This window comes from Nymphalis io, chromosome 9, assembly GCF_905147045.1.
Source record: "Nymphalis io chromosome 9, ilAglIoxx1.1, whole genome shotgun sequence".
In the NCBI taxonomy this organism is placed as follows: Eukaryota; Metazoa; Arthropoda; class Insecta; order Lepidoptera; family Nymphalidae; genus Nymphalis; species Nymphalis io.
In genome coordinates this window covers 12,229,474-12,517,831 of record NC_065896.1, presented here as the reverse complement: position 1 = coordinate 12,517,831, position 288,358 = coordinate 12,229,474, and the positions used below count along the sequence as shown (strand labels likewise).

At 33.2% G+C, this 288,358-nt stretch overlaps 11 protein-coding genes and 1 long non-coding RNA gene across 13 annotated transcripts; 3 read left to right on the top strand and 9 right to left on the bottom strand.

The window, feature by feature from the left end:
• The first annotated feature begins 38,192 nt into the window (after positions 1 to 38,192).
• LOC126770650 (uncharacterized) lies at positions 38,193 to 39,697 on the top strand. Its single transcript, XM_050490158.1, has 3 exons — positions 38,193 to 38,246; positions 38,904 to 39,047; positions 39,218 to 39,697. The coding sequence occupies exons 1-3, from the start codon at positions 38,193 to 38,195 to the stop codon at positions 39,695 to 39,697; spliced, it is 678 nt and encodes a 225-aa protein (XP_050346115.1).
• A 56,971-nt stretch (positions 39,698 to 96,668) lies between these two features.
• Positions 96,669 to 102,779, bottom strand: LOC126770604 (lipase member H-like). The gene is made up of 2 exons (XM_050490081.1): positions 102,577 to 102,779; positions 96,669 to 97,649 (listed from the first exon to the last, which is right to left on the bottom strand). Exons 1-2 carry the CDS (start codon positions 102,692 to 102,694, stop codon positions 96,739 to 96,741), a joined length of 1,029 nt encoding a protein of 342 aa, XP_050346038.1. The 5' UTR covers positions 102,695 to 102,779; the 3' UTR covers positions 96,669 to 96,738.
• A 3,649-nt stretch (positions 102,780 to 106,428) lies between these two features.
• On the bottom strand, positions 106,429 to 108,854 carry LOC126770607 (phospholipase A1-like). The gene is made up of 2 exons (XM_050490084.1): positions 108,702 to 108,854; positions 106,429 to 107,646 (listed from the first exon to the last, which is right to left on the bottom strand). The coding sequence occupies exons 1-2, from the start codon at positions 108,811 to 108,813 to the stop codon at positions 106,745 to 106,747; spliced, it is 1,014 nt and encodes a 337-aa protein (XP_050346041.1). The 5' UTR covers positions 108,814 to 108,854; the 3' UTR covers positions 106,429 to 106,744.
• A 6,336-nt stretch (positions 108,855 to 115,190) lies between these two features.
• On the bottom strand, positions 115,191 to 124,720 carry LOC126770564 (hexosaminidase D-like). The gene is made up of 11 exons (XM_050490020.1): positions 124,560 to 124,720; positions 124,429 to 124,483; positions 123,424 to 123,606; positions 120,756 to 120,953; positions 120,037 to 120,223; positions 119,486 to 119,640; positions 118,156 to 118,268; positions 117,746 to 117,843; positions 116,970 to 117,096; positions 116,398 to 116,484; positions 115,191 to 115,416 (listed from the first exon to the last, which is right to left on the bottom strand). Exons 1-11 carry the CDS (start codon positions 124,565 to 124,567, stop codon positions 115,233 to 115,235), a joined length of 1,395 nt encoding a protein of 464 aa, XP_050345977.1. The 5' UTR covers positions 124,568 to 124,720; the 3' UTR covers positions 115,191 to 115,232.
• A 1,663-nt stretch (positions 124,721 to 126,383) lies between these two features.
• On the bottom strand, positions 126,384 to 173,686 carry LOC126770507 (uncharacterized). Of its 2 annotated transcripts, none has more exons than XM_050489922.1 (6): positions 173,457 to 173,686; positions 131,301 to 132,942; positions 130,791 to 131,216; positions 130,168 to 130,389; positions 128,097 to 128,406; positions 126,384 to 127,851 (listed from the first exon to the last, which is right to left on the bottom strand). In XM_050489922.1, the coding sequence occupies exons 2-6, from the start codon at positions 132,537 to 132,539 to the stop codon at positions 127,661 to 127,663; spliced, it is 2,388 nt and encodes a 795-aa protein (XP_050345879.1). In that variant the 5' UTR covers positions 132,540 to 132,942; positions 173,457 to 173,686; the 3' UTR covers positions 126,384 to 127,660. The 2 variants fall into 2 exon arrangements, with proteins under 2 accessions (XP_050345879.1, XP_050345880.1); XM_050489923.1 differs by lacking the exon at positions 173,457 to 173,686 and adding an exon at positions 136,428 to 136,649.
• Positions 173,687 to 177,952: 4,266 nt separating this feature from the next.
• Positions 177,953 to 186,048, bottom strand: LOC126770505 (monocarboxylate transporter 9-like). Its single transcript, XM_050489919.1, has 5 exons — positions 184,620 to 186,048; positions 183,688 to 184,176; positions 182,520 to 182,741; positions 181,453 to 181,738; positions 177,953 to 180,188 (listed from the first exon to the last, which is right to left on the bottom strand). The coding sequence occupies exons 1-5, from the start codon at positions 185,889 to 185,891 to the stop codon at positions 180,025 to 180,027; spliced, it is 2,433 nt and encodes an 810-aa protein (XP_050345876.1). The 5' UTR covers positions 185,892 to 186,048; the 3' UTR covers positions 177,953 to 180,024.
• Positions 186,049 to 194,018: 7,970 nt separating this feature from the next.
• LOC126770677 (40S ribosomal protein S24) lies at positions 194,019 to 194,640 on the top strand. Its single transcript, XM_050490187.1, has 2 exons — positions 194,019 to 194,150; positions 194,254 to 194,640. The coding sequence occupies exons 1-2, from the start codon at positions 194,101 to 194,103 to the stop codon at positions 194,600 to 194,602; spliced, it is 399 nt and encodes a 132-aa protein (XP_050346144.1). The 5' UTR covers positions 194,019 to 194,100; the 3' UTR covers positions 194,603 to 194,640.
• Positions 194,641 to 195,090: 450 nt separating this feature from the next.
• Positions 195,091 to 197,156, bottom strand: LOC126770692 (uncharacterized). Its single transcript, XR_007669476.1, has 4 exons — positions 196,796 to 197,156; positions 196,461 to 196,544; positions 195,660 to 195,874; positions 195,091 to 195,185 (listed from the first exon to the last, which is right to left on the bottom strand). It is a non-coding gene; the product is annotated as an uncharacterized LOC126770692 (long non-coding RNA).
• A 1,231-nt stretch (positions 197,157 to 198,387) lies between these two features.
• Positions 198,388 to 200,065, bottom strand: LOC126770600 (lactosylceramide 4-alpha-galactosyltransferase-like). The gene is made up of 3 exons (XM_050490076.1): positions 199,110 to 200,065; positions 198,876 to 199,003; positions 198,388 to 198,752 (listed from the first exon to the last, which is right to left on the bottom strand). The coding sequence occupies exons 1-3, from the start codon at positions 199,811 to 199,813 to the stop codon at positions 198,529 to 198,531; spliced, it is 1,056 nt and encodes a 351-aa protein (XP_050346033.1). The 5' UTR covers positions 199,814 to 200,065; the 3' UTR covers positions 198,388 to 198,528.
• A 3,023-nt stretch (positions 200,066 to 203,088) lies between these two features.
• LOC126770514 (pyridoxal-dependent decarboxylase domain-containing protein 1) lies at positions 203,089 to 217,833 on the bottom strand. The gene is made up of 15 exons (XM_050489931.1): positions 217,686 to 217,833; positions 217,241 to 217,611; positions 214,174 to 214,280; positions 212,842 to 212,973; positions 212,220 to 212,434; positions 211,877 to 211,948; positions 211,270 to 211,329; positions 210,765 to 210,956; positions 210,197 to 210,241; positions 209,180 to 209,308; positions 208,345 to 208,570; positions 207,426 to 207,576; positions 206,743 to 206,864; positions 206,425 to 206,596; positions 203,089 to 205,919 (listed from the first exon to the last, which is right to left on the bottom strand). The coding sequence occupies exons 1-15, from the start codon at positions 217,755 to 217,757 to the stop codon at positions 205,841 to 205,843; spliced, it is 2,145 nt and encodes a 714-aa protein (XP_050345888.1). The 5' UTR covers positions 217,758 to 217,833; the 3' UTR covers positions 203,089 to 205,840.
• A 476-nt stretch (positions 217,834 to 218,309) lies between these two features.
• LOC126770649 (NADH-ubiquinone oxidoreductase subunit 8) lies at positions 218,310 to 221,480 on the top strand. The gene is made up of 5 exons (XM_050490157.1): positions 218,310 to 218,439; positions 218,718 to 218,938; positions 219,267 to 219,407; positions 220,452 to 220,550; positions 221,204 to 221,480. Exons 1-5 carry the CDS (start codon positions 218,403 to 218,405, stop codon positions 221,363 to 221,365), a joined length of 660 nt encoding a protein of 219 aa, XP_050346114.1. The 5' UTR covers positions 218,310 to 218,402; the 3' UTR covers positions 221,366 to 221,480.
• Positions 221,481 to 224,341: 2,861 nt separating this feature from the next.
• LOC126770645 (deoxynucleoside kinase-like) lies at positions 224,342 to 229,254 on the bottom strand. Its single transcript, XM_050490152.1, has 5 exons — positions 228,972 to 229,254; positions 228,499 to 228,668; positions 228,075 to 228,211; positions 226,856 to 226,950; positions 224,342 to 226,367 (listed from the first exon to the last, which is right to left on the bottom strand). The coding sequence occupies exons 1-5, from the start codon at positions 229,113 to 229,115 to the stop codon at positions 226,221 to 226,223; spliced, it is 693 nt and encodes a 230-aa protein (XP_050346109.1). The 5' UTR covers positions 229,116 to 229,254; the 3' UTR covers positions 224,342 to 226,220.
• Between the last annotated feature and the right edge of the window lie 59,104 nt (positions 229,255 to 288,358).

The following is a 288,358-nucleotide window of genomic DNA, read 5'->3' as shown; positions in this document are numbered from 1 at the left end:
CATATTCCTCGTTGAGAGATACGCGCCATACGAATGGAATATTTTTCATTAAAAAATACTCTTAATCCGTAGTATGAACAGAATGTCTGTAACGACCAGGAAAGTGGAACGTAGTTCATATTAAATTCAACAGTGAAAGATTACAATATTGAACGGACGAATGCGTATTTTCGGAAAAAACACCCTTGAATAATTCAGTTGCAATCAGTGGCTATCCCATTTATTCATAAGCCGTCCGTCCATCCGTCAAGCGTGATGTTTAAATTTTACATGAAAATCGTTTATTATTTTAAATATAATTAAACTTTTAAAGGAAAACCGCTAAATAATAATAATCGTTCAAATTAACTCGTGATTATTTTTAAATAAAAATTTAAGAGATTTGTTTTTAATTTTTTCTATACATTTTTTAAGAAGTTTTGTATAGGTAATTGGTAATTACACCGATCGTTAAGTCGAAAAGGGGTTAACTAAAGAATTTTGAAGCGTTCAGACATGCTGTTCCACTCACTGATCATAAACTATAATATACTATATATATACATTACTCATCGTATTGTCTATATTGTATTAGAAAATATTTATTAAGACCCATTTTGCAGAATATAACAAAAACATCTTTCAGAGTCAACGTTTTATTTTATATTTTTTTCTTCTTATCTCTCCAGAGGCTCGAGTAAATTAAGCACACGAAAGCAGATTAAAACCCGCAATCTTCGAACAAGACGAAACTAACCAGTGGGTCTTGGTTAATTCTTAAAATCATTTCAACCGCTCGAGTGTATTCTTCATAAGGTATGTATCCATCAATATTAATTTACATACACTCCGCGAAGCCACATGAAAGCGAATTAATTGAACAAACAGACCGTAATCCTTATCAAAAGACGTCAGAAACGCTTCAAATGTACAAAGCGCGTAATCTTTGGATATATCTCAATATATTACAAATGCTTAGCGGTATGCTAATGGAGTACTAGGATTAATATATTATTCGTAAACAAGATGGCGCCCATGATAATATGAACCACAGATTACTTCTTACATAACATGATGATAGACATTACGTATGTTTGCATTTACGGTAGTATACATACATTCTATATTTATATATAGTACGTAAAGTGTGTAAAAATTAAGGTAAAACTCATGTATTACCTTACAGGAAATGCGTGCGTGACTCACCAAGCAAATCCGATCGGCACAATTTTTTAGTATTTTTGCGTGGAAAATATCTAATATATTGATTATTTTTTTGTTTTTTTTTATTTATTTTTTTTGTTGATAATTTAATTTTCGTTCTCTTATTAATACATACAATAGAATATCATTTACAATAACTATAATTGAAATAACAATATACATTGTTAGCGTGGGTTTAAATCCGTATGACAACTATATCAACATAATCTTTACTGGTGGTAGGGCTTTGTGCAAGCTCGTCTGGGTAGGTACCACCCACTCATCAGATATTCTACCGCAAAACAGCAATACTTGATATTGTTGTGTTCCGGTTTGAAGGGTGAGTGAGCCAGTGTAATTACAGGCACAAGGGACATAAAATCTTAGTTCCCAAAATTGGTGGCGCATTGGCTATAAGCGATGGTTGACATTACTTACAATGCCAATGTCTAAGGGCGTTTGGTGACCACTTACCATCAGGTGGCCCATATGCTCGTCCACCTTCCTATTCTATAAAAAAAAAAAATTAAAAAAATACTGTGCTTCAATTTTAATAAGTCGTTGGAATATGAACCAATGTGAATTGAAAGTACAAGGTTCAATCTTGATTTATTTGTTTATTGCGTTAATAATTGTAACGTAACACAGAGGTTGCAGGGGGAAAATAACAGTAATAGTAAATACTATTACTCGGAAACAGGCAGAATTTTTAGAAACATCCCGAAATTTATTAAAAAACGAAATGCGATGGCTTATGCCATTGGCCAATCTATACATTTTATCAGCTTCATGAAAATAAAGATTGTGTTGTCGTATCGATTTGTGTTTTTTTTGTCATTACAATTATTCTATAAACTCAAGGGAATGTTCTAGTATTATTATAATATTACCTAAAAATTGGGTTTTTAAATAATGAGAAAATACTATAATGAACTCACTTGGTGGTGGCTTCTTTACAATCCCGCCAAGTAATCTATATCACCCAAATATACATCTAGTCACCCAAATAGTCTACCGCCAAACAGCAATACTTAGTATTATTATTTTCCGGTTTAATGGATGAGTGAGCCAGTGTACTTGACATCTTAGTTTCCAAAAATAGTGGCGCATTGGCGATGAATGGAATGGTTAACATTTCTGAAAAAAGTGTATAATTTGTTATCCAACAATTTTATTTCCACCTTCCTATACCATAAAAAGATAATAATATGAGGTACCAGGTACTAAGGTACTAGGTACTAATTGTGATTCTTTATATAAATCAAGAAGAACTATCAAAACACCTTCTACACCTATCTACACCTTCTATTAAATATGATGCAGGTAACTACAGCGAGATGTACAAAATAATGGAAAGTAAACAAAGTGACATAAAAAACTGTGAGTATCGAATATTGGATGAAAAAATTACTACGAGTATTAAGAAAAGTAAAATAACCAAAACTAAAATATTGAACCCACCTAGACAAGAATGGATAAATAAAGAAATTCTATATAAAATTAATCAACGGAACATTTTATGGACTAGTTACAAAAATAATGCTCATGATGAAAAATGTAAAGAACTTTTTATAAAAAATCGAAATGAAGTTACTCTAAAAATACAAGAAACAAAAAGTAATTTCTATCTCCGTGCCTTTAATAATTGCAAAAACAAACCTAAAAAAATGCAGAATTTAATAAACGGTCTCACCAATAACAAACAAGGAAATCGTAGCTCCAAAGAAACTTCAAATATTGGACAAATGTGTAACGGACGTAAGAGGTATCTGTGAATGCTTCAACGACTTTTTTTCAAATGTAGGATCAGCATTAGCTAATCAAATCCCTAAACATTATCACAGTAATAATTTGATATATTGTAAGCCTTCATCTAAAACAATCACGCTAACCCAACTTACACCAACTACAGAAAGTGAAGTAGCTGGAATCATACGAAAGTAAGATTCCAATACTAGTTCAGGAATAGATGGCATGTCTAATAAATCTCTAAAATATATTTCAAACTTAGTAGTTGAAGAAATTACTAGCTGTTTCAATAAAAATCTCAAAGATGGAACATTTCCAGATAGTTTCAAAATTGCCAAAGTCACGCCAATATTTAAGACGGGAAGTCAATCCGATCCCTGTAATTATCGGCCCATATCGGTTCTTCCGATTCTTTCAAAAATTTATGAAAGGATTATATAATCGCTTAGAAACATATTTAAGAAGTCAAAATTTCTTATATAATAAACAGTACGGTTTTAGACAAAAATCTAATACTCTATCCGCAACAGTAGATTTGATTACAATAATAAAACAAAGTATTGATAACAAACAAATAGCCTTAGGAATATTTATTGACCTTAAAAAAGCTTTTGACACTATAAGCCACAATCTGTTATTACAAAAGCTAGCGGCCATCGGTATAACAGGAGTTGCATATAACGTTTTTAAATCTTATCTCACTAACAGAGTTCAGATTGTTAAAATCGGTAAAATAAAAAGCAATCCTAAAAATATAACGTTTGGTATACCACAAGGATCGATACTGGGATCCCTGGTATTCCTTATATATAAACCACATTCAAAACATTGAATTAAAAGGTGACGTTACTCTTTACGCTGATAACACTTCCCTGTTTTATTTTGGTAACTCTATCCATACCATAATTTCAGAAGCCCAAGAAGATTTAAATAATTTAAATATCTGGTTCCAATATAACCCACTAACAATAAATACTACTAAAACAAATTATATAATTTTCTCGACCAAAAATAAGAAAATAAGACACCACAAGCCATTAATGATAAATAATCAAATTATAAATAAAGTAGGGGAAGAAAAGTACTTAGGATTAATTTTAGATAGCCACTTAACTTGGAAACCACATCTTGACAAAATTAAAAGAAAATTAACATCATTAAACGGAATTATAAGAAATATTACTAGAGGTCTTCCATACCAAGTAAATTAAACGATGTATAACTCCCTAATCAAACCACATTTAGATTATTTAATAGAAATCTGGGGTACAGCTGCCCCAACAAACTTAGCGCAATTACAAGTTAAGCAGAACAAATTAATAAAAACACTTTTTAATTACGACTTTTTTACATCAACTCAAAAAATTTACAAAGACGAAAATATTGAATGTCGCTCAAACTTACAATTACTTTATTTGCATACTAATCAAAATTTTTTTATATAAAAATAAACACAGAAATACAATTGAATAAAAACCAGCAATCACAAAGAATGAAATTAAGAAACGCTAATAACATAAAACTATCAAAACCTCGTACTATTAACGTTTTACGTAATACGAGTTACGTTAGTACAAAGTTTTGATAGTTTTATGTTATTATTATTATTATTAACTAAAATAATAATAATAATAAATATTTTGTTCGACGGAGCAAAACGATTTAATAATTTACCAAAAAATATTAAAGAAGCAAAAAGTCAATTTAAGAGACTATTTTTTTTTTTTTTTTATAGAATAGGAAGGTGGACGAGCATATGGGCCACCTGATGGTAAGTGGTCACCAACGCTCTTAGACATTGGCATTGTAAGAAATGTCAACCATCGCTTACATATCCAATGCGCCACCAACCTTGGGAACTAAGATTTTATGTCCCTTGTGCCTGTAATTACACTGGCTCACTCACCCTTCAAACCGGAACACAACAATATCAAGTATTGCTGTTTTGCGGTAGAATATCTGATGAGTGGGTGGTACCTACCCAGACGAGCTTGCACAATACATGTTCAAAATAATATAATAATATAACAAAATACATAAAATGAAACAAACTGTATAATAATGTAAAATTATTTATTATATTTAATGGTATAAATAGTAACAATGAAAAATAAATATATTTATTTAAATATAAAATAAAATAAACAATAATAAATTCTCACTCTCCACTTCCCAGCTGTACTTAATCCGTGTATTTGCGATAAAACTAGTCTGTCGACAATAATGCAAAGTTTTCACAGATGCCCTCTTCGAAATTATATTTTTCTATCATTTAATAATGTCATGTATACATAATGCTTTGCCGCGCCGCTTGGCAATTGTTGTAGTAATCTTATGTTCTCATGTTAGTGAATGTGTTTCTTGATGAGAATAAAGTTTCTTTAACCCCAAACCTATGTAATAAAATCCATATTATCATATAAAATTAAAGAGTCATTATTCAATAACTTAACATTATGTAGTGATTTCAAAGCGCTGTCGCGGGCAGAGCTCGTAGCACAATAAATTGCTACGGAGTTCTCTACTCTTCGCTTTACTGCGAAAAGGGAATGAAAGTGGGTACGGCTTTTTAAGAATTATTAGCGTCTTGGTCGCTCGAGTACAAACATTTTTACTTCGTAAGATGAATGTTTAGTTATTTATGGACTCGCCACATACAGAATCAGTGGCAAGTTGAAACGCCATTATGTAAGGCTTTTATATAATAACGTGAGGATTCTGGTAAATTTAATTTTTAAATACTTATGTACATAGATACAGTTGATATAAAAAAGGAATTATATATACATATGATGTACACATATCAATCTATACCTGATGAGACAATTTTGTACCACTTTTAAGCACATTGCGCGAATTAGTTATGGGAGATTGTTAAAGCTATATATTGAGAAGAGGTGAGGTGAGGTGAGGTGAGGCTAAAATTTATATGTATTTGTATTATAAATATATCATATTAAGAAAATCATTGTTTACGTTCATATTGCTATTGGCTATGTCTAAAAACTTAGCCTCGTTCGTTATGAAACGTTTTTTGATATTTCATTGGATTTGCTTTTATTAATTACCATACCTACCAGGTTTGCCTATAATTAAAAATTATGCATAGAAGAAAAATAATATATATATATATATATATTATTTAATGATAAATCTCAATTCATAAGCAATAAATTATTGCCGAATTTCGACCACTGCTGAAAAAGCTGAAAAGTTCGTTGTTTTGTTCGAACCTACATGGCAAATTTATAAACATATTTTTGCGTGAGACAGCACGAGTTATAGAGAAAAGTTATATAATTATTAAGCGACGACCCACGGGGCAGAGCAGTAATTTATAACATAGATGAAACTGCGTGAAGCAACTAGTCTTTATATGTTGATTTAATTTATTAACGATTTTAAATAAGTGTTGGCTATGTATGTGTAGTATAAATAAATAAAAATTAGACGTTTTATTTATGTTTTATGTTAAACTATCTTTCTATTCCAGCTTTTTACGGAAGTTAATAATAGTTAACTCAACATTACAGTAACAGCCTGTGAATGTTCCACTGCTGGGCTAAAGCCTTCTCTCCTATTTGTGGAGAAGGTTTGGAGCTTACTCTACCACGCTACTCCAATGCGGGTTGGTGGAATACACATGTGGGAGAATTTCAGTAAAAATAGACACATGCAGGTTTCCTTACAATGTTTTCTTTCGCCGTCAAGCTCGAGATGAATAATAAAGACAAATTAAGCACATGAAAATTCAGTGTCCTTCAGTATTCAGTCCGGGTTTGAACCAACGATTATCGGGTTAGATTCACGATTCGCCGCTGGGCCATCTCGGATAGTTAACTCATTGACATTGTTTTAAAAATTATATAAAAACAAATATTATAATATAATCGGAACTGCGCCAAGGGGTACATCATATTAAAATCTGCACGCTGCATATATTTCTCCATGCACATTCAAATATATTATATTTTTAATATTTTTAAACTACTGACACAAGTCTTTGTAAGTTACAAAGACAAATATTTTTTTATTTAAGCAAATGATATGAATAAATACTAATATTAAGATGATCCTAATGGTAATAATGATGTTCTAAAAGATTTACTAGTTCTAAATGTAAACTAGCCAACTACACATGATATATTATAGTGCACAAATGTACGTAAACAAAGATCCATTATATTCCCTCAGTATCATAATCCGATGAAACTGGAAACCGACACGACCGGAAGAGTTCAAGCTCAAGATCAACAGCTTAGTCCTTATAATAGAAATGTAAAAATATGAATAACAAAATCTTCCTTTAAATTTAAAAATAACATAAGCTGACTAAATTTAAAATTTATAATACACGTTGGATTTCAAACGGCGTAACGTACATTCCAGTTTGACACCATAAAAGCAGCTTTACGAGTAGCCTGGACTGTATCTCCGATGTCGTAAATACATCGATGCATGTATTAATGCTGTGTTTGTGCCACTATTCTGAGTATACCGAGTAATATTTTACATTTTTTTAGTTAAGCTATTTAATAATAAGACAATTTAGTAAGAAAATACCTTTTTGTTTCAAAATATGGTGTTGAAATTTTTTATATAAAAACATCGCAAGGGTTATGTTTTTTTTTTTTTTATAATTGATCACAGGTTAAAATGCTTATATAAATATACAAAAATATAACCGCATTTGAAGCTGGAATAATAATCGTGTTACGTCAACGCACCTGCGAGCCTTCGCGTGTTGCAAGTGTCCATAGGGGGTGATAGTAATTTTCCATCAGATGAGCGAAATGCTCGTTTGCCCGTTCTTACATAAAAAAATGGATTGTAACAGAGTTAGTATATACAGTACCAGTTGGCTTGAAATTTTTGAACAACATATATATATTTACATTTGCAAATAACTAAATTTAAAACTCAAGGTATTTTTTTATATAAATAAGGCTTATTATACTGGAAACTATTATATAAAGGGTAGGGCTTTGTGCAAGCTCGTCTGGATAGGTACCACCCACTCATCAGATATTCTACCGCAAAACAGCAATACTTGATATTGTTGTGTTCTGGTTTGAAGGGTGAGTGAGCCAATGTAATTACAGGCACAAGGGACATAAAATCTTAGTTCCCAAGGTTGGTGGCGCATTGGCTATAAGCGATGGTTGACATTTCTTACAATGCCAATGTCTAAGGGCGTTTGGTGACCACTTACCATCAGGTGGCCCATATGCTCGTCCACCTTCCTATTCTATAAAAAAAAAAATAAACAATAGAAGATCTATGAGTTAGTATTCGTTAATGTTCATACAGAATATATAAATATTTATAAATTATTATTACATTTTGTTAACGAGTTCGTTACTATTTTTAACAACAAAATGTAACCTTGCCGGTTCTTCTCGGTAGATTTTACATTCCGAACCGCTAGTGTATTAAAATAAAATTATAAAATGACGATTCATAAATGCTTTTGCCTACTTTAAAAAGTATTTTTTGACTTTGATTACACTATCGTGGCAATGCAAAATATATAATAATAAATTAGCTACCAATTTAATTAAGGCCCTTAACCTGATTCCAAAGTTAACACAAACTCAAATGGCTGAAAATAAAGATAAGCTTTTATTTCACATCTTATTAACAACTTCGAGTTTAGGGGATCGTTCCTTTAAATTTAATGACAACTTGAGGAAACTAATTATTTACTTATATTATACTTATTGTGTATGTGCTATACACAATAAGTATAATATAAGCTTAAAAGTTAAAAAAATTATAGTTCTAATTAAAAAAAATTATACACTTTTTTTTATAGAATAGGAAGGCGGAGGAGCATATGGGCCACCTGATGGCAAGTGGTCACCAACGCCCATATATATTGGCATTGTAAGAAATGTTAACCATCGCTTACATCACCAATGCGCCACCAACCTTGGGAACTAAGATGTTATGTCCTTTGTGCCTGTAATTACACTGGCTCACTCACCCTTCAAACCGGAATACAACAATATCGAGTACTACTGTTTGGCGGTAGAATATTTGATGAGTGGGTGGTACCCAGCTTACCTACGAGCTTGCACAAAGCTCTACCACCAGTGCCACGTAGTGTATAAGGTGTCTAGGTGTCTTGTGCAAGCCCATCTGGATAAGTACCCCCCACTCAACAGATATTCTTCCGCCAAACAGCAATACTTAGTATATATAGTTCCGGTTTGAAAGATGGGTAAGCCAGTGTAACTACAGACACAAGGGATATAACATATTTGTTGGTGTTGGTGGCGCATTGGCTATGTAAGGAATAGTAAATACTTCTTACATCGCCAATGTCTTAATACGTTAATCTTATTACGTTTGATGACCCATTTCTTGCGAACAAAGGGTATAATTATCATCGCGACCGATACGACCCAAGGAGCGTACCCGTCCCAATTTACGGATAAAACCGCGTGAAACAGCTAGTATATTATAAACATTTTCATATTCAATGCAATTGGCGGTGGCAACCAAGTACCATTGGGTAGCCGATTTGCCAGACCACTCATTATTTCATAAAAAATATATTTATTTCAATTATGTTATTCAAAATAAGAATTAAAAGAAATATACATATGATATTAAATATAAGTGTTCAATTTAAAGTGCTTCAACGATGATCTCAAGCGTTAACAGTTTTGAATAATATCCAGAATATACCCGCTAGCGGTATCGTGCCATAAAACATATCCCTGGCTACTATCATACGTGACTTCGAAGATATACCGCGCTTTATTTAAACGCTAGCGAAGGCGCCATATTAAATCCCTATCGTATTTTATACGACTCACATATCACACTCGATATGACGTCTATGGTTGAAAGTAAAATTATTATTAAAAAATTAATTATTTTTTTAATGTGTAACGAATGCATTTTCTCAATGAAATCTTTTAAATACACAGGATATTATATTGATTAGCTACAAGTCCTGTTTTCCTATGTTTAAGATTAGGGGAACACCTATATATTTTTTAAGTATAAATACTGTTATTAAAAAAAATGTAAGTTTATTTTGGTCTTTTTTGGATTTAAATTAAATCTTCTAATGAAAATGAGCTTTAATTTCATTTTCATTTTAGGGCATATATATATGACACCTAGTATATAAATTAACGTAATCAAAAATAAAAAGTTTGACGCTTTCAAAACCTAGTTTGTTATAAAATTAGTAAGGATTACATTAAGGGACAAATATAATTTAATAATATTTCATTAGTCATCATGTCAGCTGAAAGACATCCACTGCTGGACAAAGGCCTTCCCCAAGGATTTCCGTTTTGGCCAGTCTTGCGCTGCCCACATTTCATTAGCCATAATGTATAAAGTTATAACTACAATGGATTATGTATTGCATTTGAGAAAAAATAAGTATTATGTTTCATGCAAGTTCTTCTCGTTACAATCTATTTTCTGAACCGGTGCTATACTTTACATTATAGTATTAAATGATTAAGGCAGACTTTGTGCAAGCCTGTGTGGGTACCCACGCATATTCTACCGCTAAACAACATTACTTAATATTGTTGTATTCCGGTTTAAAGGGTGGGACTATAACTACGGGCACAAGGGAGGAAAAATCCTTGCACTCAAGGTTGGTGACTCATAGATGATGTAAGGTATTTTATGGGCTGACCTGCCTGACTGGTAGCTACTTACATTTGCCAATCTGCTTACGTATTGCATAATTGCATTTTTGATTCGATCAGGTAAATAGAAATTGCTAACGTCCCTTCAACAACTAGACAAGAGCTTTATGTTCAAATACTCATAGCGGAACTGATTTTCCTTAATCATAGGTGAGAACACTTCGTTAAAGTCACCTTTTTAACAAAAATCTAAATTAGTTGAAGAAACAGACATGTACACATCTTAAACTTAACACTCTATTTTTTTCATCGGGGTTTATAAATAAAAATGTCAGTGAGCAGATTTAACCAATTATTATCTGGTAGCCTGTTAAATAAAAAAGCGAGCGTTCCAAGACTTGAAGACAATCTAAGACTTAGATTAAATCCCGGCTTTCCACCTTGTTTATTTAATACAGCAGCATTACAGAGCGCGTTTAACTGACTATTTAATAAAGCGAGCCGTTGATTAAACCACGTAAGTATAAGGAGGTGTACATACTAAAGAGCGAACTCTAAATTTAAATATTTTACTTCCTCGTGCCATGAGGTAAGATTAGGTATAAAAATTAGCCTATATCTTTTTTTTTATTCAAGCTTGATTGATACCCAGTTTGATCAAAACCGGTTCAGTAGTGTAACCATGATAGTGTAACAAACAGACAGAGTTACTTTTATATTTAAAATATCACTATAGATGATTTGCTGTATTGGCTCTCGGGTTAAGGGCTGGTTACAGAAGGCAGTTTTATTTAAGACATATAGTAATATATCTTAGCCAATAGAGCCAAATATAATACATACATACATACATAACTGTACATATAAGAATAGATGTTTGAGAGGCATAGACATTGGAATTGTTAAAAATCTTAACCATTCCTAACATCGCCAATGCGCTACCAACTTAGTGAACTAAGATGTTATGTGCCTTGTGCCTACACTAACCTACACCCACCTACTCACCCTTTAAACCGGAATACAACAACAGTAAGCATTACTCCTTGGCGGTAGAATGACGGGCTTGTACAAAGCCCTACCACCAAGTATGGTACAAATATGCAATTTTAGTGTACAAAGTTATAATACTAACCATTTCATTACCAAATACCTTATTTTATATACAAGCATAACAAAATATTCCTGAAAATAAAACAAATATTAAATTAAATTGTATATGTGTGCATGTAATTTTTAATAAATGTTTGTGTGTTGTGAGTGTGTATGTGTGTATTATAGAAATAATAAAAAGTCATAAACCTTAACAAGATATATACTAAGTTCAGTGTATGTATGTCTTAAGAGATGATCGTAAACCGTGTCGGTATTAAGTACACTTCGCACCCATTACCCGTTTGCGCAGTTACCCAGGATTATATCCGGATCGACTTCAACACGCTGCTATCATGAGCCTATATAACCTTATTAATATGTATGAACTTATTTTACCCTAAATATGTATAATCTACACATATAATAAATCAATGGAAACATTGAATAAATATGTGGTCGATAAAAAAGAGTAGCAGAATACGAAAACGCAATTTTTAAGTTGTTATCGGTTTGTCTTATTCCACCAACCCGCATTGAAGCAGTGTGGTGGAATAAGCTCCAAACCTTCTCTTTAAAAAAGAGGAGAAGAGGTCTTTAGCCCAGCAGTGGGACATTCACAGGCTGTTACGGTTACGGTTACGGTATCGGTTTGTCTGTCTGTATGTATATGCTAATCTCTGAAATTACAAAACGGAACTAACTGGCGGTTTTTATAAGTAGATTAAGGTTATAGCAATATTTAGGCTTTGTTTTATTGAAATCTAATGGTATTGAAATAAGTTATCGTCATTTTAAGATAATTTTAAATTTGTCTTCTATAACTATAAGAAAATATTACACGCCGTGTGTCTGTACTGAATAAATTTATCAAAAGTATGGACGATGAAAATAAAGATAAAACAGACCCCGAAAATACATCTTTTAAAACATATAGTATTGTTTTGTTCGAGTTTGAAGTGTAAGTGAGCCAGTGTATTGGGGCAGTGAAGAGCACTAAAACACAGTAACAGGCTGTTAATGTCTCACTGCTGGGCTAAGGCCTCAACTCCCTTTTTTTGAGAAGAAGGTTTAGAGCTTATTCCACCACGCTGTTCCAATTCGGGTTGGTAAACATGTCGCAGAATTTCAATGAAATTAGATACATGCAGGTTTTTTTTTTATATTCACCGGGAGGGCAAATGACTCTACTCCACCTGATGGTAAGTGGTAGTAGAGTCCAAGCGCGACGACGGCCAGTACAGACAGGAAAAACGTTCTGCACTAGCCGCCTTCGCCTTTCCGGCCCGCAAGATGCCTCTTCACGCCTCGTTTGAAGGAACCCGGGTTGTAAGAGGAGGGGAACACGTGAGCTGGTAAGGAATTCCATTTTTTGGAAGTGCGACAAAGAAAGGAGTTGCCAAATTTCTTTGTCCGCGATGAAATTGATGTCACAGCTCACAGATATCACTGCACACAGGAGGGATTTCAACATTGATTCGTGGTGAGCATTAAAATCCCCCAAAAACACCAATTCCGCGTTAGGACACTGCTCTTGCGCAGCATCTGCCACCCGACTAAGATGGTCAAATAATCGGCTTGTCTCCAAGTCACCATTGTGGGATCTGTAGAGGCTCACGTAGACTCGACTCTGACGAACCAGGTCCACACGTACCACCAACATGGAGAAGGAGGGGTCCTCCAAGCAGCGCAGTCGGTGACAGCAAACATCCGTCCTGACGAACAAGAATACTCCGGCTTTCGCTTTGAAGGATTCTTTATGCGTTTAAACCTTAATTATCCCGACTAATTAAGGTAGCTGGTATCGGCAGGACGGAGTATTTGTGTCTCCGTGAGAAACAACATTGCTGGCCGTGCTGTCTCGAGATGGTGGTGGACAGCGTTGAGGTTAGCGTGGAGTCCACGGATGTTAGAGAACTCGACCTCAAACAGCGTGGGTATGGTGGGGGTGTGCACCGCTGTACGACCGTTATTTCTGTTTTGTTGCGCTACCATTTGGGAAAAAAATGGAAAAGAGACGTGAAGCGAGCGACGTATTGCCACGAAGGGATGGGCAAAGTGTGGAGGCGTGTTTCCCCAAGTGGTTGCCAAAAGGAAAAATACACTGACGGAAGGGCCTCCGAACTCCCCCGAAAGTAGCCGCCGGGACCCCACCTTCCAGTCACCAACTGGCACGACGGTCCACCCCGAGATTATGCGTGGCCTGGTGGGACAGACTCGCGAGCTGGTTAGGCACGCTCGGGCCCCTGTACTATGCCACGGGCAGCCAGCGGAACAGCCGTTTCTTCGGGTCTCCCTGTCCGGCAGGTCAATACAGTTCCCTTCAGCGTCAAGAACGAGGCGTTATAAGCACAAATTAAGCACATGAAAATTCAGTGGTGCTTGCCCGGGTTTAAACTCACGATCATCGGTTAAGATTCACGCGTTCTAAGCACTAGACCATCACGGCTCGTAGGGTACAAGGAACGTTATTTTTTAAGTCCCGAAATTGATGGAAATACATTCTTAATACCGTCAATGTATTAAGAACGCAATTTTTGTTAGGAATGTGATAATAAGACGAATATTATAAGTACGGTCACTTATAATATTCGTCTTATTATCACTTAAATCTTACTTCCATATGATATCGACTGGGCAATCAAATATTCAAAATTTGAAAAACGAGAAAGCAAACCTATTCAATTTTCAACTCTTTTTAACAAAAAAAAATATCGAATAAATAATATTTTCAACATGTTAAATATTCAACCAAAACTATAAAAATCAACTAAAAATTTTTGTTAGGCTGAAATTTCACGATGTTATGGGTGCAGCTGAAATGAAAAAGGGAAATATTTTAACAAGTTTATCCCCAATTTTATTATTTTCAAACCAACTAGCGAGCTCGTATTGCACTGCACAAACTTTTTTTCTTTAATAAATATAACACTGCTGTTTAAGCAACAAAAACAGGTATGAATATTTTTATTTTAACAATATTGATCTTGCCGGTTATATTCTGTAAAATGGACATACCGCAATGATTGATGATTGAAAAAATATTACTACCAGATGGTACTTCCACATCTCATCACATTGCCGTCAAACAACAGAACGTTTCGTTGCACTCCGGTTTGAAGGGTGAGTGAACCAGTGTACAAGCACAAGGGATATAACATCTTAACGGTAGATAAGCATACAGTAACATGTATATTCTGGTGTCATAATATTCTCCATGTTCTAGTAGTTTAAATGGATGCAGATCTCGTTATTCTGGGTTGAAATACCGAGTACCCTATAAGCCTGTGAATGTTCCACTGCTGGGCTAAGCTCTATGCCCCTTTTTTTGAGGAGAAGGTTTGGAGCTTATTCCACCACGCTGCTCCAATACTGGTTGGTGAAATACACATGTGGCAGAATTTCAGTGAAATTAGACACATGCAGATTTCCTTACTATGTTTTCCTTCAGCGTCTAGCTCAAGATGAATTATAATCACAAATTAAGCACATGATAATTCAGTGGTGCATACCGGAGTTTGAACCCACGATCATCGGTTAAGATTCACGCGTTCTTACCACTGGGCCATCTTGGCTTTTACCGAGTACTACAATTAAATCTTTGATAGGTTTAAACGTGGAGTGTATATCGTTAATTTACATACACACGTCATATATGTAAATCACCTATAATTATAAATTCAATTATATATAATTAATTATGCATTTTATTCAAAATGACAGATCGTTTCTTCTCGAAAGAATCTAAATTATGAACCGATGGTAACTTTCCTTTCAATTTGATTCTATAACATGACGAATAAAATGTGCTTATTATATAAGCTTACTTCACGACCTCTTAAACTCAGGTTTCCATGCAAGCGCGTCCGCACGCGCACGCACACACAACACACCGATCGATTTAAAAATATTGATGTTAAATAACTTATATAATTTAATCCAAGTTTAAATAATTTTGATAACAACGAAACGCTTTATCAAAATTATTAATATTAAATGGATATCCTCATCGTTAACTAAATAATCCATTGGCTATATATCACGCCCCTGGAAATAAATCGCGTCCCAGCAAATGGGTTATTGTTTGTGAAATTAAGCAAGAAACATTGATCGTAACGCTAGTGTTGTGTTTAACAAACATTTGAGCAAATATTGGTTTCATGGATGATTCTCACGATTTACGATTAAGTTAATTTGCTTGGTCTGTCTTCATCAATTAGAATAAGTTTAATTATGATTTAAAAGACACCGTTTCTTTTGAAATATTTATTCATTTCATATTTTCATAAAATTAATAGAAAGTTTTTTATCTACCTACTGAGTTTTTCGTCAGTTGTTCTCAAGTCTGAGTTGTTTACAACCGGTGGTGGTAGATTTTAAATTGTTTATTTTGTAGTGTACTTTGATATTAAGTTTACATTAATATCTGATAACATAATATTCATTAAGCAATTGGTGGTTCAAATGTTTGATCCAATCCGTACTCGAGGTCAAAGAGCACATAGCGGAATCGTCCAAATAGTTCAGCGTAAAGTTAACAAATGGGATCGGTCGCGGCTTGCATTGCACTGACGTAGTTTGCCCCAAGTTTGGATGTTTTAATTTTTTTTTACTTTACTTCCTTTCTTCAATAAAAGTGTTCAAGTATCTTTTAGATGTTAATTTTCAGCGGTTTTGTGCAAATAATTTAAATGGAATACATCACGATGTTTCTATAAACATAGCTAACCCCGCTACTTTTTCACATCAAAAACATCGGTTTCTATACTTTTCTTGAAATTTAATATGATATGATGATATAAAGATATGTGTTGAATGAAGATTCAGTAAATAAAGAATTCAAAAATGGAACCTCGGAACATAAATTTCTGTTTAGATTAGCACAGTAAACAGCTATAAAAGTAGAATTTATATTTTTAAATGGCCAGTCTGTTTTGCTTGTGTGTTTGTATATGTGTAGTTTAGTAGTTTACTAATATTATTTTCTTACAGCAAATGAAATGTTATGAACATAAAAACCCAAACACACACATACACAGATATTTTTCAAAGAATAAAACTGAAATTATTTAATTATTTATAAAATTATAATAACAATAGTCGCTTCCGCTTATGACTTGCTTTATCCACACAGTCCACGGCTTTTCACGCACATTCAACAATTCAAGTGATTTATTTAGGCTCTAAACTAAACTGGAGCGCTACATCGTTACCGCAGCGCGAAATTATGCTGCAAGCGTTATATTAAAAACGTTGACAATTTTGGCAACGAATGGCCACTAACAAATGAACCATTAAGAAATGGGAACCGCTCGTAAACACAATGCAGAACTTCTGTGTGTAGCGTCCAAATAGGTAATAACGAGATTGATAAACATTCTAAAGCGCTTGTAGCTGAAAAGAATGGAATGGATTTTTTTAAGTTTAAATATTCGAATCATATAAAGAATGTTTAGAGATTTAAAATATAATAAAAAAAGTAAGTGATTAGCAAAGATGACCTCGAAGATGGCGAAGATGACACCCAGGAAGCTCTTCTTTAACAAGGGCAGGTTTCCTCTCGTGTTTAATTTCACCAGTCTCAATATTATAAACAAGCATCAATAACACAGAAATTCCTTATGCTGATTTCATCTCGCTATCTTCAGATCACGTTCATATTCACTTGATCACTTCGCTTTTCTTTCTTATACGTACAACTGGGAAATTAAAATCTGCACTTCGCCTTGTACTAATTATGGGCGTATAATAATTTACCAACCTGCATTGGAGCAGCGTGGTGGAATAAGCTTCAAACCTTCTCCTCAAAGGGCGAGGAGGCCTTAGCCCAGCAGTTCGACACTAATAGGCTGTTACTGTATAATTTATGTAGATAAGATTTCTTGAAACAAGCGACGCCGTAGCTGTCAATACGGCCTAGATTGAAATATAGGAAGCAATCTTCATTTCCCCAGGAACCGTATTCAGTTTTATGTAAATTTCTGAGTTGCAATTGACTTTTGCTGCTGAAAAATTGTCCCTGTTCGCAGCTACCTACTTTTACGATACTCATTTTTTTGTAGCGTATTCAGTTTGATGTAAATTTTAATCTAGATATATCCTTTTTTCCCAAGTATAGACGTGATGAAATAATAATGCATTTGATTTGAAATATGACGCTGAATTAATGTGTTCATTGATTGTAGTTGCTATTAATATACTTATTGTTATAAAAAGATACGTAGACTGGTAGATGGGCCGCCTGTTGTTTAATGATCACCACCACATTGGCGATGTAAATCATATTAACCATTGCGTATGCCAGTACTTATAAATAACATAAAAATTCCAGTACTTATAAATAACATTATATAATAGTTAAATTATTTAACTGATTTTTTGTTTATATTTGCCGGGATGGCAAATGACTCTACTCTAACTGATGGTAAGTGGTAGTAGAGTCCAAACCCGACAACGGCCCGCAAGATGCCTCTTCACGCCTCGTTTGAAGGAACCCGGGATGTAAGAGGAGGGGAACACGTGAGCTGGTAAGGAATTCCATTTTTTGGAAGTGTGACAAAGAAAGGAGTTGCCAAATTTCTTTGTGAGCGATTGATGTCACAGTTAGGCGGTGACATCAAGAACCAGCTCGCGTGGACTTAAGAAGGAAGGGGAAAGCAGGAATTAGAGAGAATAATTCCTCAGAGCACTCGCCGTGATACAGTCGATAGAAAGCGCTCAGTGCTGCTATCTCGCGACGCAATTGTAAAGGTTCAAGGGTGTTTGTGACCTTTACGTCGCCAATAATGCCTACTGCACGTCGCTGCAACCGGTCCAAGGCCTCCAGTAGGTACTTAGCGGAACCATCTTAAAGGTGCGAGCAATATTCAATGCAAGACCGTACCTGTGTTTTGTATAACAGGCACAGTTGTTGTGGCGTGAAAAAACGCCGCACCTTGTTCAGAACTCCGAGTTTCCGTGAAGCTACTTTATAAACTATTATACTTTATAAACTATTATAAAAACTTATAATAGTTAATATAATATTACATCGAGTAATCCCTTGGACTAAGGTCGCAGCGAAGTCCATCCCCAACATGGCGATTTTGCTTCGTATCATCAGCGGTGTGCCACAGAGGGAGGGAAGAGGTGAAAATGGTTACTTTTTCGCTGTGAGAGCGTATACCTGTGTTTTCTTGGCATTAAACTCAACAAGATTATCAGAACCCCATTTGGCGATGAGCTCTAACGTCTTATCGAGTTCAATGACAAGATTTTCCCGCATCTCCTCAGTTTCCGCCCGCCCAGCCACTGCGCGTCCATGGTATCCGCTTGCACATTAGCTCTTTTCCAAGCCTCCGGCACACATCCCGAAGAGAGAGAAAGTTGGAACAGGCGCGTTAACACAGGAGACAGCTCCGCCGCGCACTTTTTCAGCACTATGGCTGATATTGCATCGGTACCGCTAGCTTTCCGTATATCAAGTGATTGCAGCTCCGCACGCACATCACGTTGCCTGATTTTGATGTCAGGCATCGTGTGGCCACATGAAGGTATTGTTGGTGGCTGCGTACTACAATCATCGATCACAGAGTTGTCGGCAAAGAGTTTAGCCAGGAGGTCGGCTTTCTCCTGCGGACTGTGAGCTAGCGATCCGTCCGGATTTCTGAGCGGTGGCAGCGAAGGTTGGCAGAAATTGTTTTGCACAGACTTGGTCAGACGCCAGAAGCTACGGGAGCCCCTAGGGTGGTGGACAGCGTTGAGGTTAGCGTGGAGTCCTCGGATGTTATAGAACTCGACCTCAAACAGCGTGGGTATGGTGGGGGTGTGCACCGCTAAACGACCTTTATTTCTTATTTGCGCTACCATTTGGAAAAATAAGGAAAAGAGACGTGAAGCGAGCGACGTATTGCCACGATAGGGATGGGCAAAGTATGGAGGCGTGTTTTCCCAAATGGTTGCCAAAAGGGAAAATATACTGATCCGCCGGACGGAAGGGCCCACAATATGAATAAAATGAAACAAAATTTATTTGTTTTTCATATTTAAAATTAAAAATACAGATAAGTTTAAAACATAACTTAATATGAATAAATACAGAAAACAATAATCAAGATAAATAATTAAAATCATACAAAAACACTGTAAAACTGTAACTGTAACTGTAACAGCCTGTTAATGTCCCACTGCTGAGCTAAGGCCTCCTCTCCCTTTTGAGGAGAAGGTTTGGAGCTTATTCCACCACGCTGCTTCAATGCGGGTTGGTTGAATACACATGCATAATTTCAATGAAATTAGACACATGCAGGTTTCCTCACGATGTTTTCCTTCACCGTCAAGCACGAGATGAATTATAAAGACAAATTAAGCACATGAAAATTCAGTGGTGCTTGCCCGGTTTTGAACCCACGATCATCGGTTATGATTCACGCGTTCTAACCACTATAAAACACTATCACAGATAAAAGAATAAATTTATATGTATTCATTAAAACAAAAAAAAATGGATTGCTTGTAATAACATTACGATTTCAAGGTCAACGAGGTCTTATAAAAGCATAAATATGAATGAAAAAACCTTCAGTACACGTTGGCCTACGTCAGTTTCAATGTTTCGGTACAATCAGTGACGGGTCTATTATTCATGACATTACGAGCATGACACTGATGTGGGAAGGGTTATTGGATACGTCAGATATTATTAAATTAAAGAGATTTTGCTTTTTCAAGTAAACCCTCTAGGCCTAATGAAAGTATAACTTTAAGCTCGAATTTGAGTGTAACGTATATATTTAAGCGAAAAGTTTGTGACGCAAAAAGGTTTTACTTATATACACTATCGCTTGTATTGAATTCCACACGTTTTTTTTTTTAATTGAACCCCTTAATATATCGTTATTTATATAGCGCAGCAACGTTCACGCCCTACAACATCAATTCTATTGTTCTCTTTAGAAATATATTTGTATTTTTTTAAGACTAAATAAGACTTAATAACAAAATTCGGTAGTGCAATAAATAAATTTTAATTATAATCTGTTAAAATTAGATTAAGAATCTCAATATATTTGCATGCCAATTAACAGTAGATTGAAAGATATATATGAATGAAATTTAATTAAAGGAAAAGAAATCTGTGATGAAAACACTTGTCGGGTTTAGCATAATTAACAAGGCTTAACTATATTTTACTTACATCTAGTTTTGCAGCATTATTCTATTCCACTCAACCGAGTATTGAAATAAAAATAATTTAAATTTAATTTGAAAATACTACATCCATGGGCGTACTAAAAAGCATCCAGTATATGAAGATACCTCATAACTCTTGAAAATTCCTCTTTGATATTGCAAAATTTAATTCAGCCTCGTATACAGGGTTCATTTTACACGAGTTTCACGACCTCCAGGTCACTAAAACAGAAGTTTTGTATGAGATTTTTTTGTACCGACCAAAAGCCTTTGGGACGCTTTCTAAATTGAGTTTTGGCCTAAAATGACGGAACAACTCCGACTGCAGTCATTTTTTATTTAGCATAAATTTTACTTTTTGGTATTACGTTATGCGGAATCGCTTATTCATTTTTTATGTGGAGAACTTTGTATTCAAACGAATAAGCGAGCTATTTGATATTATAAGTATTTGTTTTAAAATTATTTATTTTTTGTCATTACTTTGTTTTGCAACTAGTGTCTGCGCTTTCGCCCACGTATCCGAGGGGGGGGGGAGTTGTCAAGTGTTAGATAACCTACATCCTTTTATGTATGACCGGTTCAGTTGTTATAATGTAAAAGCGTTACAAATAAACAAACTTCCCTTCACATCCCCATTTGAAATATTATTTACGATATTTATTATTTTTTCTATAATAGAAATAATATGACTGTCTTTTTGGTTAAAACTCGTAACTAGGCGCTGCACTTAATTGATATACCGTTCAACAGATCGCCATTACTAGCAACATGATTTGCTAATAAAATATATTTATTTTATATACATAAAAAAAATAACGAGTCCTGAGAATATCTCGCATAAGATATCTCTTTCAGTAATAAATAAAAAGTCATTAATATTTTCAAATGACTAAATAACTTAACAAAGAAATGGAACATGGTTTCAATTAAATAATATAATGATTAGCTATGACAAGTATATTAAGTTTGTGCATCTTCAAGATGAAAACGTATGTATGATAATTTTTCAATATATTCAAGTTACATTTTGACTAGCAATATCTCTTGACCAACGAATCATAAAATCCCATTGCAGAATATGACTCGAATATCAATTTCCAATATTCGCAAGTTGCGATTTTCAATTTATTACAAAATTCTATAAAACATATTCTTGATATTTACTTGCTATTTTACGCAAAAACCTTGAATTTACGCAAAAACTTTACGCAAAAACCTAGCGTACGTAACACATTTCTGGGGTGAAGCTATCGACAAGCATGGAGAATCGTTGGCTGTCAGCCTCGATATCTCCAAGGCTTTCGACAGGGTCTGGCACAGAAGTCTTCTCTCCAAGCTACCGGCATATGGTCTGCCTGCTCAGCTATGCACCTGGATTGCCAGCTTCCTACACAAGCGTAGCCTTCGTGTTTTAGTAGATGGTTGCGCTTCACAATTATATGTAGAGAATGCTGGGGTCCCCCAGGGATCTGTGCTATCTCCCACACTCTTTCTTTTGCATATCAATGATATGCTCTCCCTTGGGAATATACATTGCTATGCAGATGATAGTACAGTGCATGGTGGATACCACGGACGCGCAGTGGCTGGGCGGGCGGAACTGAGGAGAGGCGGGAGAATCTTGTCATTGAACTCGATAGGACGTTAGAACTCATCGCCAAATGGGGTTCTGATAATCTTGTTGAGTTTAATGCCAAGAAAACAGAGGTATGCGCTCTCACAGCGAAAAAGTCACCATTTTACCCTCATCCCTCCCTTTGTGGCACACCGCTGATGATACAAAGCAAAATCGCCATGCTGGGGATGGACGTTCGCTGCGACCTTAGTCCAAGGGATTACATCGAGGCTATTATAAAAACAGCTTCACGGAAACTCGGAGTTCTGAACAAGGTGCGGCGTTTTTTCTCGGCGTCTTTTCACAACAACTGTGCCTGTTATACAAAATGGATGGCTCCGCTAAGTACTTACTTGAGGCCTTGGACCGGTTGCAGCGACGTGCCGTACGCATTATTGGCGACGTAAAGGTCACAAACACCCTTGAATCTTTACAATTGCGTCGCGAGATAGCAGCACTGAGCGCTTTCTATCGACTGTATCACGGCGAGTGCTCTGAGGAATTATTCTCTCTAATTCCTGCTTCCCCCTTACTTTTTAAGTCCACGCGAGCTGGTTCTCGATGTCACCGCCTAACTGTGACATCAATTCCATCGCGCACAAAGAAATTTGGCAACTCCTTTCTTTGTCGCACTACCAAAAAATGGAATTCCTTACCAGCTCACGTGTTCCCCTCTTCCTTCCTTCGGGTTCCTTCAAACGAGGCGTGAAGAGGCATCTTGCGGGCCGGCAAGGCGGTTGTGACTAGTACAGAACATTCTTCCCGACTGTACTGGCCGTCGTCGCGTTTGAACTCTACTACCACTTACCATCAGGTGGAGTAGAGTCATTTGCCATCCCGGACATATGAAAAAAAAATTTGAAAAAGAAATTAAAAATTTAATCCCTCTGACCGAATTTATATTATTCTATTTCTACTGGTTAAAGCTCGTCGTTAAATTTAAGCTCGTCTGGTACCACCCACTCATCAGATATTCTACCGCAAAACAGCAGTTCTTGGTATTGTTGTGTTCCGGTTTGAAGGGTGAGTGAGCCAGTGTAATAACAGACACAAGGGACATAACATCTTAGTTCCCAAGGTTGGTGGCGCATTGGTGATGTTAAGCGATGGTTAAAAATTTTTTACAATGCCAATGTCTATGGGCATTGGTAACCACTTACCATCAGGTAGCCCATATGCTCGTCCGCCTTCCTATTCTATAAAAAAAAGTGTTGAGCTGAAAATATTTAATGCGCAATTGTGTAACAATCTCATCAAACGACCATTGATATATTACCTCTTAGGGCAATATTGTTTTTAGCTACTACGGTACGTCGAAATATTGTACTATTTTACCAACAAGGATATGAAAACGACAAAATATGTCTGCCCAATGATATCTGCTCAATAAAAAACAAAAAGTAAAGGTCCATATCAGCCTTGCACATCTGTTAAATCTGGCAGTTATACAGAAACAACAACAAAACAAAATTTTTATTTCAACGGCTTGTGTTCGGTTGGTTAACGCTACAATAGTATAATAATTGTTATTTATTTATTTATTTATTTATTTATTTATTTATTAGGGAAACATACAGCATATCGTATATTACAACTTAATATAATAATCATATTTTAACACTTATGCCAGTTAAGTTTCCACTACTGTTTTAACAGGGAAGTGGACTAATTTTGATGTTACATAAAATATAACTATTTATGACAAAGTAAAATTTTAACGTAAATATGGTTATGGTTAATTACTAATAAGTATTTTTCACAAGATTATAAAATTTACTTAAACTATTTTTAAACAGATCAATGTGGTTGTATTTTCTATTATGACTATTACAAGATCTTAGAATAAAAGAATTTTTGAAATAATTAGTTTTATAAATGGGTATTGAAAAAGTATCCTGAGAGCGAGCGTTAAAACGAGGACACTTAAATAAAATCTCACTGAGCAGATATGGAGAATCAATTAAATTATTTAATATTTTGTAAAGAAACATTTGGTCTCTTTGTTCTCTACGTTCTTCAAGTGGCATAAAAACAGAGTCAGGAAAAGTAAATTTGTATCGCAACCTCCTGATAAATTTGTTTTGTATATTTTCAATTAAGTTGACATATTTTGCATATTGTGGATTCCAAACAGTTGACGCATACTCTAAATGTGATCTAACGAAAGCATTGTACAAAATTACAAAGGTATGAATATTTTTAAAGTCTGCCCCTTGCCGAAAGATAAATCCAAGCATTTTATACGACTTCATCACTATTTCCTCAATATGCTTATCGAATATAAGTTTGTTGTCTAGTTGTACCCCAAGGTCTCTCACCTCGGTTACCCTTTTTAATTTAGTATTAAATATGGAATAGTCAAAAATTATTTGTTCTTTTTTTCTCGAAAATGTAATTACACAGCACTTGTCAACATTAAGCTGCAAATTATTAGCAATGCAATATTGTCCTAATTTATTTAAATCCTCTTGTAAATGAAAACAGTCTTGATTATTTTTTATTATCTTAAAAATTTTAGTGTCATCAGCGTATAATAAAACTTGAGAATTTTTGAAACAATTAGTTACGTCATTAATAAAAATGTTAAAAAGTAAAGGGCCAAGGTGAGAACCTTGTGGTACACCCGATGTTACAGGAATAAAACTAGACGTATATCCTTTAATAGCAACGGCTTGAGATCTTTCGCGGAGATAAGATGTAAGCCAACGTAGAAGGTCACCATGTATACCGATGTTGTTAAGTTTTTGTAATAACAAATTGTGCGATATCTTATCAAATGCTTTCGAGTAATCAGTGTATACGACATCTACCTGGAAACCAACTTCCATACACTTAATACTGTATGCAAGAACTCACACAGATTGGACTCAGTGGATCGCTTATTAATAAAACCATGTTGGTTACAGGTAAGTAGAGGCCTTAATAATGGAAATATCGTATCATAGACAATCCTTTCAAAAAGTTTTGGAATAACTGACAATTTAGAAATACCGCGATAGTTTTTTATATCGTTTTTATTTCCAGACTTATAAATCGGCGTAATTAAAGATTTTTTCCAAATAGTTGGTAATAATCCGTTGTCCAATGATTTTTTGAAAAGCATTGTTAAAGGCACACATAACACTTTACTGCAGTTTTTTAAGAAAATGGGATGTATTCCATCTGGACCATAACCTTTGGATGTATCTATGTTCGATAAATATCGTTCTACTTTTTTGTCAACAATCTCGATAGAACTGATGATAGTCTGATTTGCGCTAGTAGAATAGTGATCCATTGTTTGATTTCCACTATTATCCTCAAAAACTGAATGAAAATAAGAATTAAACATATTTGCTATATCGTGTCCATTGTATCCAACTTGAGAGTTAAAATACATTACATTAGGTACAGATGTATGACCTTTTTTAGTCTTTATATAGGACCAAAACTGTTTTGAGCTAAAACGAATATTATTCTCTGCTCGTTCCAGAAACTCATTATAACACGTTCCTTCTAAGTTTTTTGATTGTAGACGTAATTCAGAGAACTTGTTATAATCGTTTTGTTGGCCATAAATTTTCCATTTTTTGTGGAATTTTAATTTTTTATTAATTAATTTTATCAAGGGTCGCGTAAACCAGCGTGGATATTTATTGATCTCATTTATACACTTAGACGGGACAAATGTCTCTATAATGTGATTTACGATAAGATAGAACGTATCAACTGCCTGACTAATATCTTTGTTTTTAAATTCGTGTTGCCAGTTAACTTTAGCTAATTCAAAATTAATTTTATCATAATCAGCGCTGTGAAAGCGACGTACAACACGAATAGCTGGATTTAAATTTCGCTCAATGGTATTCATATCAACTTTAATACAAAGGGAAGGATGATGTTCATCTTCAGGTTCTGATAAAGGGTCCACACGAGATATGTTACAATTCAGATTGGAAAGTACTAAGTCTAAGAGCCTGTTATTTAAGTTAAGAATATAATTTAATTGTTGTAATCCAGTAAAATTCATAAAAACAAATATTTGATGTACAAGGAGACATTCCGAGGGATTTAAAATATAAATTGAATTATTATTATTTAATGACCAAACAGCATCTCGTATATTAAAATCACCTGTAATAATTATATCATCTTGTGAATTTTCTATAATCAAATCTGATATAAATTCAAAAAAATTAAGCTGTGAATCCGTTTGAGAATTATTCTGTGGAAAGTAACAACAAAAAAGATGCAGAATTTTCCTAATAATACCGCGTTTAGTTATAATTTTTATATAAGTGACTTCAGCACTAGGAAAATTAGGCAACTGAACATTTCTCACATCAACATCAATTTCGCGACGGACCGCTATCAGAGTACCACCTCCCTTTGTCATTTCTAACTGCTCGTAATCACGGTCGTTACGATAAACATTATATCGAGCATCAAATATTTCACTGTCAAAGATTCCAGGTAAAAGCCAAGTTTCTGTTAGGCAAATAATGTCATAATCGCAATTAAGCACGTTTTTATAAAATTGATTAGTTTTAGTCCGTAAACCTCGGACGTTTTGATAAAAAATATTTAAGAACATGTTGAATACTTAAAACACAAATAATAATTGTATATATTACATATCTGTAATAAAAATTCCTTCATAGTTTCTATTTCTAATAAGTCATAAATAAATGATTCCCGCAATGAACGCTGCTCAGATAAAACGAATAAAATCATAATAGAATATACAACACTAACAATAAAATAATAACTAAAAAAGTCATGAAAATGGACACTAACTAAAAAAGTAAAGTTATGAAAAAATACTAACAAAATAAAATTAGACACTTGAAACTTATGTTTTAAATAAAACAATTTCGCACTTATACGATTTTTTTTAAACAATCTTCAGAAGTGATGTGCAGGACAGGCGAGCTTTCTGTGCGTCTAACCATAATCGTGCAGTTACGTACCCAACAAAACAAATAACCCTTTTCCTTTGACTTTCGCTTTGCCTCATTGAATAAACTTTTATTGCGAGTAGAAAGGTGATCATTAACGTAAATTTGATTTTGCATTCCTGAAAATCCTATATCGCAAGCTCTTATAGTTTTTAATTTTCGAAGCAATGACAAAAAATCGTCTTTTTTGTAACGAGCTTGCATTTTTAAAATAATTGGTTTAGGCCTGATGTCATTGGAATCATTCTTAGTCGCTACTCTTGTGATAAAGTCTATGTCAGTAACCGGGTTCAAAGGGAAATTGCACTTATCAGCGAGCACTTTTATTAACTGTATAAGGTTTTCGCCTTTCTTTTGGGGAACTCCACTAATTTGGATATTTGAACGTCGAACCCATTGTTCATTCTTGTAATGGCTATCTTTTAAATCTTTCATAGAATTCTTTAGCTCATTTAACTCCAATTCGATGTTATGTATTTTTGTAACTTCCTTGTCAAAATTATTAACTTGATCCATGACCATATCAATTGATGATTCAACGAGCTTAATTTTTTTTGTCCATTCGTTTACAGTTTCGGTAACTTTTTTAAACTCATTGGTTATAAAACTTTTAAATGATTCAATAGATGAATTTAAATGAGTGAAACGTTCATCAAAGTGGTCTATTATAGATTTAGTATTCAAGGTCGAATAGGGCTGTGCAAGATCTAAATTGGTTTCGTTGGCGACATTAGGTGTAATGGGACTTATATTATTATTTTTTTTGGTCTGTTTACAACTTGGACATTTCCATTTAGCTTTATTCATCGGTAGAATCTTTTTAAAATCTGCAAGCGAAATTCCCACGCAGCCATGATGATATATATTTAAGCAAGCAGTACATTTAATAGATTCTTCAACTTTCAATAAGCATAAGCAATGTTTACACTCCATTCTATTCGCTTTTAAATAAATGTAGGTAAGCTTTAATGAGTTAACACAGCGTATTCAATTTACCTTGCTCTTAGATAATAACTCGCGCCCAAAAAGTCGTAAGCGCCGCGTATATCGCGTACTTACGCGTTCTCTTCAAATAGTATGCACTTCAATGTAATTACTGTGATTGTTTTAGTATTTTAAATATTTTTATTATACTGTGTCTTTGTATATTATTAAAAACAAGCACAAATATACTTTAATACTTATTTAACAACATGAAATAAAAAGTCACTTCCAATAACACTTTTATAAGGAATTAGGGATTATTTTGTATAGCACAAACGATATAGCACCGTACGTCAACTGTACTGTATGTACATATATGTATAGTATATTTAGGCGTCTACTTTCCCAGCAAGTATTAAATAACAAGCAAACTATTTAATAGTCTCGAATAAAACCATATGGGAAATTAATGTGGCGTTATTTTTATCAAAGGCGCATGAAAAATTAAATTATATCAACATCGCAACTTTCTATCATCCTGGAAATACAAGATATTGTGTGCTACATCTAATGCGGTATTCCGTAACGTTATCAACTTTTTTGATAAGTATTATTGTGGCGAGTGCACAATGCGTCTAAACGCAGCACAAACATCACCTGATCAACTACGTCATTGATCAGGTGATGTTGCAGTGGTCTGATGTATGTCGTCACACGTATGGATACACCCCTTCGGCAATATGGTCGCATGCGCATCTATTGTCCTCGCAGCGACGTCACACGCTTGACCACACCCCCAGCAAGATGGCCGCATGCATCGCTTTTGTTTTCGCCTAGGAGGAGGTCCCAAAAGTGGCAAGCACGCGTGGTGGTCATCGTGAGAGGGGAATGCCTATATAAGCGCTGTTGTTGTTGTTTATTTTTAATTAATTATTTCAATTATTTCTACTGTACGCTCTAATGTAAACATTGTTGACTTGTCACAATAAATAACTCTTAAAGACTCCACGAAGTTCTATTACGTACTAGCGCAACTGGAACCACAGCACACGGCGGAAATAAGGGACCTGGTCGTAGCTCCACCTTCCACCGGCAGGTACGACAAATTAAAAGCCGAATTAATACGGAGGCTGTTAGCTTCACAAGAGCGTAAAATAAAACAACTGCTAATGCACGAGGAACTCGGTGATAGAAAGCCCACACAATTTTTACGGCATCTACAACACCTAGCTGGGCCAACTGTTCCAACCGATTTTATCCGTACCATCTGGTCAAGTCGACTCCCAACGCATTTGCAGACGTGTATAGCAACGCAGCATACGAAGATGAGCCTTGAAGACATGGCAGAGCTTGCCGACCGTATCAACGAAATCGTTCCAGCAACATTGCAAGTGTCCGAGCAAGTAGTCGTGCCAGTAGCCGGTCGAGTAGCCGGGCAAGTAGCTAGTGCATCTAGTTCCACTCTAGGAGTACCAAGTACTAGTTTCGAAAGCCTGAACCAGACCGTAGCTGAGCTGAGCAAGCAGATGGAGATACTTAGCATGCAACTTAACCGAAGACAGCCACGATCCCGCTCACGATTCGCCATAGACAGATCGCGACGACATTCCCGCGCACGTTCCCGCTCACAAACAAATAACTACCCGTACTGTTGGTACCATTATAGATTCGGCGAGCGCGCACGCAAATGTATTCAACCATGTAGCTACAAGAAGATGGGAAACGCTCAAGGCAGCCAGTAGTGGCGGTAAACGACTGCCTTACAATTTCGGGCCGCCTGTTCATCACGGATCGCAAGACCAAAGTGCAATATTTAGTTGACACCGGTTCAGACCTCTGTGTCTTTCCAAGATCCGCTGTTCGGGAACCTAGAAACAAAACGGGATACGAATTGTTCGCTGCAAATGGGACTATCATTTACACATATGGCTTCCTCCCCTTAACGCTGGATCTAGGACTTAGGCGCGCTTTCACGTGGCGTTTCGTCGTAGCAGACGTCTCAAAGCCCATCATCGGCGTCGACTTTTTAAGTTACTACAACCTGCTAGTCGATTGTCGCAACCAGCGCCTCGTTGACGGTGTTACCACACTTGCTGTTGCATACAGACATACAGACGGACGCTTCAGATACAGCAATAGGTGCTGTGCTGCAACAGTTCAAGAACAATGAATGGCAACCCTTAGCATTATTTTCGAGGAAGCTAAGTCCATCGCAGAAAAAGTACAGCCCATATGACCGAGAGTTATTGGCAGTGTATGACGCAATTAGACATTTCAGATTTATGGTGGAAGCTCGGACATTTTGTATCATCACGGACCATAAACCACTTACGTTTGTCTTTGCTAATCACCGAGAGAACAGTTCGCCACGCCAGTTTCGCTACTTGGACTTTATAAGCCAATTCACCACAGACTTCAGATATGTAGCTGGTAAAGACAATATTGTTGCAGATGCCCTTTCGCGTATCGAGGCAGTTTCTATACCCTTAGATTACCACTCCCTGGTCAAAGCACAAGAGGCGGACAGTGAGCTACAGGACCTGCTGAAAAATGGGTCTTCGCTTAGGTTGAAGAAAATACGATTAGAGTCAGAGCCAGCTCTTCTGGTATACTGCGATGTCTCTCAAAGTAATCCTCGACCATTCATCACACCTTCATATCGCAAGCAGGTATTCGATTCTCTCCACAATTTAAGCCATCCAGGAGCCAAGCCTACGGTCAAGTTAGTTACAGAGCGCTGCATTTGGCCTGGTATCCGCAAAGACTGTCGACAATGGGTAAAGGAGTGTCAACAATGTCAGCAAAGCAAAGTGACCAGACACACTCAAGCTCCGCTACAAGCCTTCGAAAGCCCTTCCGCACGTTTTCGACACATCCACTTGGATTTGATAGGTCCTTTACCTTCATGTTTAGGTTACAGGTACTGCCTAACCATCGTGGACCGCTACACGAGGTGGCCAGAAGTCTACCCACTACAGGACATCACCGCCGAAAGCTGCATTGCTGTCCTTTCCAGTGGTTGGATATCACGGTTCGGGTGCCCCGAACACATCACCACTGACCGTGGACGGCAGTTTGAGTCGGGCGCTTTCAAAGAACTGGTCAAGCTCATCGGTGCCAACCATCATACCACAACGGCATATCATCCGGCAGCTAATGGTATGGTAGAAAGACTACACCGTCAATTAAAAGCCGCAATTGCCTGTCATTCTACCCCGAACTGGGTAGAAGTGTTACCTTGGGTATTACTAGGTATACGCAGCGCATACAAAGATGACATTAAAGCTTCAACTGCCGAACTTGTCTACGGGGAACCACTGCGGTTACCTGGACAGTTCTTCTCATCAGCACCCCCAACCATCGAGGACATCACCGAATTCATTGGTAAAATCCGAACACATGTCAATAAATTAAGGCCACAACCATCATCTTGGCACACAAGTTCTAATCAAACTTTTTACATAGCAAAAGACCTTATGCTTACCTCGCACGTATTTATCCGGCAGGGTCCCCATCGGAAACCCCTTCAAGCACCTTATTCAGGTCCATACAGGGTGCTGCGACGCGAGGAGAAAACCTTTGACATCGACGTACAAGGCAAAACGCAGCGAATCAGCATAGACAGACTGAAACCAGCTTACATACTCGCTGAGGACCAGACAGACCAGAATATCAAAGTTCAGGAGAAGTCTGATGCCATCCCTGCCAGTAAAACCAGGAGTGATAGAGTGGTCAGATTCCCAAACTATTATCGCCCGTAGTCACGGTCTCGGTGGGGGAGTAGTGTGGCGAGTGCACAATGCGTCTAAACGCAGCACAAACATCACCTGATCAACTACGTCATTGATCAGGTGATGTTGCAGTGGTCTGATGTATGTCGTCACACGTATGGATACACCCCTTCGGCAATATGGTCGCATGCGCATCTATTGTCCTCGCAGCGACGTCACACGCTTGACCACACCACCAGCAAGATGGCCGCATGCATCGCTTTTGTTTTCGCCTAGGAGGAGGTCCCAAAAGTGGCAAGCACGCGTGGTGGTCATCGTGAGAGGGGAATGCCTATATAAGCGCTGTTGTTGTTGTTTATTTTTAATTAATTATTTCAATTATTTCAGGAGTTTTAATTGGTGGTTAAGCTACGACCCGCTTTATTATTTTTATCAAGCTATACTTGATTACATATCCCTTTTCGTAATATTTTGAATAGTAACAACCTGTGTCCCACTGCTGGGCTAACTTCTCGCCTTTGAGGAGAAGGTTTAGAGCTTATTCCATGCTCTAATGCGGGTTGGTGAAGAAAACTATACTTCGTAAAGAAGAAGTTAATGGTTACTATAGAAATAACGTCTGATCTATTCAAACCTAGCCTGGTGGTAAGAATGCGTGAATCTTAACCAATGATCGTGGGTTCAAATCCGGGCAAGCACATCTGAATTTTCATGTACTTAATTTGTGATTATCATGTGTTTGACGGTGAAGGAAAACATCGTGAGGAAACCTGCATGTGTTTAATTTCACTGAAATTCTGCCACATGTGTATTCCACCAACCCGCATTGGAGCAGCGTGATGGAATAAGCTAAAAACCTTCTCAAAAAGGAAAAAAAAAACTTTTTGACTCTATAGCTCTCTTCTAATTTGATAAAGAAGTGCTAGTGTAAAAGGATCTATTTATCACGTTCTAGATAAGCTGAACAGAAAAGGAAAGTGTGGTTAGCAACATTTCAAGATAAATTTTGCCAGAGCTATTTGCATCTTAATCTGAGTATCATTTTGGAGACAGTTTTTGTGTCTACGTTTTCAATTCAAACGGAGAACAAGTATTTTTTTTTTATATTCGCCGGGAGGGCAAAAGACTCTACTCCACCTGATGATAAGTGGCAGTAGAGTCCAAGCGCGACGACGGCCAGTACAGACGGGAAAAACGTTCTGCACTAGCCGCCTTCGCCTTGCCGGCCCGCAAGATGCCTCTTCACGCCTCGTTTGAGGGGAACACGGTGAGGTGGTAAGAAACTCCATTTTTTGAAAGGAGTTGCCAAATTTCTTTGTTCCCGATGGAATTGATGTCACAGTTAGGCGGTGACATCGATAACCAGCTCGCGTGGACTTAAGAAGGAAGGGGGAAGCAGGAATTAGAGAGAATAATTCCTCAGAGCACTCGCCGTGATACAGTCGATAGAAAGCGCTATTTATATTTTATAAGACCGCATTTAGTAAATTACTTTTTTTTTTGTATAGGCTGTTTTCACAAATATGCAATTCATATTATTATCTTAAAACAAATTAGGGATATTATGTATACATATTTCTTTTACCTTTATCATCATTGGCTAATTATGCTAAAATCATATTTTTTTCTTTCTCTATCTACTCTCTGATTGGTTAAAATTGTGAAATCCACATACATACGTGTACACACTACAAATATTTAATATAATGACACTATTTACATAAAATATAGGCCTTCGCATGTATTCTTACCCGTCACGGCTTAAACTTTGCCCGCAAAATTATTCGTAACTCTTACACATGTTGTGGGTGGTTTACAATTAAAATAATCCCATGTAAGCAAGCCTCGCCGAGTTAGACCGCAGCTTCACAAGTTGGTTGAAGATACGTGACACTGAACACAGTACAGTCAACAACGTATATAAGACGAGGAAATATCTAAAGTTGAAATATTTTTAGTTTTTGTTTAACAAAAAAAATTGAATGTATGAAATAAATACCTAGTACATTAACAACGATCGAATATTTACTAATTAATAATTAAATAATTTGGTAATTTACACTCAAGTTAGAAAATATTAAACATAGAACAACTTTCTTCACTTCTCAAATTTTTATCTTGCAGAAGAACCGCTATTACGCGTTTTCTTCATAAGAAGTGGGGTCGTGGAACACGCCGGAATACCTACTAAAAATTAACAGTACCAAATCACTTCGGGACGATCACACACCTGCCTGCGTAAGTGATATTTAAAGAATTCCATGTAAACAGCTAACTTTCATACATAACTAATCAATGCTGGTTAATTTAGGCTTATTTATTTTACTTGGCTGCTTCATTTTTCGCAGAAAATCGCATTCAAAGGGGAAATCCTGCTAGCATTCTTGCCACCATTCCACGCGGCCATGATTTGTACAGTAACTGTTTTTAATTTTTATTTATTTAAGGTAAAGCCAAGGAAAATCAAGGATCCCTACAGTAATATCTAACATCAAAATAATTAATTTATGGTTCGAATTCAATTACGATGGTATTCGATGAAATGCAAAGGGTAATGCTGAAACTGCACTTTGTACGTTCGCATTTTTATATTGTATAAGGTTTGATCTAAACCTATTGATATAAAACATAGATCAAAACTTCCTATATACACATATATTTATAGGCGACAGTATATAAACTTAAATCTGTATTGAAATTATTTTAAAGGTACTACTATTAAATTCTAAACTGCTTATTGTAACTAATAGTATTATTTAAAATTAAGTTAATTTATATCAAGAATAGAAATTGACATAATCAGTAGCTTAAGACATTAACATATAAATATCACTTTAATAATTCGCTTAATAATATAATAATTTTATTTTTGTGTTAAATAATTTCATATTATAAGTAACGTAAAATCTACAGTTTTACAGTTCTATAAATGTCCCACTGCTGGGATAAGGCCTCCTCTCCTTTTAAAGAGGATTTGAAGCGTATACCATCAATTTTTATCGGTCACATCCAATTTTTTTTAGATGCTTTACTTTACCGCCGAGGTCAAGATAAATTATAAACACAAATTGAGCAAATAAAAATCATTAATACTAGTCCGGGCTTGAACTAGGAATCATCGGTCAAGATGATCTACCAACCACTGACCCATCACGGCTATTAGTAAATCCGTTTCAAATAAACTGATTCTTATACAATATGTAACTTTATCTGCCTCGAATATTAAATAGAGTTAACTACAACCTGAGGACATACCTAAGTAGAACAAAGTTTAAATCTAGATGTTTCCAAAAAAATCCGTAAATTTTCAAAAATTTGAATCAGATATTAAAAATAAATAACCACTTCTGTATTTTAATCGATTGGTAATAATTTATTCGGACAATTATATCCAGTCCAACATAATATGTAGATCATATTTATATTCTTTGAATAGCGCTTAAAATACTCAATAACTCAAATCCTGAAATGTTGGTAACAAATCAAAATGTTAACAACTTTATATAAGCATATTTTCAATTAAAAGATCCAATTAAATCGCAAAAGGAGTTGTTTTTGAGTTATACAACTTTGCGGCACTCGCTACATGCATGACATTACCAGTTTTTGCTGAACTACCTCTCCCTTCCGATGAAATAGCAAACACAGATAAACGGCGGTACGTGTGACCATTTTCAGAGTTCAACTGATTGGTCGTTTTAAAATCTCGCGGAATACAAACGATCCCACTTAAAAGTTTGATGCGTTCCGAATAAATTCCATTAACGTTTTATGGTTTTACATTTTAAACAGATGTTTGGTGTGAAATTTCTGAAACGGATATAAATGCGATTAAGCAATAACCATACCTATAATATAAATAAATTAAATAGAAATTGTTAGAAAACCGGTTATCCAAAAATCATTTAATTGTTATTGAAGTTATTTTATATTTATGAAAAAAATACTATAAGTAAAGTGGGTGTGAAATTATTTACATTAAATAAATTAAATAATCCAAATAACGTTACTCAGACAAATTATAATTTCGTAAACTTTATCATTATAATGGCAGTACACCTAAACAAGTTCTAACTTAATCCGCAAGTTGGTGTGAACGGCACAGCTGTTCTCTTATTTATTTTTACTCAACATAAAACTTACAACGAAACGCTTTCGGCGGTACATAGACGCGAACTTTGCGTGGGACTTAGAAGTTTTACACGTGTTTAAAAGAAACGAAAATGTACGATGCATTTTAAAATAAGCTCTCGTACAATCATTACATTCGTAGTTTTTTAGGCATTTACAATGCACAAGCAAATAAACAGGTTCCTATTAAGGGTAATGAAATAATTGATATTCATCTTTATTCTAGTTTTTTTTTAATTGAGAATATATATAGTTAACAGTCTGGTAAAAAGGTCACCTGTAAGTATAAGTGGTCGACAGACATTCGAACTGTTAGAAATATTAACTATCACTGACTTATAATAATAATAATATCCTGGGACATTATTCACACACGGCCATCTGATCCCAAATTAAGCAGAGCTTGTACTATGGAAACCAGACAACTGATATACTACATATACTACTTTTTTTTTGTAAATACTTATATAGAGATCCAGACTTAGGACAAACAGACATGTTCATGCTCACAAATGTCTGTCCTAGGTGGGAATCGAACCCACAACCTTCGGCGTGAAAGGCAAGTATCTACCAACCACGCCAACCGGCCCGTCAATATTAACTTTTATTAATCTCTATGCACCATCAACCTCAGGAATTAAGACGTTATGTCTGTAGAAGTAAAACAGACACTCTGTTTTACTTCTCACTCACCGTTGAAACCAAAATACAACAATACTAAGTATTGCTATTGGCAGTAGAATATATTACTATGAGTGGGTTGGTCCACCCACGGGCTTGCTTAACCACAAAGTTTGTATGGTAATATATACGCAATTTGAACGCTGATTTTCAGAATAAAGATCCAATTTTTTTTTTTTTTTTTTTATAGAATAGGAAGGTGGACGAGCATGGGTGGTGGGCCACCTGATGGTAAGTGGTCACCAAACGCCCTTAGACATTGGCATTCTAAGAGATGTCAACCATCGCTTATAGCCAATGCGCCACCAACCTTGGGAACTAAGATTTTATGTCCCTTGTGCCTGTAATTACACTGGCTCACTCACCCTTCAAACCGGAACACAACAATATCAAGTATTGCTGTTTTGCGGTAGAATATCTGATGAGTGGGTGGTACCTACCCAGACGAGCTTGCACAAAGCCCTACCACCAATTACGTAGCGTTGTGTACAATACAGACCCAAAATGCTCAATTCGTGTAAGATTCATATTATAAGTACTTAGAATACTTGGTTGTTACAATTATCTGAATAATAATTACACATTATTAATTCTCGAATGATAGTTAATAAATATACATTTGAAATTGCATTTTATGAAGAACATATTAATCTTCTCATTATGTATTTAAAAATCGAACATAATCTGCTAACAATGTGAAGCTACCATAACTGACATCGAAAACATTACAACTTAGTACATATTAATACGCATTACATTATATTGGTCTATTAGTATTTCCAATTTTTGACTGCCTCGTTGGTCAAGTGGCTACGTATAAGGCCGTAGAACCAGAGGTCCTGATCTTAAATCTTAGGTCGGGCTATTAAAAAGTTATTGAGTTTTTCTGTCGAATATTCTCAGTAGCAGCGCGGAGTCTGGAAGATGGAAGTGTGTACACTCCCCGTGCCTCGGAAAACTTGTAAAGCCGTTCGTCCTGCGCTTCTTCCGGTCGTGTCGGATTGCCGTCCCATCGGATTATGAGAGTTAGGGAATAGAGAGTGTACCTATGTTTGTGCACTATAATATCTCCTGCGCAGTTGGCTAATCTTTCTTGAGATTGGCTGCCGTGGCCGAAATCGGTCAGGAAGACATTATTATTTTCAATTTAATTTAAAGATGTCAAACTGTTAAGAATAATTTCAGTATATTAAGCGAAAAGTATTCGATTAAAAATAATTCCTGCAGAATGTTTACGTTTCGTACAATGTTGAAATGTTTATTCATTGTTCCAACGGTTATTTAGACAACAAACAGTTTTGTTGGTCTCCTCGGAAAAAGTGAAAACAGAGCAGTCAGTAATTGAAAACACTCCAGAATGGACGCAAGAACTTTGTCCATTTTCTTTTTACTTCTAACGCCAGTTGTTATTGTAAGTAGGACAAAGGGAACTAACTGGAATATACTGTTTTCTTGTGATAATTTACCAACTAAGACTTTATTTTAATTATCGTTTCAGTTTAAATTTTTGTTACTTCTTGTTTTTTTATGTTGTATACCGGTAATTCATTTAAATTAGAAACAAACAGAGAATAATATCTACTGGTACATTTTGTAAAAAAATATTACGAGTGAAAACTTTAAGGAAAAATCATACACAACTATAATATCTTAAGTAATTATGAAAGAGTTTGTAAATCTTATTAACTGAGAGCAATTTTAGGATTAATATCATTGAAGTGATAATTATATTTTATATATAGGTGGTAGGACTTTGCATAAGCCCGCCTGGGTTGGTACCACCCGCTTGTCAGTTATTCGCGTGTTATGGTTATGAGAGTGAGTAAGCTATTGTAATTATAGGCACGGATATAACGGATACGATATCTTTGTTCCTAAGTTTATCGGTGCATTAGCGAAGTAAGGAATGGTTAATATCTCTTAAATCACCAATGTCTATAAGTGGTGGTGACCACTTACCACTAAGTGACCCATTCGCCGGTCCACCCACGTATAAAAAAATAAATATTAATTTTTTTTTATTTGGAAGCATCAATTCATAGAGTATTTATTGTCTTTTTTTTTCTAGAAACCTTGGCAAACACTGGACACAGAATCGAGTCGAGAAATTCAAAGACATTTACATTACCATGCGAAACGACATATGTTACCCCGAGATAGTGAAAGAAAAAGCCAAATAACCACGAAAAGATCAAAAGAATTCAGAAAAAAGGTATTTTGATAAGATGATTTCTGAATGTAACGATAAAAAATATTTTTAAATAGCTTAATAGGAGCAGACGTAAATTATGATACTAACGTATAATAATTAATTTCTTGTAAAAACTAACTAATAATTAAACCTAAAATGAAAGTAAATGTTAATAATAAATTTATTTACAGCCTTCAGGGCATCTCAAGCCACTCCAAGAAGATGATATGGAAAACGATGAATTCATCTCCGTAGCCATTGGGCCACCAGCAATACGACCGTATGAAAAAATGGTTAAACATCGAAACAAAACTTTTAATCGCACAACAAATTCTGAAGAAACAGCAGCATCGAAACTCGTCAAAGATGTTTTGATACAAATGGGAAGAGAATTCTTAACACGTCAAGTAAATGAAGATTTTGTATTCGGACAATACGTTGGAAACTCTATGAGAAACTTGACTAATGATTTGAGGCTAAAGATGCAGCACGAAATTTTAGATTTAATAGTTAAATATCAAAGAATGAATCGCGAAGGGCAGAAAACAACGTCCCTTGAAGTAAAAAATATGAATACCGTGTTAAAAGAAACACAAAACGAGAAAAAAACAGCAAATGATACTGAAGATGGATGGCCTGATTTTACTAATTTAGCTAAGATTGTCGGTTAGATATAATTATAAAACTAATGAAAATAATATTATATGAATACCTTAAATCTTTTGCTCAACTCTGACTCAATTGACATTAAAATTATAGAATATAATAAGCTCCAAGTCCGTCACTCAATAAGTCAGTATCCATCCAACGGTATTACAGGCTATTTTGAAGTTATAGACATGTTTGCAATGCTTATTACAAAAATACAGTATGAATAACATTTCTACCGCGCTCGTCCACACTGGGCGATATGAGCGACTTCAATAATCCTTGGTAAGGAAACGAAGCGAGTATTAGATACGATCCGTTTCCCTTTACAATATTTAAGTTATTTTCTATATATAATTTATCGGATAATTTGGTCAATTATTAAGGTTAAGTTAATAATAATAGCTTCCTTGAACACGAATCTCGACTAGTTCTCCTGTCAATTTTAAATAATTAACTTAAAATTATATTTATAGAAATTCCCCGGTTCCTTCAAACGAGGCGTGAAGAGGCATCTTGCGGGCCGGCATGACGGGGGCGGCCAGTGCAGAACATTCTTCCCGACTGTACTGGCCGTCGTCGCGTTTGGACTCTACTAATACTTACCATCAGGTGGAGTAGAGTCATTTGCCCTCCCGGCGCATATAAAAAAAAATATATTTATAGAAAACCAATAAATAAATATGGAGTAAAATAAATTAAAACATAATTTTGTCAGGGAAATATACATATTTTTTTATTATTATAATAATATAGCAACAATATTATATAGTACATAGTATGCACGCCACGCACACACGAGGGAGTAGAGAACGGCAGCAAAGAACGTCACACCGTCATGGCATACGAGGCGGTCTTTCCTCAAAACGCGTCACTAGATATTACAAATAAAAAAAGCTGTCACCAAAACTTTTTTTTTCTGCTATAACGAATTATTACTCGCTCTTGTTGGCACTGTAAGTTCAATCTAAATGCATGTTTCCACGGATTGTTAACACCTAAACACGGAGCGACGCTAACTCGACTTATCCTATCTAATACGGATCTGCCGGCTCCCATTACAGCGTTTCAAAGCAATTTGCCATCTGAAAAGGATATTTTTCCACTATTTTTATTCATTGCTCTGAATGGTCTTTCATATTAGCCCGCACGAGGATAAGACTTTTAGTTTTCAAAAGGACTTCTGTAAAATACTCAATATTGACTTCAAATATTATAATGTGAGCTACGAATATTTTTTTTTTGTTTTACTCTCTTCTTCCTTTGCATAATTTAGGATTTAAAAATTATAAAGTTCCCATTTAGAGTAAGTATGTAATTAAATTAACTATAAAATAATAAAAACTTTACTTTAAGAAAGAAAAATTAAGAAGTGTTACTCTTTTTATTAAAAATATCTGTTGTGAGTTACTAAAATTGGTACTGAATGTTCCAATTTCATAAAAATGTTCTATTGAGAAATACCCGACATGTTTCGGAAAGACTACGATTCTGATCATCAGGAAGCGGATGCGGTTGGCTACGCATGTTACGTCACATCCGGCGTGAAATGTTGAAACGGAAATTTAATAATAATATTACTATGATCACTCAGTTGGTATGACAAACATGACACCAGTTAAGATATATTTTACAAAATTCAACTTCGAAGAGATTTTTCGCAATCGTCAAAGGTAAAGTTCTACAACCTATGTACTTGAAACTTACCAAAATCACGTAGAAGGAGAATTATTATATATTAATATATATAATAATTTTATTTTTTTTATATGCCCCGGGATGGCAAATGACTCTACTCCACCTGATGGTAAGTGGTAGTAGAGTCCAAACGCGACGACTGCCAGTACAGTCGGGAAGAATGTTCTGTACCAGCCGTCCCCGCCTTGCCGGCCCGCAAGATGCTTCTTCACGCCTCGTTTGAAGGAACCCGGGTTGTAAGAGGAGGGGAACACGTGAGCTGGTAAGGAATTCCATTTTTTGGTAGTGCGACAAAGAAAGAAGTTGCCAAATGTCTTTGTGCGCGATGGAATTGATGTCACAGTTAGGCGGTGACATCGAGAAACAGCTCGCGTGGACTTAAGAAGGAAGGGGGAAGCAGGAATTAGAGAGAATAATTCCTCAGAGCACTCACCGTGATACAGTCGATAGAAAGCGCTCAGTGCTGCTATCTCGCGACGCAATTGTAAAGGTTCAAGGGTGTTTGTGACCTTTACGTCGCCAGTAATGCGTACTGCACGTCGCTGCAACCGGTCCAAGGCCTCCAGTAGGTACTTAGCGAAGCCATCCCAAAGGTGCGAGCAATATTTACCTGTGTTTTGTATAACAGGCACAGTTGTTATGGCGTGAAAAAACGCCGCACCTTGTTCAGAACTCCGAGTTTCCGTGAAGCTGTTTTTATAATAGCCTCGATGTAATCCCTTGGACTAAGGTCGCAGCGAACGTCCATGCCCAAAATGGCGATTTTGCTTTGTATCATCAGCGGTGTGCCACAGAGGAAGGGATGAGGGTAAAATGGTGACTTTTTCGCTGTGAGAGTGCATACCTGTGTTTTCTTGGCATTAAACTCAACAAGATTATCAGAACCCCATTTGGCGATGAGCTCTAACGTCCTATCGAGTTCAATGACAAGATTCTCCCGCCTCTCCTCAGTTTTCGCCCGCCCAGCCACTGCACGTCCGTGGTATCCACCATGCACTGTACTATCGTCTGCATAGCAATGTATGTTCCCAAGAGAGAGCATATCATTGATATGCAAAAGAAAGAGTGTGGGAGATAGCACAGATCCCTGGGGGACCCCAGCATTCACTACATAGAATTGTGAAGCGCAACCATCTACTAAAACACGAAGGCTACGCTTGTGTAGGAAGCTGGCAATCCAGGTGCATAGCTGAGCAGGCAGACCATATGCCGGTAGCTTGGAGAGAAGACTTCTGTGCCAGACCCTGTCGAAAGCCTTGGAGATATCGAGGCTGACAGCCAACGATTCTCCATGCTTGTCGATAGCTTCACCCCAGAGGTGTGTTACGTACGCTAGAAGATCACCTGTGGACCGTTTTGGTCGAAACCCGTACTGACGATCATTAATAAGACAGCGATCTTCTAGGTAATGGATCAATTGGTTGTTTAGAATCCGTTCCATCACCTTACAAAGTACTGAGGTGATAGCTATTGGTCGATAATTTGCCGGGTCAGACCGATCCGCTTTTTTGGGAACCGCTTGCACATTAGCTCTTCTCCAAGCCTCCGGCACACATCCCGAAGAGGTTGAACAGGCGCGTTAACACAGGAGACAGCTCCGCTGCGCACTTCTTCAGCACTATGGCTGGTATTCCATCGGGACTGCTAGCTTTCCGTACATCAAGTGATTGCAGCTCCGCACGCACATCACGTTGCCTGATTTTAATGTCAGGCATCGTATGGCCACATACAGGTATTGTAGGTGGCAGTGCACTACAATCATCGATGACGGAATTGTCGGCAAAGAGTTTAGCCAGGAGATCAGCTTGCTCTTGCGGACTGTGAGCTAGCGATCCGTCCGGATTTCTGAGCGGTGGCAGCGAAGGTTGGCAGAAATTGTTTTGCACAGACTTGGTCAGACGCCAGAAGCTACGGGAGCCCCTAGGATGCGAAACAAGGTCATGACCAATCTGTACAATGCGCTGTGCATCCGCTCTCGTGTATGCCTTTCTACAGGACTTGGAATTTTTATTATAGTTTGCTTTCAGTGAGTCAATGTTAGATGCCCCGCTAATGCAGCCGTTGATCCACTTGCGATATGCCGCCTGCTTAGCTGATACAGCATCGACACATTCACGAGTGAACCAACGGTTACGCGTACTCCTACTGACGAGATCTGAGCTAGGAATGTAGTATTCCATTCCCAGCATGATCTCGCCAGCAACAGCAGCGGCACCAGCTGTCGGGTCATTCCCACTGAAGCAACGTTCCTTCCAAGGGACCGACGCATAGTAATCGCGCATACCGTCCCAATCCGCCGACTTATAGTGCCAAACGCGACGTTTGCATACCACTAGTGGCGGCAGCTTGGCCTGTGGCACTCTGGTAGAAATAAGGCTGTGATCCGAAGAGCCAAGAGGAGCCTGAACCACAACCTGATATTCCACCGGGTGAGAAGTCAGCAGAAGGTCCAGTAGAGAAGGTGCTTGCCCATCAATGTCTGGGATCCTGGTGGGCTGATCAACCAGTTGGGTCAAGTCATGTGTGAGAGCAAAAGCATGAGCAGTCCTTCCAGCATGGTCAGTTTTGAGGGATTTCAACCAGGATTCGTGGTGAGCATTAAAGTCCCCCAAAAACACCAATTCCGCGTTAGGAAATTGCTCTTGCGCAGCATCTGCCACCCGACTAAGATGGTCAAATAATCGGCTTGTCTCCAAGTCACCATTGTGGGATCTGTAGAGGCACACGTAGACTCGGCTCTGACGAACCAGGTCCACACGTACCACCAACATGGAGAAGGAGGGGTCCTCCAAGCAGCGCAGTCGGTGACAGCAAACATCCGTCCTGACGAACAAGCATACTCCGGCTTTCGCTTTGAAGGATTCTTCAAGCGTGTAGCCGGGATAATTAAGGTAGCTGGTATCGGCAGGACGGAGTATTTGTGTCTCCGTGAGAAACAACATTGCTGGCCGTGCTGTCTCGAGATGGTGGTGGACAGCGTTGAGGTTAGTGTGGAGTCCTCGGATGTTAGTGAACTCGACCTCAAACAGCGAGGGTATGGTGGGGGTGAGCACCGCTGTACGACCGTTATTTCTTTTTTGATGCGCCATTTGGGAGAAATTAAATGGAAAAGAGACGTGAAGCGAGCGATGTATTGCGACGATAGGGATGGGCAAAGTGTGGAGGCGTGTTTCCCCAAGTGGTTGCCAAAAGAAAAAATACACTGACCCGCCGGACGGAAGGGCCCCCGAACCCCCCCGGAAGTGGCCGCCGGGACCCCACCTTCCGGTCACCAACCGGCACGACGGTCCACCCCGAGATTATGCGTGGCCTGGTGGGGCAGCCTCACGAGCTGGTTAGGCACGCTCGGGCCCCTGTACTATGCCACGGGCGGCCAGCGGAACAGCCGTTTCTTCGGGTCTCCCTGACCGGCAGGTCAATACAGTTTCCCCCGGCATTGGTTCAACAGCCGTCTCCAACTGAACCAACACCCATCGTGGCAATACTCGCTCGAGCTCTGGCTGTACGCTGGCTGACCTCGAAACGCGGTTGCAAGCCACTTCACGAGTTTTTCACCATGCGTACGGTGGTAACAAGCCAGGCGGATGGTAGCTCCTACCACCAGATGAGCAGATGGTCGCTCAGATATCCCTTAGTCGCCTCTTACGACACCCATGGGAAAGAGAGGGGCAGTGAAATGTATTCTTTCTCCGTCACTGCACGGATTTCATTGCACTCTTCGATAATGACTTCTTCAATGATTTGAATGTTGAATTGAATTTTGTGTACCAGTTGTCTTGATGGTACTGGTCTTCAAGGTCTTTTGGATTCCGTGGTTGGATGGTATTGACTCCGTTGAATCGCAATTCCAATTTTCTGGGCGAAATGAACTAATACCAACACTAAAGGCAATAAGACGGGGTAATATATGTTTGAGAAAAGTTAAAAATTATATTTTTAAGAATATTGTATATATTATAAAAAGTATGTATTTAAGAAATAAATATCATATAAGCTTGAAGTTGTGTAAGCGTTAAAGAAATCTTGAGCGCATTCTCAGCTAACATTTGTTAAGACTAAAATAATGGTTTCCGGAAGTGACGGCTTGTTAGCTTAAATTCTAGCTGAGATGCCCCGAAACTCAAGACTTGCGTTTGGCTTTTATTCATTTTACATTTAATTCCCTCTGAAAATCTTAATCTTGTATTCTACAACACACATAGCGCTATAGCGCGGTTTTTTTCTATTTTATTTCATTTGTTGTGTATTTACATGTGTGGAAAAAACACACAAATTAATTTTGTTTTGTATTAATAGACTTAGAAACATAGTTTTTAGTAAATATAAAATACCTATAAAGAAATAATAATAATAAATGAGAATTGAATATAAATTCAGCGCATTTTCTAGTAGTCTTGATGTCAGTTTTTATATTCAACTTCTATTTGTTAATATTCATACAATAACATCTAAGAAATAAGGCTTGCTTATGACAGATCATGACACACGAAACGCAGTCAATATAGGACAATATTGAGCTACATCGCGATATATACTTGTGGTGTGTAAGCCTTAACTGCAAATGAAAGATTTAATCTTGTTTTAACTTGAACTGAAATTCTAAACCGATAAAAATACTTAAGTTTTCAACAAAGTTAATTCAAATATCTTATTGTTTCATTATGAATAGTTTCATTTTAAGCGAAGTTTTCATTTGAAACTTATTGCATGTGTTTCTTTTTTTAAGAATCCGACTTAAAATTTGTCGCTTATGTCGTTTTATCCCTACTAATACATAACGCTGATTAGTTGCTTCTTTAATTAAACGAAATAATCTCAGGATTTCCTTTTGAAAAATGTTAAGAATATACTTACATAAAAACTGTATAGTATTACTTTAAGGTATATATAAATATTATATAACATACGTTACGAATTTCAGTATCAAAAGCCTACAAAGTTATTTACCACCATCTGCGTTTTTACTATATGCCTAATATTTATTTAACTATATATTAATTAGAAAGAATATATATACATAATACAGGTACCGAGCCGAGATGGCACAGTGGTAAGAACGCGTGAATCTTAACTGATGATCGTGGGTTCAAAGTAGGGCAAGCACCACTGAATTTTCATGTGTTTAATTTGTGTTATAATTCATCTCATGTTTGACGGTGAAGGAAAACATCGTAAGGAAACCTGCATGTGTCTAATTTTTCTGAAATTCTGCCACGTGTGTAGTCCAGTAGCATTGGAGCTGCGTGGTAGAATAAGTTCTAAAACCTTCTCCTCAAAAAAAACAGGAGAGGAGGCCTTAACCCAGCATTGGGACATTTACAGGCTGTTACTGTACTATATAAATACCACCCACTCATCTAATATCCTACTGCAAAACAGTACTTAGTATCGTTGGGTTCTGTTTTGAAGGTCGAGTGAACCAATCTAACCAGGTAGACGGAACATAACATCTTAGTTCCCGAGGTTGGTGGCGCATTGGCGATTGGCGAAGAATGGTTAATATTTCTTACATCGCCAATGTCTGTGGGTGATGACCACTTACCAACAGGCAAGTGGTCCCATTTGCCCGTCTACCTACCTATTCTATAAAAATGTGTTGAAAGAATCTGTCTGTTCGCAGAGCACACGTTTATGGAAATGCTATTATTCTGATAAACAACACAAAGAATACAATGCATCCATCATTCTGTTCAGGTTTAGTTTGTTGCCACAGTATATACGAACCAACAAACTACATCACATTGATAGAAAGAACAAATATAATACACAGTAATAACGTATACATTCCATTGGGCTAAACGACTTCTCTCTTCATATGACGTTTGACAACTATTTTCACCATGCGGTTATAATGCGGCTTAGTAGATACACTTATTTCTAAATCAAAAATCTATGTGTATAGAATAAAGTACAGATAAATATCTTATTTCGAAATTCATATGTATATACATATATAAGTTAATTTTACCGAAAACCAATAAACTAATTTATTTTTTTAAGTCGAATAAAAAAAACGACTTCGTTTACGAAGTTATCACGTAACACGTTTGATGTTCTTGTGTCAATAAAAATTAGAATATAAATTGGAGGATAAAAACTCGTTCAGAATCTTAATGGCCACTTAAGAATGATTTTATTATTTACCCTACTGTCCGTTATTCGTAGCCAATGAAGCTTCTAAATAAGCTGTTAGACAAATCGTACTTCACCAGCTGCCAGCATGATGATAAGAAACCAATCAACAACAAAAGCATCCCATAAAGTTTCCGGCAAGTTTTTATTCGTGCTATAGACGCCATAACAAGATATTGATGATGCGACTAGTATTTAAGCCCTGAGTTCATTGATGAACTTCGAGTATGTTCTTTTCAAATTGACAAAAAAATTAAGACAATCATAAGAAAAAAAATTACTTGAATATAATACACTTTTTTTATTTCGCCTCGAGTTTTTTTTTATCTGTATCACAGCTTTTTGAGCACATCACATCATATTTGAGCTTACTCCACACACATTTTGAGCCACATGCCGGTCTCCTCACAATGTTCTCCTTCACCGCCGCGCACGAGATGAATTATAAACACTAATTATGACCATGAAAATTCAGTGGTGCTTGCCCAGGTTCGAACTTGGAATCATCGGTTAAGAATTTAAGATTCACGTCTACTAAGCGCGTTTTATTTACGTATATTATATATATACAGAAACGGTCTTACAAGTGTACCATTTAATGAACATAGTCAGTGTTCAGGGTCGCGGGAGTTTAGTTCGAATTAACAAACTTTTACTTTGGTATTCGAAACCGAAGCCTGTGAACGAGAAGGCTGTCTATTGGCTGTGGTTTAGCTTTTAGCTCAAACAAAAGATGCCTCGATCTTGTTATCGAGAAAAGAATTTTAAATTATTTTCCTTTTTAAATGTCATAAAAAAGAATGTGTATCGCATATTTTTATGGATATTGGATGTGACGGCAAAAAATTCTCAACCAAAAATATCCATTGTTTCTGCAACAATGCCTATTTTACACGACCTTAGCTACTAATGCTTAGCACTTGTCATTTAATCTAAAAATACTGATTAAGTGCTATTATAATATTGAGTATGTGTATGTAAGTGTGTATTAGGGAGGCAGCCAGTGCAAGTATAAGTCGATTCTATTTGTTTAGCGGCAAGTCGACTACCTCGACGAAAATTCACTAAGCACGTGTCGTTTGCTTACCATGTAAACAGCTCTGGCAAATGCTTAGTAATAAATTGAAGCGGTTAGCATTTTTGCATAGTGTTGGAAAACACTGCGCAAAATAAAACATATTAAAAATAATGACCGGTTAGGAAAAGAAGAGATAATATTATACAAACAGAATTGTATATCAGCCTGGTTAATCTTAAGGTAGGTAAACTCGTAGGTAAACTCCCTTGTTTTGGAATGCACGCACACATATGCCTATAAACCTTCGACCGTCTTAAGGGCGCGCCTTAAGCCAGCAAAATTTGATATTTCAGTATGCTCGTAGTCGTAATCTCGTTTCTACGCTCTTTATGTTAACAACGACCGACAATATCCTTTTTTTCGTATTACAATACATACACTACAGGTACAGGTATTACAATACGTACAATTTTACAAATTATTCTGAGGAACAATATGGTACACAATCTTTTCACTATAATATCTTAATATTATAGTTACTATAATACTGGTGGTAGGGCTTTGTGCAAGCAAAACAGATATACTTGATATTGTTGTGTTCCGGTTTGAAGGGTGAGTGAGCCAGTGTAATTACAGGCACAAGGGACGTAAAATCTTAGTTCCCAAGGTTGGTGGCGCATTGGCTATATAAGCGATGGTTGACATTTCTTACAATGCCAATCTCTAAGGGCGTTTGGTGACCACTTACCATCAGGTGACCCATGTGCTCGTCCGCCTTCCTATTCTATATAAAAAAAAAATACAACGCACAGTTTTTTCTCGATGCCAAAAACTTCATTATAAAAATAAAATTACAGGTTTTTACAAGAACTCCCTAAAGGCAGCCGTAGATTATTTGTAAATATAACTAATTTTCTAATTTAATAATAACCTAAAGTATGAGTAAACACAAAAAAATATAAAGGTTAGATGATATTTCATATTTTCATTCTATCAAGAAAATTTCTTTTTCGATCAAACACAACCCTTTAAAACATTTTACATATAAAAAATTATTTTTAACTTTGAACTGGATTTACCCACACAAAAACAGATAAAAATTTAGCAATTTTGCATTAAATTTCCGTTTCATTGGAATATGAGAATTATAAAAATATATAACAATGTATATCATCAATTTTCAGATTCTGATAAAATTATCTAGATCCTTCTTCAAACACTTAACATTGAATGTCTTCGTTCTAATTAGACGCTGTTCGTAAAGTTTTTTAATTGGACTCATAGACGTGATCCTTCGGTAAGTTCGAAGCAGGCAACTTATAGCTCGTTGTTCAACTTGATATAACTTTAAACGCTTTATATAAAGTTGTTTAATAGATGTGAGCAATTTTTACTCAACTGCGACTACCAAATTAGGGAAGCGTGTTTAATAATTACCAATAAATCAAATGTTTTAGGAAGGCTTCGTAAGTAATATAAGACAAATAAAATTTCAAGGGCATATTCCTGCGCCACGTTATATACGTATCATATTAGTTTTTCGTGTTTAATATATATGATCTGTATGGTATTGTAAATATGAATAAACGAATGACCAAAATGAAACGTTTCACGTTTTTCGCCCGCACTGATTTTGTATTATTTCTCACAGTTTTTTATTATTAAATTATTGTATATAGAAATAGTTAATGTAATTTAAAGAATCAGATATGTGGACTTGACATCATAACTGACCCGAAATATATAAATATAGATACACATATTCCTAATTTATTGAGACGGTGACTCATCATCATACGCTTTACCCTTACTCCCTCCCTTTTATAATCGTTACGGTGTGTAAGCCGGATGAATAAATAATATAGAAGAAATTTATAGTCTATACTTATGGGTTGGAGTCCGCTACTCAATATATTATGATATTCATTATCATTATATTAGCCGAGATGGCCCAGTGATAAGAACGCGTGAATCTGAACCGATGATCGTGGGTTCAAACCCGAGCAAACACCACTGAATTTTCATGTGCTTAATTTGTGATTATAATTTATCTCGTGCTTTACGGTGAAGGAAAACATCGTGAGGAATCCGGCATGTGTCTAATTTCATTGAAATTCTGGCACATGTGTATTCCACCAACCCACACTGGAGCAGCGTGGTGGAATAAGCTCAAACCAACCAACCCAGCAGTGGAACATTCACAGGCTGTTACGGTATGGTATCCTTATTTGATCAAAATTTCTAAGTTTCATCTTACCAAAACCCACAGGTTTCTAATTCTAATAGGTAAGCGGGCTGACAAATGTTCCAATAAAAAGATAACTTTCCTTACATAGTCAATACGCCACCAACCTTATGAACTAAGAAGTTATGTCCCTTGTACTTGTAATTACTTACTTACATTTAAGCCGAAACTCAACCATACTTTTTAGTGTTGTTAAGCGACAGAATAAGTAAGGTAGGTAAATGTGAAGATTATATATTATATATCATAAAAATGACTGTACATTGTTTATAAATAAATGAATAAATAGTTAATACTTAATTTTAATAAAGTGTATGTATTTTTTAAAGTGAATTTTATATTAAATGTAAGCAACCTTATGGTAAATGAAGATTATTGTTATATTCTGCCAGAACTACACGACAAACATCCCCTAACTACGCTATCCGACTTTGGCGATCGATAATAAAATATACAATTGCTCTTGATCTCTTATAGCGTTTGAAATTAGCAATCACAGCTATGAATATTAATTCGTGTCATTAATATGTATACTTGTCATCAATTTACTCCATGTTTATGAACGCGATCAATATCAGAATCGTTGTCAATTATATTGTTTATAAAATTGTTTTCAATAGCAATATGTTCACTAAATATACCTTTTTCAGTAGGTTCTGACAAGGTCTTGTGTTAATTTAAAAGATGAATTTAGGTATGATTAAAAATATTCTAATAATTCACTAACAAATTTAATCATTTTATATTAACATTTTCTTAATAATAATATCTTATTCATTTCACGGATAATATTAAAAGGCATCGTAAAGAAAAAATCTAGGGTAGAGTATTTCAAGTGAAGTTGAATTTTGCGGCCATAATTGGCAGTTGCAATAACGTTGCGCCTAAAAGCAAACAGCAATAAAAAGAAAAAGTTGCCGTTCCCTGGGAAAGGTGGGCTGTATGAAAGGTAAGGAAATAGTGCTAGCGGTTAAAACTTATTGGTTTTACTCGAAAAATAATAAATTATTTGGGTTTTCTGAAATGGAAGGCTAACTAGTCACAAGTACGTCTCTTGTAATCATAATAATTAGTTCTATTTTCGCGTGGTGTATAAAATATAAAAAAAATTGAAAAAAATGTGACTTTCGACGGACACTGGCGATAGTAATTTAATTAAATTTTTAAATAACCGTTTAATAATAAAAAATAAATAAAAAAAGGAATTTCGTTAATAAAATGATATAAAGCAATTACATAATAACGCCACACACACGAAAGGTGTGACGTCGGAATGGAATCATGTCATCAAGGCATACAAGTTACACGGCAAACCAGCCAAACCAATAGAAGTTTCGCTAACAAAAAAGCATTTTTTTAACAATTTACATCCTTATAGTGAAGAAAATACAGTTGATTATAATATACAATGAAAACACTCTTTATTGTGCACCAATAAACGTAGTCATAAATTACACACACAACAAGCATATACAATAAAGATGTACAAGAGACGGCATTATAATTATTATTATACCCAATCATTATCACCAATGCCGAGTAAATGTCCAAAATGACAGCTCAATCTTACTGGTGGTAGGGCTTTGTGCAAGCCCGTCTGGGTAGGTACCACCCACTCATCAGATATTCTACCGCAAAACAGCAATACTTGATATTGTTGTGTTCCGGTTTGAAGGGTGAGTGAGCCAGTGTAATTACAGGCACAAGGGACATAAAATCTTAGTTCCCAAGGTTGGTGGCGCATTGGCTATAAGCGATGGTTGACATTTCTTACAATGCCAATGTCTAAGGGCGTTTGGTGACCACTTACCATCAGGTGGCCCATATGCTCGTCCACCTTCCTATTCTATAAAAAAAAAAAAAAAAATCGGTTAAATGGAACTCGTTTTAAAATCAGTTGCAAGATTTGACTGAGACATAATAACACATGAACTTAAATAAGAGTGTAATCTAAACAAAAGTTTTACCTAACGCGGGTAATCTAAAAGAACGCCTAAATGTATACTGGTCACCCAGTTGATACAAAATTAATAATAAGCATGCTGTAATTCCACCAACCCGCACTGGAGCAGCGTGGTGGAATAAGCTCCAAACCTTCTCCGCAAAAAGGGAGAGGAGGCCTTAGCCCAGCAGTGGGACATTTATAGGCTGTTACTGTATGCTGTAATTACCTGTACTTAAAAGTGAAATTAATCTTTTTAGCCTATATTAATGTGTTATTATGTTGCAATATTGTAACTTTTGTTGGTAGTTCGATATTAAATAAATAAATAAACTGAGGTGAGGGAATAGAGTTGTGCACCTGTGTTTGTGCACAAACTTGTGCACTATAATATCCCCTGAGCAGTTGGCTAATCTCTCTTGAGATTCGCCGCCGTGGCCGAAATCGGTCTGGAGGAATTTTTTATAAATAAATAAACACAGTTGGTTTGATTCATATGATAGCAATATATATGAAATAGGTAAAAAAATGCTTAAACTTATTTGAAAAGGAAGATAATAATGATGTAGATAATGCACTGACAGATAAAAAATATTTAAGTATATCCTAGGTACCAGTCGTCACACCACTCTTCCCATTAATCTAGGGCATTGATCAGACACCAAAATAAAATTGTGGGGCGTAGCGTAACCTGTGTTAATGAATAAATGTTAAAAATTGGTGGTCGGTTTGCTTTGTGCTGTAATGTATTTGTATCAAGTTTACTATTCAATATGTTATATTACGAAATGATTGTAAGATTATCTTTTTTTAATAACTGCTTAGCCTAACTAAAATAAGAAACAGTCTCCCGATAAACTGTTATGCAAAATAAATAACGCATATTTATTTTTAATGATTTAATAAAAATCTACCGCCATTTTATCAATAAGTGATAAATAAAATTCCCAATGAAAACTATTTGATAATATCGTTATATCGACACAGCATTTTTCACCGTTTTCGAAATTCAGCTTGTTACGTCATCAGATATTTTCCATACACGCACGTAACGCTTACAACAAATATATGATTTTTATATATAGGATTTTTATATTTTAAATATGACGAATTTATTGGACAATATCGCTGACGTCGTTTGTATTGCTGCTATAAATAACTGTACAACAAGATAAGTAACGACGCTGTCAAAAGATATACAATAGCAATATTTTTATATGAGACTTCATTTTTTGGTTTATTATATGCAATTTTTTTATATATTTTGTTTTTAGTAGTTTAACAGTCAGCTCGAGTCAATATAAAGACTATAAATTCTAAAAGCTCACTTGAGGAATTTTATTTCCATTTGGCCATTGGATCGATTGTAGTCTAAATAATTAAAAATAGCGATGGCTCTATTGTGTTACTACAATTTGAAGTTTAACAGGAATTTATTTTCAGATTCATTTTCGGAAAAGTAAAGTTGTTTTTAGGTGTTGTGACTTTTTATATTATTAAAGTAAATTATCAAACTGTTCTAGAAGAAACCAATATTTTCATACTTTTTACGATTAGAAAGAAAGTTAAAATCGTTTATTTGTAATTTGTTGAAACAATAACTTATAAGTAAAAAGAAATTAAAATGCAAATGACATCAAAAATAATGTAACAAACTACCTACGAATGGTGATTAAGGAGATTGATAAATATTTCATATTAATATTATATATTTAATTTATTCGGTACCTCAGTTTTTATATACAATCCATGTCTCTATCGCATATACACTTAAGAAAAATTACAAACACATGACTACAATTATTACAACAGAATGTATGTAATGCTTGACATTTAAATATTCAGTGTTGCCACAACAACATTTAAATTCCAAAATCGCTAATAAACAGCCCCGACCCATTTTAAGTAGGATATCTTGGTAATACACTCACGGTAAATTAATTTCTTCCGCTTCAAGACCTTTTTACTCGAACAAACATTGTTAATTATTGGTACACTTCGTTGAGTTCACTATAAACAGACTGCAGTAAAGGTTTTTTAGTGTAACTTATGTGTTTAGTTTTAACATAACAGAAACGTATTCATAGATATATTAATCATAGCAGCATTCATTTGAAATTTTATTTTAATATTATACTACCTGAACCTGTGGTTTTGCTAGCGTATACAGTTTCAGACGAAAATCTGTCATTTTAACTTTACGCCTAAAATAGTGGACAGCAAAACGGAAAGTGAACTTAGTTGTTATCACTTTTGAAACTCAACCGATTTTGATATAATAAATACTAAACGGTACCTTGGAATATTAACAATAAATCAATTTTTAGCCGCTTCGAAGATTATACCGAACAATCAAACAGACAAAACAAAAAAATAATTAGTAACTCGCAAATTACAATTCAAAAGGGCACTTAATTTGAATTCACAGTTAGACACTTCAAATTCTTTTTAATTGTACGGATAAAAACCAATTGAAAGCTGCAACAATCTTCGACGCACTTATTTTAGCTTTCAGTCAGATTATGATGATTGGCTAATTAGAGTCAACCAATTGTCTACACTTCTAGGAATGTTTAAATTAATCTCTATATCATCACCCGTTAATACATAACGACTGTTGTAGTCATAATTGCAAATCTTATACCAAAATGTACCAACTCGGTACCAACCACGAGAAACCAGTATCTTTTATTAAATCAAGATTTTTATCAATCACGAACCAAGAAATTGTAATAATAATATTACACACATCTGTATCTATATGCCACATACATTCTGTTGTGAGATATTTTTAGTGTCTAAATTGGATTCAAATATGGAATCAGGGCAAAGGTTAGGCTAGGCAACGATCCAAATACACGCAGCCATCAATCAAGTTATTGATTGAATAACATAAATGGTTTGATAATAAATAACGATTAGTTGGATGTTTCTATCGAATAATATACGTTTTTTTATTTATAATTGCTTAATTTAAGCATTAATAAAATTGCCAAATACACTAAAATATGTAATGTATAAAAAAGCTTAAGTATTATATAAAATCAGTAAAGTTACCTTAGACTCATATGTATTAATTTTATAAGTGTTTGTCCGTTGCGCTTTCACGGCTAACGAATTTTGATGTTTTTTTTATGAAGCAAATTTGAAACTCAAAGACGAACATTTACTACATATATCAACTAAACTACGAACATACTAACGAAAAAACTAGTATAATAAATTTTAAAATTTTAATTCTGTCCATAATTTTAAAGAAAATACATATTTAACATAAAATCTGCACTTCATCAAGCTGCATCAAACATGCAACGGTAATCGTAATCGTTATTAATACTAACATAATGTATGTTCGCTTAATGAATCTGTTATCACAACATCGATAGCTATCACGAATTATTGATACTCTAGAATTGCATCCGCACGCTGTGAACCGAAATAGAGATCAGAATATATTCGTGATGAATAATAAGCTATATTTATTATCAATGAACACTATTACTAATGGGATTGGGAAAATCAATCCCTATTGAATGATTATATGAAAATACTCTACATAAAAAAACTTGTTATTTATAACAGTCTGATTGTATATGGTTTAAAAATAAATATGTGTATTTTATATTTACATAAATATTTATTATTATGTTATTTTATTTACTATTATTATATGCACCCACCTATCTTATATCATATGAGCAGTTCCTTATGCCTGTGCCTGGAAGAGATCGCTATGTAGCGATAAGTTCAAAGTTGTATGCTAGGATGTATCCATGTGTTATGTATTTTTTTACCTTTATGGTATACAATTAAGTATATTCTATCTATCTATCCATCAAAGAAGAAGAAATGTATGGGAAGTTTTATTATTTTTGGTTTAAGTAGGTTTATTTGGAATGATGATCATGATTTCTTCAATGTTTTAATGGGGTCATTTAAATTTGTTCATTCTTTCTATATTAAGTAGGCTGTAAATAGTCCACTACAAGCTTACCTGTAAAATATGAAACCTAAATAATTTTATTAGTTAATATCAACCGTTTAAATAAAGTCTGTGAAATTTTTCGAATATATATCAGACCTATAAAATCAAAATTACAATTACATAAACTATAATTTTTAAGTTATATTTTATGCCCCGCGTACGGGGCGGGAAACATATAGGTTTAATTATAAGTAAAATAAAAACTAAAATAGTAAAAAATTAAGTTAAAAGAAGGTTTTATATACGAAATTACGTTTCTCCAAAATTAAGTTATGCTCATCATAAAAATGAATTGGCATCGGAAGTATATGCAATTCACTTCCAAAGATTACACATTATCAAGCATTGTAAATTAAACGAAAGCCTAAAATTAAGTTATGCTAAATATGCTTAAATGTGGTAAAAGAATTTCTCATTATAAGTGTAGGTATGAGATAAAATAAAGATCCATGTGTTAAACTAATTTAAAGTCTTAAATTTAATTTAAATACAATAACAAGTATAAACGTTAGGTATGATTGTTTAGGAACAAACAGTACAAACACACACAGTACTCGTAGTTTGATTAAACTTCGTTCAAGCGTTATAAATTCGGACTAAGTTCGAATCCCAATGGAACTATGCATTTCAGCAGGACATTTACTATCTTAAGGGGTCATTTCATCTCAACATTTAATAATTCCTTTCTTCGTAAAGCTAATTTTACCCGAATGGACGTACCAATTACAGTTATAATTACTGGACATTTTATGGGATCATAATGATAAGGTATTTTCTTGGTTTGCTATGAATAAATAGTCAATAGCAGCCAGAATTTTTTTGGAAGTTGATAGTGTTAAAATTCCCGTGCCTCGTAAAGCACGTAAAGCTCGGTCCTGCGCCTGAACCCTTTCCGGGCGTGTCGGGTTGCTGTTCCATCAGATTATGAAAGCGAAAAAAAGGCACTTGTGTTTGCTTTTGTTGTTTCTTTTTGCATAGCCGCAAAGACTGATAATAATCATCATCATGATCGTATATATAATTTCAGGGCATAGGAAAGAGGAGAAGAGGTCTCTGCCCAGCAAAATAATATGTATCATCAGTTACTTTGCTTATTTAAGTTTTGTTACTTCTGGACAATTTTTTTTGCACATCTATGGCACCTTTTAAATGTTGTTTTTTAAAGTAAAAATTTCTTTAGGCACGTTGCGCTTGTTTATCGTAGGGGATAGGCTTCGCGTCACCGACAAGCTATAATAATAATAATAATAATAATTTATTTACACACCCAAAAGATAGTACACAATTTGTTTGCCGTATTATCTAACTCTAGGGTTTTTATTTACATTAGCAACACTATTGGTGGATCTCTGACTCCGAAACTAATATAAATTGTATTATCAGTCAGCGGTTCCTCGACAATTCATTGCACACTAGATTAGATTCCTAGATACCTTTAGGCGTTGTAAAAATATATATATGAAAGAAAACAAGTGAAAACAAGAAGGAATATAATACAATTAATAATAGTATGTTATTACGCATGTTTTTGTATGTATATGTGTGTGTGGGTGTGTGTGCATATGTGTGCTTGTGGGCATTTATAATTGTACTAAACATACCTAAGATTACTGTTATTTATTTCAAAAGATTTTCTGTGTCCAAATAAGACAACTTCAAGAGACAAGCAGTAGTTTTCTTTTTGACTTCGAACCTATTATCGGTATAAATAGGGGTCATCTTATGAATCCTATTGTAAAGCCATGCTAATGTTAATACAAAGAAATCATTGAAAGTACAAATAATTTAAGTATTGTGGAAATTAATAAGAATAACAATGATTGAAATTTATGTAAATGCTAAAAGTATATACAAAATTACTGGTGGTAGGGCTTTGTGCAAGCTCGTCTGGGTAGGTACCACCCACTCATCAGATATTCTACCGCAAAACAGCAATACTTGATATTGTTGTGTTCCGGTTTGAAGGGTGAGTGAGCCAGTGTAATTACAGGCACAAGGGACATAAAATCTTAGTTCCCAAGGTTGGTGGCGCATTGGCTATAAGCGATGGTTGACATTTCTTACAATGCCAATGTCTAAGAGCGTTTGGTGACCACTTACCATCAGGTGGCCCATATGCTCGTCCACCTTCCTATTCTATAAAAAAAAAAAAAAAAAATACAATAAGTGTGTTTTAACCATTATTTACGCTTATTTAGCCCAAAGGCTGAGTCAAGCGGTGCAGAGAGGCCATAGTGCCAGCGTCTTGGGTACAATGCCACAGGACAATCTTTAAGACGGCGTGTTTTTTCTATAAATTTGTAATGCGTATTTTTTTATAATATTATAAAAATGACTGTACATAGCAAAGAATATTTATTTAAAATTGGACAAATATATTTAACAGTTTCAAGTTTTCACTTCTATCGGCAATATATAACTATTGGGATTGACCTATGCACAAACAAAGCAAAAAATACTAAAGTACATTTAACATGTTTTCTCTTTTTATCCTTCATAAGTTGTTTTCTGTTTATTAATCACAAAAATTAATAAGCCAAGTTTAAACTAAGAAACAAGTAAATATCACACTAAAATCTCCTCCCTATTGATGAGAAGATTTAAAACTTATTTCACCACACTGCGGTTCCAAATTCGAGATGGCCCAGTGGTAAGAACGCGTGAATCTTAACCGAATGAAAAACCTTAAAATGAACGTGGGTTCAAACCCGGGCAAGCACCAATGAATTTTCATGTACAAAATTCATCTCGTGCTTTTCGGTGAAGGAAAACATCGTGAGGAAACCAGAATGTGTCTAATTTCATCGAAATTCTGCCACATGTGTATTCCACCAACCCGCATTGGAGCAGCGTGGTGGAAAAAGCTGCAAACCTTCTCCTCGAAAAGAGAGAAGAGGCTAAGGCCTTAGCCCAGCAGTGGGACATTTATAGACTGTTACTTACTTTTTTGCGGTTCCAATGTGAGTTACTTACTGAACAACTGACTGACTACTGAACAAACAACATTGAGAGAACTTCATCTGGCACATGTGGGGTAGCTCAAAATAACTTCCACCGCTAAGCGCGAGATTAATTATAAACACAAATTAGAACATAATAACTGAGCAGACTGAGTTCGCACCCACGATCCTCAGTCAAGATACACTTGTGAACACTGGGTTATCTCAGCTTAATAAGAATCTACTTACTTTTCCACATTCAAATTTCTGATATCAAAATAAACCACATGATAAGCAGGTAAAAAATTCATACAATTGAAAGTGGCGGTACTCTGCTATTTATTTAACTATAGATTTCCTTCGCGACCATAATATAATTACGAACAAAGTAATTTTGCTTAATTCAGAATGACGTATAGACAGTCCCTCGTTAACGTTCAGTATCAGAAATTCGACTTCACAAAAGCATACCTATTTCCGTAGCGCAGTAAAGAGCGTACTAAAATCACACGATTCTATTGAACCCGAACTGTGCAATTTGAAATAGAACAGTGAAAAGCCTACAATTCGTCACCTACGACAGCTTATTCTCAATAGTCACGAAATAATAGCCATACACGTTACCAAATATCTGGATCAAGCACTAAAAACCTTATGACTCATGATATAAAGGTCATACTACCCGCACAAAGTTAAATGTTGGCAAAAACGACATGACCAGTTCGAAATGACCCCTGATCGTTAGTCAGAGGTGATTATATTGTAGAACAATTTTCATAGGGTGAGAGATCAATGTTGTATGGACTTAAAGAGAAACACATAGTACGTCAGCAAAATCGCAACATTGGATAGGGACAAAGTGCATCTAGTTGGGGGGTTACAATATGCCATCAATATTGGCTCCCCCCTAATTCAAAATGGCGTTGACGTGGAGAATTCGAGACAATGATGATTCAATTCAAAACTAGTAATGAATGGATATATTTTATTTATCTTCTGAAGATTTTAATAGGGAAAAACTGAATCAGATATGAAGTATAACATTTAATTTTTTCCTTGCTTTATAATAGAAATAGTAATAAAATTTATATGATGAGTGGCACATATCATACTATAGTACAAGGAATATTATAATGCAATAGTTGTCGCCCGCGGCATCACGCGCGTGGTAGGGGGTGTCAGTTGTTAGGTGGGTCTGTGTCCTACCTTGAATTTCAATCTAGCTTCATACCAAAATCCATGGAATTCGGTTTAGGGTTTAGTCGTCAAATCGTGACAGGGTTACTTTGACATTTATTTAATATTAGTATGATTATTACATATAAATGTTATTGTAAAATTATGGATATTTCATACGTAGAAACATATCCGGAACACATTAAAAAAACGCTTTAAATTTAAAGGAATTCGATCCAATAATCTTATAATTCTTCATTTAACGTTCATATCATGTTGTTTTCCGTATTTTGAAAACGTTCAAACCTTAAATTTAGGTCTAAAGTATATATAATTTAGTATACCATTTCGTTAACAAATATTTACCTACAAATATTGTATTTAATTAGTGACTGCTAAGCTCTGCTATGCGTAAATTGGAACGTATGTAAGTTTTATTTTAATATTTTGTAAATAAATATGTATTCTCATATTTCAGGACACAATCTATTTACGAAACATCACCTGAGCAGTTTTAGCGCGACTTCAAACACGTTAACGTTCAATTACATTTATTTAATTAGTTGATATCCAATGATTACTTTACGATACAGTCTTAATAATAAAAAAAAATGGTATGGGTGCCAAGGTACTCACGAGAATTGATGTTTAAATATGTGAAATCATGTACCGATCTCACGCACACATTAACGCACTTGCAAATTACTTAAAAAAATTACGCTGACGTCATCTGATAGTTTGACGTTATCTCTTGACGTTCGAACTCTCAGTTAACCCCTACCGAGTGTTAAGATGCTTACACATCAATACACAGATAACGGCATGACACAGATTACAGTAAACTATAGTTACAAATGAGGTAACGCATTGTTTGTAATGCCTAAATGAAAAACTGTTAAGCCAATATACAGAAGATGCAGCGCTTTTCGAAGAAGATACGTACTAAGATACGTATCTAGTATTATTATCTACGTTTCACACTGCGTTTAACAATTACGCCCGTTGTTAATGTGACAAGCATTTGAAAGAATTTGAAAAACGATTGAGAGTTATCTCATAATATTAAATGAACAATTCTCTCGTGCAATTTATTTTGTGTATCTCGAACGGTGTAACGACCAGGTCGTTTTATATCTATATAGTTTATTTACATAGTTATATTTTCTGAAAGATACATAATTTCTCACATAAAAAAAAAACTAATTGTAAGACTAATTTTATCATTAGAGATACTTATAATACTAATACGATAATAGTCGTGACGACCCAGTGATTATACGGCAGGAATCTTAACCGATGATTCAGAGTTCAAATCCAGGCAAGCAAAATTGAATTCTCATGCGCTTAATTTGCGTTTATAAATCTCGCGCTCGGTGGTGAAGATAAACAACGTGTCGACCTCAGCACAGCAGTGGAACATTCAAAGCCTGATACTTTACTTTTGTTAATGATAAAACTAATTATTTTATCAATTCTATAACTTTTATCCGTGGTACATACTTTAGTTTTAATTTTTTATTACATATTTTGTTATTAAAGATTATTTTTTGATTTATAAATAATACGGTATAAAAATATAAATACTATATATTTATATAGGTCGAAATTCGGAAGATTTTTTTTAAGATAATAATATATAATAAATTGTCTGAGTAGATACATTAAAAAAGCATAAAGCATATGTTAAATCACCCATTGTATATGTATAAATCTATTAGCCAAGTTATATAGTCTTAGAACCTTCGGGAAGAGCCCGGACCCTAGGACTAGACAGTGTTGATCGACCGTAGCTATTTTAAATTTTGTATATACAAAATGCCTCGTTGGTCTAGCGGCTTGATATAAGGCCGCAGACCCGGAGGTCCTGGGTTCAATTCCCAGGTCGGGTCAATAATAAGTTGTTGGGTTTTTCTATCAGAAAATTCTCAGTAGCAGCCCGGAGTGTGGAAGTTGGAAGTGTGTACACTCCCGTGCCTCGGAAAGCACGTAAAGCCGTTGGTCCTGCGCCTGAACTCTTTCCGGTCGTGTCGGATTGCCGTCACATCGGATTATGAGAGTTAGGGAATAGAGAGTGCACCTGTGTTTGCGTACACACTTGTGCACTATAATATCTCCTGCGTAGTTGACTAATCTCTCTTGAGATTGGCCGCCGTGGCCGAAATCGGTCTGGAGGACATTATACAAAATGCCATACCTTTATGACAATAATTTCTACGTAAATAAGTGTATATAAAAAATATATCTTAAACAAGCCACTTGACAGTATGGTGTTATTATGGACGTGATGAGTCAAATTTGAAAGTTGAATGTGAATGTATTTATATGTAAGTTTTAAAATTAAATATTTCTAACTTCAAAGCAGTTTCATTGGCCTGCGCTTTTTTCTATTTATATAACAACTACTAGTATCGTTGATAAATCTAAAAACTACACGAACTGTTAGTTATTTTTTAAAACATTTTAAGGTTTCAACTAACATGCATCCAGTTCTGTGGCGGAAAACGGAAACATTTCCACGAATAAAAATACAAAACAAATCTGCGGAAAAACTACGGTTTTGGATATCCGATAGATAGACTTGTCTATTGCACACTTTCTTGGGACTTGCGAGCCAGGAGTTCTAAACATTTGAATTTTTAATATTAAATACAATGAGCGAATTGAACTGAATACATATAGTGCAATACTTTATTTAAGTATGATTTTACAAGCACTTTTGAATCATTTACAGGATTACTTTAAATGGAAAACTACCACCAAATCAAAATGTAGAATTAACCGAAAAGAATGGCATAAAACTCAGTAGCCACCACAGCTGCAGTCACATTATCTCTGGCTCGCTTGTCCTGTCACCTCTAAGGAGACCGAGATGGCTTCACACTGGAGTGGGTTTTGCCAGTGAAGATTCCCACATAACCCGATTAACCAGGGACCAGGGTTTCTTTAGTAATTGCTCATGGCAAAAAGAGCTACCTCATTTTAACCCTTCGATCATAAGAGCGCCACATTTATCCGGACGGTGCGGAATCCAACAGCAAATACATTCCCAAGGAAATATAGTATCAGGTTATAATATAATAAAAATATTCATTATAATTATATAAAAAAACGTAAGTATATTGTATACAAATATTGATTATTCATGTTACCATTATATACTGCTTAAACCCCAGTCTTCATATAGAATTAAACAATTTATATTAATCCCATAATAATTAGTAAAGATATATAGCTATTTAATATTTACAAAATTCTCATTACACATTTATAAGCTCATTAAGCTAGGCGCAAACAACGCTAACAGTGCTTGCTCATAATTAACAGCGTGGTAAATTTTTAATGCTATCACGATTAGTTAAAACCCGCTGCTTACTTTGTTTAATTATGTACATCCTTAATTTATATTGTTAAGTGCTTGGAATTCGATATTTAAAATGACATTTTTTAATGAAAAATAAAATACTAATATGAAACTACAGTGTGTAGTCCAAGAACCTTATTACCGAAAATTAACACGCAAAGTTTTTTGTAAGTAAAATATTTGTAAATCCTACTTAGTTTTTTTATAGTATAGGTGGGGGGACGAGCTATGGGCGCCAATGGGACGGTCAATGCGCCACCAACTTTGGGAACTAAAATGTTATGTCCCTTGTGCCTGTAATTACACTGGCTCATTCACCCTTCATACCGACCGAAACCGACGAACACAATAATACCAAGTACTGCTGTTTTGCGGTAGAATATCTGATGAAGGTGGTAACTACCCAAACGAGCTTACACAAAGCCCTACCATCCATCAGTACTACCATCAGTGAAATATAGTATTTTTACGTGATATTATTACGTGAAAAGAGAATTTCGTACCCCTTTTTACTATCGGCATTATATTGCAGCACAAATGTGAGATTGGGCATATTTAAAGCACGTATAAAGAAGGAAGCTAAAATATATGAATAATATTATATGCTACGAACACATTATATTAAATAAAGAAACATTCATAATTTACGTACACTGTCAATGACAACACACTAGTCAAACTTAAAGAGTAACAACGCGTTTTTTGACAATCTATTTTTTTTAATATAGACAAGGTTTCATTCAGCCAAGCCTAATTGTTCTTAGTTTTAGTATTACGTATTTACAAACATTATGTAAACGAAAAAAAGGATAAAGTCATAAAAGATTTGTAGCAGATAACCTCGAAATTATTGTCGAATTTTGTAACTTACTATAGCCAACTGAGACTTAGTATCGGAATTGTAAACAATGTATATCATAATTCTATGATATCAAATATCGTTCTTATTACCAATGAATTAAAATCAAATTTCGACCGCTTGGCGAACTTGAGTAGTTTTGAATATGCTATATTTGTTTACGTATGAAGATGTTTAACCATTTGAGTCGCAGTCGATTCAAAATTCACAAACAAGCTCTTTACCTATCAAAGCCAGTAATTGTCAAACGACACTTTAAAAAAAGTTGGGCATTCATGCCTAAGTTGACTTTATACACAATACTATAAAATATTCGTATCAAAAAACGGAATGCACTGAATCAAATATTTTTTAACTAATCAAAATCTATCAAGTCACAATACAGAAAAGTTCTCAATATATAGAAAATATAAATAAGATTGACTATCGCGATACAGCGAAATAGTTCGATAGTTCCAGACATACTTTTACTTAATAAAAGCGCCATCTAGAAACATTTAATATTTAACTAAAATTTAATGTCATGATAATCGGTTGAGTATTCCGTGTGAAGTTTCGTAAAAAAATATGAGATAAAATGATTATTAGATTATAAAAAATTACCTTAAACCTATCTCGGTTGACAGAGGTCGTATTAAAATATATTCGACAGATGGAATGTCAGGGCACGTTTAAAGATATTAGGAGAAATATTTGAAAGGCGGTATTCAAATCAATCAATCATATACAATTTTGCGTAGATTTGACCTAAGGTCATTAATTATTGTTCTATTATATATTTATATAAATTTCTCTTTGCCCATAATGCTCTTAACCGTTTCAACTATAAAATTCTATTCGAAATTATCCTAAAATAAAAACAAGAGACATTATTAAAAAATACACAACACAAAAAATAATCTTACGAGTATTCACTCTAAAAAAAGCTTGTACTACTTAACTGCAGCTTTCCGAAATTGCTTGATAAAAAGGTTGAGAGCCTCAGCCTCGAAGTTTATTGCAGCATCGAGCTCTAGTAAACAAGGAACGCCTTAGACAAAGGAAGCAATATCGGGACTCTTTCGTGTTGAAACAACCGGGTCGGCTTCATCAATTGCTTTCAGACATATCACGTGATGCACTTCAGCGAGTTAACACACACCCTGGCAGAGTACTAATTAATTTATATAAACGCGAATCTCCGTATATTGAAAAGAATATTGCAGATTTTACGGTTATTTGCCTGCCTAATGCCAGCTATCCCTGGGAGTAGTTTTGTTAGTCAATCACCATATAAGTTTTTGATGTACATATATTTTTACATAAAATTGATAGGCGAATGAGTGAATGGAACTGGTAAGCGGTCACCACAACCCAGCGATGTAAAATATACTTACCATCCCGTATGCCAATGCGCCTCCAATCTTGGGAACTAAGATGTTATGTCCCACTGACACACTCACCCGTCAAACCGGAACACAACAATTAGAATTATATTTGTATTGCTGCTTAGAATATGTTATAAGTGAGTGGTACATACCCAGGCCTTACAAAAAACCCTACCATCAAGTAAATATTACAACATAAAATAATAATAATAAAAAGAAAATATATGAAAATCGAGTTCAGTATTCAGCCTAACAAACACGATCACTAAACAAAAAAAATGAAAAAATCCCTAAACAAGATATAAACTAAAAACATAATAAAATTTAGACAAATATCTTCAAATTTAAAAAGTCTACATAAAACCGTTATGTATTTATTTATTTATTATAACTGGTTTTTTTATAACGAGAATGATTACATATTGTCACATCGAAGCTTCATTAATCAACGTTAACAAGTTATGACGGAATGAAAAACAATATTAATTAAAACTTTTGCGAAACAACTTTCGAACTGTCATTTCAGTTAGAATTTAAGTAGCTATTACAAAGTATCGTTATAATTCTCAAATGATAACAAATAAAAATAATTGGGTGTATGCCAAGTCACTTACGAGAATTGATGTGTTAACATGTGGGCTGTCAGTCTTTGCCCCTAACATGTACTGCTGTCATACACACATTAACGCACTTACAACAACAAGTCTTACGCTGACGTCATCTGACGCAGAAATCTTACGCGTACTCGTCTAATGCTTGAAGTCTTAGCTATAAGACATATAGACATCAAAAATTCACCTAAATATATGTCTGACAAATAGAAAATAGCTAAGCCTATCATAGAGCGCGAAGACAGCCTGACAGCCTCGACAAGCCGATGATGCTTGGAAAAGTAGAGGGAAAACGACCAAGTGGCCGCTGCCCCACACGATGGTCGGACCAAGTTACCAACCTCACTGGTCTCCAAGTGACCATCGCCCTGAGGAAAGCTGAGGACAGGAAGGACTGGAGAAAATTCACAGAGATCGTGACCCAGACCCTAGATCAGAGAGGACACTATCTTCAGCAATGAAGTAAACAACCGAGAAGAAGCCTATCATATCATAGATGTACCTTTTTTTTTAAATGTATGGGCTAGCGCTTGACTGTTATCACACTTGATGGAAAGTGAGATACAGTCTAAGGTGTAAAGTATCTTAGGATATTACACAGGTACATATATATATTTTTATACTGGCGCCCCTTTAACCGATTTTTTTACAGTAGATTACAATGCTAAGCATCTGTATTTTAATCGTAAGCAGCTATGTTTCAATCGAAGGTCAATTTTACATACATCTGTTTTTTTGCTTCTGCTCAGCAACAGCATTTATAGACCGTAACTTTAATATTTATATTGCACCCCTTCAAACTAAATTTAAGGACTCCAAGATATATTTTCCGGTTTAGACAAAGACTTACCTACATGCAACATATAATGATACTATCATACTAAAAATAGCGTATATTTATATCTTAATAGCGAATAAGTCTTTTCTTAAATAATTCTTATTCTAATAAATATCTTTATTATATATCAAATTAAATCCAAGTAAACGTTATTAAAGTGGGCTGATAAGGCACTTTTGAATCGTCATGTTACATTGTTGAAATAAATGTAACGCTGTCACCATTTCGGAATGTAGATTTTAACGAGAATTGGCAAGAAAGTCAGCAACACTTTTTCGACATTTTAATTATCGAGTCAATCAAATACAATTAATTACGCATCGTATGCATGGGGGTGGATCGGTAAGGAACTCCTTGTCGTACAAAGATGCACTTATACATACGTCATTTTCTATGAGCGGTTTTCAAATCCGCCAGTATACCGACCGTGTAATTTAAAAACTATTTTTTTTAATGTGGTAATAATATTTCAGATACGTAAAATCCCAATATAGCAATATGTGATTTTTGAATTTTTCGGAAAACCAATACTATTTTACGATCATGACGATATCCTATTTGAAAAACAAATACTAAACGAAGAAAAACTCCACGCTTTTTATCGATTATATAATATGCCTTATTTATTAAAGTTTTTTACATAAAATATAAATTTATTAACATTTTTTACCATACATAAATGAGCTCCAATTTTTCCAAACAAAATAATTTTATTAAACCTATCTCTCTAGTACCCTATATTAACTAGAGCGTGTTTGTTCGCTTCGATACCTCCCCTTACGATTATAGCCCTCCTGTGTTATAATATTAGCGTATAATTATAGATCCATAAGTACCGCTTCGAATTTATATGCAGACCAGCGCTTTATCAGCGGCTTTGCTCGCGTCATAATTAAGAATTGCTAATTACCAATTTCGATAGCTCTTTCTTCGAAAATGAGGGATTTTTATACACTTACATTCCCTATAAATACATAAAATTTATTCAAAATGATAATGAATCATTAACTACGCATTTACCTCATATCGGCAGTAGTAGTAGTTTTTACTGGTGGTAGGGCTTTGTGCAAGCTCGTCTGGGTAGGTACCACACACTCATCAGATATTCTACCGCAAAACAGCAGTACTTGGTATTGTTGTATACCGGTTTGAAGGGTGCGTGAGCCAGTGTAATTACAGGCACAAGGGACTTAAAATCTTAGTTCCCAAGTTTAGTGGCGCATTGGCGATTTAAGCGGTGGTTAACATTTCTTACAATACCAATGTCTGGTAGGTGGCCCATATGCTTGTCCGCCCACCTATACTATAAAAAAAATATTCTGTAAGAACTCACTTCATTACTCAACCGGGATATGTTGACAACCGACTTATAGTGATATACTATTTTGAAGCGTGTAATCTTGAAATGCTAGAATTATTAAGGTCAATGTTGCATATCACTTTCTGACATTTCGAAAGCATTTTCTGAGATGAAATTCGAGGTTTTATTGATGTAGGAAAACATCACAAAAATGTATTTTGAGCAAAGATAAAGTCATTGACCAAGCATTTATTATTCTAAACACTCATAGGATTTAGCTCGCATCATTATGAATAAACAAAAAAATCCCGCTTAATTTAATTAATGTAGAATGAACGGATACAAACGAAAACATTAAAACAACGCTTATAAAAGGTCTAATGTTCGCTCTGTACAGTTTTTAATTATTTTTTTCACTAAATATTTTCCTTTCTATTAACATAAATAATGTTTTAACGGAATCTCGCGTTATGAAAAGGTTTCGTAGACGAACAAAAATAAGTGTTTTTATTTACTTAATTACCTTTTTAAATACGATTTTATTTTCGTTATTGTTTCGGTCTTATTCAAGCTCATGGCGCATTTTATTTAAGCGCATTATTTCAGATAACACAAATTTAATCGAACGAACCGCCATAATATTTCATATGAAAAATGAAATGTTTTAATATATTTATCGTAATTAATAAACTTTATATATAAGGATCTTTATTATAGGATATAAATAAGACTTTACATACAATGTTTCTATTGAGTAACAAATATACAAAAATATGTTTTATTCTTTTGAGCGAAGGCCCACAATTAGATAAATAGTTAGAAACGCAAACGGGATAATTAATTGAAAACTAAATCGTGAGTAATATATTGACATAAGTATTTATATACAACATAATAAAAAATAAACCTTATTTATTAGGTACTAAACTAATAAGATATAGATTTGACACTAATACGACTGATTTTCGAGTCTACAATCAATGATAATTCCTCTAGTTTTTTCAGATATAATGGACTACTCAAATTCACACATTTTTTTCTTTTAATCTGTGTCATTTTTTTATGTAATATGTCAGAGAATAACGATTTCTATAAATGAACTGTAATCTGTTTCTGTTCTGCAAGAACAAATTAAAAACTCACCGCTGATAACAATCGGGAAATGTCATAACGAAATATGCGACATTAACCATAATAATCATAATATTTCAAGAATTCACGCACCAAAATAGCATATCACCATAATTTGGATGTCAAAATTTCATGGGTGAGTAATGAACTGAATTCTAACAGAATAACATTGCTGAATTCATGAAGTATTAAGGCAAGGCTTAAAAAAGATCCTCATTGACAACAGCGACCAATACAAGGCATCTGAAACCCACACATACATGCATATTTTCTATCGAATATGACGACTGTTGATTTAACATTTAAAATAATATTATTTAATTATTATATCTCAAAACCATTTATTATTGTTATAACCAGCACAATTAGTTTCTAACATTATTATAACTATCACCGTAGATATGACGTCATCCAACTTGAGCGCGTATCGTCACATCACGTTATAAACTGAATTACGTGAGCAAGTTTGAATAGTATCATATGCATGGCAGTTGGATTTAATCTAAATCATAATATACCTGGCTGGGTAGGTAACAGCCATCTATCAGATATATTGTTACTAAACACCAGGATACACAACCGTACGATAATTACGATAATTTTATACCTACGTACGATGTACGATAGTACACTACTATCGTACGTGGATTGTACGATAGTTAATTTCCATTATGATGTAAAATTTGATAATTACACGAACCAATAACAATTAGAATTGTTTTTACTATCAGCGCCATCTATTGGCTCATTTCTTTCTTAGGAACAATGGCAGCCGCTTCATATCTTGGTTTGATAAGGAGTGTTGGCAGTTACAATATTTTGCGAAATCAAAACGAAAAAAATTGGATGACGACCTTTTTTTTTAGTGTACTGCTGATTTCTTAATTGATAAATTATTTCAAATATATTGTTGTGATTTTGTATTTTATAATCATTATCCTGTTGTACTTTAAGGGCCCTGGTGCGATAACTAGCTGGCATTAGGTTGTGAACCCTGCTAAACACCAATATTTAGTATTGTTACGTTTCGGTTTGAAGAGTGAGTGAGCCAATGTAAGTACAGGCAAAAGGGACACAACATCTTAATGTTGGTGGTACCTTTGCGATGTACGCCATGGTTTTAACTTCCCTCTTAGACAATTACTATGGGCAGTGGGGACCACTTAATTTAGGTTGTTCATTTGTCAATCCGTCTACCTATTTTATAAAACAAAAATAATCAAAAAGTCTCATGTAGATTCTACTGAGAAGACCGGCGAAAAAAAAAATTAATTTTTCAGCAATCAAAAAATATATGTAAAAATTTAATGTATGTGTCCTACATGAATATCAACGAATATTAACTTCAAGTTCTTTTATATTCTAAATAATATTATTAAATAAAGAACAATATACCTTATTCATTATAATTTATTATTTCTTAACATTAGATAATATAATATTACATTTTAAAATGAATTAGCAAATGAAAAATAATCTACAGAATTATATTATTGAATCGAATACACAAAAGACAGTTCTATTAATTTATAAAAATATAATCAAAGTATCCTTTGTTACAAAAAACAAGACTATTCGAATTGTCATTTTACAAGTGCTCATCATTATTATTGGATTCATAACACCATATTATTGGACTTATTAACTGATTCAAAAAGTACCTAAAATTGTACTCAAATGACAAAAAGATTTATTTCGCAAAACGTACCATAATGAAGAATATGTGTTGAAGAGTTTTTGAATATGGAATACAGTACTTTTACCCGGAAGGACTTAATGAGCTTAAAAGGTAGAGACCTTGTTAAGCTTCGTGTTTCTATTTGGAAGGAGCGAAATCTCTACTTAATAAAGTTTAATGAATAACTGAATTTGTTTATTTATAAAAAAACAGTCAAACAATTTTAGATCATATACTTTTAATAATATGAACCTATCATTTTACAACATTATTTAAACCCTTTTTGAAACATATAACCCCGACTTATGTCTCTGGTGACAGGAGGCTTGGTTTTTCGCCAAGGATCGGAATTGCGATTTAATTGCAGCTACAATTCTGACTGTCATGATTTATACGGACCATCGTAAGATATATATATATATATATATGTGTGTGTGTGTAAAAGACGTATGTATATATATTAAAAAAAATAAGGAAATACTTGACATACTTATACTTATAATTAAATATAATAAGAATATGCTGAGACTGAAATGGTGGTATGGAAAATTTGAAAAGTTTTAACGATATAGCTGTAAAATGTTTTTATACTCGAATCATAAAAACAGAAGAAGTGTGTGAACCTATTTCCCGTATTATTTTCAAAATATAATTTTGAATTAATATGTACTAGGCGGCAAAGCTTTGTGCATGCCCGTCTGGTAAAAAGCAATATTTAGTAATGTTGTGTTCCGGTTGAATGGGTGAGTGAGGCAGTGAAATTTCAAGTACAAGAGATCTTAGTTCCCAAGGTTGTTGGCACGTTGGCAATGTGAGAAATGGTTAATTTATCTTACGGCGCCAGTTTCTACGGGCGATATAAAAAACAGATATTTTTGTTGTCTGAAACTAAATATTACACCCGGCCATTTATAATCGGCCAAAATAAAACAAAATAAACATTATTGAACGTTTATGAAGATAAATGCGAGTAAAAACTTTAAAAGTCGGTGGGAAAGTAATTATTAATACAGTGATTGATTAAAATAACAAGTTAATTTTTATACACTATGTAGTATTGCACTATATAGTACATATACGTGTTATATTTTACCCCTAATCTGAGTTACATTGATGCAAACAAACGAATTTGGAAATTCACCAATAACTTTTGATCCCAACGAAGTGAAAATATATATATTTGCATCAATATAACACGTATATATTTGTTTTTATATGATAGCATTGTGATAGTATTATTATTTATTTAATTTTAGAGATTCACTATCTCTGATATATAGATAGATAGTGAACATTCTGAATCCATGTTTATATTTATCTCATAACAGTTTGTCTCGTGAGATTCTTCATCTTTAAAACCAAAAATAAATTCTTACATGATAAAACCCTTGTTAGATTTCTTAGCACGTGATAAAAATATTTATCACCGTTGACACAGGAACTAGTCATGAATGCTTAATATAAAAACTAGTACGTAAAGACATACCGTACCTCAAAAATTCAGCCGTTACTTTAAGTGCTCCTCTGAAAATATGCTTAGAACGTTTCGCTTCAATAGAAACATTACTGGAATAATTAAAAAAATTCAACTTCGCAAAATATAAGTGGAATCTTGAATTTTTAGAAGCTCGTACTAAGTATACAAATATTTAAAACATCCGTGAACAGCTTAAAGCAAATATGTCGGCTTATAAAATGACAAAATATCATAACTTAATATTACGGCGATATTTCATCTGACATTTGCAATGACAAAATATCATAACTTAATATTACGGCGATATTTCATCTGACATTTGCAATGAGTATATTTATTAATAAAAATTTAATTTTATATTAGGTCCAGAGCGAAAATGTTGAAACCAAAAACGTACCATACTTTCTTTTGCGACACCAGCGCCGTACACATCATTAATCCTTCGAGCTGTTTCTGCAGCACTGGTACCACGGTAGAACTTTTACTATCAAACGGCCAGGCAAACGCGACCAAAGCGCCATAGGTATGCAGTAGAAATTCCCCGCCTACATACGAAGCGCTTTGAATCTACATTCATCATTCGCGCTACAAAACTATGGAATGCTTTGCCTGAGTCCGTATTTCCTGATAGGTACAATGTTAGTGTCTTCAAATCCAGAGTAAACAGGTTTCTTATAGGCAAGCGTGTTACATCTTAGACCGTGTCGATGCTTAACATCAGGCAAGTCAACTGTCAAACGCTGGCCTATTAATTGAAAAAAAAAGAACTCGTACTCGTAAATATACCGATATTTCATGTTTTCCATTGTGCGGTAATAAGTGACGCCAAAGAAAAAAATAATGAGGAAAAAACAAATGAATGACTGTTTTTAAAACTCAAATGTACCAGCTAAATTAATTTATAAATTTGAATTTGGAATTCTTAACCAAAGAGGAGATATTTCAGATCAAAGTAGTCAGTACGACAAAACACCAATTTCATATGTAAAGTCCTAATATTTATCACTTAATCACAAGCACAATGTGTCTTACCTATCCTCACCTACGGTGCCGAAACATGGACGCTTACTAAGTGTGGCATGCACAAAATAAAAAAGGCACAAAGGGCGATGGAGCGTGCTATGCTAGGCATCTCCCTCGTTGATCGTGTACCAAAGGCGGAAATCCGACGAAAGACGTTGGGACGAAGATATTGGGATGCGTATCACAAGGTTAAAGTGGAGATGGTCTGGACACTTGGCCAGACGGGAAGACGGAAGGTGGACTAAAGTCGTCACGGAGTGGTGGCCTAGAGAAGCAAAAAGGCCAGTGGACAGACCACCCGTCCGATGGTCAGACGATTGTAGGAAAATGGCGGGTGCTCAATGGATGCGACTTGTGCAGGACCGGGAGAAATGGCCCACCTGTGAGGAGGCCTATGTCCAGCAGTGAATTAATGTGGGCTGAATATGATATTCACAAGCACTAAAAATTAAATGCAGAATATATAATGTTGGTGCTGTTGCACTATACAAACTAGAAAAGGGATCGTCTATTGATCACGTCAGGCTCGAAAGAACGGCTCGGGAAAAAAATCACGAAATACTACAAGGAACCCCCCCTTTAATGAGATATCACGTGTATTTCTTTTTCGAAAAACGCACGATTTCTAAACGGAAAATTAATCAGATTGTACCTGTATTTAAAGATAATATTCTGAAAATTTTAATATACTTTGTACTAAAATAAAACACGTGAATTTGGGTAGGGGGGGCTTAGTCTAAAACCTCACCACATATCACCAGGGGGGGTAGGGAGTAATTAATGGAACCCAAACCAACTTTTAATCCATGTACTTATATATGAATTACATTACAGTTCGTTATTAAAAGAGATTATTTCATTTTTCTTAATATTAATCTCGATTATGTACATAAATATATAATTTTCTCTCTCCTACTCAGTGTTGAACTATAAATGAGTGTTCGAAATACAAATAATTATCAAGTTCGAAGCTATCACCTTCAAAATGCCAGACAGTCTAAGCTTTAATCGAACGGTAAGAATCTAGATAAATCTAGGTAAGATTTACTCTAATGTTGGTTTAAAATGTGTCGTACGCTTATCTTTATTTCTAATACTTCCTCGCAAAATGCTCACACGTCGTCGTAATGGTTCACGGTAGGTTAAATTTATTCGCGGCGTAAAATACATGCTCAGGTGACGAAGGCATTGAAGTGATGTTCTGAGCAATTTTGTTGGCTTCGAATAGCAAACATCCTACGTTTGAATATGGTCCTAAAAATACAACCTACGTTGTGTTCTTATTTTAATATTTTATTCATTAGATATAAATCAGAAGAATAATAACACTTAATAACAATTTTAATCGAGTACAAAAAACATCTGTATTGTCATGCCAATTAAGAGATAGTAAGAAGAACAATATTGTATTTTATTTTATTTTAAAAGTATATATTATATACGTGTTTTTAATCTTGGATATAGAGGTATTGGAATTTTTAAAGTTATTTAAAAATAAAAAGCAAAAACTATTATTTATATGAACTGTTTTACAATTACAATATTCTGAATGTGTTTTTCCAGCGAAAAAAAAGGCACTATTATGGTTTCTGTTCGTAATCTTTGAAAAAGAAAGAGTTAATGGTAAGTCACAATAATCATAGTTAATACATACATCGCTTTTTTGGCATCTTTGAGTAATACTTACAAGTAACATTATTTTTTTTGCCTGCTTCTTTTTTGACCAGGGTTAACCGTTTACTTGCCTGATGTAAAACATCGACACGCTCTAGGATGTAGCACACTTGCTAAGAAGAAACCTGTTTACTAAGGATTTTAAGACACTAACGTTGTACTTAGGAAATACTCAGAACTCAGATAAAGTATTCCACAGTTTTGCAGCGCGAATAATAAACGTGGATTCGAAGCGCTTCGTACGTAGGCGGGGAATATCCACTATGTATCCACTATGACGCTTTGGTACAAACGCGACCAAGTCTATATCTAATAGCTAGTTTATAAGGCTGTAGATGTTGAACCTAGGGTCGAGATTGTAATTTATTAAGATTTTTGGTAAGAATTTCGCAGTTACTATTCCGTGCTCTGGGTAGGTACCACCCACACATCAGCAGTACTTGGTATTGTTTTCCGGTTTGAAGGGTGAGCGAGCCAGTTTACATCTCCGTTCCCAAGGTTAGTGGCGCATTGACGATGTAGTGGATAGTTAAAATTTCATACAACACCAATGTGCTACGTGCTATGGGCTTTAGTAACCACTTACCATCAGGTGGCCCATATGCTCGTCCACCTTCCTTTACTATATATCTATTTATTAAGACTAATGAGATACTATATTTAAAAATGTAAAGCCATAGAAAATAACTTTACCAAACGTCTGTATGTCAACAATTAATTAATAATATTTAATTTAGAATAAATATATATATATATATATATATATATATATATATATATATATATATTTATATATTTATATATATATTTAGAATAATATATATATATATATATATATATATATATATATATATATAAAATTATTACTAAGTAATTGAAAGACTGTTTATTCCATTTTAGACATTTCAAGCTCCAGAGACTTGTTTAATTTGACGTAATGTTTTCATCACACGAGTAAGTGTGTCGTGCTGTGAATTAATTAAATCCATCTAATCATTTTAACAATGCATATTGAAACTTCGAGTAATCAAAGGTGTTATTATTATGAAATAGTTCATTCATTATATAGAAAAGGTAAATATTAAATAGTAACAGTTAAATATACATAATAACATATCCTCCGACTAATCTTTATTAATCATGATAACTTCCTGGCTGAATTTTTACTACAACAGCCAATCTTAGACTATTGGGAAAATATATCTGTAATGAGGACATAAATATGAAATACCAATTTTATATATAATTAATTGGATGTGTTTATTCAAGATATGTAATTTTGATATATATTTTATTAAATTAAACGATAAGTTTGTGTTAATGGAAATGATAATTTAATAATGACCTTCAAATCGCTAGGCGATATACATTAATGGTTTTAGCTATGTGGCTTATATAATCTATACTTTACATAATACGGGCTTGCACAAAGCCCGTCTGGGTAGGTACCATCCACTAATCAGATATTCTACCGCCACATTTTAGAAGGGTGAGTGAGCCAGTGCAATTACAGACACAAGGGATATAAATTCTCAGTTACTAAAGTTAGAGGCGCATTGGCGGAATAGTTAATATATATTATTTTGCCAATTTCTATTGGTTGTAGTGCCCACTTAGAATCAGGTTCCTTGCCAGTCCACCTACCTATTTAATAAAAAAATACTTATTAAATATAATAATGATCAGCAGTTTGTTTGTATTTTTTTTTTTTGTTTGAACGCGCTAATCACTGAATCTAACAGTCGGATTTAGCGAATTTATATTGATACGTTTAACACCACGCGGGCGAAACCGCACAGCTAATTTGGTGTTAGGATAAAACTTTGTGAATGATACAAATAAATGAATTAATACTTATTTTAATGTCATATTACCAGAAGACCCACTTACTCTCTATTTGTAAAACTTAAAAATATTCACAGAATAAAATGAGTTTTATGTATTTCAATATTTTTTATAAATTTAATAAAATTAATTTAAAAAGCACGCGTATTTAAGTAGTACAGCGGTTTATTTTATATAATACTACTTACAAAAACCACGATAAAATTAAAACGCAACATTAAAAGTATTTTTTAAAAATATATACTTTAATTAACCAGTAAAAATATTACCTTTAATATTTTTTTCCGTGGCTCATACGCTATTACACATCTAGGCGACCCACTTATGACAGCAAAAGTACCGAGCACTCAAACAAAATATTACACGTTAACGTAAATCGTGCATAATAAGTAACTTACATTTTTTGGCTTATACCAGACCAAGAGTTATTCCAATTTCAATACAATCATTTAGTACAAAAAGGTACATGTGTTCTTATATAAATCCAAGTGATGGATGAACTGCGATTGCTGAAGTAATACTGACAAGCAATTTTCAATGATGATTGCAACATTTCAAACAAAAGTTGTAAAAGTTGATTTCTTATTTACATACAATTATCACGAAATAATATATATTTTTGGAACTATAATAGTAGAATCTTACTCAGTATTATCACGTAGCGTTATGTCTGAAACATGTAAGGCGTAATTGTACCACATAAAACATAATATTATGTTCATTCTTTTTGCTCTGTTATAAATATAGATTCGTAAATGAAGACCACATGTCTTTTCTGTTAACCTGTATTGAGGCAGCCTGGTCCTCCTTCTCCTCAAAAAGTTTAGAAGCTGTAGCCTAGCTATGGAACATATTCGTAGTAGCAGTTACCGTTTAACAAAATCATTCTCCAATAAGAACATCTCTCGACCAAGATACAGCACAACAGGACGAAAACTGGATTTACAGTCGTAGTAGTAAGCCAGGCGAAAGATAACCCGATTTCAACTGAAAAATCGATTATTAGGATTTATTGTTGAGCGATATCATTTTTGTTGCTTTATCTTGGGCCGTTATTCAAAGTGCGGATTTTTAGGTTTCGTAGGTGTCAGTATTATTTTTTCATATTAATTTATGAGACAAAATATTGTAATTGTAAAACAGTTCAAATCACATCACAGTACAATCTCCATCTAGCACCTCTCGCTACCAAGCATGGCATTTATCACCCTCGGCAGTGAAAGGTCTCCGCCGATTAAAGCCATCAGGGAAAGGCGCTGAGGCCCCCAAGCGGCATACTCCATCAGAGTGTGGCGTGCCATGTCCGTAGACGCACCACACTCGTGGCAGGAGGGCGTTACCTCCCGCCTATTCCGTGCAGGTACTTACCGAAGCACCCATGTCCAGTAAGCACCTGAGTCAGTATGAACCATAATTGTGCCTGATCAACACAACATTTGATATAAACCTTCTCGTCTAAAGAAGATTACGCCTTAGTCCAACAGTGAAACATTCACAGGCTATATATTTACATTATATTATCTTTACTATGTTTATACTTTCCTGGGACAGGACATTTTTTTTCACACACGGCCATCTGATCCCATTAAGCTTTTACAGAGCTTGTGCTATGGAAACCAGACAACTGATATACTACATATACTATTTTTCTTTTGTAAATACATACCTATATAGATAATTACACCCAGACTCAGGACAAACAGACATAGTCTTGCACACAAATATCTGTCCTGGATGGGAATCGAACCCACAACCTTCGGCGTGAATGGCAAGCATCCAATGGCTCGCCAAACGTCAAACTTTACATTTGAACTTTAGTACATTTGTGTTTGTTATTGAATCAAAATGTATATATATATATTAATCAAAAATATGTAATAACACTTACTTCAAAAGGGTTGTGCCCGATTTAATTCCAATTCAATAAATAAGCTTAGGTGTACGAGTGATTGGAGACAGGTGTATAAACAATGGGTACCGTAAACTGTTTGCGGTCACACGGTTTCATTACGGCATATCCGAATAACGAATCCGGGACCGATATTATGGTGAGGTTAGCGAAATGATTTTCAGTGCAATTACGTTTAAACAGTTCAATTAATGTTTATTTAGTGATGTGTGATGGTTTTGGAAGATATTTCGTTTAATAAATCTATTTGGGAGTTGTTTATTGATTTGAAAAATGGGCTTTGATTTCCTATAAATAACGAGCAAAAACAATTCATATTACGTAACATGTTTTTTATTTTATATCTGGAAGGCAGACGAGAAATGGTGTCACTTGATGATCAATGGTCATAATATATGAAACCTTCTTCTAGACCTTGACCAGACACTATAAGGAATGTACTCAATATCAACTATGGGATAAACCTTAAACAATCATCGCGGCTCTATAAAGTATACGATTCCAACATTAAAAAAATATTAACAGGCAGACGGGATAATTTATATACGATTTATATTACAACTTTTATATGATTTAAAACGTAGACTAATTCTTGAAACACTTAGACAGACTTGGCCACAAGGTAGTAACTTCGGCCAATCACATTAATTCACTAAAGTCTAACGCTTAGAAATTAATAAGTATGCATTTTTCTAAAACTTATTTTAAATATATTTACGCCATTATTCTAAGCCGCTATCTAGACAGCGATAGGCGTATCCATGTAATTAACTTGCCAACAAACACTCTAGGAAGCGTGTACCGTGAAATTATACTAGCACTACAAATTAGACTCAATTTTAGTTAAAAATTCACTGAGCCTGCACTAAATATACGAGCAATTGTTATTTTTGTCATAAAAGTTGTAAAATGGTGTCACATATATACGTCATATGTACAAATTATACTCGATCTGAATCTAAATGTAAATAGACTAGGAATTTAAGATTAACTTAAATATAAAAAATTATGCTTAATATTGTACGTATTTGAAGCGTTCACGCATTTTGCACCCGATTACGTTAAAACTTTGTACGGTTATTGTAGGGATCACTTTCGTGATAGTTTCTGAAATTGGAAAATTATCTTTTAATACCGGAAATAATTACTTACAAACACATAAAAATTATAGTGGATTTGTAACGCATACCGGGATCAGCTAATAAAAAAAGTTTGTTTTTTTTATACATCTTACGGTAACATCGCCTAGCAATGATGGATTCTGTATGTTTTTGGAGGTATATATGTACACGTGTAGCTGTATTTCTTTTACCGCACGTAATATCTTGGGAAACAAAGACGATAATGACATCGTAGGATAAAATAAGTATATTACCTACGATAGAATTTTTTTTTATAGAATAGGAAGGCGGACGAGCATATGGGCCACCTGATGGTAAGTGGTCACCAACGCTCTTAGACATTGGCATTGTAAGAAATGTCAACCATCGCTTACATATCCAATGCGCCACCAACCTTGGGAACTAAGATTTTATGTCCCTTGTGCCTGTAATTACACTGGCTCACTCACCCTTCAAACCGGAACACAACAATATCAAGTATTGCTGTTTTGCGGTAGAATATCTGATGAGTGGGTGGTACCTACCCAGACGAGCTTGCACAAAGCCCTACCACCAGTAAAATCACAGTACCACCAGAATCTGTAGGGATCACACGATAGGACGAAAACTAATTGCATCCTACGATGACGACGTTAAATGGGAATAAACTGGGCAAACCGAATCGCATATTGAACAATTTTCCTCTATAGAGAAGTATTGATTAACTATTATTAATTTTATTTTATTACTATTATTATATTTGTCCTGCAGGGGACGTCTTCCGGCTGAGATGATGGTGATAATGATGACAAACAAATTTATTGACCCACCTGGGTTCTTAACCTGGCTTATAGTCTGCAACCATTCAAAGTAGCAACAAGAACCAGTCAATTCATAATAACAATTAAATTAGTTTTAAATTATCCGACTTACCTTATAAACAAAACTTTTGTAGTTGAGTTAATACCTGGCTGGTTATAAAAGAATAAAGTTAGTTGTCAATGACGTAATTTTTAATTTACAACAAAAACCTTTTTGGTCGTATAACTTTGGAACAAACCGTTCCTGTAATTTCTTTGAACGAAAAACAAACTGAGGAAATGTAATTGGAACTAGTTAAGCTATGCTTTAAGAACGAATTCGAAGTTAAGGTAAATGTAAAATTCAAAATTCTTCACCTAGGGGATCGAATATTTACGATAATTACAATTTACAATGTTATAAGGAAGTTTTTTTATTTTTTTTTACTGAATAGTATATTATTTTATGTTATGGATTCTGGACGAACATGTCAGCATGTATGCGCTAATCTCAAGATACTGTTTGACAAAACTTATAATGTATTATTTATTCATAATATTCATCATCATCATCTTCATTTCAGCCAAACGACGTCCACTGCTGGTAAAGACCTTCCTCAAGGATTTCTATGTTGACCAGTTTTGCGACGAATATCACCACCCCATTTCATGGGGGGCGTAGAAGTCGACCCGAGGAATAACTTACTGCGATCGCAAACTCGTCTGCCAAGCGTGCCAATTATGGCATATCCAACCAATGATTGTCATAATATTAGATAATGTTATAATATATTTGTCGCTTAAATGGCGATGTACGATATATCATTCGATAAAGTTACATAAAAATAATGAATAGTCGTATCGTTCTTCTCAAACTGCCTAAAGAAAGCCTGTCTTAAACTTAGTGGTACCCGTGTAAGCCCTAAATAAATAAGTAAGTAAATATTGTAAGTAAATAAATATTGTTTGTGTGGTTTAAAAAACCGCCAAATTTCTTTTGCCGGTTCTTCTCAGGTCTAAGATGTTTATTTCCGAACCCATTGTAGATTTTGACAGTCAATATGTAAGTATAATATTTACTTCTAAATATATGAATATTAAATATTTTTAGTTGAACCCGTTAAACTCGAGAACTACCAATTGAATAATTATGTTTTTTACATAGTTCGTTATTGGCTTTAATTACAAGTTTGCGCTATGGCTTCACGGAGCGCCGCTATACCCAAACATGTATGAAACAGGCGCGTGATTCAAATGAAATATGGAAGAAACGTCAGATATGTTTAACAGTTTTCAAGTGACTTACATGTTTATGTAACTTGTAAGTTTTGGTAAAATTCTATTATAAAGCCTATTAAACCGGTGAATATATTTTTAATGGTACAAATTATTAGTTAATTTATTTTTTGCTGAGAATATAAAATAATACTAAACGATTCCATTAAATTATTTCTCAGTTAGATATGATATCATGAAATATTGAGACTAATTTGTATAGTTAATAGCACAGCAGTTAGTTTACCGCACTAGATATCATTAACACTAAATGTAGGTGTTGTTCAAAACAACTGCACTCAATTATTCGCCGGAACACATTACTAGGAACGTGTCATTAGTGTTGTTTGATATATCGATAAAGAATGTCGATTAAGAAATTGATTTAATATAAATGACCAATTTGAGTATTAACTTTTAGACTATACTAAGATTTGCAAGGTTCTTATTAGAAGCACAAAGATATAACTAATGCTACACACTACTAAATAAGAACTAATATGGATAATATAAGACAATTTATACCTGTATCACATCAATTTGATTTTTCGTTATTGGTTATAGGGTTTATTTTTATAAAGCAAGCTACTCTGGGCTATATTAGTTATTCTACTACCAAAGATCAATATTCTGTATTGACGTATTCTGGTAAAAGCGTCAATGTATCATTGCAATGACAGGCACACAGGACATAACATCTTAGATTTTAGTTATTCCTTACGTCATCAATTTATATAATTAGTATTGAGCAATTACTCCAGATGGAGCTGTCTTTAATTATAATCATTTTTTATATCGACATCTTACTTGTACATAACTACTGGTAACACAATTTATAGCATGTCTTCCTAACGCGCGAGGTGGTGCATTAGTAGAATGCACTTGTATCGACCCCATAATATGTGCTTTATATGGGGACTGTGGTTCTTATTACTTAGAAGTTATCGCTTATTTCTTCCGCACAGTGAATTATTTAATAATGCTAGTAATTTTGACTCGAGGATGAAACAGTTGGGTCTTAAATTACTTCTCAGTTTTAAATCCACAAGCATCTCGTGTGCCAATGTATCTAATGGTTTTCATAGAGGTGATTGAGACTAATAAGAATTTCAATTTAATCAAGCTGATTCAAATCGCCCTATGAAAACATTGTCAAATAAATGATAATTTAGATTTAGAAGGTTAAGATTTCAATGAGTTTTAAGGTTAGGTTTAGCCGAGATGGCCCAGTGGTAAGAACGCGGGAATCCTAACCGATGATCGTGGGTTCAAACCCGGGCAAGCACCACTGAATTTTCATGTGCTTAATTTGCGATTATAATTCATCTCGTGCTTTACGGTGAAGGAAAACATCGTGAGGAAACCTGCATGTGTCTAATTTCACTGAAATTCTGCCACATGTGTATTCCACCAACCCGCATTGGAGCAGCGTGGTGGAATAAGCTCCAAACCTTCTCCTCAAAAAGAGGAGAGGAGGCCTTTAGCTCAGCAGTGGGACATTCACAGGCTGTTACGGAGTTTTAAGGCTTCTTATGTTATCTGATACTAGTAGGTTAATTGTTTTAAGTTCTCTTTCGAGAGTTAGCTATTGGATACTGACGAGCGTGCTGGACTCTCAAAACTTGGAACGTATCTAAGTTATTCAGAAACTATCGTTGCAATATGTGGCCAAGAATTCTCATTCATTAAACCACCTATTTCCTACGTGTAGCTTCGGGTCTGCTACTATGCATATACTTAAATTACTCGACACCTTTAACAACAAACTTACACTAAGCGTACCTTTCTCGAAGTCACCACCATACTTTGACTCTTCAATCATTTAACTCAGATCAAAGAAAATCATCTTCGAAGACAAGTCGTTAGTGAAAAGTCTTCTCCATGTTTCTACCTAGTTCGATGTTAGTAAACATAATAGGACTGAATTAATCAAAGCAAAAGTTGAAGTTCTTAATCTCGTATATTCTCCAGCTTGACGGTCTCGCTTAATATTGAAATATGATAGACTTGGAAACACACACTACTTTTATTTACTAGCAAATGGAAAAAAATGGAATTCTTTACCAGCACACGTGTTGCGTTGCTCTTCTTATAACTTGCGTTCCTTCAAACGAGGCGTGAAGAGGCATCTTGTGGGCCAATAAGGCAGGAGCGGCTAGTGCAGATCAGTATTCCCGACTGTAATGGCCGTTGTCGCGTTTGGAATCAACGACCACTTACCATAAGGTGGAGTGGAGTAATTTGCCTGCCCGGAAGTTATAAAAAAAATAAGTTAAAGTTACAGCTCACGAGCTTCTGGTTACCGATCATTATGCCTCAAATATATGTATGATATTAAAGTGAAACGTTATATAACGGGTATACAATTTTATGTAACCAAAACGAGTACATTACGCTAAGCTCCATTAGTCATTTACTTTACCACGAATGTTGAGTTATTGGCTTAACTTGCGTGTTTCTGGTTTAGTTTATTTCTATGTAATTTTTGTAGCTATAGATTTACGTCTGTACATATTGTGGACTGAAATAAAACAATATTCTCTATACTACATTTGACTGATATTGATATATGTAGTTAATATTATTGGAATTTATATAACTGAATTTGAAATATGTTTCTAGAAAATTCGAATATGTTCAATAAAATTCAATTCACCGTTTCCATGATATCTTCTACGGAGGAGAACCGGTGTAATTCAATGTATCGTTATCAAAACTGAATAACGAACTCTCATCTCGCCCGGACTCTGTGGTTTGTGTGGACTACATCCTTACCATGTGTTTTCGTGGAACATAATTATTAATATTTTAGTTGTAACTTTTATTTACAGGCTCAGAATAGTCAGCGTTACAGAATCAGTCAGAGGACTATATGATCAATCATTATGCTATTTTTGATATATGTGCTTCATCTGCCCATTATAGGAAGACCTAGTCAGGCACAAGCCCTTATTCACTTAATTTATTTTTATTTTTATTACTTACACTGTTAATTGTTTGTTGTTTAAATTGTTGTTTGTTAAACTGCCTCGTTGGTCTAGTGGCTTGATTCAAGGCCGCAGACCCGGAGGTCATGGGTTCAATTCCCAAGTCGGGTTATTAAGTTTTTCTGTCAGATAATTCTCAGTAGCAGCCTGGATTCTGGAAGTTGGAATTGGTACACTTCCGTGCCTCGGAAAGCACGTAAAGCCGTTTGTCCTGCGCCTGAACTCTTTCCAGTCGTTTCGGATTGCCCTCCCATCGGATTATGAAAGTTAGGCAATAGAGAGTGCACCTGTGTTTACGCACACACTTTTGTACTATAATATCTCCTGTGTAGTTGGCTTGAGATTGGCCGTCATGGCCGGAATCGGTCTGGAAGACATTATTATTATTAATTGTTTGTTAATTTTGTGTGCTTTTCAAGGTAAAGGGAAAAGCTTAAATTCAGTACTTTGTTTTGATTCAGCTATAAGTCCTCCTTATGCCAAATAATACTATGTCGTCATTTTCTTAGTTATGAGGTGAATGAAAAAGATTCTTACTTTGTTTATTTTGTAAAAATAAAAGACTAAGAAATCACTTTTCTTGCTAGATATTTTGATATGATGCCTAGTAGTGAATTATATATTTATATAAAATCAAACGCGAAGGTAAAGTGAGAACGGAATAAGTAACAAATAGTAAGGTATATTTGAATACCGCATCTACGGAACTCTTGGAGCAAGGATCGACCTCATTAGGGGACGTCCTGAACTCAAATTGAATGTACAACGTGGGATTTTAAACATTTTTTTTAAAGTACTAATATTTTCTTTATTAAATTGATCACAGTACATAATGTAGAAGTGAGTAACAGCCTGTAAGCACTGGGCGGAGGCCTAGCAGTGCTTACAGGCTACAGCCAGTAATTTTTTGAGGAGAAGAATTGAAGCTTACACCTCCACGCTCCTTCAGTGCCGTCTGATACACATATGGAACATTTTTATTTCTCTTGATGTCTGTCTTCGCCGTTAAACACGAGACGAATTTATAAAAAATAATTGAGTACATGAAAATCAAATAACACAATCGTAAATTAAAATTCATGTATTATAGCCACTAGATCCAAATAATCCAAATAAAATGAAAAAAAACTATTGTAACTAGAAGACGGGATTGATAATAACATTCCAATCCAGCGATGGAATCCAGTGCTGGATTGCAAGTGGATTCATCTAAACTTACTCAGGAATGCACTGAATCTAGTAAAAGATCTAATAGTCTCATAGACGACCTGGCGGTCTAGTTTTTAATCTGGCGCGCATATCACAATGTCACTGGAAAAACGTATACTGACAATTCCGTGTATTTCAGTGCAGGTAAAATAAATTAGTTAGACTTTTTTTTGTTTTTCAGATATTTTTTGGCGATAACTGTGAAGAAAAGACGTTTTTATAAATTGCTAAATTGAAAGTACATGCACCAAGATGCGTCTTTTCTATGTAGTATTACTAATTTTTGGATGATTTTTTTTACTAAGATGAAATAGAAAATATGATTTAATTAATTTTGTGTTTTTTATTTTAATACACTGTGCTAAATAAATATATATCGCATAACCACACATAATTTATTTTCTCCATATTCTACTTTTTGTAGATGCGACTTTTTTACATATGACGGCAGATTGATGGTGCGAGGGTACAAGATCACCCCCATTGCAGGGTATTTGGGAAAAAAACCACAATGACTGGTTCGCCTCAGGACCCGCGTTTTTCAAAGATTTCCCCTGAGTCACAAGCCTTGGCATTCAGGAAGAGTACCAAAACTATATATGTACTATATAAAATTAAGTAGTTAAACTAACATGGACAATGAAATGGATAATTCGAAGTTTCTATCCTGCTCACTCTCTCCTCGGTGACCGTCAAAATATCTATACACACGTGAACCTCAACTTCTGAAACGTTACACACTAATATTCATAATATGTCAGAAGTATTTACTACCTTCTGCACTTAATTTTAATATAAAAAAATAATTATAAGAAAATGTAAAACCAAATTATTGATGCATTTATTACGTCACAGAAAACGATAGTAAGCCGTTCAAGACGAAAAATTCTTTTTTTTAAATCAAAGTGTTCTTTTACACGTAGTTACACAGTATAATCATCCTTAATACAAAAGAGAAAAGAACAATATCCTATACAACACAATTACCCTCAAAGTTTCATTGTGCCCGATCGTAATGATTCACGGTAGATTTAATTCATTCGTAGCGTGAAATACTTGTTCAGGTGACGAAAACATCGAAGCGACAAATTGAACGAGCCCCTGGGGCATGAAATGGCAAAAATAGAAAGCGTATTTACTGTGGCATTCGAAAATATTCAATTTTCAATACTAACAAACTTCGTTTATTTGAATAATTTGACGCTGATATTTGCCCCACAAATTGTTTTTTTTTATTTTTTTACGCTGAACTTTATATTGATTTAATTCAGAGGATTGTGGACGAAGAACTTAACTGAATATCGCGGCTACAATTTCGTGTTAGTACCACAGAGTTTTCCATGTGCTTAATATATATTTAAGTGAAACTGATTTTAAAAAACCTCGAATAGGTCTTTTTAAAAATAGAACACCAAATCGTACTTATGAAAATTGCTCACTAAATTTTAAAAAACAAAATAGCACAATTTAACACATTCAACTACCACCACTTGCCCACTGTCAATAACGGCTTGAAATTAGCGCGCGTCTGTTTTATTAACAATGATGTTGTAGGATATCAAAGAATCTCCTAACTATATGTATATATTTTAAGCTGGAGAGTTTATATTTTCGAACGCACTAATCTTAAAAATAAGTCAGACTTGAAATTTTCTTCATACGTTTAGTATATTTAATGAGAAAAGTTATAATATAAGACTTTACGCAACGACCCTTAAGAGCCGAGCAATAATCATAAAGATCAACCAATCTGGTAAACTGTACTATTTCATTAATGAGATGCATATATGTAATTATTATATGCAAAAATTAAACATATCATAAAAGTAAGAGTAAAATTTACGAGACATAACTAATCTACTAACTAATATTGTAAGCAGCTCGTAAATTCCACTGCTGCTAAAAATACTCCTTCAATGTTTTGGAGGACAGTTGGGCTAGTTCCACTTCTCATTGATATACAAAATATGTGGCATATTGTGGTTAAGAATCATGTTTACCATCCACTTAGCCATCTTAGCTCAGTGTCTGGTGGCATACATTTAAAAGTGTTCCAGTTTATATTTAAAGTTAATATAATATTTTCATTTTAAAAGTGCAAAATATTATGTACTTTCAGCGTATGAATTTATTTAAGCTGCACGTTCTGAGATGTCCCGAATGGTTTGTTTACGGAACGTTCTAGAAATTTCCTTGAAATTGTTTTATTTGGAATATAAGTATTACAGCAAAATTGTCAGTATATATTCACTAAGGCACTCAAAGACGCACGTTTATGTTATTTTATTTATTATTATTACATGCACCACCTATCTCGTACCCTATGAGTAGTTCTTTACGCCGTTGATTGCCAAATTTGTATGATTGTATGTTTTTTTTATAAAATAGGTAGGAGGTAGGCGGACGAGCACCTGATGGTAAGTGGCCACCAACGCCCATAGACATTGGCATTGTAAGAAATGTTAACCATCGCTTACATTGCCAATGCGCCACCAAGCTTGGGAATTAAGATGTTATGTCCCTTGTGCCTGTAATTACACTGGCTCACTCACCCTTCAAACCGGAATACAATATCAAGAACTGCTATTTTGCGGTAGAATATCTGATGAGTGGGTGGTACCTACCTAGACGAGCTTGCACACAGCCCAACCACTAGTAAAATTGCTAATCAGGTTATATCAGATGTTCTGTAACTTATTTTTCTTTTTTAATCTTTGTGGTGTATTATAAAGTAAGTAACTTAGATATATATGTAACTAATTTAATAAGATTAATGATTATATTAAAAAAAAAAGATTGTTCTGAGTCAGTTGTAAAATATTAGTTACTTAGATTTAAGTTTGGAGTTCTTTGGTACATTTTTTAAGCATCTTAAACTACATGCGAACGACAAAATTCAGTCAGCCAGTAGATACTAAAAATTAATATGAAATCTAGCATGTTACTATTATCACCCTGGACCTGAAACAAATTTTGTATAAAATAATAGAATATAAGTCAATTTTAGTCAACGGATAAATTTAGGTGAAGATGAAAAGCGAAAAATTTTCCACAGAAAACGAAAAAGTATACAGCCTTCCTACGAGTTCAACTGTAATTGATTTTTTTTAAGGATAATGCCGGCGAGTTGGTGGCCTGATAGTAAGTAATCACCACCTATAGACATTAGTGCTGTAAGAAATATTAATCATTCTTTTCATAGATTTACTCAGTCAGGACTAATACTTCTTCTTCTAAAAGCTTTTATTTAAATTGCAATGTTTATTTCTTTGTTAAGATCAAATCATTGAGGCTGAATTTGTACTTATCCTACGGAGTTGAAATTTCGTATGTCGGTAAAGTTCTCATGACAACTTAATTTTACACCAGGATTGACTTCAGACAGTGAAACACTGCAACAGTCAACAGCATAGACATGCAATTTTTTACATAAAAGCTTGTTTCTAAATATCTATTTTCAATTACATATATAAGCGAAATACCATTCATAACGAGATCTCTTAAACATCCGCCCGATTGACTTAAAATTTGTCAGTTACTTCTTCCCCGACGTAGACGATGACTACCGTAACAGCCTGTGAATGTCCTACTGCTGGGCTAAAGGCCTCCTCTCCTCTTTTTGAGGAGAAGGTTTGGAGCTTATTCCACCACGCTGCTCCAATGCGGGTTGGTAGAATACACATGTGGCAGAACTTCAGTGAAATTAGACACATGCAGGTTTCCTCACGATGTTTTCCTTCACCGTAAAGCACGAGATGAATTATAATCACAAATTAAGCACATGAAAATTCAGTGGTGCTTGCCCGGGTTTGAACCCACGATCATCGGTTAAGATTCACGCGTTCTTACCACAGGGCCATCTCGGCTTTTTTTAGACGATGACTAAGAACAGATTTTACGCAAATCCTATTCATTAATTTTTTTTTTCTTTGAGTGCGAAGCCGAGATGATTAGCTAGTAATTTATATTTACCAATGAATAAATGTGGAAAGGGTAATTAATTTATTCTACACCTAACATGCATCTAGCTAACATGTAATTTCTATTCCAACTTCAAACAGCTCGATCACGTATAGCAGCTTAAAACGGTACGTGTCCTGGTTCATATTTGTGATCAGAGAATAACATATGTGTTTTTAACATATGTGTTAAATCATAAATTTACCTCTATATAATAAAATCTATCTCTTAATATAGAGGTACACTTTGTACATTCAGGATTGCTGCAACTACTTATAAAGTTTTTTATTGGTGGTAGAGCTTTGGCAAGCTCGTCTAGGTAGCCACCCACTCATCACATATTCTACCGCAAAACAGCAGTACTTGATTTTGTTGTATTCCAGGCACAAGGGACATAACATCTTAGTTCCCAAGGTTGGTGGCGAATTGGTGATGTAAGCGATGGTTAACATTTATTACAATGCCAATGTATATGGGCGTTGGTGACCACTTACAATCAGATGGTCCATATGCACGTCCCTATTCTATAAAAAAAAAGTTATCATGGAAGTTTGACATAAAGTAAGCATATGATTTGAAAATTAAAAAATGCTCGATAATATGTTCAAGAACATTTTGTGTTATGACGATTATATGTACCAGACCTATTTTGTTACAATGGCCATTCTCAGGGTAAGACAGCCAAATGCACAGGACATACTACAGTGCTCAAGTGTGTGCGCAAACACAACTCTTTGAAGTGCACTCTTATTCCTTCACTCTCAAAATCCAATGGAATAACAAATCTACAAGACCAACATGCACTTTTTTAGGCCGTTGCTGGAAACCAGGGACTCGAGAATCACATCTCGGAAATATAACTTATTAAAATAAGAGGAAATACATTCAAAATTTAATTAAATTAAATAGATATAATAGAACAGAAAATAAACATACTGCTTAAATGTAAGTTTAAGTTAGGTTATAAAGAAACGGAGTTATATAACCCTCCATTTAAGCATAAAGTTTGAATTCGAAGTGAGGAAGACAATAGCCCAAGGGCTGAGGATCGAATCTGCGGTTTTTTCATCACTAGCCCGTTTACCATTGCATTATTGACACCTGTTTCATTTTAATGTACCCAAGAAAAAAATTAAATAATATATATAGATTATCACAATTGTATTGAATGAAACCCTAGAATCTAATTATTAACGCCCTAACCTTATAAACGTTATTTAGCTGGTGTTTAGTTCAACATTGACTTCATCTTGTCATCGTTAACTCATTTGAAATTTAACATTCGAAAAAAGTAAAACAGCGTTTCTTAACTAATAACCTGACCAAACCATATTTATAAGTCAAGCACTAAATTGGTGATCAATTGCAAGTCTTGTTTGTCGAAATATTTTCGCATCATTTTTTTCATATTAAATAGTAGATACATGATATTTGTTCTAGATAGGAAGTAGGTTGATCACGTAATGCAGCTTAAAACTGTACGTGCCTCGCTCCGTGCTGACGCTTAGTGAATGTCTTTGATTTAAAAAAAGCTTGGATTCATTTCATTAAATTAAACATGATATTATTATATAAATTATATATTTTTTTCGTTACTATTTATATATTTATTAGGCTTTTAACAAACTTTATGAGAAGATGATTTCTCGAACTTTTTCTAATTATGGAAGAAAAAGTTTAGTAACTTAATATATAATAAGTTACGAATATAAGCTAGGAATTTGAGTGTATACATAATATATTAGTTGTGTAGTTTCTAAAAACGCTCACATGGAAACATAAGGGAGAAACAATGAACCTTCCTTTTTAAGTCGTTTAAAAGCAATTAGTACGACCTAACTTTTGGGTAAAGTGCTTAACTGATATTTACGTACATAAATGGTTTTACTAAACATATTATTTTCAAATAATACTATATGCCTAACGCACTATTATTAGCCTTGGTAATGAACAGCGTTGACGAGTTTTATTACCAATCAATTCATGGGATTAAATATATCTACTTACATAAAACCACAGACCCAAAAAAATTGCGCATAGGAATGCGTTTGAGCGGCATCATCGCGCGTGTACTTACATGTACGCATGCTCTGTAGTGCATTTCGCTAGTATGCGCCGGAACTTAAAGACTTCAAAGGACTACAAAATATATATTTAGATCTAAACAAAGTTTAATCACGTATTGCAACTTAAAATCGAACGTGACTGGCATCGCTCTTGCGAGTATTTATTGTATATTCGGATTTTAAAACACTTATTATACAATGTGTATGATAACTAATAAATCTTTAAACAAGCTATTTTTATTAATTAAGATTTTGCAACGCGCGGTAGAAAGATTAAAGCAATTAATTAGATACCTATGAAAAATAATGTTCTGTTAATACACGATAATAATAATAATAATAATTTCCTCCAGACCAATTTCGGCCACGGCGGCCAATCTCAAGAGAGATTAGCCAACTGCGCAGGAGAAATAATAGTGCACAAGTGTGTGAGCAAACACAGGTGCTCTCTCTATTCCCTAACTCTCATAATCCGATGGGACGGCAATCCGACACGACCAGAAAGAGTTCAGGTGCAGGACTAACGGCTTTACGTGCTTTTCGAGGCACGGGAGTGTACACACTTCCAACTTCCAGTCTCCGGCTGTTACTGAGAATTTTCTGACAGAAAAACCCAGTAACTTTTTAGTGCCCGACCTGGGAATTGAACCCAGAGCCTCCGGGTCTGTGGCCTTAAGCCACTAGACCAACAAGGCAATTAATACGAAAATATGTCATATTTAGATATAGATACACTAGCTATATCAGTAATTATCTCTACTCATTTCTTAAGGTAATCGCCTTAAGAAATGATTTTATTTTATATAATATACGGCACATTAGACATGCTTCGTGTATTTCCTTTAAAACTAAAACCTCAGGGTTAATTCAAATTCAAAAAGGAGATTTACAATTAAAATAGTGTCCTGATGTTATTATGATATTTGTTACTTATATAAGTAGTTTCACAATATTATTATCATGAAAGAATGTTATTTTAATGCCACAAAGACGAATTCATGCATAAACTAAAAATAACTAAATATCAGAATTTAAAATCACTTTTCACATAATTATAAATAAATATTAATTTATATTTATAATTCCTAAGAAGCGTGGTGGAATAACCTCAGGCCTTCACCTCGAGAAGAGTTCTTAGCCCAGCAGCGGGACATTTGCAGTATGTAATTTACAACCATTATTTATACACTCTTTCCATAAGAGATTTTGTTGAAACATTAGTTAGGTCAATACAGCGAATAGCGGTTAAAGAAATTATATGGTAATTAAAAACTGTACAGAGAACATTTAACTTGCTTATTAAAGCGCTGTTATATTTTATCTTCATTAAGTTTGTTTTTGTACGCTAAACACATTATAATTATAAAAATGTTTAAATTAATTATAATTATAATACAGAAATAATAATTAATAGAATACAGAACTGGAAACGCTTTAGTTGAAAATCATGTTCTTACTGATGACTCTTCAGAAAGAAGATGACATTTCCTGGATTGACATATATACCTAATAAAATATTTAAATATAATTTCATTGTAGTGTAGTGACACTGGATACTGGTAATTGGCAGTTTCCCATCCGCCTACCTATTCTATTAAAAAAAAAACATGTTTCTTGGCAGCTCATACACATCCAGTTAAATTACAAACAATATTTTTGATAACTCAAGCTAATAAATTAATGTGTTCAAACACAACGTGTAATTCCAGACTTATTTACTACTTAACATTATGATAAATCTTCATACGTGAAATGACAGTTACGTACATACGCCCATGTCCCACCCACATAATGTAATATAAGACTTATTTAAGCTTATGGAGATGTTACAACGATATATTTTATTATTTTATAATGTATGTATATAAACCTTACGATTATTTATAGTCTAAGGATTTAAATGATATTTACAATAGTTTTTTAGCGATGTTTATTAGTGGCCATACCACTTGGTGATTTCGTCTCAATATCGCGTGAAACTAATGGCGGGTTAAAACCAAGCAAGCATCACTGAGTTATCATGAGCTTAATTTTCGTTTATAATTCATCACGATGTTTTCGAACGAAAACATCTCGAGGAAATATGCATGTGTCATATGAAATTCTGCCGCATACAGGTGCCGCATATCCAAGAACCCACATTTAAGCAGCTTCGTGGAATAAGCTGTAATTATTTTTTTTAATAGAAGAGGAGACATTAGCCCAACTCTCATGAAGATACATTCATCTTATCTCATTGTGCCGATATTAAATCACCCTTCAAAGAGGAACTCAAAGTTTTAAATTTACAAATAAAGCGGTAAAAAAACCTGAGTAATAGATGGCACCTACCCACCTTACGTCAGTAGTGAGTACACAAAGTCGTATCACTTGAATTTCTAATGAATAAATAAAGCTCACCGTTCAAGGTGAAACAAAGCAAGAAATCATTGATTTAAGGCGGTAGCAGATTGTACTTACCTCACGTAAGTAGTACTTGCACAAAGCCCTATCACTGGATATTTCAATGAATAAAACATGTAACAAGATTAGCACAACCATTACAACACGGAAAAAAAAGAAATACTCATTTAAATTAATAACTTAATTTCATGTAACGGATGGAATAATAATAATATAGTATGTAAGAATAAAAAAAATGATTATGTCTAATTATATATGTATATATCGATTACAATCATTTCGCAAATAACGGAGCGAAATAAATCACGAAAATAATAACGGACTCAAAAATCTGTGTAGAATAAACGATAACAATAAGAAGAAAAAAAGAGGTTTTAATAAAAATATACAATAAAATGTTTTACTTTTTTTAACAGAGCAAATACTTTTTCCTGTAGTAAATTAGAACGAAGTAGAATTTCATAATCGAGTCGGGGAAAAACATTAAGTATTTCCCACATAACGAGACACAATAACAATGTTTGTAACTTCTGAAGTCATTCAACTCAATATGGTTATGAAGAAATAAGGTGACTTTATGCCCTATACATTACATACAGTTTTATCACTCACAAAGATAAATTACAAAAGATAATTAACAAATTTTAATGCTCCTAAAGAAATCATTTAATAATGTATAAATATTTTAAAGTGTACGATCTTTTGCGGACTTTTAAACAATAATGTATCAGGGATTTTTATTTTATTTTTTGAAATACGAATTATTCAAATGTATGTTATGTGTTTATATGTATGTAAATGATTCTACATTTAACTGTACGATAAATCGTATCTATGTCGTCAACGATTAAAATTCAATTCGATTAGTAATTTTATATTAAAATCATCTCTATATAATATTAAAATTTAATACTTTATTATACGTAAAAGATAATATACACATACAATTACGTCAAATGAAAATAAAAATGGCAATAATGTTTGTTATATGTGATGTATATGAAATCAAAAGGGTCTTTTAATAAATATTAATTTTAATAATAAATACATTCCTTTTTATTTAAGATCATAGCCATCAGTTGAAACATAATAAACACCAGTCGCGTTACCGGGATTCCAGAAGCCTGCGATGGTGTTATCATTGGTAGAACAATATCCTTTTCTAAAAGATTTGTATGTATCACACTTCCACGCCAAAAACCAATTTGGATTACTTACGGTTGCCGTGTAAATATCAATGCATGCTCTATGGTTACACTTTGCAGCTTTTGAAGAGTCAAAAATACCTGGTATCAATGGTGTTTTACAATTCGGCTGAGTTGAACCTTTCTTGTTTACAATGAAGTCTATATCTCCCAGAATACTAGTCGTGCCCAACCCCCCAGAGTTACAATGATATACTTCAACATAATCCGCTACACCGGACCTTACTTGCTCCTGTATCAAGCTATTGGAAAAACAGGGTCCAGCTGGATCCAAAGCAGTAATTCTAGATATTTTGGTACCAGTGTTATTGTAAAAGATTTCACCTGCTTGGCCCAAAATTTGAGCGCCCAAACTATGGCCAATACAGTGTATATTCTTAGAAGAAATCCCACCTTCCTTCAAACCTGTCAACATTTGGGCCAACGCTTTACCAATATAGTGAACGTATTTGACGGATCTTTCGTAACTTTTAATGTGTCCTTGTTTGTCGTTAGTGTACGGAGAATGGTCAAGAATAATTAAGTAGCTGTTAGGGTAATTTCTAAATGAATCCCTGACACGTTCCTCTGTTTTCTTGTTAATGTTTGACTTGAATCCACCGACGAAGATCAGGAACTTTCTGGTTTTATCCAGTTCGTTTAGCGAAAGTATTCCCTTTGCAGCGTTATCAATAGTAAATGTTTCGACATCGTTCCTGGTGAAATCATAAAAGTATACGTCAATGCCGCTAACATCAAGATTCAGTGTTCTATCGTGTTCACCTGCAAATGAAAATAGTACTTATTACTAAGTTATTAAAAAAAAAAGAAATACCCGTTTTTTAAGAAATTACTGATATTATTATTTAACCATACAACTAAGCGTAAAGCTTGCGTTAGGAATTGGGACGACATTAGCGCAAGGAATAGGAAGTAAGGAATTGAACCTTCGACTTTTATTTTCGACGGAACTGCTCACTTCCTAACATGGACTGCTCCTGATAATTTATTTATTAGTTTTGTTTGATTGTACTAAAGTTCTACAGGCTTATAAGCTAGTGACTAACCTAGGCTTCTAGCCTAGGTTTTTTACTAATATTATACATAAACATATGTATATATAATGTATCTTAAATTATTATTATACATACTTATTTGGTAAACATAACAAAATTAACCAATAAATGTTTTAATATAATCTTTTTTTTTATAGTATTGGTAAGCGGACGAGCATATAAGCCACCTGATGCTAAATGGTCACCAACGCCCATAGACATTGGCATTGTAAGAAATATTAATCATCCCTTACATCGCCAATGTGCCATCACTACGATGTTATGTCCCATGTTTCCGTAATTACACCGGCTCACTCACCCTTTAAACCGGAACACAACAATACCAAGCACTGATGTTTTGCTGTAGAATACCTAACAATCATTAAAATGATTAAACTTTAGGATAAATATTTCATCCACAAACTGAGTCGGGCCACGATATTACGGACGGTTCTAAAATAAGAAATAAGTAGATATTCATGTATACGAATGACCTTGTCAACTTGTCCTGTATTTTCATTGAATTGAATGTCACACGGCGTTAGTTTCTTGTATATTTACATGACAATATGTTAATAAATTACGCGATGAAAACAATACTATATCAGACTAATATTGTATTGATGTTGATATAAAGATATGAAGTAAAATAACAACTGGAAACATACAAATGTATTAATATTTGGCAAAGGTTCCCCTTTTGACACGGTGCGCAAGCGATCCCGTAGCGCTCCTCGTTAAGATGGAACGAATACCGCTGGTTTTTTAGTGGGTATTCCGATTTTCGAAGCACACTCGGCGCCTCGGACACTGGTGAGCCCCATATACCCCCCACTGTTTCCGCGTAATGCGTTTTCCAGCGTTAAAAAAGGGGATTCCCCTCTTGAGGAACAGTTTTGTAACTTATACTACCACGCTGCTCTAATATGGTTTAGTGGAAACTCATGTGGCAGAATTGTGTCGGAGATGTATTTTTTCAAAGCCGAGCACGACATTAATTATAATCATAATTTAAGCACATCAATACACACTATCTGGGGATTGAACCCGCAGTAATTGTTTAAAAAACACGAATTTTAGCCTTTTGGTGGCTTTACCACCAAAAGGCTTAAAAATTAAATATATTTCTTTATTCTATTCCAAGTCTGTGGGTTGTATCTTAGTATGTACAGTCTTCAAACTTTAGAATAAAGACCGCATACTCTTTAGTTAAACAAAAACAAATAAGAATACTTCACAGCAATACCAGCTATTGATGTGTTTCGGTTTGCAGCTGGAGTAAGTCATTGTAATTTATTCATAGACAAAAAAACGGAGTCTAAGGAGTTGTTTAATTAATACTTCTAGAAGTATCTATGGCACAATGTACGTTTTCTATCTCAATTTAAAAAAAAACGTCAAATTTAAATACGTTTCAAATGATCATATATTTTTTTAATTGCTCCAAGATCTATAATATGATCTATACGAATTCCTCTGACATCCCACCTTCTGTAAACATGAAATTTCTTTTGACATAAGTTAACTCACCATTTATTAAATATTTAATTAGATTTATTGTAAGAAATAAATTAAAATTACAATTATTATTATGTTTTTATATTATTTATATGTTGTGTTCAATTAATTATATCATTTAATTTTAATATTGTTCTGTATATCTACAGTAGAATTACATAGTTTCTACTCATCATTATTTAATGATTCAAAATTCGAAACCGAATAATCACATATCATATGTGTCATCTATTTTATAGATGTCATTGGCAGAATATTTTGCGCTCAGATAGCGTAGATACACGACAGAAAAAGAAAAAATTAAAATAAATACACGTTGTAAATATATGTTTTAAATAGATAGAAATCAATTCGTAATAGTACAGGGTTTTATTGTTACTTGATTTATTTTGAATGATACGTATTAACTACAGCACAATAATAGTGTCTACAATAGAGACTGGAATCACACATATGGTTTTATATACCTACATATATACAGTTAGTATAAAGATAAATTGAAATGATTATAACATATATACACATCATAACATACTTAGAATACTTACTCGGTTGTAGGGCTTTGTAGAGGCCCGTCTAGGTAGGTAGCCCCCACTCATCAGATATCACTATACAGCAACAACATAGTTTTGTTGTGGTCTCGTTTGAAGGGTGAGTGAGACAGTGGAATTACAGGCACAAGGGACATAAAATATGAATTCCCAAGGTTGGTGGCGCATTAGCGATGTAAGGAATGGTTAATACTTCTTACATCGCCAATGTCCATGGGCGGTAGTGACCACTGCCATAAAAAAGACTACCAATTATAATCGAAATTAATTATAAGATATTAAAGTTCAATAAAAAATGTCGAAATAATTAACGTAAAATTAATGAAGCGCTAGTAATAGCAGCCTGTCAATATCAAACATTGACTAAACTACTGGGCTAAGGCCTTCTCTCCTTTTTTTTTGAGGAGAAAGTTTTGAGCTTATTCCACCACGCTGCTCCAATGCGGGTTGGCGTGCAGGTGCAGGTACACATGCAGGTTTCCCCACGATGTTTTCCTTCACCGTCAAGCACCAGATGAATTATAAACGCAAATTAAGCATATGAAAATTCAGTAGTGCTTGCCCGGTTTCGATCATCGGTTAATATCACGCATCTAATCACTAGGCCATCTCGCAATGAAGCACTAAATTCATGGCTAAATTATATTAACCTTGTTTTTATTAAAGTACGTTGCTAATAATTCGAAAACACGTTTTTGGATACTTGTTTAAATTATGTTTATTTAGAAAAAGGTGTATATTTATACCGAAAGCAGTATTAATTAGTCTTATATGAATTTTTATAATTTAAAAAATGCAAATAAAAGATATACAAAAACATACCAAAGTCCTTGTAATGACATCAAGTGTTTGTAAATCTCAATGAAATAAGTGTCGAGATCTAGGTTATTGTAACGTTCGTATACTTTTAGTTAAGCGTTTATTTATTTAGAAAGAAAAATGTAGGCTGTCAATCTGTATTACGCGATATATTCGCTTAATTGATTTATTATTATTATAAATAAACTTCCCATTAAAATTCCCATATTTTAAAATGTAGGTGTAGTGGGGGAACCACGATAACACATTTTTTCCAATGAAATTTGAAAAATAAAATCTGAAATAATATACTTATAACATTAACAATATGAGAATTCTAGTTGAATATAAGTTTATTATCAATTTGCACGCTCATATTAAAAAAGCTAATCAAATATACAAATTATATGCATTCATAAGAAATTAATTATAAGTAATCATAGATTAAATATACCTATGTCAGTATATCTATTTAGAAAATAATGAAAGAATATTTAAATTACGAGATTGTGTCATAAATGATTTATCTTTCAACATATTTTTTGCTAACAAAGGCGAGAAGCCGATTTATTCGATCGAGAAAAAGTTAATCAAAACTATCAATACTCAAGTTGTTCCAATAAGTATACGTTGTTCTAAAAACATATATTTCCAATACATTAAGAACCGAGAAAGAGCTCAAATGCACAGTAGCCAGAATACTTTAATCTTAGTTTCGCAATAATTTTTGGTAGACTTAGTTACTATTCTCTAATATGATCGTACAGTATTACTTCAAATTCATTTAGTGAAATGACCCGAAATTTGTTTTTTCAAAGTGTAATATGTAGGTAAACCACAAATTTCTGATAGTAGCCTATCACCACTGCCTTCAAACATTGACACTAAGGAACATTATCTATTGCCTTATAAACGACTAACCCATCAGACAGTTAAAAACTCTGTGTAATTATTGAACATTTAAAATTTGACGAGCCGGTTGGCGTGGTTGGTGGATGCTTGCCTTTCACGCCGAAGTTTATGGGTTCGATTCCCACCCAGGACAGATATTTGTGTGCATGAACATATCTGTTTGTCCTGAGTCTGGGTGAAATTATCTATATAAGTATGTATCTACAAAAGAAAAATAGTATATGTAGTATATCAGTTCTCTAGTTTCCATAGTACAAGCTCTGTACAAGCTTAATTTGGGATCAGATGGCCGTCTGTGAAAAATGTCCCAGGATATTATTATTATTATATAAAAATAGTACATGGAACAGTTTAGTGTGCACTTAGTATACTGTGTAAATATAAGGTTAAGGTTTTTCGTTATTTGTTAATGTAGTCCGATAGATAATAATTATTGTTTTATTTTGAAATGAGTATGATTCTAATAAAAATTTCATGAATCTCCGCCTCCGTAATTGGTGGGTACTTGCGTCAAATTCAATCTTTATTAAGTTCTTAATATTAACGTAATTGGATGGTGGTAGACACTTTTTTATTTTCTTAACTTAAATAACTTTTCCAACGTAATATATAGTGTCCTACATATTAATGTATAGATACATTTTGTTATATATGAATTATTTACATTGAAGACTAAAATAATTATATTATATAAAATTAGCAATAAATTTCTAAATTAAGATTTGTAACAAAAAACAAAATCAAATAAATATATCTTTCAATCAATCTTTCAATAAAAATTCAATCTTTCTTTCAAATGTTTCACAATATAATACGATTGTAAATAAATAAAGTAAATAATATAAATTTTTGTTTATTTAAAAACAAAAAACTTACATTTAATTAATTTTGAATGTAAAGCCAATTGAAACGGTCCATATTTCTCCAAGTCACCTCGACCCCACGATCGTGCGTGACCCAATAGGCATAGAATCACGGTGACAACGATTTTCATTTTTTCTATTTATTTTTGTCACGAAACACTGCACTTCAAGTCTGCGTCTGACTCGAGTCACTGTCAAGTACTCACTACATATATATATAATGAGATTGAATAGTGACGTCATACACAGCATACTGTCACACCTTACTGAACTATTGTGATTCATTAGATAATGCGATCTTACAGTATATGTAGGCCATCGGGGATTTTTGATACAGCTGCGTTAAAATAATAATTAAAAAAAATGTATTTAAATTTGTAATGATTGATATAAAATAAAGGAAAAGACAATACTGTTTCGCAATTGGAAAGAACATGCTTTAATTACATAAATCTTCTTATAATCTTTTACAAATAATGTATGTTTTTTTTTATGTTAATCCCTATGGTCGCGTAGAGATCAAAATTAAAAGATAGCACCATGTCACGTTTCGAAATTTCCGCGACAAAGACGGATAATATATATTTGTGAGGAAGAAAGATAGCAAATTTCACATCTTTCATTCGCACTGATCACGTGCTATTATTAAGTTGTATTAAAATGTTATCGTAAACCTAAACAGCCATTCATCAAGCCTACAACAATATCTGACGTAGTTGATTAATCATTCTCAAAATATCAGCCAATCTCTAGCCTTGTAAGTAACTTACAGCCTTGTTGATAAGGCTGCAGAGCCCGAGAACCTTGGTTCAAGGTTTGATCCAAATAATATTAATAAAAATTTCTGTCTTAGTAACAGTGTTTTTTATAATATGAAGGAAGGCGGACGGGCAAATGGGCAACCTGATGGTAAGTACCTGATGGTAGTCACCACCGAACATAGACATTGGCGATGTACAAAATATCAACCGTCCTTACATCACCAATGCAACACCAACCTTGGTAACGTCCCTTGTGCCTCTAGTTACACTGACTCACTCACCCTTCAAACCGGAACGCAAAAATACTTATTGCTGTTTGGTGATAGAATATCTGATGTGAGTGGTATCTACCGAGACCGGCTGATGACAGACTCGTGACTAATAATGTACATGAAACCGTAGGTGCTTCGTCTCTTCTGTCTCGTGGGTATGATCATCGGTTGGTCGGGCCCCTAAACTGGTACCTTGTAAGCCTAGGCATTAATATTGTGTTAGTTATACTATTAATTTAAAAATCAGCTCACATTATTGTTTATACTCTGCATGTAATTTTGGATCTATTCACAGGATAAATAAACATAAAAAGGGAACTGCTGTGAATAAAAAAGTACGTAATGCGAACGAAATGTTTTCGCGAATCATTTTGTTAACGCACTATTATTTTTATTGTTTTCCTGATATTCTCTTGCTTCTATAATACAACAGTATTTACTAACGGTAGGGCTTTGTGCAAGCTCATCTGGGTAGGTACCACCCACTGATCAGATATTCTACCGCAAAAAAGGCAGTACTTGGTATTGTTATGTTTCGATGTGAAGGGTGAAGGAGCCAGGCACAAGGGACATAATATCTTCAAGGTTGGTGGCGCATTGTCGATGTAAGGCTTACAATGCCGAAATATATGGGCGTTGATGACCACTTACCATCAGGTGGCCCATATGCGCGTCCGCCAACCTACATTAAAAAAAAACAGCCTTGTGATCCCTCTCGCGTTTGGTAATATCGTCTTAAACATTGAATTAATAAAATAACTAAATAAATTTGCAATTAAATGGTATAATAACATTAATGTATTAAGTCGCCGATGTAAATGATGCGCGTTATAATTGCAAGTTCGGAGCAAACGTTTTATAAAAATTAAGAAAACCCATGGCTTGTGTTTGTGAAGCAATTATAAAAGAAATACAACACAAACACTTTGTAGCAATAATGCAAACGTTTAATTTGAAATATATTACAATTATTTTGTCTAAACTGCACACAGGACGGGTGTTTTTTTTTGGCCAGTGAATTAAAAGTGATTAAACGAACAAAGCTGCTAGCGGTTTTGAAATCATCATTTCACTAATATGGGATGGAATCATGATGGATACTACTATCATGAGCGGAATTTCAAAAAATCCTATATTTTGTAACTTTTTAATAAAAACTACACATGTATTTGTATATTTTCATCTTCATAATTGAATAACGTTGCCTTTTTAAGCCCACGATGGGCAAAAAAATTTACCAAAATGTTACATTTGCAGACATTTGTAATATTAGGAAGTATAGGTATGCTATGTGTAGTATGTTAAGCCATAATTGTTATATAATTTTCGAGGGTAAATAATCCATTAATTCACTCTGTCCGGGTTAAAAAAGATCACATGATCCCGAGTTAGCACCCTAGAATCGCTGTTTAAGGGAGATAAGCGGAGGACCGCAAAAAATTAGAGAGAACAGTCAAAATTTAATTTTATATACTACTTTGTTTACGCTTATTTGCCTAATTTGATAATGTTTTTTTACTAAATCGCTCTTTAAAGAAAAGTAAAATTAATTAAAAAAAATTGTACAGAAAATCAGTTTTACAGTAACTTAAGTTCTCGCTTGGCCGTATTCTTTCTCTACTTTTATTCGCTATATTTATTACTCATTATTTCCGAATATATTTAAATCCTAAATTATAATATTATACTATTATAGTAAATATAACATAAATGTAAATTTAATTTCGCGTGTGACAACCATAACTGCCAACTTCGTTCTACGCTCTGTTCAATTTTTATAATTCTATTTGCGTACAATTTCTTGTAATCATAATATAAATCGACACTCCATTTTAATTTAACGAAGATAAACAGAAATGCACAGCAAAATATGTAAACTAAAAATTGCAGTTAATAAAAGCAGCTTTATCGATTTCGCTTGCACTTTATGTTACAAAGGTTTCTGGGATTAATAAATCGATCTATATGTGTTATATTGATTATATATATTATAAAATTCCCCGCGAGCTAAAACAATGCAATTTATATAAAACAATATTGTTTGAATTAGTACAGAGACCATAATCTATAAATTATATAATTTAATTGTTTTAGGTCGTGGGATATGTAAAAGACTAATTAAGCGATATTTAATTAAAATCAATATCTAATTATACTATCATTCATTAATGAGCACATAATAAAATATTATGATTTATTAATATCAATAATTAACAACCCGTAAATTTATTTACAATCAAGTCTCGTCTTCTAACCCTCCTCGCGATTGGGCATCCACATACACGTATATGTCGTGGATTCAAATGGATTGCAATGTAAATGGCCCCATTGTCGTCCAATATGTTGATTTTATTAAATCAGTCAATGCGCACGTCCGGCGCTGGCGCTGTCCAGAGAGCAAAAGACCAAGAGACCAAGGGGATCGCTCGACAAACGATTACACGCGCTACTGACAGATACACCATTATATTTTATATTTCCATCAGTTAGCTGCATTATAAAATACGCGTGTTATATTTTCACATCTTGACGTCTGACAACCGACCAGTAACCCATAAGATGTCAATCACCTTATGTGGTGTTATTATTCTAATAAAATAAGTGACGTCGTATACCCGCTTAAATATATTATCTCTGACATATACATTCCACTCACACTGGCTGATGACTTTCACTTGGAGGATTACGTTTAGTAATAGTTACGTTTTATTATTCCTCAATCTAAATGGGTCTTTTATACAGAAATATTATATTACGATGTTAAGACAGTTGCAAATTTTATTAGTTTTATTTATTGTTAAAGAATCATATTATAAATGAAATACGTTTGAAACTTCTCAAAATTGTATTTGTATACAGTTATTTAAAGCTAACAATCGGGTAGCATGAAATAATGATCACATTATGTAACCCATTAAAGAGACCACGTTATATATTAAGTAAAACAACGTTATTGTTATGACATAGAAAAAAACAGTCACTAACTATTAATGCAAGGAATTATTGATTTTACTATGAAAATTACATATATCATAAATAATCACGTCGATTCTGAAACAGACTACGGTTACCTTACGTGATAATAACAAAAGTATCAAGAACTATCACTGCACTATAAATAATTATCCATCTATAGATATACATAAGTCTAATCTATTTTATAAGCCTCCGTAGAGAGATAGAAAACACCAGTTGCATTTCCTGGGTTCGAGTAACCGGCTATCGTCACTTCGTTAGCAGCGCATCTCCCATGAGAGAATTCCTTATATGAATCACATTTCCACGCCAAATACCATGCAGGATGATTAACTGTCTCAGCCCAATATCGCATACATGATTTGTGGCTACACTTTGCATCAGAATCGCCGAGACTCGAAAGGAAGCCAGCATCGCAATTCGGCTGAATTTTGCCATCGTTCACGAAGAAATCTATGTCAGCTAGGACACTCGTCGTACCCAAGCCACCAGCGTTACAGTGATATACTTCCACATATTCAGCAACTCCTGACCTTAATTGCTCTTGAATGAATGTATTTGAAAAGCAAGGCCCTGCTGGGTCTATCCCGGTTATTCTCCAAACTTTTTCCGCTGTTCTGTTCAAGTAACTCGAACCAGCATAGCCAAGAATTTGGCTTCCCAAGCTGTGCCCGATGCAGTGCATATTTTGCGATGTAAATCCATAAATTCTCAATTTTACAAGAAGATCCCCAACAGCCTCACCCAGGTAGTATGAATAGTGAACGGAACGTTCGTAGCTTTTCAATTTTCCTCCATTAGCAGACGTGTACGCTGAATGGTCTATTATCATTAAGTATATATTCTGAACATCTTTGAAGGCATTCCTGATTATTTCGGAAGCACTTTTATATACGTGAGATTTATACCCAGGTACGAATAATATAACGCGTCTTGAAACGTCTAAATTATAAACTTGAGTAAATGCTTCAATAGCTCCTTCGATTGTGTAACTGAGATTGAAGTTATTTTGAAAATCATAAAAGTAAACAAGTGTTTCGTTGACACTTAAATCCAAGCTCTTATTGTGATCGCCTGAAAAAAAAAAGAATTATTTATCAAACAGTTATTGAAACGGATAGGATGATTTGTCAAGATGTATGAGTGCATCTGTATTCGTGTTTGTATATGTGTATTTTAACTAGAAACTGTTAGGTTTTATGAAAATCGAATAATATTATATAAAAGAGATCATTTCACTGTGTATGTATATCAAATTACAAGTTGTTAATTGTAACTGAAATAAATTATTATCCGTAGAGAAAACAAAGTGGTAATATTTTTAAATACATTTTCTGGCCCTTGGGCTCATAGAGTTAGCTTTGTTTCGCACCGTTAAGGTAAATACGGAATTTTATATACTTCTACTCGTTACGATAAATGTGGAAGGTACTTTTTTACTAAATGATATATTTATCCCAAGAGATACATAAACTGTATCACTCACTAAATGTGCAAGGGAATCATTGTGTCGACAAACATCTTATTTATTTCGTGGTTTTATTCAAGGGAAAAAGTTAGTCATAACAAGATAACATTACAACAACTACATTACAACCCATAAAGTTATTGCGTTCTGTCCCGGTTACTGGGACGAGATGGCTTGGTTAGAACGTCTGAATTTTAACCTATGACTTCATACCCAGGCAAACGTAACTGGATTTCATCATTATATGCTTAGTTTGTGTTTATAATTTAAAAAAAAACATCTATGGGAAACCTGCATGTGTCTAATATCACTGAAATTCTGCCACATATGTATTCATGGGTCATTCACAGGCTGTTACGGTAAGTTCATTGAACTATCGTTTCAAATGGGATTATTGGCTGTTGTTTCTCAAATACATATTTATATCGGTCAATATTTTTAATCATTCATATAACTTTCAATTTCAACTTTTAACAGTGTTTTGAAGATTTTTCTATTGTCTTGATATTATAACCAAACAAAGGCAGCAATTTACCTTATGCTTTGTAAAACCAATCATAGGCCTTGAAGATAGACTGGCCTTACATGATAAACAAAATGTATACTCTTGATTCTTATAACAAACATAAGGAAAGAATAAACAAACTGAAAATGAACTTACATGTGATCCAATCGGAGTATAGTAAAGTTTTAAACGGTCCATAATCAGCCACCCAATTAGTTTTGACATTCACAAATAAAAATACACTAATTAAATATATAAGGAGCGTCATTGATAATGCGTCCGCTCGTGTCAGTGGTCACTTGATAACTGAGTAAAGGTTTTCTATAAAACATGATATTGACAATATATGTTAATATAATTAGTTTTGTGTGAATGAAACCAAATGATTCGATTTATTTAGGAGTTTAGCGGTACGTGTATTTATTGGGTGGATAAAATACCTTAATAATAAAAATAAAATGCATTAATCAATGTAAATATGGCGTGGTCCGACTTCGGACTATTTAATGTTTTATTTCGAAATACATAATTAAGCTTGAAATCCGCCCAAAAATAATGCGTGTTAATAATAATAAAAATGCATAAGGTACATAAGTATATTTTTAATATAACTTTTATATAAAACATACATTATAAACCTAAATGATGATATGTTAATAGAGCCCTCTTCGAGCGAAGGCATTACGGGGCGCTATTTCGATGTACATATATGTATGTTTGGAGGAGCAGTTCAATGCGTAGACGTATTTTGTGTACCTACTTTTCTAAAAATAAAAAACAACTCCCATTTTTTTCATACGAAGTTGAAACGTCTGCTTGTTGTACAAGCACTATATTTAACAAATATAATAACTTAGAGGTACTCGACAGTAGGGCTTTGTGCAAGCTCGTCTGGGTAAGTACCACCCATTCATCTGATTTTCTACCGCCAAATAGCAATACTTACTATTGTTGTGATACGGTTAAAAGAGCGAATGAGCTAATGTTATTAATGGCAATGGAGTTAGCATCTTAATTCCCAAGGTCGGTGACGCATTGGTGATGTAAGTAACGATTAATATTTCTTGCAGTTTATGTATTATAAACAACAATTATTCAAATGAAAATTTAAAGATGTTAACTCAGACTTGAACCCACAACGTCACGGTAGCATGCGAAATCGATCCCGTGGCGCTCCTCGTTACGACGGAAAGAGTACCGCTGGTTTTTTAGTGGGTATTCCGATGTTCCGGGTGCACTCGGTGCCTTGGACACAGGCGAGCCCCACATACCCCCCCCCAACAATGTTCCCGTGGGGGAAACGAGTAACGCGTTTTTTGAGCGTTAAAAAATAAAAATAAAAAAGGCTTGAACCCACAACTTCTCTTAACATTTACGTGTTTTTTTTTTTTTTTTTATAGAATAGGAAGGCGGACGAGCATATGGGCCACCTGATGGTAAGTGGTCACCAACGCTCTTAGACATTAGCATTGTAAGAAATGTCAACCATCGCTTACATATCCAATGCGCCACCAACCTTGGGAACTAAGATTTTATGTCCCTTGTGCCTGTAATTACACTGGCTCACTCACCCTTCAAACCGGAACACAACAATACCAAGTATTGCTGTTTTGCGGTAGAATATCTGATGAGTGGGTGGTACCTACCCAGACGAGCTTGCACAAAGCCCTACCACCAGTAGTTCCAACTAATAGACAAACTCGACTCACTGAAAAAATTATTAAAATATATCATAATAATAATATAATGCAAACGTAGTATAAGCTCCGTAATTGTAAGTAAATTAAAATTTACGGATCCCATTTCACGTCTTTAACAAGGAACCGTAAATAACGCCATAATTACTACACGGCTCGTTGAAAGAAAGCGCTAAATCACCAATTATCAGTTTCACAAGATCAGGCATCCAGTTCCGAGGTGCGAAGGCGCGAAAAGTCAATTAAAAACTTTTATCGTCGTCGCCGATTAAGCCGGTTAATTACTAGTTACGGAAGCCGATTATCCAACGACTTTTTATTTTTATTCTTAACTGAGAGGTTAAATACTAGTGAAATGTGAAGTTAAGTACTCGGTTACTGCTGGACAAAGGCGTCCTTTCCTTTTACGGAGAAGGCTTGGAGCTGTTTCCACCACAGCTCTATTGCGTGTTGGTGATACATTATAAACACAAATGAAGTACATGAAAACAGTAATACTTTGATTTGAGCCCAAAAACTGGATGAGATGACCACCACCACCAAGTGAACTGACTGATGATGATGAACATTTTTTATCCATTGGATTTTATGGTTATGTATGGATATAAATAAGCAATATTTGAGAATAGTTTTGAACATATCGGCCCTACTTATAAACGATGCTTAACGTGTACGAGTAATATGTAGTAAGTTGAATAATGCCGTGTCTTCTTCTTTTCAATGTTAAATCACTAAAGGCAGAAAGGGCGAAATATTTTGTGACATTATCTGTAATAAATATAACATTTAAAAATTACACGCGTCATAATAGCGTACCATAAGTCAGCTTAAAACATTTCACGAGTGAAATACGAAGTGATTTTTTACAGAATAGAACAGCTGAACGTTGTCGTAAGAACCTTTGTCCTTAACATAATGGACGAAGCTGCAATTACTGTCTCATCTCGCATTTCGCTACTGTATGAGTATAAATACATCTCTTCTTTCCCGTCACTGATCTCTGAATGTATGAAGAGTATATATGCATAAATATCATTAAACTTAAGTGTTATTTCATACTCGGAAGGATCACACAGAATATATAAGAAATAATATTATTTATAAATAAGGTGAATCTTGTATCTCCATAAATCTATAATCTACACAAATACGAATTTAGGAATAGGTACGCCATGCTTTTTTAATGGCGAACCTAGGTCTAGAGTGAAGTTTATTATCCCGCAGGTCCCAGGTTTTTTGTACGAACTACGGATTCGATAGCTATAAAAAGGTTATTGTTTTTTTCCATTGACAATTTCTGCCTGAATATTCGCACCTTATCTATGCAGTAACTGGGAAAATAAATATCGCGCCCATTTGGCTGGTCTCTCTTGAGAATGACCAACATAGTTGAAATCGCATATCATAATAACATTAAATTATAAAAACATATTGTTATAAAATATCTAGGAAGTGTGGTTCCAAAACAACTCTATCGTCACCAATAGGCCAACGTTAAAAACAGTACAGAACCCGCAATTCGTGAATAAAATTCGCACTTGTACAAGCTTCATATACAAAAGGCACCCCCAAATGTCACGCATTTCGCATCAAGGTAAGATTAATGCAGAGACGCGTAACAAAAGGCCTCCCAACGAATATTATAGAACGCCGTTCAGGAAATTAAGTGTATCCCACAAAATATTACGTTCCATAATGGATATCTCGGCTTCAATGTGAATGCTTGGAGAATTTTTTATCTGAAATTCATTCTATACAAATAAATGAAATATTCTTAATTGTGATCACAATAAGAAATTCATTAATATATTATTATTATTGTATTGTTAGCATTATGGAAAATGAGGAAATTATGGAAACATTAATTTTTATACATTTTTTTTTTGTATAATTGTAATTTAATGTTTCATGTTATTGTAGGTAATTGTAATTTTGCTGGCTCATTATGTTATTTTTTTTCAAGTGTAAATATTAGCACATAAGTTCGTTCTGTATATACACGTATGTTTTGTTGATCTACTTTTTTGTATTTGTCGTTGTGTCGATAACTGCGTGTCAAATAAATAAAAATCTTTGTTTTCTTATAAAATAAGATGGGCCAATGGGCCATCTGATGGGAAGTGGTCACCATCGCCCATACACATTAATACTACAAGAAATATCAAACATCCTTTACATCGAAAATGGCGCATTTTCGATGTAAAGGGACCAACCTTGGGAACTAAGATATTATGTCGCTCGTGCCTGTAGTGATTCTGGCTCTCCCACCCTTTAAGCCAGAACACAAAAATACATAGATGTGGTTTTGCGGTAGGTTAGTCCCGATGAGGTGATACCAACCCAGACAAGCTTGCACAAAGCGTTACCACCGAGTGAAGTTATTTATAAAACAGGGTTTTTATGTTGTAATGACAGAAATAGCTTATAAATCCAGCAGCGATTACTCCTAATGATTTAAGTTCATCCATTTAGGATATTTTCCATTACAATTTATAGATTCTGTAATTTTGTCGATTAGCAAAAAAAAACGAGATTTTTTACGCAACAAAATATAATATTACAAAGGCGAAAGTGAGGTTATTTGTCTAACATAGGTTTACTCAAAGATAACGTAGGTGTCTATGGGCGATGGTGGCCTCCAGTCCTTTATCACCTATTATAAATACATAAAAAGGCTACAGAATTAAATTGTAAAAAAAAATAAAAAACAAAGGACGATAAACATTTTTATTTCTCTAAAACATTTATATTATATTACAGACACAGGATACATTATGTATATAAGATATATTACAAACCATTCACAAATATAATCCAAATAGAGATAGAAAAATTATAAATCCTTCTTTATAATATATATAAAAATAGATATAGGTATATCTGTTTGTGCCCTAACACTGTCCGATCACCATGAAAGTTGGCACACATGTAGTTTTTCATTTAAGTTTTATTATAATTCACTTTGTCGTAACTCATCACTAGATGGCGCTGCTCAGTTCACTAATGTCATATTAGTGAAGAAAATTTTTCACGTGTCGCAAATCAAAACATATTCATAACAAATTCAAAAAAAAATAACACTTTATATGTGTAGAAAAAAGTTACAACACAAATACATTTTAATATCAAATATATAGGAATGACGACATCAATAATTTTTCCGTACATTCCATCAGGCATTACGTTTAGGACATCGGAGAGTTAAGTCGACCGCCAAAAATTAACTTCAAAATAGATTCAGTGATATAATTTCTTATTAACCGACGATATTAAGCGACAGTTATCTTAATACATTTAGTGATTGTGTTATTTTTATAAATAATATCAAAACGATTCGTCATTTTTAATATTTCTTTTATTATTTGTAAGTAATTCGGTACCTGCGAAGCGACATAATGAGGAGAGCAGCGCCGCTTGGTCATAAAGTCAATATGACCGCGAGTCGTGACACATTCCACGCCCTGAAGAAACCACAAACAACCTCCAAACCAATAGAGAGGGCCCTATCATATCCGTGGCTTGTATCGTTAAATCGATCGCTAAACAATGAATATAGTCTGTGTCTAGGATCCGATGGATTCTACTAGTTGTGTATATTAAATATATTATAGTTAAATAATACACAATATTGTAATAGGGATAGAAAAAATATACATATATCCTTATATATTATATACCCGTATTTATTTCACACGGGTATATTAGGGTTTTATTACCCTTTTTTAATAATAATGAGATCAATATCGAGGCAAGGTATATATCCGTTTACTAAAAGATCTTACCGTAGGCTAATTTTTCTAAGCCTTCATACGGATATATCATAACTTCTTAGAAACTACTGTGGCATATTCTAAACATTTAATATCAGAAAAAGTTTTTTTTTTTTTTTGCAATGACAATTAAAACTACTTGACAAATATTTGGAACTAAGGCTATAATATATAATAATGTGATTTATCCGTTCAATCCAAAAAAATCCAAAGATATATGCTTTCGCTGTATCTGTAGACATTTTGGAGATCTACAAATATTACAATATGTGTATATATAAAGACTTGCAGGGTTCGCTTTGAAAGCTTCCGGACTAACAATTTTCTCTACAACTACATTCCAACATTGACGTAATAAACTATATATCATTAAATATCGTTTTTTCGTAATTATAATACGAAAGATAAAATAGCCTCTTAATTATAATATGATTACGTTTAATGTTTGACTTTTTTTATTAAAAGAATAATAGCAATATCCGTTTTTAAGGAATTATTAATATTCCTATTCACCCCTCCAGCTTGTTAGGAGTGGGGACAATAGCCCAAGGGTTTTATCGAACCTGCGACTCTTACATCGCCGAAAACCATTGCGTTATTATCGCTTAAGATATGCTTTAAGGTGAACGTGAATCATTTCATACGAAGTCTACATAAATGTATGAAATATGATGACACTACATTCTATAAACTTGATATATTGACATACATTTCAGCCAACACTTACTTAATACAAAGTACATAAAAATTAGTAAGTAATAATTGTGCAGCTCTACTTAAAAATAATTAATAAATATTTGAATATAGAATCTTTGGATTCGGTTAAAAAAAATAAACTTTGTATCGGCCATGTACATTAGACGACACATATATATATACATAAAATAAAAATTCACAAAATATATCTTTGATAATATATAATAATAATATATCAAATTCTTATTCAAATGTTGTATGCAAGCAGTCGAAAGTTTTTTTTTTTTTTAATAAAGTTATAATAATTAATGTCATGTACAAAATATAAAAAGGAGGTTGTATAATTACTTTAAAATGAAAAAAATTATAATTAGAAGAATTATTATAAATGCATAACACTTATAATATGCAAGAAATACAATTAAAGCTTACAAAAAAAGACATAACTATAACTTTTTTTTTAATAAATTAATTAACAGCAATTTCCCACCAAAAAGTATATATATATATATATATATATTAATTTATTTAGGTTTAACGCTTGCTCCAGCTTTGATACGGTTGGATGCCGCTTCATGTATCTTCTCAAGCCCGTTTACTGTTGGTGTGAAGTTAGTTCCCATCCATTCTGCAACGCTTCTTTTACCAGTTATCAAATTCAAATGAGCTATTAGTGGCCTTTGTATTTCTTTGAAATGGTTTATTAATCTGCAATAGAAAGAAATATATAAGATACATAGTATATAATGTTAGTTATTTATTATTATTGGGAACCTTATTAGTTTATGTATTTGTTGAATTCATTTAATTTATTGTATTATTATACTGTTTGTTTCTTAAAATATAAATAAATAAATAAATGATGATTGCTTTGTACAAGCTACGGCTAGTTAGGATAACGAGATTTCAGAAGTTAACTTTGACTTTTTAGTAACGGATCAGAACTACGTATAATTGATAGTACGGTATGTAATATATGTACTCGTATATATGCTTCTATGATATATAAACTATAATGTATAGAATTTTACTATCCGTAAGCTAAACGAATCGTTTTTTTGGATATAGAAACTGGGATTTAGTATACGTTTGAACGCACTAATCTCGGGAAATAAAACCGCTACTAATTCGATAAAAAAATATATTTTTGCCCCTATTGAGAAATATAGAAAATTATGTTGAGGCCCACAGAGGCGAAGTAGTAATGCTTAGTAAGGGTAATAACGCACGGAGCTTTAACATATGCCTAAGGTCTAAGACCTTGATAGCTGAGTTATCAAAGTCCTTATTATCCTATATTTTTCATTTTAAAATTATTAAAAATAGTTCATTTATTTCCTTTCTTGGTTAAAAACTTTTTTTTATTTATAAAAAAAATATTTAGATGCTTCAAACTAAATTATTTAAAGCGCTTGATTGACTGGACTATCATCAATGTATGTAATAAGTGATTGTAGAATATTGTTACAGAATTCACATCAACAAGCAAACAGTAATTGTAAGGACATCACAATATTTTAAAATAAGAATCATAAACGCAAATCCACATTAAAAAAAAACATTAATGTTTGCCTAAATTTGGACATTATTCACTGTGTTATTTTAGACCATTAATAGTTTTTTACTATGTTATTTATTTATTTTAACTTGTCAACTATTGAATTTATAAATAAGCTATTTCAAACTCACGTCTCAGCAGTATTCTTGATGCATTCCACTTGTACCGGACTCGTGAATGAATGTTCCAATTGCCAAGGGTTCAGCCAAGTCGCTACCCTAAAAAATATTTTCCAATTTAATGAGAACAAAAAGTTAGATTTTGTTTCTTTTTTTTATTGAAAATGAACAGGCAGACCCTTAAATATGCCACCTGATGGTATTAAATGGTATGGTCAAATATGCCACCACCCATAGGCATTGGCATTTGCATATTCGTGCAAGAAAAACTGAACAGCGAATTGTCTTTAGAAAGCGTTGCTGTTACTATTCACTTTATATGTTATGTTATGGTTACATTTCTTCGTTAAAATAATAAATATCATCACATATCCCACTGCTGAGGCCTCCTCTCCATGTTCTAACGTTCAGAGATTACTCCACAACACTCCAATGCTTAGTGGATACACGTGGCAGATTTTCATACAACACATTCAAGCTTCCTCACGATGTTTTCCTTCACCGACGAACACGAGATGAATTATAAACACAAACTAAGCACGTGAAAATTCAGTGTTGCCAGATCGAGTTGCCTGAGTACTTACATGTCTCCATGTATGAGGTTGTTCGATTGATCCTTTAAGTTCGCAAGCCTGTGCATGATCATCTCCGCCAAATACATTCCGGGCCATTCTATTAGCGGCAAGTCGTCGATTATAACAATGTTATCATCTGCAATAGATAAAAACGCTTAGTAACTTTATAGATTATTTAACTTAATAATGATGACCCATTGACTGAAGTCTCAAGAGAGATTTTCCAACCACGCAGGACATATTATAGTGCACAAGTATGTGCGCAAGCACAGGTGCACTCTCATAATCCTATGGGATGGTGAAAATGACCGGAAAGAGTTCAGTCGCAGGACCAACGGCTTCACGTGCTTTCGCGGCACGAGTGTGTACACGCTTCCAGACTCCAGAGTGCTACAGACAATCTTCGATAGAACTCAATAACTTTGTAGTAACCCAACTTGTAGTTGTTTTAATACTTCTTTTTATAGAATAGGAAGGCGAACGGGCCCATATGGCCACCTGATGGTAAGTGGTCACCAACGCCCATAGACATCGGCATTGTAAGAAATGTTTACCATCGCTTACATCACCAATGCGCCACCAATCTTGGGAACTAAGATGTTATGTCCCTTGTGCCTGTAATTACACTGGCTCACTCACCCTTCAAACCGGAACACAACAATATCAAGTACTGCTGTTTTGCGATAGAATATCTGATGAGTGGGTGGTACCTACCCAGACGAGCTTGCACAAAGCTCTACCACCATTATACTTATATAAACGCAATAATGAATTCTTAAACCTACCATTCCGCTTATATATTTCAGTCCAATAATTCATACAAGTTGCCAAGCTCGGAAACGCCACCGGCATCAGCTCGCACATGGTAGCGTAGTGATCATATCTGTAATACAATCGCGTGCAAAAGTGCTTTAATCGAAACTCAAAACATTACAAGATAAACACATAAGAAATCAGAAGAAACCGCGTGTGTCTATACATTGAGTAAATTTATCAAAAAATGAATATGGGGAGTGGCAGATGGTAATCAACGAATACTAACTCCAGATTTTTTTATCATCTATAATAAGCATTTATTGATATTATTAATTAAAGTTTCAACAAAAAAAAAAAAAACAAGTGACTAATAAATAATTATAGATGCGATCAAGTTTAAAACTCGTACTGTATTAAAAAAAATATATATAACAATTACCTCGACCATCCTGTAAAGACCATTCCGGAGAAACTAACTTTATATTTGTTGTTTTTGATCAAATGCATCCAACCCTCTTGGTTGCTGGCATAACGGGCGATGGGTGACGCCATCTGAAGACATGAGTGTTATATACGTGACTGCCTCGTTGGTCTAGTGGCTAGATATAAGGCCGCGTAGACAAATAGAGAGGTATACCGCATCGGAACTCTTCGAGCAAGGATCATTTAGGGACTCCACGAACTCAAACTGTCATGTTTGTCATTGTTTAAATACTATTTTTAGCTGAGCTGATTACGTTACATATATAATCATTTACATAATGGTAGACTTCGTACAAGCCCCCCCGGCTAGGTACCACCCACTCATCACATACTCTACCCCCAAACAGCAATACTGTGTTCCGGTTTGAAGAGTGAGGCATTGTTACTACAGGCACAAGGGACATAAAATCTTAGTTCCCAAGGTTGGTGGCGTATTCTTGTTTTACAGGATAGTTAATATTTCTTACAATGCCAGTGTCTATGGCTGGCGGTGACCATTACCATCAAGTGGCTTGCTTGCCAGCCTGCCTATCTATTTGTAATAATATAAACCTCCCGACCATACAGATATGACAGAATTCCAATGAAATCAGACACATGCAGGTTTCCTCACGATGTTCTCCTTCACCGTCAAGCATGAGATGAATTATAAGCACAACACCCACATTGGAGCAGTGTGGTGGTATAAGCTCCAAACCTTCTCCTCAAAAGGGAGAGGAGGCCTTAGCCCAGCAGTGGGACATTAACAGACTGTTACTATAGTTTAGTATTATAATTTAACTGATGATACAGTGATTCTAAAATAACACTCCTGGTAAGTTTTTCGCTTCGCAATTTACTCGTGAAATTTTGAAAAATAACTTAGTTCTCCTACCATTCAGCATCAATACTATCTATAATAATATATAAATATAATATAAATATAAATTCTAAGCGTGAACGATATTGAGTATATTAAGTAAAACCAAATATTCAAGTCGGCAGCGATTTATTAGTCCCCAACGGTGACAACTCTTATAATTTTCCCGCCTTTTTTTTAAGTAAGCCCGTGTTGCCATCACAAAAATAATAAAAAGAACAATGATAGAAAAATATTCCCTAACAGCCTGTGAATGTCCCTCTACTGGGCTGCTATTACGACATACTAATTAATAAATTATAGTACAAGGATTAATAAAGTGCAAGGGACATAACAGCTTAGATTGCATGACAACATATAAAGTGCAAAAAATTTGACTATTGCCTGCGTATTAAAAAAAAATAGTTTTTTTTTTAATGTTATATACCTTGCAACTCCCATTGGCTCCTTTATAAGCAGATCCAGCCCATACAAATGTGAATATCTGTTCGTATGAAGTCCACATCTGTGGCGAGAAATGGAAATGCTCCTTAACATTGTAATTCCATATAACCGGCTGGACCAAATCTCCTATTTTGTAATCTGAAATAAAACAATTAAATAAAAATAAATTAATTAAATACCAAAAAAAAAAACAGTTTCTATTTTGTTTTTTTTTTTATTAATTTTTCAATCGCAAAATAATTCACAAGTTAAAACTTTGAGAAATACCACTTAAAAGTATGTCTTTAAGCCGATTGAACTACAAATGCAAAATAAATAGAGAATGCGCACACATTCCTGAACTTATACCTCTTGCTAACTATTGGCTATTCTCTAGTACTTAGAAAAGAATAATAAAACAAAATGTCACTTTGAAAGCTACCTATACGAGACGCGGTAACTAAAGCAAACTGGTTTACACCGGTTTGAGCGACTACTACAGACGCAAAAAAGTCTCAAGATTGATTTAAGTAATATTACCAATAAAAAACTCACGTTTCAAGGTCTCTACGTTGATGGTCCGTAGCATGTCGTCCCACATCAGGACAGTCACTGGTACTTGTGAGTACTTTTTGATGAACGTGACAATTTCTCGTATGTGCTCCAAGAATATCGACGGTACCCCATGCTCGTTAGACATGGCTCGTTTTTTACATTCGTCGCAAACCGCTGTGTGCCAAACCTTCAAAAAAAAGGCTTTAAGCAAGAAAATGGTAACAAATTATTATTTTACTAGTACCCACAGTTTTGCCCACCGCCGTTTTCTAAAATGCTACCCTGTGTAAACAAATAAGATGGTTGTTTTGGATTTGGAAACTCACAAATAGCTTAAAAAAGATGCAGTTATTTTGAAATCACAGACGGACATTTTATTTATATGTATAAATAAGCCTAAAATATTAGATAAAAAATAATTATGTGAACTTTAAGTTGTCACAACTTTTGAAAGACTTAATCGATTTTCATGACATAAGGACTAAGCAGTCCTTATAATAATTTAAATTTTTAGTTGTTTTCAAGATTGGCCCGATCAAAGACAAGACAAACGGATAAATAAAATGGTTGTTTTGGTTTTGGGTACCTCGCAAATAGCCATATGTCGTTAACATTAAAATTAAAAAAAAAAAAATCAAAACATATGAATATATTTCCTTCAAGTTTAAAAAAAAATTATATTCGAATTTCGACCACTAATCATTATAAAAATAACTTACCTCATCGGCTCCAATGTGAATGTATCTGGCATCCGGTTGTAAATCCATCGCCTGTCGTAGCATCTCTTTTACAAGGCTGAGGGACTCTGGACGAGATGGGCACAGAACAGATGGTGACTTACGTTCTTCCCTAAGACGTTTGAACTTGGGATGCTTGAGGACAAACTCCATGTGTCCAATTGTTTGTATTAATTGAATCTGAAATTATTAAAATAATATTTATTTATAATTACATGATGTTATCAAATATGTATTTCATAATTAAAGACATGAGTTAATGAAGTCAACTCACAACTTTGTAATTTTATTATATTATATGTATAATAAATAACATTAAAATTTCAATTCTTATTTTGCGAATATTTAGACATGTGTAATTTTGGAATACAAATAATATTGAACATGTCTATTTGTCCTGAGTCTGGGTGTAATTATCTATATAAGTATGTATTTACAAAAGAAAAGTAGTATGTGTAGTATATCAGTTGTCTGGTTTCTATAGTACAAGCTCTGCTTAGTTTGGGATCAGATGGCCATGTGTGAATAATGTCCCAGGATATTATTATACTATTATTATTATCAGTAAAAAATTACATAAATCTTACAAGAAATAGAGAATTATAATTAAAAAATATGAACATAGCTCGATCCGTCGTGTATCATCTGTAAATTTAGAAATTGAATAAAAGTAATATGTAACGAAATGAGCAAATTTTTTCATAAGAACTTCAATTATGACATAAAATATATATTTTTTTAAATGTTGCTTTTCACCAACATCCACTCATATCTTCAATTTATTTATATTGCTATTAAACTACAATTAACAAAAAGACCTAGATGGCCCAGTGGTTGCAACAAGTGAATTTTAACCGTTGACTGCTGGTTCAAACCTAGACAAGAATCAGTTAATTTTCTTGTGCTTAATGCAATGAAAGAAAATATCGTGAGGCAACCTGCATGTGTCAGATGAACATCTGTAACATTTGTATCTACCAACCCACATTAAAGCATTATTTTATTTTATTTTTATTATTATGGTGGAATACCTTCAAATGGAGAAGATCCTCAAAAGGAGAAAAGGCCTTAGCCCAGCAATTGAATATTTACAGACTGTCACTTTAACTTTTACTTATATATCAAACAAATATATAAGTAATACACTTATTACATAACAAATTATCCGAAAGATCAAATTAGCTGAAAATGGTGTTCTGCTCTTCTCACTAAACGAGTATTCTCTTCCAGAGAACCTTGCTCGAGAGCATTAATTTTAATGTACATACTTTAAAATAGAAAGAATAATAATAAGTAAGGGTAACAACCTTTCTTATAAACCACGTTTATCAGGTGTGTCTAAATGGTTAATATAATAAGGTTGTAATACAAAATCAGTCATTCCGACACAAATAGAACATCATGCAGAAGAACAATACATTAAAAACTTATTAACAACTACCCCAACATACTAAATAATGATATAATATGTTATAGATATAGAAGAATAGCTGACCAAATAAGTGATTATTATTAATAACTAGTTTCAGGCCACTGTTTCACCACCATGTAATGAATCCCTTCTGGCAGACCAGAAAAGGAAACAAAGTAAACCCTATGTGTATTAAAGTGTATGCAAAATTTCATTATGATCAGTTGAGTGGTTCTTAACTACAAGCATACAAATAAATAAATACTTACTTTTGCATGTATAATATTTGTTAGGATAAACTGCAAACCAGCCCAACAATTGATTATAAGAATTAAAAATTTAAAAACTCCCGACTCAAAAATCCTATCCCAAATACCTCTAAAATATATCTTATAACTTATTAATTTATTCAATTCCAATGAGCTCAAACCAGATACCCAGACTGAAAGTTGTTCAGTTAGCTATCCTGGTAAGATGATGCTTCAGTATCAGGACAGTATCGCAAGTTATTGTAATATAATTGAAATCACATAGTAATAAAAACCAACCGGAAAACCAATTGACAGAAAAGGTTGGAGCATAAGATATTCATCATGAGGGGAGCTTACACAATTCCTATACAAAAAAAAATCGCCTTAAATAAAAACTTAGAATGCACAGCTTAACAAAAACTGAATTCAAAAACAAGAAAGGAAAATTTTATTAGTTTTTAATATTTAATTTCATAAGACCAACAAAATCTTACAGGCTTCGATATAAACTCAGAAAGAAGAATCTAATGTTACTTAATATGTATAAATGTGCCCAGCAAGCTATTTAGGAAAAGGGAAATTTTATTGCTACATATAGAAAAGTCAACTACAATAAACCAAATCCTAGATAATTGAAACCTAAAACTCCTCTATTTAATTAACATACATATAATGCAAAGCACAATAAATGAAAAGACAAAATAACAAGTATGTGAAACTTACGGAATGTTAAAATATTCCCAATAATTTTTTCTTCAATTGGCATCACACTCACACTTAAATTAAAATAAAAACATACGTGACAGATTTTTATCATACGCATTCCTTATAATGTTTTCCTTAACCGATGAGTAAGTTAAATTATAAGCACAAATTAAGCACATCAGAATTGAGCAGTTCAATCTTTGATTACAATTGACATATTTTAAGCACTAGACCATATTTATATCATAGTAAAGATATTCAATTAATAACAATAGTATCTCACCGCATCATAGCCCAAATCATATGAACACTTTATTATATACTTCGCTTCCTCTCTAGTGTACATATTGTCACCACAGCTGGACCCATTACTGCCAATTTCTGCAAGCTCACCGGTATAAGGAAACGTGTCCTCCCACTCTATCAAAACTCCTGTACAGCCCCATTTAACGGGAGATTTGATCACCTTGAAATAAAAAATTCATTAACATAATAAAATCCTATATTTCATTTATTTCAAAAAGACACCAAAGGCATGGATTTGTCTGTGATGGTTTCACAGACAAATCCATGCCTTTGGTGTATCTTTCTATTATTTTGCCTGAAATTACAAAGCAACACAATTTTCTTGAAATTTCAGGCAGCATAACAATTTGACTGGTGGTAGGGCTTTACGCAAGCTCATCTTGGTGGGTTCCACCCACTCATCAGATATTCTACTTGATCTCGGTTTTAAGGGTGAATGAGCCAGTGTAATTACAGGCACAAGTCATTTAAAATCTTAGTTCCCAAGGTTGGTGGCGCATCGGTGATATAAGCAATGGTTAAAATTTCTTACAATGCCAATGTCTATGGGCGTTGATGACCACTTAACATCAGGTGGCCCATGTGCTCATCCGCCTACCTATTCTATAAAAATAAAAAAAGCGATTGAAATTTCAGGATTCAAATTTTAATAGCCTTTTGTTCTTTTTAAACTTATTTATCAGATTATTTGCCATGTCTTAAATTTATACATTGTATATGAATAAAGATATGAATCTTAAATTGGTTAGCATATTACATGGCAGAGCAGTTTTGTTGATAGCAGCAACTATGTACTATTAATTATAACTATTAAAATAAAGAAATTAAAGGTACTAAATTTTTACTTCTTTATTAAAATAAATAAAATAATAGAATGTTGTCTTTATGTTTTAACTAATTTAATTTGTACTAAAGTATTATGTGTAGATTTTAGCACTACAAATTTGTTGTATAAAAATATTAGAAATTTCAAAACATTTACCTCCTCGAAAAAAGGGATTTTCATAGGCGCTCCTTTGAGATCCAAATGCAAAATTCTGCAATTAAAATATCGTGAAACCTACTATTTTTTTAATAAAAATAAATGTTATAAAATTGCTTTAAAATACTTACTTATGCATTTTGGAGACTAAAATCAATTATTAACACTTGTTGTGGATGACAATAAACAACAAATTGTTTGTTATTTATTTTTATGTAGTTTTATTGTTTAACTATTACTGATAGTTTAACCACCACCCATTATCCTTATTTAACAATTTTAAAATAAAATCAATATTTTGACAATTTATATTATACTATTGCCAAATTGAATATACATTGATCATTTGAAAAATAAAGCGATGTGATGTGCGTTTTGCGAGTTATCAAATGAATTGAAAATTTCAATATTTTAATATTTTGAAAAATTTGATATTTGATAATAATATTCAGCTTTATCGATCTTGTTTCAAAGAGAATAGGAACACTACGTTTCTATATTATTTATGATTATGAACTATGAAAATATAATTTATTGCTGTTATCACTATTAGTTTCTTGTAAGGAGAAGTATCTTTGAGTATAAAAAGTGTCCCTATAAATGTTTGAGATGCAGAGATTCTTTTAGATTTAAAGGATGAGATTTGAAGGAACGCGGTAATTTTTGTGAGAGAGAGAATTAGAGGGAGAAAGTTAGACATGCACCTTCAATATTATGTTTTTAAAATTATTCTGTTAATCAAATTTATAAATGCATACATATTAATTTCAAGTACCCTCTAGCTACAGTAGCGCCATTTATGGATATTTCATATATATGCCTTACTTCATTCAATTGAAAAACGCTTTTTTGGTTGTAGAGCTAGATGAGATACTGTTCTTTACTTTTGTACTCCATAGCTGTTATCACCAGATTAGACTTGTAAATAATTGTAGTAATTTGTAAATGTTGCTAGTAGTAGTTTTTTATATATTTCGGCACCATAACGAAACAATATATTTTAATTTGTATAAATTCCTCTATATGAAAAATACGTATATATGATTAGCAGTGGAACAAATGAGATCACTACAGAAATGCAAGCTTTAAACTTTAAAAATAAATGTTTATATTTATTTTGATAAACTTAAGCAAACCTAAAGTTTTATTATTTTAATGTTTTGAATTTTCGTTGCTTAAGAACATTTAAAAGACTATTATATTTAATTTGTATGAATATTCCTAACTTCCTAAGATAATTTCAATTACACACATAGATTAATATGTACTTAAATGATCATATGCCAATAAAATAATTTAATCATATTATATTTTGTGAAACCAAATACGATTGTCAAGTAACGACAATAATTTATAAAACCGTTGAACAAGAACAACTATTTTAATAAGCTGTAAGATGCTTAACTGAATTATTTTAATTTTTATGTCACCATTAATTTATAATATTAAATTACATAAGAATATTTTTAGCACGTGATAAAGACTGTTTAACTTTGCTGTCTTCTTTTTTGAATGTCAAATCATTAATGGCCGAAAGAGATAAATCAGCTTTTAACGAAACAGCCGTTAAGCTACATATTTTATATTTCTTTGTGTTAGAAATACTTATTTATGTATTTCATTTAATATATTTAATAATTACATATTTCTATATTGTATTTGATGTAATAAAAATATAATCGGTTTTAGAACGTCATTGGTATCGTTTAGTAAAAAAAATAGTTTAATTCCCGCGCATATATAAAAAACGGAGAATTGAACGATTGTCATCGAATTAACAATATATGATATTTTGTTATAATTAAATTTAAAATATCTCATAAGTTATTATATTAAAGATATTGAAATTAACACATAATAAAATTTATTACTTCTACTGGTGTATTTATTATTTGATATTGAAAGTTTAAGTTTAAATGAACAAAAAAAAACAGCATTTTCTATTTCAAACTTTAATGGTTATATTCTTGAATATATATTACGTGCATAAACTAAATAAGTAGAAAAAAAAAACTTAACATCTACAATACTTTCAAAATATCTTATAAAATATAAATTTATTATCTATATATTAATTCGTAAACATCGAAAGTTGTACATTTTTATAGTATTGGTTATAATAAGGAGGGGAATGAATCTTTTATTATTCGAAACATACAGTGCCAAACATATGGCTATTAAAAAAAAGAGGCGAAATTCGATCACAAGCAATACTTGTTATTATAAAAGTACAGCTCGTACAAGATATTTCGATTTTATTCATAATTAGTTTATTGAAACCCATTAAATATGACTTAAACGTAAAGTCATCATAATACCTATAAGATCTTTAAAAATTATTTATTTATTACAATAAGTAACAATTAATTTAAAAATCTTTGTGGCAGCTTTATAAATAAATTCAACATTCACCTATGTCAAATCGATTTTGAAGATCAGATAAATATAATTTTATTAACGCAGTATAAGCTCTAGTGAGATTGATTTTTTTTTCCAAAAATAAGTTTGGAAGGCTGTATTTTGGTCATATAATAATTATATAATATTAGTATCATTTACATAAATAATTGATTATGGAGTAACTGTGTGCATATACTTAATGAAAATAACAATGTGGTAATAGATTCTATTAAAGATTATTAAATTATAAAAAATATTTATTTTTATATTCTACACACACACATCACTCTTTTATAAGTAAGCACTATTATAATAATAGTAAGTGTTAAGGCACGTTTCCACATAAAGAAAATTTGCAAAGTTGTTTGCCAGCCTGACGATAAGTTACAATAATCACCTCAAGTGGGAAGCAAAAAATGTACAATGTTGAATAATTGTTCGTGATTTCTTTAGGCGTTGCATACATAAGCACAAATTTTCAAACTATGACAATGGAAACGCAACATAATTTACTTATACAATAAGTACAAATGCTTTAAAAAATAGCTATATTTTACTCCACAAAAGCCTATGATTAAGTTTTAATTAGCGACAAAACAACAAATACAAAATAATTAAGCTAAAGCTAAACAAACGATACATTAAGTAAATGTCAAATCATCTTAAAATGGGTATTATAATAATGTTGCCACATAGCAAAATAATTTTTATATTCTAGAATATTATCATATTCTATTTTCACAAAATCATAGAGGCAAAAGTTTATTAAAAACTACCTAGCAATAGTAACTGTCATCTTGTCAATATTAAATTCAATCGATCCAATTTCAAATTAATGAGCTATAATTATTTTCACTCCTGGTTCAGGGTCCACGGCGACATCCTTAGCGAGGGGTGCGTTTCCGATTATTCTAAAGTTCTTTGTGTAAGGGATGACTGCTACCAACATACCAGAAACAACGACCCATATGCCGGCTACGTAAAACGCTGCATCCCAATAACCAGTTTTGTCTTTTAGAGCACCTGAACAACAATAAAAAAAATCAATTATAAACATTTTAACCATTAATCAAATAAAACTTATAAAAACTTATAAACATATGTACATTTAATTTATTCGTTTTCTTAATGAGTTACATAGCTTAAGTAATAATGGAAGTAATGAATACATATGATCTTTCATTTATGGAAAATAGTAACAAGTTATTAAGGTAATTATAAAAATATAATTTTGTATAATGAAATATGTTAATGGTAATATTTCTTACCAGCCATTGGCGGTCCAATCAAATGCCCAATTCCTTGACTCAAAAGAACCAATCCGTATGCCATAGTGAACCTTTCTAAAGCAATCAACTCAACCAATATGCTTGGCGTGTAAGAATACGAGCTGGAGAATGTTAAACCAAATATTAAAGAATTTAAGGCTAGTATATAGAAGCTGTAAGTTTCTTTAGCATCCATTATCCGTATCAAAATTGGGAACAAAACAATTGTAACGCCGCAAGCCACCAGGCACACAGCATATGTTTTCGTTATATTCACCCATGGAAGATCACCAATCCAACCAAGACCCACCTGGAAGTAAATAAATAAATATATCAATTAATCCTTATTTTGTACCAACATTATAAGAATATTATATTGCACAGGTGTGAGATGAGGATCAGGGTAGCATGCGAAAGCGATCCAATGGCGCTCCTCGTTAAGGCGGAAAGGGTACGGAAGGGTACGGGTAGGGTATAAGGGTGGTTTTTTAGTGGGTATTCCGATGTTCGGGTTGCACTCGGTGCCTTGGACACCGGCGAGCCCCACATACCCCCCCCCCTCACTGTTCTTGTGGGGGAAACGCGTAACGCGTTTTTCCAATGTGAAAAAAAAGGTGTGAGATGAGGATGGGATTCTAGGAGAAAAGTGTGCGCCTATGTTTGCTCCCACTTGTGCACTTCTCATAAAAGAAACATCTATTCTGTTTGCTAATCCCTGAAGTGGCCGCCCTGGATCGAGCACACGATTCACTTTACTAATTACGCTACGAATATACTTTTAGAAACTGCGAAGTGAAGCAGATGTTGCCATTGATAATTTCTCGGCAGTCTAACTCAATTTTATTCTCAATATTATTGACCAGACATATGAGTTTAACTCTCGTAAGCCTAATTTTATCTAAATTTTTTAAATATTGTCAAGCGATCCGTTTCTATGAACAACGTTTCGACTTCAACTTCTAAGCTGGATTCATGTACATCCTAATCACAAAAAATAAGGTTCACTTCATGCATTAAAGAACAAATTAATAAATGTTAAAATTGTTTCGATATCTGATAAATGAATTAGCCTTGACACTTGAAACCGGTCTGAGAATCTAAGATTTAAACATTCTCGAGAACCATAATATATTTAGATAAGATATACAAATCGCACTCGAATCTCTACGTAATTTAAATAGCTTTAACTTTATCACTAAGCTATAAAACGAGGTTATCTTTAGAATAAGTTTATAAAAGTGCAATAGTTTATCTATCAGTACAATTATTTGTATTCAATGAATATAGTAAAGAGGTAACATATTGAACAGTTGCCAGTTGACTAAATGCGTAGCCAAACGATTTGTCCACGGTAAGAAAAAAATTACCTATATTTACAAATATTTTCTTCTCTTATTGAATGGTCCGTGGACAGTGTTCTTTTTTTAAAGAATTCAACTGCTGCTAAAAATGGAATATCAATGACATCCGTGACATCGCAATTATCTCTTCGCAGTTTTGTAGTATAAGTAATACGCAATTAAGAAACACGCTTTTTAATAAAATATTAAATACAATCTTTTAAGTAAATCTTGTAGTAAAGTAATTTAAATTGCTTCTATATGAAATTCTAGTTTAAAAAACGTAATTAACAAAATAATGAATCTAATATAAAAAAACTTAAAAGTATACTTCTACTAAGTGGATTTTGTGATTAAAATACGCCGATTGTCAAAATTGCGTTTTATTAAAATGATTATTATACAATAATAAATATTTATTCCATTGCCTTAATAAATTAATTATTTTCAAAAAAAGAGAATAAAAAACGTTGCACCTCATGTAACCTAACCTAAGACCTCGTCCCCTTACACGCGGACGAGGCCGTAGGCAGAAGTTAGTTTAGTAATATATAAGAATCTCCGGTACAACACAGTAAAATATCAATTCAAGATATAGAGTAATAAAAAGCTTTAAAAAAGGCACCGACGCAAGTCTGTGACAATACATATAAAAAAACCTTTGGTTTTGGTTTTTGGTCTGGTCAATAAAAACTGTCAGAGGATTCGCAGATAAAACAAAATATACTTACAATACCAATAATAGTTGCTACACCAAATACACCCAACATCATAGAACCTTCGGTTTCAGTGTAACCATTGTCTTCCATGAATGTTGATATAAAGAAGTAAGGCACGATAAACCAAATAAACAGCACCAACGTCGATAGATTCATCATCAAGAAATGGAACTCGGTGAACATGTTGAAATCGAATGTCTTATTAATCATCTTCAGGAACCTTTTACCCCATGTCTGAAATAATAATAATAATAATAAGATGCGATACTGCTTTAGAAATATACATAACGACGTATATGCTAGCTATATACGTATATTCTTGCTATCGTTAATCGCGGTCACGATTTGTTCAGTGACTAATTTTTATTTTTATTTGTATATATTTATGACGTGTATAATTTAATGAAAACTTATTATGGGTTTCATCATGCAGTTACGCGTCTTCGGGTGTATATTATTTGGAGTTCATTTAAAAAAAAACTTCACGAACATAAAAACAAAGGATCAAACGCTTGAGGTCATCCGCTCGAACGGATATTTGTTTATCATTGAATAATTTAAATTTTATTGCAATTACAATAAATTTATAATAATTAAGTAAGTATCCACATTTTTAATACAAAAACATTATTAACCTTTTCTTCCGGTTCTTCGACCGACCACATCGAGTTTTTATAAATGTCAGGACAAGATGACGCGCGCAGTTTATATTTGGCTATATTCATCATGGCTCCTCGATGCATGATTGAGTTCCGATGAACTCTAATATCTTTTAAGTAATGGTGGTCCGTTTGGAATTGCCTGGAGAACCAATCTTGACGCCTTGGAGCAATTACAGCTGTATTATTCTCGGGAATTGGCTGAAGTAATTTCTCTCTAACTATCTCGAGCTTTTTATCGAAATCCTTCTTTTTGTTCTTCTTTAATTTTTCTTTGTTAGTTCCTGTGGGTAGTTTTGTCTCTGAACTGGTCCGTAAAGCTAGTAATGAAGGATAATTTTGCAATATTATATTGTAAAGTCTATCGTTAGATTTTAGCTGTTCTATTACCTCGGGTGGCACCTGGAAAAAAAAAAACAATATAATGTTATTAATTTTGAAATTCCAATTACAAAATATATTAGTTAAAAAAAATATTGTATGTACCCTTTCATTTTGTAATAGAAACGTTGGCAAATTAATAACTGAATTAACTTTGTGTTGACTCGATAAGTCAGCGTTTCTTTTTGTAATGGCTTCAACATCCTCAGCATCAGCAATAGCAGACAATAATGCAGAAAGTATATGTTCTGGGGCCTCACCACTATTTATCATAGTTTTTAACTCATCTGCACCGGGGTACATGGATTCTCCCCCGCCTGATTTTGCTGAAATAGACGTGGAACTTGATGCTCTTTTAGCTTTACTTAATCTTCTCTGTTTTTTCTGTTCCAAGATCAACCATTCCGGATCTCGCATTACAGCTCCACACACGCAAACATTAAGTACAGTTCCAGCTAAAAGTAGTAAAGCACCCCTCCATCCATATTCGTCCAATAAATAAGTTGTCAAAGGAGAATATACAAATGTGCCAAAGCCGACTCCACATGAGCCTAAGCCAACAGCTAAGTTACGTCTTTTCTCAAACCAGTATGCAATCGATACGACAGCAGTGACATATAACAAACCCATACCCAAGCCAGCAATCAATCCATATGTTATATATAAGGTCTCTACACTATTACTGTATGACGCAGCAACAAAACCTACAGTTGATGATATGCCACCAACAATTGTCATTTTTTTGCATCCATATCTATCTACAAGCGCACTCATTATAGGCCCAGCTATTAATGGAACTGATATGAAGAGACTTCCAATTAAAGAAGTTTTCGCTTCACTTGCCTCGAAATAGTCTACAAACTTGATTTGTAATAAGCCATAAGAGAATGCAAGTCCATCTGCTACAGTTGCAATAAGAAACGAGGCGGCCACCACCACCCATCCCCATCCCCCGTCTGGTATCTGAGGTCCCTGTTCAGGTGGTTGTTTGATAGAACAAATACTGTCAGCATCGCTTAATCCCAAGAATTTTACTCTTTCGTTCGTTGACTTAGCGTCGTCATCATTTTTATCATCCTTCCGATATGCTACAGTAAGATTGTTATCTTTAAAATCATTTCCTTCCGTTTTCATCGAATTTATTGTATTGAGATCGTTTTTAGACTTGTCCGATTCTCTCAAATAGTTTCTGTCATCGTTCACCGAATCAATGTATTTAAGATCATTACTCTTAATGAGTAATGGTGACGTATTCTTCTCCTCTTCAGACGGTACTTTAGGTTCATACTTGATAACTTTGTCTTTACCTGGGATACCATTTGAGTAGGCACTTTGCGTGTCCATTAGTGTTGGAAACGCTAGTAAGTACAAATCCAAGTACGTACTCACTCACTACTGTCTCTTCCTGTGTCTTATCTACTGACACAGAAAGGTGCAATTTGGATTCAATGTCCAAAAATGCGATCGTCTACGTCGATGAGACGATTAGTTCTCTGGACCAATTTCTTAATCGTGGGTCTCTAGCTGAATAGCGACAAGAGATTTTTGATATACAAAGTGTGAGAGCGTAAGGATTGTAACTTGTGGAGTTCATCAAGGACAGGCTAGTCCTCGATTTCACACTTTTAAAAAATGCACTTTTTATATTGTTTATTTTTGGATTACTAGTTGATGAACCCTTTCTTGACATGTAGATTTAAACTTTTGCTTTGTGCAACATTTCAGAAAATGGCAGCAAATTGTTAATCTGTAACAAAGAATTTTTTTCATTTAAAATAAGAACGTTTTACATAAATGTTTAATCGATTTCGCTTTGAATGTCATCGTTTATCATATCAAAGATAAATAGAGTACACTTATAATTCCGAATTATCCAGTTTAATCGTCCTGAATAAGAGCGATAAGTTGATCATTTATTATAGAAACAGTTGGACTTAAATTGGAAATTATAATAAAACCGAAATCCTACTTTGGATACGTACGTAAGTCGAGTCATGTACGAAGACGAAACGATTGTAATTAAATTTACCGAAACATCGGCTTTAAGACTTCATATTATTACTAGTACCTACACGGGTTTTATTTTATATATTAGGTATTGTTTTTATAAAGAACATTTATAAATTATAATGTTTTTGAATATATATATATATATATATATATATATAATATAATAGCACATATTTGATAGAGATTATAATTTATAAATGGTCTTTATAAAAACAATATATATATATATATATATAAGTTCAGTGACATTTGACATGACCTAGAGATCTCACTCTACACGAGCGTCTCACTCGGCACATTCAAGCCCTCATTAGTTCGCAATTAAAAGATAAATGTTGTCTATAAAACAGCAGATACAACACCATAGATGCCACGACCCGTGTTTAGGCAAATTGTAAATGAGATAAATTAATAAGTTACACATAAATGCATCGTGATGCCATCCATGCCCAGCATAACTAACTGCAATATAGATATATATATATATATATATATATATATAGTTACGATGTTATTTTCAGAAGCAGGGTTATCAATGACAAAAACAATGCATGCATTTTTTTATTTATAACTAGTGTCCTCTCGTGGCTTCGCCCTATAAATTGAAATAGAGCGATGGGGTAAAGTAAAAGATTTTTTTATAGAAAATGTTATTAATATTACATATGGGATATGGTCCTCGCCGAACACTAGATTACGAACTAAAAACGAGCGCTATCCTCTCCATCATTTTAACACGTCACGGGATTTATTGATTGCACAACCTACCGCGTCGGAGAGATTAAAAGAAACTATTTTATGTAACTTTTATTATTTTTTAATTCTTTTTTATCCTGGAAAATTATTCACACACGGCCATCTGATAACTAAGCAGAGCTTGTACTTGTATGGAAACCGGACAACAGATATACTACATATACTACTTTTCTTTTGTGAATACGTACTTATATAGATAATTACACACAGACTCAGGACAATCAGATATGTTCATGCACACAAATGTCTGTCCTGGGTGGGAATCGAACCCACAACCTTCGGCTTGAAAGGCTACCAACCACGCCAACAGGGCCATGATTGAAGATGATGATGATATCCATAGGGATTTCGGCTATTCTTGACGAACACTAGCCGCACACAGGTGAGTTATAGTGCACAAGATTGTGCGCAAACTAAAATTCACTTTCAAATCTCTACTCTAACAATCCGATGGGGAATCCTACATGACCGGAGTGGGTTCAAGCTCAGGTTAAAATTCCAACAAAGTTTTATGACTCTGCATTCGAAAACTTGAGACCTTGATTCGTTAAACGAGACAGATACAAACGCAATAAGATACCTTGAAAATGCTACAAAACACTATTTCCTTATTGTAATTATATCCAGTTCTAACAAGATTGAACCCAGTAATGAGATAATAAAATGAGAATACGCCACGCATATGTGTATAGAAATCTGACTTCGGGTACGTGGAACAAAACGGGGCCGGTTTGAGTTAGTATTTATAAATAAGCTTGTGTTGCAGACCTAATTCGATTACTGTTCGATGTATGAGAATCTAATACAATAAAGAGGTTCATAAACATATCAACGTATTGTTATAAATTTCATTAACATGTATTGTTTTGTTAAGAAATATAAACAGAATAATTAAAAAACTTACGTACCTACAGTCACAAAATTTTTTTTTAAATAATGTTCATCGAGTGCAAAAACGTTTTACTAGTAGTTATTATATCATCCATAACAACTTTCACATAAAACATATGTTATATAACTTTTATAGTTAAAATGCAAGGTCGACAGACGCAGCATGATTTAACAACATTTCTTCTCTTTGTCAAATCGCATTGGAAGAAAAGGGACAAGCGATTTGTTTCATAAGCAAAGTTCAATAAACCCAATAGTCAAGGACGCGAAAACTAGAATTATACCGTAGGGCGGTCCATAGGTCTGCGTCCACTATTACATTTTTTTTAACGAAATTCATATAAGTAACACGGATAATAAAATAAATTCATCGTGCCATTTTAAGTAAAAAAATTATTAGTTAAGGTATTATTTTTTATAATCATTAATTTATTGCATTTATCAATATATTAATAGAAACATATTTTATAACATTTTTAACAACCTGTTATCATAAGTATTAATTTATTAACCATAAATTATTATTAATCTCTCCAAAAAAGTAAAATGCAACAGTAGGCGAATTTAGTAGACCGGTTATAACGATTCATCGGTACAAATCCTGGTAATTTTCCACAGTGTCTGTAACGAAACGAACGCCATGCATACGTGATGTAAGCGAATGCTGTACCTACATATTTTATCGTTGAGCATTATAGGCTTGCAGTTTGCATCCAATCAACTTGTGAAAAAATTTTGAAGCTGTAAAAATCAATCCCTTTGCTTTGAATCCCACTAACAAGATGTATAAATAAACTATAAAACATTTGTTAACAGGAACTGCTACATAACAATAATTACTTAATATTCTAAACGGTAAATATTTAAGGTGATTATTTTATGTAAGTTACAAAACAAAACAGACAAACAGACATCAGTTTATAGCATCTCTTCTTTGATTTATTGTCATGTATTGCCATATAAGAAAATTTAAATGACAAGTTTTACTTTCATTTTTGCAAAAACCTCAATACTGAACATTCCTCAAATTAATGTCACGTTTTAAAATAAAAGAGAAATTATAAGACACCTTAGTAACAGATATTTAATTCTATGAATTGATACAAGAATAGAAACAATCAAATGATTATTTCTAACTAAAACTAAACTACTACTAACTAACTAAATAGTTATAGAATCAAAAATACTACGTACTAAGTAATCTATGAACAAGTAGGCATTATAAAAGTGTAGACAGTGAAATGAGCTGTGTGAACCATAATTATCATATATGTTGGCGTTTACATTTATGTTATTATATACACAAATATGACATTTACACGAAACAACATGGTAGTTGTACGTTTTTTTTGTATATTACATATTATAATTAGTCTATTGATGTGACCTACACGTCTCGTTTTCACTAAAAGCGGTAAACATTTGGGTCAGGTCAGGTCAATGCCGTTAACGATTATTGAACTCAACTATACTTTTTGTAGCATTGGAATTAAATACCTTATCAGCTATTAAAAATATTCCTTTAACTTAACTTTAAAACCATATCCTAATCAACATGTAAATACTCATACATACCGTTAATACTCCTAACGGAGTAAAACCTTCATTCAATTAAACTACACAATTAATCAATTGAGAAAGTAACTGGCAACCAATATTTCGGTTTCGATTTAAAAAAAGAACTTCAAACACAATATAATAATGTGGATAATGTAAACGGAGCTCGAAACTCAGATGACGTCAACGGAAAGCGTAAAGGGCACACGTCCGAACGCACGCGACGCGTTTAACTTTGTGAATTTTGAATGACTCAATTCATTCGAAACATGGAACCGCAGCGACGCGTACCCCCACGCAACGGCTTTATCTTTTCAATCGATACTATTAATTTTAATTTACAGTACAGTAACAGTCTCAACGTTATTAATTCTGCTTTATTATGTAAACATTATTTTCCCTTTCAAAGCAAAATTTTGCGCTGATATGTAAATATAAAAACTGTCGCGAAGACTATACAATTAAGGAAGATAACCTATAAATAAAAGACAAGCGTGTTTTTCAATTGCGAGAAGCAATAGAAATTAATAATAAAGAACCATAAGCTTTCATTATTTTTCTGTAATTATTTCGTTTCAACTACCATTATATACATCTAGTTTATTGAAAATCTATATTTTTACAATAGATTAGATAAATATATAATTAAAAATAACATTGCGTATTTTATTATTTTAGAAAGTAAGGGAGCAAGACAAACTACATGCCATGAAAGCAATACTTAAAAATAGCTTTTCTTTCAATATTATTGAATAAAAATAAACAAACAAAAAAAAGAACTTAAAGTTTTTTTACATACATTAAAGTCACTTTGACTTCATGTCAAACAAAACAACGTCAAAATCTTTATTCATTTCAAAATCACTGTCAAAAATCTAACAACGAGGCGACGGTTTAATAAGAAATACCACAGACTTTAGAAAAACCAGCCGAAAAAACGCAGTTATATTTTTTTGTAACTCATATTTATAATTAAATCAATACTATTATATTGTTAAAAAAACTTTAGTTGGACGTTGGTTTACAAATGTTCACGTTCATTTAAAAAAAAAAATACAAAACGCTGGAACGTTTGTCATTTAAAACATATTATATAAATATTGGCTTATGTTGAAAATTTACCTTGGGATCATTCCAATGATCACCAGGCCGCTTCAAATAAAAATATGAATAATTCCATATGTTCTTTCCGAACCGGTGGTAGATTTTTTGAAGATTTTTTTGATAATCAATAAGAAAGTTTTACTTGAAATGGCCTGATACACATTTCAATTAGTCACAGATGTATGTCTAATACTTACTTATGTTGAGACGCTGATTTAAACCTTGTTCCTAGAAACTACCAAGGCTTGACGTAGTCTATTGTATGTTTGTAAATAAATGATTACGCATTTATTCTGCATTTCCTTGTACCTACATACCAAGCACAGAAATATATATAATAAATCAGTACTTATTTTTAACAAACTTCATTTTCAATAACTTATATAATTTATATCTATATCTCCAGCAAACCAGTGCTGCAGAAACAGCTCGAAGAATTAAAAAAAAAAATTGACTTAGAAAAAGTTACTTGTGAGTTTTTGGTGGACTAGCGCCGGTGTCGTTCACTACAGCTTTCTAAAATCTGGCCAAACGATTACGGCAGATATCTATTGTCAGCAACTGCAAACCATGAAGGAAGACCTAGCTGCTAAACAACCGAGATTGGTCAATCGATCTAGGCCACTGCTGCTTCACGACAACGCAAGACCACACACTGCACAAGAAACAACCACCAAGTTAGATGAGCTACAATTGGAATGTCTACAACATCTATCGTACTCCTCGGGCCTTGCTCCAACAGATTACTATTTTTTCCGGAATTTGGACAACCTCTTACAAGGAAAACGGTCGGTCAACTCCGATGCGTCAGTCCAAACCGCCTTCAAAGAGTTTATTGATTCTCGCTCCCATGGTTTTTTAGTAAAGGGATCAATGAACTACCTATGAGATGGCAAAAGTGAATATATAACAACGGATGCACCGTTTGATTTACTGACCGACTTTGATTAATTAAATATATTTTACAAAAAAAAAATAACTATATTCCTCCCGTACAAAACGCCAATTTTATTTGTGAGGACCTATATACCTGTATAACACAGCTTGTTGCCTATGTGAATTTTGTGAAACAGCTGTATATTCCGAATCAACCTTTTACGTTTACAATACAAAGTAAGATGTTGAATAATTACTAACTCACAAGTAACTTTCATGTAATCGTTTACCATTTCCATAATTAGGTGAGTATTGAATAGCGACACGTAAACTACATTCAACGGATTGCAACATACTTACTTTACTTACATCGAGTTACTTGTGACGACCACAGTTAAGCGACAAATGTTTCAACAAATAAATTTTTTAACAGTTAAAACTATTACAATTTTTTCACCATAAATAAATAATAAACACAAAACTTTTTTCATTTATTTTGTCCTAATTACTACTATTTAGTAATAACTAATACTTTTTACTAGTATTTCATTGTCACAAATCAACTAAAGCGTCTGCCATTTTGACAATAATCATCAGAATTAATATAACAATAGGTGTTAGATGCGCTTTGCACGTAAAATTAATTCAATTCTGCTTTGAGCATCACATTAATATTCTATAACCCTGTCAGACAATCAAGGTAAGAACAAAATGACAAATAATGGATTAGGCTGGTGGGACTGAACCTACGGAATACGTTAACCGATTCAACAATTAGTGTGCTAGTAGATGTTTGTTCACACACACACACAGAACATGGTCGCACACAACAATCTCAATATCTGGAAAGATTTACACTGACGAAAATTGTCAGTCCATTCGACCTTCATCTTTCTGATATGATATATCGAATATAGAAGCAGTTATTTTGGCTCAGCTCTTGAAAATCGAAAATACCATTCATCATAACATCTGAGGTGCATAATTAACGGATACAATATTGACTTGAAGACGTAATTCTTTAACGAAACTTCAGTTACGTTAAACGGAACACTGTTTTGGCCGGCGTCCAAAATTTGAATCAGGTGAATCTTCAAGGCAGTATTAAAAAAAAAACTGCGTATCTGTACTGTGACTTTATTTTTAGAGCAACGCAGTAAATAATATGTACACGGAAAACCTTGTCTTTATCCGAGGAGGACACAGATTTTAAATATTATATAATTAGTTAGATGTAATATAATGTATACTTATTATAGAGAAGCAATTTATTTATCATACTTAACAAAAAAACATAAAACTATTTATTATATTATTCCATACGATGTAACCTGTTTAAAATTTAGACCATTGACGTGGCAAGTGCGAATTTCATGTTCCTGTTAAACTGTGTATATCTATACCCATCCTATACCATTATACTATCCTTTAATGAATTAAAATCTAATTATTCTTCAGTCAATTAGAATCTCATAAGCAGTTTTAAATCGTTATTATTAAATTTAAAAAAGCTACCATTTTCTACTAATTTATTTAGATAAAGTTAAAATCATCAGTCTTCCATTTTTTTTCAATTTGCGAATACCTTTTTTATAAAAAAAACAGTTTTAAACTTTTTAAACACATATTACAAGACAAAGATTGCAATCGGAACATTTTGTTTGACGCATTCCTTTACATGAAAAAGGTGACAATGGACAATGGAACGCTTTGTTGTTTAAAAATATGATCAACGTTATCGATTGTGAATTCCTTGAATACCCCTTAAACAAAAACACGCTCGTGTTACTACGGCAACAATTTAAGGTTACATTATAAAATATTTCATTCCTAAATTCTAAGATTCTATATATGAATATGAATATCTTTCCTCTGACATCCAACGCCCAGTAAATATGAAATTTCTTCTGATGTTAGTTTAATCTCAATTTATTAAATATTTTAAACAATTTATTGTAAGTGAAAGAACATAATTATTATTGTATCATATATACTATTATATGTACTATTCCATTAATTAATTCATGTAACTATCATGTTTTTATATCCACTGTATTATTTCATACTATAATTGTGATAATATTTGTCATAATTAAACACTTCAAGTTTGAAACGCATTGATCTCATGTGTCACCTCTTTTATGCTGTGACATTGGCAGAATATATTGCGCTAAAAATATTAATAATATTGTATTAAGAAGTGCAAAAATACCAGACATCGTACATTGCACTGTTCATTGACCGTTCACATTTTATTAATGAACACGACCATTAATTATAATCTTTTAAACTTATCAAACATATCGTTACGTAAAAAATTAACAGTTGGATCATTATCATTCATTAATTATACAGTAATTAATCACAAAACATATTCAGATTAACGTGATAATTAATTTATAATGCCAATTTGTATGTTTCGATGTCAAATTGAAAACCAATTTTAATGTTAAACATCTATTTACTTATCTTGGGGGTAAAATCGCTTCGTATGCTGTGACGGCAAACGCTTTCGTGTGTCGTCATAACCACCCTCCGACGCCGTTCTTGCCTCCCTGGCGTATATACTATCTACGTAGTTAGAAAAATCCTTGATGATTTTGTTGGTGGACAGAAAGATAAAGTAAGTAAATTCGTTATTGACGCGACTTCTTCAGATGCGACGTCTAACAATTCACACGATCTAAATATGTAAGATTAATATATAAAACTGTTAGACTAAACTGTAAACTGCTAGTTCTAAACGTTCTAAAAGTTGCTGCTGTTCGTAAACGAATGTAATAACTAATGTAAATAATAACAATAATAATAATTAATAATGAATGTAATGTAATAACTAACAAATCATTTCTGATGCCTGAGTGTAACACAGCAAATTTAACCTTAAGATTTGACCTCAGGACTTCATAATCTATCATGTGCACCAACATTATAAACCACCAGCTACATAAATGCGGAAGGTAAAAGAAGTAAAAAAAGTAATCGGCTTTATTAATTGATTTATCTAAATTATATAAATCTATATTCTGACAAGATGATAATTAAAATGGAATATATCGAATTATAAAAATAAATGACAGAAAAGTTTTATGTATATTAGATAAGAAATAAAGATAACGATACGACATGATAGCGTAAATACATTCGCAAATGTAATAGAATTGTGTTCGAAATCAGTAGAACTCTTTAGTAAGAACGAAATTTGAAACGCCTTCGTGAAAACGAGTAGAATGTGATATGCGACATTGACTATAATAATTACTACATTTGAAGGATACATGTACCAAAATAGCAAATAACCGCAAGACGGTATGTTGAAAAAATTTCACCGGTGAGGTACGATATGAACTCATATAGAATAGCACTGCAAGATATACGTAGATCAAATCGTTTGCAAAAAATTAATTAAATTATGTGGAAACGATTTTATAAATTACTAAAGATAAGTAAGAAACCCGCATTGGAGCAGCATGGTGGAATAAGCTCCAAACCTTCTCCTCAAAAAGGGAGAGGAGGCCTTAGCCCAGCAGTGGGACATTTACAGGCTGTTATTGTTATTGTAAGTAAGCGTTTCTTACTACTAGTGCTGCGACAGGGATAGGAGCGGAATTTTATTCAAATCAGACTCCAGAGATGCATATCTGAATAAATAAAAAATATGTATTTTAAAAATTATCACATATAAGAATAAGAAATGTGCAAATCTAAAGGCAAATAACGAGTCTTATTCTTACATACATTATCGTGAATCCGTTAAATAAATTTATAAATATCTCTACAATTACAACTTTATTACAAAGCAACAAATAAGGCGATTAAATAACTTATTTACAAGTAAGATTTTACAAGCACATTTACGATTACAAGACATTAGCATACCTACTGTAAATAAAAAGTTGTAATTTGCATTTTCAATTAAAAATAATTCGTTCTTTTTTAAATATGCATCGTAACGAATCCTTCAGAATTATATTCTATTATTCTATAATAATAATAATATCCTGGGACATTTTTCACACACGGCCATCTGATCCCAACTTAAGCTTATACAAAGCTTGTGCTATGGAAACCAGACAACTGATATACTACATATACTACTTTTTTTGTAAATACATACTTATATAGATAATTACACCCAGACTCAGGACAAACATTCATGTTCATGCACACAAATGTCTGTCCTGGGTGGGAATCGAACCCACAACCTTCGGCGTGAAAGGCAAGTGTTCCACCAACCACGCCAACCGGCTCGTCGAATTCTACAGATAATTATTTTGTATTCTACAGATAAGATATTTTTAAATTTAAGTCAAAAAAAGTTATTTTTTATATTAAAAAAATAATTTAAATCGTTAGGTCATTTTTATTGGTCCTTTTATCAACAATTGTGAAATCTTATCAAAATCAATAAGTAAGCTTATCGTCTCAAGTGTTTAAAACAAAAGACTTTTCCCTTTTACTGTGTATAATTTGGACGAATGGTTAAAGATATAGGTATGGAACCGCGACCGTTTCGTAATCTTTTGAGTGATATTCCTATTAGACGGTTTTTTTCATCTACAACACGTCAATCTATTTAGAAATACAACCAACCACCAAGGAAATTTTATTTAGATAAAATTCGTTTTTTCTAGTATGTTTTTGGTTGCATAATTTAAGAGATAATTTAAAATATCAAATGCGCAAGACAATTTTATTAATTTTTTTAGCAGTCGGGAAATAAATCATGGCTCTCAGTACTAATCGAACCACGCTCATAATTTTATCGCAAGTAAAAATATTTACCGCCCAATTAAGTGGCACGGGTCAGCTTGTTATTGTATATTATTAATTATAATTAATCAACATAACTAACTGTATGTATATTTGCTAGGAACGTTGCTTTAATATACTCCTATCAGGGTGCTATTTTATTTTACCTGGAGACAGTTTCGTCACAGTGAAACACAGACACTGGTACTGCAAATATATACCGCATCTATCAACCTCGCCACTGAGTATGGTATTAAAAAATAATTTAACCCTGGGATCGAAACCTGGATCTCAGGAATTATAGCCATATAAGCTAAGCTAGCCACAACACCAAAGAAACAAAACTTACCTCTTAATAATAATAGAACATGATTATAATATATATATTCACGACCACTGACCTAGAATTTTATTATAAGAAGACAAATTCACTGCTATTGCGCTCGAAAGAATGTGCAAACATAACAAAAGGTAGAGATCACTGCACTAGACGGTCATTGCAGGATCAGACGCATCAATAATATAGCTTGCTGATAAGTAGTCATATTTTTATATACTACATCAACTAAATTATAAGCTTATCAACTGGATTTATGCCTAGGCTTAGTAGGTACCAGCCTAGATGCCAACCGAAGGACACAGACAAAAATTATATAATTTTACTCTAACTGCTTCGAACAGGGGATGGGGGGCTCAATTGTCTATACAATAATAGCATTATATACCATATATTTGTTATTGTTTTTATAATCAATTAATGATTTATTTTTCGTTATTTCCGAGACAAAAGAAACAGGTGAAAACCAGTGCTGTATTTTGCCACAGCTACTAAGCCAATGTCTTTTACTAAATAACATTATAGGTCAAATTTAAATTATTATTATTTGTTTAGTGTGTGACGGTAAAATGTTTCTTTCTTACTTTCTACTATTTCGTTACTTATGACTGCGTATGCAATGTATTTTTGTGCATTCATACTAAAGTGAAGCTAGCAAATAGCGGGTGCGGCGCGTTACAACGTAAACAGATAAAAAGGCATATACGTAACTATACCATTTGTCCCACATTGGTAAGTAAGTAAACGTCCCTAACTTACTCAAAAATTAATATTCTACATTATCGGCTTTATTAACATTGGCCTTTAATTGAATGAAATTAAAAATCTTAAATATTGTATGTCTATTTTACGTTTGATATTGTAAAATAAAAACAGCCAATAAATGTCCCAATGCTGCCCTAAGTTTTCCTCTATTTTAAAGAGAATATTTGGCACTTATTCGATTTTGTAGTTGATAAAAAAAATTTACAACATTACTAAAACAGTATAAGATTCGGGTTTTGTCATGGAGTATACATTACAATGTTTTTCTTCTCTTTTAGACTTGAGTTAAAGTTACATTTATTTTGCATCTAATATTACAATTAATAAATTATTGTGTTAATGGAAGTAAAATTTATTGTATCTATTCTTGCGAACGAAATAAATTGCGTAAATCGCATACGCTTCTAACTTTAAGATATGTTTAGTTCTATAAATAACCACATTATACGGAACCTAAAGATATTTGACTGTAAGCCAGAACAATCTAGACCGAGTGATCTAGAGACTGCACATATTCAAACAGATTGTTTGAACGGTTATACGGTTTTTCATATTCCACAGGCCACACCTACTCAGGTGTGACAAAGAAACGACTTGGCAATCGAAAATCGACTACTTAAATTACTAAAAACCTAAGCTATTAATTAGTCTAGAAGTACAGTTAAACTTATAAAACTTAAGTTTTCGACTTCGCAAAGTGCTTCACAACAAATGATAAAAAACTGTGGAACGAATACTAACTATTCGTTGATTTGATTATTCTTAGTAGAATCGGCATTTCGACCCAGCGGTTGCTTTATAATTTTATATTTAAAACTATAACAATACTTCAAAGAACGATTTAAAAGTGACGATACGAAAAGAAAAATATTTTGATTATACTTCAAATAAGATTAGCTCGTAGAAGATATCATTATTTAAACGAAATAAATATTAACATTTGCTTAAACCCAAGATTATATTATTTAACATATTCAAACTTCATACACAATTCACTAACAAATGTAGTAGAGAAAAATCTTTTGATAACTAGCCAACTTCGTAAGTATGAGCCACTTCTTACATCGACAATATGCTATCAACCGTTGTATCTACTTTGTTGTGTCCCTTGTGTCTGTAATTAAACTTACTCGATCAACCTTCAAACCGGAATAGCAATTCGAAGTAATACGGCCTTACTTATAAACGGTGCTTTGAGGCTGATTAGTTTCTCCCTGTTTTCTCCCTCTGGTTTCTCCCTTTTTGTCATTGTTAATTTGACACTCGAAAGAAGAAGACAAGGTTAGTGCCTTGTCTACTTCTTTCTAACTAAACAACGTTTATAAATATGGCCGTTACTGTTTCGAAGAAGAATAACTTTTTAAATAAATAGTTATTTGTCGAGGAATACCTATAATTGTGGTGTATCCCTCGTTGGTCTAAATTTCTAGAGGCGAGCTTGTAAGGTTCCGGGTCTCAAGAACCGACACTAGTGTGTTGTTTTCGTTATTATAAATATATAAGTGGCATTCAACATTTTTTAATTCGTTTATAAATTACATAATATTGTTTATGTATTTTATTATTTATATGTGCATCCGTCTTTAATCACGGTCGCACTAATCTCACGAGCTATATGGAAGTCTATTCCATTATCGTTTCCGCTTAGGTATATTTATGAACACTATATAGGGCAAATTAATTATGACAATTAGCAATATAAAAAAGGGCCGTTTGAATCGATAAATTTATATGAAAATAATGTATGATAGAAGTGTTTTTTATAAACAGATCTAAAGAAACTTTTTCCACGACAATCTCAGTGATACTTGTACGTAGCCAGGGCGAATCGCTAGTAACTTATATATAAGTGGCAAATTTAACTTTTATAATGAAGCGCTTCAATCAATTTCGTTCCTCTCGAGGCCATAAAAGGTTTACTAAAAAACTAAGATTCTTCTCATTACCAAATATCTCATACGATGTATTAAGTTGCTTACGCAACGTAAGCCCTGGCGCACAATACTATTTTTAGTAATAAACGCTGATTTTACTTAGGAATCATATGAAATAAATTATTTAATATTATTAGCATTTTTTTTACTAATAAATGAGATGATGATCCAGATGGGCGGATGGGCCCCTTAATGCTAAGAGTTCACCACCGCTCATAGACATTGGTACCGTAAGAAATAGTAACCATTCCTTACATCACCAATGCGCCACCAACCTTGGGAACTAAAATGTGACGTCCCTTTCCTGTAGTTACACAGGCTCACTCACCCATCCAACCGGAACAGATACTAAGTATTACTTTTTCGCGATAGAATACGTGATGAGTTGCTGGTGCTTACCCAGACAGGCTTGTAGTTTTACTAAATAGCAATCACCATTTCTAGTGTCAACTATCAACAAGGGACCAATTCTACTAAATGTGCGACTACATTTAAACGATTCCTGATTCCATTTCACTTCAACTTTCGACTATTCTATATTTATTCGGATCGGAACCGAACCGATATGATGTTGACATATATCGTTCTATTAAAATCAAATTAAATTGTTAACTTTTATACCAATAATCGACGGGTAAACGGCAACGATTACCCTTTCATTTGATCGCGATTTAGTAACAATTTGTTAGTAGAATTGGTCTCTTGGCCACAGAGTATACGAACACGCGTATGTATTATTTTATTTACAGCAGTTAAATTAGCGAGATCAGTTCGTTTGCTACTGAAACTTGACGACCGACATCATAATACGGTTTACAATTCAGTTTAACGAATAACAAGGCATCATTACGAATGTGTGTCATCGTTTCGATTGAACCCGAGATAGTACGACCTCACTGTAACTAGATAAAGCTGTAACTAACCGACTGAAACAACGCATTTCCGTTCTTATTTGACGTTTTGTTTTTTTACCTTTACCGATGTTTTTGTTTTGACAATCTCTGTTTATAGTTTAATCGTGTAGGATCTAATTGAGGTTAAAATTTGTATATAAATATGTAATTGTATATAAATTTTAATAATAGTAATAATAATAAAACGCCTATAGTATTAAGGTACAACAAAAAGTTAAAGTCGTCATCAAAAGTACATGTATACTGGTATAATAAAGTCGATGAATTTGTTTGAAAGCCCAATCATTGAGGACAATCAGGATTGGACTAAAGCTGTAACTTTTAACGCGTGTGAAACCGCGCAAAACAGCTTGTTTATTATAAATGAAACTTAAAAATATCCACAGGTACTGTGCCAGATTGAAGTGTACAATAAACAAAGGTCGACCAATAATTTCGATTATATTAATAAAAATAATTATTTATTTATTCAAGAAACAAGACTCATATACAAAATTACAAAAAATAAAATAAACACTACTATTATCTACCTATCTACTACTTATACAATTTACTGGTTTATAAATATACAGTCTAGTCTGTTAGCGTTGGAGTTGGCCCGCACCTGAACCAAGGATGCACACTTTTTTCGCATTAATATATTATGTGCAAAAAAAATGAAGGTATTAATAATATGTATAAAAAAGTTAAAGGGAAAAAATATTTATAGAAATAAGTGCCATTAAACGATAGCATTACAAATGAATGCTAATTAGTTTAATTAAACAGCATTTAAATAAACTTTGAAAGAGTAAAATACGAGCTGAAAATTATTTAAATACGTCATTAATTTAAAAAAAAAACTGTTGTAAAATAACTTACCGTAAATGTACAGCTGCTAATTAAAACTAATTATTTTGGATAAATTTCGAAATAATAGAGATGTTTTGACGCAAAGCAATTGATATAATTACGCTTGTGTTAAATACAGACATTTATTTATCTAGTTCAGTCAAGTCGGTTTTGTTACAATATATTTAAAAATTATTTTTTTTCTTTTTTCATCGCCCACGCTCGTTTTTTTGATTAAATAATTCTATATACAGACAGACGGTTTCTACTGCTTTATTAATGTGTAGATTGAGTTTAATTAATTAGAGGCTCCCAGAACAAGTGTACATTACAGGCACTACGACATACCTAGCACTTTAGTTCCTCAGTTGACTTCGTATGGTGTAAGCCGTAAGGAGGAGTTAATATAGCCTACTGTGCTAACGTATAAGGGCAGTAGGTGGGTCTAATAACAAACCACTCGATGGTCCGTTTGCTCAAAACCCTTAAATATATGAATCTTTCAGGGTTATTTATTTTGTGTTTTCAATGTCGTTTTCAATTTAACGTAGAAATTCGCCAAGATCTCGCCTCGTTTCACAAGATATCACCGAAATAGAGGCATCGTGTTTGTAACGTTGACGTCATTTGGCAGAGATGTCTCCAGATATCGTAAGATCAGAATTAGATGCGAGGTTTGTGCCGAATATACGCCTAGGCAGTTTATTTACATGACTGCGCCATTGATCTCGTCACTAGTGGTTAGCTTTTAAGGTCGCAAGTACCGAAGTCCTGGAAAGAAACCGCGGGTTGGGCCAATAAAAAGTTATTGGGTTTTTCTTTAAATTAAATCCGTGCCATCTTATTCCTAAGCCCTTTCTGGCAGAGTGTCAGATTTGCCATCCAATCGGATTATGAAATTCACCATTACAGGATGAGGGAGTAGAGAGTGCATTTGTCCACTGTAATATATTTTTCGCGGTCTGCTGATGTTCTTAAGAATGGCTGCAGTGGTGAAAATCAGTCCAAGATGATGTTGTCTATACATATAATAAATCAGTACAAATCGTATACACACGTGAAGGAATAAATTCGTCAAACATTTTGTGTCAGGCATAAAATAAGGCAAAATGAACTGTCTGTATGTACACGCTAATTTCTGAAACCACTGAGCTGTTTTTCTTTCGGGTTTCACAGGCAGATTAAGCTCTTGGAAAAATATTAAAGCTTTGTTTTATTGAAATCGGATGACAGTTAAAACCGATATCATCATTTAAAGATAATTCTAGTCTTATTATAAAATTTATTATATTATAAATGTTAAACAATCTTATAAACGATTGGGATAAAATCGTGTGTATGAAGCAGGCAAGTATAACACATATATACTCCAAATAAAACGACTAAGGTCAAGTAGAAACGAATATCCATAATTCAGAAGTTGAAACACGAACATTAGTCAACTAGTCATATGTATCATAAATTCTATTTCCATAGACGTATTATAAATAAATTCAGATTTATGGAAACACGGTGAACCGAGACACGATTACGTCATCGGTTGGCACAATTCAACGTCTGGTCTCCCGTCCTAAGACACCGTCTGCGTTTTGTCTGACTATAAAAGCTAAGAGCGAATAACATTAGATTTAAATAACCTGTTTTTTTATTTAGCTTACATGAGCCGCGTGACTTGAGTTTGTTTTTAAACACTTAGATTCGACGTTGCGCTTCAATCGAAATAGTTGGCAAAGATTGTTTTCAACTTTTGGAATTATTCAGAAGCTTACCTCAGAAGTCTATGTTTGAGCTATTTTCAAAAAAGTATTTACACATCAACTTTAGTTTCTACAAAATTATCCAAGCCGCTAAGTAACTTTTTTCAAATAAATCTATGGTTTTATTATGTTGATAATATATTAGCTTACTAGGACTCAAATATTCTCAAAACATAGTTTTTGTGACTGGACCCATTTACTATAACTACGTCAACTACATCTAAATTATGTTGATAACACAACTTCACGCAAATATCGGGAAATACATAATGACGGACGTGGACATGGACGGTTATCCTTGTATTGAAGACCTGTTGTAAGAACGGTATTTACCTATATTCCGATTAACTTGTGACTAATTTATACTCACTTTAGACAATGTCCTTCGGGAAATATTATATTGAAACACTATAATTACAGGCCAATTAAATAATTACAACCACTTAAATCATGGTCAGCAGTATGTATGTATGACAATATTATATATGACACTCACTCGAAATTCAAACACAGTAAAATGACAAGAATTTGGAGCCTACGTACGACAGGTTTCAAGGCACATCTTTTCTACAGTGATTTTTCTTACATTTACCGGCAAGAGACAAGACACTCTTATAATATAATATAACTCGCAATAAGGCTTCTGTGCTTTTCCTTTATCTATATTTTGCTTATAAAATTCAAAAAAACGATATAAACGATATAAAGGAAGCAGTTTCGGTTTCAAAAAATCGGGGAAAAGTTGTTTTTTTTTTCAGCCATACTTAATTGAGGTCATGATATTAATTAGAGGCGTAATTTACCTTCTCATATCAATTCATGGACTATGTACTTTATTCATAAAATGTACAGTAAGACACGGCTATGCTATTTCAATCAATCAATCAACAGCCAATCGTTGTCCACTGCTGAACATAGGCCTCTCCCAAGGTGCGCCAAAGCTCCCTGTCCTCCGCCTTCCGCATCCAGTTGGTGCCCGCCACCTTCTTAAGGTCGTCGGTCCACCTGGCTGGAGGGCGCCCTACGCTGCGCTTGCCGATTCGCAATGCTATGCTATTTAAAGACTTATATTCGTATGTGGCAATCGCCCAAAATTTGGAAATGCCACCACAGTTTATTTGAGCAACGTATCTTAGCGCCAAATAAACTAGCTGGCCGAACACCATCCAGACCAGCCTAGGAATTCAGACAACAACAAGGAAAGCAACTGACACAAAACAAGATGTGGAGAAAATATTAATACTAAATTTACAATACAAAAATTATGATTGTAAATTGCCAGGAATTGAAAACATGCAAGTACATAAAACTACCAAACTATAGACCGATAGGAAGATGCACAAAGGAAAATAAAAAAGAAATTAAATAAGTGCCACATTAAAAAAATCTATTGTAGTACTTTCCAATAACTGAGAACGTGGCTATAGTTTGGGGTTTTTTTTTTATTATTAATCATATTAACTCTACGGAGTTTTGTGTCTATATCATTTTTCGAGTTTCGGGTTTTTTTGTTTTTGTCTGTTTTGTTTTTGTCTGTTTTGTTTTGCACCGTTGATTCCAAATTATAAAATTAATTATATATGTACATCTAATATTATTCTTTGCATCAATGAATTCAAAACTGTTGAGTCCGCGCCGCGGAGTACCTACCGCACATTAGATGAAGTAACGAAACTCCTGACTCCAGTCAGCTTTTCATAAACCACAATATTTCCGTTGTAAAGGGCCATCTTGAATTCATGATACCTTATATCCGTTACTTGGAGCAGAACATGAACTTGGAAGTATATCTGTCTTCTTCTCGCATTATAAAAATAAATTTCTATAGTTCCATCTCTCTCCCGCAACGAAAACCATAAGTACCTGTTCTTACGGATTCGTGGAATTCGTAACATCGTGTCTTAGAACAATAAAATGTCAGGTCATAACCGCTGCTAGCCGAAATGGATTAGTTTTTATTAGGATGGCACCGCTTCATTGTCAAAATAATAAAGATATTCTGTTATCGCTCATCAAAAATTCATGAATGTAATAAAAGATAACAGCTCACCGGGTTGATCAAATACGACAAACATTTTTGTGTTAGCTACATTCAATAATTTCATTAAATAGTTAATGGATCTCTCATACTGTTTAAGGAAAAGTTATTTGTTATCTACTGAAGCGTGAAAAATAAAAAATTGAGACACAAAATGAGATGTGATGAGATAACTTACGCAAAAAAAAAAAATTAATAACGTGGATGTTAGATTTTGAACCATAATACATACAAATATAATATTTATTCAAAACTTTATTACAGATACGTAACAGATTAAAAATATAACGAAGCAGAACTAGTTATGAAAGGCATGCAAATTGCAATATCAAATGTGGAACAGAATTTATATTATTTGAATTTGGAACGATAAAATATTTCAAAGCTATTATTATAATAAAAGTTATTTTTATTGATGAAATGGCGGTAAATATTCACATGCATCTATTTGTATTGACAGATAACATTTCATTAAAGAGATCTATTATTAGATACGTACTAATGGATATCGTTTGTTCAATTAAAGCTATGTATTTGAGTCCATTATAATAACACGCAGTTCAATTTCATGTCTTCTAGAAGTTTCCATGTCTCGTTCTAAACAATTATATTACGAGTTGCATTTATTGTATCTTATATCAATAATAAGCAATGATCACTCATATGACATTGCAATTTGCAAGATATACATATCACATACACACATTATTTGTACCAAAAAGTTTCAACGTTTTAACCTATTTGGTTAATTATGCAAGCATTTATTATTATGGTGCCGTCTGTAACGATGAATCTGGAAGGTCGAGACTGTTCCAAATAACGAGATAAGCGATTGTAATATGAAAATGACTAAAGAATATAGAGTACATAGGTTTGAGGAACCCGCAAAAACCGAGGGTACCACGTATACTGATCTTATAATATTAAAAGAGGAATTCTTGTAATTATATATCGCGGAAACGGCTCTTACGACTTGACTCAAATTTCGTGATTAAATAAGGTTTTGCTTTTTAAGTTTATCTATATAGGTAAGTGTCATTTGCAATTGCAAAGTTTCATTAAAAAACATAATTAATCAATATTAGAGCTGAGGGAAGCTCGGTCGGTAACAATCAGTTCAGTTGATAATAACCTAGGATCTATCTTGTTATTATATTTGTAGTACAATAGATAATTCAAGAGAAATTTAAATAGTCTGGGTAGTTTGGCGCAACCGTAAAACTTAAGAATGATAATGAATACATTTCGCATAACACTATCCACTCAATTGGATGGTATTATATTCCAGAAGCTTCTACACGAACCGTCCCATTCCGTATCGAGAAACACATTAAGGTATCGGCTTTCTACTGTGAAAGCGTTGTCAGACGCATAAATGATATAGGATGTTTATATGGATATATGTAACATATACTTTCTATGTTTTCAACCATTTTGATAAATACATACCAATTTTTTATTTAATTATATATTAAAAAACAATACCTACCTCAAACACAATAAAAATGTTTGGGAATAATGCGAATATTACTTAAGAGCATTCTAGAAGATTTTATCATTAATACAACTTAAATGACAATTTTTTTTTTTTTTTCAAAAAAAGAATGAAGATTTTTTTTTCTTTATTATAAGGTTTTTAGGATATATTTCAAAATAGTATAGTATAGTATATTTCTCCTCAAGCAAATAAGACAAAAGCATTTTCGTTATTAGACGACAGAGCTAAAATTTCGTAAGAATGTGTCTGTAACAAAGACATCCTCTAATTCAACGTGAACACAAATGAAGTTAACTCTTGAATTTTATATTTCCGTGCGGAAATGCGCCGACACAGTTACTAAGTGTTTTGCACAAGCAACTCAAGTCAACGATGTACCTACTGGTATTACACCTTTTAGTTATACACATAATTCCTTAAGTATATAATGTAAATGTAGTATATTGACTTTATAATAACAATAATTTAAAGAAATAATAACATCATTAATCATAATAATAGTCTTATAATAAACTAATAAAGCGCCCTGAAATTTCAGATAAATTTAAGATTTTACACAATGTTTTTTTTTTAAATTATATATAAATCAATTTTATATTACAATTACTAATTAATTATTATTTAATTAGTATACATCTCAAGCGTCGACCGTCAGTGTTGTGTTGTACCAATATATTTTACCGATCTCAAAAAAGGAGGTTTTATATGTGATACATACTTATTTCTTTAATGCGTTTTATCCAATGGTCCTGCGCTTGAATTCAATCCGGTCGTGTTGGATTGCCGCCCCATCGGATTACGAGAGTGAGGGAATAAAGAGTGCATCCGTGTTCGCTCACACACTTGTGCTCTCTAATATTTTCTGCGAAGTTGGCTAATCTCTCTTGAGATTGATCGCCATGGCCGAAATCGATCAGAAGGACAATCATTATATTTAATAATATCTGCGAAATTAGGTAGAGGTACACATCCACATTAAAAAGGATAAACGATATTCTTCATATACAGAAAATTATTAAACCATTTATATTGTCAATTACTTAACTATAGTTAATCATTCTGCTTTCACGGTCTTTTTTGTATCCGTGACATTTATGAGGAGATCTACCAATATAATTCATGTAATTAGTTAGTGCATTCGGAAAAGTTATGGCGGCATGACTCGACTATGTCGACATATTCAGCTTCAAAAGTACAATATTCATATATATTATAATTTTTATTGATACACAGTAAAAATATATTGTACAATATAAAGTCTAATGACTTTATTTATAAATAAATTTTATCTGAATAAAAAATAACTTTATCTTTAATGTTAACTTTATTATAAAAGTAAATTATACTGAATTGTATTTATTACAACAATAATAATAATTACAATTTAAATTTAAAATAAATATAACAAGACTTGAATTAATTAATATTTTCGGTCTTACGAACACACATAATATCTCAGTATAGTAATTTTCGTAACCTTAACTGTTTGCAAACAGAGGTCGATCACCTTGCTTCTAAGGTTATATAAATACATTATACCTTGGTATACCCAAGGTCTATATATCGTAGTTCATCACTTCCCTTTTGCAACAAACAAATACAATTCATATTTAGCACGTAATAAAATTGAAAATTGATTGAGTAAATATTATTTGATTCAATTCTGTGGTCCGCACGTGGATACAGTGCATTAGTGCAAGTTTTATCTTGTTGAAGTAGGATCACAAGCGTTCAAGTAGCTACATATGTAAATATATGTCAGTTATTTACAGCTATTAAATGATCAAAGGTAGGTGAAGGCTTCCGGTACAGAAGAATTATCGAAGAAATATTGGGCTTGGCTTAAACATCGATACACCAAAAGTCATAAGGTCACTGTCTTAAGAAGAAGGTTTGAAGCATGTGTTACCAAGCTGATCTTTTGTATCAGGATTACTACCAAGACATTCAAATTTAAATATCATCGAAGAGATGAGACAAATGTATTCCATTTTTAAATCGTACTAGTCTAGAGACTGCTTTATTTCTTAAAAATGTTTCACGTTAATAAACAATTACATACATCCAACATTATGTTGAATTCCACTCAACCCAGACGATGACGAACAAGGTTTTTCTTATTATCATAGATGGCGCCACTTTAAACGCGTTCTATATACAATTTCCATGTTGTATTCCAATCAGCCTTTATAATAGGATCATTTGTAGAATGACAAGTTAAGACGTGAGTCTAACAACAATTCAATGACTGTGGAATGTTTAACTTAAAAATACATAACAAACACAAACAGTTAAAACTATTGTGTTAATCACACACTTAATCTTTTCTGATAAAGCAAATACAGTAAAATAGAGATTCCTTATAAAACAAACTTATACGTATGTACATATATGCTACAGCCAAGACGTGGGTTAAGTTAGTACTATTTTTGGGAGCGTGCCACCTAAACGTGTGTAGCGTTCCTCAGCAAAAGTCCAAGGTGGCATCCTTACAAAAATAAAATTAACCAAACATTATATAAAAACAAAAGACTACTAAAGTCGACTAAAAATTCAGAAACGGTTTGGTCCGTGTTGTCGGGTAAAAGTATTTTTGTCCGGGAAAGAGTTCTTACAACATATACCTATGTACATGTATTTCTTTTACTTCTTAGGAGGCGATAAGAATCTTTCATATTTCGAATGTAATTCCAAAAAACGAACAAGAAAAAAAACCACTGTTTGTTTCATTTAACGTCAATATCAAATCAAGTCTTGACGTAATCGCTTAGAGGATTCCACAGTGTGGTTGATATTAAATCTCAAAAAATCGAGATGCCAAATGTTTTAATAATAGCGATTGTTAATCATTATCATGTCAGCCAAAAGACTGCTGGACAAAGGCCTCCTCCAAGGATTTCCATGTTGGCCGGTCTTGCGCTTCCCGCATCCAACGGCTTCCCGTGACTCTTTTTTATTATTAATCAATTGCTTAACAAATGTGCGGTCAAAGTACAAGACAAAGTTTGTTCTTTGTAATGTTTATACTGATAGATACAGTAAAAGAGAAATCGGTGACTAACAAAACAGCCGCCAAGCAACATTTATAAGTGTATATATGAAAAATATTTTTTTTTTACCCACAAATATGAAAACTAACATAAGTAATTATTTACTGTATAATTCTTCTTTGCCACGTTTTTGTCAGGTAATAATAAAAAGCTTGTCTTTAATACTTTACACGCCATATTTCATTTACTTCCACAAATGCTGCCAAATGAGAACAATGCACTTTAAATATAACTAAAGCACGCTGTGTTGTAAAGTTAAAAATATAACTCGGTGTGCTATTTTGTGGTATGTGTACCTCCCGAAAGATTAAGTGGTGTGTTGGAAGCTAGTCGTTATAAGGATGGTAGCCATACGATATCTCTTCTCGTAAAAATTTTTGAACAGATACGTATGACTGAATCGGATGCATATTATACCTACTTGCTTCATTTTCTCATGTCTAAGTGTTGTCCATATAATTATTTTATTGGTCTAAAAGCATAGCATTATTTTTAAAAGCGAGGCAAAAGCGCATTGCTTAAAAACGTGCATTCATCTACCCATTGACTATTATAAATTTATATATTGCTATATTTTATACTCTTTATTTAAAATATTAGTAATTAAAAATTCTTAACAAAAATCTTCAAATAAAAGAATATTAAAGTCTTCTAGATTGAATGCCATTTAAATTCTAGCAAATGCGCAGGAGTAGTATAGAGCACAAGTGTTCCTGCTAAAATAAGAGAACTGTATTCCCTCATTCTCTTAGTCCAACGGCAACCTGACACGACCGAAGAGACATCAGGTGCAGGATCAACAGATTAAAGCACTGGCTAGATTAGCTATACAATTCATCGAATATTTATAAAACGTTCTCGTAAAATTCTTCTATTTTTATTTTTTTGTAGAATAGGAAGGTGGACGAGCATATGGGCCACGTGATAGTAAGTGATCACCAACGCCCATAGACATAGGCATTGTAAGAAATGTTAACCATCGCTTACATCACCAATGCGCCACCAATCTTGGGAACTAAGATGTTATGTCCCTTGTGCCTGTAATTACACTAGCTCACTCACCCTTCAAACCGAAACACAACAATACCAAGTACGTAAGTAAGTAGTAAGTTTTGCGGTAGAATATCTGATGAGTGGGTGGTACTTGCCCAGGCAAGCTTGCACAAAGCTCTACCACCAGTAACATTTAATTATATCAGTAACATTAATTTAATTTATTTTATACTTTAAGATATTTTATATACAGAAATTTTTATAAAATACAAAATTAAAATAAAAAGAACAAAATACACATTACAAATTTAAAATTTTTCCAAGACGCAGGCACTGTTGCCTCTCTGCACCGCTAGACTCAGCCTTTGGGCTAAATAAGCGCCAGCTCTTGGGTCACCAGAAGTGTGGACCAGTTTCTTAGAAATATTTTATTATTATTTATTTGAGCAAACGTATTTTAATATATTTGCTCAAATATAAAACTAGGCGTACCTAATATCGTCAGTCCGTCCAATAAATTCATGATCGCTCGGATAAAACAGATTTAACGGAATAATGCGAGTTCAAATCTAGACAAGTATTCATTTCCCATGGATTTGTAGGATAAGACTTTTTCCAGCAACGCAACATTAAGTTTTTTTGGTATATAAGATGGAATATAAGATACTTATTGTATCTTTTACATAGCTTACATATTATCATCAACCAATGAATTTAACGAATATGTACTAATGAACAAAAATTTTTTAACGCTGGAAAACCGTATTACGCGCTTTCACCCCCCACGAGAACAGTGGGGGTGTATGTGGGGCTTGCCGGTGTTCAAGGCGCCGAGTGCGCCCACTAAAAAACTTAATCCGCCACGGGATCGCTTGCGCATGCTACCTTGACGACTAAACATGACCTTCACTTAAGTATTGTAAATAAAGCCTGCTTTTAGTTTCACGCTTTAACAGCCATTCCAAATTTCCAATATATTCATTTTCCTAAATATAAACAAGAAGATGAATTACACGCTTGTCAATTCTATAGTCTAAACCTCAATCTAAGGCTCATTCATCTGTATGGATGCTTATAAAATACAAATGGTTTTAGCTTTATATATTTATAAAATAGCCTTGAGTAGTTCCTGAGGTCCAGTACACTCTACAGCTTTATGTTTTTATAAAAAAATATCCAACCAAAAGTATGTAAATACGGTAAAAGTATTACAAAATATTTATAACAACACAAATCTTAGCCAAAAAACCAGAAGGACGGTCGGGATTAACCAGAAAAAAATGTAACAAAAAATGTCCGACCAGACAGAGGCAAGCTAACAAAAGATAAAACACGTCTTTAGCATACTATATAGCCATCTCGCTTGAACTTAAATGACATCCGTGTAGTGTAGAAAGTAATAGAAGTAGCATCAACGTTTTGCCGTTGAAGCTTTTTACCACAAACTGCTAGTAAACTGATTAAATATGGTTTAAAATTGTCTGTTATTTAAATTTGAAATTTGTATCGTTATGCTGCATGCATATCTCCAACTGAATTAACAAATTTCTAGAATTCCATTGATTTCACGGTCTTACAGCACGACAATTTGTTAGTAGATCCCAGTCTTATTAATATTATATTCTAAAAGTTATTAACAATTTAAATTGCTTATCTTAAACATGTTAAATGCTATCTAATCGTAAGTATCATAATGTAATTTCTCTCAATTGTCTAATTAAGATTTCATCACTCATAAGACTATAAAATTGTGTAAATTATTTAATACTTTGCATATTTAATTAATATTTTCAAAATGATATCATCATCTAAGAGAAATAGTTATGTACGTCGAGATTAATTAAACATAAAATATATTATATTATTATTATAAATACATATAATAATTGGGCGAAATATTCAGCCTAACTTTTTTTTTGCAAATATAATACCGTCATTTGGCTAACGCAACACAACTCCTGTACTAAAAGTATTACACTAGCTGACTTACCCTTTACACCGAAACAGAAATAAGTATAAATTATCCACAGTTGGCTGAATCGGCTACGGTTGGACGTAACTAATACAGAACGTACAAGTACAAAGCCCTAAGGATATTAACTGTTGTCAGTTTTGCATATCATCTACGAGTATAATCTTGACTTAGAACTTCGAAACAAACAAAACAACGAAATATCGATCTAGTTCGGCGTTATATTATATTTTTATACGTGTATCCGAGTATACGTGTAATGGCTTTCTTTGATGCGTTTTACGTGCGTTTTATTTGGCATACAACATTAATTACCTTTCAAACATTATCATATTTAGCATAATATTATTCCCAAATAGACCCGAGGATATTTTAATGATAGAACCCTTTATGAATTTAAAAATCGAAAATACGTATCATATACTTGATAGTAGGAAATTAAACATCGGCATATAGTTAGTACATTATTAGACAAACTGAAAAACCACAACTGAGAAAATAGCTCCTTCCATTTGTAGAAAAATACTTATATTTTAAGTCACGTTGTTCCTTGCAATTACTTGTCAAATAATTCATTATTAAGATTTTCATCGCCGTCAAGCCGTTTTTTCGGCTTCGTCGCGCACAACAGCAGTGCCATTCTGTAAGAACTTACTTAGTATTTCTTCGTATTTTTATGTTTTAAGCGATTTGGTGTTGCGCTATTTTGATGAACGTATCATAGAATTTATTTATTAAGTTAATGTCGCAAATAACTTTCTCACATTTCACGATAGAGTTCTGCGATGAGTTTCGAGTCGGTTCTTACAGAATCTACTGATTTATGTCACAAATGTTAAGCGATCAGGTTTATTTTAGTTTCGAATTGCAGTAATAGAATTGCAAATTTATCTTCCGATTTAGAAGTCTACCTTCTATTAGAATTGATTAGTATTAGTATCGTATTATTCGCATTTTTAAAACTGCTATAGCCTCGTGCCTCGTGTATCTAAGGCGTAACATGGTACAAATCCCAGGCGGCAATTTAATGGGACGTCAAAATTATACTTTTACTGTACATCAACGAAACTAAAAAAAATACAAAAAACAGACAAGAAAGATAAAGTACAAGAGGCGACTAAATCTAATAAGAGTACAAATTGAATTTATATTATTTGAATTTGGAACGATAAAATATTTCAAAGCTATTATTATAATAAAAGTTATTTTTATTGATGAAATGGCGGTAAATATTCACATGCATCTATTTGTATTGACAGATAACATTTCATTAAAGAGATCTATTATTAGATACGTACTAATGGATATCGTTTGTTCAATTAAAGCTATGTATTTGAGTCCATTATAATAACACGCAGTTCAATTTCATGTCTTCTAGAAGTTTCCATGTCTCGTTCTAAACAATTATATTACGAGTTGCATTTATTGTATCTTATATCAATAATAAGCAATGATCACTCATATGACATTGCAATTTGCAAGATATACATATCACATACACACATTATTTGTACCAAAAAGTTTCAACGTTTTAACCTATTTGGTTAATTATGCAAGCATTTATTATTATGGTGCCGTCTGTAACGATGAATCTGGAAGGTCGAGACTGTTCCAAATAACGAGATAAGCGATTGTAATATGAAAATGACTGAAGAATATAGAGTACATAGGTTTGAGGAACCCGCAAAAACCGAGGGTACCACGTACTGATCTTATAATATTAAAAGAGGAATTCTTATAATTATATATAGCGGAAACGGCTCTTACGACTTGACTCAAATTTCGTGATTAAATAAGGTTTTGCTTTTTAAGTTTATCTATATAGGTAAATGTTATTTGCAATTGCAAAGTTTCATTAAAAAACATAATTAATCAATATTAGAGCTGAGGGAAGCTCGGTCGGTAACAATCAGTTCAGTTGATAATAACCTAGGATCTATCTTGTTATTATATTTGTAGTACAATAGATAATTCAAGAGAAATTTAAATAGTCTGGGTAGTTTGGCGCAACCGTAAAACTTAAGAATGATAATGAATACATTTCGCATAACACTATCCACTCAATTGGATGGTATTATATTCCAGAAGCTTCTACACGAACCGTCCCATTCCGTATCGAGAAATGTATTAAGGTATCGGCTTTCTACTGTGAAAGCGTTGTCAGACGCATAAATGATATAGGATGTTTATATGGATATATGTAACATATACTTTCTATGTTTTCAACCATTTTGATAAATACATACCAATTTTTTATTTAATTATATATTAAAAAACAATACCTACCTCAAACACAATAAAAATGTTTGGGAATAATGCGAATATTACTTAAGAACATTCTAGAAGATTTTATCATTAATACAACTTAAATGACAATTTTTTTTTTTTTTTCAAAAAAAGAATGAAGATTTTTTTTTCTTTATTATAAGGTTTTTAGGATATATTTCAAAATAGTATAGTATAGTATATTTCTCCTCAAGCAAATAAGACAAAAGCATTTTCGTTATTAGACGACAGAGCTAAAATTTCGTAAGAATGTGTCTGTAACAAAGACATCCTCTAATTCAACGTGAACACAAATGAAGTTAACTCTTGAATTTTATATTTCCGTGCGGAAATGCGCCGACACAGTTACTAAGTGTTTTGCACAAGCAACTCAAGTCAACTATGTACCTACTGGTATTACACCTTTTAGTTATACACATAATTCCTTAAGTATATAATGTAAATGTAGTATATTGACTTTATAATAACAATAATTTAAAGAAATAATAACATCATTAATCATAATAATAGTCTTATAATAAACTAATAAAGCGCCCTGAAATTTCAGATAAATTTAAGATTTTACACAATGTTTTTTTTTTAAATTATATATAAATCAATTTTATATTACAATTACTAATTAATTATTATTTAATTAGTATACATCTCAAGTGTCGACCGTCAGTGTTGTGTTGTACCAATATATTTTACCGATCTCAAAAAAGGAGGTTTTATATGTGATACATACTTATTTCTTTAATGCGTTTTATCCAATGGTCCTGCGCTTGAATTCAATCCGGTCGTGTTGGATTGCCGCCCCATCGGATTACGAGAGTGAGAGAATAAAGAGTGCATCCGTGTTCGCTCACACACTTGTGCTCTCTAATATTTTCTGCGAAGTTGGCTAATCTCTCTTGAGATTGATCGCCATGGCCGAAATCGATCAGAAGGTAGGAAGTAGGGTAGGAAGTAGATTAGGTAGAGGTACACATCCACATTAAAAAGGATAAACGATATTCTTCATATACAGAAAATTATTAAACCATTTATATTGTTAATTACTTAACTATAGTTAATCATTCTGCTTTCACGGTCTTTTTTGTATCGGTGACATTTATGAGGAGATCTACCAATATAATTCATGTAATTAGTTAGTGCATTCGGAAAAGTTATGGCGGCATGACTCGACTATGTCGACATATTCAGCTTCAAAAGTACAATATTCATATATATATATTATAATTTTTATTAATACACAGTAAAAATATATTGTACAATATAAAGTCTAATGACTTTATTTATAAATAAATTTTATCTGAATAAAAAATAACTTTATCTTTAATGTTAACTTTATTATAAAAGTAAATTATACTGAATTGTATTTATTACAACAATAATAATAATTACAATTTAAATTTAAAATAAATATAACAAGACTTGAATTAATTAATATTTTCGGTCTTACGAACACACATAATATCTCAGTATAGTAATTTTCGTAACCTTAACTGTTTGCAAACAGAGGTCGATCACCTTGCTTCTAAGGTTATATAAATACATTATACCTTGGTATACCCAAGGTCTATATATCGTAGTTCATCACTTCCCTTTTGCAACAAACAAATACAATTCATATTTAGCACGTAATAAAATTGAAAATTGATTGAGTAAATATTATTTGATTCAATTCTGTGGTCCGCACGTGGATACAGTGCATTAGTGCAAGTTTTATCTTGTTGAGGTAGGATCACAAGCGTTCAAGTAGCTACATATGTAAAAATATGTCAGTTATTTACAGCTATTAAATGCTCAAAGGTAGGTGAAGGCTTCCGGTACAGAAGAATTATCGAAGAAATATTGGGCTTGGCTTAAACATCGATACACCAAAAGTCATAAGGTCACTGTCTTAAGAAGAAGGTTTGAAGCATGTGTTACCAAGCTGATCTTTTGTATCAGGATTACTACCAAGACATTCAAATTTAAATATCATCGAAGAGATGAGACAAATGTATTCCATTTTTAAATCGTACTAGTCTAGAGACTGCTTTATTTCTTAAAAATGTTTCACGTTAATAAACAATTACATACATCCAACATTATGTTGAATTCCACTCAACCCAGACGATGACGAACAAGGTTTTTCTTATTATCATAGATGGCGCCACTTTAAACGCGTTCTATATACAATTTCCATGTTGTATTCCAATCAGCCTTTATAATAGGATCATTTGTAGAATGACAAGTTAAGACGTGAGTCTAACAACAATTCAATGACTGTGGAATGTTTAACTTAAAAATACATAACAAACACAAACAGTTAAAACTATTGTGTTAATCACACACTTAATCTTTTCTAATAAAGCAAATATAGTAAAATAGAGATTCCTTATAAAACAAACTTATACGTATGTACATATATGCTACAGCCAAGACGTGGGTTAAGTTAGTACTATTTTTGGGAGCGTGCCACCTAAACGTGTGTAGCGTTCCTCAGCAAAAGTCCAAGGTGGCATCCTTACAAAAATAAAATTAACCAAACATTATATAAAAACAAAAGACAACTAAAGTCGACTAAAAATTCAGAAACGGTTTGGTCCGTGTTGTCGGGTAAAAGTATTTTTGTCCGGGAAAGAGTTCTTACAACATATACCTATGTACATGTATTTCTTTTAGTTCTTAGGAGGCGATAAGAATCTTTCATATTTCGAATGTAATTCCAAAAAACGAACAAGAAAAAAAACCACTGTTTGTTTCATTTAACGTCAATAAATTTGTCAATCAAGTCTTGACGTAATCGCTTAGAGGATTCCACAGTGTGGTTGATATTAAATCTCAAAAAATCGAGATGCCAAATGTTTTAATAATAGCGATTGTTAATCATTATCATGTCAGCCAAAAGACTGCTGGACAAAGGCCTCCTCCAAGGATTTCCATGTTGGCCGGTCTTGCGCTTCCCGCATCCAACGGCTTCCCGTGACTCTTTTTTATTATTAATCAATTGCTTAACAAATGTGCGGTCAAAGTACAAGACAAAGTTTGTTCTTTGTAATGTTTATACTGATAGATACAGAAAAAGAGAAATCGGTGACTAACAAAACAGCCGCCAAGCAACATTTATAAGTGTATATATGAAAAATATTTTTTTTTTACCCCCAAATATGAAAACTAACATAAGTAATTATTTACTGTATAATTCTTTTCTTTGCCACGTTTTTGTCAGGTAATAACAAAAAGCTTGTCTTTAATACTTTACACGCCATATTTCATTTACTTCCACAAATGCTGCCAAATGAGAACAATGCACTTTAAATATAACTAAAGCACGCTGTGTTGTAAAGTTAAAAATATAACTCGGTGTGCTATTTTGTGGTATGTGTACCTCCCGAAAGATTAAGTGGTGTGTTGGAAGCTAGTCGTTATAAGGATGGTAGCCATACGATATCTCTTCTCGTAAAAATTTTTGAACAGATACGTATGACTGAATCGGATGCATATTATACCTACTTGCTTCATTTTCTCATGTCTAAGTGTTGTCCATATAATTATTTTATTGGTCTAAAAGCATAGCATTATTTTTAAAAGCGAGGCAAAAGCGCATTGCTTAAAAACGTGCATTCATCTACCCATTGACTATTATAAATTTATATATTGCTATATTTTATACTCTTTATTTAAAATATTAGTAATTAAAAACGCCCATAGACATAGGCATTGTAAGAAATGTTAACCATCGCTTACATCACCAATGCGCCACCAATCTTGGGAACTAAGATGTTATGTTCCTTGTGCCTGTAATTACACTAGCTCACTCACCCTTCAAACCGGAACACAACAATACCAAGTACTGCTGTTTTGCGGTAGAATATCTGATGAGTAGATGGTACCTGCCCAGGCAAGCTTGCACAAAGCTCACCACCAGTAACATTTAATTATATCAGTAACATTAATTTAATTTATTTGATACTTTATTAAGATATTTTATATACAGAAATTTTTATAAAATACAAAATTAAAATAAAAAGAACAAAATACACATTACAAATTTAAAGCGGAAACACGCAGTCTTAAAGATTTTCCTGTGGCATTGTACCCAAGACGCTGGCACTGTTGCCTCTCTGCACCGCTAGACTCAGCCTTTGGGCTAAATAAGCGCCAGCTCTTGGGTCACCAGAAGTGTGGACCAGTTTCTTAGAAATATTTTATTATTATTTATTTGAGCAAACGTATTTTAATATATTTGCTCAAATATAAAACTAGGCGTACCTAATATCGTCAGTCCGTCCAATAAATTCATGATCGCTCGGATAAAACAGATTTAACGGAATAATGCGAGTTCAAATCTAGACTTTAGATAAGACTTTTTCCAGCAACACAACATTAAGTTTTGTTGGTATATAAGATACTTATTGTATCTTTTACATAGCTTACATATTTTCATCAACCAATGAATTTAACGAATATGGACTAATGAACAAAATTTTTTAACGCTGGAAAACCGCATTACGCGTTTCCCCACGGGAACAGTGGGGGTGTATGTGGGGCTTGCCGGTGTTCAAGGCGCCGAGTGCGCCCACTAAAAAACTTAATCCGCCACGGGATCGCTTGCGCATGCTACCTTGACGACTAAACATGACCGTGAAGGTCATGTTTAGTCGTTAAGTATTGTAAATAAAGCCTGCTTTTAGTTTCACGCTTTAACAGCCATTCCAAATTTCCAATATATTCATTTTCCTAAATATAAACAAGAAGATGAATTACACGCTTGTCAATTCTATAGTCTAAATCTCAATCTAAGGCTCATTCATCTGTATGGATGGTTTTAGCTTTATATATTTATAAAATAGCCTTGAGTAGTTCCTGAGGTCCAGTACACTCTACAGCTTTATGTTTTTATAAAAAAATATCCAACCAAAAGTATGTAAATACGGTAAAAGTATTACAAAATATTTATAACAACACAAATCTTAGCCAAAAAACCCGAAGGACGGTCGGGATTAACCAGAAAAAAATGTAACAAAAAATGTCCGACCAGACAGAGGCAAGCTAACAAAAGATAAAACACGTCTTTAGCATACTATATAGCCATCTCGCTTGAACTTAAATGACATCCGTGTAGTGTAGAAAGTAATAGAAGTAGCATCAACGTTTTGCCGTTGAAGCTTTTTACCACAAACTGCTAGTAAACTGATTAAATATGGTTTAAAATTGTCTGTTATTTAAATTTGAAATTTGTATCGTTATGCTGCATGCATATCTCCAACTGAATTAACAAATTTCTAGAATTCCATTGATTTCACGGTCTTACAGCACGACAATTTGTTAGTAGATCCCAGTCTTATTAATATTATATTCTAAAAGTTATTAACAATTTAAATTGCTTATCTTAAACATGTTAAATGCTATCTAATCGTAAGTATCATAATGTAATTTCTCTCAATTGTCTAATTAAGATTTCATCACTCATAAGACTATAAAATTGTGTAAATTATTTAATACTTTGCATATTTAATTAATATTTTCAAAATGATATCATCATCTAAGAGAAATAGTTATGTACGTCGAGATTAATTATACATAAAATATATTATATTATTATTATAAATACATATAATAATTGGGCGAAATATTCAGCCTAACTTTTTTTTTGCAAATATAATACCGTCATTTGGCTAACGCAACACAACTCCTGTACTAAAAGTATTACACTAGCTGACTTACCCTTTACACCGAAACAGAAATAAGTATAAATTATCCACAGTTGGCTGAATCGGCTACGGTTGGACGTAACTAATACAGAACGTACAAGTACAAAGCCCTAAGGATATTAACTGTTGTCAGTTTTGCATATCATCTACGAGTATATAATCTTGACTTAGAACTTCGAAACAAACAAAACAACGAAATATCGATCTAGTTCGGCGTTATATTATATTTTTATACGCGTATCCGAGTGTCTGATACACAGGTAATGGCTTTCTTTGATGCGTTTTACGTGCGTTTTATTTGGCATACAACATTAATTACCTTTCAAACATTATCATATTTAGCATAATATTATTCCCAAATAGACCCGAGGATATTTTAATGATAGAACCCTTTATGAATTTAAAAATCGAAAATACGTATCATATACTTGATAGTAGGAAATTAAACATCGGCATATATGTAGTTAGTACATTATTAGACAAACTGAAAAACCACAACTGAGAAAATAGCTCCTTCCATTTGTAGAAAAATACTTATATTTTATGTCACGTTGTTCCTTGCAATTACTTGTCAAATAATTCATTATTAAGATTTTCATCGCCGTCAAGCCGTTTTTTCGGCTTCGTCGCGCACAACAGCAGTGCCATTCTGTAAGAACTTACTTAGTATTTCTTCGTATTTTTATGTTTTAAGCGATTTGGTGTTGCGCTATTTTGATGAACGTATCATAGAATTTATTTATTAAGTTAATGTCGCAAATAACTTTCTCACATTTCACGATAGAGTTCTGCGATGAGTTTCGAGTCGGTTCTTACAGAATCTACTGATTTATGTCACAAATGTTAAGCGATCAGGTTTATTTTAGTTTCGAATTGCAGTAATAGAATTGCAAATTTATCTTCCGATTTAGAAGTCTACCTTCTATTAGAATTGATTAGTATTAGTATCGTATTATTCTAAAACTAAAAACTGCTATAGCCTCGTGCCTCGTGTATCTAAGGCGTAACATGGTACAAATCCCAGGCGGCAATTTAATGGGACGTCAAAATTATACTTTTACTGTACATCAACGAAACTAAAAAAAATACAAAAAACAGACAAGAAAGATAAAGTAAGTACAAGAGGCGACTAAATCTAATAAGAGTACAAATTGATTGGTTCTTAGTAATAGATAGCTGTTGTTATATCGTTTTGTATGTTTTTCAAGGCTTAAGGAAGTGTTTTAATGAAGTACAAGTTAATTGGATTTTCGAATCGTAAACGACTTAACATTATTGGATGAAAGAACACAAAACAAAAATAATCTAATACTTAGTACGTTTATTTTAACGCGTTTAGGCTTTTTTTCTATAAAATAGGTGGACGGTCTTCTACTGCCCATAGATGCCCATGGCGTCGTCAGAAATATTAATCATTCCTTACATCGCAAGTGCGCCTTCAAACTTGGGATAAGATGTTATGTCCCTTGTGCCTTTAGTTATACTGGAAGGGTACCCTTCAAACCGGAAAACGACAATACCAAGTATTGATATTTAGCTGCAAGACAGACGAGACGTGATGTTTTCATGACATCCATCCATCTCATTTTCATGGGGCCTTTAAAATCGCGCATCTTTACACCTTTTACTGTTGGTAGCGTTTTGTGGCTAACCACCCACTAATCAGATATTCTACTGCAAAGCAGTGCTTGATCTCGGTTTGCAGGGTGAGTGAGCCTGTGTAATTACAGGTACAAGGGACATAACTCCTTAGTTCCCAAAGTTGGTGGCGCATTGACGATGTAAGCGATGGTTAACATTTCTTACAATGCTAATGTCTATGGGCATTGGTGACCACTTACCATCATGTATATGCTAAACCTATGCTATAAAAAAATAAACATTACAACCTTATTAAATTTAATCAGCCACCCAAAATAACAAATTAAAAGTTTATATAGTTTATACAGTATATAATATACAAAGCGAATTGACAGACGCAGGTTCGATCCTATCAAACTGGCACCTCTGCACTATCCTCACTCAATCCCAACAAAATCAATATGTTTCTTTGAAGAAGTGTATTAATTCCTTCAAATTGGACATTGGTTAATTTTTTTCTATTTTAAAATTCGAAACTTTGATTCGAACCAAAGATCTTGATAATGAATATCATATTTGATAACCGACGACCGAATATCTTCTGTAAACTTTTTCTATGACGTAACAGAATGCATCCAATCACTTTATTGTTTTAGGAATTAGTGTTATCATTTATCATTTAAGAAATCCTTTTTGACAGACAGCTAATAGGCAGGCCAGTCTTTAGATATGTGGCATAATATGATAATGTATCATTTTATCGCTTTGCCAATCTTTTGAAGTTGAGGAATTAATGTTTGAAAAAATATAATTATGTAATCGTAAATTATTTATATATGTATATAAATGATTTTGTATATATTTACATACACAAAATATTACCTGATGACAGGGCCTTGTGCAGGCCTTCTGCCGCTAAGCAGCAATACCTAATATTGTTGCTTTCCGGTTTAAAGGGTGAGTGAGTTAGTGTAATTACAGGCACAAGGGACATAACATCTTAGTCCCCAAGGTTGGTGTCGCATTGCGCCTTGCGCTTTAAGGAATGGTTATATTTCTTACCCCGCCAATGTCTATGGGCGGTGGTGACCACTTACCATCAGGTGGCCCATTTGCTCGTCCGCTTGCCGATAACATAAAAAAAAATTATAACTAAGTATTGAGTACCCCTCATCCTCATTGAAAAATTCGAACCATAGGGGTGTCTGAAAACAATCATTAATAATCGATAAAGCCGCCTTCTGGACCTGTTTGTGTTTATTGTGATAATTACTTCTGTATTTCTACAACAAAATAATATTTCTCTCTATTTTAGTAAGTGTATTACTGATTTGTATTTTTACCACTCTCCTAAATGAAAGTTTTTAAAAAAATCCTAAAGAAAAGGGCTATGGAAATAGATATTTAGCAATTCTGAATTACGACGCGAACGGAAACGCTAATTCAAAATAAATTAAGTAAAAGTAACAAACATAATATTCTCTTCTGTTAACTACTTTCATATTTACTCTTACATACACATGTATATAGAAACACAGCGATTGTATTATAATCATCGAAAAACTCGCAAAGTTTAACGTTAACAATTATCTTATTATTGTCTTACGTGTATTTAAGTACAAACACATAAGAGAATCAATTATATTTACTATTGATATGTAAAAGCTTATAATGAGTTATATTATAAAACAATCATAAAAATATGCATGCAAATCTAATTGAATAATACAAGACATAATCAAATCATAAATTTGGAATTAAAAAAAATACGCGTCAAATACATAACCTCCTTTTTGATGAATAGTAAAAGAATATATGAATAGACGACAAATTGAAATGTAGAAAACATGTCGTTATGTTATGTAACAGAGAATTTCAATTATATATAATAGGTGGCTCAGCCTTCTCCTCAAAAGGGAGAGGAGGCCTTAGCCCAGCAGTGGGACATTAACAGGCTGTTACTATACTAGGTGGCTCAGCGCTCTTGAATTTATTCATTTCATCAAAATATTTTTTTATCTATACAAATAAATATATTTTTTTTATAATCTGTGAAGGTGGATATGCAGATGATCTACCTGGTAGTTAGTGGTCACCACCGCCCATGAACATTGAAGCCGTGAGAAATGTTAATCATTCCTTACATAATGCGCTACCAACCTTGCGAACCTTGAATATTACGTCCCTTGTGCCTGTAGTACTGGCTCACTCACCCTTCCAACCGGAATACAACAGTACCACATATTGCTGTTTGGCGGCATTGTTATGAACTCTATGTTACAGGGAGCAAAACAAATGGACTATATTTTTTTTAATTGATATCGTTTACTCAATAAAGAAACATTACGCTTACTTATCGATTGTCAAATTAAATCTACGACCGTTTTGGAAAGGAAAATACCCTGACTTGGGAAGAACCAACTAAAGAAACCTAGCGGTTTTTTTTTCATCATAGAGAAATAGCCAGGACGTTCGCCACGTTTCCTACCCAAAGTGTACGATCGTACATGAACTCACTAATTGCGCATATGTAAAGCGTTCCTTTACATTTTTTTTTTAAATATGGCAATAGAGAGAAAATACAAAAGAGATAAAAAAAGAGTTCGTGACTATGGACAGTCGAGTAACAGGAGTAATTAGTTTTTGTTGTGATGTTATAGACATAAACTTTACTAATACATATGCACACACAATGCAAGACACATGCACAAATAAAACTAAATATTTTGAGCCGAGATGGCCTAGTGGTTGGAACGCGTACATCTTAAGCGATAATCGCGAGTTCTCAAGACAAGGCAAGCATCACGAGCTTTATTTGTGTTTCAATTAAAGAGAAAACCTGCATGAGTCCAATTTCGCTGAAATTCTACAATTCAAGGTGTATCCAACACGTATTGGAATGACCACCAACCCTTCTCCTCAAAAGGAGAAAAAAGCTCAGCACATTCACAGATTGTCATTTTTTTTACTTTTAAAGGATTTTGTTTGTTTGAACAAAAATATTATATAAAAACATAACGCCCCAAGGTTAAGGGCTCAAATCCGGAGTCTAGTCTTTAAAAAGATAGTGTTTTTTTCTATGAAAATAGGAACATATAATCCCGTACGTCGGACAGCGTGTAAAGCGGTTGGTCTAGCACCTAATTTCTCTCCGATCATGTCAGATTGCTGCCCCATCATATTATGAGAGATAGTAAGGAAATAGAAACTGTATTTAACACACACTTTTGCAAAATTATAAGTGCAGTGTTATTTTTTAGACTCCATTAAAAATTGTCGCCGAGGCCGAAATACGCCTGAAGAACATGATTTACAGATTTTGAATTCACTCTCCATTATGTATGTCGTTATACATAGCTTATTTTACCCCTAAAAAGCGCTTAAAACGAGATTTCGGCCTTCATTTTTTTATATTAGAACACAATCATAAATAAAATAAGCCATCTAACACGAGTCAATGCAGCGATTAAGCCGTTGCAATTATTACTCTCCACACTGGTGACGATTAAGTCAAACAAAAGATAAAATAATAAACACACAATTATAGACCGTACCTGACGATTAATAGAAACCAAAATTGCTTGTACTGTTATAAATGTAATCACTCAAGGTTTACAATTGTAGGTATTATAATACATAAAATAATCTAATGTCTATGCATATATAGAAGTGCTTGGTGACATATGCATTAATTATGTATATTAAATGAATGAATTCAAAAGAAAAAACTGTAATTAAGTTTTGAACATATAAAATGTTGCGTTTGACTGAAAATTGTAAAAAAAAATCAAAAGTGCAAAGAAGAAGGCAAGGTAAAAAATATTACTTTAACTTTTGATCACAAAATAATACGTTCTCTATTTATAAACCTACATTAAAGATATAAGATAAATATACTTTAAACCATTGGCAAATTTTGTGTTGGCAGCACAAATTCGTAAAATCGTAACAAAAACTTTCGTTGTCAAGAAAAAATATTTAACGTCGACTGTGTTCGTGATTTTCCGAAGAACTGCAAAAGTTACAAACACAATAATCCAAAAGTAACATAATATATTCGCAGCTTGTGAATTTAAGAAACTATTTTAATTTGCAATGTAAAATATTTTGGCTCAAACTCAAGCTCCGTACCATCTGCCTGTCAATCAGCTGACGGCGCCAAATCTTACTATTTAATCTGTAATTTATGATAATTAGATTCATTTAACTATGTTTTATTTTTAAGGAAACAGATTAAAATTACAAAATAAAAATATAAAAAAATCGGTTTTTGGAAATAGCCTTTGAAATATTGTAATTTCTCTCCACTCATTGTATAACAAACACTAAAAAGAAAAGTACAACAATAAAGATGACCACGTAATAAACAGATTATATAATCACTAATTATAGAGTGAGCACTGTCGAGTGAATTACTTGTTTTAACTTAAACTATGCACAAATACGATCGCAGGTAACAAGTCAACTTCCCGGTATTAAACGGTGAACTATTCTTAGAACCTGCGTAAATCACAGCGAGGTTTTGTACCGTGTTAGAACGAAAAATATAAACATAATAAAATAAAAACTACCGGATACATTCATAATTTTATCCTCAGACAGATTTTTAAATTATCAGATCTGTGCCATCAAAACATACAAATATAACAATGAATAAATTAACGGAGTTACGAACCTCAAAACGGTGCAATCGAAGGACACCAGGAACAGCTGATCACAACACAAACACGTGCGATTTGTGGCACCATTCAACCAAGTCTGAAAAGTACTGTGCCCTATAATATTACGAGGCGAGACTTAGCGCGTCGCGCCTCTCACCAACGCACCGCATTTTTGCCAACAATTTTCTTCGAAACGCACAAAATGTCTGCACAGCTAGCTATCCTCACGATGAATGCGGTTATCACAGACGATAATACTATTTGCATGTACAAATACTCTTAATTGGTGTACACTTAAAATCCTTGAGTGGAAATTTACATTTAGGGATCAAATGGAGAGTATTTCATTATTTGCAAATTTATTTTCCTTTTTTTCTCTTTTCTTTTATGGCTTGTATCTACGATTTATGATCGCAAGTTATTCTGCCAATGTTATCACAATTTTTTTTTAAAAAACACGGTTTAGCGTCTCTGAAAAGTTTATATAACACAATTGAACCTATTGCTCAAAAAAAAATTACAATAAGTGTTTATGCAATGCACAATGCAATCATTGTGGATTATTATCGCTTTTTTTATTATTACTACTTTGCCCGACGTTTTTTATTACTACCGTCTAGTGAACTTATTGATAGTTTAAATAAATAATATACAAAACACTTAACATTAAACTAAGAACACGTCTGTCTATCTATATCTTCACGACTCAACTGTATGCAATTTTTCACATCTTTATCGAACAAAGTATGAGATAATATTTAAACTTTGTCACGTTAAGGTCGACAATTCATCAAAACTACAATAAAAAATTGATATAAGAGTTGGTATAGGTTATCTGGATAGCCATAACATTGTGTTAACATCCGAGGCGCCTGAGATGTATGCTCTCGTATCGAGGCTTAAAAGTTAAGATAATTTGAGTTCCTTAACTGTATATTCGAATATTTTATTAAAAATTGATGTAGGTATTAAGATTCTTTAACAATTACAGGTAAAAATTAACGGTTGAAAAATGTTAAAGTAAAGGAGCTAATTAGGTAAGTCCATAGATCTTGTTCAAATATTATATTGTTCATATCTTTTATAGAGCTGGCTGTACCTAAAATGTATTTTAAAATGATTATTTTGTGTTAAATATTATTGCTTTTTAAAATATAATCTGTTAAAAAAGAAGCATAATAAAATAAAGGTTTTGGTCGAAACAACATAATCTTCATAATGTTTAGTACCTAAATGAACTGAAAATGTCTTCATGTCTTCTGTGTGTTTAAGGGTGAGGCTGTGGGCAAGTGTTTGACATACTCATGTCGTTTTCTGTATCCATGACAACCACATATTCACTATCGCATTTATAATACTAGTTAGGATTATGGCTAAATTTTGAAAAAACTTTGAAATTTTTACTTTTTATTCGCTTAGAGAATTTTTAAGTTCAGAGAAGGTGCAAATTTAAACTTACGAGAATAGCGTAATAATTATAGACTTACTTTGACTTGACTTTTTCTCGTGTTATTATTCTCTTTATTATAAACAAACACGATTATAAAAATAAACAAAAGTTGAGGATAAGTTAAATAATTAATATACGCACTTCGAACCTTTTAGATATTGAGGCGGAAATAAAAATAAATTTGTAGATAATTTTATTTGAACTGTAACTATTTAAAGCTAATTATAAAAAAATATTAAATATTTTTTTCAGCTTTAGTAGAATAATCGCTGTCTATTGCATAATTAAGTCATAGGTAATAAAAAAAAAACAAAATGCTTTATTCGACATTGAAGCAATTAGACTTGCTTATTGATAGTCAAACTAAAAACTACTACCGGTTCGGAAAAGAAAAACCCAGCCCTAGTATTTTGTAGTATTTATTTACATTTTACCATATTTTTGTATTAAAAGTAGAAATGTTTTTTTAAACTAAATATATACTGGCGCGGAATTATTTGGAGAATATATTAAAGTCGTTTAAGTTGCCATTGCAAATGAAAAAGATCTTATGTAATGTGTATTTAATATTAGTGCTTAAATTTTCTTATTTAATTGTATTTTATTTATTTCGAATTGACAGCAATTGTAATAAAATTTATATTCTTTCTTTTACTATTGCTGTCGTGTGAAGTTATGTTTTATTGTATATGTGAAATTTAAAGTATTCGATTCATAAATATAAATAAATATTATTATTTTAAATTGGAACTTTATTACATAAACTCTTTTGTACTAAACTACTCTCGCGCTAAGTACATTTAATAAGTACCGTACTTTATTTATTTATTCTGTGGTATTGTATGTACCTATTTGTATAATGGGTTTGCAAACATAACAAACGTTTATAGCACTCGTTTTTATCTTTAACTGTCATAGATAACTAGATCTCAATAAAAATATACTACATTAAAACAAACAAATAGCTCATAGTCGATTAAAAACAACAATACAAGCAATGTGAAAATGTTATATCGAATGGATAAGTTTTTTTTTTCAAATATAAAATCCAATGTACTTATTAAAAGTATTCCAATAGAATATATGTTATAAAAAAAATATTATACTTTAATAGAAAAAAATCCAATATAATACAACTTCGTTAACGACGATTTAGTAGTAACCTGTAAATGTTCCACTTCTGGGCAGAAGCCTGCTCTGCTGCTGCTCCTGAAAACTTTACCTACAATAAAAAGCTAAATACGGATGAAGTCGCGAAGAACAACACGTTGATGCTGATATCCTAATAACCTATTTCTGCCACGGCGGCCAATCAAGGGAGACTAGCCAACTGCACAGGGCATATTATAGTGCCCAAGTTTGCGGGAAAACACAGGTCCACTCTCTATTCCCTCACTCTCATAATCCGATGTGACGGTAAATCCGACACAACCGGAAATATTTCAGGCGCAGTACCAACAGCTTTACGTGATTTCAGAGACACGGGAGTGCGAGCTGCTATTGAGGATTTTCGACAGAAAAACTCGTAAAAGTAACTTAATATTTGTACAGTGATAGCCTAGACACAAATTCAATTACCCTAATTGTACCTAAGTCTACTGTCTATAGATATTAGGTCATTGAGCGGAAACCGTAACGAAACGGGGTTAGATGATTATAACTGCCGCAGGGTTATTGGAAGAACCGTGACATTATAATCTCATATGACATTACACATGTATGGAATTTAGCCAAACTTTTCAATCGAGAGAACGTTACATACATTTTTTTATGTTCTAAGTAGGCGGACGGGCAAATGGGCCAACTGATTTTAATTTAGCACCGTCCGTACAAATTGGACATGCAAGAAATATTATCCCTTGGGAACGAAAATGTTATGTTCCTGGGGCCTGGCTTACGGGCTCATCTACCCTTCAAACCGGAACGCAACATAAGTCCACGAGGCTATATACGTAACTGTAATAGTTAAAACGCAATAATTGTTTTGTGAAATTAGTCAATAAAACATGGGTAGAATCCAAAGACGATGCCATCCGTATTTTTAGGGATGCCTAAAAATACGGATACGGAGGAAATCCCTTATGCAATTAAACAGTTTCATAATAAAGGTTGATTATACACATGTAAATTCCTCTTTAAGTTATTTGGACCAGACCTTTCGTTTAGAATTCAAGACTGGTATATAATAACGCAAAAGTAAAAATACCACGATGTGAGAAAACCACGGATATCGGGAGCGAACATCACTACGCTATAGTCTATTATTTACCTACCTTACCTTTTATTATTTAAGACTTTAAATAAATTGAGCGGTGCCTTTCGAACTTTTATCATTCAACTATATACTTAATTTAAATGAATATCTTAGGAGTTACGGCAAAATCAATAAAATTTATAAACTTCTCGCGCAAGAAAAAATATTATTGTGGTTGCCAAGATTTCGTATGTTCCATTCGTATGTATCATGTTTATCGCATATTCTACCACCAAACAGCAATATTTAGTATTGTTGTGGTCTGATTTGAAGGGCGAATGAGCCAGTGTACCTACAATCACAAAGGATATAGCAGTTTAGTTCCCAAGATTTGTGGCACATGGTAAGTTATGGTTAATGTTTTTACTCAGGACAAACAGACATACTTATGTACACAAATATCTGTCCTGGGTGGTAATCGATCCCACAATCTTCGGCGTGAATGGCAAGTATCCACCGACAACGCCAACCGGCTCGTCAAATTATATATTAATCAAGAACTGTTTGTAGTGCATAATATGTCAAAGCTGCTAGTAAATCGTATGGAATATATAAATGTAAGCTTTGTCCTTACTTCATTCAAATTGGCTTGGCAATTGGCAATATTTGTTCCTATATTATTTTATAACACATAATAAAAGCTGATTATTTTCATACAAAATAATTAAATGCATTTCATACATATAAAATTATAGTTAAAAATCTTTAGCCATAACGGGACACATATTGCTATGATTATGGTTTTTTTACGAAGGTGGATATGTGATCGCCGTTTGTCAATAAATACACACTCACAAATTATTTAAGTGACGGATTTTATTAAATTACCATACAAGTCAAGTCTCAGTTGAAATTCGAACAGTTCTATTTAGACAATATTCAGTGTTTACACATTAAAATATAGATAAGCATTGTTTTTATTAGTCTTATAAAATTGATTATATTTTCAAAAATCTTAATTATTGCAACTATTCCAATCACAAAAGGAATAAAGAAAAATTAACAAATTTGACATTAAATTGACACGATATCCTTAAAGATCAGTTTTTAGTGCGCAATATAATAGAGGTATTCAGCAAATCGCAAGGAATATGTAATTCTAAGGTTTATTTAACCTTACTCCTTTTTCGATTGGAATAAACTTCATATATAAGTATGTAGGAATATACATTATTAATTATAAAATAGTAAGAAATTGTTCGATTACGATTTGAATTAATTATTATTTTTTTATTTAGTTTTATTATATTTAAAAAAAAATGTTACAAATATTGATTGATTATATATTATAATAAAATTTTTGTAGTAAAATAGATCTTTTTCGAAGAAAAAAATCTACAAGTATCATATTACATTTGAACAATGATTACAAATTATCTAAAATATTACAAAGCGGCGCTGTACGAATACAATAAAAATATATAACTGTCTAAAAATGTAAAATTCGTACAAATCACAGAAATTGAATATTGTTATCAAGATTGTAATTTTACTCACTGACTTTAATAATAAAAATTTTGCAATTGATTCATTTCGCTAATAATGTAAAATTACTTTTTAAAAAAAAAACATTCATATTTGCAACTTTGCAAATCAACGGATACATACCGATTGCATATTATATATTTTCAGACTGTCTTCAATGCTCTAATTATAAGCAATTAACAAATCTGCTTGAAAATGCTGTACAAGCATTTAGACCTCAGTGCTATATACTTTATCACACTGTGTATATCACTCGTGAAATGTTTCAACCGACTAACGGTGATACGCTATTTTGATGCGTGTATCTTGTAAAATTATAATAATAATAATCAATATCCTATATCACTTTTTAACATTTTACGACTGTTTACTGTCGTGAGTTTCGAATTTGTGCACAATTTATATACGTAATAATTTAGACGAAAGCGAAGCTATCATCGCTTCGAATATTATCGATATATGTTTAGCTTCCCAATCTCTAACACTAACGGCATTAATAGTTTAATACTAACGTTATTCAAAGGGTGTCGTGTTACCACTGCTTTCTCTCTTTCCGACATCATAGATTTGACATTCGAATGAAGAAGACATATAAATTTAAATAAACGTTAAATATTTCCTCATAGATGATTTGATTAAATATGATTACATTTAAGTACTTAATAAAAAACCGATTAGGCATATTAAGATCACTACTGGCTATTGACATAGATTATACGGAACTCTACGAATTTATAAATATCAGAGTCATATTTCATTATAGTTTTTAAACTAGTCTACTTTATAAATACTGATTCGAATACAATAATTTAGATAACATGTTATTCATGAAAGTGAAAATAAAATGTTGGACTATTACAAGCCTAAATATTTGTTAGTTAAAAAAACGACCATGTAGATAATATGATTATATAATAATGTCCTCCAGACCGATTTCGGCCACGGCGGCCAATCTCAAGAGAGATTAGCCAACTACGCAGGAGATATTATAGTGCACAAGTGTGTGCGCAAACACAGGTGCACTCTCTATTCCCTAACTCTCATAATCCGATGGGACGACGATCCGACACGACCGGTAAGAGTTCAGGCGCAGGACCAACGGCTTTACGTGCTTTCCGAGGCACGGGAGTGTACACACTTCCAGCTTCCAGACTCCAGGCTGCTACTGAGAATGTTCTGATAGAAAACCCAATAACTTTTTATTGGCCCGACCTGGGAATTGAACCCAGGACCTCCGGGTCCGCGGCCTTACATCAAGCCACAAAACCAACGAGGCAGTCGATAATTATATAGGGTATATATGTACTAATAAGAATAATTATTATTTGATTACTACAGGAATGTGTACCTCGTACAATATATCCTTATAAATTAATTATAATGTCGTTAAGATTTAAGCCACGCCATTTTTAATTTGGCTTTTTTCAGCAAGTAGGCGCCTCCGCTGGTAGACTTTGATGGGATGTATGCAGGCGATGAGTAATCCAGCAACGACGAGCCATCCACCGGCCAAGTAGAATGACAGCTCCCAGGACAATGTTAAGTCATAAATAAGCCCTAAAATGATATAAAATTAATTATTTTTTTAAATATTTATATTATTGTATTAGTTTTTTTTATAGTATAGGTGGGCGGACAAGCATATGTGCAACTTGATGGTAAGTGGTCACCAATGCCCATAGACATAGGCATTGTCAGAAATGTTACAACCATCGCTTACATCGCCAATGCTCCACCAACCTTAGGAAAAAGATGTTATGTCCCTTGTGCCTTCACACTGACCTCAATCACCCTTCAAACCGGAACACAAGCATACCAAGTACTGGTGTTTTCGGTAGAATAACTAATGAGTAGGTGGTACCTACCCAGACGAGCTTGCAAAAAGCCCTACCACCAGTTTTTATAAATGTATATATTACGGTATGGTAGATTAGAGCTAACCACCCACGATTATAAGAGCTAACTGCCAAAATGTATCCATCACTACCATTTTTCGCGCCTTTACAACCCGCATAGTATCCAGAAACTAACTCACCAGCAAGTGCATTTCAAAGAAAGGTTGGAATCAGACAGGTGGCGGTCCGTTAAAATCTATCGAATATTCTTGTTGTAGTTTATAAAATACTCATTGCCGTCCCCGAATTATTTCGCAGGCGTTTATATGCCTTTATATGCCTAAAGTAATAACGTAACAGCGTGTGAATGCCCCGCTGCTGGGCTAAGGCCTCATCTCCTTTTTTGAGGAGAAGGTTTGGAGCTTATTCCACCACGATGCTTCAATGCAGATTGGCATATGCCTTTAATTCTTTTAAAATACCATGTCTGGTAAATGACTTAGAAACAAAATTTAAGCAATGTTTTATCGTAGATTATTTTTTACTGTTCTCAACATCATATTATTTATGTGTTATTAGACTATATATTATACATAGACAGGCGAGCATTCTACCGCTGAGCCGAGATGGCCCAGTGGTAAAAACACGTGAATCTTAACCGATGATCGTGAGTTCAAAACCGGGCAACCAGCGACTTTTCATGTGCTTAATTTGCTATTGTAATTCATCTCGTGCTTGACGGTGAAGGAAAACATCGCGAGGAAACCTGCATGTGTCTAATTTCTAAATGTGTGAAATTCTGCTATATGTGTATTCTACTAACCTGCATTAGAGCAGCGTGGTGGAATAAGCTCTAAACCTTCTCCTCAAAAAGGGAGAGGAAGCCTTAGCCCAGCAGTGGGTCATTTAGAGGCAGTTACTGTACGGTATTATACATAGATGTTATAATTACATAATATAAGCTATAATTAGGTTATTATGCTCACCTGATAATGGCGGTCCAATCAAATGTCCTATTCCTTGAGCCAACAAAACTAATCCGTAGGCAGCTGTAAAGTCATCCAAAGTCACCAATTTCACCAAGAGACTCGGAGTAAATGTAAAGGATGCTGCAAATAGCAACCCAAACGCTGCAGAAGTAGAGGCCAAAATCCAATAATGAATAGAGGCTGGTGGTATTGCAGCAACGGATGCTCCGCAAAAAATGAGACAAACTGCGTAAAGCGTTCCAACTGAAACATTCGGGAAATCGCCAATCCAACCGAGAGTCACCTGAAATGCAGAAGCATTACACACATGAAGCTACCAACGAAAAGAAATACTATAGCAATGAGAAGAACTATACATCTAAGTTTACATTAATATATTTAAAGTATAGTGTTTATTCCCATTAAGATTTATAACACAAACATAAGATTTACATATACAACATTTTTTTTTATTTTACTGGGTCTAGACACGATTACATAAGTGTAAACATTGTCCCACAAAAGAGTTTTATTTGATAATGTTTGAAACTAAACACGAAAATAAATAAAACCTTGTTAAAACTAGTACTTAAAATAAATATAGTACGTAAAGTCGCAAGAATTTGGCACAAACACGACTTTCGCATGTTGATTTTCAATGCTAAATAATTTGGTTAAATTTAAACATCCGAGGCTTTGGTCATTTTGGAATTAATGTTGTCTAATTTTAAATTGTTTGTCACTTTGTCTTGAAACAGTGAACACTCCGTTTTATTATACGCTGGTGCTTAATTTATCAGTAAATAAAATTAGCGATTCAAGAGTAAAATGGTGGTAGATTTTTTTATTATTTATTTCGGTTGCTTAGTTGTCGTCAAAGTCGACGCACTGACGGTGCCAATGTCTATGAGTGAAGGTGAGCGCTACCCATTATGTGTCCATAGGAAAGTAATATCTTAAAAACTATCTTAAAAAATTATAACAGAAATAGCTTTTTGTCACCGCCTCAAGAGTTTTATACAGATATGAATTTAGTTAAGCTTAAAATAAAATTAAAACATTTTTTTTTATAATAAAATACTAACCATTCCAATTGTGTTAGTGATGCCAATTAAACTCAACATAAAGGCTCCCTCTTCTTCCTTATAACCCCTTTGCGTCATATGCTCGGCAAGATAGAAATAAGGGACGATAAACCATATGAATATGATGATAGTACTGAAGCAAAGAATATTGAAGGTGACCTTTTTGAAAAGAGTTACGTTGAACATGTCGGCGAGGCAGGTGACGCAGTCTGCAGACCAATGCTGTTGGCATAATAAAACATTTACTACATTACATATAAACGTTGTACACGTGGTGATTAGTTAAACATTGCTGTCGAATAAGAAAGAGAAATGTTTAACTAAACACCCAACAACGCTTAAACGTAAGGTCATTATTATATATTATAAAATAAAAAAATCATTTTTTGTCTGTTTATCAAATAATAATAATAAAAAAACAATATAAAAATATACATTATTCAAATTGGTAAAGTAATTTTGAATTGTTGAAATTCTACGGAGAAGAACCCGCAAGAAACTCGGTAGTTAATTATTTCCACCATTTCAATTATATTTATATTCAAATACAATTTTGGAATTCAACAAATAATACAAACTTCACGATTTTTATCATCTATAAAATCATGTGTTGAGTAATTAGCAAAGTAAAGTAACCTGTGAATGTCCCACAGCTGGGATAAGGCCTCCTCTGCTTTTTTCTGAGCAGCAGGTTTTGAGTAATATTATAATATTAATTAACAAAACATTGAAATTTATTAACTTGTAATGCCAAATAATTAATAACTAAACATTCACTATTATAAAGTTTTATTGCGATATCGTTTAGTGACAAATGTTTATTTAACGTTAAATTCTCAACAAAATATAACAATGTTCTGTAGTCAAAAGAATCGCAAGCAGTTGCAAATATTTGAATTGCTAACTATTTAATGGAATGAAATAACATTCCTAATAAAATATGTTTGAATTAAAAAAATGTGTTCCATTAAGCACATTTTCTTCGTCTCCTATGATTTTTTATTTAATTAACGTTTTATACTGATAAAACTAAACATCATCAATAATAAGAAAACAAAAAAAAAATCGGTTAATAAACAGAGGAAAATGTAACTTTCAACTTTCTATTTATTATATATATACATATTTTAAAAGTTGTGTATCATAGTTACCATGTTATATACATTACCTCTTCTTGTTCATTAACTGTTATCATGGAATTCTTGAAGATATCCGGACAAGAGGATGCCTTTAATTTATATCTCTTAATATTAAGCATTGCATTCCTGTGGCTGATGGAATTCAACGGCATTTTGAGATCATTTAAGTAGTGGTGATTTATTGATAATTGTTTTTTAAACCAATCGCGTTTGCTTTCCTTGCTATCCTGTTTTAATAAAGCCTTTCTTTCCTTTGTTTCTGAGAACGATTTTTCGACTTCACCAAGATTTGGATGTTCGGATTGATTATTTTCAAGTAATTTATCGTTATGATGTTCTATTTTCACTGATCTTGCTCTTTGTAATGTTTCCGATGTAATATTAAGTACTTGTGATCTGTTTTCTTCACCCATGTCTTTCTTTTCCAAGGAATTGGTTTCAAAAGACGAGCATATAACTTCTGTTAGGTCGGTGTTATTATCATTTTTCTCTGATGGGTTTAAAATTAAATTTGACTTCTGAAAAAATGGTTTATATTATTAATTATTGTAAATAAACTCTTTTTTCAACAGATTTGGTCCTGTTAAGTTAAAGAATAAAATCCTACTATTAATATTAATTAATTATTATTTTAATAAAATAATTTAACTCGTTTCGTTCGTTAAATTTACGCCGTTTTAAGAAACTGACTTTTCATGTGTTTAATTTAAATTTTAACGTCATCTAGGGCGTTGTGAAGGAAATAATCGTAAAAAAACTCGTAACTATAAGATAATATGCGCTTGTTCCAGTTCAAAGGGAATTAGCGACATTCTATTAAGTCAGAGAACTCATATGGGCTCGGAAATATCGGTGGTGCAAAGCACCGTTTTATAATTAAAAAATCCATGGCTGAAAAACTTACATAAACTCTGTGGATAAAGATTAAAATAATATAAAATGCCATGTATAGTTTACTTACCTTACTTGGGTAATTTAGGTGCGTTGGTATATGATCTAATGACACAGATCTCGGTTTTTTGTATTGTGAATTCGATAAAAGCAAATTCTCGCGTCGAATAATACTATCGACTTCATCTTTTATTACAGTGTCTGGAGCGAGACCTTTATTTATCAAACGCTTCATATTTTTTCCGTGTGTTAGAACGTCTGAATCAGAACCATAAGCAACTGAAACAGAACTTGAAAGTTTAGATTTGGCATCTTCTTTATTTTTATCATCATCTTTGCCATTTCTATGCTTTTTCTGCTCCAATATCCACCACTCTGGATCTCGCATGACCGCACCGCAAACACACAAATTTAGTAACGTTCCTGATAGAAGAAGAATCGTACCCCTCCATCCATACTCTTCAATAAAGTACTGGGTCATTGGAGCATACAAAAAAGTGCCTACGCCCGTACCGCATGCTCCAAGGCCCACCGCAAGATTTCTTTTCTTGTCAAACCAATACGCGATTGAAACTACTGCAGTTACATATACAAGCCCAAGGCCCAATCCAGCTATGACGCCGAAAGTTAACATCATCATTTCCAACGTTGTTGAAATTGAAGCCAGTACAAAGCCTAAGGATGAAATAATGCCTCCCAAAATCGTCATACTCCTACAGCCATAGCGATCTACAAGTGCGCTCATAACCGGACCACATAACAATGGCACAGCGATAAACAGACTGCCTATCCAAGCCGTCGTTGACTTACTTGCTTTAAATTCATCCAAAAACTCGATATAAAGTAAACCGAACGAGAAGCTAATGCCATCAGCAATCATTGATATTATAAACGATGAACCTACTACAACCCATCCCCAGCCTCCATCAGGTATAGTAATCTTTTTTTCATTACTGGTTATAAGCTTCTCATCTTCTAATTTTGGTTTTTCAACTTCAATTACTTCAAATTCATACTTAGTCAATTGTTTGTCATAATTATTACCATTAACATTTTCAATACCACCTTCATTCGTTCCATCAATATCTTCTTCATATTGTACACTCTTGCGCACTTTTTCGTTTCTGAATTCTTTTTCAAATTCTCTATTACTGACTTCTATTTCCGGACTTGAGAAAGAAACAGTACCAATACTAGTTGAATCATCATCGCCTTTGACAATTCCTGAAGTAGTATCAGTCAGTAATGACTCACGAACTGCATCTGCATCATTAACTCTGATTTTTTCACGATTACCTCTGTTTCTAAAGACCACATTTGGGCTTTCTCGTTCAGATTCCATTATATTTAATCGTATACTATTTTAAAAAATAATACTGGCGGTAGCTTTTTTGGAATAATTAACTTCTTAATCTTGGATCCCTAGCCGAATAGCGACAAGATTGTCTCGCCACACTGTTTAACTTGAGAGTTATCGGTTTATTTTGTTCCAGGACCATTAAGAATCGGATGAGGAGGCAAGAGTCAACACAAATGTCACCCATAAAAAAATATACGTAATAGTGACGCAGGAAAGCGTCACGTTCAAATCACAAGGTTTGTCACGAAAGTTGTAATTCGAACATCTGAAAGAAAATTTTATACTTATAATATTAATGCTAACGCGCGAGGCCCTTTAACAAAGGTGTGCCCAACCTTGACCTAAGACTATAAATATAAAAATATCGCTTTTCTTCCATTATAATGTATTCCAGCGGCAAAATGATTTGCAGTATATTAATTAAATAGTTTTAAGTTATATCGTAGTGTTATCTATATCTATGTATATCTATCTATACATATAATAAAATTGTAACAGGCCGATGTCTGTACATTAAAGATATTGGAAAAACACTTATATGGGGTCTTTATTAAAGCAACAGAAGCCAAAACAACAGTTTTTAAAATTGTAGTCTGTGTATATGTTTGTACCCGCATCACGTAAAAATTACTGCACGAAATTGAATGCGGTTTTCATAGATGTACTTCTGGATGTCTAACTTAAAATATAGCTTACATTTTAACGATAGATATGTTTTTCCGATTATTTTTATTTAATACCGGACAATATCCGGAACTCACGATATTTAATGAACTTAACGCTAAAATAACAGATTTTGAGGAAAGTAGCGTCGCAATTACATGAACAGATCAGTTAGTCTTATGTATAGTTGTTATTAAAAAAAAACACATAAATAGCGCTGTTTGTATTTTAAAGGTTTGTCTCAATCGATCTAAACCGATTACAATTACTTTCGTACAATAATAACAAAGAATATTTAGCTTAGTTTCATCGAAAACAGAAATCGAAAAAAAAGTAGCCATAAAATTGAATAGACGGGAATAGAATAGATGGACACACAAAGTTAAACAGAAAGTCGCTCTGTTCTTATTCGTATATGGCCTATGGCTAATAATTACAATTATGTATACTAATATTATACAAGATAAAATTTAATTTTGTATATGCTTGTTTGTAATGGTAAACTCGAGAACTACTAAACCGATTTTAAAAATCCTTGCACCTACACAAAGCTAAATTACCAGTGAGGAATTATATTTTATTTAAAAAAAAATTATGTAACCCAAGGTATCATTTTTTTCATATAAGTCATTATTTGGGCTGGCTGCGAAAACAATTGATGATGCCTAAAATTAAGATTAAAATAATGTATTGTTTATAGTACTCATTAAGCACTCAAAACATGGGCTGAATATAATGCAATTAAATAACTTTGTCATAAAGGTTGATTATATACATGTAAATTACTAGATCTTAGAAGTTAGGACTGGTATAATATCGCAAAAAGTAAGAAAAATGCCGCGGTGTTCAATGAAAAATTGTTGTGTTCCGGTTTGAAGGGCGATTGAGCCAAAGTAACTAAAGGCACAAGACACATAAAAATTTAACTCCCAAGGTTGACGCATTGGCTATGGAAAGGAAATATTTTTTATAGTGTCAATGTCTATGAGTGGTGGTGAACTGATGTAATAAAAAAATAAAATAACGGGCAACCTTTTTCAAGAGGTCTGTCTTATAATGTGAGACGAATGTACGATGAGCCACCACTCAAACATAGAAGCCATAAACAAACCTAATAATAAATAAACGCATAAAAAATACGCAGGACGTGTGCTTTATGCATATATATTATTATATGCCCTTAGCACTTTAATAATAATAATGTCCTCCTGACCGATTTCGGTCACGGCGGCTAAACTTAAGAGAGATTAGCCAACTGCGCAAAACATAATAATGCACAAGTGTGTGCCAAACACAGGTGCACTCTCTATTCCTTAACTCTCATAATCGGCTTTTCGTGCTTTCCGAGGCCAGATTTCCAGACTCCGGGCTGCTTCTAAGAATGTTTGATAGAAAAACCCAATAACTTTTTATTGGCCTGACCTGGGATTTCCATTTTGGAACCTAGGACCTCGGGGTCTGCAGCCATATATCTAACCACCACACTAACGAGGCAGTCACTTAGCACTTTACTGTGTGGGCGAATAGATAGGCGAATGTTATACCCTATTGATTAAAAAATACACGGGATCCTTGTACCTTATTTTATCCGTACGAAATCGCGACGGGCAACTTGTATGATATAATTAATTATTCAAAGTCATAATCTTTATTAAATATAGAAGCGTGTTTAACGCTTGATTATTGATTCGATTCGATCGTTGCTTATTGATCAAAATTCAATTCAATTGTCAAAATTCTGCAACCGATTCTGAAAGAAAAAAACCTCTGACCTGAGATGAAACTGAGCGAGTTTTTCTTAGCTTAAATATAAGCGGCAATGTCTATGGGCGTTTGTGACAACTTAACATCAGGTAACCTACTGGCCGTCCGCTAAAAAAAAAGATAATATTTACATTAAAATGAATAACGTATAAAAATTATTACCATTTTAAATGTTGAGGGGATCGTTTAATTTCCTTGGCGACAACATCTTAAAAACCATTATTTTTTCAGCTAAAGGATATTACAATCCTCGTCCGTTCATTAATGACTCTTTAAAATTATATATTATTATATAAATATAATATATTAGTTGAATATAAATATATATATATATATATATATATATATATTTATATTTTATATATATATATATATATATAAAATATATTTTTTGTGAAACAATATCACAATGATAATATATATAAAAGTTACTCTGCATAATTGGGAATAGAAATAACAAGTTAAATGATTATACAATAACGGCCCAGTGCGTAAAATTTCTAGAATATCCTTTAACTTTTTTGCTCATATACATAATACTATTCAATTATATGTATATAAAATATTAAAATACCTATATACTGAGTTTATTCCCGTTTATTTTACAAGGCTTTCCATTTAATTCAATACTGTAACATGTACAAAAGAAAAAAACTTGATAAAGATTATTTTGATTTTGAAGTGGCATCTGATTATAATATCTTAAATTAATCTTCCGTAATTGCACACATTATAGTATTTTATAGATTTATTTAGTTGCGCGAATCATTGAGGGGATATTTTACAAGGTATTTTACAAGGACCGACGACTCAGAACGAGTCGCGGGAAGCCGTTGGATGCGAGCAGCGTAAGATCGGCCAACGTGGAAATCCTTGGGGAGGCCTTTGTCCAGCAGTGGACGTCTTTCGGCTGATATGATGATGATGATGATAGATACATTTATTTAAAATAATATCGAACTAGCAACTGATTATACGTAAATATAGTTTAACGGCCTTAGTGCCGCCATTGAATGTTAATAAACTGTATCTAATTGTTTTCACATTGATAAGACATTTATGATTTAATATGTATTGAAACAAACGTTTTCATTTGAAAAAAATATTTAAAATAACGAACACTTACTTGTTAATTCAATTTTTTTAATAAATGAACCTAAATACGTCTTTTTTTTAGTTAAGCAAACAATAAAATTTCAAAACATTCAAATCCCAAAGCGATGAAAAGTAAATACATAAATGTTTCTATACAAACAATGATCTCTTTATTTAATGTTATTTTTTGTTTTAGAGAAAAATAGGGAATCTGTAAGTAATTCATAGCAGAATATTCTAAAAAGAAAATAAGTTAAATGGATTTATAGAAAATATTCATATTACATGTGTATATAGAGCAATAATCAGAAGTTATAACAAAGAATAATATTGAACCTCATATAAATACACCGCTTCAAACATTTTAACGCCAGCCAAAAGTCTTTGTATATCTTAAAAATGCGCCATAGCATAGCCTCATTACATAACACAAACTTAACTTTCATAATAAATCACGTTTACGTTTAGTATATGAAAATTACTTGACAATTATTTATATAAATAACGCTTTTATTGTATAATAACATTTTATTATAGACTAATTAATCTTTTAAGACTAATAAAAACACTTAACTTACTTGTAAGTGAAATAAGGCGGATGAAATAACGATGTCGGACTTAAATCAGATCAGCTCGCATGGCCGTCCTCAGTTGAAATACATCACAGGCAGTTTACTTTATAGCACCGGCGCCAGTTGCGATCAATAAGGGGAGGAACATGACGCAGACATCCCCCACCCCTGGCTATGAACAAATGCCCCCTTCTTTGGGGTAGTAGCTATGAGATCTAGAATCAAAACGTTCTATTTCAGCTTTGACATGACGTCGTTAAAAAAGTTGTTTACACAGCCATTGCTAACTATCGAATGAATAAAATATAAAGAATAGTATATTTTTTATATTTTGTATATATATATATACACACATAACACATAGGTAACAGTATGAGAACACATTGACATAATATATAAATAAATTATTTTATTCTACTTAAATAGGTGTAGGTGTCATATATAGACAAATTATAAATGGTAATATTGTAAATTAATCGTAGTATCCGTTCATTTTTCAAATTATTATTTTTAATAGAATGATACATAAATATTATTTACATTGAGGACTTTACTTAGTATATAGAAATCAAAATTACTATTATTTTTTAAATAATAAATCAAATCAAATTACTTTATTCAACACGTAATAGGTAAGTGTAATGCTTCTAGCATTGGTACTTATTGGTAGTCAAACTAGAATCTTCCGCCGATTCGGATCTATCTACCACCCAGCCCTGAGAAGAACCGGCGAAAGGAACTCAGCGGGTTTTTTTATATCATGTTTCGTTTACAAATTTTCAGTGTAGAAAAAAAACCAGGAGGCTATCGTGTCATTCCCAAGGTGCTATCCATAAATTAATTAATTGTATAATAACCTTTAGCACACAAGCTTTCGTTTGCATTTTTTTTAATTTAGCAACTGAGGTATTTTGAAAGCTTTCAGGGATCCTGTTGTAGAATCGTATTCAGAGCCCCACAAAAGAGTTACTGACTATGCAGGCGAGTAACAGGAGTAATTAGTGTGTGTTTGAATATTAATTATCTTCTTTTGAAATTTCATAAAACACAGCCTAAAGCGCTATTAAGAGTATAACGGGATAAAATTTTGTACATAAATTCCATATGGAAGATGAGCACTAAAAAACAATTTTCAAAAATTCATCCCCTAAATGAGGAATGAAATCTTTAATGAAAATTCGTTACTTAAGAGGAAGAAACATAAGATAAGCAGAGAAACTTTGTATGGAAGTTCGTCATTTTTAAGAGATGGAAATAATAGGTATGAAAAAGATTAATTAAATATATTGTTTTTCCAAATATTATGATGATATAATTTATATATATAGTGAATTGGAAGATAAACAAGACTAAAGACTTAGACGTGATAGTAATACAACGACTATCGATAAAGGTTCAAAAGATTAAATAAAAATAGTGAAGGAAATATTATAGCGTTTGTTATTAAAACAAACGAAAATAAAATAAAAATCATTCTACGGGTTATATTTTCAGAAATCCTTCCTTAGTGCTAATCTAAAGTGTAAAAGGAACTTGTATAAAAAAATTATGGTGCTAGACCATAGAATTTGGACTGAGCGTTGATATGTCAGCCAGTCAGCCAGTCATAACTATTTAAGCATGCATTTGATGTACATAGATTAATACTGTCTATTATATCACTACCTGTGACCTTAAAAGAAATCTTCTAAGGTCATATTACTTAACCAATATGAAACCACATGCTACGTTGCTTTGTTTTCTAATATTACACACCTACTTGCTTTCACGGAAAAAGATTCAATAACAAAATCCAATGAACTAATGCTCCTGGTTCTCCACCTTCCGCATCCATTAGGGTACCGCCACCTTCGTTAGTTCACAATTCCGGAAACAGGATCGGATTTTGAAGAGAACAAGCTTAGCTCAAAGGCCTCCACAATATGATATATTTAAAAACAAAACATCTCGACGTTGTTTTATCTCAGGGCGTCCAAGCCTTTATATCTGGCCGAAAGGTAATCTGGCTTTTATCGAACACAACCGCGGTAAACATACCTAAACTGATCATACTAAAATGAAACCTACTCTAGGCTAAGTATATGTAGAACGGAGCATTGATTTAACATTTATTATTTATTCCGCAATGGGTTTTAGTTTATTTAAAGCTATTGACGTCAAATGCACTTGACACTATGACAGGACGATAACGATAGCTACACGAGGTGGAAATAATGAAAGATGGTGGAAAGATTCTATTGAAAAATCTAGTTTTCTTATGTTCCCATGTATATGTATTATTTTTGGTATGAAAAATAAACATAAAAACACTTTACAAATCCAGAAAGGTTTCCTCCCGTCAAATTCAATTTATTGAAATTATTAAAGGCTTAAATAATCTTGATAAAACGTTTAACATTAACTGACTACTCCTAACAAGTCATTATGTAATATGTATAAGTATGAACAACATAATTACTTTAAGTGCTTTCATATTTCAAAATCAATATTTGCTTTGCAATTTTGCAACGCCTGTATAACTTTTATAGTAATAATCCCATTGCCAGTGGACATTGTAATAATAACGCCTGCAAAATTGCATTAGCAATATAGTTCAATTTAATATTAGCTATGTTAGAGCGAATATATATTGTTATAATTTAGAATATAAAAGATATGTTTGAAAAAGATTGCGAAAGTAAATGTTAATACCATCATTATGGTAACCTTTTACCCGATTTGTTTCGTCCCAAGAGAATTTATAACGTAGTGACCTAGAAAATGTATAATTTCAATATTATGTTTTGTTAAAAATGTCACTTTTACATACAACTAACGTCACGCTAAGTCTATAGTTAGCATTTTTAAATTTCATTCTTTTGTCTGAGGCTAATTAATATTCATTAAGACCATACTGAAACATTATAAAGATTATTAATTTATTATTTTGCCCCATATAATAATTATTATAAAATACAACTCCGTTTACTGCATTTGATTGAACGGTTAGGTTTGGTACGGGTTAGTTAGGAGCTAGACGGCCCTGAGGAGGACGGTAGCCGGGATGGCCTCGCGCTGCCGTACTCACTGGCGAGGAGTTTGGGGGGCAAGATTACCTTCACCCCTGTGGATAGCTTCGCCGAGCCACAAACGGAGCACAGCGCGGGAGGGGCCGCGGATGCGTTATATCAACATGATGGCAGCCGCTCCGATCCGTGTCGAGGACGACCATCGCAGTGGTTTTAGAGGATAAGAACCCGACATAACCCGGTCCCCCCCCCTAAGGGGGTGGGTACCTATCTGAAGGCTTCCACTGCGTAAAAAAGGGGTTAGTAGCTATAACTCTTACGCTACACAGTACATAATACTATAACGACTATGTGGTCGAAACAGTATAAATATTTACATTTAAAATTTATAACACAAAATAAACCTAACAAAAAAAGCTAATTTTTTCAGCACAATTATTAAGAAATAACCGTATTTCGAAAATAATCGTTTTATTTTGGTTATTTTCATTTTCATGTATATTCAAAAAAAAAGGAAAATTAAAAAGTAAAATTGAAGCTGATATTTATTATATTAATTTTTTTCAATGAATATTTACCTACGTAACCTAACCTTTTTTTTTGTACCTTTTCCACTACGTTAAAAAAAACCTAACCTAACCCTATCTATATATATATAACTATCACAGACAAAAAAAGTATTTTTTAAGTACATTTCATAATAACCGTATTTCAAAAATAAGAGTTTTATTTCGGTTATTTTCATGCATATTCGAAAAAAGAATGATTAAAAAGTAAATTTTAAGCTGATATTTATTATATTAATTTTTTTCAATGCATTTCTAGTATAAAAAATTGTACACTAATAAAATTCATGCAAAAAATATTTAGTTAATCAATTTAATTTAAACAATAGTCAAGTAATGTAATTATATTGAATTCTAAAATAGTTAGGTAAAAACAAATTATTTAACAATAATAAATATTATAAAATATTTTTGTGGTATTCAATTTAAAATTGCTTACAGCAACACTGGCACGTTCTTTTTCCTGGTGAAGTTGTTAGAGACACGTGCGTGTATCGCGCCGAATTCTCTAAAATAATCCAAAATGAGTGAAGGAACAGCGACTATTCGCACTCGAAAATTTATGACCAACAGGTAACTGTGCATACCATTGGATTTTTCGAAGAAACATGTGATATGCGAAATGATCCGTCGCAACTATGACAGGTTATGTGTGACAACTTTTGTGATATTCCAGGTTGTTGGCGCGCAAGCAGATGGTTTGTGATGTCCTCCACCCGGGCAAACCGACTGTTAGCAAAACTGAAATCCGTGAAAAGCTCGCAAAAATGTACAAGGTGACACCTGATGTCGTGTTCGTATTCGGCTTTAAAACAAACTTCGGAGGTGGCAAATCGACCGGTTTCGCCTTAATATACGATACCCTGGACTTGGCTAAGAAGTTTGAGCCTAAGCACAGACTAACGCGCCACGGATTGTATGAGAAGAAGAGGCCAACATGCAAACAGCGTAAGGAACGTAAGAACAGAATGAAGAAGGTGCGTGGTACAAAGAAATCCAAGGTGGGAGCCGGCGCCAAGAAGTAATCTGTTTATATTTGTAAGTAAATAAAGAAAAAACTACATATCGTGTTTGTATTTACACCTCCTGAGATGTAACTATTTTGACTTTAATTTTGTAGAATAATTACTAAACATATTGCTAGGTTATATGTAATTTCAATCAATATTTTCATTTTTATATCATAAAAAAAAATAATGGATAAGTTACTGCTTAAATTATTTTATTTTTATTGTGAAGAATTTCGATGTGCAACAGGACATTTTAAATCAAGATAAGAGTGTCAATTAACATTTAGTTATTTCACAGAGTATACTCATTAAAAATATTGACTTGGCAAAAGGTTAATTTCATACTTGTAATTTTTGCTATAATAGTAACAAGCCTACACAGTATTTCAATTACCCTGCCCAAGCACCCAAGGCTTAGTAAAATATGTTTTATGATTGATATTTAAAAGAAACTCATTACAATTCAATATGTTAATAATTATTTATTAAGTAATTATTTCAGCCTAGTTAATTCCTGATGTCCAGCTTCATAAATCTTGGTGTGATACCCATTTTAGGTCTATTATGAAATTTGAGCTCATGTCAGCGAATCAACTTTCTGAAACAAAACCAAATCCAATAAATATGAAATTCAAAGTTATTTATTTACTGGTGGTAGGGCTCTGTGCAAGCTCGTCTGGGTAGGTACCACCCACTCATCAGATATTCTACCGCAAAACAGCAGTACTTGGTATTGTTGTGTTCTGATTTGAAGGGTGAGTTAGCCAGTGTAATTACAGGCACAAGGGACATAACATCTTAGTTCCCAAGGTTGGTGGCGCATTGGCTATGTAAGCGATGTTTAACATTTCTTACAATGCTAATGTCTATGGCGTTGGTGATCACTTACCATCAGGTGGCCCATATGCTCGTCGGCCTTCCTATTCTATATAAAAAAAAAAAAACTTTTTAAAACTTACTTATCTTATTTTTAACAATAAAATGAATTTTTCTTTATTATGTTATAAATGCAGACAATCAAGCTTTAATTTGTTAGTGGAAAAAGAAAAATATTCAAATTATCGTAACATACCTTGTAGAGAAAACTTTTCCATAAATTGTGCAATAAAGAGGCTTTGCATTGGTGAGTTCAGTTGTGTGAGGTGAGGTTGTAAGGGTTGCTATAGGTGGTTGGACATCGTCCACAGAGCAGCAGCCGAGCTCCAATGTGAGTTCTCTCGTGTACCAGCAGATCGTAGCATGTGCGGGCGCGGTATGGACATTGCACACAAGAGTGATGTAGTCCACCTGAGTGAATCAGTCTAAATATATTTTATTTTAGTGATCCTAAATTCTGTGTATGACATCCCACTGCTTTTATTGTAGTTATGAGCACAAATCATATTCATATACTTGTGTAAAAATAAAGTGTTCAGTCTGTGCATGGAACCCGGGATTCGAACCCCTGGCCTAATGCTTTGCAGTCTTACTAACTACTAGTCCAACGAAAAAAAATAATTAAGTTAATTTTTGTAACATTTTCATAAATAAAAAAAGACTAATATATAGCTATGCCTGTTCAGCAGAGACATAATTTTGAATTCATTACCACATATATAACCATCAATGAATTGTTGAAATGAATTTGAATTTTTTTGTTTCATTATATATATATATATATTGTGTGTTGCTTTTAATGTTCAAGTAACTCCTGTAGTAAAAAAATTTTAAGTTTGAGTTTAAATTACTGTATTAATAATAAGATCACAAATATATGTTCATTTATTTGTGCTGTATGTTTCTAGACCATTCCATCCTCTTAAACCATCCATGTTATGGAGGCCTATAAAATTTTGAGAACAACAATTGTTATACAAATTTATTTCTTACACACCTCATCATTAAATATACCCTGAAATTTGCTCCATGACTTGATTGCTTAATGAATCCTGTTCAAGCATCATATTTGTGTTGGAAACTGAAATAATAAACTTAATTCAAATACAAGTTTCTTTGCAGATTATTACTCAAGGCATCTTATTCATTGTAAAAGGTAAAAATTACAAAAGGCACATGATAGCCCAATAGATAGAAAAAAAATTAAATATAGCCAAATATTGTTTGTTTCAATAGCTGCAATAACTGCTAGCCTAGGTGAATAATTAATAACGTTAAAATTTTAAAAATACAGTTTTTATAATTGCATATTAAATCTTTCAGAAGCATTACACATTTCCATCTCCTGTTGTACTCCTCCACTAGTTAATTCTAGATAGTTCCAGCAGTCTGCTTTAACTAAATTGCTTGCAGGATTATAGTCTTGCAAGAGTTACAGATGTTTTGTGGATTGACATTGTCTTTATCTATCTGCAGACCTAGAGATATTATATAACACCTAAGATGTTCACACCCAATTTTTGTATATTGAAATAGTTTTCATCTATTCCCTGGGAAACTCAATGTATAACTTATGTATCTGACAAAAATGCATGAACTTGTTTTTATATGATTCATACAAAGAAAGTTTTATTACAGATAATTTTTTTTATAATTTATCAATAAATTATTTATTTTTTCTTTCAATTTAATGTTTAGATTATTACATCAGGTACAAAAATTAATATTACTGTCATAGTAAGGCTATGTGCAAGACCTGGTGGTCATCCAGTGGTATAATATAAGTAAGTATCAATGTATTATCGTATTTTCCTGTTCTAATTTCAAATGGTGAGTAAGCCAGTGTATTAAAAAGCATTAGAAGCATAAATTTCATTTTTGAACATAACTTTCATTTTTGATATTAACAGTAAAAAGTTACTTTTTTTAACTCAATACTAGATTATTGGAAAGGATCCAATCGTATAGATCCATTGGCCTCCTAGATATAATAAAAAAAAACAATATACAAGAAAATACCATTGCTATGTGCAAACCTCAATATTTCATATAATTTTTTCGGCAATAATATCATCTGTTTTGGAATCGAAAATATTTTTTCTACAGGGTTTTTAAACATAATCTACATGTATCAAGAAAATCTACAATTACTTAGTTTGATGAAGATTTTTCAAAAACGAATTTATTAAGTTAAATGTTTCGACAACATAAGATAACAATAAATCTAATTTGGCCGCTTTTATTTTCTCTTTCATATTAAGAATTTTAAGTGACTTCAGTTTTTTTAGTTATTTTTTATTAAGTATGTTCATCAATAGTTACTTTTATAGATGAAATTATCATTGCCATAGTTATATAGAATTTATAACATAAGATTACTAATAAATATTACAATAATACTAATATACAGCGTTGGTAGTTATATTTTACTAAAATAAAATATATTTTCATTTAACTAGTAGTCTAATGTTTATTATTATTTTCGTAATTTTGTTGAAATCATTTTGCTATAATCACTTATTCATTAACTCATTGTCAAATATAGAACACACTGCACAGATAAAATAATATGAATAACAAATTACAGATTAGAAAAAAGTTGGAATAATTGACTTAGATCCGCACCGTTCTCCTTTCCTCATCCTCAATTCATCGCAATATATTCATATTGTTTACCCCTTGGAATATGACTCATTCATAATATGACTGAAATGAATAAACAAAAATGACTTGTCGTTTCGAAGTGTCAGGAGAATGGTGAAAAGCTTGTTTCAAATTACTGTATAACACTAACTACACTAACAGAATAGTAAGTTATTATTTAAACAGCTCCGAATTTTTGCTTAGGCCTACAAGACATCGCCCTACATACTTTATATATACAATTGTCTACCTATTTAAAAAAAATAACATATTTTGTTTGTTTAATGTTTTATTCAGAAGGAAAATGCTTATGTACATTTTATCTTAGATTATATCTTTTCTGGTACTAGCTTATATATTAACTCGTTAATTCAGTGTCATTTTATAATAATAGTTAGAAAAATTATCAATCCATTTACATATTATGAGCCAAATTGATTTTTGTATAGGACATAAGTTTTAGGACAATATTTTTTTGCCAATCTGGTAAAAGGCGAAGTTTTTTTCGCCTTGTACCCTTTAGTATCATGTCCCCCGAGGTAGTAAGTATAAGCATTATGGTTTCTTATTTCGCCGGGTGTAAAAAAATCCCGGGAACTCTTCTGTAAAATAGGATAGAAGAACTGTGATCCGTATACTTCGAAACCTGAAAAAAAGTACATCGATTAACAATATTCCGCGAATTCTTTTCTGTGGTCAAAAATACGAGTAAAGTACTTTTAAAAATATTGATATAATACCATTACCATTGCAAGTTTATTATAATTACCATTGCAAGTTATTGAAGACATAAATTTTGTATCGGTCGTCGAACATAGGCCTTGAAGAATTCCATTTATTACTTGTAGACGTCGGGTTTTACACCAATTTCTGCTTTTATAATTTGATTTGATATTTCTAAGAAAAAATAGACGAAAAAATTAAAATATTTAACTATTTCAGTTATCGTTAATGAGTTTGACATATAATAAAAATTTAATATGGAAGTGACCACAGTATATACCGTATGGCAGATTCAGCAACAAGTGTTCCTATTCTGTCTTGGGAAAGTCCAATAATCCCATCAGCCATTTCTTCCTCATTTTCTCGTGTTGCCCAATTCCTAGCTAACGATCCAAAAGATCTCGCTACAATCATATCTAAGTCAATATGTATTCCACCCCATTTTCGTAACATTAAATATTTCAATACGTCCTGCGTCCGTTCGACGCCCCACAGACATCTTTTCAAAATACCACTAGTTACCAATTCTTCAAACAGTGTCTCCTTTGTAAATTCTTCGATGTTAATTTTCCAGAATTTTATGTTCTTCGATTTCTTAAACTGTGTGAGATTATGTGCTGTCTGAAAAGACATTCCTGAAAATATGACATTGATCTGCCAATTCGGGTTCGATTTAGCAGCTGATTCAATAGCACAAGATTGTCTTGATGTCAAATTACTAACACATGATGGTTCAATAAAAAATATAGATCTAACTGGTAAAGATTCATTTTCTCTTAACATTGGCAAAGAATAATTGTTGTAGAGAAGGTAACATGATATGTCGACTGACGGACCCCAAAAAAATACTGTCGCCATGCCCGTACACAAGAATAGTATGCCAGATATTGTTGTCAATATAAAAAGTAATACTTTTTGTCTAGTTCTTTTGAATAATCTTCTTACATTCATAGTACTAATAGTTTTATTTCGAAGCCAAGTCATCAGTCATAAAATTTATCAAACAAGTTTAAAACAAAATATTAACGAGAATAATTATTGTTTATCTGTTTGATAGTGTTTATAAGCCGCATACATTTATTTTTTTAAGAAATGTTAAAAATCACACAATCCATCTCGCCAAGTAATATTCACGTGATATTGAAACAATTCTCTTACTGTCATTTTTAGAAATTAATTGTATAAATATGTTAAATACAGATAAACGCTCGCCAAAATCACGAAGGCGTCAACTCGCAACCGTGTAACAAGTTGTGTCTATGATATATCTATAGCGTTTAGGTATTTGATGTGGATTAAGACATTGAACATGGCGGGAATCAACAGTTGGTCATATAAAAATTAAAATAAATGGTACGAAATAATTACTCCATGATTAACTATAATATAAGCGGACGAAGCAATAGGTATAAGGTAGTAAAAGTAGTGTCTGTGCAGCTTATAACTGTATTGACTGCTCAGCTGACTGACAGACTTTTTTTTCGTAGCATAAAGGCGATATAAGAAAATAATTTGGGATTTTTTTAATTAAACATATTTCCGCGGGTGAAGCGTCACGAAATGCTGCAATGATAAAAATACAACATAAGGAGTGTGTATTTAGTAAAGGTAACATAGTTTTCAAATTAATTTTGAAGTTAAATATTTTATTACTTGGGCCAACGTGATAGTTGTTGGCCGCATGCGCGGTGCGCGGTATTGACAGTCGCAGAATTATTGACGTTCTATCAAATGAGAGCTTAAATATTTCAATGACGTGACATTGACAGAATATTATTTCGCTACTTAGCATAGCAGAATCAAATATTTTAAATGACGCCTAAGAATATATTTTGCACTAAAAATATTTTTATTTAATACTTAAAATACATTTTACAATAATGGTAGAACCGATACTCTTAGATTAAATTTTGATTTGACGTTGAACCGCTAAAATATTCAAATCATTAGTTATTAAAAAAAATGTCTTAGATAATTTCTGTACTCTAAGTATGTTATACAGTACAGTAACTGTTAATGTCCCACTGCTGGGCTAAGGCCTTCTCTCCCTTTTTGAGGAGAAGGTTTAGAGCTTATTCCACCACGCTGCTCCAATGCGAGTTGGTGGAATACACATTTGGCAGAATTTCAATGAATTTAGACACATGCAGGTTTCCTCACGATGTTTTCCTTCACCGTCAAGCACGAGATGATTTAATTTAATCACATTAATCACAATTTAGCACATGAAAATTCAGTGGTGCTTGAACCCGGGTTTGAACCCACGGGTTTGATCTTAACCGATGTAAGATTCACGCGTTCTAACCACTAGGCCATCTCATCTTTTAGTATGTTATAAATTATACAAAGATACTACGCTAACATTGCCTGCAGAAGTTTACGAATAATGATACGATAAGAGGCCTATCACAAACTAACATTTTACAAAATTTGGTATTTACGCACTACGACTCGATCGGTATCGCTATTGCATTAGCAAAGCAATCTTGATAGTTTTTCTATTATTTAATTTATTGTGTTTCTTAAGATATTGTTAATTATGATAAGCAATTCAAGAATTAGGGAAGGCCGGCAAATATCTCAAAATCAAATAAAACATTTTTTTTATTTTTGTATAATTACAGTGTTTTTCACTGTGTGATTTGAGTTTGTGTGCATTTTAGTGGCTTCCACTAGCTATCCACTCGCGGCTCATTATAGTATTTTTTTTAGAATAATAGTAATTCCCATTGTAAGGAATTTACTAATATTAGCAATTTTACTAATTTATCCCTTCAACTAAATATAAAGCTCAAGCTAAATCGTATTTTTTTTTTTATATTAAATAAATTATAAAAATAAAACACTAGACATAACATTGCATAACTTTGTTTTTATTTTAAAACTTAAATTAAAAATCACAATAAATATATCATATATATAATTAAAGTGTTTAAATTACAATTATTTGTATATTATATTCTATGGAACTATATACTTTAAAGCGAAACTAAGTCATAAGTTATTATTGTTAATTTCTGTTTATGAACTTAATGAATCGAATATTTTGTTAATAATTAAATTATATATTTTTAATTATTGCTTGACATAGGAAATTATAGTTACATTAATATTTACGACACATTACCATTTTTTTTCTTAAATGACACCTTTTTCCAATAATAAGGATTATAAGTATTATTGGAAAATTGAATACATTTTTCTATTGAAATTATTAACTTTATACATATTTGTACTACTGTGTTACTCTATATACTTACGGCTTTAATAATAATGGTTGCATACTGGATTAATTTAGACATTGACTTTCTCTTTCTGGCATCAGTAATTTCACATTCGAATGAAATATAATGTAAATGTACATCGTTTATTAGTAAAGAGGTTATAGTTTTACAATTGTATTGTATTGTAATGCAAGTAATAAAACAAAAATCATTTTTAAAACTATCTGGTTTGGAGTAAGCATATTTGATTAAAATAATATATTAATAACTAATAAAATAAAATAATAGTCTAAATGTCGCATATTATTTTACACCCAATTTCAATAAGAGGAGTAAAGATAAATAAACAATTTTGATCTTTAACTGACATATTTGCCTTTTTGAATGTCGAAAAAGTTTTTATTATAAATAAATTAAAGTAATAAGTAGGTTTGTGTGGAAATTACAAATCTATTCATTCATGATGCATTGTACTAATTAGTGAAGCATTTAATTAAACATTTTGGTATATAGTTTGTAATTATAATGGTAGTGCGACTCTATATATATATATATATATATATATATATATATATATATATATATATATATATATATATATATATGCTTCTTATCAAAATATAGTAGTAGTAACTTAAGAGACATTTTAAATTAAATTGTAAATTAGTCTACAATAAATGTAATATTAGCCCAAAACTAAACACTTTCACGTAATTTAATATAAAATACAGTCATTTTATAATTAAAATTGTGTCCTGAGATAAAAATTAAATATACTAAAGATTAAAATCACTAAGTATCACTTATTTTATCTTAGAATTAGATGTTATCGCACCGTTTTTTTTTTTAAACTAAATTTTGTTTATTTGGAATATACTGAATTAACCTAAAAATAAATAACTAGGTTATTTTCTAATTCGTTTTAATAAATACTGATTTTTATTTTATATTTTTTGTGTTGGCAGTACTTACGTTCATACTTGTGATCAAGGGCCTAGTTGTTTGTATTTTTTTTAAATATTATTTTCGTTGGTCTGTGCATTAGACTGAGTGATTAAATTCATTATATGTTTTTAGTTTTTTTTAAATATTAAAAGTTATAATTCTCCAGGCCTTGAAAACCATTCTTAACATAGACTAGCTAACTATCCAGGCTATTATAGTGCAGGTATGTGTGCGAATACAACCGCACTAAGAGTGAAGAGATCGGCTGTAGTACTCGCGTTTTTATAAGTGCTTTTAGCACATAATGGTTGCTTAGAACTATTACATACAAAACTGAAAAGTCACGCACTCAGCTTTTAAAATAAGTTGTTTAATAAAAAAAAATATTTGGAATGAAATATTATATTTTTTTATGAATATGAATAATTCAATTAATCGGATTACTATTTCATTGAATTCTAATAATTACTAAGGCAGTACTTACAATTACTTATATTATTTTTGTATTTCACTATGGACATTACACTAATGTTAATTTTATATTCTGTTGTAATACAAAAGCTACAATAAATACAGTTTTTAAATCACCGATATATTATAATATAATTAGACCCCGTTATATTGTCATATTATTTTTTTAGGTATGTGACAAAACGACACAACTTAGATTTTGTGTTGTTTAGGAACATATATATTTTCAAATGTCTTAGTGTTCACCTTTTGGCGTTATTCGATGTAGACTTTCCATTGTACCGGTATATTATTGTATTGTATTTTTCAACAGTATGAATAATGAACTAATGAAAATTGTATATTTATTTAAGCTATGATAAATATGAATAATTAATTATTGTTTTTTTTTTTTTTTTTTTTATATGTGCGAGTCATATTTATACGGATCGATTTGTATATCTAATAATAAGATTTAATAAATAAATAAAATAGATTTCAATCGATTCTCAACTATCTAAGTGTACCGTTTTAGCTACTCTATAGTGCGAAAAGATAACGGAATCTAATTATAATTGAGAATTAGAACAAACATTAGAATGGTCTTTAAATCGACACATTCATTGTGATAATAGTGTATCGAAATAATTATTGCACTTTTTTATTGATTAACTTATTATGAAAAACACATAACCCATAAGCCTCTATAAAGAAAATTTTGCATTAAGAGTCGGGAAGTTTGGTGAATCGGGAGTTCGGGAAGCAACTTTGTCAAAGATAAAATTGTGAAATGGCCTTTACAAATATTTTAGTTACGAGCAAAATACAAAACCGTTAACGCGGCATCCAAAATGACAGGACACGAATGTCAGTAGTATTTTTTATCTATGCATGTATTAAATGGTAATTTTTGGTTGGTTTTCTAATAAAACTATGTATTGTGATAATTCATATTCTAGATTAAAGTACAAAATATAATACTTTACATTTGAAGAAAATTCCGAATATTTAATTAAAAATATATGAAAAAGAAGTCAATAGCTGTTTCTTACATCACATATAATTCTATAAGAATACAATAATATGTAAACTATATAATTTATTTCAATATAACATACTTATACGTATGGTTTTGGCATGGCAAAATATATTAACAAGAATATTTGAACAAATTTAAGCTTTATTACTACGTAGTAAGTCTTAATTTTCTATGGGACTTGCCCTATACAAGAAATAATAAAATTTGTGAATATGATTCAATGTGCAATGGATTTTCAACTTATAACAAAACAACATTAGGTTGTTTTTTGTGAATAAGAATTCTTTATTTCAAAAAGGAATTTTACTTTTGTAGTTATGAAGTGGATTTTTAATTAATTTTTCTTTTTGTGTCAAATATATTCGTTCTATTAAAAAAAAAATCCTTGATCTGATCAAATATACAAATACAAGCAATATCAGTGAGTTCCTGGAGCTTTATAAGTAAATGTACGCAAGTATAACACGTGCCAATAAAGAGTTACGTTAGTATGGACAGCATAAACATTTAAAAATTTTTTTTAAACGATTTCTAATACTAATTAAATTTTAAATTATCTTGAATAAATAAATTAAGTTACCTTTGTTTCTAATGCTATCATATGATTTTGTGCTTGCTTAGGCGTTGTTATAATGTTATTCAAGTAAAAGGAATGTGTATTCAATAAATTTATGTTCTCAAAGTTTTATTTCTAAAGATATTTCTAATTATTGCAACAGATATGCACAATGAAATGCCACGAGATAGTCCGCCATTTATAAATGTTTTCAAACATGCCCGAAATATTCAAATAAAATTCGAAAATATAATCGAAACTGGATATAAACAGAAAAGAAATAAACGCTTGAGGCATGATATGAAAATCCTTAATTTTTTTATTGTCATATCTTTGGTTTGAATTTAGTTTTCAAAGGACCGACACTAGGCTGCATTGTCGAGTTACCTTTGCCTGCGTAAGGCGGACTAACAAATAAATATGATTAGTTGGAAAACTAACATAATTATAATCTTAATACTTGGGTAACATAACGATCAATTGTCAATATATATTTTTTATACAATTTTCTATAGAATTTCACTTTTCTCGACATTTGGCACGTGTTATACTAATTTATTGTTTGTCTTAAAATAATTTATTTGTATATCGCATACAATTAATGCTGACTTTTCTTTATTCACTCAGTGGACTATTCTTTAATTATATACATAAAAGTATTGTAATGAAGCTTTAAATTTAACCATTGAAACTTTTAGAATGTTATTATACTTTTAACTTTATTACGTAGCAATAAAGTTTATTATTTGTTGCTATACAATAGCTTCATGTGTGAGTTTTAACTCACGAGTTAACTGCTATTGCTCTTCCTGTTTGTTTTGTCTCGTGGGCGAATGCGCACGCGCAGGTTCTTCGTTTTCTTTCTTTTGAACGCGTCTGCAACAGAATAGATATGTTATGAGAGAATGTTTACAAAAACAGGCACATGGTGACGAACATTTGAAGATAAAGACTACAGCCCTTTAAATTTAACAATTTTATTTAATTAATAATTTTAATTTGCGTACTTCTAATTCAATAATAAAATAAATATATTTATCTAATTAATATATTAAATATACGTCATGTGTGCATGACACACAAGGAGTAGAGAACAGCGACGGGGAAGGGGCAAGATGGCATTAGAGACCGTCATGCCGTTTGCCACCAAGGATAACTCCAGACCTCGCCAATGGATGTTTTGCATCAAAACGAATCAAATCAGTTCAACGTAACCCACTTTTTTACGATTTCAGTTACAGTAACGGTTTCTGTCTATCTGGCAGCCGTCTGCAGGTAGAGTAATATGTCTACGACGCAACACGCTGACAAATGTAAATCGACCTGTACTATGAATAAAGCATTAAAAGTCACGGCAGAGGTTTCATAGGGCGGCGAGTACCTGTAGATGTCCTCCGTGGTCTGCAGCTTGCCGTGCGCCAGCAGCAGGCGGCGGCCGGCGGGCGGCGCGGGCGGCGCCCACCACGCCACCACGCGCCCCACCACGGGCACGCGCCGCAGCAGCCCCTCCTGCCACGCCTCGCGCGCCAGCTCCTCCTGCGCCGCGCTGATTCCTGTGGGGCCAATGAACTTCATCATCGTGCCGACTTACCACCTTACACCGTTTGTCTGGCTTTGCATTAGTAATATCATGACATAGGGGAAGGACCACATACGGCCGAGTGCTATATGGTTTGTTCAAAAATTAATTTAAAAATACCTTTCTTTAAAACTTCAGTCATGTCGGTTAGTTGTTTAGAATTCTCTTCAACGTCCTTCCCCGCAGATATCACTAAGTCGAGCAGCTCGTCCACATCCGTGTCCGCTGTTACCATACCAAATCTATAAGAAATATATATAAAGTATTATGAATCAACACTTCTCAAGTATATTAAAGTTCAAATAAAATTAAATTATAAATACTTTCTTTATTGCCTTTTTTAATTTTTTCCACTTTGATTGAAATGTGAATTATACAACATTTTTAATTATTATTATGTCAGTTGCCTTCCTTTGTTTTGTTAATTGATCTTAGGGTATCATTAAGGTACACAGCCTGGTACGTTAAGAAGATTAATTTCATATTGTATATTATCATAACACATACATATATAAAATATAAAGTATTGCATACATTCCTTTAATCATTTCATTTTAAAGTAATTTGATCGTCGACGGTGAGTCGATTCAGTGAGACGTGTTTTTAATTAATAAACTACAATTAGCTGTTGAATTATATTTCATTAATTATTAACAGTAAAAAAAGTATTTATCGATCGTTAAGTCGGTTAAGCATTACTTAGCGACAGTTTTCTCTCTCTTTCTGACATTATTGATTTGACATTATATTTATATATATATTATATATATATAAGTAAGGTCGTATATTTTTATAAAACTTACCTAACACAAGCCATCCCGTCGTCGCCGTCGCCACACGAGAAGGCACCGTCCGTGGCCCTTAATGTCTCGACCAGCTGTCGATTAAGAGAATTAAGCTCTTCAGTGGACGCCTCATCCCACCCTGGAGGCACGTATCGAACACCACCGAGACCTGAATGTAAAAAGAATAGATTCACTTGTTTTATTAAATTAGAAATGGTCACCATTGCTAATAGACATTATAATAATAATAATAATTTATTTAAAACCATGATAAGATCAGAAGCAAAATGTGAACGATAGTAACTGCAATAGTATAATACTGTGAAGCGGTTACTAACGCCCGACAAAAAAGAGACATTTCTCTATTGTTATAAAACATTTTTAGTTTCAAAAATTAAAAGAAAAGAAAGAAAAAACACGATAGAATTTATAAAATTAACAAAATACAAAATTGAAACACTTTAAACAATTCAACAAATAATAAGATTTAAAATGTAGACAAAAACATCGCATGTATAAAATTATTATATAATTATTTATGTATGTACTTAATTTAATAAGTAACATGATTAATATTTATTATAAAAAAATAATTAATAAACAAAATTGGCGCTATAAATAATATTAACCATTCCTTTCATCGTCAATGTGACACCAAGTAACCTTGGAAACTAAGACGTATTGTAAGGCGGTTTCCACCAACCCGCATTGGAGCAGTGTGGTGGAATAAGCTCCAAACCTTCTGCCCAAAAGGGAGAGGAGGCCTTAGCCCAGCAGTGGGACATTCACGAGCTGTTACCGTAAGGCGGTTGATTGGATCGCTCTGTGCACTTAGGCACTCAACTTTAGAAGTTCCACATCCAAGGGCGGAAGCCTGACGGGCAGACCAATAGCAGTAACGTATATAAAACGTATATATAAGGGTAGAGTGACTGACCGGCCCAGCCGGGCACGCGCACGAGGCGCAGGGTGGGGTGGTCGGCGAGGCGGCGGCGGAAGGGCTCGCGCAGCGCGACGGTGGCGCGCAGCACGGCCAGCTGCGCGTCCAGCGCGCCCGCCCACGCGCCGCCCGCGCCGCCCGCGCCCGCGCCCGCCGCGCCCTCCAGCGGGCAGTAGCGCAGCACCACGCCGTGCGCCTCCGTCTCGCACACCTCGATGCTGATCTGCCGACCCACGCTTCACCTTATCATATCATACCATACCATACCATATCTCTTTAACGTTCAACAAATATTCATCGCTCATAAACAGATTACGACTACATTACTTAATATTATATTTATGGTATAGAGTTCGAATTTCTCACATATATATTAGAATTAATATATATGGATGGATGGATTTTATTAAAATTTGACATAGAAATCACTCAAGTGATCGAAATTAAATATTTTTAATACATTCAGTATTTACATCGATCAATGTACGACGACTACGACCTTTAATTAATATTAAATAATCTACTAACCATTTTCTCTAGATTTACTAAATATAAAAGAATCAAGCAAAAAATTATTTCATATTTGTATTTCATATTTAATTATAACAGACAAACTTAAGTTAGGAAAAATATACATGAATCATAATAATTTAATATTCAAATCTAATGATCTAACTTAACGACTGTTTAGTTGAACATCGATTTCTCTCTTTCTGTCATTACCGATTTGACATTTAAAAAAAAGAAGACAATGTATTGTTTAATTAATCACCCGCTAAACAACTTTAATAATAAGCAAGGCCGTAAATGATTAATCCAATAAATAACTCACCATATCCGCCTCTCTTTGTAACACTTGTCCTAACCAAGAATTTAGCTTATCGTAATACGCTGGCGGTTTGTCTACATCCGGTGGGGCGAATTGGAAGGCTACACACGCTGACGCTTGGCTAACTGCTTCCTAAAATTAATAATATAGTTAGATTTCATGGTCCTACAAAGGCACTATTAAAAAAAAAAAAACAAAATACGCGCGCTTATTTAAAACCGCCATTTTGTTTTTGACAGAAAGGTTGACCATTCGTGTTGAATGTGTTCGATTGTGTTATTTGAATTTTTAAGAGTAATTGAGTGAATCATTTACATCAATTTGTATGATTTGGTGTTCTTTTTTTAAAAAGATCAATTCGAGGTTTCATTCAATCATCATCACATTTGTGTATAACAGCGTATATTACTACTAGGCAACGATAGATGGCGTTGATTGAATCTGTCACATTCCTGAATCGCGATGTTTAGATTCGCGACTGATGTATAGTATTGGAAGTGATTATATTAAAATGATTAAATAAATTATAGTTGTGTGAACAGAGGAAAGCTTTACTTTAGTTTCGTTTACCGTTTGATCTCCCGATATTAGTTCGGCGTAAACACATACATTAGTTTCCGTTTGGTTGGTCGAAATGAAATAAAATAATAATAATAATATCCTGGGACATTATTCACACACGGCCATCTGATCCCAAATCAAGCTTGTACTATGGAAACCAGACAACTGATATACTACATATACTATTTTTCTTTTGTAAATACATACTTATATAGATAATTACACCCAGACTCAGGACAAACAGACATGTTCATGCACACAAATATCTGTCCTGGGTGGGAATCGAACCCACAACCTTCGGCGTGAAAGGCATCCACTAACCACGCCAACTGGCTCGTCAATAATAAAACATATTACCAGATTTTTTGTTATAAATAAAATAAATTCTTCGTACTGAGATATCAATATGAAAGGATAACTATATGTATGAAGTTTATTTAATATAAATTAATTACTTACAACTAAACCGACGTTGGGAGGTTCGTCACCTCCAGGTCTGTCACTCTGAAAATGAAAAAAAAAAGTATAAATAATTCCGTTAACAAAAAAAAGTTTGATATATAACTGATACTTTTCTGATAAAATGGACCAAAAGAAAATGGTCGCTTTTGTTCGTAAACATTGAGAGGGATTTAAGCAAGTATTAATAATTATATATTCCACCAACCTGGATTGGAGTAGTGTGGTGGAATAAGCTACAAACCTTCTCCTCAAAAAGGGAAGAGGCCTTTAGCCCAGCAGTGAGACATTTACAGGCTGTTACTTACTTTTTGTTATAGTATAGGTTGGCGGTTGGTTACAAACACATATGTGGCAGAATTTCGATGAAATTCGACACATGCATCCTCACGATGTTTTCCTTCACCGGAAAGCACGAGATGAATTATAAACAGAAATTAAGCACATGAAAATTCAGAGGTGCTTGCCCGGGTTCGAACCCACGTTCATCGGTTAAAATTCACGCGTTCTTACCACTGGGCCGTCTCGACTTTTAACAGAAAGCACTAGAATGAAATGGAATAGTCACCAGTATCTTGAGGTCTGCGCTGGCGACGAGCGCGCGTGCGGCGCGCGCGTCGCGGAAGGCGCGCGCGAGGCGGCGCGCCAGGCGGGCGGCGCCGGCCGCGCGCGCGCACGTCCACAGCGGCAGCGCGCCCAGCCGCGCGCCGCCCGCCGACAGCCCCGCCAGCGCCGCCAGCGCGCCCTCGCGGCTGCCCGACTGCGGGGACCCAACGTTACTACCACTCGTATAACCACTGCTATAAGCGTTCTCCTCCTGAAGTCGCGATTTAACGAACAGCTCTATGTATATATTTTCACGTCTAAATTGTACGAGTTTGAAAAATACATTGATGACATTTTTTTATTAAATAATTTAAAATATAGTTATTTTTTTTTATTTTCTGCGTGTATCTAACTAACCCTCTAGTACGGTCTATAAATGAAATATTATAGTTTAACTTTATTTTTGTATAATAATGTATTGCTTTTACTGACTAAATGGTTAGTAGTAAAATATTCGATAAACTCACCGAATTCACTCCTTTCGAGTGTTCGTTTGCTGTTAACGGTTCTGGTATTTTGTAAAATGTCTGTAATTATTTTTAAGAAAATATTTCAACAAATTAAAAGAAAAGAATAGAGCGAGATTGTCTCTCAGCGGCCACGGATTGACGCTTTCATTTCACATAAATTGCATTACAATTAATGTTATATAAATAATAATTTCATTTATAAAAATCAAACAATGCAAACAAAACTTATATACCCCCCTGGAAATTGTTTTTGGTCATTTTAGCGTCCCTTGCCACCTGGCGCCTCTCTCCTCTCGCTCTACGCAAAGCTAGCGTTGCACCAGTTTTACTCAATCAAGCGACGTATGTACATATATAATGACATACTTCTGATATAACTCTTTTTATTATTTATTTGCAACTTGTAAACAAATTTGGCAGAGAAATAATTTGGCCAAACAAAACCAAATAAACATTTTGCTTAGATTATCTTATGTATTAGTATTTTGTTACTTTACTACTTTAGTTTCGAGAAATGAGCTCCAAGCTGTTAACATGACGACTTTTGTCCAGATATTTTCAATGAAATATTAAATAAAAAAAAAGTGTAATTTTGAAAGGATACAACAGTCGGCAAGCCGGGAACGCCGAACCAAGGTCCGGGCGTTAACGTGAGCGAGTCGGCTATGCTATAAGTCTGCAATAATAAAAATATTTTATTCATGTATATTTCACGTCATTTAACTTTGTAACTTTTTATATACATTTATAAAGTTGACTTCACTTTTACATTGTAAATAAAGTAAACTATTCAAGTTTATTATTAAAAGCTATAAAAATCAATTATTACATTATAAAAAAATGTCAGGCCATAAATATGCATAAACAAAAGTCATATTAATTTTGTAGTCAAGATTCGTATAATTAGATTGACTTATGTATAGCAAGTATTAATGTGGGCGACGCACCTCGTCCCGGCCCATGGCGGCGGGCAGCGCGAGTGCGTGTCCGCGCACGTGCAGGTGCGTGTTGGTGCGCGCGCACAGCGCCGCCAGCGCGCCCAGCGGGCAGCCGCGGCCCAGCGGGGGGCCGCCCACCTCGCCCAGCACCAGCAGCGGCGTGCGCCCCGCCGCCGCGTCCTCCGCGCACAGCCGCTCCAGGGCCTCCAGATCCATACCTTTACCTGGATGTGATTGTTTTTTAACCGACTTCAAAAAAGAATGAGGTTCTCAATTCGTCTATTAATATGTTTTTTTCTTATATATTTAAAATCCTTGCTCTTATAGTAGCGTGCGTTTCTTTCTTGATAATATTTCTTGTTAGTGCGATAGACTGTTTTAATACTTTTTCCGCCGTACTAAATTATATAGTAATTTATATGTTTCACTCGGCAGCGACATCAAAGTGTACTGATATTTAAATTCGAAAGTAACTCTATCTGCCTGTTACGCTTTCACGGCTAAACTAGTGAATATTTTTTAATGACATTTTGTATGAAGCAAGCTTGAATCACGAGAAATAATATAGGATATTTTTTATACCTAACTCATTTAACACGCGGCACTCGAAAGCCAGTTAATAAGCACTCACCATCTGCACAAACTGGAACAGGTCTCACACAAGCGAGCGGCAGACCAAGCTGCCTGCAGAGATGTTGCACCACACCCAGAGGACTCGCTACGCAACTGTATATAGATGGGAGTCGGCTTGCAAACGCCAACGCTGAAATTAACGATATCTATTTAAAACACTTAAAAATTTGTGCATTGTTTTATATACAATAACACGGCACAAGTGATATATATTAATATTAAATCCAAAAAAAAAACATCCAATGCGACTTTTGGCAGCACGAACTGTCGCTGTCTAAAAAAATACTTGAAATAAAAAAATATTAAAATACATTTTTTTTTTCAATTTAATTAATTTCTTTCTATTACAAAGAAAACTAACATTGTTTTGAAGGAATTACTGATTAGGAGAGAGAATGATTGTAGACAAAATGGTCATGAAGGGGTCATGAGTCATCATTATCGAACCAGTACATTTCACGCCCGCTGGGCGGACCGTATAACGTTGGGCTATTGAGGCTAAGCCGACAACATAATATTGTTTTAAAAAAAATGTGTCTGTCACAGGTCATATAGTATATGTGAAATATCAAAACTGATTGTAAAAAAAATAATATAATTAAAGAAAAATTCAAAACAATACAAAAATTGAATCTAAAAAAAATATTAGAATTAATATAAAGAAAATATCTTGTATATTGAAGATGAAACGATAAATAAATGTAGTTTAAAGGAAATGAGACCTGCTTGATATTAGTTCAACAACTACACAAAGGGGAGCTAGTGAGAAATACGGGTAATATTTTACTGGTGGTAGGGTTTTGTGCAAGCAAGATAGGTACCACCCACTCATCAGAAATTCTACTTCAAAACAGCAATACTTGATATTGTTGTGTTCCGGTTTGAAGGGTGAGTGAGCCAGTGTAATTACAGGCACAAGGGACATAAAATCTTAGTTCCCAAGATTGGTGGCGCATTGGCTATATAAGTGATGGTTGACATTTCTTACAATGCCAATGTCTAAGGGCGTTTGGTGACTACTTACCATCAGGTGGCCCATATGCTCGTCCACCTTCCTATTCTATATAAAAAAAAATCTGAAATTAGGAACTACCTATAAAGTAAAGTATGCCAAAGGAAAATGACGGAATATATGTAGTTATATAGATTAGAATTGATAAACGTTGAGTTAATGAATAAACAGATAAAGCGGTATACGTATAACGCGCTTTAGTAAAATTTCCTTATCAAACATTAGAATTCAGCGGATGTTATTTCACGGCAAGAGATCCAGGCGCATATCACTAGATTCTATGATAAAATTAACAATAAATATATGCATTGCACTTGCCTCCATCTTCGAGATATCGGGGGTATCTGTGATGCAAAAGCATCCTCGTAACTCGCACGAGACCCTCCATTTGTTCTTGATGATAATATGCATTGTAATCTGTTAATCTGTAAAAAAAAGTATATTTGTATTATTTTTGTACAAAAATCGCCCAAATCAAATTTCCATTTTAAAATGTCTAATTAGCATGTCCCGACGGCAACAGGTCTTTGTATTCTTATTATTAAAAAATATATATTCTTGTATAACTGTGTTATTTATATTTTTTTTGATTGCCGTGATGGTAAGTGAGGATGGAGTCTAAGACGAAACTCGCTTGCCTAGAAATGGTTTTTACTCTTTACAATACAATGATATAATGAAAAATAATTTTAAGAAACACAGACGGAACATTCCACGCCTTAGCTATGCGGATAAATAAATTAGGGAAAGATGTCTTAACATAACATTACTAGAAGGGAAACTGATATTACGACATCTAACATCTGTACGCACTCTCCGTAAAAACAACAAACTTGTTTGTGATAAACAAAAGCACTGTATACATTTTTACGTACACATTTACAACAAAAAATGTGGGTGAAGAATGAAGTGTAACAGTTTATGAATATAGTTGGACGATACGAAGTAGAGCATATTCATTATTAACTCATTATGATAGTTATAACCAATTACGAGCCTAGCAATCATATGTTACAGCAACAGCCTGTAAATGTCCCACTGCTGGGCTAAGGCCTCTTCTCCCTTTTTGAGGAGAAGGTAGCTTATTCTACCACGCTGCTCCAATGCGGATTGGTGAAATACACATGTGGCAGAATTTCGATGAAATTAGACCGTACCGTACCGTAACCGTAACAGCCTGTGAATGTCCCACTGCTGGGCTAAAGGCCTCCTCTCCTCTTTTTGAGGAGAAGGTTTGAAGCTTATTCCACCACGCTGTTCTAATGCGGGTTGGTGGAATACACATGTGGCAGAATTTCGATGAAATTAGACACATGCAGGTTTTCTTACGATGTTTTCCTTCACCGAAAAGCACGAATTATAACAGAAATTAAGCACATGAAAATTCAGAGGTGCTTGCCCGGGTTTGAACCCACGTTCATCGGTTAAGTTTCACGCGTTCGTACCACTGGGCCATCTCCACTTATTTATAGTTATAAAAACAATAATGTTTTTTATTATTTTATATAAAAGCGAATTGCTACTATGCGCGGTAAACGTAGCGCTACATTTATTTGTATTGATGCCCTAAAATCGACGCTTTGAACAGATCGATGGCATGAAGTTGATAAAGAGCGCAATGTAAAATTAGGAAACAATTAATGAGCTACAGTACGATACAGAATTCGCTTCCAAATTTAATGTTCCTACGTTTTGTAGATAAATGTGTGCGTTTATAAAATAAGTCAGAATATTGCCTTGATACATAGGGAATACAATCAGAACTTAGATGATTGAAATCAATTAATAATTTAAAACAGCGATTATAATCAATGGGTCGTTCAGCCGGGCGGTTTGCGGCGGTACGAACTACAGACTAAAAAATATACTTTTCGCTAAAGAATTAACCAAATTTAAAGGTTTCATTTTTGTTTTATTGTATATTATATAGTTAAATATTTTTATTATAGTTTTCAGTATAATTTGAGCCCAAGACCTCATAATGTACAGCCATACCAAACTAACAACTAAATCAATGAGATTGTATATGTTATATGCTTAACTATGTAATAAGCACACAACAGATAATTGTAAATACATTTAAATTGTATATGTTTTATCATTACATTCATTGTTATGCAGATAGTATAATTTAACAAAAGTAACATTAACATATGCCCTTGTAATATAAATTATAATAAAAAAATTCTTCAAATGATTACCCATGTGTGTATTAAATATGTGCAGTTATTATCATGATCTGTTTGTTGAAAAAATTATCATTTACACGGATAAAAAAATCCAACCAAATTAAGGATGTCTGTAAATGTTACCAATTACTTTTCTCAAGATGTATGCATAGATTTAATTAACTTTAAAGATTATATATCGATAGCTTATCTATAGTTTCAATATAAGATGCATGACCAGATTATGATCAAGGCTGTCAATCTCATGGACTAACTAACAATGCAGGAGGTTTTATTTGATGCATCAATCTGTAACCCCGTCTAGTTCCTAACTACTATGAGTTAATGTATGTTTAGTTGTATGTATTTTTACAAAAGTGTATCGGGATATATGGAATTTGTTATCAAGTCACATATTGTATGTGTGAGTGACTAATCCTTTAAATTTAAAAATAGTCAATATGTGTGCAATCATCAGAGAAAGTGGTTATGTCTATTATATAATACTGTTTAGTTTATAAAAAATATTGTTATAAAATAGTTGATTTGAAATTCATTGATAACATAAAAAAACATAATGTATATGATTATATATATAGCGAATAATTTAAAAAATGGGTAATGGGTATGTTTTTTTGGTTTGTGGAGATTAAATATGAATGAACAAAAGAAATAATTTAATATAATGTTAAAATTTTTTTTAAATAGTTTGATTAGCACATTTATAAAAAAATGTTATAAGTTTTAAAAGTTCATGCTATGTGCCAAAAGGTCTAAATATAAGTATAAAACAACCATTTTTAATCCAATTTTTTGGTTGTGAAACATGGTTCTTATTTTAATCATTTGAGATTTTTAAATTAAAAAAAAAAACAATAGTAATAATTTAATATAAAAAATAACAAGATTATTAACAATATAAAATTATTTGTTATGTATATTTTAACACACAATCACTTTATGGCAACTATTATCAATTACCTTGAGTTTCAATTAAATCTGGATAAGATTATTGGTAGTAAAATGTTTATATGCTAACAAAGTAGATTGTGATAATTATTCTAGTGTATAAACTTTTAAATATATAATAAAAATAACTTTCTTTCTCAGTTCTCTAGTTATTTGAAAAAAAAAACTTTCACAATAAATGCCTAAGTTGTATCTTATGATTATTTTTATGACAATTTTATTAAAAAATAAAAATAGGTTTTAATTACCTGAACATATGAGACATCCAGCGCGTTGTTTCGCTCGCTATATGAGCGCCAAGTCTGGCTGCATGACTTCTTTCTAATCGTGCAAATAAGGCGGATATGCTATGAGACAAGATAGCTGCTCGCGTTACAGCATCAGTCGGTAATAATGGGGGCTCCATACTCTCACAACTTGGATCAGTTTTTAAAACAAGATCTTCCAAAACTTTTAAGATATCATCCATAGCCATTTCTTCTGGTTCGAAAAATCCAGTACTAATTTTTCTAGTTTCCGGTTTTTTTTCCTCTTCTTCGACATCTTGGGCATTAACGCCGGCTTCTAGCCTTCCAACTACTTCAGAAACCTGGAATTCCAGCCCCCCAAAAGGCCGGTCCTAGCGAAAACCATACACTTTTATCAACATCAATAAAAATTATATAAACCTAAACCAACGCAAGATTATTTTACCAATTCAGTAGGGACATCGCTCTCGGGACTAGGTATATTAGAGTCCATTTCTGTAGCCGGCGCATCTCCCATGCTGCGTGGCGAATTTTTGCAAATTTACGACACTCCGAGAGGAATTTGTAAACGTCACACTAATGCAATGTTTTGCTTTTGACGTTGTGACAGTTTCACAGATTAAATCGTAAATTCACAATAATCATTGTTTGTTTTTTTGATACTCAAAAATTTAAATTTTATGTATGTTTTAACAATATAAATATATATGTAAGTATAATATATACATAATATATATATATAAATAAAATATTTATATGATATGATATATAAATATATTATTTTTGTATAAATAACATTAATTGAATACATAAGAAATCAACCGGTCATCTAGATTGGCTTAGTAGACGGATATTTGCGCCTCTTTATTATTGTATTTATAAAACTTACTTAAAGTGCTATATTATGTCTAATAACTAATAAGCGACAAAAAGGAAAAAAACGACACTTAAATAAGTTTTTTTTAGATTAGCATTAAATAAATAAAAATTAATTTGTCTTAGTGATTTTATGTTGGTATGAGTATTGAACATTGATACGTGACATTACGAGAGTTGCTTAGATGTTGATTTTTACAAATTAATTGTCAAATGGACATCTGACAGAGTTTGACATTCAATTGATTGGATTTAGAAGTCGCAAGTTTTTTAATTAAAAAACAAAATGTCCTTAGTAAAATTGTTTTCATTATCTACTCGAGGTAAAACTTTATTTCTGCTTTTATTACATAGGCTCAGTTCAGCACAGTAAAAATCATATTTGGTGTATTAAAATTTGATTGTTACGCAACGGTATTTATAACCTTTTTAAAAACATAAATAGACATAACAACAGTATGAATTATGCATAAATTTTGTATTACCTTATAATTTGTAACTGTGTTTTGTGTGTGCTTACATTTTTTTTTAATTAGAACCTTAACATATAGCTTAGGTTTGTATAGGCATAGTTTAAAAAGTTATTATTATTTCTTTTCAGTGCGAACGTCTGGTGCAAGTGGTATGCTACTTCGTCATGCCAGTTCTAGTCAAGAAGGCAAAACTGAAAAAGTATACCCACCTAACGTCCCTGGCTTTAAATATGTTAATGCTGAAGATCCAGACATGAGTTTCAAAGAAATGTCCAACAGGGCGGCACAGACATTGTTTTGGACTGAACTGGCAAGAGGTTTTGCTGTTACTTTAGCTCATATTTTTAAGGTAAATTTTATACTAACTTTTTATATAAAGTAGGTATGTAATATACTCTTGTAAATAAAATGGGACTTACAATTGAGTACAATCATTAGTTTGATAACCAAATTTTATTATTAGTTATTACTGTTTCTACTTTTTTTTTAAATTAGTAGCTTAATATAACTGGAGTAGTTATTTATACATAGTTTTGCATCTGTGGTGTTATTCCAATTTTCTTATGAGTAACATGCTTAGTTCAAAGATTAATTGATCAGAATTTAGTAATTGTATGCCTTTATTTAAATATTGTGTATAGTTTATAAAAAAGTTTTTTTTATTTTAAAAATTCCAGGAGCCAGCAACTATCAATTATCCATTTGAAAAGGGACCTTTGTCACCACGATTCAGAGGAGAGCATGCATTGCGTCGTTATCCTTCCGGTGAAGAAAGATGCATTGCCTGCAAGTTATGTGAAGCAATTTGTCCAGCTCAGGTGCCTTTTTTAAATTTATGACTTTTTTTAATATTTTATTTACAATACTTAAGAAGTCAATTGTCACACATAAAACTAGAATTTTAAAAGAATAATTGTTCGACATCCATTCCACATGCCAACTCATGGTATTTTTATCCTTGACATCAATTCTTTGTTCCGTAACCGTAATAGTCTGTGAATGTCCCACTGCTGGGCTAAAGGTCTCCTCTCCTTTTTTTTTTTGAGGACAAGGTTTGGAGCTTATTCCACCACGCTGCTTCAGTGCAGGTCGGTGGAATACACATGTGGCAGAATTTCAGTGAAATTAGACACATGCAGGTTTCCTCACGATGTTTTCCTTCACCGTAAAACACGATATGAATTATAATCACAAATTAAGCACATGAAAATTCAGTGGTGCTTGTCCGGGTTTGCACCCACGATCATCGGTGAAGATTCACGTGTTCTTACCACTGTTAGTGGTGTCTAATTTGAGGGATAAAAGAAATCTGAAAAGCCAAAATGAATATTCAGTGATGCAAGTGATCACCACTAAGGCTTATTTGCCAGCCGGCCTAATAAAAAAAAATATATTTTGTATTTAGTTGATTTATGTAATATGGACCGAGATGACCCAGTGGTAAGAACGCATGAATCTTAACCGATGATCGTGTGTTCAAACCCGGGCAAGCACCACTGAATTTTCATGTGCTCAATTTTGAAGGAAAACATAGTCAGGAAACCTGCATGTATCTAATGTCACTGAAATTCTGCCACATACACATGTGGCAGAATTCCACCAACCCGCATTGGATCAACATGGTGGAATAAGCTCTATACTTTCTCAAAAAGGGAGAGGAGGCCTTAGCCCAGCAGTGGGACATTAACAGGCTGTTATTGTTACTGTATGTAATATTATTTGTGAAATAGTGAAGTTATTTTATTATTAGATAAGAATCCACATCACATTTAATTTATTTTTACGATACCAACCACAATATAAATGCTTGTTTCAAAGTTATATTCATTGTTTTATATTCAATTGTACTCAATTCATTACAGGCAATTACAATTGAAGCAGAGGAACGCAAAGATGGCTCACGTCGTACTACCAGATACGATATTGATATGACAAAATGTATTTACTGCGGTTTCTGTCAGGTGATTTATTTTATATTCAAAAGCGACAAATATTTATAAAACGGTTTGATTGAGTAGAAATGAAACTACAATTAGAATTGTCAGATTAAAATAAAAAATTGAACAGATTCAAAACAATAATATAATCTCTGCAAGGACTTTGTGTGACTTTGCTGTACTCATTCGAAGACAGTAAATATCTAAACATGGTATAGCAATTGGCAACCCTATAAATAGTTCCATTTTCTCGATTAACTTGCAATTATGATAAACTTATGAGATTTTTGTGAGTGTGTTTGTGATTGCTTAAATGACAAGTTCAAAATTTTATGCCAGTCAATATGCTATAATCATGAATAATGAGGAGATGACTGACCTGACCTGAGTAATTAGTATGTTTTAACTGAAGATTGGCAGTTCTATCCCAGGCTAATTTCACTAAGATTTTATTCGGGTTTATAATTCGATGCACTCGATGGTGGAGGAAATCGTCATGTGGAAACTTGCATGTATTGAATAATATTCTGTCATACCTGTATCAACCAACTCGCAATGAAGCCGAGTTGTGGAATAAGCCCTAAACATTTTTCTCAAAGAGAGGAAACTAGCCCTGTAGTGGGATAATTATAGGCTTTAATGTCATGTTTTACCATAAAATTTGCTTTTTCTAATAGGAAGCATGTCCAGTAGACGCCATAGTCGAGGGTCCGAACTTTGAGTTCTCGACCGAAACTCACGAGGAACTTCTCTACAACAAGGAGAAGTTACTTTCAAACGGTGACAAGTGGGAGAGTGAGATAGCATCCAACATCAGAGCGGATCATCTCTACCGTTAAACAACAACCGCTCTTAGTTTAAAGGTATAAGGTTCAATATTGCAAGTCAAACATGCGAATTGGAACCTTAATTAGGATTATTAAATTATGTGATAAATAAATAATCAACATCTCGTTTATGACTTTTACTCAAACTGGTTTTACATATATTTTAACGTGTGCAATATTTTGTTTAACATACAAAAAATTCAAATGAAATAGTATAGTAGGGCCCCTCCCGATTTCAACGGAGTCCTAAGCCGAGGTCCGGCCTCGCAGGAGGCACCCTTAGGACGCCCGTCTCTCTTGAGCCCTGTGTGGCTCCCAACATCCGGCTGAGTTAAACTCGCCCATCCCGCCCGGTGACGCTGTAGAGGCCAATAAGGCCAACAGTATTACTCACTTCGAAAAAAAAAAAAAAGTATAGTAGGGTTTCATGGCCCTAGCTTGTAGTTAAATTCTTCATTGGTAGGCAGAGAAATGATACTTTCTTGCTTCTTGAATTCGAATGAATTTATTTAATATTAGCGTGATTGTATATACAAAATTTTAAAAATAGCATTAATACAATAAAATATTTTATATTATTTAAATATTTACAATTTGTTCGTCCGCATTTCTATCAATTATAAACCGTTTAAAAATATCAATTAACATAAAATAAAGTAGAAGTGTATTAAAGTTAAAGATATTTTTGAAAATGATTTACAAATTCATAGATAATTTCTTCCAATAATAAAGACGCAGTATTATCGGCTGATTGAGCAAGAGCGAGACGGGCGAGCGACATATACTCTTGCCCGCTCGCTCACTTTAAGTACGTAATTTGTCGTCTTTCTCCATACCTCATTCTACCGCAAAACAGCAATACTTGATATTGTTGTGTTCCGGTTTGAAGGATGAGTGAGCCAGTTTAATTACAGGCACAAGGGACATAAAATCTTAGTTCCCAAGGTTGGTGGCGCATTGGCTATAAGCGATGGTTGACATTTCTTACAATGCCAATGTCTAAGGGCGTTTGGTGACCACTTACCATCAGGTGGCCCATATGCTCGTCCACCTTCCTATTCTATAAAAAAAAATAAAAAATACCACTGTGAGCTTAACCCTATCGAGCTAATTTGAGCCCAACTCAAATCTTTATTGGTCGACGCAATAAAACTTTTAAAGTGATAGAGGTGATGAAGCTGCTCCATGAGGCTGTAAATTTGTTGAATAAAATAAGTTGTTGCGATGCATTGAACAAGTGATAAAAAAGGAAGAGAAAATGAAAAAAATTAGATGACATCCTGCCATCTGACGTCTGACCATACCAAATTTATTGTAACTGTTGAAACCTCAGAAACAGAATCTGATTAAATTTTTGTTTAATAATTGTTTTTTTTTTTTATTGTACCCGTAATTATCTATTAAAATTAATATAAAATTACGCAATACATCGTTCCATACTTTATCATTCATTCATCAACCCACTCGCTCAATAATTTTTTTCTCACTAGTCTAACTCAAATGTCTTATATCAAGTAAATGCAAGGTAAAATTTGCTTATTTACTTTTTTTTTTAAATATATAAGCTAGCGCTAGACTGTTATCACAACTGATGGAAAGTGATGATACAGTCTAAGATGGAGCGCGCTTGCCTAGAAGATGCCTATTCACTCTAGATTTAAAGGTACCCATATTGTAGGTGGAGGGAAAAACGGAGGTCGGGAGGGTATTCCAGATCTTAGCGGTGCGTATCAGAAACGAGGAAGCAAATCGTTTCGTACGTGTCTTAGATACGTCAACTACGTACGGGTTCAGATCTTTACGATGCCTCGCAGTTCTATGGTAAAAAGGTGAAGAAGGAACCAAATTAAATAGTTCCTGGGCACACTCTCCGAAGTATATTCTGTAGAAAACCGACAGACAGGCAACCTTACGACGGTGTTCCAAGGTCTGGAGTTTTGCGACCAGTGTCTGGTCGCCAATGAGCCTTCTAGCACGACGATCCACTGAATCCAAAGCTTCAAGCTGGTACTTAGCAGAGCCGTCTCATAAATGGCTGCAGTACTCCATGCACGATCTGACTTGAGCTTGATATATGGTCAGAAGCTGTTCCGGTTTGAAGTACTGTTTGACCTTATTGAGGATACCAAGTTTTTTGCCAGCAGTTTTAGCTTTGGATTCAATGCATTGCCCAAATTGAGTTTGGATGTTAAGGTAACTCCTAGAAGGTCAATACTGTCGGTGATGGGTACAGATACACTTCGGAAAGTCGGAGTCAGGTGGAATGGACTCCTCTTGGCGGTGAACAAACATGCTTGAGTCTTGGTAGGATTAAAAACTTTCTTTCCTACTTTCATTGGAATAGATTATAGTAAGAATTTTACACGCTTTATTCAGCGCGCGTCTTTGGACTTCGACGGTCGTAAGCAATTATCATGTAGGTAAATCTTACACTATAAATTTTTCTAGCATATGAAGTATTATTTTTTTACGTACGAGTGGAAAACAATAATATCTATATCAATAATACTTTACTGGTGGTAGGGCTTTGTGCAAGCTCGTCTGGGTAGGTACCACCCACTCATCAGATATTCTACCGCAAAACAGCAATACTTGATATTGTTGTGTTCCGGTTTGAAGGGTGAGTGAGCCAGTGTAATTACAGGCACAAGGGACATAAAATCTTAGTTCCCAAGGTTGGTGGCGCATTGGATATGTAAGCGATGGTTGACATTTCTTACAATGCCAATGTCTAAGAGCGTTGGTGACCACTTACCATCAGGTGGCCCATATGCTCGTCCGCCTTCCTTTTCTATAAAAAAAAAAAAAAAAAAAAAAAAAAAAAAAAAAAAAAAAAAAAAAAAAAAAAATCGATAATACCTTGAACTAACATAAAACAAATTCTATCTGTTTTTTGTTTATATCTCTTCATTTAAAAATAATATGGAGCCATAATTTTGGTAGTACGATGTTGGGGTGAGTAGCTAGTTTAAAAAAACCATTTGTATTTCAATTATTTATTTTAAAATTAAAACAATTTCAGTGAAAAAAATATCAGATTAGTCAACATTTAGTCAAAATATTTACAGCTTTAGGGTCACCGCACCCGGGACACACGCGACAGCCACAAACGCTGCCACGAGAAGCTAGATGTGGCGACAAAAGCGCGCGATAGCCACTTGTGGCCGGTAGTTGACATTTGCAGTCGGTGGCTGCTACTTTTTTTAACCTATATATATATGCGTGCATTGCCTTCGACTCGAACAGGTTAACTGAGGTAAGGGAAAGAGGGGTGGAGAATCGCGCGAGTGGCGTATGGCGGCGTTTTGTGAGTAAGAAGCAAGCAGCGACGATTTGTAGCGTGTGGCGGCCACCCGGTGTCAAACGTGTGAGCGGAGTCCATGTAAATGTATGAACTACAGGAAATAAGCCGGTGGCGGCGTTTTGTCATTGTGGCCCGAGTGTGACGACCCTTACTTATAAACTTTGCTTAGTGAAACACTGGTTTCTCCCTTTCAGTCATCATTGATTTGACATTCGAAAGAAGAAGACAGCATTGTTTAACTAATTATTCGCTAAGCAACGCTTATAATTAAGGCCGTGAATTTTTAATAAATATATCTAATTATATTGTTTTAAAAATACTAAGTTCAATTAAATATGACTAAACTACTACTAATAGGCCAAGGTATTGTTCTTTGAGTTATCTATAGACATAACTTGTATAAATATTCTAACAATAATTTTATTTAATTCATCTTACATATATTTGATTGTAATAAGACTTTATCAATATTGTTTATATTATTTAAAAGAATAATGGCGGGCAAATATATTCTCATAATAATATATTTGATCAAAACACGCGTCACGGGAAAATAAATAGCCACAAAAAAATTATAATACAGTGTATTGAAACAATGATTATTGTCAAACATTTATACATGATTGGTTGACGGCATGACGCAATAGACCAATGAGCGTTCAGTATTCAATCATATTAGTAAATCGGACATTAATTAGCGTTTCAGAAACCACAGGCATTTAATATCTTGCACATGGTGACCAAACACTATAGCCTCACTCGTGATGTTACAATTACAATAACATTAAAATTGACAAGCAATAGATCACAAAATAAGCTTCTGCACATTCATATATATTTCTAATTATATTATAGTCTGTATAAATAAATGTCTGTTATATAAAAACGATATTTATTTATTATTTTATATAGTTAAAAATATTGGTTAATGTTTAGTACATAATTCATATAGAGCCATATAACATTACTAGTTGAATATATATTTTTATACATGCCTGCCTTAATGCAAGTATATAACCATTTGTGCTTATAAATTAAATAACATTAGCTTGCTGCTCCTGCTCCTTTCAATGTAGTTGTAACATCAATTTTTTAAATATAACCTTTCTTAATTATTTTTTTTTAGAATAGGAAGGCGGACGAGCATATGGACCACCTGATGGTAAGTGGTCTTCAACGCCCATAGACATTGGCATGTAAGAAATGTTAACCATCACTTACCTTACCAATGCACCACCAACCTTGGGAATTAAGATGTTATGTCCCTTGTGCCTGTAATTACACTGGCTCACTCACCCTTCAAACCGGAACACAACAATCCCAAGTACTGCTGTTTTGCGGTAGAATATCTGATGAGTATTTGTACCTACCCAGACGAGCTTGCACAAATCTCTACCACCAGTAAATCTAATACAAAAATTTTTCAAACCAGTCTACTAGTTTCTGAGTTGAGTTCTTTGGAACATAGAGACTATCCACCCCTATAATATTCGTTTAGATCATTGTTTGTTATCTATCAAGTCAATATAAAGTATCTAAATGTTAATAAATTGTATATATATATTAGTTAGTGTGATTACCACCTAATATTTTATAACTGTATCGTTCTAAATCTTTTTCAACATTCTCTATGCTCCTGTCGGCGTCAATCGTCAGCACCTCGCAGCCAACGTCAGGGGAACTCAGCCAGTTCTCATAGGATTCATGAACCTGGAAGATTTTTAATTTAGTGTTAAATGTATTGTAATTAAATAATTTAAGTTCATGAATCAGAAGTAATACAATGAAGTCCCAAATATCTTTGTATTTTTCTTGTTTGTTAATAGCTTTTCGTTATGTGTTTTATGCTTTTAAGCTTAAATATATAATTTTAAGCTTTTTGTATAGATCTGAATGGACTAGAATTTGATAAGTCATTCAATCTGTGTAGTAATTGCCAGAAAAAGCATACCCGAGAAACAATATGTCAGTGCCTTAACAACCAGAAAAAGTATATCTCAGGGTCAGTCATCAAGTAAGCATAAACTCATATATGAATGAAATTAATGCTTTAATACATGAATAGTAACTTTTCTTAGAGAATCTTCGACAACCCCAAACAAAAGGAACACGAGCAAGTCAGTAAGCAAATAACTAAAGATTGGCTTGAAAATATAATCATAACATATTTTTTAAAAGTGAAGTTGTAATTGACATACTTGTTCTAAATACTCTAGTGGCACTTCAGATTCCTCAGCTCTACCGCGTTTCATCATCCTCTCCCAAACTGTTTTAGGTGTTGTTCGTAAATAAACTGCAATATTAAAATGATTTTTAATTATGCTTTAGTGTATATGCAATATTACAAACTCTTAATAAAATATTGCTCTTTTGTAAAGTAATAATTACTTTAATAGAAGCATACCTTAAATATTTACATATATTTTTATATTAGCAAATGTAATGAGTCTTGAATTGGGTTCGTTTGAGTTTTAATACATATTATAAATAGTCCATGTCTGTGGTTGTTAGTAATGGTGGCACGTTTGGCTTAAAAAAATAAAATACATGATAATCTTTGGAAATTGGAAAAAAACAATCCTTATGGAGTAGTTTTATTATTTATTTTGGTACTGACATTGTTTTATCTTATTTATTGTTTTAAACAACTCTAGTTATCCATTATTACAAGGTTTTATTTAACTTGACCCATATGAATGTGTGGGTGAAGTCTTGCAACAGGATTTTAAACCAGTTTTACCCTACTGAGCAGATACTTTGGCAAATTCGCTGTTGGTAACAATTCAATGTATAGCCTGTTCCAACAGTAAGAGGAGTAATGACAAATAAACAACTTTGACACTAAATTAAGCATTGGTCAATATCATGACTTATCCATAATTACTGGTGGTAGAGACTTTGTGCAAGCTCGTCTGGGTAGGTACCACCCACTTATCAGATATTCTGCTGTAAAACAGCAGTACTTGGTATTGTTGTGTTCCGGTTTGAAGGGTGAGTGAGCCAGTGTAATTACAGGCACAAGGGACATAAAATCTTAGTTCCCAAGGTTGGTTGCGCATTGGTGATGTAAGCGATGGTTGACATTTCTTACAATGCCAATGTCTATGGGCGTTGGTGACCACTTACCATCAGGTGGCCCATATGCTCGTCCGCCTTCCTATTCTATAAAAAAAAACATTATGAATCAAGGAAAAGCTTCTTTTTATACAGGCTTACATACACTACAGGTTCACATCTTGGTAGCATTTCAAAATTTCTTTAGGTGCTTAATAAATATTTATAATTTATTTTGTGCTCGGTTGACAAAAATAAAATAAGGTGTAATTCAGTCACATGTGTACCGAACACCATGGCCGAATAAAATGTTGACTTATTTTGTGTTAAGATGAAATGAATAAGAAGTAAATAGTAACCAACCAATGAGGTCTAAACTGGTGTCTAAATTCTTCTCTGTGTAGTCAAACCATTGTAGAAGTACTTGATATTCTGGGTCTTTAAGGAAATCCTGCTTCTTGGCATTTTCAACAAAACAGTGCCTACTGTTTTGAACAGATCTGGCAATAAAAAAAGATTGCAGATTACAATATCACCTTTTTTATCTATTTTGTATATATCAGTATTTATTGTTATGAGGAAGTCTTAGTCATTTTAAAGCTTGAACTATACTGATGCAGAAAAAAAACAATAACTATAACTTATTTTGGTAAAATGAAGCATTAGTGTTTTTTTTTCTTTCCATTGACAATATGTTTCAACTCATTTAAAGACTTATATTTAAAATTATTTTAGAGTATAGACAATATCAACAGAGCAGTTTAAAAAAATCTTGTTTAAGACTAACCTTTCAAACATTTTAACTGCTATGCTTGGGTTAGAAGGTGGACTAATTTGTATTTTGAGGCGGCTGAGATGTACATAATGCTGGAAGGCAAAGGTCCACTCTTTCATATCACTGTATACAAGACCGAGTAGGTTGTGACCACTGACGTTGCGCCATTCAGATATTGGTTCCTGTTCACAAACACGTTAATAATTTAAATACTGGTGTGTACAAGTGTTTTATTAAAGTGTGTTAATTTATGAAATACTTAGTTGATAGTTTTATTGGAAAATATTTTGTTGTTCAATTATCCTTGAGTATTTATTATATTTAATAAAACATATTCACGTTTAAATAAAACCAAATATTTTTTTATTTAATTCATTAACTTGCAATGAAACTTTTGCTAACGAATAAATAATAAACAATATATGAAATATTATAGTTTTTTTTTTGGGAAAAAGTTTAAATTTTGCCGCGGTTTATTTCCTTACCGCATGCGTTTCTACAACTGGATATTTTTCGAAAAACTTGATACAAGTAGATTTACCAGAACCTATGTTTCCTTCGATTGATACTTTAAAAGGTCTTTTGTTTACCATGCGTACAGTATTTGTTATTGTTTTTATATTTGACATGGTAATAATTTTTATCTACGTCAAGTTTTTAAAACTGGTTTAAATACTTCTTGATTTAAAAAAATATCACACAATTAATTTCAGTGTCCTAATTATGGTGTTAAAATATATATTAGATAAATTCCGACAGAACCTTAAAAAAACATATGAAATGTCAGTTGTCTACCGTCACATGAATGTCACGTCGTTTTTTTAAATAATTTTATGAGCTCTGGATTCAAGTTTGCTTAACAAGACTGATGGCAGTTGTTATAACATGATGTTTTATAAAAACATTTTTAGCCATGGACAATATACATAATTCGTAAACATTAATCGCGCGTATATAGCCAGCAAAATTTAAGATATCACCCGAACACCCCTTACATGCCCCTTTGCGCGATTTTGCGATTCGATTCCATGTTTTTTCTATCAAAATAACATGTTTTGATGTATGCTTTTTCGCGGAAAGGAAAGCTTGTTATCGATATACAACGAAAGAATTTTACAATAAAGTAGATTATTTGTAAATATAATTAATTATACAGTGTTTGACTCGATAACCTATAGTATTATGAGTAGGTATAAATCAGAAAAGTGTAAAGATTAAAATAATTTTTTTTTCTATGCTTCTATATTTTAGATGTCTAAATAAATGATATAATAATAATAATATTCTTGGACATTTTTCACACACGGCCATCAGATCCCAAATTAAGCTTGTACAGAGTTTGTACTATGGAAACCAGACAACTGATATACTACATATACTATTTTTCTTTTGTAAATACATACTTATATAGATAATTACACCCAGACTCAGGACAAACAGACATGTTCATGCACACAAATATCTATATCGTTAGAGCTCATCGCCAAATGGGGTTCTGATAATCTTGTTGAGTTTAATGCCAAGAAAACACAGGTATGCGCTCTCACAGCGAAAAAGTCACCATTTTACCCTCATCCCTCCCTCTGTGGCACACCGCTGATGATACAAAGCAAAATCGCCATGCTGGGGATGGACGTTCGCTGCGACCTTAGTCCAAGGGATTACATCGAGGCTATTATAAAAACAGCTTCACGGAAACTCGGAGTTCTGAACAAGGTGCGGCGTTTTTTCACGTCACAACAACTGTGCCTGTTATACAAAACACAGGTACGGTCTTGCGTTGAATATTGTTCGCACCTTTGGGATGGCTCCGCTAAGTACCTACTGGAGGCCTTGGACCGGTTGCAGCGACGTGCAGTACGCATTATTGGCAACGTAAAGGTCACAAACACCCTTGAACCTTTACAATTGCGTCGCGAGATAGCGGCACTGAGCGCTTTCTATCGACTGTATCACGGCGAGTGCTCTGAGGAATTATTCTCTCTAATTCCTGCTCCCCCCTTCCTTCTTAAGTCCACGCGAGCTGGTTCTTGATGTCACCGCCTAACTGTGACATCAATTCCATCGCGCACAAAGAAATTTGGCAACTCCTTTCTTTGTCGCACTACCAAAAATTGGAATTCTTTACCAGCTCACGTGTTCCACTCCTCTTACAACCCGGGTTCCTTCAAACGAGGCGTGAAGAGGCATCTTTCGGGCCGGCAAGGCGGGGACGGCTAGTACAGAACATTCTTCCCGACTGTACTGGCCGTCGTCGCGTTTGGATTCTACTAACACTTACCATCAGGTGGAGTAGAGTAATTTGCCATCCCGGGGCATATATAAAAAAAAATCTGTCCTGGATGGGAATCGAACCCACAACCTTCGGCGTGAAAGGCAAGCATCCACCAACCACGCCAACCGGCTCGTCTATATGATGCTAAAACACATTAAATTCTACTAATCATGATAATAATCTTATTCATATCTGTTATTTAACAGATTTACAATAATTAAAGAAATTAAAATAAAATCGGAAACATTGTCTATCAATTTGTTACCTTACTCTTACCATACGTTTATAAAATTGCGCGAATTGATGTAGTATATCTTAACAGGGTCCAGAAATTTACATGAACGTGAAAGCAATTTACGGTATAAAATCAATTTGTTTTATATAAATAAACTGTATGTTCATACTGCTAGTGACAAATTAAAAAAAAAAAGATTTATGTACTATTCCTAATATTGTCCATGTTGAAATCTAAGGCAACGTTTTGATGTCACTGTGTACTAACTTTGATTTTCGAAATAATAATTATTAAAATTATATTTGAATACAACACAAATATTTTAACTTTAGAATGCATTGTGTTTATTTAAATAGTCAATTTAAAAAATTAAGACATCCGCTTGAATTAGAAAATAATCGACTTTTAATACATTGTCTTATTTCATTATCGAGCTCTGCTCAACGGTAGATCATTTAAGCTTTCACTTTAATTCTGTATACTTTTTTAGAATAATATTATACTCGTATATCTTTTATTGTCATAAATATAAGTGTTCTGAAGCGAATTCTCGAAGTTTGTCAGAGCTCACGGAGCGTATGAAATGGTGGTCGAGTCACTCAAAAGCGAGTGTAGTTGTAGTGTAAAATTTATACAACTAGGTTTTCAATTCTGAAAATGCATTAGAAAAATTGCAAGTTTTTATGAGTTGTCTTATATTATTTTCTGTTACGTCGATGTTGCCTGCGCTTTTATATAATTGCGTGTATATATTTATTCCTCAGCTAGTATATAGTTGCCACAATGTTATTTATCAAACCAACCTCTAATAAATTACAAATCAATTTAATTGCTTTTATTCATATAAAATTCGTATAAAATGTAGTGGTAGATACTTTGAAACCGTTTAAATGGGTGCAAAGTTCTATCCTACCCACCTTATTACAATACTTTTTTCCATCTAAATTGATGCTCCCTTTTATGAAAGTTCATGACTTTTTAAAGTGTCACGATATTTTGTAATTGTAAACTTAAAAGTTTCATCAACAATTTATATAAAATTGCCTTTTTATATAAATTCATTGTTCAGAAAATATATTTTATGTCAAAGATAACTTTTATTTTATGACATTGTCGAAACAATTTTTTTGAAATTTATACTAATTATGGATATTATACCAAATATTCGGGCTTGGAATGCTATTATAACTCGTTGCTATAGTGTTAGCTTATAAAGTCGGGCTGATTATCAGTTATTGGATTGCAGCTCGAAGTTCGGAACAGTATTTACACACCAGTGTAGCCATAGCTTTACGTGCTTTCCGAGGCACTGGTGTGTAAGCAGGTCCTATGGGACCTGTGCCTGAACTCTTTCCAGTCGTCTTCGATTTGCCGTCCCATCGGATTATGAGAGCGAAGGTATAGAGCGCGCTTGTGTTTGCTTACATACTTGTGCACTGTAATATTATATCCTGCGTAGTTGACAAATGACCATTGGGGTCGGAGTCAGTCTGACTCAGAGTCAGGATGACCTTTGTCCATAGGAAAGTCCCGAGCTTTTTGCTTATATTAGACGCACTTCATAAAAAATAGTTTTAGTATATGACTTAAATAAAAGATTGTTTTCAAAGTTATTCATATTCCTTAACCAGGGTAAGTTTGATTTTACGTCTCAGTTTACTTTATTACGCTTTATTAGCCTAAACCGCGTCAATCCATCAAATAGTAATTATAACTTTATTAAAATTTCGCAGCGGGACGTCCCGGTTCATTAAGTAATGGAATAATAAATGCATTGTTTGATTCAGCACGTAACGACAAACTTCCGTTTAAAGCGTGGTTTCTATTGTCTCGCCAATTTTCATACTTCGTTTCGTTGTGGTTGGACTAACTTTTTTTCGGGATCCGTTTTTGGTAAATTGTTATTAAACTTTGTATATATAATTGTTGATTCGTTTGTTCTATAAGTAATTATATAACTTTTAACTGGCTTGTTGGTTTGGTAACTACTTGACATCTGCTTCCCCCAACCCACGGGCGTTGCCGCGGGTGGAAGCTGGTATATTATATTTTTCTTTCTTTAGTTATAAGTATTATAAATATTTACAAGGAAGATTTAAATTATAATATTGTTTATAGCAAGAAAATTTAGTAGCTATGGATCTATAATTGTTTTTTACGAAATTAAAATATAGCGGGTAACTATGATATATAGGATAATTACAATAAGTCGAAGAAAACGACTACGAAATCCTAATATTATAGTTTTTATTATTTTAATTTTTGTCTAAAGTCACACGGAATACTATATATGGTAAGCACGTTGCTTGTTTACCCCTAGCAGAGAAAGTCCTAATAGCTATTCAAAAATAAGTGACCTCTTAAATTATCAAAAGACACGTACTTTAGTGTATTGTTACAATAGTTGTAAGGTGAAATGTTTTTATATAAGCATGTGAGAGAAGTAAAGGGGTCAGGGTTGGTGGAGTATTTGTTGAAACACTACGAAATAGGGTTCTGTGATTTGATATTAAAAAAAAAACATTACACATTTTTTACATTATGTCAATGACATTTTGTTTAGATTGTGACTTTTAACATCAAAGGTATTCAATATGTTCAATATGAACGAACGACATTGTCTAGTCTAGACAAATAAAATTGAACTGTTCTGTTATTAAAACGATTGAAATTTCATTCGCATGAACAACTTTTGCAAGTAAAAAGAAATTAATGGAAAGAATACTGATGTCAGTTACATTTATTATATAAAATTATATATATTATCATATCATTATCTAAGGAGTTCAGTTACAAATAAAAATACATATTTGAAATGTAAGGTATGGTGGCCCGTAAAACCGCTGTGGCTGTGCCTGAGGCCGAATTCTACCAATCTATAACGATTACGATACGTTCCCGATTCAATTCAAATCCAAATTTGACTATTATATGTTTATTCGGATTGAAACTAAACCGATTTAATGTTAACATACACTTTTATATCAAAATCAAACTTAATTGTTAACTTTTATGTCAATAGTGTATAATAAAATAAAATAATAAGAAAACGGCTAAACGGCAAAGATCGCGCTTCAATTCGATTGCGATAAAGTAACAATTTGTTAGTAGAATTGGTCTCTGATCTCTTTCAATGATTGTCTTAACATACTATAAGAGTGTGATAATCAGACCCGTCGTACAATACTTGCATGTATTGAATGAAATTCAGCCAAATGTGTACCAACGCATATTGGAGTAGCGTGATGCAATTAGTTTTAAACCTTGAAGTCTTATTAGGAGACATTCAAGTGATGACGTTTTTTTTATATAAACTTGAACCAACCAAACAAGATACATTAAATCTCTTTCTATTTATCTAATAACCATTTACTGGAAATTTTTATTAGAATTATACGTTGATTTTTAAATTATTTAAATTATGAGGAATTTAGAAAATACTTTTTAGATTTTTAGGAGATGAGAAATGAATAAATGAAATTGTTTTATGTCATAAACGCCACAAATAGAACACTCAAATTTGATCTTGAAATGTTAGATACATTTCAAAAATTTCCTTCTCAAAAAAAAAAAAATTCGATCGGGGAATGATGCAATAAAATCTTTAGTATATACAGAACCGTTTCAAAATACTATAAAATGTGTCCAGTGTCTTGACAGCGAGCCCCAGAAATAGTATTCGTACAATGCCTACAGTTTGACTGAATAGCTGTTGACATTCCATTGTCAGAGAGACAATGGGTGTGAGATGATTCTGTTTGTTTCATTTCATCGTTAGTAAAACTCGTCGCGATTGTAGTCAGCTCCGTCAGTTTGGTTGTTTTTTATTTTGAAGGGCTTACATTTGCTGCAAAATTATGCTTAACGAAGATAAAAAATCGAGTGTTTTGTTACATTTCTGTTGACCTAACTTTTCCAGTTTGAATATAAAATATATAAGAGTTTATTGATTTGACTTGGTATGCTAAAGAAAAAGACACATTTAATGGATTGGATGAAGTTATTTTTTTTCAAAAACGTGTCTCTTAGTGGGCAAATTGCGCCATAAAAATTTTACAATTTATGCTGTATTCTTTCATTTACGACATTGTCTTTTTATAAGCTTTAATTCGGCATTATCTGTTCTTTTTATATGTAGGTCAAATCTTGCAACTAACAAATGAGTCCACTTATTAAATATTTACGTATATATTACCTGCTTAATACATGTTAAAGGACTGGCTGCACATTGCCTCAACTAGTAGGTCTAACTGAAATAATATGCATAGAAATCTCTTATGGACGTTCCATAACATATTTCTACGTGATAACCATACGTGAGGATCAAAAAAGTATAATTTAAAATTAATTTCCTAAGGGGGTAAATGTTTGTTTGAGAATTCGTGTTAATAGATACTTAAGTACAAGTTATACGGAAGTGTTCCTTAACAAAATCCTTCAACCTGATTGATAACATATTAAAAACACCTGGCACATCTCTACATAAGCCTTCTTTCCATGTAAATCGTAAAGCTGAAATAATTACAGGAAAATATATAGTAAAATTCTGCTTATTTATTTACGTGAACTATGCCAGATCTAATCTACAATTCTGTTAGTTAGATAATGGGACAACTGTGGCCAGCAGCACACATTAGTATTAATTATTTGTATGACAATGTTCAGAATTAGGGTTTATGTGTAATACACATACTAACTATTAAATGGGTACGAAAATTATGCAATGATATTATTATAGCTATTAAATATTAGATTTTATTGCTTGGGACCAAGAGCCGAGATGGATCAGATGGATCACTTAGAACACGTGTGTGATTGTTGGTTCCAACTAGGGCAGGTAACATCGAATTTTCGTATGCTTAATTTGTGTTTACATTAAAATGAGTTGCCTATAAATTTCTCTTTGTTAACGCTGCTGACGCTATCAATGATCTGCCAACGATGCTATCTTAAATTGTAATGTTGTATGTAATTACACTGGCTTATGGACCGTTCAAACTAATCACAGCAATACTAAGTACTAATGTTGTAAAGTAAGTGTACCCATCCCAACGAACAGTAGTGCTATTCTTTAAAAACTCACTTTATTACTCACCCGTGAAATGTTGACAACCGACTTATGGTGACAAACTATTTTGATGCGTATATTCTTGAAATGTTATGATTATTACGGTCAATACCGCATATAACTTTCTGACATTTCACGACATTTCCTTTGGAGAGTTTCGTGTTTGATCATACATAATCGCCCTACAGTACTGTACTAGTATAAAACCATCGGTTAAACATTTTATATATGTCACAGTTGTAAAGAAACATTTTTGTTGTTCTGTTACCATAAAGTTCGTTCATTTAAATAAGATTTAAATTACACATTTCTGGTTTCCGAAATCCTTCTTCGAGTTTTGTTTGTTGCCATTACATATACGAAGTCACAATTACCATGTCAGAGGCACGCTATGATTAAATTTGTTCCCGTCAAATTACGGAACAACAAGGAAAGGCGTAGTCGAAATAAATTTAACTTAAACTTCTATATACTTTGACTTTTATCCTCGCTATTATTGCTATCTTGATTTTCTTTGGGATTTCTTGAGTAGATTTAATGAGACGTGTAGGCAAATCACGGATAATAATGCCAAAATTTGAATTCTCTTGTTTATTGAGTTGAGTGCCGAGTTTTTATTATTATTGTTATTCGACAATGGTGCGCCTTAGAAAGTCATCTATTTAGAGTTTGTCAAATATTTGACCACAGTACTCAAACACATCATCATCATCATCATCACCCTTTTCGCGTCCACTGCTGGACATAGGTCTCTCCAATGGCACGCCACTGAGCTCGATTTTCAGTTCTTAATCTCCAACCGCTGCCAAGGTGGCAACGCAAGGTGGCTGGCAGCGGTTGGAGATTAATAGCTCAAACACATAATGATTAATATTTTATTAATAATAATAAAAACAATATTTATTTTATCAATTTTAATTAAGTTTTCAATTTACTCCGTATATATTTATTCTTTAGTTATGAATTCTTTCAATGCCAATTAATTTAAAGATCACATCAGATTCACATCTGCCTGGTTGTTTTCATGTACGCGATTACTCGACCGATTCGGATGAGTTAAACTTCATTCTATTGATGTATCTACATGGTTGCATTTTTATTTTTCACGTATAATATACCGTTTTCCGGAAAATCGGAAAAAATATATTCATACACAGACCATGGTTCATGTTTTACATTTATTTTTTATTAGTTCTCAAATGACTTGAACCATATTATATTTATGGATATTTGTAAATAAACGCTTGAGTGTATAATATTTTATCGAAATTAAATATATTGTAGCTATCAATGACGCCTATTGACTATTAGGCGTTAGTTTTAGAGCAATTTTTTTGAAGTCAATGGAATAAGTGGTTATTTCACGTAGTTATTAAAATGAGGAAGGTTTTCTATAAAACGTAACTAAGCACTGAGAAATAGTTTTTGACAATACATACTACTAACCGTTAGAAAGTATGTATAGGGTTAAGTGTGTACAGGGATGATAGAGATTTGGAAAATTAAATTGTTGAGCTCAGTGCTTCTGGAGATTTATATATTATATTATTTACAAAAACGAAAAAAGAGTTAAGTCTGGGAAGGTACCACCTACTCAGACAATCTACCGCCAAACAGCATTGTTTATATAAATGTTGCAATATGTATTGTTGTGTTCCGGTTTGTAGAGAGAGCCAACTATAGGCACAAGGGACATATGATCCGAATGATGGTGGCACATTGGTTAATACTTCTAATATCGCCAATGTTTATTGTCCGTGGTTATCACTTAGCATCAGGTTGCCCATTACCGTGTCCGCCTCTCCAAATTAAAAAAAGGTAATTAGAGTAATTTCTATAGTGGGAAGCATGGATGTTCCGTGGTTCTCTAGTTTTGATTTGTTTACACAAAACTAACTGAATTATAAATATATATAAATCCGTTCTTGTAACTGTATCCGTTACTAATAAGGTTGTGCTTATATTGCTAAGAGGATAAGGACGATATAAAAGTTTATTTTTGGGCTTGGCACCGACTTCAGGCAGTTTCGTGCTACATATAAAACCTTTTAATGGAAACTCAATTGAGCTTTTCTTTTTTGGTGCATTGTATGTTATTTTAAAATCGATTTACTTTTTTGCTTAAATTTTAAATTAATTAAAAAAAAAATTAAAATTCAGACGAAAAGTTGTATTAAAAGTAACAAACACGATTACTTGACTATGAATGATTTCGTCAATACTTCATAACGATAACAGCAAGACACAGGACGATGACGACGTGCGGAATTTCCTCTAAGTGCTCATCATCTATTAGGGAAATTCCGGTACCCGTATCTGTACACATTAATGAATGACGTAGTAACAATAATAATCGTGATATTACGCTCGTTAAATTAAATCTATAATACGATACTTGATTTTTATTTGTATTTTACATCTACTAATATTATAAATGCGAAAGTGACTCTCTCTATTTGTAAAGCTATCACGGCTAAACGACTGAACCGTTTTTGATGAATTGTGGTATGAAGCAAACTGGAAATCCAAGAAAGGTGAGGCCTATGGTCATATATAGGTCATATATAGTTATAACTCCCTTTTTAAACTAGTTAAACTCTTTCATTAGTGTAAGCATTACTGTTAATTTTAAGTTTTTTTTTTATGTTTTCGTATTTGTAAATATATATTACGACATATGTTGCATTGGACACATTGGCTTTCCGCTCTTACAATTTTTCAGTTGTTTCTTCTAGTCGACTTGGAGAGTCGGAGCCTACGCTTCGGGCGGCTTTGATCTTTCTGATAGGCCGTGAAAATCTAAAATCATTATTGTGTTATTTGAATACCGACTAAAAATACATTAGAAAATAGACATCCTTTATCCATAGATATCGGCGTAACACCGTCACTCATTAATCAAACCATGGTTTGTTCTATCACTTGTACCTACCTGTAATTACATTAGACCACTTAAAGCAACGAGAACAGAGCAATACATATTGATGTTTGGCGACCCACCCAGATCGGGTTGCACAAGCCCATTCTATTCTGTTTCATTACCTCAATAACAAACGACGCTTAATTTATATGCTTATCATGGTCAACGAACAAACAATCTAATTAAATGAACTGTTTAGATGTATTTAATATCACTATTTTGTTTGTTTGTATAATAGGAAAAGTTATTATTAAAAACTGTTTACTCCGAAATAGTAAATATATTAATGTTATTTTTTTTTGATTTAGTAAGTAGTCGTAAGTAATTGTGTCTGTTACGCTTTCACGGCTAAACCGCTGAACGGATTTTGATGAAATTTGCTATGAAGCGAGATTGAACCACAAGGAAGTATACTTTTATAACTAACACTTATAAAATAAACTAAATTCAAACCTTAACTACTAGTATAAATTTTTGTTTCTCAAAATAATCTGGATTAAAACTTTTATCTATCTATTTTTATATATCTATTTATTATTAAATACTTACTAGTTTTCAGTAGTCTGTGGATGTTTTGCGAATGTTTATTTGGAGGATTAATCAAATGAGGTTTTCATTTGGACTTGGGACGATATGTTCGAACAGGACGCACATGATACCTCGTGTAATGTAGATATTTGAAACTTTTATATTTATTTATAAGATACGTGCCCCACGTAAATGAAAATAATGGATTTACAGGTTATTTTTTAAATAATATTAACGATACAACACAGCCTTAGTTTTCACTTGGTAACCTTAGCCATAAAATTAAAGCAACAAACAGTTTACAGTACAAACAATAACAGATAAAAACCGAGAATTTTTAAAATTTAAATATTATCAATTTTTGACGGGCTGGTTGGCGTGGCTGGTAGATACTTGCATTTCACGCCGACGGTTTTGGGTTCGATTCTCACCCAGGACAGACATTTGTGTGCATGAAAATGTCAGTTTGTCCTGAGTCTGGGTGTAATTATCTATATAAGTATGTATTTACGAAAGAAAAGTAGTATATGTAGTATATCAGTTGTTTAGTTTCCATAGTACAAGCTCTGCTTAGTTTGGGATCAGATGGCCGTGTGTGAATAATGTCCCAGGATATTATTATATATTATTATTATTATTAAAAGCTTAAGTTTGTGTTATGAGTTCGTATGACGACCATATGTATTACGTAGTCTAATCATCCAGGTTCAACAGGCAGATTATCTTTAACAACCATGATAGATATGCTCCGCTGACGGTCTGGAGGCAAACACCGCGAGCTCGTTATTTGGAAAGACAGGAAAAGAATAGTGGCAGAAGTTGCGGCTTTTACACGTTGAGCTTAATTAGGTAATAGCCTGTAAATATCCCACTGCTGGGCTAAGGCCTCATCTCCCTTTTGGAGGAGAAGGTTTGGAGCTTATTCCACTACGCTGCTCCAATGCGGGTTGGTGGAATACACATTTGGCAGAATTTCGATGAAACCTGCATGTGTCTAACATGCAGGTTTCCTCACGGTGTTTTCCGTCACCGAAAAGCACGAGATGAATTGTAAACAGAAGTTAAGCACATGAAAATTCAGAGGTGCTTGCCCGGGTTTGAACCCACGTTCATCGGTTAAGATTCACGCGTTCTTACCACTGGGCCATCTCGACATACTCAAACTTAAGCCTTATTATAAGCTTAATTATTAGATAACATTTCAAGATACCATAAAAACATTAAACGTACATTTTCATTATTACGTTTTCTATTTTTCTAAGTTCCATGAAAACGGCATCTCAACTGTAAATTTAAAAATAAAGGTGTGAAAACCGCGCTGGAACTCTCCAAGTACGGTGCATCTTCACTATCTTTATGATTATTGTAGTCCGCATTTTCTGTTCCAGCGCTTTTGTTTTAAAATACTTTTACAACACGACAGCTTCGCAGTTGCATAAACATGGGTTCGAAATTTAAAAACATAAAATTATTATTGTTCTTCTTTGTATATTCGATTTTTCTTTTATATGATTTATATTATACGATAAATTATATTGACTATTTGTGGTTTTTAGCAAAAAAGATTTTAGCAATACGAATTATGTTTACTTCTTATTTCATATGATATTTGATTTTAGAAGGTTCTATTTCTTCGTTTTAATAAAGGATTCTTTAATTTTTCGATGTATTAATAGTATTTAAAGAGATTTTAACAAGTTAAATTCGAAGTGGATTTTAATTTTTAATCGATGAGTCTGTCTGATTCTGTAAAAACAAAGTCGACTCTTTTTTTTATATAATAGGAAGGCGACGAGCATATGGGTCACCTGATAGTAAGTGGTCACCAAACGCCCTTAAACATTGGCATTGTAAGAAATGTCAACCATCGCTTACATAGCCAATGCGTCACCAACCTTGGGAACTAAGATTTTATGTCCCTAGTGCGTGTAATTACACTGGCTCACTCACCCTTCAAACCGGAACACAACAATAACAAGTACTGCTGTTTTGCGGTAGAATATCTGATGAGTGGGTGGTACCTACCCAGACGAGCTTGCACAAAGCCCTACCACATGTACACAAAGCCCTACCACCAGTACTACTACTACTACTACTACTCTACTACTCACCGCAGAACCAGATATCAAAATGTTAGAAAATGATATGACAGATTTACCTTACTAAAATTATCTTATATAACCGTTACTTAGCAGCTGTTTTGTTAAAGAAAGATTTTGCTCTTTCTGTCATTATCAATTTGAGATCTGAAAGAAGAAGACACAGTATTGTAATTATCACCCGCTAAACAATGTTTACAAGTGAGATAATTATTCATTTAAAAGATACACGTATCAAAATAGCTTACCGTTAGTGGGTTTTCAATATTTAAAAAGCGTGATTCGAAGTGAACTTACAGATTAGCACTGCTGATTAATATGAGCAAGCACTATTGAGTTTTCTGTGCTTAATTTTTGTTTATTACCATTAATATCGCGGTAGTGTTCGTGTGTTTAATTAAGTGTGCGAATGTAATTGTATGATAAATCCTGTCACAGGATTCGTGCCGCAGCCTCTCCGATCCGTGCTGAGGACGGCCATCGCAGTGGTTTTAGTGGGTAAGAATCCCACATAACCCGGTTCCACCCCCATGGGACCTTTCTGACGGTTTCCACTACGAGAAAAAAAAATGTTAAATCCTGTCACAATCCAAGCAAGGTGGTGGCATACTTCAAAACCATCTTCTTGAAGAAGGAGGAGGCCATTTCCTTCGCGTGGGCTAATTTTGGAGTTTTATTACACGATATCTCATTTGAAGAATAAATGTTACCAGCTTTTTATAAGTAAGAAAAAAAAGTTTATATTGCACACAAAAAAAGAAAAATTAAATACAAATGAACTTAGAGTTTACAAAGGCCTTGTTCGTTTAAGCGATTTTGTAGAGAGACCCTTAATCATGAGATAATATAAAGAAGGAATCGGGATAGTGCAAATGTAATATGTATGCCGTTTTTAAAAGTAAATACATACATATATATAGTACTATGACAACTATAATTATTATATCTACTGTTAGTTTAAATTAAATCCAACTAGATTGTTAAGTGAGACAATATTATTAAAGGAGCATTCCACTTACATTATCCCAAGAAATTTCAGGTCAAATGTATTAACATAACCTTAAAGATTATATAAAAGCGTGTATTGTCAATCGACTCATCTTATAATTCTACTCAACAACATTATTTATATAAATATTTTATAATACACTACAAATATAAATTGGTGTTTGTATGTTTGTACTTTATATGTTTTTAAACTATTACTCTGACCGGAATGAAAATTTGTTAAGTTGTTGCCCGGAAATGTTCCTGGTTCATAATTTTTTTTTTCTTGCATGTTTTTTTTATAGGTAGACGACGAGCATTTGGGCGTGGTGATATAAGCTCGAATTCGTACATTTATATGCTCACTTGACATACTTTACATTTTATTTACAAATATATTTAATGTATACAAAATATTGATATCGTTAATTATTTTTTACGTATCACTTGCCTAATAAATCTACAGTACTATAAAATGAATGGACTAAGGTGTAATGCAATGAAAACGTTACATTACACGTACAAGTTTAAACGTTGGTTCATTGTCGAAGTGAGGACACGCGCCATTATGTGCGAACGATACGGTGTCCTGGACTTGTAATGTAAATATACATGTTCGAGCAACATTCAAGCTTGCATAGCTTTGTAGTTACGTATCATGAACAGGTCTCTGTTTAGTTATAATTTACGTAATATTGGATTTTCAATGAACATTAATTTATAATCCTTACTAATATTATAAATGTGAAAGTAAGTTTGTTTGTTCGTTCGTTCGTACAGTATATATGTACTATATAAAATTTAAAATAAAATTACCGTATAAATCATGATCGCATGGAATTGCAGCAAGAATAGTGTTACTCTGTGAAATCGATATTTTACATTTAATCAAAAAAGCGTCAGCCTTTTTTATATTTCGTAGTTTACTGTAGCCCGGGGCCGCGAGAATATCGGTTAAATACAACAATGTTCGGTTAAAATAAACAGCCTATGTTCACAATATAACATCCATATAACTTGTAGAAATATTTTGCGCATTTCATATTCTTAAATACGTTTCGATGTCGAAATTGGTGATCATTTCTATTAATTCCCTTAGTTAGCTCATAAAATGTATGTCCGTAAAAATGTCAAAGATTTTTCTTTAAATTGTTACGCACATACCACGAGACTGTTATATATACAGGATTGTGACTCGGCCCTGTCCTTGAAACAAGTACCTGCAGTCCCACATACAATAGGGCAATGTAAGCACTTTTAGAATACACTGAATAGAATTTGATGACATTTGGATGACTTGAACCCCAAGGAAGGACAAACGCCAAAATGTGGGCGAAGCCGCCGGTGACAACTAGGTTACAATAAATAAATATTATTACAATAAAGATAAATAAATATATTCCTTTAATTATTATGTTATAACAATATGTTTACGGTATAAGAGTAAGCACAACGAAGTATCACTATCTGCTCCGTAACATATACACGTAATAAAACCACTAGATGGTCCGCGTCCGAACTCAATCGTCTCGGAAATTGCCCTCAGACGTTTTGATTTAGAAAACGTTACGTTTGCCAAGTGGAACGGCTGTATTATTTTATATCAAGATATAGATTCATATTGGATATGAGTAACGGCGAATACGCTCGCCTGCATTTGATGTAGACAGCTTTCCGACTATATTTTAACTGAAACTGTTTTTAAGTTATATTATGATAAAAAAAATGTTGTATTTTATGGAATATGGGGAAAACGGGCAGGAGCCGACGAAAAGTGACTACCACCGCCCACGGACATCTCCAACGCCTTGCATGTTAATTAATATAATAGAAGATTATGTGTAGATTGTTATACAATATTTTTTATTGTTCTGTAAATAAGTAATATATAGGTCTTATTAAAAAACGACTATAGTCGACTTTAGTAGCAGGAGTAAAATTAAAATAAAACAACTTTTTTTTTTATAGAATAGGAAGGCGGACGATCATATGGGCTGACGGTAAGTGGTCACCAACGCCCATAGACATTGTAAGAAATGCTAACCATCGCTTACATCACCAATGCGCTAACAACCTTGGGAACTAAGATGTTATGTCCCTTGTGAGTGAGTCAGTGTAATTGCAGGCGCGTAATTACACTGGCTCCCTCACCCTTCAAACCAGAATACAACAATACCAAGTACTGCTGTTTTGCGGTAGAATATCTGATGAGTGGGTGGTACCTACCCAGACGAGCTTGCACAAAGCTCTACCACCAGTAACTTTGACCTTGAATCGACTTGTCATAATTGGATCATTATGGATTCTTGAAAAAATCACGTTCGAATATCGGCGAAGTTGTTACGGTACTCAGGAAGTAAATTTAAAGAGTACATCGGTGTTATAGTGTTATTATAAAAAAGTGACATTACTAAGGAACTGTTTATAGTGTAGAGATGTCAGACATTGAAATATAGTAAGTTTAAGTTTCATTCCAATTTGTGGAGCAGTCAGTCAGTGTAATTGGGCATAAGGACCATAACTTCTCAGTTAACAAGGTTGGTTTTAGGATTTCTTACAGCGCTGATATATATGGACGTTGATTGTTAACATCACGCGGCCCATTTGCTTGTCCACCTATTGGAAATATAATGAGAACTGTATTACTAGCACCATAGCACGATGAGTAGCACGTTTACAAACTAAAGTTTAGTTTATCTACGCACTTTTAAATTATTAGATGTTCTTTGCAACTCAATTCGTTTCAACTTTATTATATTCGTAAATCACAGGACACAAGATACTTCTTTGTTAGATATTATCACGTTCGTTTGTCGGGTCAGGATCGGTGGTTTAGTCGGGTTGAGATAACAAATAAACGTATAGAGTTTACTTTCGTGTCTATAAAATATTAGTTGGACTTTAGTCCATTTAGTATTTATGTCATTCTAAATAAAAATCTGGGATTAGAAGTATAAAAATAAATGTATGACCAATGAGCCCAGTGGTTAGAAGACGCCTGGTGTGGTTAGAAGAAGAATCTTAAACGAAGATTGCAGGTCCAAAACTGAACAAGAATTACCTTGTGATTAATTTTTTGTTTTTAATTTCCTGCTTGTGAAAGAAAACATGGGATGGAAGTTCACCACATATATTTTTACTACATTTATTTATTAGGCATACATAACTAATTACAGCCAGTAAAAGCAATACATTATTGTACAAAAATAAAGCAAGATTATAATATTTCTACTACTCAGTGCTAGAGGGTTAGTTAGGTAAGATAAATAAAAAAGAAGATTGTCTTAGTAATTCAGAAAACAAAAAAAAACATATTCTTAAGTCTTAGTAAAAAATTGCTTTAATGACTTTTTCAAGCCTTACACAGCCGTACAGTTTAGACGACAAAATGTCTAAAGATGGATTATTATATCCTTATAGTAAGTTTAATTAGAGATATTTGAATATTAAAAACACAAAAAACTAATAATTTACCGAGTAATTTACCGAGAAATAGCACTGTATACCTATTTTCATTTCAATTCAAGCATCGGTATATTGACGATATAAGCTATAAAGTACGGGCGCGTATTGTGGGAGGTTTCAATAATCCCACGTACGGGTCAATCAGCCGATTGCCTCACGGGCAATTGGGAATTATAGTTTTATATCATTCACTCGTTATTCCGCTTTGACTGCACAGTGAGTGAGGACACAAAGCACGATGCCGCTTGATATTACGTGACTGAGTGAATGTTTCACATATTTTAAAGGAAGCGTTCTGTACAGCCTTTGTATAATACAAAGAGATATATTAAGGCAGTTGAATAATTTGAACTATAGTAAGTTTAGTAACATAACATGCTTTTTTTACGTACATGCGTAATTTAAGAAAATTAGTCCCTCAAAACGACTTAAATAACTATTTATAATATTATCTACTAATGTAAAACGAGATTGCCTAGTGGTTAGAACGCGTGAATCTTAACCGATGACTGTGGGTTCAAACCCAGGGAAGCTTCACTGAATTTTCATGTGCTTAATTTTTGTTTATAATTCATCTCGTGATTGATGGTCAAGGAAAACATTGTGAGGAAACCTGCATGTGTCTAATATCACTGAAATTCTGCTATATATGTATTCAGCAGCATTGTGGAATAAGCGCCAAACCTTCTCCTCAAAAAATAATAATAGAGGAGGCCTTAAGTCAGCAGTGGGACATTCACAGACTGTTACTGCTCATATATTAGCTATTTCAAATGATTTCGTCTATTAAGGCGTATTGCTCTGGGTTCATATGACGTAACGGCGTACTGCTACAACTGTGTGTGCAAAAACAGGTGCACTCACTATTTTCATTCACTCTCATAGTCCGATGATAGGATGATTCAAACTCCGCTCTGCTATTGCTCCTAATAATTAATACTGGGTCAAACCAGGATTCAAGCGCAGTCGGCTTCTAACGCTAGTTTCTACTAGCAATATAACAAGGCAATTTAAAATAATTATAAATACGATACAAAAGTTAAATACATTTTAATAAATTTAATTATTTAGATCTGTACCCTTATTTTGTTTATATTTTAAAAATATATATCCACAAAACGCAAGTGATAATAAATAACGGAATAATAATAAATTATATTTCATGGCCTTATTTCGAAAGTTTTCTAAAAGTTTTCTAAAAAGGTTGGTCGTTTTAATTTCATTTGTCCACTTTCCTCCACACCTCGAAGCGCGGCAGCCATATTTTTCGTTTGGAAACCGATTTATGTCGTCGTTCCCGGTCGTTTATTTGTTCGGAAATCGGCGCAAGTGATTAAGTTGTAAAAAACCGGTAGATACTGATCTTTCGGTCTCTTTGGTGCTAAATTTCGTATTCCGGTCCATTTCGATACTGAAATTTATTTTATTGTATATTTTTTGGCATTTCGGAGTTTCCGGCCTGCGTTTGTATTACATTTATATATAACATCACGATTATTTCCTTTCAGAACGATTTTGGAATGTCGATTCGAATTATAAATTTAAAAAAATATTTTTATTTTAACGGTGAAACGGAGGCACAGGTTTCATGAACCATATATATAAACATGAATGATAATGGTTTGAAGCGTAAGTAAGTAAATTTATCAAAGCTGGACAAAGGCCTTCTTTGAAGGAAAATATTTGTAATGTAAAAATACAAATTTAAATATTTATTAAAAATAAATGAATATATTTTTTTCTTAACGTATTGGAAACACTATAACAGATGTCTAATAAAAATAATATATAAGCCGCGGAAATTTAAATTGAATGAAAATATTATTCAACGTATCTAAAAAGAAAAAGACGAAGAAAAAAAAAACGAACGTACAGTCGTACACAAATAAAAGTTACCAAAAATAACGGGTTCGTTATTTCGTATCAATAGTATATACACGTAAAAAAGTGAAACATAACACGTACCCCATTCGGAGGCAGTTTTTTGTGCAGGGTCGTTTGGGTGGGCATAGAACCCAGGAAATCGGGATGTATAGCTAATAGTCAGGCAGATAAAATGTATGTATACATTCATAAAAATACACATACCCTTGCTAATATTATACCTTGTGAGTTTGATTGTTTGCTATGTTTTAACATCTACTCACTATTGCACAAGACACCTATCAGCTACCGCCTCACACGCCGCGGGCGTAAACTAGTATGTTTATAAAAAATAATAAGTACTATTAAATACATTTTCAGCTTCCTTAAACATGTAAATTTTATATGATCTGCTTTAAATGCGGCGATGTGTTCAAAAGTCTTGCCGTATTTATTCATATACCTCATAGTAGAAGGTAATTAATGATTATTGCAAATATATAAACCAATTTCTTTATATAAAAATATTTATCTTGTAGATGTACTGTAATATTCTATGAATGTCCCACTGCTGGGCTAAGGCCTCGTCTCCCTTTTTGAGGAGAAGGTTTGGATTTTATTCCACCACGCTGCTCCAACGCTTGTTGCTGGAATACACATGTGACAGAATTTCAGTGAAATTAGACACATGCAGTTTTCCTTACGATGTTCTTGTAGATATTTTGTTCAAATTCGAATATTAATGTAATTTACTAATTCTTTCATCACCAAAGCAAAATTAAAAATGAATTGTATAAAACAATAACTTCCAACGAATAGACGCTGACAACAATTACTGTTTTAATAATCAAACGCTGTTTTATAATTCGAAAACTTTTACGTTTTTGAACTTAAATTGGTTCGTTATCAAAAACATTAAGTAACTCAATAATTTCAAATTAATTCTTTATGAAAAGTTAAAAAGGAAAAACAACAGCCTATAAATGTCCCACTGCTGGTCTAAGGAGAAGATTGGGAGCTAATTTCACCATGCTGCTCCAATGATAGCTGAACGCGATAAGCTCAAAAATTACCGAACTGATTTTCAGTGATCGAGAAAGGTTTTGGTTAGGTTAGGTGTATTATTCATTAAGGTCTTGTTCTCCTTTCTTTGTCGCACTTCCAAAAAATGGAATTCTTTACCAGCTCACGTGTTCCCCTTTTCTTATTATCCGGGTTCCTTCAAACAAGGCAAAGTTCCTTCAAAGGCGTGAAGAGACATCTTGCGGGCCGGCAAGGCGGGGGCGGATAGTGCAGAACATTCTTCCCGACTGTACTGGCGGTCGTCGCGTTTAGACTCTACTACCACTTACCATCAGGTCGAGTAGTCATTTGCCCGGTAAATATAAAAAAAATGTCAGTTGCTTTACTGGCATGTGCAGCTTAAACCAATAGAGTTATATATATTGCGATTTAATCTTGAAAATACACGATTTAAAAGTTGAAAGTGCTCGAAAGACCCTACCTATAATAAAGTATACTTCGAATTTGACCTTGTAAATTGATTTCATTATTTTTATAAAAGATTTAACAATAAATAAGACAATTTGCACATAAGCCTGCAAAGGCAACTATACTCTTTGCTGTTTTAAATGACGACGTGATACGTATAACAATTGAATTTACCCACATAATAAACTCCATACTGTGAAACCTTCAGCCATCTGTTCAATAATATAGACGATTCACAGGCAGATACCGTTAAACCGGTAACGTTGAATAATATATTTTGTCACTATGAAAATAAAGTTTAAATTTAATTAAATTTTTAACAAATGTCATTATGAACACATATGGGTTTTATATATCAAAGAATAAAGATCAAAATGCAATGGTGTGATGTAATGGCTAACTGTTCTGAAAAAGCGATATTATAGCTCGTATGTTAACACGCTCTCCAATTTGATTATCCCAGCTTTAGCGTTTTATTTTTAATCCTATGATGACAGAGGGCGTCTGGCGATATGGGGTAGTCTATTTAATACGTCCGCCTTTTAAACTTTTTAAATGAATACAGTCATAAAGTGTACTTTATGGCAAGTTAAAATGTCGATAATTTGCAGGAGGTTTCATATTATATATTTATTTATTTTATAGCTTATATAAACAGTTATGTAATACAAAGCGACTTAACATCAAGCTACAGGTGAATCAGCCTGGAGACGTTTTTGCGTAATACATATACAATTACTAAAACCGAAATAAATCAGTTTGCGTTAGTTACCACGTGCCTCGAACTCTCATAAGTAGCGTTAGTAGCGTTTTGTTTATTATTCTTTTCTTGCTATTACTTTATTTGTTCTTCATGTATAGTATCTATTTATATTATATTGAATTACAAACGCAAAAAACGTCTCCAAGCTGATTTCACTGAAGGTTATGATATAAACTAAATTTCAAAATAGATACAATAAGCGCGTGCGATTGCTTTGACTCTTCTCTTAAATGTTACCTACATAACATAATAATCGAATATGACGAAAACATTATTATTATAATCGGTATTCAACACTTAAACCATAAACTTTTACGTTAACTTTGACAAAAAACTCAGCGTGTACTTTACGAAAATTCTCCATAAAAACTTTACGTTACGTATACGTAACGCTATTAAATCTCGCCCGAGGTGCATGACCAGTCTTTCAAAAAGTGCACGAGACTGAAACCGCGGGTACTGCTCTTTCAGAATATGTTCGTAATTAATCAACATTCCTTTTAAAGGTGCTTCAATTTATCTAAAACATCACTTTCAATGAAAAAAAGTATATCCTTTACCACGATTTCAAATTAAAATATACGTCGTGTTAATATGCGAGATAGATTTACTTCGATGTTTTTTTTTAATTTTTATTTATTTTAGACGCGCCAGTGGTAATTATAATAAAATATTTTTCATATCAAAATGTACCTACATTGCTGGTTCAGTATTTTAAGACTTATCTTTCACCGACACGGTACGCCCGGCCATCAGCTACTTTGAAAAAATCAATTTGAAAAAATAAATATCGATACATATTAAAGCGAATATCTCTTGCAATCAAACCAGAAATGTTGCTTTAAAGGCTTTAGTAAAATAAAACGTAAAAAATACTGATGAATTTATCATAAAAAACGGAGGGAAACACATTTTACAATAAAAGAACAATAGTGGGTTAGATATGAAATCAAGCCTAACTAAACCTTCTCGTAACCATAGCATTTGTAAGTGCTATGAGCAGAAACGCTTTGCATCGTAATACCCCGTCTGAAGTCAAAGTTAATCCAGAAAGGCACAAATTTAAAGGCAATTTATAGAACTCACCCCCCACCCGATGATGCCGTAAAGTAAGAACAACAGTAATTATGCAATTAGAAACAAATAATGCCATCGTGTTTATTTTGCTTTAAAACACAATTTACAAAAAAAGTTGTAATTGTATAAAATATACCTTTGGAAACTTCTAGACATAAATACATTAAAGGACGCAGCTTAGTAATATTATGAATGTTTATGTATGAACTAACTCTTGTATTAATAACGTTTTGTTATACCCCAGTGACCAATACATTAGCAGGCTTAAATAACAAACTTTCATTGTTGACATAATATTATACAATGTAAATATAAAATGTATGTAATACATATTTGTTTGCTATGTTAAGTATTATGGACTGCTTCATTTGACTTGGTTTTTTATTGTAGTCGGGTTATACGGCTCTCCCTGTCTTGCGCCCCGGAGCCTTGCCATCATTGGTTTCTTTCAAATGGATGATGATAGAATAAAATATTTTAATTAATATCTGGTGCTAGTGGCTTCGTCTGCGTGAAAGTCCCTTCACTTTTTATGCGGCTTATAACACTATTTAGTGTACTTGTGTTCTGGTTTGAAGGGTGGATGAGCCAGTGCAATTACAGACACCAGGAATTTTTTAATTCCTAATTTTGGCGGCAAATTGTCGCATTACTCATAACAATAATAATCATTTTATTTGCATGAAATGTAGTTTCACAGATGTTATGATTTCTTTATAAGTATCTAATACATTTCGCCTACGATAGACAAGCAAATATATTTGTTAAGAAGTAATTAATATTATATACATATCACACCAATAGTACATTAAAATAATTATATTAATATATAAATTAAATGATAGGTATATAAAATAAAATTTGGTTAAAAATTGTGTGTTAATATTTCTTAGACATAGGCACTCTATGTCTATGGCCGATAGATACAAAGTCAGCCTTTTTAATAAATTAATTTTAAATAAAGTCAGCCTTAATAATTTTAAAAATAGAAATGTATATTGAAATCAATCAAAATAACGAAGAAATAAATTGAAACCGCATTCAATTACAGCCGAACACCGGCGAGGTCTCTTCGTTATTTGAGATTCGAATTTTAAAATTATTTATTTTCACCTAATTGATTTGTTTAAGGACGTTGACGTGGGTATTAATTAACCCACACATTATCAGAGCTTTTTTTAGCATTTTTTTACAGTTATATTATCATATATCTCCATATTGTGTGATGTTTATTAAATATTTCATTTATTAAACTTAAATTTGGGCTGTAAATTACTACAGCTTGTGAAAGTGTTTTTTTTAAGTGAGGCAAAAATGAAACCATGGGCACATATGGATTAAAATGTAGGCTTGTAATGTGCAATCACTGCTACTTTGTTCGTATACTTGTGAGTAATAAAAAAAATATGAAAAGACCTTTTCGAGAATTATTTTATGAAAAAAAAAATTGACTTAAAGTTTGTTTTTAATTATATTTCATCATACTAATAATGTAAGACATATATAACCACGTGTAACTTATAAATACGTCAGTAATTCTGTCTGTTACGCTTTCACGGTTAAATCATTGAATCGATTTCGATGAAATTTGGTATGAAGCAAGCTTGAATTCCAAGGAAGAACATATGATATTTTTAATGCCCTAAACGCCCACTACTCTAACGTGAGCGAAGCCGCGGGCAAAAATTATTAGTTATTTATATAATCAAAAGATTTTGAAACAATTCAATTTAATTTTTTTTTATAATACATATATTCTAATGTTTTGCTTTTTGTAAGCTGTTTGAATCTTCATAATTATTATTCATAATTTACTAAATTGCTTGTTTACTGCCATTCATGGATTAGTTTTAAGTGGAAACTTGATTGGTGTGTGAACGAGTTAATTGTTGTATAATGTATGTGGTGTGTACTGTATGTTTCCCAATTATAATAAAAATGTTTTAATATATATATATCAATAAAAAAAAATGTGCAGGTGTGGTCTGGCATGCACACACTATCGGTTTTGACGGCCTTTGTCATCTAGTGGGCTTTACTCATATGTCCTTTATTCATTTGGATTAATTAAAAAAAAGTTGAAATGGGAAACATCTCAGTAAATTAGCAATTAGTATTTCAATTGCTGCATATTTTGCCGCTTTCATTTAATATAACTCTATAAAATATCGATTAAAAATTGCTTGGAAGTCCAACTTCTGGTTGATTGGTTGGCGTATTCTACCACACTGCTTCAATGCAATTTGGTGGAGACACATGTAACAGCATTTCACCCGATACATGCAGATTTCTTCAGCTTCATCTTTTCTTCAGTGCCAAGAACGAGATAAATCACAAACGCAAATTAACCAATTAAGCCATTATTTTGAAGTCGAGAACTGACTTCCAAAAAAATACAATAACTTTTAATATTAAGTTTCTTCGATATTTACACTGAACTAATATTCAAATCAAACCCACTAGAGTAATGTTTATGCTAACAATAGGCGTGTAGATTATTATTATTATTACATTTTGTTTGTATAGATAAATATCAATACAATACTCCCTGTGGGTTTGGCAGCGTATAATAGAGCTGCCACTTTACGTGATAGAAACCATTTTGCATTAAAAGTGCTTTATACAAAAACGTTTCTATGTAAATTATACTCAAGTCACGTCTACAAAAGTATTACTTAAAAAAAGGTTTTCATAATAAACGAGTAGTTTAATGTATTAATTTTTAGGTGATGAATAATTGATCGGTTAACAAGTCAGATCAGTAAGCCGCACTGTACCAAATTATTTTATTTATTCATATATACTTGCACAAATCATGGGCTTAATAATACTGCTTACATAAAATGAAAGATCATATGTGTGCAAAACGAATGTAAAGTAATAAATTTATTATACTGATTATAAAAAAATCACACACACACACAGGCGTATACTATACACGAAAGTAATACATTGCGTATTTACATTTACATTAATAATTTTAGAACGATTTTTTTTTATAGAATATGAAGGCGGACGAGCATATGGGCCATCGGACATTGGCATTGTAAGAAATGTTAATCATCGCTTACATCACCAATGCGCCACCAACCTTGGGAACTAAGATGTTATGTCCCTTGTGCCTGTAATTACACTGGCTCACTTACCCTTCAAACCGGAACACAACAATACCAAGTATTGCTTATTATATTTTGTTATTATTATTATTATATTTTGTTAACATAGAACTATTTCATCTGAAGTATTTACTCTAACATAGTCCACTTACCTCGTGATTTCATTAAACTAATTAAGGCTACCAGTATATTCTTACGTAGGTAACTTATCAGATAGTAACATTAAATTTACGTTCAATACGGTATTCATATCTGCAGTAAAATTACTCGCCGTGTCAATTTCACGGGCTGGCGGCTAGCGCGGCATATGGCGTTATCTGAACCGAAAGTGCTTCAGAGTATGTATGTATATTATACAAAGATATATTTATACAGGAGCTGTTGTGCACGCCACTTTATGCACGGTATCGTTAGGTGTGGAATTGCAGGTACGTTAATGTTACTTAAAACTACTAAATGATACGTGTAATATACACAAATAAGACTTTATGGTAGGAACATTTTATTATCAAATCCAATCATTTATTCAGTCAGATTCCACCGAGAAGAACGAACAAGAAACTCAGTACTTACTATTTTTCACCGTTTTAACTTCAGGTTCGATTAAATACACTCAAACTTAATGCAAGGTTTTGATTGTACGACAATCCGCTTTTACGTTAAAAAAGCTTAATTTGTAAAATGATTACGTCACAGTTCTCGCGTCACGTTCACCTGAATCGCGCAAACGCCACCATATAATGGTATATAGTGTATTACGAAATAAGCTTCGTTCTATGTCAGGCATGCTTTGATTACAAAGTAATAATATTTTTGTATATATACCGTTCATCTACTTTCATTCAACATTATTATTACAATTATTATTTATAGTTTTTAGTTAACATGTGAGTGAAGGACGCCTAGATATAACACTTCATGACGAAGCCTTTTAAAATAAAAATGAATTGAGAACCATCATCTTGTCTGCAATCGGTTATTATAAATAAGCATAGGCATTATTTATATAGCATGTACCTTAAAAAAGTATATAAAGGTTTTTGCACGATCAATGTAGATAAATAAAATAATTTTTTTTTTATATAAAATAAATAAAAAAAAGACTTACAAAAAGCATCTTGTTCCTTATTTGTTTTGTTTTGTTTAAAATAATTTCCATTACTTAATATATACAAAAATTAACTATAAAAAAGTACAATAATATATTAGAAACTGTTTTTTTGTCTCATTCATAAGTTACTAACAATATTTCTATACTTTAAAAAACAAAAACAAAATATAGACTTTGAGGTAGTTAGGAAAATTTGCAGAGTAGTCCATATAATGAAAAGGCTCGAAGAAGAAATGTTTTGTTTACTTAATATAAAGCGAGTTACCTCATCTTCTTAAAATGGTTTTGTAGAATAGCATAGCAAATAGGCCTGATGGTAAGTGGTCACCAATGCCCATATATATTGGCATTATAAGAAATGTTAACAATTGTTTACATCGCCAATGCGCCAAACCAACCTTGGGAACTAAGATGTCAAATCGGAACACAACAATGTGAAATACCCAGACCAGTACCGCCAGTAGCATCTGCCCATACTTTATATTAAGTCACCGATATAACTTTGAATCTGAAGAGAGATTAAATTCTTCTGCCAATGTACTTTTCTCTCTTTAGTTAATAGTCTGGATGTTTTAGTGTAACTTGTCTGCTGAGCTTGTCCGAAAGATATTTTATCAAGTTAGGTCTGATTCTGGCTACTAGTAACGATAAGACAAAAACTCCATATTAATCTTTTTAAGATTTTTCGATATCTTTCACCAGATTGCCTTTATATCCCTTACATCCACAACATTTATTCAGGTTTAACATAATGGAATTTGTTAATTAAGAGAAATATTCTTCAAGCGCTCAATCTTCGTCCTCGTTTCGAAGTGAGTGAGAAAAATTGGACCATGCTACTCGATGACTAGTGGCAGGTAAGGGCTCCTTAGCTGGCAAGTATGCCCTTATTCCTAAATCTTCATTTTTGTTCTTATAGTCTACATATTTATCGCAGAACAAAATTATGTATGATTTTTTTTATTCTGCAAGATCTCTCTCTCTCTCTCTCTATTTATTACTAATGTCGTTTTAACTGCGCAAAAAGTAACAGAATTATAAACTCGAAAAATATAATCATTGCTCAATTATCAATCATGCTTGAAGATTCGACAATATTTATAAACAAATTATGTTAAACAAAAAGAAACATCTTTTATTTTAACAAATTCTGCGCTGTTCTAATGGCCCTTTTATAAGAATGTAAGTGCCAATAAAAAGTGTTTTTTAGGGTTTTCCAACGAGAAGTTCTTAGTAGCAGCCTGGAGTTTGAAAGTTACCAATGTGGTATACATTCCCATTCCTCGGAAAGCACGTAAAGTTTAACTTAGCGCGATGGTCCTTCCCTTGAACTTTCTCCGGCTGTGTGGCGGACTCCCGCCCTATACTATTATGAGAGTGAGAGACTAGAGTGTGCACCAGTCTTAGCAATTAAAATCTCCGCGGCTGACTTAAGGTTGGATGCCGTGACCAAAATAGAGTAGGAGTCAATACAGATTATGAGACAAATAAAAATATTACTAGTGTAGAAAAAAAACCCAGCAAAATGAGTACTTGCGATCGCATTAAATGATTTAAACTTAGATAAAAATCCAGTTAAACTTAAAAACAACGATCTGTTTCGAATTTCAAATTTTATTGCAAATACGTTTTAAGATGTAAATAAAAAGCGAACCCACTACTTTCGTTGAAATGTTTACCTACTGAGCTATTTTACAATACTATCGAGAATCATAAATAATAATGAAAACTACTAGGAACACATAACTGAAAAGAGATGACATGACGGTCTGTCAAGTCATACGTTTAATTCAGTTGGACTCGGGCTGTGATTGAGTACTCGTCTGTACGTCAGTGTTGGTTTGAAATGAAAAATCATTGGACGGTCGAGTAAAACCGTCCTGTCCAATACACGAATTTAAAAACGAGACATGGAGATGACATGCACGAATCTATTTTAGTTTTTGTTTATAAACATGATAGAGAATTTCACTACATTAAAGAATTTTTAAATAAAGAATTAACTGTAATTTTATTTTATTGTTATATTATATATATTACAAATGATAAAGTGTTTTTGTAATCATTTTATTTTACTTGGTGAACGGATTTTGTGAAAGCCCGTCTCGATAGGTACTCTCCACTCATCACACATTCTACCTTCTTCTATACTATATTATGATGACTGCCTCGTTGGTCTTGTTGCTTGACGTAAGGCCGCAGACCCGGAGATCCTGGATTCAATTCCCAGGTCGGGCCAATAAAAAGTTATTGGGTTTTTCTGACAGAAAATTCTCAGTAGTAGCCCGGAGTCTGGAAGTTGGAAGTGTGTACCCTCCCGTGTCTCGGAAAGCAAGTAAAGTCGTTGGTCCTGCGCCTGAACTCTTTCCGATTGTGTCGGATTGCCGTCCCATCGGATTATGAGGGCTTGAGAATAGAGAGTGCACCTGGATTTGCGCATACACTTGTCCACTATAATATCTCCTGCGTAACTATGCAGGATATATAATAGTGGCCAGCCAATCTCAAGAGAGATTAGCTAATCTCTCTTGAGATTGGCTTCCGTGGCCGAAATCGGTCTAGAGGACATTATTATAATTATTATTGTGTTTTGCTTTGAAAGATGACTGAACGAGAGTAACAACAGGCACAAGGGAAATAAAACCTTATCGCCTATATTGGTAATAAAATATTGGTGTTGGTAGCATTCAATTTGCAAGGGATTGATTTTTTACAGTGCCAATATTTATGTACATTGGTGACCACTTACTATGATGTGTCATATTTGCTAGTCTGTCTACCTGTTTGAAAATAAATAAATTTTAATATTCGTCTTTAAAGGCAAGTAAAGTAACACTGAAAATATAAACAAAAATTAAAGTACTAACAAAATAATATTTATTCCAAATTAATTTATTCAGTGGGAAATATTTCCACTCTAATTGAATTATAGAACAGAAGTGCCTAAACAATTAACCTTACAACGGATAGTTCTACAGAGTATAATTTACCCGAAACAATTAATCAATATACCCTAAACGAGAGAGCTAAGATGGATATCAAATTAACAACAACATTAGATCCAATTAAATTAACTTAAGCAAAAATGTATGTGTAATTTAATTTATTATTTTCAATATATAATTTTATTTATTGGTACGACAATACAGGTAAAATTGGTTTTGTAAATTGTATTTATTCATCTACTGCTTAACGGGAAATATAAACTAAGTGAACTTTTTCTCAAAACGGAGAGGATGCCTTAGCATAGTAGTCCACCATTTTAAAACAATGCTTTAAAATGTGAAGTTAAACACACACTAAAATAGTAATATTACTAGTAAAAAAGGTATTGTTAATTTATAAAATTTTAGTGTGTATACAGAATTTAAACGAATTTCTACGTACGTATATTCTGAAACATAATAACGTCGATTAATTTTAATCGGGCAACATTAAGCCGAACCGCGTTGACATTTGCGTTTGTTGCCCCTAAATTGGCCACCATCTTGATTTCCCGACGAAACCGCACGCCTGCTGCTGACTGGCACATTTGTGTTTGCACATTGTTTCATATGCCAATGGTTACAAGATGGCAAATTCTAATCTAATTTTATTTATATTAAACCTCCTTTTTATTTATACTATCATTTAGTATTTTTTAAATTAAAATAATTCAAAATAAAAACGATATACGACATGTAATACGTAATAGTCAAACTTCCATAACACATATCTGTGAGTACTTGAGCGCGTAATATAACACAAATAGCACATATTTATTTTTATAATACAAAAAAAAACAATTGATATACTATTTTAAGAGATTATTGTCGCATGTTCGGATCGTACCCTTATTAATGTTGTTAATGTAATGTTATTTGTCTACTGTAATTAATAACGTTACATGGCGGCGCGCGGCTTTCAATACGAAAAATAATTATAGTATAATAATAAACAATAGGAATAATATTAGATGTAATAGACGACTAGACATAGGATATAATATGTGTATAACGTATTAGAAATATGCAATTAAAGGAGCTAAAGAAAACAAAAAAAAAACACGACACGGACTCGTAGAGACAAGTGACGACATCGGTAAGTCCGTGTAAATATGGTAAAAAAAAGATATAACTATAAAAATAAAAGTAAAATTCCTACTTAATGCTTATAGTTAATTAACATATTTAAATATATTTCGTGATAGAACCAATAATAAGTGGAATATAATATCATTGAAGTAAATACATAAGTTAGTTAATTAATAACGATAATAATGAAAGCAATCAAAATTAATTTGAAAATAAACTTTGTAAGTCAATTATTTGTTTACATTAAAAATTATTTGGTAGAAACAAATATTACATATTAATAATTAATTTACTTTGATTAATAAATACTATTTATTTACATTAAATTCTCTAATCACTAATTTGTGCAAACACTAGCTGATATACGTCTGCTCTTCTAGGGGTACATTTAAATGTACTTATTTGTTTTATTTATCAAAAATAATAAAAAAATGTATAATCAAATTAAGGACATTCCCTCATATATTTCCATATCCCACACTCTATATACGACTAGGGTCGGGTCCCAAAACTACTGAATCGAATTGAGTTAAAACATTGGCACATACAAAGGTTCATTCGAATGCGGTTAGCAGTTTAGAAGTAACAAGCTTTCAAGCGTGCAAACTTCAGCGTTAATAAAGACTGGACAAGGGTCTCTTTCCCTCCTAAGCGCTTGAAGTTTATTCTACTAAATGACTTGTACTGTGCGTACTAATATGTGCCATTTTGACACATACATTTTTTTACGATATTCCCCTTTACTGTCGAACACAAGAATTGTAAATACAAATACAGCACATGAAAACTGAGTCATACATGACTGTGATCGTAGGTTAAGTTCCATACCGTACACCGTAACAGCCTGTGAATGTTCCACTGCTGCGCTAAAGGCCTCCTCCTCTCCTCTTTTTGAGGAGAAGGCTTGGAGCTTATTCCACCACGCTGCCCCAATGCGCGTTGGTGGAATACACATGTGGCAGAATTTCAGTGAAATTAGACACATGCAGGTTTCCTCACGATGTTTTTCTTCACCGTAAAGGACGAGATGAATTATAATCACGAATTAAGCACATGAAAATTCAGTGGTCCTTGCCCGGGTTTGAATCCACGAATAAGATTCACGCGTTCTTACCACTGGGCCATTATTTTACAATCAAAAATATAAAATTAGGTAAAAACATATAAATCGTATTTTAGTAGCAAGTTATGTTATGTTATCGCTAAAAAAGCATAGATAACGGCTAAGGTAAAACGAGCATATCTAAATACTTTAAGCACAAAATACATTTATGATCACAATCAAAAAAGTTTCGTATGAATTGTTTTTGAATTTTTTGTTGCAAATATTAAAAGAAACTGTCAATTTTTTTATTTTTTTCCAGTTTCATCATGCTACGACGCACCCAGACGCGTCGTAATCAAATCGGCAAAGTGATTTCAAAATATGTCAAACATTTCTCGCTAAATACCGTAATATAAGCTAAACGGGTACAATTAGTAATAATAATATTATAAATATTTATAGCTCAGTTTTAGTAGCGATATTATTTTATGTTAATAAATAAGTAAAAATATGATTACTTCTAACTGGATACCTTTTTACTTTTTCTTTTCTGTAAAAATCTGTGCTAGAAAAGCGCAAAAATGTGAAGTGAACGTTTTTAATCTGTCGCTTCACTCTGGCCATTCATTATCTGTCAGCTGGCTGATGGGCATGGCGGCCGCGAGGGAGCGCGGGAAAAGATTAATCAATATTGTTTTATACTGAACCATCGATCGATCGTTATTTATTAACTCGACGATCGCTTTTCTAGCTTGGCCGTTTGGGCTTCCGTTGAAATATACTCATACGAATTGTTAAAAGCATGCCAACACTTTATTAAATCAATTGCGTGCTGTATGTTACATGTACTTATATAATTATTAATTATAACATTTTTTGTTTTGCTTATTAGGTATATCCTTCTTTTTTTCTTTTTTTTTTCAGCCTTTTGCCGTCCACTGCTGGACGAAAGCCTCCTCCATAGAACGCCAACCATCCCGATCTTGGGCAGTCCGCATCCATCCCGAACCTGCCACCTTTTTTAAATCATCGGCCCATCTTGTCACAGGGCGTCCTACACTATGTTTGCCTAAGCGTGGTCTCCACTCTAACACGTGTCGGCTCCATCGGCCATCAATGCGCCTGGAGACATGACCAGCCCACTTCCACTTCAGCGAGCTAATTCTACGCGCGATGTCGGTGACTTTAGTTCTCTGGCGAATGTCCTCATTTCGGATTCTATCTGCCAGAGAAACCCCAAGCATCACGCGTTCCATTGCTCGCTGAGCGACCCTAAATTTGTGGACCAGTCCTACGGTAAGTGTCCACGTTTCGGCACCGTAAGTCATTACAGGTAGGACGCACTGATTGAAGACCCTGGTCTTAAGCGACTGTGGGATCGACGATTCAAAAATATGACGTAACCTCCCGAATGCCGCCCAGCCCAAACGTATTCTTCTTTTAGCCTCCTTCTCAAAGTTGTGCCGGACAAGTTGTATAGTTTGGCCCAGGTAGATATATTCCTGCACAACTTCAAGTGGGGAGCCATTTATGACTACTGGTCTCGGGGATACATGTCGGTTTGCCATAATTTTGGTCTTTTCTATGTTCATCCCGAGACCTACTTGTCTTGAAGAATCGCTCAGGCTGTTTAGCATCTCTTCCAAATCCTGCAGAGTCTCCGCCATGATGACAATGTCGTCGGCAAATCGCAGATGTGTAATGTGTTGGCCATTTATATTAATGCCGCGTCCGTTCCAATCGAGCGTCTTGAAGACGTCCTCCAATGCATTGGTAGAGTTTCGGTGAGATTACATCTCCCTGTCTTACCCCGCGATGCAATTGGATTGGTCTTGTGCTCTGATCTTGTACTTGGACGGTCATGGTTGCGGCTTCGTACAAACACTTCACCACCTGGACATATCGATAGTCAATTAGGCATCTCTGTCCTTATCCTTTATGTCATGTCATATCCTTTATGCATGTCCATATCCTTTTATGCATGTCATATTTTTCAAAATTTATTATAATTTTTTTCAATTTTCAATCGTGATATAAAAATTTAATTGTATTTAAGTAACACAACTATTTGTTTTCTTCCACCAAACAACAATACCGAGTATTGTTGTATTCCGGTTGAAAGGGTGAGTGAGCCAATGTAACTACAGGTACGACGGCCGTAACAGTTTCCGAGTTTGGTGGCACATTACTGATGTAAGGGCAAGTGTAGTTGGTGATCACTTCGCATCAGGCCCGTATGCCAGTCTACATACTTATATTATACAATAAAAAAAACTTTGGGCGAAAATAATATTTACTGAATTTCTTCTCGACAGTCTTTACATTCTAAATCAGTGATAGTTTTACATTTAATAAAAATCCTGTAAAATGATGGTTCAAAGTGCTCGTGAGACTACTTGAATAAGATAATTTTTTGATTATTTATAACATTGTAATGCATGTTAACGATTGAAAATTTAACAATATCAAATTTTCAGCAGTGGTTTCTTTTTTGTATATATAAAAAAATTCAATATATTAGTAAATTCAGTTGAACTACATACAAATAGTAAATAATTTTCAATGCATTCAGTTTCAGAAACACTTCTGGAAGCACGCCACGTTTGTGTTTTAAACGCTACCCTGGGAATAAGATGGTTGCCAGCAGGATATTTCAAATGATATAAATTTAATTATAAGCGAATAAAATGTTGAAAATGAAGAACCTCGTTGATTATTTTTTTCGTACTTGTTCTAATCACCATAGATTAGTTTTAGTGGGTATGTCATTTCCAAATCGTTATTAGATTTTAATTTTAATGATCAATAAGCAAGATTCTTTCTGAATGTTAAATATTCATTGTTTGTGTTATATTATGCATTTCTAAACTTGTTTTGAGTTTCGCTAAGCTTTTGTGTTATAATATAATTATAATGTATAAGCCGATATAAGCCTATGAAAGTAGTTTTAAAAATTTTGCTTTGTAACTTTATCTGATTCGTGTGAATAATGGCCTTATTTATAATCGTTGTTTGGCGGGTGATTAGTTCAACAATGCTGTGTCTTCTTCTTTCGAATGTCAAATTAATAATGACAGAAAAAGAGAAATCAATATTTAAACAATGATATATAACAACATAATGATATTTCCAGCATACTAGGACGAATAAATATTGTTATATACGAATTGGACAGACGCGTTGAACTGAAAATGATTTAATATATAACGGTAACATCGAAACGTACCGCTAACATGTTCGTTAATTTTAGAAAATGATATGTGACATTGACTTTTATCATTATATGTATACCCGTATAGCGTATCATTGTCGTCGTCGTCGTTATCAATATTTCACGAGTGAGATACATTGTGACTTACAGAATATCACTGCAGTTTTAGTCCAGAAGTATTATGTTGAACTACAAAGCTGAAGTACATAACTCTCTATGTGACAACAGAACAGAGTGTCTGCGTTTGTAAAAACATAGTTTTCTAACAGATATACGGAGATATATGGGACTGAAGGAATTCAGCTGATTTATAGTATGATCGATAATTCAAAGCAATTGCAGGGAGCTTTGTACTGGCTTTTGAGGGTAACTATATTTTTTTGAAAAACATATGGACTATTAATATACAAATCTAGTTGTTTTTCCTTTTTACATATATTTATTACATATACATATATGTATTACGGATATAAGCGTTTTTTCGTAGATTGATTCGATTAGCTGCGTATATTCTTAACACGCTCAACAAAATAGCCGAATCGCAATCTTTAATTTATATACTACTTAATATTCCTACTATACTTTATTGTTCTATTTTTATAAATGGCTGGTTATTTCTTACGAAGTAAAAAATAAATTTGTGTACATACTATTCGTTTTGGCAATAAACTAATTTCAATTTTTCAAGTAGAGACTATCCGTAATTATTGTAAAGTATGCTGACTTTCTTCTTATTACTGAGGTAAGCATTTCTGATACGATTTCATATTCACAGCTCTGTTCCAATCCAAAGCCTGTTTAGTATTTCGTTTGGAATGCATTTTTGCCTTCTAAGCCTATAACATCACATTTTTGAACAATGTTTTAACATCAATATATCAACCATTTATACATATAATCGTTACTGTAATATTATTGGTATAGTCAATATAGGTAATAGTAACAAAATCAGCCACCATTCTCTTAAAGTTTGTGGCAGTCGTACTTTGATAAGCAACACAACTGACACAATATGAATAGTTTATGATGATATATGATTATTTTAAATTCTATGTGTTTGGTCTTAGCAAAAAAATACTAATTTGTATGGAATAAATACTTTTATTAATATAATATATTTATTTTTTAATTAAAAATAGCTACAGTACAAATCACGAACGCGGGCAATGGTGACATGAATGCTAGCAGTATTTCCCCTTTGAATCACAATTTCTATTCTCTAGGAAAAATGAATCAGCCTTCCTGACAGTGAAGGCGATGAGACGGGGTGTTACTTGGAGTAATAGTACAAAATATTTATAAATATTTTGTACTATTACTCCAAGGTCGGTGTTTTAACAGCGAATCGCTTAAAGGTGTATTTCGAAACGAAATGTTATTGTTTAATAAAAACATTGAGCTGTAGGTGCAATGGTGGTACTTACGTGTGGTTCCGGTAAAACAGTAATGAGCTGGTCAATTCGTATATGTCGTTAGAGGTAATTAATTATTCATTAAGAGCGAGTTGATTGGACACGTAATGTTGCTATTCGTAAGGTGACGGGTTGGATTTAGATTTTGTAGAGCATCCAATCAACATGCTAGCACTTTAATCATTTGTGTGATCGTCGGGTCGCATGGGAACCAGTAAAAGTATTCCCAAGATGGGTTGACGTCAGGAAGGCGGCCGACCGTAAGTTAGTTAAAATGTAGTCAGTTATCTTAAAAACATTCAAATAAATGGGATTAATGTAATTGATTAATAATAGTAATATTTTTTTATGTTCATTACATTGACTTATATAACTCACACGATCAGAAGCTGTGATGGCTCAGTGGCTAGAACTGACCAAAATGAAACTTTGCTGGTTCATCTTGAACTTGGCGGGAAGGAATACTTCGTGAGTACCCGGATGTGTCGAATGAAATTCTGCCACATGTGTATTCACTATTCTTGCTGAAGCAGTTTGATGATAAAGCTAATCCTTCTCTTCAAGAGTAGTGGAGGTCTTTGTCTAACAGATCATTTATAGGTTTCCATTTACTATATATATAGTATATATTTGACTTCTAAATGGATATATCAAGGATATAATATACAAAGGGATTTGTTAGTTATGAATTATTTAATGCACTTTACATGTAACCGGATGCACGGACGAGCGAGGGATAGACACAAGAAATTTCCTTAATCCCCCTTAATTTATAGTCGTGACTGACTTGATTTAAAATAATTGAAATATTGATTAAGGTATCGCGTTCAATGTACCCTTCTATACCCTGAATACATCTTTGAAATATTTCATTAATTGTGACGTAATTTTATTGAAAATCTTAAGTTGGCGTAGTTCGGGGGTGATTTTCGTCTTTACAATAGTTTGTCTGTGAAATGGAGAAAGATATTTTTTAACAATCGTTATATACACTTACATGATTTTATGATAAAAATATTAATTAAGATATACTTCTTACATAGGCCGGGAAAACGCTAGGCAGAAGAAGATACTTCTTACATCATACTAAAAGCAATGGTATATTATTGCGAAACGATTTATCGTTTATCATAAAATTTTATTTTTTTACAAATTAGTAAATGTAGAATGTACGATTGAAATAAAATGATGATTGAATAATATTAATAATAGTGACATATTTAATTTGACAGGATTATATATAAAATTTTCGAACTCTCAGTTTTGAGATTCTCAGTCAGACTCTTTTTTTTTAATACTCGTTAGAATAAATGATGATATCAATGAGACAACATTATATTTATACGTATAATAACAAACCGAGCCAGGTGCTTTAAATTTTCATTGGGTATATAGTGAATAGAGCATATTACATTTGCAATGCAGACTCAAATTAATGATAATTAAATAATTTTTAATTATTATTTTGGTATAATCACAGAAATTTATTGTATAAAAACAAGTTAATTCAATACCAAATCTCCTCATCATCCTACCTGAAGTTATATAATTATTAATGTAATATACAGTAACGTTGTGTAGATTTTTTACCGCTAATGTAAATTAATAAGGAATATTAAACGATTCAAGTTTAAATAGAAAATAGAAAACGATGAGTTAGGAATTAAATGAATGAAATAAGTAAATAAAATAAATTAGTCTAGACTTACATCCAATAGAAACAAATGAAGATATACTTGGATGAAGGTGTTTAACTTTTTGAGTTGATTATGATGAGAACATTACTATTCGTTTACATAATCCATTCAATCAACGCTTAAAGGTAAAATTTAAAACGTAGGAGCTGAAGGTACCATGATGTGTGTAGTGACTTAAAATGCTCATTGATGGTAAATACCTTTACTTATGTATTCAAATTTAAAGGTTAAAATAAAATAATAAATAAAAACGATTACATACAAAGGTTGCCATATACAAAAAGATTGTTTGATGATTTCAAAAGAATGAAAAATCGGGCTTTATATTAATGACAATGGCGAAATTAATCGGTAAATTATTAACTAAAGGTTAGAATTTTGTAGGGTACGTTTAAAATGATTTGACTTGAACAAGGGAAAATGCGTCTATTCATGCTGAATAATTACACAGATGATCACTCCTGTAAAATGTATGTGACAGTGATATTGTCAAAAGAGAGGCTTTTACAACAAACGATTTTTTAGTATTGAATCGTATCGTAAGTGAAGACGTATTTAATTCAATCGATATTTTATATGATTAACTAGCCGAATCTTGCGGTTTTCTCGCTTATGTAATACATTTATTCTTGCAAATAATATATAATATATATCATTACCCATCGCCATTGGCACTGTAAGAAATATTAAACTGCTTGTTTTGACATTGCGCCTGCAGCCTTGGGAACTAAGATGTTATATTCTATGTGTCTTTAATTACACTGGCACACAAACCGCAACACTACAATAATGAGTATTGCTGATTGACGATAGAATATCTGTTATGTGGGTGGCACCTACCCAGACAGGCTTGCACAAAGCCCTACTATAAAATCTAAAATCTAAATTGTATTGAGTGTAACGTTTTAGTAAGAAAATATATCAAGATTATAAATTAAATATGGCTCTTCATAATAAAAAGCTAAAATTGAAGCCACAAAGCAACCGTAGGTCGGTCGTAAGAAATTTTCCTATACAAATATTTACTAAGCAAACAATACCCGCACTTTGACTCATGTCTCCAACCTCTTGACCTGGAAATTCGGAACTTTGAAGAATCGTTCCGCTTTGGGCGTGAGGTAGAACGAACCATTATAACTTAGAATCGTTGAAGAATAAATCAATGACGGTGTTTTAGTAGTAGTAGGTTTATTTTAATTTTATAAATACTAAAACTCTTTACCGTGATAAGTATCTACAGATTGAGTAAACATATTAAAAGGTGGTCTTGAAGTGTTTTTCTTCGTATGAAGGTTATTTAAAATAAAAATTACCGTAAACTGACGAAATATTTGTTGTTCTTCTTCTTTGAAGCTTGAAACAACTGTCTTTTTAAATATTATATAATTTCTGTGCATTTTTTTAAAAGTAAAAGATTTTGTTAATGAAGGAAGAAGAAAATCTGTTGTGTTGTATTTTTCAAAAAACACTGACAAAAAATTACTTTCTTAAAACAAAGTGGAGATTGACAGCAACAGTCAGTCCACTACTGGGTAAAGGCCTCCTCTTCTTTTGAGGAGAAGGTTTGGAACTTACTCTATAACGCTGCTTCAATGTGGGTTGGTGAATATGGCAGAATTTCAGTGAAATTAGCCATATGCAGGTTTCACCATACGATGTTTTCCTTTACCGCCGAGCCCGAGATGAATTACAAAACTCCATATGATTGTTGGTCCATATGATGTGGGTTTGAACAGCGATCATCGGGTAAAATTCACGCTTTCTAACTACTGGGCCATCTTGGTTCACTAGCCATTTGGCTCAGACAACAAATTTTGTTTTTACTTTGTAATTCTGCATTCTGTTTCCTAATGTACAACTTTTTGTTATCTATATAATTTTCTTTGCCTTTTCTGTTGCTGTGTAATTTTGGAGCTAAATAATAAACTGATAGGAAAAAATATAAAGGGGTGTTTTTATTTGACGATATCATATCTTGGACACGATATCGTATCGGCAAATGTAAATTTTCTTGCAGGCTTTTACGTAATGAGTAAAGCAACTCTGTTAGTCCTCTCATTTCGCTTTTTATGCGGACCTCGTCACCAACAAAGCAAACTCTGTTTGGACCCAATAAGATTTGTCATTTAATGCTCCCTTATGAAAATACATTAAATTATCTCCGTATTTCTTTTTGATCAAGCTTTCAGTAACAGACGGTACTGGACAAAGATTTTCCATCCATTCATGATGGATTATTTTACCCGTCTCATTTCGTTATTAATGATTTATTTAAAGAATTCGTTGAATTTGTATTTGGGAGAGTGATAAAGATAAAACTTTATTTTAGGAATAAATTTGAAACCTTATAGGTAATTGATCTACTTGGCCCAAACGGCACTGAAGAAATTAAGATCATTTTTTATACCGATAATGCGCCGCCAACTATGGAATCTATGAAATCTAAAATTATATTGTCCTATGGTTCAGTAAATAACTATAAAATGTTGGTGTTTGACTATATAATAACAATTAATGTTTTAGTGGTAAGTGTCCAGGTGTCCACACTTAAAGCTCTTTTATAGATTATAGAAGAGCTTTAAATATACAACTTAATCCATCCTATTTATTTATCCCTATCAAGAATTATTCTACTGGTTTAACACTGATATATTTATGTCATTATACATGTCTTTTTACTGTACAGTAACAGCCTGTTAATGTCCCACTGCTGGGCTAAGGCCTCCCCTCCCTTTTGAGGAGAAGGTTTGGAGCTTATTCCACCACGCTGCTCCAATGCGGGTTGGTAGAATACACATGTGGCATAATTTCAATGAAATTAGACACATGCAGGTTTCCTCATGATGTTTTCCTTCACCGTCAAGCACGAGATGAATTATAATCACAAATTAAACACATGAAAATTCAGTGGTGCTTGCCCGGGTTTGATCCCACGATGCTCGGTTAAGATTCACGCGTTCTAACCATTAGGCCAACTTGGCTTTCCTTATTTAACAGTAATTATCATGATAAGAAATTATTGCAAAATTTAAATTACAGGAAATGAGACGGTATTTTAGTTTTTTTTTGAATTTGTAACATGTTATTCTATCATACATGTTATTCAAAAGCTTGTCGTACACATTTTATTATAAGAGCTGCTTCGAATAGATTCCCTTTAAGTTTTAATAATATTAAAGTTGACGTAGACTCGAGATGTTACGAGGGTGAAGTTTCATTGGACTTCATTTCGAAGTTTTGTGCATTTGTACATAATGTTGTTTTAATATTTATTTACTGAAGAAAACATGTACAAGTGTTATTTAAAAGGATATAAAGAAAAGAATTGAATCTAAGGATTGAAATCTAAGCAGCGGAGATAATAATAAATCCCCGAATTCCTTTTCCGAAGTAAAACATAATCGTAGAAATTCACCCGATCTAAAATTACAGCATCGGCCTTCGAAATGGAGATAAAAATTCGGGACTCACTGTTAGCCTGCGGGATTGCCCGGGATCGTTGCGGGATCAGTCCGGGATGGGGAATAATAGACAAACTCGATTACAGATTTCCCTGGGCGACAATTTACAATCGTACCGTCACGAGTGGTTCTCGAATTCATGAGATTCCTTTTTTAATTATTTCAATTTAAGCGAGTTTGTTTTTCGCTTAACAAATCCAAGCGCTTTCATTAATTATTATTCTCAAAAATTGTACATTGAAAATAGAATATTATTTTTATTCTTTAAAGTTAACGTTTGTTTGTAGTCTTGACTTCAAGCTCAAAGAACGAATATGCACAGTACAGTACAGTAACAGCCTGTAAATCCCACTGCTGGGCTAAGTCCTCCTCTCCCTTTTTGAGGAGAAGTACAGTACAGTAACAGCCTGTTAATGTCCCACTGCTGGGCTAAGGCCTCCTCTCCCTTTTGAGGAGAAGGTTTGGAGCTTATTCCACTACGCTGCTCCAATTCGGGTTGGTAAAATACACATGTGGCAGAATTTCAGTGAAATTAGATTGATAGATTCAGAAGTGCTTGTCCGGGTTTGAACCTACGTTCATCGGTTAAGATTCACGCGTACTTACCACGCGTACTTTTCTTTTTTCTCGGCTTCGATCTTCGAATATGCAAAATATAAATTTATTATAAATTGTGTTTGACGACGTTTCAAGCAATGTACAGTTTAGCTGTATATACTTAGTATTGAAGAGGGCGGAGGTAAAGCCGAATGACGTGGGCCCCTACTACAATCACTACGTGATCACCCCGACACTCCAAATTCCAATATTAATTCGACTTGGAATCGCCAACTAAGTATATTTTCGATAGCACTTGGCTTAATTTAAATGACATTTTTAATTTGACCTATTTTGCTTTATATTCTTGTGTCCCCGTAATAAACATAGATTGTAATGTACATGTTGGTAAGATGGTATGGCGGTAGCATTATGAATGCAATGGATTTCCTTAAGCAGCGTATCGTGTTCGAATAGCATGAAATTCACGACACGAATGGCACGTGTCGAGTTAGCCTACGCGTCTTGGCCGTTTTTTTAAAGTGTCATATTAAGAACATAGCACATACTTGAGAAACCAAATCGCTCAATAAACGTATTCCCTTTTTAAAACTTCACATATGTAAACGCATTAATATTAAAAAAATAGAAGTATAGCTTATGCTATGGTTATTTATTATAGAGATATAGTTTTTCTTTTCTGGATTTAAGATCAAATACCATTAATTCAATTAAAGTGGAAAAAAAATCATATTTAAATTTTATATAATTTTAGCTTACAGCTTTTAAAATGGATTCGCTACATATATATTGTTTATATATTGTACACAATTATTTTATGACATGTAGCAACTCATTTGCTAGGATTGCTGCAAGTAATCAAAGAAAAATTCAGCATAAAATGCTAAAAATATATAGACTGGCTAGTTCTGACTTCGCATGGGTAAAGGTTTCTTTAAATAATAACATATAATGATAATAAGTTTATTTATTCTCTATTATATAAATATACAATCAACATTTCGTGCAAAGTTTCGCTTGCTTTACTTTTTCACGTCTTCAATCATATATATAATCATATATCTTTGGAACTTGTCTCAAAAGTAAATGCAAACGGCAAGTTTTATACAATACCATATTTTCAAATTACTTTTTTTAATTTCAAATAACTCCAGACCCTGTACGGGTATTGATTCATAAAAAGTTATACCCATTCCATTTTCCTTAAATTGAAGTTACCAAAAATCCTTTCTAGATTTCTAAATCATTAGTCATGGCTATACAATAGTCAGTACAAGCGAATTTATACCTATGTATATAAATAGTATTTTAAAAAGGTGCAAAAAATATTATTATACGGAAAAAGAAATGTTTTCATGAACCATTATGGACCCATTATTTAAATTAACGTCATTTCCGGACTCGAAAAATCAGCTGTACGAGGATCAGCCGGAGAGATGTAATTAATTGAATTCTGTTCAGTGAAAGAAAGTCCATTTAAATGTAAACAGAGGACATTTTTCTGCTAATGAAATTTACGACAAAGAGTGGATAAACGTTACATTACACGGGTGCTTAGGCTTCGTGGGAGTGTATAAGAAAAAGTCATTTAGGGGAACGCGGATTGGAGAATTTATTGATAAGGCGTATGTGATAACGTGAAATAGAGCAGTGTTATATGAAATAATTAATTATTATTTTGAAGCTAAGCTCTGCCTGATATTAAAATTTTGATAAGTCATAGAAATGATGATGATTATGGAAATATTAACAATATTGTTTATGTTTGTTAGTTGTGCAAGCACTTTTGTTTTTTAATTATAAAAAAAATAATTAAATGTATCCGTTGTCCTAGGTGCGACGCAATGCGACGAGATGCAAAGCGATGCGAAAATAACACGTATTCCTTGTGTATATTTGCTACCTAACTTATCAGCTGTCTTAATTAGTCGGCGACGAGATGCGTCAAAGTGCGGTCTTGTTTTCTACGCAAAGAGACGCGACGCAGAACTCAACAAATTTATTTCGCTCAAGTATAGATTTGTTATCTACGTATTGTCTATTGTTCTTCGTTCATGATTTATTTATAAAGCCAAGTTATTAAATATGAATTCAGTATACTTGCGCATTGTTAAAACAATAACGAACTGAGCGCGTTTGTCACTCAATTACGACTATGTAATAGGACACACGTCGTGTGAAGGATTGGTCGCATTATGTTGCGTCGCGTCGCTACACGTCGCATTCCTTCGCTCACCCAGACAACGGGTAAGGAATGTCGATTCTAGCGTGAAGAAACGACAAAGAACTCAGTACTTCTTCTTAAGCAAAAATTAATTTACATTATCAATCGTATATAACTAAGTTTATATGTCCTGCGTAGAAATCAACGAAAACTAAGTCTAAGTTTAAAAACGAATTTCATAACCCCTTATGATCTGTAGTTATCAAGTATCTGTAGTTCTCAAGAGCTATTTATAACTAGTAAACCCACGGCTTTGCCAGCATAGAATTCAGTATGTGACAAAAATCCATTCAAATATTATTTTATATATAGATTAAAAATATTTAAATTATTAAATAGAAGCGGTAGTCTAAAATAAAAAAGATTTTTTTGGTGTTGGTAACTCGCAAATTATTATATTAACTTAAACGCTGTTTTAAATTTTATTTATTTTTATAAACGAGCTATGCCCGTGATTTCATCGACTTAAACAGGTTTCTTCTAGGCAAGCGTGCTACGTCCTAGACCGTGTCGATGCTTTAAATCAGGCAAGTCAAAGGTCAAAAGCTGACCTATTTGAGATAAAAAAAATATCTTTGTGGAGATCTACAAATCCGTCTTTGTGTCTGTTCGTTAGTATGATTAAACAACTAATATGATTGTTTTGGTTTGTAAATTGCGCAGGTTATAGATTTGATTGGATAACGAGCTACGTAAGCGAAGCAGAAACCAATGCTAATGTTTGTATAATTTATATTAGTGCTTCTCTGTAAACTAAATTCGAAGTCGAATTTCCAAGAACGTATGCATATAAATTATTTGAATTACTAATACGGAGATAAGCCATGAACAGCTGACCTTGCGAAAAGTCCAGCTGTTTGAGCTGTTGAGCTCTTTGAGGTTTTAAGCGAGTCTGTTAAGGTTTGCTTAATCATAATTGCAATAGAAATCATTCCTTTGCGCGTAAATGTATATTTACTCAATGCATACACTGTTCCTTATCACAACAAGAATCAACACGGCGGTATATCGGCGTGTTGTTAGAGATTTATAAGTTTAAAAATAGAATATACTTTTATTGTTAATGTATTTTTAATCGATAATAAATAAACATAAACACTAAATGTTACTCAGAATAAAGCTATTAATTTGAAAAATATATATATTTTTATTCCAATTATAAAAGCTTTTGCACATCATGTGTATAAAACAAACAAGCAAACCGACAAACAAATAAAAATATCCAAAGCTGTTTCTTTACGTTACAAGAATTATTAAAAAAATAGTGTACACACATGTAAAAACGAGATGCCGACACGGATAAAGATATGCCTACGCTGTTTCGACAGACATATAAAATATATATAATTAATTTATGTAATAATTTTCAAATTTCAACACTTCTATCTTAAGCCTAGTTGGAGAGATTGTAGACACTCCAGCAATATTAAAAAGTATTTTTTATGACTGCCTGTTTTTTTTAATTATTGAGAACACTTTCAAATTCGATTATTGTAACGAGTATGGTGTCTACCATGGTGTCTACCATGGTGTCTAACACAGGGGACTGCCGATAGAAGTGAAAATTTCTATTGGCATTCCAATTAATAATTCTATCCCTTTTTATTATATAGCTTTTTATTCATCAAATTACAAAGTATGTTGCAAACTCGGTATGAAATATTAATACAGCTTAATTTAAATAAATAACAGTTAAAATAAATTTCAATCATTATTATACTCATTTATTTCCACAATACTTACATTTTTTGTACTTTCAACGATTTCATTATATTAACTAATTAAAATGTCTATCCCTTACGATAAACCAGCGCAAAGCAGATGAAGAAGTTTCCACTTCAAAAAAAAGCGCATATTGAAGACGGGATGTTCATATGATGAAGTTGCAGTCTCATTTAATATCATATGTCAATAGTATATTCAAAAATAATATCACATCCAATAATATTTCCTCAGCGATGTTGCTATGACTTCAGACCGTCTGACGTTCCGCTTCGTTACCCCTGCGATGCCATTACCCTCCTCATCAAATTTCCACTTTATTTCCTCCATTACCTATAAATGTTACAAATTATCTGACTTATAATTTAGCACAGGAAGATTTATCTACGTGTCACGTGAATATTTTAATATAAAATATAAAACGTCAATATAAAATTTATGAAAAAAATAAATATATTTTTTACTTTAAAAGCAGAAAGACTTTGTTAAAGGTTTTATCGCTGACCTTGTTTTTAATATAAAATGTATGTTATAAAAAGTAAATATTATTAAATATAATCAAATTATTTATAGCTTAAAAATTTTAAAATGTGTATGACGACAGCCCGATATTATTATTAAAAAACATGACCTGATGATAGAAGTGAAGAAGCAATGATAATTTTCATCAGGGTGGTCAGCTCATACACATATAAGGTCATAAATCGTAGTAATAGTGGCAGTAGTAAAAAACGTAAATAATTATCAAAATCCTTTACGATATTGTACTAGAGGTCCGTACACTCCAGCAGTCCGAAGAAAAAAGAGCAGAGTACTAGCAATTTTTAAAAACATCGAAATTATATATGAGTTTCTTAGTTTGACATTTTGCAAGTAATTAATCTTAACAAACAATTACTGGATGCTTAAATAAATCGAGTTATTGTGGCGCCAACATTTGGAGCCTACCATTGAAGAGTCTGCCGTTTTTTTTTAACGCTGGAAAACGCATTACTCCTTTCCCCCACTGGAACAATGGGGGCGTATGTGGGGCTCGCCGGCGTCCAAGGCGCCGAGTGCGCCGAACATCGGGATACTCACTAAAAAACCAGCGGTACCCTATCCGTCTTAACGAGAAGCGCCACGGGATCGCTTGCGCATGCTACCGTGCAAGAGTCTACCGTCTACCTCAACATTACCAAAATAGAAAAATACTTACTTTAGCGTTTTAGAATGTAGACTAACGAGAAAAACTGACAAGAAACTTTTTAGTTATTTTTTAGTATTTTCCATCCACTAATTAACACGTCTTAAAAATACAACCACGTTCTTACCACTGGGCAATCTCGGAAAGGATTATGCTTATCTGTAATTTTCTCGTTCATACAATTATTATATCATTCATACAATTAATAATTCAATATATAATATTACATAACTTTTTCGCTTATTTCTTCTTAACTATTTTGATTCACTCAGTGGTAAAATCAAGCGTGCGCAATTCAAAAAGATGAATTAGTGCCATATGTGTACGTACAAGTTTGTCCAATGTCTAGCCTTTATTTTAAGAAGGTTTTATTACGATATATTAGAAACAATGCGTTTTCGTGGTCTGTTACTCTTTTTTTTGCTAATACTCGTTTTATGATAAATATATTCAATGTTTTACTGCAGACACATGGTTTACTGCTTTATTATATGGTTTGATAAAAGAACAAAAATTTAAAATGAAAATACAATTTTTCACACAATAAGCATCTTTCGTTTAAAGATGTTTACAATTTTTCAAAAGACAAGGCCTTTGTGATCGCGATTAAAGGCAGAAATATATTTTTTATTTATTACAGCGTACAAAGGTTAGTGACGAAATTTATTTTAGAAGAAGCGTTGCCCTCTCCTACCCAGTATTGTTGGAGTTTTAAAGACTTTAGTGAATTGAATAAAAACGCTTAATTTCATTTTTCTTTGTTCGTAGTTGTATATATAAAATATATTTGTGGACATTAAACCTGTTATAAAGGGACATTTGCTGTTTTTAATATACATTTTAAATGGAAAAAAAATCACGCTTAACAATTGCTCGACTTACACTTATTGTTGGCCTTTATCCGCTTTAAATAAGCATAATATTCAGCAGAGCTGAAAGGGCAAAGTTTATATAATAGGTACGTAAATAGGTAGGAAACGTAGGTTTTCATGAAACAGTTAAGTGGCTAGGCAAATGGGCCATCCGATAGTATGTGGTCTCCGACACATATGTACATTGGTGATATAAGAAATATTAATCATTCCGTACGTCGCTTATATGCCAATGAGAAAATACACATCAATGTGTCATTTCTTCACATCACATACAACACATCTTTGAAATCAGAAACCAACAAAACTAAGTATTACTGTTTGGTGGTAGAATATCTGATGAGTGGATGGTATTAAACAGACGGGCTTGCACGAAGCCCTACAACCAAGTGAAAAGTGCATGTCAAAAGCTCAAAATCTTAAATCAAACATTAAAATTAATAAAATATGAGTCCCATGTGGCTAATCATATTTGAAAGTTTTTTACGATGTTTTTTAATAACAGAGAACATCGTGAGAAAACTTGCATGTGTCGGGTGAAATTCTGCTACATAATCAGCGTGGTGAAATAAGCACATTTTTCTTAAGAGTAGGGGAGGACATAGTTCAGCAGTCGGACGTTTATAGGCTGTTTCTTTACTTCAATAATCCATTTTTTATGCCCGGACAAGCACCTCTTAATTTTTCATGTGCTCAATTTGTGTTTATGATTCATGTCTTCATGCCTGCATTTAAAATTGCCTGTGTTGAATAAAAAATGTACCTAATAGGCAATGGTGCAGTGTTGTGGGATAAGCTCCAAATTTTCTTCTCAAATAAAAGATGGGCCTTTTAAGACCAGCTATGGGATACACAGATTCTCAAAATCTTTCGAAGCATACAACTTTATATACTTTATCTTTTGGTCTAACAGTAACGATATGATTCTCTTCATTGAAGTTGAACGTTCGCGATGTAATTGATAATATGCAAATTATACGATATCGTCTGAATTTGATGATTTATTTGAAGGGTTCCATCGGAGTTATGGAAAATAACCTCGGTTTTCAATTGGGTAAGGGATAATGAATTCAGTTTGCTAGTTCCATTAATAAAATGTGATTTAGTTTGATTTCGGTTTCAATAAATCGCACGTGAGCATAAATTAATTTTATCATTTGAATGGTTCAAGAATTTTAATAAGTTTTCAAACTTCTACTAATCTTATAAACGATAATCGATCTTGTCACATACATATGTGATTTTTTTTATGATAACCACTTCAATTTCTAATGTATTCAAATTATCACCACGGCGTGTTTATAATCATATTACATAGATCGAACGACAGTCAGGTTTTGCTAGCAGTGTAACTACAAGCACAAGCGATATATAATCTTAGTTATAAGGTTGGTGGCGCATTGGTAATGTAAGGAATGGTTATAATATTACTTACAATACAATGTCTATGGGCGATGATGGTGGTGTCCCACACCAAAGTTTCATCAAAATCTGATGAATAGTTTATAAATGCATAGCAGACACATGTAATTTTAAAGAAGATAATTTTTTAAATCGTATACTTTTATATAGAGAGATATTTATTATATCCCGCAGCAATCCATCCGGCGCGGCGTTTGAACATGATCACGGAACGCATCCAATCCCTAAGGACGAACATCGATTGATGGCCTAACTGCCTGTTATCTAACTCGTTCATTACGCTCCATTAGTTTCGCGTGTTTTGTTCAGTTATAGTTGATACAAAACTATTAAAATTTTACGTTTGTTTGTGTATCCTGTTATATGCATATGTCGTTTAAACGTCAGACATTTTAGATCGTGGACAAATATATAAACCGATTCTAAGCTTTTCTAGCGTATCTCTTCAAGATCTTTGCTGAAAAATTAGAGTAGGAATTAGAGGAATTTCTTTTCGCAAACGCACTCAATCATAAAACCTTTTATACTAGCAGTGCTTTGTATTTAAAAAAGCTACATCAGATTCGTTCAGACTGCCAAAAATGCACTAAATCTAAAATCAATTTGAAAAAGCCTTAGTTTTTATAATTCAGAATACAACATTTCTTAGACGATAAAGAAACGTTATATTCTCCAAAAAGAAAAAAAAAACAAAATGATCTTAAATTAAACTTCGCGACAAAACATTACACAGCGTAGTTTCAAAGGCAACTAACTCCATTTTATATTTAATCTAACCGACGCAGAGCTTAGACAGTGTGGTCTTAGGTTGTTAGTATTTATGATGTCATTCTGGAGCTGGAAGACACAATAAATATTTAGGACTTGATTCTGAGGCTACATCTGCGTAATGTCTCTCTTGAGCATAAGGTTTTTCTCTTATAATACTGTTATAGAATTTTATTGTAAAAATAAACTAATGTAAAACCTGTACGTGTCGAAACATATCTTCTAACGTGCACTGGAGCAGCGTGGTGAAAAAAGTTACAAAACCTTCTAAGACAAGGCCTCAGTCCAGTCGTTGTATGTTTACAAACTGTTTTTACTAATTTAATTTTGGATACTATTTGTTAAATGATTATATTTTTAATACTATGCAAAATTTGGGCTTAGCTTTCTTAAGGCGTACACAAAAAGGTGCAAGGATTTCTTTAAATACTTCCTACAGGTACTAGCGCTTAAGTAAGAAGGGCCTACTTACCTTTACAATTCCCATTTATGCAAATGGTCTTTTTAAATAATCAGAGTATAATTTACAGTCAAATTTAGGCTTCCTGATTTCAGAAACAAGATCATGATATAGTCTTTATCTATATCACGTGACGTACATAATTATTTAATGTAATCTTAGTCGTACCTTCTTTAAAAATATATCATGAATCCAATTAATTGCACACAGTAATGTTATTAATCGTGGGTTCGTGGTCATTTATCATTGTTTATCTAATATATTCACAGGAGCATCTCCATATTATCTATTAGCGTCGGCGCACTGACAGTACACTGTTTACCATTATCTGTAGAACCATGTCGTAAAATATAGTATATTTTAAAATTTATTATAAATCATCAAAATTCAAAACACATAGACAATATAAAAATGTCGTTTTGAGAGAAATTCAGCCACAAACAAAAGTTCTGTGCATGAGATATTATCGTTTATCATAAACACAGTTGCACTCTGAGCTCACTCTCATAGTCCATAGGATGGTAGTCAAGCAGGTTACATGGTATTTGCCCGATATGGGCTTCAACCAGATACCTCAGGATCTACATCTTTATAATCTAGAAACTAGATGAAAATATAGACATATTATCTTAGTTCCCAAGTTTGATGGCGCGCTAACGAGGTAAGGTTCATATTTCTTATATTGTCAATGTATGTAGATCCAATTAAATATTCAGTTTCATCTTTTTTTTTATAAATAGCGCGTGACTTTTATCACACCTGACGGAAAGTGATGATACAGTCTAAGGTGGAGTGCGCTTGCCTAGGAGATGCCTATTCACTCTTGACTTGAAGGCGCCCATATTACCTAAACCCATACAGGTGGTGGGGAAAACGGAGGTCGGGAGGGTATTCCAAACCATAGCGGTGCTTATCAAAAGCAAATCGTTTCGTACGTGTCTTAAGTACGTCAACTACATACGGGTGCAGTTCTTTTCGATGCCTCGCAGTTGTGTGGTAAAAAGGCGAAGATCCGATCCGAACCTTGTCTTTACGCAATCCTTAACTTACTTTTAAAAGAATCAGCGTGAAATCAACATTTATTTTCATTATAATGTAAGATCATGCTTTTTAGAAATGGCTCCGGTTGTGTTTTGTCTCCAAATAAGATCAGGACGGGTTACAAGTGAAATATAAACCGTAATGGAGTATCAGCATCTGAACAACCGTTAAGAAAATGGTCGACACCTGCTAACCACTTGAATATACATAATGAGGTGATTCAACGTCCCACTAAATTCAATCTGTTGTATTTTGAACCTTTTACCCTTCTACTTAAGAACTATAATATTGAAATTTATAAAGGTTTAACAAATTTAAATATATCATTATATAAATTTTAATAACAAATTAGCATTAACTCTTATAACCCGAGATGGTCCAGTGGTAAGAACGCATGAATCTTAATCGATGATCGTGGGTTCTAACCCGGGCAAGCACCACTACCCTGAAGTGTCTAAATTTAAAATCGGAAATGAATTATAAATTTTCTCCAATGGATACCGTATTTGAACTACGGCTAAAGCTAAATTATAATGAGCACGAAATAACTTTGCTTTATTAATTCTGGAAAACTCGCAAAATGATATATCAAATGAAATTTACGAAACTTTTTAGAGCATTCCATTTAAATGCGTATAATACACTAAACTGAAATTGTATAAAGTTATCTTCATGGATCCTTCATGGATAAAAATACGGCGGCTACATAAAGAATACAATCAATTAAAAAAAATGAATAAAACGTCGAAAAAAATAAACAATAGTAGATTTTTAATATTCAATTAATCCGTTAATTATTCATAATATTATCACACCATAAGACATTTATGTTTCTGAGGTTTTAGGAGTACTACAATGAAACTATTTAGTTCAAATTTGAGACTTTATCGTACACTCCTTGAACCGTTTTTTTTTTTAATTTCCCATTTTTACAAAACGGTTAGATGTATTATATTATCTTTCCCGTGTATAATTGTACACCCATTTTCAGCATCTAGAAATATTCGACAGTAAAAAGCCATGAATGCATCTGTTATCGTGGTAATAACGGTATTATAAAAGCAATATCAAATAAAATTAAATAACGTATATCAGGATGTATAATAAAACGCCGCAGCTCATAAATATCGTGGATTAAAATCGGAAATTTAAAACTTATTTCACACACATTACTCGACGGAGTTTACGGCTTCAGATCGATTTGCCGGCAATCCAGTTTCATCCGGTCTCATCTCGGCCCTATCATATTATTATTACGTCGTTAGGATATCAGGGCTTAAACATCAAATAAGGGGCTTAAAGGGGCTTAGCGGTTCAGTTATGTTTCGAGAGAATATTACGCTCAAATGGAACCGTTATTGTTTAAAGTATTTCACTTATTCTGAAACAAATGTATTTTTTATTGAGCTATCAGCACTTATTGATTTAGCACGAATTTAATTAAAAATTTGAATAATCTTGATAATGTACACAATATTTCGTATAATAATGCAGGGAAAGATAAAAAAGTATATAATTAAGCTTCCCCAAACTAATATTAGATTATATTCTGAGTGTAAATATTATTTTTATAAACTACAAAAACTTAATACTAAGTGGTTCTGGTCTGTTCTGTACAAGATTGCTTTGATGGGTATCACAAACTCATTTGTAATTAACCAATTAAACATTAATACTAGCATATCTGTTTACTAGCTAAGAGGTGACGCTAATATAATTAAAGATACTGAGAACTGCACTCCATCAAGGGTTGATCGCTTCTAGAATGGGCCCACGCCTATATAAAAGAAGACATTGAGACCGACAAATCAGCTAACCAGGTGTGGTCTGATTTGGAAAGGGCAAAAGCGATCCTGGGTATTTCACGTAGAGCACTGCGCATAAGTAAAGAAACGTCCTGGTGGAATGAAACTGCACAACACATAAAAATCGGGTTTAGAAGAAGATCACCTACTGTAAAAGAATCTTAAAAAATAGCTTAATCTGCTGTAGCACAATCCATTGCAAAATCTAGAGAAAATTTTTATGATAGATTGGAAAACGATATTAAATGTGACAATAAATCAAAAATTACTGTGTTTTACTAACGGTGAACAAAGATATCAACATAAATTAGTTGATTTATATATGTATATTTATAAGCATTATCGTAAATAAATACACACAATATATATTGTGCATTGCCTGTCTATATAATGAAAAATCGCCCACCAAAATTTAAAAATATAAAATTTAAAAACATCAGATCAGTCTAATGTGTCACCTCCTTTACTTGTCATTACTACTGGTGGTAGGGCTTTGTGCAAGCTCGTCTGGGTAGGTACCACCCACTCATCAGATATTATACCGCAAAACAGCAATACTTGATATTGTTGTGTTCCGGTTTGAAGGGTGAGTGAGCCAGTGTAATTACAGGCACAAGGGACATAAAATCTTAGTTTCCAAGGTTGGTGGCGCATTGGCTGTAAGCGATGGTTGACATCTTTTGTTCTTTTGACATTTGTTCTTTACTTTGTTCTTACAATGCCAATGTCTAAGGGCGTTTGGTGACCACTTACCATCAGGTGGCCCATATGCTCGTCCACCTTCCTATTCTACAAAAAAAAAAAAAAACTTTGTATACGCACTATATTTATTAATTTTTTATGTTTTCTTTTCACTGGACAACCCTACTTCACGTCACAAACTACTCGTACTTGCTTGCACTGTACCAATAAAGTATTATATTATTAGGTTATTATAACATTCATTGTTTTACTGTGTACGCCTATTCGATTTAAACAATTTTTTATTCTTATTGTTCTGTAATTTTCTCTGTAATTGATTTGAATGTAAATCTTTTGAGAAAATAAATGTCTTTAACCGTAACATAAGATGGAAGGAATACTACGAACAACTAATGAACGAGGAGTTTTCGTGTGAAAAAATGCCCCATATGCCGCCTGTTGAAGGGCCTATAAAATCTATATTAGAGGAGGAGTTGAGCAAGGCCATATTAAAAACGAAACACCGTAAGACCACTGGTCCCGACCAGATTCCAGCAGATTTCTGGAAGAAGCTAAAAGAATCTGCAACACCCTGGCTCACCAAGCTTTTTAACGCTATTATTAAAGATGGCAAGATCCCTGAATCTTGGTGTATCAGCATTATATCACCAATATATAAACAAAAAGGGGACATTGCGAATTGCGGAAACTACAGGGCATAAAAAACTGTTTAAAAGAATCATCGCTGCACGCATAAATGACTGTAAATAACTGACCCGTATAACTGAGAACCAATAAGGTTTCACATCTGTTCAAACAAAGAATATCTGTATCTCCTGTTCATCGACCTAAAAAAGGCTTTCTATAGGGTACCCAGAAAGCTAGTTTGGCAGGCTATGAGAGCTCAAAATATTCCGGAGTATTATGTGACACTAGTACAAGATATGTACACAAACACCAAAACGCGCGTCAAAAGCCCAGCGGGTCCTGGCGAGCCCTTCCACGTAAATGTAGGAGTACGTCATATATACAGCTGAACTGGAAAGAGGGTTTGGACAAAGAAGAAGAAAAAGTGAAAATATGTATGTACAAAGGTAATTACGAAACATCGTACGTAGGAGAATGATAACTAAGGGACGACACATAAGTTTGCGATGTAAATACTTAAATATAATACTGTCGTGTAAAATTAATAGTGTCATGGCGGTCAAACCCTTTACATATATATTTTCGGTCGATAAGGAATGTCATTGCAAAAATCATAAAACAATGACTGACTGACAAGTTAATCTATTCGAGACGTTGACGCACAATAAGAACGGATTTTACGCAAACCTTACCCAAAAAAAAAAATCATCTGAAAATTGGAACACAATTTTTCAACTAAATAATCAATATAATAAAATAAAATAACAAAAAAATCAATCGATTGAAATGTGTTTCCTTAACTATATTGGTGTACAAAAAACATATTCTATGTATATATTCGGTTATATTTATCGGTATTCGGTTATATATATGTAAAATAAAAGTAAAAATACCTTATTGATATTTCAATCTATAAAGATATCAATTTCACGTAACGAAAAAAAGAGTGATATTTGTTTATTAAACCGTGAGAAGGTACGGAGTCAAGATTTGATATTTAATTAGTATCAGGCAATTAGCAATGTTAGCAGCAAAAATAAACTATATATGTAATATCGAAAAGAAACGAATATTACGTCATTGTGGTTTAAGAGCCAGAAAACTAGTTTAAAAGTAATTGTGTAGGTCTTTCGTACAACCTCCAAAAAGAGGCCAATCGAAGAATTTAAGTTTGGACAGTTTTCGAGAAGATATTTTTTTTTACATTTATCCTTTGAATTGTTAAAAGTTTTTAAATTAAATCGACTCTTAGTCTTGTCACTATTACTTTTAGATTTTTAATTAGTCTGAAGTGTTTATACGCTGATGAAACTTTCTGAAAAATTATTTAATATCAATCAAAATGCCTGACGACCTTTAGGCTAAAATGAACAATTTAGTTTTGAAGAAACTTTGCGTTGGCGCAATCTTCAGTGATTTCGTATAAGATGATAATGTCGTATCCAATTTCGCAAGTGAGACTAGCTAATTATGTAGCATATATAGTAAACAACTTCCATAAGTATGTTTTTTATAATACGGTGGACGAGCATATAGACTGGTGGTATGTGGTCACCAACGCCCATAGACATTGGCATTGTAAGAAATGTTAAGCATCGCTTACATCGCCAATGCGCCACAAACCTTGGGAACTAAGATGTTATGTCCCTTGTGAGAATCCCCTACTGAGTATTTTCGACAGAAAAATCCAATAAATTTTTTTAGCCCGACCTGGGTTTTGAACCCAGGACCTGGGATTTGAAACCGGGTCTGCGGTTTTATATCAAGTCACCAGACCAACGAGGCAGTCAGTCTATATTATATATAGTATGTAGTGCCGATTATCGATTAATATGATTGTCGTTGTTTTATAAAAAATATGCCTTGAGTTATTTTTAAATATACGAGTAAATACCGAGATAGCCCAGTGGTAAGAACGCGTGAATCTTAACCGATGATCGTGGGTTCAAACCCGGGCAAGCACCACTGAATTTTCATGTGCTTAATTTGTGATTATAATTCATCTCGTGCTTTACGGTGAAGGAAAACATCGTGAGGAAACCTGCATGTGTCTAATTTCACTGAAATTCTGCCACATGTGTATTCCACCAACCCGCATTGGAGCAGCGTGGTGGAATAATCTCCAAACCTTCTCCTCAAAAAGAGGAGAGGAGGCCTTTAGCCCAGCAGTGGGACATTCACAGGCTGTTACGGTTACGGTTACGGTAATTTGTGATTATAATTCATCACGTGCTATACGGTGAAGGAAAACATCGTGTGGAAATCTGCATGTGTCTAATTTCGTTGAAATTCTGCCACATGTGTATTCCACCAACCCGCATTGAAGCAGCGTGGTGGAATAAGCTCCATACCTTCTCCTCAAAAAGGAAGAGGAGGCTTTTAGCCCAGCAGTGGGACATTCACAGACTGTTACTGTACTGTACTGTATACGAGTAAAATAATATAAATTTGCCGCTTTGTTAACTTTAAACTTAATTTTGGAGGATTTTATAGTCTAAAAATAAATTATGAATTTATTTATAATGTCTACACTACCTTAAAGTATATTATATAGGAATGTATTGTTCATTGTTTTTGCCTCGTGATGGAATGGCATAGAAGCGAATAGGCTCTTACTAAAGGCCCATATTAAGTCGATACATCCTCAATAATCATACGTGTATATATCAAAGTGACGTGGGAGTCTGAATACGTTCAGTGTTGCATAAAATCTTGCCTTTGTCTAAGACAGCTCAGTCAGGTTTGCGTCGATGCACTAATTAAGAAGGTAATTCTAGGCCACCGACAATGACTAGGTAATCAACGCTGAGTTACCTTGATTAATTAGATCTGTATGTAGGTACTCTAAGTGATGATCTCGAATTGTTATAATTTATGGTTATTAGTGTGTAATAAACAAGAAGATATCTGTATTCAGAGCTATCAAATTCGATGCTTGTTAAGCAACTAAGGTTAATTTTATGTTGCCAGATGTTTTAACCTAATTTAAAATAATAACAAGTACTCGAATTGTACACAAAATTCAACCATAATTTATTATTATTATTCTTGATTAAAAATGAAAATATATTTTATTTTGGTTTCATTTCCAAAATGTTTTTTTATTCTTGGAACACTAAATATCGTTATCACTAAATCAATATCAAATAAACAAAAGAAAATAGTACTGAATTATTTTTCCTTTGTGTATTTTTATATACAGTTAAAGTAACATAAATAAAATAATATACATAAGTATAATGTAACTAAAGACGGTCCCATCGATAAACAGCGATCTATCCCAGGTAACCTTAGGGCAAAGGAAATATTCTAGTGACTCGATCTAGAAAGTTTATGAGTAATTTCATATCAAAATATAATTTCAATTTCACGGCTGAAAGCGCTTTATTGAAGTAAGGATTGGCTAAGCCATCTTACGACTACTACGATATCTATGGTTTCCGCCTTCTTTTCTCACCTTTATACAAATAATTATTTTTAAATAAAGTTTTCTTTATTATTATGAAGATTAAAGATATATATGAATTTTAATTTGGTAGCGATTTATATTCAAATTTATTTGCATACAATTAAATAAATAAAAAATATTTTCTAGGCCTTAAATATAAAAAATATTCAAACGAGTTTGCAAATAATAAACGAGTCTATAAATAATTGGTCTATTGACGGGCTAGTTAGCGTGGTTGGTAGATACTTGCCTTTTAAGCCGAAGGTTGTGGGTTCGATTCCCACCCAGGACAGACATTTGTGTGCATGAATATGTCTGTTTCTCTTGAGTCTGGGTGTAATTATCTATGTAAGTATGTATTTACAAAAGAAAAGTAGTATATATAGTATATCAGTTGTCTGGTTTCCATAGTACAAGCTCTGTACAAGCTTAATTTGGAATCAGATGGCCGTGTGTGAAAAATGTCCCAGGATATTATTTTATTGTCTGTCTACTTGGAATAATAACGAACGTTTCGCGTTAATTAGTCATATTTATAAAAATAATAGTTTTTAATCGCGACTATGCTTGCATACGAACTTCCTTTCTAGACCCGTAAACGTGTATGCAAATTTTCACGATGATCGGTTGATTAGTTAAGACGTGAAAGCATTAGAAACAAACATGTAATAAAAATATTTTATATAATATTAGTTAGGATTTCTTTTGATTATAATCGATTAGAGCGTTATATAATATAAGTCGAGATGGCCCAGTGGTAAGAACGCGTGAATCTTAACCGATGAACGTCGGTTCAAACCCGAGCAAGCACCTCTGAATTTTCATGTGCTTTTTTCTGTTTATAATTCATCTCGTGCTTCTCGGTGAAGGAAAACATCGTGAGGAAACCTGCATGTATCTACTTTCATCGAAATTCTGCCACATGTGTATTCCACCGACCCGCATTGGAGCAGCGTGGTGGAATAAGCTCCAAACCTTCTCCTCAAAAAGGGAGAAGAAACTTTAGCCCAGTAGTGGGACATTTACAGCCTGTTACTTACTTGTGATATTATATACGAGTAATAATCGCCTAAAACGATTTATTATATCACAATACATAAATTGTCTACCTAAACAACATTTATTTTTTTCAAATTCTAA

Excerpts from the sequence above, each read along its gene's own strand:
- LOC126770604 (XM_050490081.1), bottom strand. The coding sequence starts at position 102,694 with ATGAAAATCGTTGTCACCGTGATTCTATGCCTATTGGGTCACGCACGA. Across the intron at positions 97,650-102,576 it reads ACATTCAAAATTAATTAAAT|GTGAACACGATAGAACACTG; the intron begins GTAAGTTTTTTG and ends TTTCATTTGCAG.
- LOC126770677 (XM_050490187.1), top strand. The coding sequence starts at position 194,101 with ATGAGTGAAGGAACAGCGACTATTCGCACTCGAAAATTTATGACCAAC. Across the intron at positions 194,151-194,253 it reads CGAAAATTTATGACCAACAG|GTTGTTGGCGCGCAAGCAGA; the intron begins GTAACTGTGCAT and ends GTGATATTCCAG.
- LOC126770564 (XM_050490020.1), bottom strand. Across the intron at positions 123,607-124,428 it reads AAATCCCTTTTTTCGAGGAG|GTGATCAAATCTCCCGTTAA; the intron begins GTAAATGTTTTG and ends TTTTATTTCAAG. Across the intron at positions 117,097-117,745 it reads TGAAATATATAAGCGGAATG|ATGATAACATTGTTATAATC; the intron begins GTAGGTTTAAGA and ends TATCTATTGCAG.
- LOC126770507 (XM_050489922.1), bottom strand. The coding sequence starts at position 132,539 with ATGGACACGCAAAGTGCCTACTCAAATGGTATCCCAGGTAAAGACAAA. Across the intron at positions 130,390-130,790 it reads TCGAAGAACCGGAAGAAAAG|ACATGGGGTAAAAGGTTCCT; the intron begins GTTAATAATGTT and ends TTATTATTTCAG. Across the intron at positions 128,407-130,167 it reads TAGCAACTATTATTGGTATT|GTGGGTCTTGGTTGGATTGG; the intron begins GTAAGTATATTT and ends ATTTACTTCCAG.
- LOC126770607 (XM_050490084.1), bottom strand. The coding sequence starts at position 108,813 with ATGACGCTCCTTATATATTTAATTAGTGTATTTTTATTTGTGAATGTC. Across the intron at positions 107,647-108,701 it reads ATACTCCGATTGGATCACAT|GCGATCACAATAAGAGCTTG; the intron begins GTAAGTTCATTT and ends TTTTTTTTTCAG.
- LOC126770600 (XM_050490076.1), bottom strand. The coding sequence starts at position 199,813 with ATGACTTGGCTTCGAAATAAAACTATTAGTACTATGAATGTAAGAAGA. Across the intron at positions 199,004-199,109 it reads GTTGCTGAATCTGCCATACG|AAATATCAAATCAAATTATA; the intron begins GTATATACTGTG and ends ATTTTTTCTTAG. Across the intron at positions 198,753-198,875 it reads GTCTTCAATAACTTGCAATG|GTTTCGAAGTATACGGATCA; the intron begins GTAATTATAATA and ends ACTTTTTTTCAG.
- LOC126770514 (XM_050489931.1), bottom strand. The coding sequence starts at position 217,757 with ATGGGAGATGCGCCGGCTACAGAAATGGACTCTAATATACCTAGTCCC. Across the intron at positions 211,330-211,876 it reads TTCCCGGCTTGCCGACTGTT|ACATTTTACAAAATACCAGA; the intron begins GTATCCTTTCAA and ends AAATAATTACAG. Across the intron at positions 207,577-208,344 it reads GCGCGTGCCCGGCTGGGCCG|GTCTCGGTGGTGTTCGATAC; the intron begins GTCAGTCACTCT and ends TTTTACATTCAG.
- LOC126770505 (XM_050489919.1), bottom strand. The coding sequence starts at position 185,891 with ATGGAATCTGAACGAGAAAGCCCAAATGTGGTCTTTAGAAACAGAGGT. Across the intron at positions 184,177-184,619 it reads ACCTAAATTACCCAAGTAAG|AAGTCAAATTTAATTTTAAA; the intron begins GTAAGTAAACTA and ends CCATTTTTTCAG. Across the intron at positions 180,189-181,452 it reads GATTGGACCGCCATTATCAG|GGCTTATTTATGACTTAACA; the intron begins GTGAGCATAATA and ends ATATCATTTTAG.
- LOC126770650 (XM_050490158.1), top strand. The coding sequence starts at position 38,193 with ATGGACGCAAGAACTTTGTCCATTTTCTTTTTACTTCTAACGCCAGTT. Across the intron at positions 38,247-38,903 it reads TTCTAACGCCAGTTGTTATT|AAACCTTGGCAAACACTGGA; the intron begins GTAAGTAGGACA and ends TTTTTTTTCTAG. Across the intron at positions 39,048-39,217 it reads CAAAAGAATTCAGAAAAAAG|CCTTCAGGGCATCTCAAGCC; the intron begins GTATTTTGATAA and ends ATTTATTTACAG.
- LOC126770649 (XM_050490157.1), top strand. The coding sequence starts at position 218,403 with ATGTCCTTAGTAAAATTGTTTTCATTATCTACTCGAG. Across the intron at positions 218,440-218,717 it reads GTTTTCATTATCTACTCGAG|TGCGAACGTCTGGTGCAAGT; the intron begins GTAAAACTTTAT and ends ATTTCTTTTCAG. Across the intron at positions 219,408-220,451 it reads AAGCAATTTGTCCAGCTCAG|GCAATTACAATTGAAGCAGA; the intron begins GTGCCTTTTTTA and ends AATTCATTACAG.
- LOC126770645 (XM_050490152.1), bottom strand. The coding sequence starts at position 229,115 with ATGTCAAATATAAAAACAATAACAAATACTGTACGCATGGTAAACAAA. Across the intron at positions 228,669-228,971 it reads CAGTTGTAGAAACGCATGCG|GAACCAATATCTGAATGGCG; the intron begins GTAAGGAAATAA and ends GTTTGTGAACAG. Across the intron at positions 228,212-228,498 it reads GCAGTTAAAATGTTTGAAAG|ATCTGTTCAAAACAGTAGGC; the intron begins GTTAGTCTTAAA and ends TTTTATTGCCAG.